At 39.3% G+C, this 277,845-nt stretch overlaps 2 protein-coding genes across 2 annotated transcripts; both read left to right on the top strand.

Annotated features, from left to right (window-relative positions):
* Nucleotides 1–26,437: 26,437 nt before the first annotated feature.
* On the top strand, nucleotides 26,438–46,612 carry TSNAX (translin associated factor X; the record flags this gene model as incomplete). The annotated part of the gene is made up of 6 exons (XM_079532427.1): nucleotides 26,438–26,459; nucleotides 28,501–28,608; nucleotides 31,007–31,121; nucleotides 32,657–32,787; nucleotides 44,455–44,582; nucleotides 46,238–46,612. The coding sequence occupies 6 exons, from the start codon at nucleotides 26,438–26,440 to the stop codon at nucleotides 46,610–46,612; spliced, it is 879 nt and encodes a 292-aa protein (XP_079388553.1).
* Nucleotides 46,613–65,826: 19,214 nt separating this feature from the next.
* Nucleotides 65,827–271,169, top strand: DISC1 (DISC1 scaffold protein; the record flags this gene model as incomplete). Its single annotated transcript, XM_079549936.1, is given in 19 exon segments — nucleotides 65,827–65,859; nucleotides 65,862–66,073; nucleotides 66,161–66,212; nucleotides 66,216–66,239; nucleotides 66,241–66,396; nucleotides 66,398–66,494; nucleotides 85,050–86,011; nucleotides 89,591–89,660; nucleotides 131,997–132,144; nucleotides 136,004–136,133; nucleotides 139,775–140,010; nucleotides 154,290–154,344; nucleotides 158,795–158,897; nucleotides 170,133–170,321; nucleotides 232,009–232,069; nucleotides 249,874–250,117; nucleotides 255,477–255,521; nucleotides 264,825–264,944; nucleotides 271,023–271,169. Coding segments are annotated over 19 exon segments (3,084 nt in total).
* Nucleotides 271,170–277,845: the final 6,676 nt, after the last annotated feature.

Genomic DNA, 277,845 nt, shown 5'->3' with positions numbered 1-277,845 from the left:
TTTCCCACATGTCAATTAAATGTCTTAATTTTTACATTTGCTAATGTGCTGAACTACGTCAAGTTCTCTTGACACAACATGTTCCCAGCGTGGTCAGAAGAAATAACAGAATCCATTTAAAATATCTGAACCATTTGCCAGTGCTTCACCAGGGGCACAAAACAATGTAATAATGGTTGTATTCCAGTGACAAAACTGAAGTGTGGCGATGGTAGGGAAGTTCTGGAAAACAGTGAGTATTTTTATCACAATCGTATCTACAACATACTAGAAATGTTTTCCAAGCACATAAAGACTCTATTCATTGCCGGAGAGCTTGTTCTTTAAAAGACAACATAAGGGCAAAGCATGACAGAAAAGAACATACAGTATACAAAGCAAAATGACCCATAGGATGGCTGCCAAAACTAATGGGGAGGGCATTGCTTCCCTCCTTTTCTGCAGGTAATTCTTCACGTGTTCCTGAATTTGATATTTCCAAACAGCTCGTGTTTTTTGTGTGTCAGTGAGTGTTGGAAAAGGGCTTGATTGGTGACTAGGTAATGATGAGACACTATTGATCCACAGAGAATGCAGATAAAAAGTCCTCAAAGCTGTACCAGTCCTCACAGGGGGGTGATGTAGGATAAAGTTAATGCAAGGTTGGAGGGTTTTTTTTCTTTAATCACTACTTTGATATAGATCTGATATAGATATGTTTATTAGAAATGCCTAAAAGAATAGGTCAGTCAGTGAATAGCTTTTCTGTTTTCATTGCGTAGTAATAATAGCAGCGTCAAGATATCCTTATAGGTGCTCTATATATCTGGGGTTCTGCAGTGTTCAGGTTGTATAAGCAATCAGGAAGAATCTTTGAAGCTGAGGGAAAGAAGGGAGTGCAGAATAGCAACATGAGGGGCATAGAATTCACAGAACAAAATCATCTTGGAAATAAATTAATTCCATCTTCAGACAGTTTGCTGTCAACAAGATAAAAGTCCCTTAGGACTCAAGGCTGAGATTTTTACTGGTGCCAGAAACCACCTGAAGCTTCACAGAAAGTCCTGCAGCTGGGGACTGTGTGAGGCATTGGTCAAATGCGGATGTGGCTGTGATAGTGTCACTACTCAGGTTTAGGACACGTGGGCTTGTAGTACTTGCTCTTCCTTTCCAGACCACCCCATGTCAGCCTGCCTTATTCCACCTAAGCCGTTATTCCTTGATCTCAACAGTGGCATTTTTCAGGCTTACTTTTCATACCAGCAAGTGAACTCTAACAGGTTTGCAGCTTTTCCAAATAAAACTAGAGAACTGCTTGTCTCTGTTGGATTCTCTGTTAAGCTTACTTCCTTTCTAATCAGGACAAACTGTACAAAGTACACTCACAGGGCTATGCAAGTGTTCTTCTGTTGAATGCACACTTTTCCTGAGGTACTCAAAGGGTTAGCACAGTTTATTCATCTTTCAAACACTGCCCCCATTTCTGCAAAGCTAGGGAGGTTCATCTAGGAGAGATGGTGCCAAGCACTGAGGATTACTGACAGGCTCTGCTAGCGCTGACCCCGATGGAAAAGCACACCTAGTTTTGTGCTGTGATGTCTGGGCATTTTGAGGCAATCTGCAGCTTGCACAAGCCCTGCTACACCCAGAGATTTGTACTTTGCTGTTGTGGTTACTGACCCCAACAAGCACAAGGTGCCCCTGTATTGTGCTGTGCATACATTGCTCAGCACAGTTGTCAGGTGGCACAGCCCTTGGGATAGCAGAGAACCAAGCTCAGGGCCCTGGAGATAAACACAGCACTCTGGAGCCACACTGCATCCAGCTTATTGCTTGTTGACACCACTGCAGAGCTTCCCTAAACACGTCTTGCTGAAATTAAAGTAACAGAATACTTTGGTTGTTTATCACTGAATATCATAATGTTGTATTGTTTAAAGGGAAAAACCTTTCATTATAATCTGAGATTATAAGGGTTGGGCTAAATTACAAGGAGAAGTATTCTCAATTACATTGTGTAAGCCTGGATAGCTCAGTGTTTAATACTGCGGGATTCCTCCAGGCTCTTCAGCTGAAATTGTTTGCTCTGTCCTTGAATCTGTTTGACACGATATGCCTTTACTCCCCTGGGAACAAAGCCTGTTTTTATTACACCAACAATACAGGTTTACAGGTTACAGGGGTTGATCAAGAGAGATTTATGCAGATTACCATGTTTGACTGCTTTAATTATTTTATTCATATTTAAAGAAAGTGAGTTACTCTAGTGAGTTACAATATAAGACAATGCTCTATCTCTATAAGGTGATGGAAATGCAGCAGAGCTTATAAAAAGCTCAAGACTGACACATTTGTCCTCATCTTAAATTTTGTACCGTGAAAAGTTCAAAAGCTTTTTCCACATTCTTTGTGAAGTTTTTCTCAGGAGGGGGTATTTCTGGCTCTGGTTAGAAAAGAGCTCCCTGACTTGCTAAAGATTGACAATTATGTACATTTTTTGTCTCAAACTTAAGCAAGCCTGCAGGCCCTGGGGGTGCTTTAAGTCCAGTTATGGACAAAAGATTTATTTTAAAGAACATTTTTAAAACACTATTTGAAGTCCACGCTCTGATAGAGTGATAAGGAGTTCTGAAAAAAGAAAAAAGAATTCCTCCTTTATCTTTATATAGGTCATATTTATCATAACTGTTCCAGAAGTTTTTCATGATTGTGATACAGACAGGTCTTCTGGCTTTTCAGCAAGGAACTCAGATGCAAGGAAAGTCTCTTTGGTGTTTCAGAGGGTCACAAACATTACGTGACCTTTTTACTTTGCATCTGATATGTGCTTCCTGCCCCTGTGTCATCGTGGCTCAGCATTGTGACATGCTGAAAGATCATCAAGGTGGAAACAATGCAGAGCAGCGTTAGGATGATGTGGCCTGCCATGATAATTTGGTGTGTTCCTGATGTATTGCACATCATATTTTCTCTTTCCTCTTCTTCCAGCAGCCAGGCACGTAGTTCTCTCTTCTGCCAGTGGCTTACCTTGTACTTGGAAAAGAGAACAGCGACAGCTGGAGTGCTGGCAAGGACAGTTTGCTTCCTGGGCCTTGGTTTGGGAAGCTTGAGAGAGCCTCAGCCCATGGGTTACAGTATATCCTGCTATTTAACATGTTACAGTCTCAGTATTTTTCTCCTGATGGCCCAGAAGCTATTATGCAGTGTGCAAGGGAGGAACTCAAGAACTGTTCCTGAAGCCAAGAAGATGTGCTTTCATTAAAGGACTGGACATCATAGTTTTTTGAATGAAGATGCAGTTTCTTTTCCCTTTCTGCAGCTGGCTAGCACAATTTTTGATACTTCCAAAATCTGTTTCTTGTGAAGACTTTTGTTCTAGTGAGAGAGATTCTGAGAAAATAAAAAGCCTAGGACATTTGCTGCTGCAAAAAGAGAAACCTGTCTTGGTAATTTAAGAGAGGAACGAAAGGACAACAGTGAGAGAGTTTTTGAACTGACAACACTGCCCAGGCATTATTCCTCAAAAGATTTTGTATATATATATATATGTTTTTTTCTTTTTGGATAAAACAATTTCTCAAGAATGAGCAGAAGCTTCATTTCCATTTGTTTTCTATGTGAACAATGGTGTCCTTCCCTTCTCTTGATCAATGGGAATATAATATAATTGTGTTTCATTAAACACTATATACTATATATTACTATATAAACTACTTAGCTTGCTTGCACATCAGTCCTGAAGAGCTTACTTTTTTCAGGGCTGCCTGAATACATGTTCATATGCATAAGCTTTGTGAGCCCAGAGAGTCAGCACAGTCTAGGTGAGTTCCATGCAGCTCACACTCTGTTTGTACTTCTCCCAGGACAGTACCAGTGTGTTCCTATTGCGTGTCAGAATACAGCATCTTACTGTTCTCCTACATTGCCCAACCTCACTGTCCCACACCATTCCAAGGGCTTTTTGATGCCTTTTCCTGCATTTCCAGCCTTCCCAAAGAGGCAGAATTATTCCATGCCATTCTATTTGCTGACTGTGCTCTTGTGTCTCTCTCCAACATTTTCTTTGGTTATGCTACATTTAAGTCAGGGTGTTGAGCTGCTGGCCACCAAAAGAAGTGGTTGTATGTCGTCCAGCAGCATGCTCCTTCACCTTTCCTTACCTTAGCACCACACTTGTCTAGCCCTTGGTGAGTCAGTTCAAGAGAATGGTTTTCTGATGGATTAACAAGTTGGATCGGCTTACCATGTGGTTTGATGTGGTGCAAGAGAGGGTGTGGACCCACAGGCCAGGAGTCAGGGAGGGAAAGCTGGACCACCCAAGTCAGAGCAGTAAGCTGACTCAGTCACATTAGGTAGCTTCACCCTTTTTTACTTCATGTTATAGAACTTGACCCTTTCTACTCTATCAGACAGAAGCCTTTCCGTGTGACCTGTTAAAACTGTATGGAGAGTATCAGCAGATCCAAGGTGCTGGATATTGTATACCTGGACAGCTGATTCTTCTATCTAGGGATTTGGGCAGTGGTGTTTTCTTCTATTAGCTCCATGAACAGCATGCCAAGAACTCAAATGTTGGAGGTTATTTTTCAGATTTTACTAGATGAATGAGTCTGTCTGTTGATTAGAATAGTTCTTAATACTCCAGAACTGAATGGATGGGGAAATGAAAATTGTGATGCGTATCAACACCCAATATGATGGTGCTTCTGCATCCCCTTGTCTTCAGTGCTGACAAGCACAACCCTCTGTGTGAATACTGAGTCTAATATCAAAGTAGGAAGCTTTAGCATGTTTTAAAGTACTTCCCAAGCAATTTAACTTTTACCAAGAACAGATATTTGCTAAAACAGGAGCATAATGGATGTATAGTAGTTTAAATACATATAATACTATGAAAAATTGTTGTTTCCCTTCCACAGGATCTGAGCCAATACTGCTTATTTCATCTATTTAAATGGACATTCAGTTGGCACAGTACTGTTAATGACTGGTAAAACATAATGCTGGAATTCTATTAATATTTATAAAATTGTGCCTTAATATTAAGTCCCAGAAAATTAAACTTAACAGGAGTTCTTGCAAACAGACAGCTGAACATTAATTATTAACATCTTTGTTTTGCTCTTGGAGCAATAGAGTACATGTTACTGAACTGTAATTAGGGCTGGGCTGGATCTGAGTCTTCTTATCATGCTGCATCAGTTTGTCCCTGTTGGAAGCATTACCCCTGAACCTGTTCCTGGCTTTGCCAGCCAGCCAATTAGTCACCTAGAGATAAGGTGGCATTTATTGGTAGTAGAAGAATGGCCTTTCATTTTTGTGCAGAAGCAAAAAACAGGTCAACAAGCAAATTACAAATTCTTCATCCACCCACAGCTCAACGGAATCAGAGAATCATCGAATAGCTCATGTTGGAAAAGACCTTAAAGATATAGATATAGAATATCTATATCTATATATATATCCTGATATATGGATATATGAATATATATCATTCATATATAATGTGTATGAATATATCAGGATATATATGGGATATAGAAGGAGATTTCACTGGAGGGAATAGGCAGAGAGAATAGATAGACTGTCCTCACCTATTTACTGAATTGTAAGTGTTGTTGAAATTCGGGTGGGAGGCAAAGCTCCTCCCTTGTGCAAACAGTAAAAGCCACGTGCTGCAGGCAGAAGTAGCTAAGAGCCTTTATTTTTATGTCATTTTATTTTTTAAACAAACAGCAACTTATCAATGTGAGAGGCCAGATGTGGCTAGCTCATTTACAAACAAAGGCTTGTGTGTTTGCGGATATACCTACTCGCTGTGTCCAGCCTGGTTGGTAGCTTATTTTAGACCATATATCCCCTATTTTAAAGAATATTCTGCATTTCAGTAAAAGAAATGATGAGTCAGAAAAAGCTATAGCATGAAGCTAAAAATTCTCACTTTGTATTACCTTAAGATGTTGCTGGATCACAGACCTAGAATAAAAAATATTTGAGATTGTGGGGTCATGCTAGAGAGTCTAATTCTCATTTCTAATCCAGGTGTGGAAGAGGCACATAAACTTTGAAGGTTCATCAATGTGGTGTATAGCACCAAATGTCTGCCCCGTGCACTTGTGTACTGCAGGGGTCTTATGAATGCTATTTCAGGTTGGATATTAGGAAAAAATTATCCTCATCAAGAGCGGTGAGGCAGTGGCACAGGCTGCCCAGGGAGGTGATGAGGTGGTGCCATGCTGCTTGGAAGGGTGCTTTGAGTGTAGCCTTCATCACTGCATTCGTGTAGAAAACGTTCTGTTGCTCGGATGGGCTGTCCTGTGTGAGATAATATGCTGACCCAGTAACCGCAAATGCAGCTCTAGAGAACATTCCTGGGGCAGAACACTTGAAACTTTGTTTCTAAAAGATATGTAAATATAGGAAGCAACCAGCTGACTGCTGCAGAGGCTGGGAAAAAAATGTCCCGCTACCACCCATGCCATTAACATAGGTTTCTTTATGGGGACAGCAGATTAAGAAGTCTTGTCTTACCTAACGTAGCCACGCTGTGTTTTCCAAGATTTATCTACAATTTAGACATGGACAAAAATTTATTCTGGACAAACACTGTGTGGTATTTTCAAAAGAAATAACTTTACAAATGTGATTGAAAAAAAAAATTGAGTATGGCTTCTGACACCTCAGCATCATGGAAATATCAAAATCTCTGTTGTTATACATTTGTTTGATTACCTGGGGGAAAGTCTAAAAATACAGGAAAGAAGCTTACTTTTCTCAAAACGCTGTGCTTTAGAACCAACAGTGCTAGTTTTGGAAACAGAATTCTGACTGTGGAAGAAGGAAAAATTAAAACCAGTCATTTTCCTGCTCACAGACTGCATGTTGAAGAAACTGAATTGCAAAGTTATTATTTGAGCTCAAAAAGCATTGGTACATAATCGTTAAGCCTTTTTTTCTTCCTGCCTGCATGGTTTTAGCATTAAACAAGATCTTCATTTTGTTAGAAAGACATGGATATGATACACATAGGAGCACTGAGACGTTGCCCTGCAAAATAGTCATCTCTCTGCCCCGCTCCAAGTGTCATCCAGATACAAGTTATTTAGAGGCGTTGGAGATGTGCTTTGTGCTTCTTTCAGTGTACTAAGTTTTTATGGTAGTGTTTTGAAATCAAAATAACCTAATCTTACATGTGCTGAAGTCTATGATAGTATGTGCTGATTACATGGCAAATTATAAGGAAAACAACAACTAAGAACAAATAACTTAGTCCAACATATGGCTTCTTAATATGCTGTGACAAAATAGGAAAAAATGGAAAGGGATTTCATGCAGTAGTGTGTATTAGCTCCCAAACCCTTCCCTTTGCTTTTTGATTGAGGGAGCAAAATGACCCTACTCTACTCCATACAGAGAGCAGGCTGATTTTTTTTCTAGAAACATGAAGCCCTAATGAAGGTCTACATCTTAACTAAAGCCTCACCCATGTTTGTCAAGAGCTTCTTGTGAGAGGAGGTGTTCTTGGACATAGACTTTGAGTCCTGACTTTTGCTATTTCTCAAGAAGTGTGGTTCCTTGTCTATTGCAATCTGAAATGCCAGAGTGGGAAGAGTTTTCTTTATGTAAACAAGACTGTTTACATGCATGGGGAAGCAGTCACCCTGAAGTTAGTGTAATCCCTCTGAGCAGCTTCACAGAAACCTTAAGGCTGTACTTTTTAAAGTGGTGCACATATAATGGAGGCACATATGGTGGTTTTCAGAATGTTTGTTACTGTTTTACTAAGTGCTGAAGTACACTGTTCAGAAGTTTAGCTGGCTGCACACTGTGTTGGTGTGAGAGTACCTGAGAAGGAAGGGAGAGGCTAGAACCTGCTTCTAAGTGGTTTATTGACTATTAAACTCTTTCAGTCAGATAAAAGCAACAGCAAATAACCCGATACATGCATTACGACAGTACATTGTCTCAGCATCTCCCTCCCTGCATCGTGTTTCCTATCTAGGTCACTGTGCAGTGTGAGGCTGTTGGTTTACCAGATAAAGTTTCTGCATGGTGACCCAGACCATAGCAATGACAGGAACATTTTCAGGCTCTTTATGCAAACCACCAATATTCTGAGCATGTTCCTGGCACATCTTACCTTCTTATCTTACCTTCTTTCTGGCTGTTTCAGGGCTTGGTGCAGCTTGCCCAGCCCTACAGACAGAGTTGGCTATACTGGCTTTTGAACAGCTTTGGAGATAAAGCCATCTTGCCATCAGCCTGTCACACAAATTCCATTACTATCCTGCACTGCTGTGTAATTAAATCTCCTTCTGCTAGGCATACTCTGGTTTAACAAGTTTTGTGAGTCATGGCAGGAAACTGAGAGTCCCCAAAACCAAGAATGGGCACAAACACCCCCTTGATAATCATCTTATTTAGAGAGAATAAGATTGCCGTCTGTCCAAGGCAGTGAACACCAGATCTCCTCGGATCCCTTATCAGAGTGTCTCAAACTGCTGTACACCAACGTATGCAAAGAAAGTGATCTTGCAGGTCTGAATTAAATGAAGCTTTGTAGTACAGATGCTTGCAAGGAAGTGGTTTGGTGTGCAGCACATTGGTTTGAGAGTGCTTGAGAAGGAAGGAAGAGGTGAGGACTTGAAGATGCAGGTGTTTATTCTCACTAACTGAAACCTGAATCTGTCTACACCACGGGACACTACTACGTGTGCAAGGAGAGTATTTCTCCTCTCTGTTGCACAGGCCTGGCAGCCAAGGTTCCAGCATTTAAAGCAGCACCAAACCCACTTATTACTAGCTGCAGGAAATATGGTGCATGAAAGCAGCTGGAGCAAGAAGGCTGCTTAGTGGCACCATTCTGGCACTGGCTGAGGCAGTGGAGAGACTGCTGTGCATGCCCAGGTCCCCCCACACTGCTGTGCTTTCACACCTAATTGCAGCAGGGAGGGACTGTGCCCCAGCAGCATGTGCCAGGCAATAAAGCATTGCCTCCAGTATGGAGATATGTGCCAGCTTTAGAGGAAAAGGCCAGTTCAAGAGGCCTTTCTCTTACTGAAGGCCTCATTTGGTGGTTGTCCCAATCCATCAGCATGAGAGAACAGCATGAACTGCTTTGCAAACACTTGCCAACCTGAGACACGCGTGTGACCTGCAAAAAAGCAGTGGGATTCACACATAGCCTTCTCCTCTAGAAGAAGGAGATTTCCTGCTTCTTCCTTTTTCAGCCCTCCAGGTGGTTCTAGAAGTTGCCATGAAAGCAGATGCTTGAGGTACTGGCAGAAAAGAACAGCCTGTGTGAGCAGGAATCATGCTCTGTAGGTGAAAAGGTCTAGCATACAGCACCTTTGGTTTGCACATCCCAGGAAAAATGAAACAGTAAATAAAACTGTGCTTTCTTTGGCTTGGGAGGCTGGAGGTTGTGACGACACATGATGTAGTGTAATTCACATTTCATTTCTCCTGTGAGCTGTGAAGTTCATGCTGATTTTCTGTATCTCATGACTTTCTCAGTCTTTACAGGCTTGAGCTCTGATCTCTTTTTAATCCCTGGTATCCATGCTATTTTTAGTCTTGCAGACTATTTTTGGTTAATATATACAAGACGTTGTCTATTTTTAGCTAGCCAAAGCAGCATCCTTTCTCTGGCTGTGAGATCCACACATGCATGTGAATAAATGTGAGGGGCTTTCTTTCTTGCCCTTTAATCAACCTTTTCCACTAACACCCTGATCTTGGTAGAAGTGCTCATCCCACATATGTTGTGGATGAGTGTGCTGTTCTGTATGAGCAGGTTGTCTTTCTGCAAAACCAGAGGGGGTCTAATGAAACCACACCCCTAGGAACTCAGTGTGAATGAACTGCTGACAGGGTTGCTTGTCCCCAGGACCACCTTTCTGTGTCCCATGTCCCCATGGCTGTCCCACAGAGAACACACACTGTTCCCATGGTGGAGCAGGGAGCCCTATGGCAAGGCAGCATAGGGTCCCTGAAGAGCTGTCATTAAAGTCCTCCAGCCTGCAGCCTAATTGCTGTGAGCTCCAAGTGGCCCCAGGAAGTTGGTCGTCCCAGGAAGGCTCAAGGCCAAATGACCTGGTTTTCTCTAGTATAATCCATGGCTGGCCACTGGGAAACTATCTGCACCTGCAGAGAGCTCAGAGCCTTCTTCCCTAGCAGAGTACCTGCCTGGGGCATGCAGAGATTCCTTCTCACTCACCAGTAATCCTCTCTCTGCTGCGATGCTGTGCATCCCATTTATTGTAAGCAACAGTACAGCACTTATCTGTACTTTTTCTAAGGTGCATGCTGTACATATGAAAATACCATAATGCTGCTCTCAACAAGCACAGATTGAGTTTCCCCTGATTTTAAACCATCAGACACAGCTACTTGCCTTTGCTTTCCAAAACCTTCCAATCCCACCTTTGAGGAGACATTGACACCAACCCCTGTCTGTACCTCTTCAACTTCATTCCTGCAACTTCATGTTCTATTTCACACTGACTTTGCAGGAGATGCTTCCCTTTCCCTTTCCAAAACCTCTTTCAAACAGTCCACAGCAACACTGATTATAGCCTTGCCCTTGGGCTGGCCTGGCAGTGACAACAGTGACAGTGCCATAGTGATACAAACCACAGCAGTAGTGTATTGCTAAATGGCTGTGATACCAAGCAGTATCACATACAGAATATTGCTCAATTTATCTGCTCTAATTTCAGGGCTCTGCAAATATGATTTTTTATTATTTATTATTTATTATAATTTCTTTGTGACTTCTGTTTTCTTGACATCACACTGTATTTGCATTGCAGATTAAGCCAGGGCATCAATCTATTCTTTTTTTTTTTTTTTTTTTTTTTTTTTAAGATGATAGTTTATTTATCCCCCAGACCATGTTTTAATATTAGTGTTGTACAAAATACAGCAATTATTTAGATATTTTAGCTTGTCTACGATAGAAAATGTTGTAACTATGCAGAATTGGTCATCCCAACCTCCCATGCAGACAGTAAGGAAATGTATTATAATAGAATAGCAGTTCCCAAATAATAACCGAAAGAAATTTAATAGCTTAAGTCACCTCTCGATCATCAAAAGTAGAGCTTTTGCCAGTATAAACTAGTTTGGTTACAAAACATCACAGTTCTGACAGTAATTATTGTACCAGGAAAACTTGTAGATCCGGACTGCCTACAAAAACATGACTGCAGCAGCTGCTGATATCCTGAGGACTCATTATGCCAAAGTCAGTCCAGTTGTAACTCCAGATTTCATTGAGAGTTATTCTAAGAATGACTTTGACCCACTGGACTGGATTCTTTTTCAAAACAGGAGAGTAAAATGCACTTCTAGTAAAATGACATGTTCTGGGAAATATGTAAAAAGCATTTACTTGTTTGTTTATCTATTTATTTATTTCATTTGAGGAAGGGACTATGGGGTGAAAATGAGTCGCTTGTGAACTGTAGGAATTCTGCCACTCTATGAATACTCAGTCTCCCACAAGTGTGCTGCTCTGAGTGTTGTGCAGCTCCAAGTGGCCTCTTTTTTCCCTCCCAGATAGTGCAGCCAGGTCTCCTGGCAAATAAAATGACTAAACAGAACTTTTTTTAGCTTGATAAATATATCTGCTGTGAAGGTATCGCGCAACATGTGCAGATCCAAGTGGGGCTGAGGTGCGGACCGGGCACTGAGCAGCTCAGGACTTAGACAGTCACATGCTCGGCAGGAGGAACTTGCTCCCAGAGAGCACGTAAGCAATGGAAACTTACAGCACGTAGGGCACAGCAGCTCTAATCCCTCTCAGCTACACAGGCTCCCAGCCCTCTGCTTTGGTTTCTACAAGCACTCAGGTGGCTCTGTGTGGGGTGTGCAAGGTTACCTGCTGAGGCAGGCCAATGTCAGCCCTGTAAGTTCCCCCCTTTGTGGGTCTTATCTGGGCTTTGTTGGATCCGCTCTGCTGCCCTGTGAATTTGCTAAGTTTGGCAGAAGAATAAAAGCACTGCCACCTTGTTGTCAGGGAAAATGGAGCTTCTTCTGGATACTGAGATGCCAAGGTACAGGGAATGCTAACATGAATCAAGCTTGACTCTCACCATCAGCAAAGGAAGCAGCTGGGAAGCAGTGTTGGCTTTGCTACATACTGTAGCCAGGCTAGGTAGCAATGCTGCAAGAGAGGCTGGGATAGGAGGGGACTGTCCCTGCTCCCACCTCTGCTACCTCCGTCTCCTCCAGTGGCAGTAAGACAGTGTGTCCAGTGCTCCTGTTTGGCCATTTCCATCTTCCTCTGAGGGGCATAAGCAGTTCCCAGCCCTCACCTCTTATCAAAGGAGTAACAAAAGCCAGCCAGAGTAGGAAGTGAGGCTGAGACCCTGCTGCTGCAGGACTTGAACCACGCACACAGGTTCAACTCCTTTGCCTGTTTTCCTAAAGCACTGCAAGGTTTATGTATTTCATATCTATCCTATGCACATATTAGTAATTTGTTAAAAGGCTGCTGGATATTCCCCTTCTTTATCTGTTGCACTGAACTGCTGTTTATCCAATTTCGGCATTTGGAAAAATCTTGTCACCAAAATTACCTTAGCAGAAGGTGAAAGTGAGAATGGAGAAAACAAGGACAACTCCATTTATTCCATAGATAGATTACTTGTTCTTTTCCTATGGAACAACTGTGGATGTTTTTCTTAGGAAAAAAAAAATAAGAGAGAGAGAAAAAAAAATTAAAAGAAAACCCCAAGCCCCTCTGGCTAATAACCAGCTTCAACTGCACCAGCTCTGCCCAGCTGTGTGCATGTCACCGAGCGCTGCCCCACAGAGAGGGCACATTTCAGCTACTTTGCTCTTTGGGATTAACTGTCCCTTCCATCAGGTTGGCCCGGACAAACAGTGCTGTTGATCATGTAGTGCAAATCTTCCTGAGAAAGACTCTTAGGCTATTGATTACAAAAGACAGCCATTACACAACATGATTCAACCCCTACGTGTTGCAGGCAGTTGCTGTAACAGATAGGAAATGCTTATTGATCACAGCCAGATATGAAAATACACATCCTTTACACTAAGTGATGTTTAATATCTAGTGTAGAAAGATCAAAGTCACCTTTATGCCACGTGGGGGAAAGATCTCTGCCAGAATGTGAGAGGACGTATGTTATCTAACATCCTACCTTGTACACAATGGCTAAGAACAGACAGGAGGAGAATGTGCAATGCTTCTGCTTGTGAAATGCAGTGCCTGAGAAGCAGAAGGGCGTGGATTTACTCCCACCTCATGCTCAGTGCCTAAATGAAGGATCAGTGTCAGGAGCAGAGTCTCTCTTTGAGTGAGCTGTTCAGCTGTTCTTCCTTTAGGAGGAAGAAGTTGCTCTCTGCAGGCACCTCCCTTCCAGGCACAGGAGAAGACCAGTCACCAGGGATGAGTCCAGCTGCAGTGAGGAGGCACAGAGAAGATGCTGCTGGTTGGGGCCATTGATGAGGAGAGGATGAGGGACACCCTGAAATGATGAGCTCAGGATTCCTCTGTCGAGTGGGTAAGACTGCAGCCAGCAGAAGTCAGCGCGCACAGCAGACCCTGTTATCTCCAGCCCAGAGGTGCGTGTGGGAGAAAGGTTGTGCTGGGACAGCCTCTGTGAGATAAGAACCTACTATGATCCCAACCCTGAAGCTATGCTGATTAACACTAGGATGAAAATAGCCTTTGGAGGTTTCACGCTCATGAAAGGTCAGTCAGACTAGGACATCAGGACCAGTGTTTAAAGGAGTGGGAGAAATAGTACCTTTTGTCCCTGAGTGCTTAACTTCTGCTCTAAAAATACACTTCTGAACTATTTATTGGCACGATTGTGTATCCCCTCTGCCCAGAAACAGGTTTACCACTGAATGCTGTCCCCATTCATATGGGTATCAGAGGGTTTTGAGGAGCCCTGGGCTCTAGCCAGGCTTGCATTCTATTGACAAAGAATTTGAAACACAGCCCTGTCCCACATCCACTGCTCTCAACGTGTTTGTTCTCAATCCATCCCTTGTGAATGCTCCCCACAAAGACACATCGGATCTCAAAGCCCACAGTGATCTAAGCCCAGGGCTGCCTCCACAGCAGCACAGCTCACACCCTGGCAAACTGCAAACAAAAATATTCTGTGCAACTCCTCAGAGCAAAGGTATGCTCTCTCTTTCCCAGCAGTGACAGCTCTCACTGGGGCAGAGGAATGCCCTACAGTTGCCCACTCCTTCACTGACAACAGAAGCAGCAGCAGAGGAGGAGGAGGGAGGGTGAAGGGTTGACTTCAGAAAGGCTTTGGAGTCATTTTAGTTGTGGCAAAGCCAGAACTGTGCTGGAGAGGTGGACAATTTGGTAAGTCCAGCTTGGCCAGCAGTGCCAAGATGACATGGGGTGTTTTTCTAAGGTCACTCTTGAGCTTGTGGGGTGGGTCAACTGCGTGACAAAGCAGTTGAGGTAGAAGTGAGCACAGCTGTAAGCACATGGACAAGGCTGCTCCTCAGGAGACAATCAATGGGGCCTGATGCTCTCCAGCTGGGTGGGCTCGACTGGCAGTGCTCACATCCCACAGCCCTACATGGACCATTCTCTCCTCTGCCTATTCCAAGCACGGGGCCTGGATGTTCATAAATAAAGCAGAGCGCTCTGTGATCTGCATTAACACCTGGCTGCCCACCATGGCCAATATGTTCTTTTTTAGGTAGCTGGATCTAGAGAAGATCACATTAAACTTTTCAAAACACGTATTTCTTTCTCCTGACGGTGGCTGACCCACCACAGACATATCCACAGCATGGACAGTGAATGGTAACTGCACACCTTCTTTTCCTCTCGCTCTCTCACTCCCTGTGATCTATGTGTGTTGTTCTGGCACAGGCCCTTTGTGCATTCCAACCAGGCCTGCTGCTTGCTCCACAAACCCTTGTGTCACTACAGCCAAGAGCATGGAACAGAGGCAAGCACAGCACGGGGCAGCTCAGCAGACTGCCTTCACAGTCTGGTTCTTCCGTCCTTCTTGGCAGAGGAAGCACCTGGGCTACAGAAATGAGCCATTTAACTACCACTGAAGATCAAAATGAAGAGCACTTTTGGAAACTGGCAAGTGTTAAGCAATGCCTGAGGCAGCAGGAGAAATAGAAAAGGGTTTTGTATTTTGTAGTCATTCTGAAGAAAAGGGAGTGACCTTCCTTGAGGGCTGGGAGACAGAGGTTCAAAGATTTGCCTCATTGCCTGTGCAATCAGTGAGGCACCTGCTTGTGTAAGATCAGAGCCCAGGAATGCCACACTGGGTCATAGGAGAACAGAGGTGGGAAAGGCCCTGTCAGATGGCTGAGCCTGGTGCCCTCCATCACTGCAGGCAGCAGCGTGGCACAGGCCCCTTAGAAACTAGCTACAGCTTCTACTGGAAATTGGCAGCATTTGTTTGCTGCTGTCTCCTTGTGTGAGATGCTTGTTTTTTCATGCCTAAGATAACTAGGAACTTTCCTCTAATTTCAGGGCTGGTTTGCAGTCAGATGTTTTTGTGTTGCACTGTCCTTCAAGTTGAATAGTTTGTCTTTCCATACCCTGCTATTTAGGGAGAGAAATTACAAGCTCTCTCACCCTCTGTTTTGCTGAAATTCTTTCAGTGTCTCACAAGAGAGGCTGTCTAATCCACGTAATTTTCCTGCACATCTCTTCACAGTGCCTCCTGTAGTTTGAGGGTTTTCTGATTGTATTATGTAGCTAAGTGGAACTCATACAGTATTTCAGACAGAGTTTCTCCTGTGCCTTTTTTTACAGTGATATCAGCATAATTTATGTCCTTTTCTTTCTAACTAACTGTATATCCCAAGATTAGATTTATTCTTTTTTTTTTTTTTCTTATGGCTGTGTTGCTCTGGGGGCTCACAGGCATCCTGTTACCATCAGGTTTATCTTCTGGATTCAAGTTCACCTCTTCAGATATTTCAAGACCTGTTTGTTGCACATGTTCTTGTTCTTTGTTCCCTCATCTATGAATTTTTACTACAGCATTTCACTCTGTTTGCATAACTTCAGCACTTAGGGACCTCTCCCTGTGATATCCATAACTCCTTGAGTACTGGTAACACCCTCCAGCTTTCTGCCATTGACAGATTTCATCACACATCAGTCCAGTTTCACAACACTTCTGTATTATATTAGTCTTTTTTTTTAATTATTATTATTATAATATTTAAATTGTTGGTAAAATATTAAAAAAAACTGAACTGATTTTTGTGAAACTCCCTGACTCCAGCACGAGACATTTCCAACATTATTTATCTTCTTCCTCCCTTCAGGCAGTTCCTCATCCTTTATGATTTGTCTGCTAACCTCCAGGTTCTCCAGTTTGCCTTTTGATTATATAAGCAATGGCACTGAATCAAATGCTTTACTCAAGTCCAATAGCTGATATCTACCATCCTTCCTTTGCCTGAGAGTTTGCTTATCACATCTGGAAAGATTGCTTAGTTTGGCATCATCTAGATTGGAAAGACTGATCTTGTATCTTTTCCTACTTCCCAACTACTTGTAATGTGCAATTTGTAATTAATCATTCCTCTGAGTTTGTTCTAATGGTCTCAGACTGCAGCTTGCTGATATCTGGTGAGGACACTTCCTCATAAATCAGACACAGGATTTTTGTGTGACAGATCTAAAGAATACTCTATGCCTTCTTGTGCTTTAATGCAATCTATTTTTAATGCTTGTTTGAACACTTAGGTGAGTTCTTGCCCTTGGAGGTGTAGACAGGTTTATTGCCCTTATTCAAGACCTTCCATACACGCTTTATGTGTTCTCATGTATTTTATAATTTAGTTATCAGGTTATGTGCTGTGTGAATGCTTTATGCCTTCAGGTTCTGGGGAGAATGGGTTGTAAAATTTGCAAAGAGTTGCTGGACTGGCTGGTGAATACAGTAGTGTTTAAAGGGAAGAGCATAAGTACTGTGTTTCTCCTTCAAGTCATGCAGGTTGTTTGGGAGCTGCTGTGTTGCAGTGGTAACCTGATGTCAGGGAGCACAGGAATTAGTTTCCCTCAGAGAGATGTTCTCCCTGCCAAGCTGGCAGCAACTGCATGGGTGAAGCTTCAGCAGAGAAGCACTTTTATCATCCCTGTTCTAGATGTGGAGTCCCCACCAGCCACTGAGACAGTATAATGATCTCCACCTCTTGATTCCTTTCCTTCTTTCTTCTGCCATATTTTTCTTGTGTAGGGAATTCTTGTCACTTCCAAACTATAGTGATGTTTTTCACAGTGATCTCCACAAGCTCTCCAGTCATTTCTCCCTTACTCGCTAAGCAAGATGCTACATGGCAGTAAACATGTATCTCTAGGGATTTGCATATTGCAAGGGTAGAATTCATGAGGTAAAATGAACAATTATTGTGTAATTTTTACTTTTCCAGCTTAGTTTCCTTCAGTCTTCACTCTGTTTTACACTAACTTTTTGCGGATCATTTCAGTGGCCTGATTTGAGTAATGGAAGTTCTGGAGTAAGCTTATTTATAGCTTTCATCCTGAATTGGGCCTCTCTGGTTTGTGAGTCCAGTGGCCTCCCTACCAGGCAGGTGATCCACTGTTTTCATCTAGCCTAAGAGAGAGATTCCCTGCAGTTAATCATCTGACTAAACCCCAGTGGGGCACAGCCCAAGATAACAGTTTGAAGGGATGTGGATGAGGCCAGCCTAGCGATCGTGTTTGCACTTGTGCAAGTGATCTTAGTGGTGGAGGGTGTATGTCCTAGTTATGTGAGCAAACAGCAAAGGAAACATCTATTTGCAAGGGTGAAGAGGAGGTCAGAGACATGAGCATTGTGATTATTTGCTAGAATAGGGCCTTCTGGTGTTCTCTCTATGGTAGGATACACACACAGATTTCGGAAGCTAGGAAAAGATAGCCATGGCCCTGTGGATTTAGAAATACATGAAAACAGTCTCCACCTCTTAAATTCTGTCTCAAATCCCTTGAGAATAGGCTACATTTTCATTGCTATGGCTATTTACGGGACTATTACAGAATAATTATTCATGTTTTGAAGGATGCTGTCTGCATGCACTTGAGAAATTACTGTCACATAGCCAGTCTAATCCACTTCTTGACTGCCAGGTACATAATGCAGATGTCTGTCATCACCAACTACTTCTATCCCAGCTCAGTCCCTCAAAGGTGTTCTCAACGCTGACTTGTGATTTTGCTGCTTTAGTCATTACTGTATTTCCTGGCCTTCCTCAGGGTTGCTGTCTCTTCTTTCCTCTTCATGTTGAAATGGGGCTTTTTTAAGGACCTGGTTATCTGGCACTCTCAAAACATGGCCAAGGTCAATCTGTATCCTCCGCTGTACTGTTTGTACAGCTGTGGGTAATCACACAGGCTCTGAAATCTCTGCATTCCTTAAGCTCCCTGGTTGCTTTATGATCACTGTCCCCTGCAGGCATCCCCATAGAAAGCACTTTGATTTCTGAGGAATAGACATGTTCTTCCAAGACTTCAACTTGTACAGGTGCATGTGTAATGTATTTTTAATAATGGTGGCTCAAAAGAGCTTACAAGGAAGCTTAGCATTGATGCTGATGACTTCCATATGGGATGCTACCCTTGCTCCCAACACCTGGTAATAAGAGCAGCATAACCAATGCTTTTTTTAAAAGCAAACAGCCATTATCTGCAGATAACTTTTCACCTGCCTTAGTTCCCCCCACTTTTTGGCACTGTGAAAAGCACATTTGCTTGCCAGTGCAGTGAAAACCCCTGGCACAGAGACTCTAGGATGGGATGACCCCTGTCGTGAAGTAGGAAAGTAAAACAGCATTCTGCGTCTAGATCATGATAATTGCAATGCACAGTGATTATTAAGAAGTTGACCAGATCTGCAGAAGGACTAGGTGATTAAAACCCTGGCTAAAAATAAAGCTATGCTGATTGCTAAAAGTTCTAGGTAACAATAAGCTACATTGATAGCTATAAATGTGATAATGGAGCTCTAATTATAGTTGTAACATTGTGATGTCCTCACTCTACCCATGATCCCTAAAGAACCTCCCTGTCCCCATAGTGTCGGGTGACAGGGAAATATTCTTGTCATGGAAACAGAGGAAAGATTCCACTCATTTCAATCTCATATTCTTAGAGCAATGAATAGAGATGTGCATGTTGTGTATAGGCATCCTGAAAAGCCCCCTGCGCCAAGCTCATGTAATGTGTTCTACTCTTATGCAGGCCATGGCAAATTTAGAAACTATTAATAAAGGCATTTATCACTGGGAAAACGTTAGGATTAATGTTTTTGCAGTTTTCTAAATGAGCATTGGTTCTATAGGATTGTTGGTATGAGTAAATTTTCCTGGAGGACAGGAAAATACAAACTTCATGCTGACATGTTAAATATGGGGTTGTAAATGTACATATCAAACCTTTAGTAGTTTCCTGTCTGGGGCCTTTGCGCTGTGACAGAACAATAAAGTGTTCCGTCTTGTAATGAACACAGTTTTGTTATGATTCCCATTATCAGGTTGGAACTGATCACGCAGCACACCAATTGGAGAGAACAAGGCCGAGCTTTTGGAGACGTGGTCAAGCAATAGACTGACCAGGTCACCACACTGGCATTGGCGTGGTAGATTCTCCAGGGAAGTTTCCATCAGCATCTTCAAGGTCATCCCCCATGAAACAAAATTACAGTCTGAGAATAATTCCTCTTGGCTCTTGGCTCTGCAGCTCACTTTCGGTGGATATATGTCTGAAGCACTGTGGTACTTTATCTACTTGTCTTTAAATATTTGTCTCGATGCAGCCATGTATGGGACAAGAACGTCACTCTCCTCTGGGGCCCAACATAGACATTCTGATTTCTATGCCTGGACCAACATGTCTTTGCTTTTCTACAGAAAATGAGGAGGCTCATAAGCTTTCTGGCACAGAGGCTGTGGATAGTCTGCTGGTGATATCAGACATTTTTCCTAGAGCACCTAGATACAAAAGGCAGAACTAATTCTGTATTAGCATTTGACCAGTGAGATGAAACCTGGACAGCACTGGCAATTACGACTCTATGGAGCAGATGTAAGGAGCAGCTAGGTGCAGGGAGGAATAAAACTATGTGGGAAGATAGATGGGAGACCACCAACACATGCAGGAGCTAAAGTGCACACGTCTTCTTCTGTGTAAACCCCTTTAACATGAGACTTCTTCTGCCCCAGCTAGGAATAAATAATCCAGAAGAAGCCCAGATACAAATAGCTGGTGCAAATGTAACTACTGTTTGCAGAAAGGCAACCAGATTTACTTCAGTGTTAACATATGAAGTATCTTATCCTCTAACCTAATAAAAAGGAACAGACGATTCTTTATCTCTGCCCTTGTAATGGGTCTCCTCAGTGGAGTGGTGGATCAACCATGGAGAAAAGAGCCTGGCAAAACCAAAGAAGGCCCCTGAGACCAGCAGTACCAGCAGAGTTCATGCTCAAGGGGAATTTCTTAACATTCATTTTTCTCCCTGAACTGCCAAGGCCACTATGCATGCACCAGCCACTTATGTGAGAGTTGCAGAAGCCAGAGGGTTTTGCACTGAAGCGTGTAGGAGGGATGGGTATTTCATTTGTTTCTTTATCCCGCAGAACAAGGGAAGTTTCTTGTTGGAGTCTGTCACTGGGAGTGGTTAATATGAGGCGTGAAGGTTCACCTAACCTGTCATTTCTTGTGTGGGTGTGTTTTGCCCCAGAGCAACCTTAACTGCTTTTTAACAGAACATTTTGGTGGGAATTGTTAAGAAAGCATTTCTCTAACTATTTGTGCCTTGCTGTTTTTTTGGCCCTACCTACATCACAGCATAAAACATTCTGTACTTTGGGAATTCTCAAGAGCAGATAGTCATCTCAGTGGTACCCAGTTTAGACAGAATTATTTCTGATTTACATCAGCACGAATGAGGGTTTTCCATATGTAATATAATATTTTGCCTCTCTCACATGCAGACAAACACCATTCCCAGCCTCTTTCATACAGAGTTAATAGCAGATCAGATTAGCTCTTTGGCTAAGAACCATTACCTCAAACCTCCAGCATTAAAGATGACCAAGAGAGCGAAGGAAAAAAATGTATTTGGCACTGTTTTTTCAATGGGTACTGAGTTCTGAAGAGCATCACAAACTTTTCAGGATGGGTATTGTTCAGATCAGAGCGTTTCACCCAATGCTGTGTGAAGAGTTTTTGTAGGTAAAATGGGTTCTGCATAGGATAAGGACTGGCCGCAAGGGTTGTGCTTGTATTTAGAGCTTTATTATCTATGTAACTATGTATCTATGTATCTATCTATCTATCTATCTAAAAGCAGCATAGCTTACCGTTACCAAGAATTTTTAGCAGTCAGAATAGCTTATTGTTACACAGAATTTTTGGTAATTAGCATGCCCTTCTTGTTATAGAATTATAGAATCACCAAGGTTGGAAAAAATCTCTAAGATCATCCAGTCCAGCCATCCACCTATCACCAATATTTCCCCCTAAACTATGTCCCTCAGTACAAAATCTAAATGTTCCTTGAACACCTCCAGGGCTGGTGACTCCACCACCTCCTTAGGCAGCCTGTTCCAGTGCCTGACCACTCTTTTGGAGAAGTATTTCCTAATATCCAACTTCAATCTATTAGTTTTCTCAAGAATTTTTAGTCACCTAGAACTTTTAGTCACAGGAATCCTCTGCAGATTGAGTTGATTTCTAAATAATTAATGCATGGTAAAATAATCATGATCTAGACTTGGAACACACATAAAAGCATGAGGTACTCAGTCCTTGGAGGAAGGTGGTGATGGTGGAGGTGTCCCTGACTGCTGGAGGATCATGGGGTTTTGCCATCAAGCAGCAGCTGCTTGATTATATGGTAGTATCTCGTGTGCCATTATGCTTCTGTGTTCCATGGTACCACCATGTGTACAACCTGAGTGACCCAGTGCCTAGACTTTCATAGTGCTGGTGGGCAAACCTTCTTATCACAATGACAACAGGAGGCTTTCCTGTCCTATAGCAGGTGTCACCACATCCTGGTGACAGTGCTGATGGACAAATGTTCCTTTCACAATGCTGAAAAAGTGGGGAGAGAAGGGAAAGAAAGGGAGTGATAAATGTGATTACCCTGCTTACAAATAACAGCCATTCACCATATAAAATTCTGTTGGTTCTGATAGCTATATTACAAGATGTCAATTGCTGCGGGTACCTGCCATAGAGACCTAGATATGTGCAAAAACAATATGCAAATTCTGCTATGATTTGATTAGACTTGCCTTTTCTATTGAGGACTGCACTTTCAGACTTCCCTGCTTTGGTGACCTCCATTTTGTGGCACTCACAGCCAAAGGCAAATGTTTGCTTTTCCCTTGTTTGCAGCTCTTACTCCAGTAGCATCATCTTCTAAACTACAACATACTTTTGCTTAAGCCCACCCTTCTCTGTGTCCTGTCACTGTGATGACACTGTCCTGGCACTATCTCACCTAGAGACCCATTGAGCTGGCACTTCTCCCTAACTGAAGCAGTCAGAAGTGAAAAGGACTGCATTGCCCTAGTTGTATTTTACAGGGAGCTCATGCTCAGAGAGGAGCATGGGCTCCTCTCTGGGAGGCAACAAATGTTAATCTCTGGATGGGGGACAAATGTTCTTCTCTGCACTTCTACTGCACGAAGGGTGTTGGTGATGTAGACACAGAATAAAGATATTCTCACCTTGAATTCCTCCAAAGCATTCTTTTATGTGGTTGCCTCAGTAGAATGAAATTGTTATGAAATTGCCAGCACACCCACCCAGACATAAGCCAGACACTATTTGTGTGTAGAAACAAATTCTCCCTATGGGTACATTATTCATAGCCTGTCACTTGCCAGTTTTCCCTGGGAAGGTATAAACTAAACATTGGAAGTAAAGACAATACACAGTTGGGTCTCTTTTTTTTTTTTTTTTTTTTTTGTTTGTTTCAGCTGAACATTGCAGCAAACCTGTAGGTTCTCTCAGTCCTCCTCTGCCACACACATTAACATATCAGCTAAATATGTGGAACATAACCAAAATCTCCTGCTGATCCACTCAGAGGTTGCGCCGTGGTGTATTTGCACTTGGCAGGATTTTGCTGCTTCCAAGAGAATTCCCAAATTCAACTATCTGAAAAACATTTGTGATTTTCAAACATTATTGGTGGAAAGAGGAAATCATCCTCTTGATCCATCCTGCCAAAAGAATATGGACATCTTTGCAGCCTGAGAAACGCAACAGGTTGTTGTTATAACAACTACAAACCAGATGACCTCCCATTTCCTCTCATCAGCCAGCTGCAAAAGTCCTGTAACAGTCTCAAACTGAACATCTGACCCCGGTTTATGCAACTCCCCTGTGACGGTTTCATAAGCTTTTTGTCACTTCACTCAATTGTTTGTTGAAAGTATTCACAGCTAGTTCGCCTAATGCAAATAGTTCAGTATGACAGATAGCCTTATAGTTAGGCTCTCCATCTCCAAGGCAACCTCACAACTTTGTTCTATGAGTACACTGTGTCATGAAATAAAAAAGAAAACAATAGGATACGCAGAGATAATTCCAGCTCTAACAACCCATAGTGCTACTGTGTCAGTTAGCTGACTTAAAGAGACATTCTCAGGCTAGTTATTTCAGCGTGGGAAGGTGTCGCAAGTACAGCCTTTCTCCCTGAAGTTATGTAAGCCATATGGTGTCCACGAAGAGGATGTTGTATACGTTGCACTTAAACTTGGAACTCGGGATTTTAAAGTTTCCAAAGAGTTACATCGAATTGATTGAGGGTGTGAAGATATGGTGATCTCATGGCTTCACCAGAGCACTCAAACCCCACTTCTGTACAATTCCCTCCCTTAAGGCTGCAGGCATTGAAGAGGCTTCACTAACATGGTTTTGAGCTGGATGTATCACACTGCTCCTGTCCAGCTGTATCTGCCCATCACAGTGCTCAGCTGAGTTGGTACCAGGCTTGAGCTTTTCTAGAGGAAAGATTCATTCTTTCCTTTTAGCATCATTTCAAGGAGGCCTCTGTGGACAATGCTGCAGCAGTACCCTGTAGGAGTGTTATTAATATGGGTCCCTATTGAGAGTAGCAGATCTCAGCAATAAAATGAATGAAGTTTGTCAATCCTGTAGTGGTTACATATTCAGTTGGTTTGCCCACTCAGAAAGACAAAGATCATATGCAGTCCACTCAGTCCTGCTCTTTCCTTATGACCCTGAGTCTTAAAACTCATTTTTTCCATATGAAAGTTGTTGCCAGCCTTGTCTTCAAATCTATATTATGCAATCTCTCAATGCAGCTTTAGACTCTGAGAAAACTTTGTTGTGAGGTTGTTTGGTGTTTTTTTCTTGCCCTACTCTAAACCCCCACACCTTCTTTTACTATGTTCTCCCCCGGAATGTTGCTATTCTTTCTTCATTAGAAGGAGTCAGAGGGGTCTCACAATCAGCAGAAATAAAGGGAAAGATTTTACAAATAACAACCTGTTTCTAAAGAAGAGTAACACTGCCACACTTAAAGAGACTGTCTCAGGAGAAATCAGTTCTTATTGCTGAGGGATGCCAAGAGCTGCTGAATATCTCTGGGCAAGTGCAGAGTGTTGTTGAATCTCAGTGGAAGCTGACACCTCCACCTCCCACAGTCAGTTGGAAACTTTCCACTGCTGGGAAGCATGTGAACATCATTACTCTTTCTGCTATCCCGAGACAGCAGCATAACCAAAAATGCTCTGCTTTTTGTCCAAACGGCTGCTGAGAACACAGAAATAGCACTGTTGGAGAAAAAAAAAAAAAAAAAAAAAAAAAAAAAAAAAAAAAAAAAAAGTAATTGTTTCTAAAAGCAGTTTTCTATGTCTTCTAAAATCAAAGGCTGAGGACAAATGTGTGCAGGGTTAACGCTGACACAAATCATTCCGTGTTCTGATTCTGCTGCTCTCAAGGCTGGAAGCTCCTGTGCAGCTGGGAGCACAGCTATCAAAGCTGTTGTGCATCCCAATCCATGGGTTGGGCTGAGGAAGTTCTGCTGGGATTCCCTTTGTACTCTGGCCTTCAAATGTGATTAACATCTGTTTTCTTAAATTAGGAAATAGGAGAGAGGCTTTATGCCTTTGAATACTTTTGAATGCTGCATGACAGTCATATATTCTAGGTATTTGGCAATATGAGGGTTTGGTGATTCTGCCTGGCTGCCTGAAGACTGCTTAGAGCTGTTGTTAAAGCTTTATTCACGTACTATCTGAATGAGGTAACGTGTCACCCTTCTGCTGCTGTAATTTGGATCTTTGCATAGGAGTACCTCTGCCAACAGGGCACTTTCTTCAGTGTTAGGACAGAAGCTGCCTTCTGCAATGAACTTTATACTACAAACAAGAGCTATTAGTTCACTTGCAATGTTCTCAGCATCTCTGACAGTCACCTTGTTCTGTAGCTTACAGATTCCCATTCTAGTAAGGTGGTTTTTTGTTTGTTTGTTTTTCCTTAGTTGTTGTTTTTGTGATTGTTTTTTGGCCGCTAACGTCCTGAATCAGTTGACACATTCACCTGGCATCCAAGCTGCCAACAGATGTATGTGTTTGTCGACACGCACAGGGCTGGGCCAGGGTCAGTGTCCCCGGACTCAGCCTTGTGGACTCAGATGCGTTTGCATCTGCTATCCAGGACAGCTCGGTTGCCGGTGTAGTGCAAATTCCACCCGAACCTTTTCCCGTGGCCACGACGTTTATAATCGCTCTTGGAAACGCTTCCCCTCTGTCACACTGGACCAATTGATCAACAAGTTAAAAATTATTAAGGGCGTGGAAGAAGGAGAAGCACACACACACGCACACCCATACACAAAGGCTGCGAGCGCTCCGCCGGCGTGCTCGGATGGGTCGTTTCACAGGCAGGCAGCAGCCACGAGCAGGACCGGGCACCTGGCAGCGGGACAATGCGGCTGGCAACCCGCGAGCCACAGATTCCTTTCGCCTTCTGGTTTTGGGCACGTAGGGCCGCGCGTGCGGACAACCATAGCGGGGTAGCGGGACCAGCACCTGCCCGTCACCCCGAGCTCGCCCCAGGCACGCAACCCAACTCCTCCGGCCAGCAACAGCACGCGGCCCGCCCTGCTCCGCGCTAGGGAAGCCCCCGACGGGACCTCAGCGCGGCCGTCCGGAAGAGAGCCTGCACAAAACCACGGCGGGGCCCGCGCTCTGCTCCTAGTTTGAGGTCACCGAGCCCAGCATCGTCCACCGTCTCCCCGCGGCTCTGCTCCGCGCCTCCATTCCCGTGGCCGACGGGCCGAGAGACCGCGCCGCGGCGGGTCTTGCCGTCAGGCAGGCTGACGGGCACCTCAGCGCCGTGCCGTGGGGCCCTGGAGGCGTTGTGGGGGGGGGGGGCGGGGAAGCGACTCTACTTGGGGACGCCTGGCTCGGCGGCTGCGGCGAGATGAGCGGCAAGGAAGGTGACGGTGCGCCGCCTGCCGCTGCCTCCCGCGGGCCAGCGGAGCTCTCGGAGCCGGCGGGGAACGGGCAGCGGGAGAGGCGTGAGGAGGGTGGATGGGGGAGAGGACCGGCTCGGCTGGGCTGTGTGGTGCCCCAGCTGTTCCCTCGACCGGGCCTGTGCTAGCTCTTGCAGTTCCCGTCCCTGCTGTTAAAAAACATGCAGCAAAACCTGAATTTGTTATTGGGCCTGTAAAGTGTTAGGAAGTGTCTGTCAGATCTCGCCGTCAGCCTGTGTGCTGCTCAGACAGAGCTTCCTCCTACCAGAAAGCAGATAGCGTGGCCTTCCTTTGCTTTTCTCATCTATTTTCCTGTCGCTTTCTGAAATTCACATTGCTGTTTATGCAGCAGCCCCTCATCTCTCTCTATTTCTCTCCAATTTTATGCCCCTGCTTTAGGAGGACCTGGTCTTTCTTATCTATCTATCTATCTATTTATTTTCCTGTGAATTATTTTGATGTTCCTAACGTCTGGTGCAAGGCAGAGAGCTGAATGCTCTGCGCTGCTTCAAGGGCTCGTGTTAGTAACGTGCTCAGTGCTACAGGAAAAACAAAGCCCTGAACCCACGTCCTAACAGAAAAGAAGGGAAAAATGATGTTCAGTTTCCTCTTTTAGAAAGTAACAACGCCCACTTCTGGTTTGAGTTTGGGATAATAAACAAACGGAAGCATTTTAAAATCCAGTGTTCTTCTGTAACTTCTAAGTAGCTTCCTTTTGTTTGTCTTTTAAGGAAATTAAGAGAACTACACGTGTTCAGAAAGGTTTGCTAGTATGCAAATGTGCCAAATATTGGCCCCTGCTCGGAACACAATGCTTGCAGCTGTCACGAGGAGGAGATAACAAAGAAAAGTGGTTACAATGTGAATGATTCTCTCCTTGGTGAAGGAGAGACTGAAGGAAGGAACAGGACCAAGTGCAAGTTGACAGTAAAAGGCAATCCAGAAGAGAGGGGTTTTGAGTAATGGTTTGAAAAGGGACACTAAGACAGGAGCAAGTAATGGCAGTTGAAGGAAACAGCTTTTGCAGGGTAAAAAGAAGCCTTTAAATGAGTGGAGTGTAAGGACCTAAGGTGCTGCACCACAGGAGGTAAATCTAGATAGATGAATAGTGGCAGTCTGCCTAATTTATGCCGTGAGTACTTTTTTTTATTACCGAAGACCAATGACAATAATTATGGTCACTTAGGAGAAGAAGGCTGAGGGGAAACTATAATTGTCTTCAAATTGTCTTCAAATACCTGTAAGGTGATTGCACTGAGAGCAGGGTGGGTTTCTTCTCACTGGTGACAGGATGAGGAGAAATGGCCTCAAGGTGCACCAGGGGAGGTTTAGGTTGTATATCAGGAAAAACTTCTTTACTGAAAGAGTTGTTAAGCACTGGAATAGGCTCCCCAGGGAGGTGGTTGAGTCACCATCCCTGGATGTGTTAAGAACTGTTTAGGTGTGCTCAAGGACATGATATAGCAGAGGGTTGTTAGAGTTAGGGTGTTATGATTAGGTTGCAGTTTGACTTGATGATCTTAAGGTCTTTTCCAACCTGAGCATTCTGTGATTTGGTAATTATTGTACAATAAACTACTACTGGTAGGAGTTTAAATATTTTCTGTCAAGTTGGATATTAAAAAAATAATTAAAAAAAAAACACAACAAAACATTGTCAAATGCTGTAGGTCCTTTTTAACGCAATAATTTCCATGCAGCTATTCCTTTATGGAAAGGAAACATAAAAGAATATGAACAGCTTATGACAAAAGTATTTGGGATCCTACTCTGGTCATCCATTAGAATTGGTAAAAGTTGTCCCATTATTCACTAGGAATGTGGTGGAACAAATAGTGTGGTATTGTAGAGATGACAGCAGCTGCTAATAAAAGTTACCTCATTCTATCATGCAAAATATCAATGGAGCCATAAATCCTCTGAAGACAGCGTTCTGACATTACGTATGTTCTGGCAAAACTAGTTTATTTTTAAATATTTTTATTTGTGTGTGTTTGTTTTTCATTAATAGGATCAGGTGGCTTCAGAAAACGAAAGCACGATAATTTTCCACATGGTCAAAGAAGAGAGGAAAAAGAGAATGTTAATCCTTCTTCTCCTTTGATGACATCTTTTAAATGTAAGAAAGAATTTGGAAAGCCAGATTATGAAAAGTGTGCATTGCGGAATTTGCTAGGAATGATGTATTTAGTGATGGAATAAGCCAACTTCCTCAGGGGGAGAGATTTGAAATTAGTGAAACTCATGCTTTCTACATTTAGAAGATGCTGTTTTGCTGTTTATACAATCAAGGCCTGAGAGAAGGGTTTGGCGTGGCTGCACCTGGCGTGTGACCTGCTCCCTTTTTCATCTTGCGTCCTGTTCCCCTCTCCCACCCTGCTGAACCTGATGCTAAGTAAACTGCAGCATTCCAGCAGGCATGGGGCCCTTTGGTAGCAGGGAAATGCACAAACTGCACAGATGCAAAATCTTGTCTGTTGTGACGAAAGGACATGGCTGAGAAGGTTCCCAACTGCTGACCATAGTTATGGTGGTGCATGGATGACCAAGTTTCTTAAATGGAAATCTGGATGCGTGGATTTATGAATTGGTATCTGCTTATACGTGTGCTTTCTGAGAATCTGAGTTTAACGATCTGCAGTAGGCCTTTATGGAGACACTTTGTTTTGATTGCCTTTTTTAAGAACAGCTTATATTTCAGTTGTTGTTGTTGTTGTTTTTCCCCAAATATGCAGGTGTGAACTGCCCTCAAGCAAAACTGTTTTCACAGTATTTACATCAGACTCAAATGTTAGTCAGTTCAGTTTGATTCTCTCAAGCTCTCTCATTAGGTAAGCCCTGACACGCAAAAGGTGGTCTTCAGAAATGAGGAACATCAACAGATGAAGGAAGGGAATGCGATACAGGGCACAGATCAGATCTCAGTGTAAAATTTTCCCTGCTTCCCGTATTATTTTTTTTCCTAAGGAAGATGAAGAAATAAAAGCTGGAAGACTGTTAGAGATGATGCCTTCAGCACCATATAATTTCTTTGGTGTCTTTAACTACATGTTAAAGCAGCTGTATGAGTCAGCTTGGCAGATTATTAACTTTGACCCCGGCACTTTTATCTTGAATAATGTATATACACTTGTACTCTAAATTGAGTAGTGCAAATGTACTTTCAAGTTTAATTTTTCACTCTCAAATGTATCAGGATTTTTCTTGAGGATGCCGCTAATTTGAATTCAAAACATCCCTTATTTCCCTCCTTTCTCATGAGATCCAATCAGTAGTCTTTGATAAATTTCAGAACAGAGTAAGAGATGCAGTTCATCCTGACTTTTCAGGATTGTAGTGTTTGTGTTCCACAGAGTTATGAAGTATTTCTTTTTGGTAATTCACTGGTGGATTCAACTCAAATAATTTGGTGGAGACAGACCAGTCATGCGTATGAAAGACTTGGAGCTCAGCAGGAGCATTTGTGCTCATGTTTCAGAAAAACAAAAACAAAAAAAAAAAGAAACCATATTTTTTCTCAAGGCAATGGGAATTTTTAGCTTCATCTAAACTTTGTAAACTTCTACACTTTTCTGAGAGATAGTCACTTGTTAGATACTCTATTAAAAAAAAAAAAAAGAGACCTCTTAGCTTGCTTTCACCATCTTCTTGCGTGGATCCTTTAATGCCTCAGATAGTTATGCAGGAAATGTACTTAAACACTTCTAAGTATCTATTAATAGTTTATTTAGTGGACTAATGGCGTATAAAATGTTAATGTTGTATGTGAAACATTTGTTCACAGTTTTCACTAAGAAAATTACGTATGCATCCTCTCTTAATCTTCTTTCTCTTTAGGCAGAGAAAATTTATGTCAGTAAGTCAGAAATCTTATTTTAAATCTTTATTTTAAATAATTGGCTTCACTTTTCTATTTTTAGTTCTTAGGGATATTAAAATACTTTTGCTCAATTCTAGTTTTGATGTAAAATAGAACCTTTCTTTTTACTATTCTGTTCATTTTTAAGTGTATGGTTTCGGCTGCTTAAAACAGTATCAGGGTTGATGTGTATTTAAGCCTGACTTACTAAACAAAAAATTATATTAATGATGAATTTTGCTGTTCAAGACTGAGGTTTCATAGGTACGTAGCTGTCTAAATATACAGGTTGATCCCTCAAGGAGGCTTTTCAGAAATATGTGCGGTTTTTGAAGAGCCAAAAATGGGACCTGGGTTCCTGCATACTTGTGAGTCCCTGCTTGGTGCGTACCTGCACCATAAGACCTGCTGTATTTTGTTCAGAAGTTATTCTGTGCCTTTGCTCAGCGTTGAGCTGCAGGGTTGCGCAGTAGCTGTGGCAGGCAGGGGGCAATGGTGGTCTCCACAGCTATGTGCCGTGCAGGAGCACTGCCCACACTGGGGAAAGGCTGATGGGGATGGGGACCCACAGCTGTTACTGTGGTGCAGGATCTCAGCTTTTCCCTTACGCTGTATTCTGTGATAATCATGCTTATTTCTGTAAACACTGCCTCTGCAGCATTTCAGCTGGAACTCGACACCAGGCATGATAAGTATGAACGGCTTGTGAAGCTCAGTCGTGATATAACAATCGAAAGCAAAAGAACAATATTTCTACTCCACAGGTATATCAGGTGAGTCACACCGAGAGCTGAAGTGTTTGTGCAAACCTATAAACTGTCTTTTGTTTGTGATTAATAGCTGAGATGTTTTGTTGAGAAAGATTAATTTCTCATAAACATTCTTTAGCAGCTGACTGCATGCACCAGTTAGAGAATTAATAGATGCTGGCTCAGGTTTTTTAGTTGGTTTTATTGGAATGTTAAACAGGTTCAAAGTAGAGCGTAACAGCAGATGAGAGCTTTTCAGCTTCCAGCAAGCTGGGAGAGAGGAGCATGCAGCCTTCCTTCACATTAGTCACCTCTGCTGTTACTTCCCCTTTTGGGTTCTTGTAACCTCACCCTCAGTGATCAGTGCAAAAAGTGTAGGTAGCCTGGGTTGTTCACTGCATTCTTCAATCTAAGAGACTTGTCTGTGAAGTTTTGAACTTCTGTATGTTTTGTGTCCTCCAAAGCCTTCAAGCAATCACTGGAAGCCAGAAACAAAGCAGGAAAAGAATGGGAAAATTTAGAGCTTTGTGTATCCAGCTGAATAAAATATTTACTCGTCCTACATGTAACTGCTATAAACAGCTCTCCCTGTTCCTTCTCCCAGATTTATTTTTTTCTTTCTTACCTGCGCACATCTGTTGTGGTAGTGTCTATTTATAGTTACCATAGTAGTAACAGTTATAAATAGGGATTAGGAAATTGCCCTCTTTTTAACTTGGTCTTCTGTGAGGAGCTACTGCGATAATTCTAGTAACTGCCTCAACCTTGACTGTGAATAGCTGTTCCCACTGCAGGGGCTAGATGTGCTGGCAACTGGAAGAGGAAAGAACAATAATGAGACACTCATTTATTCTGAATTTTAGATTCCTGTTTTTAAGATACGTGTGTTATTGTGAGAGTGGAAGCTTTCTGTGCTATATTTTGATTTCCCAGTCCTTTGGTTTTAGCCATTATTATGGCTTTACTTTCTGAAGTCTGTTTGCTTTTAAATGTTTTCTTCAGACCAGTCTATCTGTCTGCCAATATACCTATTAATATACTACGTTGATAGTTTGAGGTTGGAGGAGGAATGGTTTTAAACTAAATCTTACATGCCAAATATATGTTGTTTGTTAATCAGGTATTTCAGCTGTTCTTTCATAACACAGTTCATAATTACTTTCTAAAAATGTATATACTTTACATGTGTTCTGTAACATATTGCAGAATAGTGATATATTTTTTTAATGAACTTCTGCAAATACTGCTTGTTTCTCAGAATACTCTAATGAAGCATTTGTTCTTACTCAAGCTCAAGCAGTTGTTTAAAATTATTAATTAATTGTTAAAATTATTACCTGGAATAAATGTTGTGCTACCAGAGCATTTGACTAGCTGATTCTGCATAGTCTCTCTTTCAGAGTCTACAATAAGTGTCAATGAAAGTTAAACCATTTCTGATTCCAATGTCTGCTTTATTTTCTTCCTTGAAGTCTATGAAAGTGTATTAGTAATAGAAAACCTGTAACATTTTTTTTCAAGTGTCTGCTGGTATTCTGAAAGCTGCTGTTTCATTTCAGTGCTCCCAATGGTGAAGAAGTACTAAATGAATCAGAAGTCAAGTTAGATGGTGTCAGACGGAAGATTAAGCAGGTTGCACAAGAGCTGATAGGTGAAGACATGTATCAGTTTCACAGAGCTATATCTCCAGGTAAATTATTTTAAGATACACAAAGTGTGCTATTTTGCACTGAACTCGATTTCTTGCCTAGCAGTGGTTCCTCTTCATGCAGCAGGTTTGAATGTAGCTCATTTCTGTGATTATAAAGCAGGACTCAGAGTTATCTTTGTGGTTAGCTGAGTTAGCTCTGATACTCTGAGAGTATCACACAGTCTTGTTAGCACTGCTGTTAAACAAGGATTTGCTGAAACTGGAAAACTTTGTACCCTGACCTACACTAAAGTTGGGAGTGGTTCTAATGAACGTACTGGTCAGTTGTCTTTGACTGGGAGGAGTATGTGCTACATACATACATATATTTACCCCAGTTGAAAAGGTTGTAACCTCAGGGAGGAAGAAGAAATGACTAGCTTGTGAAATAATACCTTTGTGAATTCATAAAGTTCATAAATTAAAATCCCTAGATGAGCATTTTCTTTCTTCTAAAGACTTGTAATGTGCACTTTATATGTTTCAGTTACATCTTTTTCTGCTCTTCTCTGTAAAATAGCAATTTTTACTACCATCCTGGAGACAGTATGTACCAGTGCTTTCATCACTCTTGCTTGACTTTTTTTTTGCTATGGAATTTGATTCTTACCTAAAATTCTTTTGCCTTGTTTATGGCAAAATATAAGTAGTATCTGTAACTGCTTCTTTCCTATCTTGCTCATGCTCTAGAAGTATCTTGCATTTACCTATTTTATGTATATATTCCCATGCATCTTTACTTGTTTAGGCAAGAATTCTTCAGTGACTTCAGGGGATTTCAGGGGAGAGCTGCCCAGATTTAATTTTTAGAAAGTATTTTACTTTTATAAACTGTTGATAAATAAGTCTGTGAAGAGATGTAATTTACAAGACAAACAGAGCACAGGTAAACTTTTACTTATGTATGTGAACTTAAGGTCATCTAAGAGTGAAATGTCTCTTAACTTACAGTACCAATTTTCAGTGGTTCTAATTCAATTCCACAGCTTGCTTGTGGTGGTGCATTTGGTTATTCAATTCAAATGTGAACAGTTACTTTTAGGAGAGCCATTTACAACCTGTGTGAATCTTGCTGCTCTCTGTCACTTAGTATTTTAACAAGGCAATGAAAAAAGTGGTTCAAAACACTGTCACTACAGATGACCTTGAACTGTGAGCAGTAATTGTTCCAAGTGTTTGGATTTTCATTTTAAGTTCTGTTTATAAATGCTGAGAATCCAGTCCATTCATTCAGTTTTATGAATTAAGGCTTTTTAAAGCTTCCTTAAGACCTGTAAACATTGTCTGAATAACTTGTGAAGTTCATATTTTCTTTGCTATCTATACAACAGCATTGCTTGAGGTGTGCGAATCTTTGTGAGACCTCATGCTGCAAGCTATCAGCTTTGCCACATGGGCAGTTATTACAGGGTAACCAGCTACCACCTGTTGGTTGCTTTACACCAGTTCCTCCTAGTTTCTTAGTATGGGGTTTAGCGTGGGTGAATTCAGTGAGACATACCTACTTCTGTTTTTACTGAGGGGAATCTTGGCTGGAGTTAGCTTGCATTTATCTCAGATGTAATAAGAGCGTGCCTACAGAGCAGACAGGGAAACGTGTGGTAAGTTCTGTATGTACCCATGTCCTCTAAAGTAAATGAACAAAACTCTTGCTAGCGTTCTTCTTACAGTTTCTCTCTTCTGACTAAAATAAAAAAAGTAGATTTTAGTTTTTAAATAAATGCTTCCTTGCCAACCTGAATAATTAGAGTTTTATGTAAAAGATAAGTAAACTTAGTTTATTTATTTTCAGGTTGTTATTACTAGCTTAACGAGTTTCTGTTCAGGTTTGCTTTGTTTGATAAGCACTCATATACAGTTAGTTACGCTAATTCACCTTTGCTGATCTGTGACTTGCATAAAGATACCTATTAATATCAAAATGGACCAGAATAAGCTCTTCAAAAAGCAACTGGAAATACCCTGTCAGCTGCAATTCAACATTTCTCAAACTTATCTTTGCTGTTTTAAATACCAGACTTATAAAATAACAAACACATGTCCGTCCACTGTAGAACAGGTTGAATATAGACCTGTAGTAGAGGAAATCAGTTGCCTGCTGTGTATGTATGATGACTCAGTGCCTCCACAGCTGCAAAGCTTTTATATATGCAGTATATCCCCAACACTTGCATGTGGCTTGCAATGAAGTGAGACTGTAGTAGAATTACAAAAAATCTTAGTAGTCTTAAGACAATTAAAGAGAATGAATCTACTGTTCTCTAGGTTTAAAAAACAAAAAGGAAGTCAAAGAGGTATTGAGCACTAGATCATGAGGGGGAATAGAAGAGTAGAAGCAGGCTTTGCTGTCTATGTTTTCTTTTGATCAGGTATGCATACAAATGCCTGAAATTTAGCAGTTTTGTGGACTAATGCAGAAGATATAAAAATGCAGCCCTTCCATTGGACTTTTCCTTGTAGGTTGTTATTGACTGGAGTTGGACTGTTTGGGTTAGAAATGGAAATGGTTGTGCTTTCACCTCTGTCTGCTCTTTAGATGTCCATGAATCAATGGCAAGTCTGGAATCTCCTCAGTTGTATAATACTACCTAGCCCAGGGAGCTCCCAGTTGTTTCTGCAATTAGGTAGTTCTTTCCTCATTATAAAATATATATTGTATAAAATCCAGCTGAAGTACAGTGACCTTCATTCTGTTTCTGCAGGTCACCTGCATGGTTTATTGAATCATAGAATGGCTTGGGGTGGAAAGGACCTTGATGTTAGTTCCAACCTTAGTTCCAACCCCATGCTGTGGGCAGTGTTGCCACTCATCAGTTCAGGCTGCCATCCAGTCTGGCCTTGAGCACGTTTAGGGATGAGGCATCCCCAGCTAATCTGGATAGCAAGTGCCAGGGCTTCACTGCCCTCTGAGTAAAAATCTTCCTCCTAATACATGATCTATAATCTCCCCTCTTTTTACTTTTAAACCATTTCCCCTTGTTCTGTCATGATCTGCCCATGTAAAAAGTCAGTACTTAAATTTTGGCTCTTCCCTCAGTAGGCAGAGTTTGTGTTTGCTGGTGCCTGCTATGCATGTTTTGTAAGGGAGCATGCTAGAATATAGGAGTGTGTCACTGGGAAGACAGAGATTGCATTTAGGCATTGATTATATGAGCTCATGTCTATGCCAAGTATGAAAGGTGAACTTGTAGCACAAACATTCCTCTCACCTTGTTTGTTGAATCCTCCACTCTTCAGTTAGTCATTGGGATGGAAAAAAGGGTTGCTTAAAGACTTGTAGATTTTGATGCAGCTGACAGTGAGATCAAGGTGACAGATGTGAAGATGCTTGCTGTCAGGATCAAGAAGCTGAGATAGAAAACCTAGAAGCACGAGGAAAGAAGGAACAATTAGAATAAGAACAACTGTGAGAGGGAATGCTTTATCCCACCTGACCGCACTGTTTATGAAATACTGTAATTGTAAGGGAAAACACTGATAAGAGTTAAGAATGTTGCTTTTGGTTTTGTTTTTAAGTCTAGTGATTTTTAATTGTTGCCTTGCTTTTTTCACAGTGGAAAAGTTTGCATGCCTTTCTGAGAACAAACATAATTAGGAAAAGTGCTAGATTGTTTAGGTATTTCCTGAAGCTGTAAGTCTTGACTTTCTCTTAGTGTTCAAGTCTGATTTTGTGTTCTGAAGAATTTCTGGAGAATTTGTTGAAAGTGTTCTCATAAGCAAAAACATTGCAGTTAAAGTGTGGTTTTTTTCTTCCAAAAAGAATAAAGAAACGCCTGTGTCCCATATCTCAAAAGCAGCATGTCCAATTAACCTCAAACTTCCTAAAAATATTCTCCTTTGTCTTGAAACCAAACATGAAACATCCTCCTGTTCCCCACCCTATGTCTCTCTGAGTAAAAGGGATCAAAACTGGGCTCGTAATGGAAACTGCCGTTGCAGCCTCAGTTAAGGAGTCACAACTGTCTGCATCATAAAGCTGCCTAATACATATTTTATTCAGTATAATAACTGTTCACCTATAAATAGAACAGTGCTATGAGTATAATGCTTGGGAATATTGTTTTCCACTTGTAATTGTTAAATGCTTTTTTTGGGGTTACTCCAAACAGTTGTTCTTTTGACTCGAAGATAAAACAATTCTGGCAGAGCACTAAAGGAGTTTCATGCTTTCCCTCATTAAGATTAGTGCTAATGGCACGCAGGACGTTTCCCCAAAGGACACTTGCATGAGCTCAAACACTGAGTATAGCACTAATTGAACAACAACAAAAACTGATGACTGTTTTCTACACGTTTCTTAACAGTACAGATTGTCCCAGGGGATGATTAAACAAGCAAACAAAGAGATACTGAAATAATGAAGTCTTTTTTTAATGTGGAGCTCTTCATTTGTTATGTTAGGATGTTCGGCTTTGTTGATATTTTTAAAGCTTTACTATTTGTAATATAGAATTCCTGCTCTTTGCCCCACTTAGCAGTGTATACCTTATATATCCTGTGAGGAAATGTGTACTGTTTCTTTAAAATTCTTGAAAGATGCTGTGCAAGAAAAGGGCTGAGAAAGAGGTTATGAACGTATGAAGTAAAGGGAATAAACTTTTCAGGATTTTATTTATGTAGTATTATATTATTTATGAAAAACTCCAAAATATTACTGCAGAATATCAGCAAAGGACAGGAAAAAGCTGTATAAACTCTAAAGACAGAGTATGCTCTGAACGTTTTAGGATTTATGTAAGTATTCCAAGTATGACCTGCATGCATGTGCACTGCATAAATGCAAAACATATATTGCAGAGGGGAGCTTTGAGTCTGTGGCAGGTTGGCATTGAGTGGGAATGAATGGAGCACCATTCTAACATGGCTTATGAAGTGAAATCTCTAACTGGTGGAAGCAAGTCTTGCCCAGTTTTTGTCCCTTAACAGTGTGGGGTGGGATCATGTGTGAGAATTGTAAGGCTGTTAAGTAAACCGTTTCCTATAGAAAACCTTGACTGAGCGATCTATTAGGAGTGATCACTTAAGCTACGTGTAGGTGTCTTTACAGTGAGGTCAAGATTTTGCTAGGGACAAGTATAGGTGTGGCATTATCTTTGCAGCTGATAGGCGCGCGTAGCTCCTTATGGAATGAGGAACCCAAATTTCTTTTGGGGCTTCTTTGCTAATACAGTGGAGAGTGATGATAACAGATGTAACTGGAACGCTGTTGGCTGACCTTTCTGTTTGCTGTGTGTCAGTACGAGCGGTAACAGTGAATGGAGTGGGTTGCACAGAGGAGCTCATTAGCTCTTTATCATGTCTGCACTTGCTCTGAATGGGATTAGATGATGAGGCTGTAAAATGTCAGCACCTTGTCAAAACTACTGCCCTGTGACTGCTTCTCTGATGTTGATGCGGGAAATTCTGTGTAAAAGTTCAGCATTGACGCAGTGGATTTATCTTGTGCACACGCTATTTATGTTCTGAGAGAATGTTATAATGTAGCTTATTTCTGTCTCCTACCTTATGCCATCTGAAGGCACTTCAGAATTCTTAGCGTGCTGCAATAAATTGCACTGTTGGAGTGGATAAAGCAAACTGTGCTACCTTTTCCTATATATGTATTTGTAAAACAAAGCTAAGGTCAAGAACAATGATGTACCTCTGAAAAAGAACTTTTTTTTTTTGGTCTTACAATTTAAAAACTGTAATAAAGTAGGTGACATACAGAGGAAAAGCTTTTTACTGCTTAAGGAAGGGTATCATGAATTGTAATCATCTCACCCAGGAAAAAATTTCAATACACCTAAAACTTGAAAGGGAAGCTATCCGTGGAGGAAGCAATCAGATTTCTGCGAGATGGTGGGAAAACATAATAACACAGGAACAGGATGTAGCTAAAGAATTAAGTTCATCTCTTTGCTGTTGTGGGTGAGAGGTAAAACGCCAGAAATGGAATCAAAGTTTCCTGATTATACTGAAAAATTAATGGAATTTGCAGTGTAGAAGCCAATATTTATCAGATACAATTTTGTTAATTTCTGTTTTCTTACTTTGTGCATTTCTTTGTTCTTGCACATCCAAGAGTGCCAACAAACTATAAAACTGATTTCCAGTAAGTAAACTGCTTGTTTGAAACTCACTGTTATATTTTATTACTCTCGGACTATTTCTAGCTCATGCCTATTTCCTAGGTTCTTCCAAGGAAGGTGAAAAATCAGTATAGTAACTGTGCTGAATTCAGCAAGTAACCATGGTACATCCCTCAGATCTTCAAGGGGGGACGAAATAAAAGGTTGTGAACTTATTTTCCACAGTGTCTCCTGCAAGAAAACCATTGTCTATTTGTACACTTGTTTCTAAAATTAATAACATAAGCTCAATTAAATTGATCTCTACAGTGAGAGAATAAAACTCTCTGCAATTCTCTGTGGAGTTTTTGTGTCTGTTTGAGAAATAATTTAACTGTCATGGGCACTTATGCCTATTAAGTAGGAAGCCTGTGTTTGTTTCTTTAGTTTTGAGGAACACAGACAAACCTCTGGTTTACCTTTCCCCTAGCTGTGGTGTGTATGCAGCTTTAGAGACTAAGTGCAAACAATGCTAACGCTTCAGCACCTGAAATTTATCACTTACACATACAGCTGGAAAGGAACAGAGCTGCAGGATGGTCATGGATGTGTCACATAGCAGTTGACTAATCAATAAAGCATTCAGGATTTAATAAGAGAAATTTTCACCAATTTAATTATTGATTTGATCGTAAACCAGCTTAGATGAATCGTTGCTAGATGCAATATATGTTCTGGTTTCAGTTGCTACCTTGAACTGATTAGTGATAGAATGCATACAGTATCTTTCTCTGACAAATATTCCTATATGAGCTTGCACTGACTGTCAAAGTGATTTCAAAACTGAATTGTTAAAATGGAGCAGTTTATCTGGAAATGGACTTGGCTGTGTTTTTCTCTTCCTCAGTTCCCTTTAAAATTCAAAGGCTGTATGTAGCTCTGCATGGCATACATACCTGGCTCCATGAACGTATTATTCAGTGAATAGAAACAGCAGATTTTTTTTTTTCAAATTTATGTGCTTTTATTTTTATGTGTTACTTATCCCCATTGTACAAAACCTGCTCTTCAGGAGTAATATGAAGCCTTTTTTACAGCAATATCCAGGTGGTGTGTATGTCTGAGTATAGCTGGTTTTACAGCTGGCTTTAGAATCTTTCTGTAAGCTGTTAGAAAATTAACCCTTGATTTCACACTCACAATCAACTAAGCAGCTGTTGGATTGTTTCATAGCCTCAGTTTTAATTACTTCAGTTTTTACCATTTCTGGACAGAAAGAAGTGTGAATCTAGGAATTGTTGCTGCCATCTGTGGACAAATTGAAATGAGTGAGGTGTGAGTTGTCAGTTTCGTCTTAATAGGATGGTAATGATGAGGTATGATTATTTTCTAATTGTCATTTGTTTATGAATGCATTTAAATTTATTGCTTGCACTTGTTTCAGTTGATGTACTTGGTCCATGTAGTTATTTTACCAGTTCTCATTGATCAGCAGGCTTGTAGAAGTGGGTTCTTCTCATTCTACCATCTTCCTTGGGTTCTGCAGAGTTCACTGACAGAAGCTCTCCAGTTATCTTTGTTTTTTTTTCTCAGTTTGGGTTTTCCACAACAATTTGACTTTTTTTTTTTTCTTTTTTCCTATTTTTAAGAGAGGGTCACTTATTAGCCTAAGTGTGATAAGGTTGTGTTGCTTTGATTTGATGATGAATTCACAATTGGGTAGCTTCATGTGACTTGCCCTAAAAATAATGTTCTGCACCAGTGATGCTGGAAGAAAACTGTTGTAACTGTGCATGTTTTCAGACAGCCCTTTTGGTGACTGCTGTTGGTTTGTGATTCCTGCTTCATGGTTTAAGGTAGGAGCTGGGAAGGTAACAGAGGCTGTCTGTGTGAGCAAAAAGATGCAGGCAGGGAGGAAAGCAAGAGGATGAAGGAAGAGAAGGAAGATAACTTGAGAAGAAATAGGGACCAACATCATTCAGGAAACTGACAGATAGTGTTGGTGTTTATAACTTCAAGACTTTGGGGGGTTGGACTCGATGATCTCTGGAGGTCCCTTCCAACCCCTACAATTCTGTGATTCTACAATTCTGTGAAGACCTGAGATGCATGGAACCCATTTTAACCCATTTTTAAGTGTTGAACAGATACTTAAATGAAAAAATCCAGTAAATTAAATGTTAAGAGACACTTTCCCCTTCTTTGATCTGTCATTTCAGTACATGCGTGCATGTACATCTTAGGTAGAATTAGATTGTATTTACCTTAATCTGACTCCTCCAATTAAGGGACCGTTACCCATTTTTAAAATAGAAACATCTTTTCCTTCCTCTTACATGGTCATTTTTTTCTTGGAGAGAGTGCTACACTGAGAGTTTGAAGAGACCCGATTCCTTGCTAGTATGATATTAGTTTTGTTTGTTGTTTTTTTTCATTGTTTTAGAGAAATTGCTTAACTCTTACTTCTCAGAATCTGTATATGCAGATGAACATTATCAGGTGATTCAACTGGAAAAAAATTGCACAAACTTTTAGGCATGAAATTTCCTCCTCTATAGATGTGTGCTGAGAAGATACCTCTGTGTAACTTTCCAGTTTGTATGCAAAAAATATATTTTCAAAATATAGAAGGAAGATATTATATGTGTGATGGTAGCCTATCACTAGTACAAGCTATTTATACAGAATAAATATAATAAGATATCAAAATATTTAACTTTTCTGTAGTTTCACCTTTCTAATTTTAAGAAATGCTACTGGAAGTAACGCCATGCTTTTATTTGCAGTTTCCTACGTGTGTTCTAAGAAAAAAAATGCATAAAAACAGTTTTACAAACTATTACTGGCAGCTCAATCTGTAAATAATCAAGTTTTGGAATAAATCCAAAATAAAAGCATGAGGGGAAAGGTGCTGTTGGATAGTGTAGTGAAATGGGATGGAGCTTTTCACCTTGGGGATTATTTGCTGAACATAGCGGATGTCCTTCCATGAAGCTAAAACATAACATATTCAAACATTCTTCTACCTGCATATAAAAACACCTTCTTTCAAGGTCTTGGGTCGCTAAAAGGTTATGTTGCAGCTACTTTTGGAAGGACTTAAAATATAAATATTTTTGCAGAGGAGTTGCTACCAGTCTATTTGTGATGCTAACAGTGTCACATAAGGTTTTGTAACCTTACTTGTCAATACTGTGAGGTAGATTCCCAAACTGTGCAAGGTGAAATAACAAACCAGAATGTGTGTACAATATTCACATAGTGGTGTTAAAGAGAAGGGAGGAAAATAGTGGAACAGCTTGGATTGGAAAGGAGGAGGTAAAAATGTGCATGTATTTGCGTGTGTGTGTGTGTGTGTGTGTGTGTATATATGGAGAGAGAGAAAGGAAAATAAATACACATAGATATAGAAATGAAAGGAGGAACCAAACACCCTGGAAAATGCGTGTGGAGGAGTTAAAGTGAAATGAGTGGAAGCTGGGGAGTTAAGACTGATCAAGAAACCTGTATATTGGAAGGTTTGAGAGCTGGTTTGATCACTTTGAGAACTTGGGTAAGTGCCACGTTGATTCTTCATATCTGATAGTCTTCTCCATAGATAAGAGATTCTCACACATGTTGTCGTATTAATTGCTGTGGCATTAGGTAACTTACAGCTTATCCATGGAAAAAGCCAAAATGTCATAATGAATTACTGGTTGTGTTATATCAGCAGAGTAAATCAGGGGAAGAAGCAATTGAATAAATCTTCCTCTCTGCAACTTCTGAAGTTACTAGTTTTGGAAAATCCCAAGTAGTTTTCCTTTATTATTCCTCTGTGACTTCTGCCCAGAATGCTTCACCCAAGCTCAGTTGATGAAGCTATTGCGTTTAATTGGCCTTGCAGTTCCCTGTGTACGAGAAATGAGTGTGGCTCTGGTTGCTGGATCTTATTCTACTTTTCAAGCTACTGCTGGGTAGGAGCATAAAGGATGCAAACTGAAATGCCTTTCTGAATTGCCCTCACTCACTTTGCAAATTCGTATTTCAAAGGAAGAAATGCAGGTCATTCGTTAAGCTTTTTTGATTGCAACATGAAAAGCATTTTCCCTTGTGGTCTCCTCTAGTTTTCTGGGGATCATGTGGCTTTCCTCTGTTACTCAAGGCTGTGTTATTGATTCAGACTTTCTCTTTGATCCAAATGAAGCCTAAATTCTCTGCTTCCTAGATATCTCTTGTAGGCTGAGATTTTGGCCCTAGAGTGGTCAGTTGGAGTTTCTAAAATTATTCCAATGGAAACAGGATTCTGCTGCTAGTTACCTTGGGTTCCTCCATTTTTTTTCACTTGACGTATTGGCAAAGCTGTTGTCTATTCATGGCCCTTCTCAGCGTGTTACAGCAGTGTCACCTCTGAGCTTCTCTCAAAGTGAAACCATCCCCTTAGAATTGTTCAGTTCTTCTGCTAAGATCGATCATGTTACAGTATGTTCCTTTAACTTCCTCTGTTGGCTCTCTCTCTGCCCCTTGCTCAGATACACACGTATTGTTATTGTCTTTAAAACTTTTTAGCTTAATCCTGCTGTGGCTGTTTGCTCCAGATTCATTTCTGCTTTTTATTTTTCCACCATCAGAGCCAATTTCAGATTTGTGCTGAAATCCCACATGCTTCCCCCAGATTTGTCCTCTACATATAAGGAAAAATTAATAGAACCTACGAATTACCGTCTCAATATTCAAGCTGTATTTTTGATCTCACTTTTGTTACTAATGCATACAGAAAATTGCCATCTGCTGAGTTGATAGTGAGAGGTAATTGTGACAGGTGGCTGCAAATGGCATATAAATCTGGAACAAGCTGTATTTGTTATCCTATCTTTTATTTCCTTGCTGGCACACCTTTTGTTCTTCCTGCATGCCTTATTTTCAGAGTGTAAGTTCTTGACGATAGGGCTGTCCTTCATTGTGTTCATCTTGCCAAACATTGCAGTCTTGTCTGGCTTATTGTAATTTTAACAATAATAGTTTTTGGTCTGGATTTGTTTGTAAGAAAATGTGCTTTGTCCTGAACTTGAATTTCACCTAGCCTGTCTTTTAAGGAGCCTATTCACTAATTCCTACAAAACAATGAAATGGGAAATGAAGTTTTAAACAGATATTTTCTGTTGCTAACAACAGATCTAAAGGAAACATTACCTGTATTTTGTGGGCCATCTGCCTTGTTTTTGATTTATCTGCAGTCTTTTTTTTGCATTGTGCCCCATGTCTGTGACTTCGTGTAATATAAATGCAACGCTTTAGAAGCTTCGTTATGGGGAGCGACTTCTTAAGATGTTTCTGGGAGTAAGTAGCACTATACTTTGTACTGATATACTGAAGGATCTGAATAAAAAATGCACTTGTAGTAAAAACTCGAAAATGTTGATCTGCTGTTCTTTTGGTCTCATATGTCAGAAGTGTGCTATGTTAAATAGCTTTTCAGTGTTATGTCTGGATTTCACTTTCTGCTAGTAATCTTAAGATAGTTTCACATACAAATTTTCTAAAAAAAAAAAAAGCAAGCATGGGTCATGGGTCATTGCTATAAAGTTTGAATCATTTGCTTAATAATTTTGTGGTTTGGTTGTTTTTTTTTTTTCAGGACTTCAAGAATATATTGAAGCTGTTTCATTTCAGTATTTTATCAAAACCCGATCTTTAATTAGTGTTGAAGAGATCAACAAGCAACTAATATTTACAGCAGAAGACAGAGAAGAAACAACAAACATGGTAAAAGTTTTTCTCTTCTCATATGGCATATCTTTCTGGAATGGTAATGCAACGACTGAGCTTAGTCATGCTTTTGGCACTTGATTAAGTAAGTTCAGTTAATGGAATGGTATTAGATATACATGTGGGCTTTGACTCAGTCATTCAAAACGTGCTTGTTATTCTGAGACGTATTAAACTAGGTCAGTAGGCTTCAAGTTTATTCATTTCACATCCCCTTTAGGGCAAAATGAACACCTTCTGGCAGGGAGAAGGATTTGGGATTGTAAAATACCGGGAAGCAAATATGGAAAAGGGATTTTTAATGTCTGTGTTTGTATCTGTAACATCCACCAGTGTATAGTGGTATAGCAAAAGTTGGAGGAGACTAATGAATTCGAGACAAAATGAAATCTTCCTACCTCATAGTAAGCTAATCAGGGCAGGCACTCTGATTAGCTTCTGTTAGTATTCATTATGTGTTTTAGCTTGGTAATTTGTAGCATTCCTAGAGTTGCTCTTTATGTTTTCAGGGCACAAACTCATTTACTCTTGTACCTTACACCTCATGTTGTATCTGCTGTTTCTTGATGTGGCCATACCTTTACCCTGCCCTGCACAATTATTTGCACAGACACTGCTGCCAATGACCACAGTAAACTGGGAACACTTTGTAGATGGGGCTCAGAAGCTGTCTGTGGTAAAGTATAGAAATGGTCATGCAGTGCACATGCAGTGTACAGTAATACACAGCATTAGTGCTTTAGAGACTACTTCTGTTGAAGAGATTCTGTTCTACAGCACTTTTTTTTTCCTTCCTCATTCTTTTAGTAAGATATTTGTAAAGAAGCCAGGTTTTCAGCTTAAGTTCTCTTTTTCTTACCTACAATGGCATGCTTCTTTTCCCTATTTGCAAAGTTATTGATGTCTGCATGCACACCTGACCAGATTGGTGATGTTTGGGTGGGTGTTCCCTTGTGGGAATAAGGGGATAGAAGCAAACCTGTGCTGTCTCCAATATCACCAGTATTTTGGAAATCAAAAGTATTGTAGCTTGGAGAGCAAATTTGTCACTTGTGGTAATTTTTTTCATGAATATTTATTTAGATATTTTGATGAATTCAATTGATATAAAAAACAGATCTGAGAGGAATCCACTTGTGAGCTTCTTCTAGAAAGCATTTTGAAATTCAAGATATTATTACAAAATGATGTGATTTGTTTTCATAGTGCAGACTCTCTTATTGTTTCTTGAATCTTTGGATTTGTGTATCTTTGGACAAGACCATTCAACCAAAATTTAAATCCATCAGGCTGAAGTCTGCAAGCCCCCCACCCCCCCAAAAAAAAGGCAAATGCAAATAAATGTTGATACAAAAAAATATTTATTCTATTTGCATATAAAAATGGTAGAAGCGTGGTATGTTTGATATGTTCATCATGCTTTTCAGAGAGGAAGTCACATCTCAATGGAATGGATACTTTTATATCTTACAGCACGCTGGAGGAAGGATTAGTAAATAGTACTTCTGAAATCAGTGGAAGTGGCATGCACTAGAATGTTTGTAATTCCTATTGCTTTGCAGTGCATTAGGTAAATTGGTGTGCATTTGAACCATTTTAGACTGTCTTTTCCATAATTCTCTGAAAGGAACTTTGCTCTATTCTGTCCTCAGACCTCCAGTTCCCAGGATAAACAACCACACACTTGGAGCCTGAAGGTGACACCTGTAGATTACCTGCTGGGAGTGGCTGATCTAACCGGAGAGCTGATGCGACTGTGCATCAGCAGTGTTGGCAATGGTGACATCGACACACCTTTTGAACTGAGCCAGTTCTTACGTCAGATTTATGACGGTTTTACTTTCATTGGCAACACTGGACCTTATGAAGTATCCAAGAAACTGTACACTTTGAAACAGAGTCTGGCAAAAGTAGAGAATGCCTGCTACACGTTAAAAGTACGGGGCTCTGAAATCCCAAAGCACATGTTGGCTGATGTGTTCTCCACCAAAACAGAATTGATTGACCAAGAGGAAGGCCTTTCTTAAAATATGGAGACTGTCACAGCCCATAAGGGGAGAGGACTCACATAGAGAAATCTTGTTAGTTATGATTTTTAGGTTTTTGACCCTCAACGCTTTTTAGGTAGAGACATTTTTAGTTTTATCTACGACAAGATTGTTTGCAATAGTGATTTGTAACCAAAAATACTTTTTTATGGTGTGCCAGAGAACAAATGTTTGACTTTGTCCTCTCGGCATGGAATTTCCTGTATTGCTCCATTGTATCCTCTTTCAGAACGACCAAATGTTCCACTGCGTTTTGCACCAGTGACTGTCAGTAGTGCCAGTCACCTTGAACAGGTGTGGTTGCTCTTATCACTAATTAGCAGTGGAAAAAAATGGTCAGGTACTGGTTGTTCAGCATTATCCGTAGGTTTTTGCTGAGCTTTGTTTTCTGACTGTTTGGGTTCTATCTTCACATTGTATCTAAAATAGCACACCTACATGTGTGAAAGTTCGACCTTTGACTTGAAGCTGAGGTGGTCTTGAAACTGAAGCTAAGTCAGCTTTTCTCCAGTTGGTAATGAGGCTAATTGCACCAGGCATGTATTACTGTGTACTCATCATTCTGGGACTCGGTTAAAATTGAGCTCTGTTTTAGTTACACAGATTCTTTAGATATTTTGATATGAGTTAGGAAATCATTTAAAAATGTGGAACTTAATGGTTTACATTTTGGTAACACGTTTTAATGCAGAATCTGCCATTTTTGTAGACAAAAGCAGAAGAAAGACCTGCCAAGTATACTTAACACACACAAATTGGTTAAGGCAAGAGCTTCTTGAACAAAACCAATGAGGCTTTGTGCTAGAAGTCTGTTCTCTGGTGTTTGTGCTGCCCTGAGGACCTCCAGTGGGGCTGAGCTGGTAGAAGTATAGGAAGGGCCAGCAAAGCTTTAAATATCTGTTAGCAGGAACTATATCATGTGCATGTTCCTATGGAAAGGAAATTGCAAACAGAAATAAGGCAGACATTCTGACTTCCAGGTTTATCTTTGAGGTGGGTATGTCACCGCTGGCAAAAAATCAGGGCTTTCTGCCGGTGTCTGAAGTTATGGAAGTCTGATAATGTACGTTATGCTAAAGGAAAACAGATAAAACAACATGATCTTTAGACTCCAGGAAATAGGCCTCCCAACTGCAATTGAAAATACTGCATGTTTTTTATTTTCACTTCCATATGCTGTGATAGTGCCAATATTTTTCCCATGAGCATGTCCTGAGTAGCACGGATCATCTGATACATGGTCAGGAATGGGTAAATATATTTCTGTCACATTTTTCCATTGTTTCCACATAAAGCAATATGTGGTGGGTACTTTATTTTCTTCCTATTATTACTTTTTTTTTTTTTTTTTTTTTTTTTTTTTAAGCAATAAATTCTGAAAGCAGTCACTGCCTGGATGTTGTTGGTTTTTTTTGTTTCTTTTTTTTTTTTTTTTTTTTTTTGCTATTTAGTCCTAGAGGTAAGTAAAGGTGTGAGTTTCCCCCTGGTGTGCAGAACTACTTTCTCAGCCGTTTTATTCAGGGAAGTCTAATAGTAGCTAGGTTTGAAACTTCATGTGATCCTCTTGAGTTAAAAAAAACAAACAACAACTAAAAAAATCAGCAAGGGATTCAGATGGCAGAACAATTTTACACTAGTATAAATCTGCAATGGTAGACAGTATTTTTTTCTTGTTGTTTTCCTCTTTTTTGGCGAGGGGGGGAGGAGGAGAAGTGAGGAGGAGTAAGTGAAACCTATTCATAAGGAATCCTTTTTAAAATTTTTTCTTAAGTTTACGTATGCTTTTAGTATTTCACTTGAAGCAGGTGCAAGAGTAGTACTGTGTCTTTTGGCACTGCTAAATTTACTGCAAGTAATTGCAGGAGGACGTGTGTGAGTTGAAAGCCTATCGTATCGTTATTAGATGTATTGTCTGATACTAAACAGAAGGCTGTATGTTGTCTGTCCCAGCAACTACTGGGCAGAAGCTGAATGTTTTCATGTCACAGTTTGACAAGGGATGAGATGAGTGACATTGAAAGCCTGCCACATAATGAGCACACAGCAGCCACTGCTGCAGTCAAACAACTGTTATCCCCATACAGTCATTCATGATTATGAAATTACAGATGTATAATAATTGTATTTTTTAGCAGAATTTAGAGGTTTCTTCAAAGAATATGTTTTGATTCCAACCTTAAAATTTCATTAAGCCTAGAGAACTTCCTTAAGGGCAGATGAGATTTCTAAATTCCTTTAGGCTGCCTGTTTATAATCAGAAGCCATAGTAATCCCTAATAGGGAGGAAAGTGTGTGTGTGGTGTATTAGAGCAGCAGCACAGATGGGAAATTGCTAGCGGCCTGCAAACCTCCAGCTCAAGGAAATATTTTCCCCAAAAAACAATTAGACTGTAGCTATTTGAAAAGTGACAGACATTTATCAGCAAAACAAGTTCCTAAACAAGCAATGGCAATTTTCCCATTTCTTATCCCATTGCTCTGTGGAGCCATTGATATGCTTGGTCTACAGCCAGAGCAGGACTACGTCATAGCAGATGTTTCATGGGGGCAGCTCTGTGTGCTAAAAACCATCTGCCTTTCTGAAATCTTTCTCAGAGGTGATATTTCTTCATGCTTGACTTTTGTCCTGGCTACTAATTTGCAGAGAGGAAAATAGATTCAATCACATTTAGCTTTCCAAAACTGCAGTGAAGTTATATAAGAGAAGCTTCCTGTTGACAGGACACGTGTGTCTATCTACTCGGTCTTCCTTACTTGGATTTTTCCGTGAGTTTATTCAAAATCATTTTAAAATAATAATAATAAAAATTAGAATAGACTTTATATTATATATTTTGCCTTCTAGAATTCTATGGACTAGACTCTGGGACTACCCTCAAAGAGTTTCTGAACTTCAGAGCAGACAAAGGAACAGCCAAGAAAAATAAAGGGAAGATGGTGGAGGAAAGCGATGAGGTGGAAGTGAGAGGACAGGCCCTTTACCAGAAGACTGCAGGATAGCAGTTTGGCTTAACACTTCTGATTTTGGAAAGGAAACTTTCCAAAACTTTTAAAAGTCTGAAATGTTGACAGTAAAGAGTTAGTTGGGAAGGAAGAAGGCAGTAGAGCAGGAAAATGGAAGGAAGTAAGGTGAAAACAAAGAGGGGAAGAGTGGCAAGGAGTGGGAGAGCATGGAGGAGGAGCAGGATGAGCTGCAGGACAGAAGGGACACACTTAGGGTGGGACTTGGGAAGGACATGGGACAGGAAGGCAGCCCCGCAAGAAGCTGGAAACTGCTTTGCAACTGAGTGTCTCAGCTATAAAAGTCTTGGAGCTGACCTGTAGGAATGGTAGGACCACAAGATACCCAAAGCATCTACTCTTGAGTAATGAGTAAAGGGAACTTAATTTTCTGAGCTGTGAGAACCTGCAAGTCCTGCTTTGAGCAGGGTTTGTAGGATCCAGCTGTGCTGTCACAGATTTAGCTCTTTGTTCCCATGCCACCCCACCTCCCATGCTTGTTCACCATCATTCCCATACTGGTAGCCGTAGTCATTGATTGGTGATCTACCAGTGTTTGCAACTGCTAGAAACAAGGTTAGATGTATTCTGTAACATAAAGGAATGCTTACTGTGACCACTGTTTTCCACTTGCATGCTGTCAGTCTGTCAGTTTTGCTGTCACTGTTGTTGCTGCTTCAACTGTTCCTTTTCTTCCCTTTCTTAACTTGTAATTTCTTGCACTTTACTGTTCTTTTGATTCATTGCATCCATTCCATGGGTTGATCTTTTCCATGTCTAGCTGATGTCTTGGGGTAAACCGTCTCCATGCAGGAAGAAGAATAATCAGTTGGTTTCTTAAGCAGGCTTGTCTATTCACACCTCCAAATCTGAAAACATCAGTCAGCTGTGGGGGGAGAGTTCTGCTACTCCTGCACTCCAAAGACCTGGTGCTATGTCCTATGGCAGCCATGGTGCTGTGTGTCAGGATGGGTGGGTAAGCACATCTCATGATGCTTTTGTGGCTGTGCAAACCTCAGTTATTTTGAGGCCTGCAATCATCGCAAGCCAAGAGAAATGGTCTACAAAGATGGAGGCAGCTGCTTCTCCAGTTCTCAGGAAGGTTGTCATTGAGGAGTATTCCCACCAGTCCCACCTTTCTTTACCTAAATCATTACCCCTTTGAAAAGCCTGTTTGCAGACTGCAGCAGGAGAGGCTTGCCTATGGGTTCTTCTGGAGCCAGTCAGTATCTCCCTGAACACTGGCCAGACTTGAGGAGATGGCTCCTCTCAGCTCCTCCCACAGGCTGACACCACTGGCCCTGGTTGTCCCTCCTGCCCCCCAATAAGGGGGGCTGAGTGCCCAGCCTGCCCTACTGGATTTCACAGACCAGTGTCATGTGGGTTCATCTTCTTTCTTCCTACTGTTCTTTTCATTCAGATGTTTACTCCTCCCAAAGAAAGCAGCTGTTGTGTGAGCTCTGCTTCTCCATTGCCACAACAGGCCAGATGACCTCCTAAGCCCATCGTTAGATGCTGTTCCTTGGCTCCTGGTGCACAGCAGGTTTCGTGGGACATCGTTTATCTTTGGGCACTTCTCCCACAGCTCTTTGCTTTCTTTCAGGCTTATGAATTCCTTTTAATCTGGTCAGGTCCCACCACTTCTGTTTAGTTCCTTCTCAAGGTCCTCTCCTCTCATGGCTTCAGGAAAAAACACCTGGCAAAACTGACTCTCTGTAAGTGGGTTTGGAAATAGCCCAGGTTTTGTTAAAATGAACTTTGTGAGGACAGAAATCAGATGTTTGAAGGATGCAATTGTATGAACGGTTTCAATGTCACAGGAATACTGTTAAGTGCTGGCTGTCTTGTGTTAGATGTGTATAAGGGGGTGGATCTCTCCTCGCAGCAAGGGCTTAGGTTAAGAAGATTTTGCTTTGTATACCTCACACCTCCAGGTGAAGATGACAGGAGATGCCATGACCATGAAGGAAAATGACTAAGATGAAATGGTGTAAGGTCATACAGCAAATCAGTCAGGAGCCAGGAGTTGGACTTGGCTCTTTCAGCTTCCAGTCCAGCTCATATGGCTGCTGATCTGAGCACTTGTTGCACTCCAGAGCCTGTGAGCTCATGGGGCAGCCCACGCCCTTTTATGGGGCTGAAATGCTAAGGTCCCTCATGTGCCATCCAGTCATGTGCAAAGTGTGTGCAGCATCCCACAGGCAGATAGCAACATTAGAAGCACTCATTCTGAACTTCCAGCTGGCTTCAGTGAGCTGCTGTGCTTTATGCTCTTGGTGGAACCTGTTTTCCTGCTGGTTTCCCATTCATTGAGCTGCCCTGGGCTGCTGGATCTCCAGACCTTGCCCCATCCTGCAGCTCAAGGCAAAGCCAGAGCTGGGCCACGCTTGGGGCACAAACCTTGAGCGAGCAGTGTCTGGTGCCAGCAGAGATCTCATAGTGCACAACAGTCCTGCTCGGTTCTTCTCAGGTCTTTTTTTTTTTTTGCAGCATTTTCAGCCCAGCATTTACCCATGATTACTCTTAATAATTTAACTATTTAAATAGGTACATTCTTCCTCTGGAAGAAGTGTTGCTTTGCGGGAGCAAATAATTTAGATTCTAATTACATAATGGTATCTACCCATGAAGAGCATTCCACCGATTGGCAGCTGCACTGACGTTCCTAAATTGCTTGAGCTCAATTGAGGTTTCTTATCTGCATCTAAAAACTTGTATCACCCACTCAGAGTTGTGGTAGAGTTTTCCTGTGTCCTACTTTAAACGTGTTGTGTGAGAGAAGGGAAGATGCTGGTGTTTGTTCAGGGAGATGGGAGTTCGTGACTATCACCAAATTGAAGGTAACACTCATGGTGAAGGACATAAAAAGTTTAAACCTAGTCTTATCAGAGCCTGTGCTCTACAGGAACTGATTGGCCCAAGTGGAAAAGCTGTAGGCTTTCCGTTTATTTCAGATATAGTCTATTTCAGCTCTCTGGTCCTGCCTTGCCATTAAAAGGATGCCTCTTAGGAAATTGTTAGAGAATGTTTATTTGTTCTGCCATCTAGTGTCCATCTCTAGAAATACAAGAGGCTTTTTTTTGTTTCCAGTCACAAGTTATTTGTTGTTTGCCTTTTATGTCCTTAAAACACACGTTAGCGGTGCAGCATAAGCTTCATTTTTAGACTTTAGCTACATCTCTGGTAGTAATAAATGATATGCAGCACCTTCTGCTATTCAGAAATTTGGGGAATATGAGGGAATAGCGTATCTCATCATGTGTGTATGGTGGTTTGGAGAGAAAGAAAGAAAGAAAAATGCATGAGAAAGTTTGGCCAGACATGTACTTGCAGACCTGTACATTATACAAATGCTTTTATCTGAAGCAGTACACTGGAGAGTACTGGTGCTAATAAGGATTCATAGAACCCTAATTCCTTAATATATATTATAATTATGTTTCCCATATAAGAAAATGCAAGTCTTTTAGCTGTTGAACTTCTGGTATAAAAGCAAACAGTCCGGCATGTGTGAACATGTCTGTGTGCCTACCTACTGTGACCACGCTTGTCACAAAAACACCTCAATTAGACAGCAGTTGTCCCCAGGCCACCAGGAGAGACCCAGCACACTCCATAGAGCATCACCAGACACCACAGCAGGCTTTGAAAGGGGATCACGCAGCCTGAGCTGTTCCTTGTGCTGGGCATGACTTGTGTGTCTAAGAATGTGTTGGAGATGGCTATTGCTGCCCAGGCACCTCTGCAATACAAAGTTGTCCCTGTAGTACATCATATGGTCACGGTCCTATCTGAGCATCTTTGGCTTAGCTAAGATGGGTGCTCAATTCCCCATTCATGTAAACTGTTTTCTGGATTGCAGCCACAGGAGGAAGGAGATGCTGGTTTGTTTTAGGGCAGTTCCTTTGCCTTTGGAAGATCACAGGTTTCAGAGGGATTTCCGTCTTTTTCTACTGCAGTTTAACAAATATTGAGATCTTGTATGAGCCTCTGAATTTATAGGATGTAACTTGCACTGCGAGTAAAGGATGGAGAGTGCTGGAGTCCCTTGAGTTTCCTGGATGAAATTGAGTGAAATTCCAGCTGTGGTCCTCCACAGCAACATTCTGAAATGACTGGCTCTGGTGGGAAACTCAGCGGCTCTATCCTGCGGCTGTGCCTCAGGTCAGAGCTCTCCCTAGAGTCACCAGGAGCTTTGCACTGATGAGACACTCTCTCTGGATTCCAGGAAAGCCCTAGGACAGCTGCTACATGTGTTCTCTGTGCCCCACAGCCTTTCCGTGGCCATCTATGGACCTGCTTCATTGCTGATGCCAGGCTCCTTTGCTTTCGGGAATTGCATTTTGCTGTATTGTTACCAGCAGGGTTTGCTAGTGCAGCACCTGAAAGCAGAACAGCTGGCATGTGGGGGTGGTCCTGTAGTTTTGCCTTGTTTCCTGGGCACTTCTTCCTTGAAATGCACTCTGAGCATATCCATGAAGTTGTGGAAAAAGAGGTGAGCGGTGCAGTGAACAAGTTTGTTAATAGAACAGAATATTCTGAGCTGGAAGGACCCATGAGGATCATGGAGCCCAATCCCTGGCTTCGCACAGCACCACCCAAAATCCAAACCTTATGTTTGAGAGCAGTGTCCAACTGCTCCTTGAGCTCCAGCACTTGTGGCTGTGCTACACAGGTTTCTATGTCGATGTCCTTAAATTGTTTGCCTCTGCTTGTGACAGGCTTGTATTGATTTAGGTTAATTTGGTTTCCCAAAAAGGGTTGTGCTGATTGCTCTAAATGGATTAAATAGTGATTTTAGTTAAACTGATGGTTGGATGGTGTGTAGACAGGGCCTGGAGCTTTGTAAGCTAATGACTTGGCAGTAGTACAACAAGTTTTTTTTTAGACACCTGAGTCCAAGCTGTTGTTGTAAATATAGGACTGTAAGTGTTACTGTTCTAGAAATTGTTCCCAAGCATAAGAATTTTCCAGTAGATCAGTTTCCTGGCACATCTCTTTACCAACTCATGCTTTTCTGATAAAAATTTGACAAGCACTCTTAATATAAATGGATTTTGGATTAAATCCAAATGAATAACATGGAAAAAAAATTTTTTTTGCAAGGTTCCTTAATTTTTGTCTACTTTTCCAGCCTGCAATTTTTTTTCTCCCACATTTCTGGCAATGAAGAAAAAAAGTTGTATTCATTTTTATCAAAATTCAGATATTTTGAAGAAAAATGTGAATGTGATCACCTCCTGCCAACACCAGCAAATCTTTCTCCCAGGCGAGACCTGATAGGAGGGGTCTAGGAGCAGCCACCATTTAACTTTTCACTCAAGAAAGTACAAACAGGTTGCACCTCACCTTGTGAGGTTATGCCTTTCAAGCCCACGTCATCTCAGTTTGAAGAAAACCTTGCATCTGCATAAAGAGAAAGGAGTACAGGAGGACGGAAAAGCTGAGGTCTGCCTACAGGATTGTGATCGCCTATTGAGCTTATGTATCCTCTCTGGTTTGCATTGGGTGGTGACTGATTTCCTTCTAAACACCTTCAAAGCTGCCCTGGGCTCATACACACAAGCCCTGTCCTTGAGGGATACCACACCATGGACCATGGTTCTCCCTGGGCTGTGAATCGTAAGATAAAAGCTCAGATCTGAATGGCCAGCTTTGCAACAGAGGGGTACAAAGCTCACAGTCAACAAAATAATATCCTACAGAATCCTCCTTCATAATTTGCTGAGCCTCTTCCATGGAACAATTAGTGGATGCTCTTGTTTGGAACTCCATGACTCACTCCTGTTCTTCAGTCGTGGTTTGTGGTCACTCAGTCACTCAGTGCACCATGGGGAAACAGGCAATTGTGAGAATTTCCTCTCATTCTGTGCTATGTGACACCACAGCTCCATATGTTCATGGGCTGTGTGTTCATGTCCTGGATGTGTGGGCTCACCCCTCAGGCAACACTTCGTTATGGCCTCAGTGATTAGCAAGATTTGTCAGAAAGAAAACACATTTCACAGCATGTTACAGTACTTTGTAATCTATCTGCAGGCATAATTCTTTTGTCATTGAGCTGTAACTCTTACATCGTGGCTTGGTTCCAGTAGAGTTTTATTTCTACCTGTGTATCTTTGTGTATGCATGTGTGTGCCTGTGCCTGTGCGCTCTTGTAGAAGCTCCAGTAGAAATAGTAAACACCATTAAAGAGGTTACACTGGCTCATGCCTCCCACATTCTTTGCTGTTAGCCATACTCAGATTTGCCAGTCAGCAATGAACTGCTAGGAACTAGTAGGTGATCTTAGCCATTCTGCATCACATAAACATCTTTGTAACTTTCCAAGTATGTGGTGGATGTGAAGGACTCTTAACAACTAAAGTTCCAAGGATTTTTCCAGGGATATTTCCATGGATATTTCCAGCAATTCCCAGCATCCAAAGAATATTTGGAGGCTTCTGTGAGCTCACCTTGCCTTGATCATGCTGTGATCACTTTGGTAGCAGATCAAGTAAAAAGTCTTCAGTAATTTACAAACTTTTGCAGATCTAAGAGAGAATGAAAACACAAAACTGTGGTGCACTGCTGGTATCAAGCACCAGAGACCTTGCTTGATGTCCATCAAACAGTGTCATGGGCTTGTCACGATGGGCAGATCATTTCATTCTGGCTGCTGTCTTCCAGGTATTGCTCCCCTGTGAGTTTTGAGGCTTTTCCACGAAATGCACAGATTTCTCACTTGTCAGCTTTTGATTTTCCCCTGCTCGATCCCCTGCTCCAACTCCTTGTTCTCTTGGTCTATTTGCTGTTTCCCTTTCGTGGTTGCTTTCATTCTTACTACTCATCTTCATTTTGTTCCGTTTCTCCTCTTTCCCCTCTTTTCACTTCCCTTTTTCTTATTTTTCCCTCTGACTGCCTAACAGCACACACCACCTTCTCCCTTGCACATCATTTTCCAACGCACTTAACTTTGGCAACTCTTTTTTCATGTTCCAGAGTCATCTCCCTTAGTGTGTGTCTCTTGGCTGAGGAATGCAATCTACCTGGGGAAAGAAGAGGGCCTCCAGAAGGTGCCTCAGCCCCTACAGTTGTTGAAGGAGCTTGTGAAGACTCTGCTCTCTTGCCATGGTCTGCCAGTAACACAGACAAATCAGAATCAGATGTTTTGGACTGGGGGCCCAAAGTTAGAACAAGTTTCTTCCACTCAATCTTCTGCTTTAGACAGTGAGCTCCAAGCAGGGCATTTTCCCTCTGCCCAAGGTGCCCGCCTGGTGGTGAACATATGACTTGTTCAGAGAAGCTGCAGCCTTGCTGGCAGAGCCTTGCAGCACCTTTCTCCCCCCATCATCCTGCTTCTGTGCTACAGACAGGGCATTCAGTACTGCATTCAGAAGACAAGGAAGCATTTTCAGTCCTGTTCCGTTTTTGCTCTAAAAGTAGGCATAATGTAAGGAATAAGGAAATAAAAGTGAAAAGGGAAGAACAACTTTAATCCTTAGCCAGGTGCTCTGAAAGCAGTCTTCTGTACTGTTTCAGTGGCTTTCACTCCACCAGTTCTCCTAGGGGCTGGCATCAACACTGTGAGTGGAGCTGTGCTTTGGTCTTTTCTGTAGCAAATCACACAGGAACTGTGAACTCCAAATACAGCCTTATTTCCACCCAGACGTTCATTCCTGGAGCGATTTTTCAGTTTGCTGTGATCAGACCCAGAAAATGCAAGAGGCGTTATGGCAACCCCCCCAGAGTTTCTGTGCAGGCACTCTGCTGAACGTAGTGGCTGCAGACAAGCTGCTGCATGGTAAAGGTCTATTTTGCAGGCAAGACTCTGGTCCCACCACCTGCCTGTGAGATGTTCTCAATGGCTTTTCTATGATTTATCCCCCAGTCTGGATCATTATTTTTGTTATATACTGGCCCAGCAATGCAAAGGTTTGTTGAAGTCACAAGCCTCCTTCCCTCTTTGTGCATCTCTGCCTTCCTATCATGGGGGATAAATATGGGGGACGCTGGAGGGACAGCTGCTCTCCAGTGCAGGTCACTTCCCCAGGGCAGAAACACTCTGCACTGGCCCAGTGGGACCCTTATCCCCTCTCTTAGGTCACTGGTGAGGGAAAGCTGGGTCCATATCCGTGTGTTCCTTGGCACAAATAGCTGTTGGGAGCAATTTCGTTCAGTTTCATCACTGACCATGAGAAATGATGGACTGTTGGTCTTGTATCTGACTCAGGGGCTGTCCTGGCAGTGCCTGTGTGACTCTCTTTCTCCCCACCATTGCCATCCTGTGCACAGCTGCCCCAGTGACTTTGATAATCAATTTTTTATTGGCTTGTTAAATAAAGAACTGGCACCGAGCCATTGGCAAGTTATAAAGCTGGCCAAATAATTGGAATAATAATTCACTCACATGGGAAGTGATCCATTTAAAGGTGTTGTGTATTTCCTGGATGGAAATGAATCTCTTCTAAGGGTTTGGTTTAGATTGGTTCTCCATGCAGTTTACAGGAGCCCTATTATATTACCACTGATACATAAAATAGGCTCATAAATACAGTGATAGAACCGGACCTTGGCTGTGCTAGGAGATAGTGCTGTGCATTAATGTGTATTATAAATGTAAAGCTAGAAAACCTAACAAGCCCAGCTGGCAGACTTCCATGTATTATCTCAAAATAATTGCTTCCAGCCAGTAGACATTTTTTTGTACTGCAGAAGACAGGTTATTTATATTATATATTTAGCCTAAAACTGTAATAACATCCTCTGGCAAAAGCATTATCTGATGGCATCTGAAATGGAACCAGCTTTCCTATTTCCAGGCATTAAGAGATGACAATCTTTGAGTCCTCTCATGGCATTTCCTGAATTTGTGAATAAAATGCGGATGATTTTTTAATACGTATCGTTTATTTCTTAAAAAGTAAAGATGTATTTCTGACAACCAAGGTTTCCCAGAATTGTTACATGTGGTTTGTACCGCTGACCATGGGGAATATTTCCTTTGTGATTCTGGTCAGGCTAAAACAACGGTAGTGCTGTCAGGGTTGCTGCTTGGTTTAGCACAGTCAAAAAAATACCTGTGAGCAGCAAGGAATGCAGAGGTCACAGAAAACATTGTGTTTCTTCCTGTTGCCTCAGACATATTTGGATGCTCTCTCTTTTGCCCACCAGTGCATTTTCAGGCAAACAGTAGTGAGGATGTGAAGCGTGAGAGAGATAGGATAAGAGGGGCTGATTCTAAACTAAAAGAGGGGAGATTCAGGTTAGATATTAAGCAGAAATTATGCACTCAGAAGGTTGTGAGGCACTGGCACAGGTTGTTTGAAGAAGAATCAGATAATAGATTTAATAATAATAAAATAATAATAGACTTAATTTTTTACTTTTTAGAAACTATGTACTATGTATAAAATCAATATGTTAAATGTCATGAGACTTGGCGGACTGAAAAAATGTAAATGTCTCAGGAGGGCTGTTAAAGAACGGGTACTACTATAGTGAAGTCTGTATAGAGCAGTATTAGACTTAGTACTATTCAATGTTTTTTGAGCAACCTGATCTAGCTGTTGGTGTCCCTGTTCATTGACGGGGAGTTGGACTAGATGACCTTTAAAGGTCCCTTCCAACTCAAATGATTCTGTGAGTTCTGTGAGTTTTTAATCTGTGAGTTAAGGAAAATAGGAAGTGGAAACAATTACCAGATAGCAAATAATGACAAGAACAAGAATCACACGGAGTTGCCAGGACTGCTCTGTGGGGAGCCCATCCCAACAAGACATGTCTCAGTACAGTTTTGAGATACCTAGCTAAATTAGATACCTAAAAAGAAGAAATGCGGGTTATATTTGCAGGAGGTGAGTTTCAGAGAGTATACGGTGACTCTGAAATACTTAAGAAAGTTCAGAACAGAGAAGCAACTCAGTAGGGCCTCCCAGTGTGATGGGGAATAAGGTGTCGACCATCTTTGGATACACAATTGGTGAGAAGTGGGCAGGGATCAAAAGCACTGTGTGAAACAATTTCTGGAATACATATCCTGCTAGAGTGACCCCATTTAAAAAGAGCACTGAAGGATTCTCTGCCAGCACATCAAAGAGTCACAGAAGTAAAGGCTTTTCATCAGCGGCTGTAGAGTTACTTAGTTGGAAGAGGAAGATAGCAGCCTTCATCACCTTGGGTATAAACACAGATACTGGAGTAAAACCCCAAGGAGGGATGTGATTGCCTGAAGTGTGCTCCCCCCCCTCCTCTGGGCAGAGGGAAGGCATAGTAAATTCCCAGTGCCTTGCACTGTCCTGTTATCCAGACTCACAGTAAGGAACTGCCTGCATTCTCTGTACAACGACCCTCAGCCTTCCTCTGGCAGTGAGTTCCCCCAGCTGCTCTAATGGCAGAGCACCAAAAGAAGCCCAAACACACAGTTATTGCCAATTTAGTCACATACACTCAGTATATAACCTGCAGCTCCTGGTGTGAAGGTGGTTTCAGTGCAGACATACATGGATCAAGTGCTTCATGCTGGATTAGAAGCCAGACCACACCAACCAGCTACAGACAAAATGCTTTACGTGTTCACACTTTTAATACCGTGTGCTTAATAAGTCATTCAAGTACTGCTACATATGTAAGATGTACTGGCAAATGAGGAAATCAAAGGAGCTTGGTGGTAAAGCTAATGTATTTGTGTGCTCTTTGTGTTGCATTTGAGGGTGCCTTGGGGACCCCTGTACAACCCAGGACACTGACTTCCCACCTCTCGAGTCTGAGAAATACTGATTCCCTCAGCATTCCCACCAGCATGCTCAGGCAGTTGCAGGAGAACATGCATGCAGCTACCCAGGTATGAGTGCATCATGGGTGCTCCCACATGGCCTCAGCCAGTCCCTATGCCCTGATGCTGGTACATGCTCCCATGAGAGAAACTCATGCCAGCTCTATTTGTCTGTGTGAGAGAAATGAATCGGAGATGATCCAGCATTTGTGAGGCACAATAAAAAGGATAGTGGTGGAGAAAAACACACTTATTCTGCTTTTCAAAACACCAGTGATGCTGCTTTCATTTTTCCCAGTTTTGTTCCTTACTGAATTACTAAGAGTTCATTCTGTCTAGTCCACACTAGCATGAACAACACATGGCCAACACCCATTTTTGAAGCAACAGCAATATGAACTTGTTGGCTTTTTGGCTACTGATCAGGGCATCTTCAGGGAAACTAACTCTTTTCTTGTTCTAATTTAAATTTACGGGAAAGCAGTGAAAACAGGCATTCATGCTTAACTTTTTGATTTGTCTACCCAGCAGATTAGGGCTTGAAACATTTCTAAGTTATCATTGTTATATGACTCTTAATCCTGTAAATACTTTGAGCTGACTGGTAACAAGCTACCAGCTTTACTCTTGTTTTGAAGTCTGTCCCGACACCAGAAACAAATCAAATCAAAACAAAACAAAACAGCAACCCCATGCAGTTGAGCCACTGTCTTTGGAAAAAAATCAGAAAATGATGGCCTGAACCACTGATTGAGCACCTGGGGAAAGGACCCAGTCAGCCTTGGAAGCACAGGTGAAGGCAATTCAGCTGTGTGACTGGAAGGGGTGGAGCCTGGCTGCACCTCTCTTAGACCTCATTTAAGGGCTGACTGCCACTGGGAAGGATTTGTGGTTGGAGATCCCTTCTTTATGGAGCTTTCCTCTTCATACTTGGAATCTGCTGGTATAGATGGGCAATCTTCTTCCCTTCCTTTATTGTGATTTTCTATTGTGCCAGTTCTTCCATCATTACACCTTTGTTGCAATGTATTTCCTGTTGTCTAATTGCTACAACAGGCAAGCCATGTTTGGGCTTGTGCCTCATCACCAAAGTTGAAACTGGTTCTTTTGGTCTGGAATATGAAAATGAAGTAAGTGTGGAAGGAAGAGCCAACCTTCCCTGTGAAGGATGTTGCTGGGGAAAGATGAGGTGGCAGGCTGAGTGATGCAGTGAATGGATGACAAGGCAACAGCTCAGAGCTCTGGCTCTGGCAGGACCTGGCCATGGAAAGGCACTCTGCAGGTTCCTCCCTATGCAGAGCACAGCAATGTGGAGATAAGGAACCCACAGCTGTGGCACATCATTGTTGTCAGCTGCTGTTTTCCAGCCCCTGGCTGGCTCTGGTCATTGTCCTACCTTGCCCTGGGTCTGATGGTGAGATGCAGTGTCCCCAGCCTGCACTGACACCAGCCTTTGAAAGGTCTCAGGTTTCTAAACTGTGAAGAAGATATCAGGATAAAAGAACAGCTTGAGAATGTCTGTAGCTGTGTGCTGTCTGACAGATATTGAGATGCCCTGTGTGAACCTAACTTAAAAAATTTGAGATGTCCTGATACTGGAAAGATCAAAATACATGGCTCTAGCATTTCTGGATTTTCTCATTTGTATGCTAGATAAAAACCCTGTTTTTTTTCTGCTTGATTTGCCTAAAATTTGCAAGTAGAGTTGGCTTGACTACGGTGGCATGTTTTGGTGAATGTTATTTACCACTGGAGTAGAAAAGCGCTCTGGTGTAACAATGAATGAATGAAAAATAAAAAAGAAAGATAAACATGAGAATAGGAAAAGGGGAGTTTGCAGGTGAGTTTTGAGATGAAACAGAGGTCATAAAGGACAGAGAGGGCTACAGGAAACCCATTCATGATGGGAGCAGGTGCATGTAAGAGTTCTCATAAACTGATGTTAATCTGGTGTGAAAGTACCATACAAACAAGCAGCCATGTGCAGATGATGAGAATCAGAGAGGCTGAGACAAGGAATGGAAAGCAGAGAGGGCAATTTTCAGCTGGCATGGGGTCTCAAGGAAGTGGCTTGAGGAGGAAAGGGCACATGGGAGAGATTGTTAGGATTTGCCAGGATTTCTGGTGCAGTGAGTAGTGCTGTTGTTACACAATCACCTTCAATTGGAGAAAGGCTTTTGGTGAAAAAGATACAAGGTTTAAACTCACACCTCTTCTCAGTGTGCTGTATAACAAATGCTTTCCAGCATAGAGCAGACAGTAGCATGGGGATGGGGAGGAAGGCGCAGCTGGGGAGGAGTGATGTGGGGGGGGGGGGGGGGGGGGGGGGGGGGGGAAGGGAGGGGAAGGGACAGGCACGGCTGTTTTTCCTGTCAGCTGTGCCTTGCATATACCAGCTCACTGGAAACCTGAAATGGAGAAGCAGCCAAACACTCCAACTGCCTCCTGTGTAATCTAAAATAGAAGATAGCCATGCAGTACACACCAATAAATAAGCTCTGCTGAGCAATTTCGTACAACATCTATCTCACTTTAAACACCTGAACACCATCTGTAAGTTATTAGATCTTAACTGTAGGTGGAAGGTTTCTTTTGTAAGATCTCGTCTGGTCACTCGGGTCAGACATTCCATGAAGGATGCAATTTGAAAAGCATTAAAAACAGAAATTCTGTTCTCATGTGCTAATATGTGCTTCAGTTGTGTGTCTTCCTCCTGTGCCTTTTTCTCCAAGTATATTTCAGTCCTCTGTGAAATCTCCCTGCAGACCTCCCTCCAGGCCCTTCCTGACAGCCTGGTGCTTGAGTAAGGATGGTTATCAGAAAGCAACTCTGTTCTTAATAAGGGGACAGATTCACATCCACTCTGTCTGACAAACACTGCTGATTATCTACCCAGCTAATTAATTACAGTTTGCTGAGTATTCTGTTATGGTGTAGAATTTGATTTCTTTGTTTAAATGTATGCATTATGTGAGTACGTATGCGATAAGACAAAGCTACTTCAAGCTGAAGCATTGAAGTTTTGGGTTAAACTTCAGCTTTTGGAGTAGGTTCAGACTTCCAGAGTAGGAAAACTGATTACAAGGGTCTCCTATCTGAGGATGGATTATGATTCTTCAGAATATTAGCATATAGAACTGCTGCCTTCTGGTAGCTTTGGGCAGTTTAGCTTCTCTAGGACCTCTGCTGTTCAACATCAAAGTGGTTGAAGCAAGCCTGCTGATGGTACTGGGTCATCTGCTGCAGTATGAACAAGAGCTGACTGCAAAGAAGTGCAGAAGGAACAGTCAAACAACAAGTGGTGCATAAGCTGAATTGCTGCTTTCCACTATGAACAATACCAACTTCCCATTTAAGGTGAAAAGCTATGACACAACCACTACCCCTGAGAAGGAAGCTGTGGGGTTAGCTACATATCAGAACATATCAGCCAAGCGTGTGTCAGGAGTCAGAGGAAAGCAAATCAAATGCTATGACCTTCTAGTAATGGAACATGGAATATGGCAGGAAACACAAAGATAACACCGCTGTAGCAATCCATAGCTAACCTTATCTGGAAAAACACAAAGAAAAGGTTTAGAGATGGGCAACAAAGGCAATCAAAGGTATGAAGCAGTTTCTGTATAAGGCAAATCTGAATAACTCTGCACCATGTAGTCTGGAAAGGGGTCACAAGATGTGATAGTACATACAAAAGGCATCAGCAGTTGGACAAGTATGTTCCTTCCAGCATAAAAACCTGGCATCTGTAGAAGGAAGCCAGCCATAGCTGGGCCTGAAGCAAACGTCAGGAGCTAGTGCAATGCACAGTGCTGGAGACCTGGGGGAGTTTGCAATGAAGGGTACTGAAGTGAGCTCCAAGGAAGGTTGGACAAGCAGCAGGGAGTCAGTGAGACCTGAACAAATCACTAACTAACAATCTGAACGGGGTAAGGAAACCCATAGGCTGACATTGGTCAGGGGGAGGGAGAGGCAAAAGAGGAAGTGCTGTGTGCACTGGCCTCATTCCTGCTCTTGAGGCCACTGCCTTGGGCTCAAGTTGGAGGCGTGCTGTGCTGGATGAGCCCTTTGTTTGCACCCGTGCAGCTGTTCTTTTATAACAAATTGATCTCTGAGTGATGGGAGCTAGTACTGATATAAGCTGACATCATCTGAATCAGCAACAGCACAGCACATTTGAAGAAAGGAGGATGTGTGTCTATTTTTGGCTTGCAAGGCACAGCTGCCCATTGTCTTCTCTCACAAGTCAGGAAGGGCACAGCCGGGAGTATGAGGTTACATCTCTCTTAGCATGTCCTGTATTTCTTAATAAATGGACCAAAACCCAAGAACATTAGTAAGTTCTTAGCTGTTAAATAAATCAGAGCTTTTTTTGTAGCAGCATCTCTGAATGTCATGAAAACTTCTCAGCATGAGAGGGGATGTTTTAATGAAGCACTATGCATATCCGAGAAGACATTTTTGAATTCTAGGATGGAGGACATCTTGAAAAATGCTTAATGTGAAATCAAAATTGAAGAATGGTTGATGTAGTGGATATGATGATAGCTAAGGAGAGATTCAGGTCATATATCAGTGAAAATTTCTTCTCCCAAAGAGCGGTGAGGCAGTGGCACAGGCTGCCCAGGGAGGTGGCGGAGTCACTGTCCCTGAAGGTGTTCAAGAAATGTGTAGATGTGGCACTGAGGGATGTGGTTAGTGGGTGTGGTGGGCATGGGCTGATAACTGGACTAGAAGATCTTAGTGTTTTTTTCCAAACCTAATGATTCTGTGATTCTATAATTGAAGCAGGTACTACTTGAGCAGACTTGATACAAAGCTGTTGTCGATAGACAGTCATGGGCTTCTATAAAGCTGATAATTATGGCTATCAAAAGATGTAAAACTACCAGTTTAGGAAAACCAGTGAAAGCAAATTAGGCATGTGCTAAGGAGGAGAAGATACCTCATAAATAAGAGAGCTCTAAAATTAACTACAATGCAAAACGGGACAGAGTTTTAGCAGAAATTTATGCTGTTGCTGTGAAATGTAACTTAGAGAGCCTCAAAAAGGTACAGTGACCTCAGCAGAAAAAAGTATATGAAATGTTGGGTTGTATATAAGGATGATAGCAGAACAAAACAAAATTGAGAAGTTGTGTTTGACTTTGATAGATCACAGTATTTAGCGAAGCCTTGCAAAAGTGATAGTGATAGGACAAGGGGGAATGGTTTTAAATTAAAAAATGAAAGATTTAGATTAGATATCAGGGGGAAATCTTTCGCTGTGAGGGCAGTGAGGCCCTGGCACAAATGCCCAGAGAAGTTGTGGGTGCCCCAACCCTGAAGGTGCTTGAGGCCAAGTTGGACGGGACCCTGGCCAGCCTGAGCTGGCACAGGGCAGGAGGTTGGTGCTGGGTGGGCTTTAAGACCCTTTCACCCTAAGCTGTTCTGTGATTCTATGGAAAGTAATGGAAGCAGTGCAGTCGTTGGTGTGCTGAGTTTGAACTACAGAAAGCCAATGAGCAGTGCGTTACCTTGTTGCATGCAAGCCTTGCTGAATTCAGCAACGATCTGGCAGGATGCGGGGATAGGGCAGGGCTCGAGAACAGTCACATGATGGCTGTAAGACTAAAAAAAATGTGCAATGTGGATGAATCCTACAGCAAATTATTTCCTGGCGTGCTCGGTGCTCAGCGCCCTCAGCAGTACCCCCATGTGAAATAGCGCAGGGCTTGCAGCAACCAGGGGGCACGGGGAGGAGGCCGAATGCCTCTGGGTGCGTGTAGAAGCAGCCCTTCGGCTTGCTGCAGTCGGGGCTTCGGGCCACAGCCCCCATCTTCCCCCTAGTCTAATCTAACGCCCGTGCGCTGCAAAGCCGGGGCTGCCCGCGGCTCGCAGGAGGCCGGCCCGGAGGAGGGGCAGCGGGTGCCGCCGGGCGGACCGCGCCCCGTGGCTCCGAGCCGCCGGGGGTGTGGCCGGGGCCGCCGCTTTCCGCCCCGCTCGACGCGCCCGGGGAGAGCCGCTTCGTCCCCCCGGGGGGCGGGATGTGGCGGCCGCAGCCCCGTTCGGGCGGCACCGACAGGCGGCGCCGCGACGGCGGCAGCGGGAAGGAGGCGACTGGCCCAGGTGAGCGGGGCCGGGGGCTGCGGGGCGACACGGCGCCTGGGAGGGAGCCGGGAGGAGCCCCGTGAGCGCGACGGAGCCGTGATGGGGCCCGGGTCGTCCCGCAGCGGCTCTCTCCGCCGCCGGAAGGGTCTGGGCGCTGCGCCCGGCCCCTTCGAGTGGGATTCGAAGTTTGGGTGGGTCGGGCGGCTTTGGGACCTCGGTGCGGGCGGGCGGTGCGGAGGAATTAGATACAAAGACTCGTTGCTTGCTTCTTAGTTTCAAGCCCGCTTTGCTTTCTTAGTTTTCAGTCCCCGGAGGTTTTGTCTTGGCGAGGGTTCTCACAGCGTTGCCTAGGAAACTTTGTTATAATGCTGAAATAATACTTTTTTTTCCCTTCTTGCTTTAACCCTAAAATTCCTATTATTCCCCCATTGCTAGTGTGGGAGCAGTTATATTACTACATAAATGTGTGTGATTTGTATGTGTGTGTATATATATACATACATACATGTGTTTGTGTATATAAGCGGATGTGTATGTGTACATGCATCTACATAACCATGTGCTGTGAGGGAAGTAGATGCACTCTTAGAAGTCAGCAGTCTGGTACCTCCAAACTTGGTTTAAAAAGGAAGCTGCCATTTTCATGAGAAAAAGCCAAGCTCGTGTGTCAGTCCGTGCATAAACGAGCACTGAATGGCTCTGGCTGGCGGGGCAGGTGAGCTGCTCTCCCTCCATCATGCAGCTGGTAGTCTGAGCAGGAATCATCTCTGACAGTGGTGCTGGTGAAGGGCTGGAGCTGTGGGTAACACGAAAAAGTAACGCACCCTTCTCAAGAGAGTTCAGGAGGGAAGGCACAGCACGCACCAGGCACATCAGCTGCCTTTCTGGCTTTTTTGGATACGCAGTACTCGGAAGCAAAACTTCCTGCAAACACTCCAGTCATCCTTGCCAACATATCAGTGGAGAGCAGCTCATTCGTGTTTGGGTAATCCACGCTAATCTCTGTGTACAAGTGGTTGAGAAACTTTTTGCTGTGCTTCTGAATAGCGCTTTAAGAGCTCTGTGGTGAAGTGCCTTTATCATAAAAGCTTTTCTATGTATATTATCGAGCATATACCGCCAAGTGGTGCTAGCAATTAAAGTAGAATTTTGAAAGAGATGCACAAAGTACCTTGAGGTGCATTATCTCTGTTTTTGTCCTTTTATTTTTGTTCATTTACTTGCTAATTTGCAATTGGCCTTGCAATAACTCGTGAAAATGGGAGAAAAGTGCCTCTTTACTTAGTTTTGCTTAATTTCCAGGTATCTTTAGTTATCTTGTATTAGTGTTCCCTCATATTAATGCTGAAATCGAAGTTGTGGTTTCTTTTGGGAAGAGATTGACAGTGGTGTTACAGCCAAAGCTCTATAGCATCATTTCCTATCAATAGGATTTTTAGGCACTTTGCAAACTAAGAAGGAGGGTTTTAAAATATGTGGTCAAAAAGAAAAATAGTTGAGTTTAGAGGTTTGTGATCCCTCAGAAATGGGACCAGGGGATCTAAAGGACATGGTCTTAATATCAAATGTACAGAACGTTTGTGAGTTCCATCTGTGTGTTTTTTCTTGCTTCCTGGTGCTATTAAACTTATCAATTTTCTGTATGGTTCTTTTAGATCGGTCAGTGAAAATAACCTAACATACACTGTACTATTGACTTACACAGCAGCACAAAGCTCTGAAGTGTGGTCACAGGCAAGTGCTATATTGCCCCTGGCTTCCTCCCTCTTTAAATTCAGATAAATCAGCCTTTGTTCTCTTCAGCAAAATGAAGTCAAAAAGTTTGGGCCTAAGATGCTGCTTCTGGAATTGTAGTGGGGTTGTGCAAGAAAGGAGGATTTATTAGCACCAGTATGAATTAATTGTAAGGAACAGAAGGACAGAAAGCACTGCAAACAATGTTTTGTACTCACAAAAGCACAGCACCCTAAAGGTTAATTCTGACTTTGTTCACAAATTAGGCACACTCGGGTAGGCTTTTTTTTTGTTTTTTTACTCAGCATAACTTGGGCCTCCCGCAGCTCCTGATCCACCTGACCTTCTCAATCGAGATCTACTGGAGTGTGTGGCACACCCTGAGTGCTCATCAGGAGTTGTGATTCTTTCATTGCAGTGTTTGGTTTCCTTGAGCAAATGTTCTTCCCAATTGAGTGTCAAGCAGTCTGCGGCCTTTCCTGCTTTTGGACGTAATACATATTAACAACTCCTGTGACAATAGCTTTTCTTACTTCTTTTGGAGTACCAGGCGCAAAGGTAAACAGGGATGAACCTGTGGAGTTGCCGTAGAGATTTCCAAGTTCATCCTTAGAGCTGTTGCGTCTCTTTCCAGAGAGCAGCCCTTTCTTGCTGTGTCACTTGGATTAGGATTGAGTGTGTGGTACTCAATCCTACTCGGTGTTCTTGGAGGAAAACTGCCGCAAAGCCCTTATGTGTGAGGGATGAATGTGTCCTTTGTAAATCAGCAGTCACACAGGAAAAACTTGGCCCTCTGGTACTGAACAAAGGCTTCTGTGCCCATGTGAAGGTCTGTAGTACCCTTGTTTGGAGGTGTTTACTTAATTCAGTGTAACATTAACAGTTTAACAGTGCAATTTGTGCTCTGTTTTATCATTGCATTAACTGCTCACCTGAAAAGTGCTTTCAGGGAGAGATGTTTCTTTACCCAGTCTCCCAATCACAGATGCTATGTAACAGGAGCTGATATTAACTGCTGATATTCTTTGTTTGCTAAATGTGAGTTTACCATATGAAAACTGAATCAGCAGTTGTCATATTTTATTGACATATAAATGTGCAGTTATTTCCCTGTTCACTGATGCTGCAAATGTAAAATGGCTTAATGACTAATCTGAAGCCTACAGGCAGAGTGGTGAAATCATGTGCTTGCCTGAAGTACGGTTCCTTTGTTCAGCATGATTCCTTTGGTGCACGCAAAATTTGGATTCTGTCTCCCCTTTGTGTGATTATACCACATCTGCGTGCTGTACAGTAATGCAGTTTTTATCTCAGATCCTCCTTCACCTAACAGCCTCTTCCCAACACACGCATCTCTTACTATCTCAGTATGATATTTAATAATAGGAACACTCTTGTCTAATGAATCAAATTGGTGGTACTTTCTATTCTTTCCCACAACCTCACCCCCCCCCCTTACCTACCTTTCTTTCTGTCTTACAAATAAGTTTGTTTGATGTCAGAGTAGTTTATCTCGTTTCTTGGCTCTTTTTGCCTTCTCTCAGTATGCTTCTTTGTAGCAGCACCAAGTGCAAAAACACTTGGATTTTACATTGAAAAAGAAGATATTTTCTACGTGAGCAGTTGTGTAATCAGGATTAAAGATGGAAAATGCATTTTCTTGATAGTACTTATCTATCTCCCTTCTTTTCAAAGATACGTGTTACCTGCATTTATAGATAGTATCGAACTACACAAGTCAGAACTGGAACTGCAGATGAGCTAAGCAAGGTGTATATGCTAAGATGATAAAATCTTCATGTAAAAGAACTGCATGAGAGAAGTGTCTGCTTCAACCTAAGAATAGAATAAATGTCATATATGTGAAATTCTCTTCCACCTTTCCCTCCTATGCACAGTGGCAGAGGAATGGGATTTAGCGGGCTCTGGCTGAGAGGTTTCTTTGTTAGGGTCATCAGGGCAGGGAACCATTATAGAGGAAAATCTCTTAGTGGAGCAACTCTGAGGCAACCTGTGGAGTGAAAAGTCAAGAGGTTGATGGTGAGTATTGTAAAACTAAGTGAAAATGGAAGGGTTGGTATCCGTGGACAAAACAGGAAATGGGAATTGCAATAATTAGATACTCTGAACTGTTCTGCAGGTCTCCGTATTAAGATGAGGCATGTGGCATTGGTGTAGCTTTTCAAAACCTTGCTGAATTCCATATAGTAATATTAATGCAAAGTAGAGTCAAATGGTAGGGTTGTTTTCAGTGTGCCTGTGTATAATGAAGTTTGACAGTGGCTTCATGACCTCAGTGATTGATGGGGTGAGCAGGATAGTCCCTAGCTCAGCTCATTTAGCTGGCCCCACTTCTGTATTTATTGTTAGTCGTGCTTTGGGTCTAAAAAGTGTTTTGAGCATTCTTAGAGTCTTTTGTTTTAGTTTTGGAAGACTCTAAGGTCTCCAGAGAGCCTGGGAAGGGAAGGCCTGGGTTGCTAGGCTGAGGCGCTTCCTGTTGCAGACTGTCCATAAAGACCTGGGGGATGTGGAGCAGTGAGCTGGACAGCTGCTTCAGAACTGGGGGTAGGCTCTTCCTGTTAATAGAAAAGTGCATTGCCCTCTGAGTCTGCACTGATGCTTTGAACTGTGATCTGTGGGAGTTGAGCTGTTGATCTGTGAGCCCTGCTCCTCTCATGAAAGTGAAGGCATGCCAGCCTCAGGAGAGTGGGACAGACAGTTGCTCAGTTTGGTGGTGTTTTGCACTGCTGTCCTGCCGGATCTCTTGCCTAGCAGAACAGTGCATTTCTGTTTGTTTAGAGCAGTGAAAATTCTGAGAAACCCTTGCTGAAACTGCGTGAGAAATCTCCTGGCTGCCGTCACGTGTAGTGCAGCATCAGCACAGATGTTCCTCAGTGTGGTTTTGCTCCTTCATGTCAAACTCATTAATAATCAACAGGTATTGCATTTCCTTTCCCTGGGAAATCTGAACGTGGTTGTGCTGAGACTGCTGCTGTAGTATTCACATATTTGTGGTCTGCCTGAGTCCTGTATGGACTTGGCTGGGAGAAGGGCTGCTCAGCTAATGAGCAGTGGGAAAGGCTGTTTGCAGGCTCCCTGAGCAAATGAGGACAGGAGGAGGAAAATCATCTTTGTCAGGTGGTCTCAGTTTGCTGCAAGGTGAGCAGAGGCTAACTTTCACTTCTCACTTTGTATGTGGTGAGCACTAATAGTTGCGTATCTGCTCTTTCAGCAGGAAGCTGGGGATTTTCCTGATTATGTTGCCAGTTTTGTCAATAGCAAAATTTTCCATGAGATTGTCTGCTCTGAGACCAAGTGAAAAACCATTTCACATCAGCTGAGAGGTGTTCTCTATGTGTCCTTAGTACATAATTCATAAGATGCTTACTTCCTTAGAACTGTGTTTTTGGTTTTTCTTGTGTGTGGTAGGACTGTGGGTTTATAATCAGTGCTACCATTCCGGAAAAGACAATCTATGGAACTTCTCATCACTCTTTGTGAATTGTGCTGGTGTGCCCTGTTCTTGTTGGTTCCTTTTGTTATCTCTTGTGGAATGGATGGTAGGTTTTTAATCATTGCTGAGTACTATAGGCTGTGTATATTGATGCCATTCACTTTCTCAATTGATTATTATCATTTAAAGATAACTTACCTTTGTTCTGACTCTGTGATAAATGTGCATAGCCATGTTTCTGGTGAGCATGGAGTAGCACTGGAGTCCTAGGTGAGAGCTTGGACTTCTCAAATAGGTTTGCACACACTTGTTATGTGTGTGGCTGCTTTCTGTGTTGCCAGGTCTTAGTGAAACTGTGTGCTTTGTGCATTAAATTGGAAGTCTGTGACCATAGCAAATGTACAGTAGCTGTGTTTTTAATATTGAAAAGCCAGCATGAATGTTCCGTGCACTCATGTGAGAGGTGCCTCTAGCAGATGGTACCCTCTTGTCTTTCAGTTGAAAAGCAGCCTAGAAAAAGGTATCAGAATAATTTTTTTTTATAGCAAGCTGAATAATGCCTTGAGAGAAATGCTTTCCAGTGATTGTATAGCCAATAAAGAAGCCTCGGAAATAAACATTTTTGTGAAATAACTGCAGTAGATCAAAGTGACATTTAAGTGATGCTCATGAGCATCATTTAATCACCAGCTGACTACTAAAGGTCTGCTGCTTTGGAACAATAGGAGTTTTTATACTATAATGCCTTATTGTGTCTATCTTGCTTATGGCACTGACTGCCACTGAAGCCTGTGATTTCTGTGTTGTGTGTATGTATGTGTGTGTTGAATGCTATTTTTTTTATTTTTGAGAACCTATTTACTTCAAGTACTTAACATTATTCTTAATATTGTTGATAGAAAGCCAGCTGTTTCCATCTTCCAGGATGTGCTGAAACTATTGTTTACAAACTTCCTTGTGATTTTAACTTCACTTCCTTTGTGAAGTTAGACCAGCTAAATTACGTTCTTTCTGAGTTGGATGTCTCGTCATGGATTGTATGCTTGAACTTCTGTTGTAAGCAGAGAACACACAGTGAAATATTGTATATATATTTAAAGCTTGGTTGTATAGTGTGAGATTGCTTGAGTTGGAGGGCTAGCAAGTCTCTGGTCCTATACATAGCAGAGTTGGCTGAGGCTGGAGCAGGTTGCTCTGAGCTTCATCCTGCTGGGCCATGCATCGCTCCGAAGGCTGCACAACTAACTTGCTGTGGTCACTTCCTCCGCTGCTTGTCTTGCCTCAAGATGAAGGAGTTTTTATTCATACCCAGTCTGAAGCTCTCTTCTTTCCACTTTTCTCTGTTTCTTGCCTTTCCACGACATGTTGGTTTGGTTTTAACCTCACTGCACGTACCTAGCAGCTTGGGAACATTATTGCTAGAAAATGGAATCAGACTTCACTTACAATCTAATTAAAAGTTTTAGAGTAGAACACTTAGCATTCTTTTATTTGCTTTCCTCCCTGTGGCCTAAAATAGCAACTGTATTTGATGAAAATTGCTGCAAGTATATCCTTATACCCAAAGAGGGCATTCTAACCTTAAAGATATCCTTAGTTCTGTCTACATGATTTCTCTGTTACAGAAGTCCTTGCTTATGACTCAGACTTTAAGGTAATATAAATTTAAGACACTTCATATGTTTTTGTTCAGTAACATGCTATGACATTTTTATTGTACAGAAATGAAAATCTACGCATCTTCTCAGTATCTCTCACAGCCTTGTTGTCACCTCTGTTTTTGTAGGCTGTTCTTGCAGCTCACTCACTCATGTTTCTGCTCTCTAAGGGCTGGAGGGAGAGGATGACTTTAGGTTGCAGAGCTTTTGCAAATTACTTCAAAATCCTTTGAGTTGTCCCTTCTCTAGTCAGTAGAGGATTTAAAAGGCTTCCAGCTTAAAGGTGGAACTGTTTCACTATTCTTCCAATGAACTATCCTTCTGGACTGACTTGACATGGATGTTTTATAAATAAATCTGCTCTCCTGTATCAGCTCTGTGGATTAATATAAACCCGTTGAGTTCAGAGCACAAAAATGTAGGCGAGCTCAAATTGTATTATAGGTAAGCTGAGGAGTCATTTAAATAGGATGCTTGTATTTCTTTCAAATTTGCGGTGAAAAGTTATGTTAAACCTGAGTTTTCCAATGAAATTCTCACTTAAAATAGCATAATTGGCAGGATCTGCCTTGGGGAGATCTGTGGCTCCAGTCTGAGTTTTGAGAATACTAAATGTTGTTTTTCACATCTCTAGTCTTTTCAATAGAGAAAGGAATTCTAAAGGCGCAAAGCCTTATGTGTATTTTTATAATGACTTTTTTTTCTTATTGCTCATTTAGGAATCCTGTGTAAGTCATTAGCTCTTGTGGCGTGGCTCACTTGTAGTCTGTTTTAACCACAAACCAATGCATCAGATTACTGCTGTACCTCAGGACTGGGGGGATCAAGTGTCTCTAAAAATGCCAAGCTTCTCTTGAAAGGGAGCAGCAGCAGTGCTGTCTGCTGCTTTCTAATAACAAGGATACTGTGTGCAAAAGTGGTGTGCAACAAAAGTACTCTGCCCACCGGGTGGGACTGGCCACTGCCAGTTACCTTGTGGGGGACTCCGACAACCCTAGATTCTGAATTCATCTTTTTTAAAGCTTGCAGTAGATTCAAGAAAAAGCGTTGAAAATAGTTACGTGCATGACCTATGGTAAGTCTGGAAGATGGTTTGAATGATACTCAAAGTTGTGGTTTTTTTTTGTTTTTTTTTTTTTTTGGCTAAGCATTTTGATGTTCAAGATGATCTTTTCAGGTGTGTGTGCTTAGCACCATGTTTTACAATCAACACTTTTTACCCCCTTTAAAATGCTAAGTTGAACTGAGGATATATTGACATGAAAGACGTTTTCATTAGCTTGCTCAAACCAAACTTCCTTTGTGTAGAGGATATTTTCCAAGGGTCAGTCTGAATGCTGTGGTGTTTTTTTTTTTTTTTTTTTTTTTTTTTTTTTTTTTTTTTTGTGACTTGAAGTATTTTACCTAAGAGTTCGTTTCATTTCAGTGTTATACAGGGCCTTTAGTGCCCAGGAAGCATCTGCAAGCCATCTCATGAAAGGCCATGATTTCTTTGAAGAGAAGTACTGTTCTTTAACTTTCTTGGGTAACAAGAGCAGACAGGAAGGGTTCAATGAAAGGTGGCATAGCCTGTAGCCTCGTACTTAGGTAGGAATGCTTAGGGAAGGAGTTACAAATAAGTTGTGACAGAAGGTGGGTTTTTTTTATTAAACCTCTGGCAAAAATCTATGGTTTTGTTGAACATTAATAAATGCAACCTGTATTATTGGCCGAGGGAGAATGTCAGAGTAAATTGTGGCAAGTAATTGTCTTGATTTCCTAGATGTGAATAGCAGCAATTTACTGTCTTGAGAAAGAAGCTCTTAAAATAGTGTTTTCATAGAGATGATCTCCAATGGGATGAATGGAGCCATTGTACGCTTAAAGTGGAATAGAGTTTATATGAAAGAGGTAACAGGAGCCCTTCGGACTTGCTTGTTCTTGCAGCCAAAATGCTGCACACCTTGAGGTGATCAAAGAAATCAGTGGGTACAGCTGATGTAGGATGGGACTGCTTTTAAATGGGCTTGGAGAAGCCTGGAGACTTATTAGTTGTGCTAATGGGGCAAGTGGAGTAGAAGGGCTCTTCACTTGGGAAGGGATGGGGTGGTACAGATGGGCTGAGAGTTCACGGATGTTGTGCAGAAGGGATTTTTTTGCAGCGTACTTGTTTGTTTTGAGGGATGTGCTGATAGAGGGGTTATGGCAGAGAGGAGAAACTGGAAAGGGTCAAAGAGGTGGTATTGAGCGATGGCGCAGGGGAATCTGTGTGGCTCTGATTGTTTGGAAGCTTTGTGGAGGGCCATCGCTCTGGACTGTATAGTGTGTAAGTGTGAACTGTGCAGTGTTAGGTCAGATCCAGGTTTAGGAAAGTTTCTGGTTCAAATGTCTTTCATGCTTGCTATAAGAGGAATGAGCAGATTTGTGGGAACTAATTGGGGATTAAGAAGAGAAATGCAATGGAAGCTGGTGAAAAGGGAGGCTGGGTTTGGTGGGAGCAGTGGAAAAATTGTAGATAGCATTGGTATTGGCAGAGTCAGATGAAGGCACAAGTGAAAGAATCAAAGCAGAGCTGTCAGCGTTGATCACATCTCCCCCCTCAGCAGGGGGTCTGGCTGACTGCCACCTGACCGTATGCACTAATCCTCATTTGCTTCCAGCAGTCCTGACTTTGCAATTTGTGTGAGGGCAGGATTTCAGGTCTGCTGAGAAGCCTTGTTCTCTGGATGTGATGTGACATACGTGGGGTGGCTCTCAGCTCCTTACTAGTGGTGACTTTCCTGAGCAAGCAGTCATACAGAATGCATGTGTTGTTGCTGCAGAAGTCCCTTGCCCAGACAGTGCTCCCGTGTTGTAATAGGAATCTCAGGTGATGAGAGTTTGCAGTACTAAGGTTAGCCTGTAGGGCCAGGGCTCTTGCCTGAGGGCTGCTCGCTGTCCAAGGCTGCTGGATGCCTTCTTGACTTGCTTGTACCTTCTGCCCTTTTTTCTGAACCCAAGGTTGAGTCCCATCTGCTAAAATATCTCTTTCCTACTTTTTACAGAAACGCTGTGAACATTTACCTTTGGACTTTGGTCATGGCTTTGTGGCATAGCTGTTTGGTACCAACAAGGAGACACACTGCTTTGCTTGTCTGGGAAATACGGGCTTACTGCTAGGAAATGCATGTTGGAGCATGTTTGCTTAAATGAAAGAGGATCTTGGTAACAGCTGTAACAGTGTCTAAACATTGGACTTGTCACTGTACAAAGCTTTGACTGCTTTTCATGGTTTCAATGTGGCTTTTTTTTTTTTTTTTTTTTTTTTTTTGTGGGGTATTACTTTTCTTCTCTTTTATTTCTGTTACAATTTTCTTCCTTAAATGTGAACTGCTGTTGATATCATAGGAATGGCAACATAAATTAGTTGTATGTTGTCAGAGTGGGAGGGAAGGTGTAATTTTTCCTGTAACTCAGTGGATTTTTCTTTATACAGAGAAACTATATTCTTTCATGAGGGATATTTATTTATTTATTTATTTATTTGAGATACCTGATTGAAGGCTGAGCATCTTTTGTCTCACCCTGTTCAGAATGAGCTGCGATTTCTCAGTTGTGTTGTATGCCTATGGTTGGTATTCTGCTGCAGATTCAGCAGTGTTAATTACAGTGCTTCTTCCATGGCTCGTTCTTAACACAATCCCAGATTTCACCTTCACCTTTTTCCTCCACTCTGGATGAAAAGGATATAGCCAATATCTTCATTTCTACGTTCTCAGACACAATAAAGAAAACTTTCAGCTTCCATTTTGTCTGCCTGCAGCCTCAAGTGAGTGAGGGTTGTAAAGATCAAGCAGTATCCTTGTGGAAGTCCTTGGAAGGGATACTGTGTGCATCCTTCTCACCTACCAGCACTGGTCTCTCATGGAACCCACACTTGACCCCTTGTTGGTTTCTAACATCTGTAATGCAGTATTGATGAACAACCTGCTGGCCTTTAGCTAGGACTTGCGTTAAGTGCAGTTGCCTGTGCAGCTGTGGAGGACAGGAGAGCAGTGCTGTAATCTGTTCCTAGTCATTCAGCTTCATCTCACCATTCAGAGTGGCTATTTCTTGTCAGTGCACAAAAGCCCAGTCTGCACAGCTGCTGTTGCAAAGAGTACTTGAGTGTGCAAGTTTTGTGGAAGCAGAAAGCATGGCAGGGATTTGTGCTAAATCCTGAGATTATATTCTGAGGGGAGCAGGGTGAGGGAACGTTGCTGTGTGTTCACATGCTTCCTTCCCACTGCAGCTGATCTCTATGTCCCACATATTGCTATTACTGTGAAAATCAACTGTGTATACAGACTGCAGTATCTTATGCTCAGGCTGCATCCTGGTGGTGCTGTGTGTTCTGTGTGATGTTTTTGCTCAGCTATCCTGATGTCTGAAACTTCCCTTCACTTCCATTGTTGTCTAGATGGCTCCGACATTGGGTTCTGACAGCCTGGCTGGGGCTGGGAGGCAAACTTCCTGCAGCAGGCAGGGGAGGAGCGTTTGCCCTGGGACTTTGATATTAAATTGTGAAGTTAAAAGCATACTGACTCCTCACCCTTGACAATATAGGAACTGCCATGTTGTTTTATTTTCATTATATGTGATGACTACTGAGCTGTTAAGAGCAAATTACTTTCTATTTCAGTAAACTCAATTCTGCTTTCATACTGGCTGTGCATCAGATGCTTAATTTGGAACCTGCTTTCTCTTGGTGAAATTAAAAATTCAAATCTCCAAGCTGGAGCGCTCAAACTGTGCTTGAATTAGAAATTGACTGCTGTCAATGTGCTCTCACACTTCGCTCTCTCCCTCACCCCGATGTGTTTTATATTAGAGTCTTGCTGTGGCTGATCTGACGGAGCAGAAGTAGTGGGAATCTGCACTATCACTCAGTAGACAGAGTGATGAAAGAGAAGTGTGGTGTGTTAAATAGACCATTCTTGAGAAGGACTGCTGTGTACCAATTTGATAATTATACACATGTTTGGTGAAATACTTTTATGGGATACGACTGCAAACCATTAAGCATTGTCGACAAATTAATTAAGGACCTGGGCAAACTTAAATTTCTTCTTGTGGACTTCGCAAGAAATCCTTGCTTCCTTATTTCTGTGTCATGTTGAAAAGTTTCCAGATCCTGGCCGAAAGAACTAAAGTATTCTCTCCCTTTGAGACATTAGCATGAGCTGCCTCTACAGACTGTTGCACCAAAATTGCAAATGTGTTTTTTTTTTTTTTTTTTTTCCCTGAAAGGAAAACAGCAAATATAAGAATAATAATAAAAAAGCACAACAACCAACCAAAAAAAGAACAAAACCAAAAATGCAACAAACCAAAAAACTCCACAGCATCTCTGCGAACTTGCAACTTCTGTGTCGTTCTGCCTTTTGAAAAAGTGGGAAAGCTACTCTCAAACATTTAGCTAAAAGTAAAAATAACATTGGCAGACTTGAAACAGATTGGGGCTGGGTATTTCTGGGAAAGTTAAGTGCTTTCTGTTACTGCCTGTGCTGAAGGCACCTAGTGCTGGTACTTGTGTTCCCAGACCCAGTTGTGCCTTTACCTGTGTTGGTCATCCGTGGGGTGGGCTGTTAAAAGTACTGCAAAGCTGAAGTGGGCTGTGCTGTGACTGGGTAGGCTTGGCAAGTAACTGTTGTGTTGTGTGGCCGTGTATGTGACTTGGGCAGTTCCAGCTAGCCTAGGTCTATGGCAGTGAGTTGGAGCGTGAGCGAGCTGCATAAAGAAGTTAAAAAGAAGTTAAAAGAAGTTAAAGAAGTTAAAGACTGGCTGGGCTGAGGCTTTCAACCAGAGATTCATTTATTTATTTTGCTTGTGACTTTTTAACAGCAGCTGACTGCATGAAAACAGAGAAGTAACAAAGCAGAAACATCACTTTTGAGAAAAGGACAGATGTAATTTTTCAGAGGTATTCTGCTATGTAAATGGTCCTGCTTTGCTGAGGCAGCAAGGAGTCACTTGGTTGCTCCTTAGTGTATTCAGCCACTTGTTCTACTCACCAACAAAATGAGTTTCCTTGTAGCACTGCAGTAGTGAGGTTATGAGGGGTAATTCACATTTTAACTTGAAAAAATGCAATTTTCTGTGATAGCCAAGCATTGGATGGCCAGCCATAGGATGTTGATTAGTTATCAAATAGACCTCCGCAGTGCAACTGCATGCTTTCACAGACTAGGCAGTTATTGCCTTTTTAAATTTAAAAGGGTCAGAAATGCATATTTCTGTTTTTTTTTTTTTTTTTTTTTTTCTCATATCCAAGTGAATAGATGAGGCACTTGCTTGAGGAAAAAAGCCTGCTTGTATGCATTGTCAACGCACTGCTGAAGAGTGATGGATGCAGACGTGTACTTGCATTTTAAAGTGTTGGCAATATAAAACACTGTGGTATGTGATTAAGGAAAGAGGTGTTTCTCTTATGCTTCTATGGCTAAATAAGTGTTTGTTACTAACACTGGGAGTGTTATGATATTTAAGAGCATACATCTTCATAGATCTTGTATTTTTTCCTTAGAGTTAACAAGGCAAAAGCAGGTTTAAAACACCTTTAGGAGAAGAAAAAACCTGATAGGCGTATTAAAGCTGGTATCAACTAGTGAGATCATTACTCTAGAGAGAAGTGTTGCAATTTCCTCAAATGGCTTAGGATGAGTTGTTACATTCAAGCCACTTACCTCCTTAATATAACAACTCAATGATGTGCATTATGGGAGTGTATCAATAAAAATAATTTTATTGAAACACTGGCTAAGGAAGACCACTCTTGCATCTAAAATGTCTTTGAAGTATTTTTAATGAAGAATAACAACTAATAAACACTTAATGACTTCAGAGTATATTTCATACATGACATGTTGGAAATTTAGCAGCTGAATAACTGATCTCAGCATGTGATCTTAGAAATTGCAGGAGCTTTTGGTGAGGGAATAATTTTTATGTAGCTCAGCCATTGCTCACCTTCTATAGATGCACTTTGGGAAGTGCTGGATAAATCAAGGTATAGCTAACATTCACTAATTAGGTGAAAAATCTGGATGAGACATTCACATTTTATTATTTATGAAAAGCTTATGTTAAAGGTAACTTTGTTTGAAAGCACACTTGTGTAAAGAAACTGTAATGGCTTATTTTGAAACAGGCTGCGTTGAGATTGATGCCACCTTATTTTGAGAATTCTGTGGTATCTTCTGAAATTCACCAGACAAGTCAAAATTTAGCTAATTAGAAATCACAGCGTATTTTGTCATATTTTTGATAGAAGAACTGATCCATAATAATAGTTACTATAATGTTGGATTGATTAATCTTTGAGAAAGGTTAAGCTTGTGTATCTTTGTAAATAATAAATATTTTCATCTCACTTTATGTACAGTTTAATGCAGGTTTTTAAGGCTTCTTCAACAGAAGTAGCACTATAGAGTTTGATTGGAGCAGTGCTTTGATATCTGGCTTTGAATATGACCAAGTATCTTTCCTCAGGCACCACGGCTGCCACCCACCAATGTTCTATAGCTGAATTTGTTATTTTAATGGACATCAGCAGTATAATGTAGGTGCGAACGATTGAGCTCTTCTTAAAACTACATGTGTAATTTCTCATTTATTTTCAGGGATAACTTAATGATCTCGCAGGCATTCTGAGTTACTGGACCAAAGTACGGGCAGAGAGATTTTGTGAAATATGGTGTTTCTGTACTTTCTTTAAAGCCCCAGTGGATTTTGTAAGAATTTTTCACATTCTCGTGGCACTCTACCTATAGATGGAATTGGAGCATTTGGTCAGAAAGTGTGGATTTTGTGGCTGAAAATGGAGATTCATGATAGATAACTGTCCTGCTATGCATTAGCATCGTTGAATGAAAAAGGATGTGCTGTTCCAACAACAGTAAATGCTCTTTGGCTTCCCCTTTCACTGCTTCATCCTACTGACTCAAATGAGACTTGAGCAGCATTGCTGCATGAGTTGCTTTGCAGTGTTGGAAAATGTTCATTCTGTGTTCTGGCTCTGAGTTGTTACTCATTGGGAAAGATTTGCTATGATGAAAGATCTGATAAAATCAAATAGATTCTTCTCTGAGCCTTCATAGTTAGGATTTGAAGCCACTTGCTCATGATAGAACATTTGATTGGAAAATATATGTTGCATCTTCTAGAATTATAACAGGCATTTTAAGAGCTGATTTGTAGTATTACAATTAGAAGACCTATGTGGTTTTTTTTTTGTTGTTGTTCCGAAGTACCTCATGCAAGGCATAACATTGTAGTATTATATAATTCTGAATCATCTTCCATTGCTTTCATAGTGTTTCAAGGTGCAATTCTGATTTGGTAGTTACTTGGTAGTTACTTGCCAGAGGCTTATCTGCTATTTGAGGTGCTTGAAAGAAAACTGAGAGACTCCTGAGAAAAGTGAGACCTGTCACTTGAACAAGCCATCTGAATTGTTCCACTGTAGTTTCTTTGTCAGGACATAAGATATACTGATGATATGAGGATGCTCCAAAAGTAATGCCTTCTGTTTACTTCCATGGAAACTGCAACATCTACAAAGAGCACAATGACACTATTTGATAGAGCAAATTCTCAGCTGTAGAACAATATTTTTCAACACAGTCAACACCAGTTGCTGTGCATTTTCACCAGCTATGAACAGAAGCCTGCTTGCCGCACTCTTCAAAATTTGTACCAGCAGAGGTGGCCCACTTTCACTGTCCTCACTGCTGAAACCCACTGCTTCCCTGTGCTCACATCCACTGATTGGTCTCCTTAAGTGTTCAGCAAGAACTGATGAAGATCAATGGGTACCACTTTTTCCACATCGAGGAATTCAATGTCACACCTGTGCTTCATCCACTCTTCCATGTCAGATGCCATTTTGTTACACTGCCCCTCTGCTGCCATCTGTCCCATGGCAACATTTTATGGAACAGTGATGAAAATTTCAACCCCTACCGCTGTACCAACAACATCATCTGCCTCTTGTTCTAGGCCAACATCATGAAATAGGAGGCATTGCTTTCAGAGCAGACCTTGTAGTTTAGAAGGCTAACAGACTGTTTAATTAAATTTCAGATATGTGATGATAAACAACCAAAGTGATTCTGAACTTCACATCAAGGTATATAATAGGAGGATGAAGGGTGTAAAAACAGTATGGCCAAAGCCCTAGCAATATTCTATCTGGATTTCATAATGGCTGATGGTACAGAGGTGCTCTCTAGCTGGTGACTGGGCTCTGCCTGCAGTTTTCTTTTCCTTCCCTTTCCTCTGAGCAAGATAGGCCTTGGGGCCTGCTGGAATGTGCCTTGTGGAGCTCTTTAGTTTTTGCCTCTTGTGTGGGTCTAGACAGCAGCTCAGGCTGCCTCAGTAGACCTCTGCTGGGCTACGGATGTAATCTTGGTGCCATTTTGGCTGCTGTGCAGTAGCCAGGTGAGGGGCTTGTGCTGGTGGGCTTGCGAGAAGGCAGATCTGGAGTCCACAAAGGAGCTGATTGGCAAACCTTGGACTAGAAAGATACTTGTTCGAGGAGGCATGTGGAGGTGTGGGGCTTCCTACCGTGTGGACTAATTCAGGATAATGAAGTCATACCAGTTGTACTAAAATTGCTTTTAGAATTGCATCTAGGTAGTATGGTACAAATATTTAACAATTTAAACTTAACTTACATTAGCATAGTTTAAATGTGGTGTTTGAAGAGCTGTAATTATCTATTTGCCCTAGAAACTCATGGTGATTTGCTGTGATCAATTTTAAATTGGTCATAATTCAACCATGAACTTCTATTTTTATCAGACAAGGCCTGCGGCTGGCCTTTGTAAACTGTGATAAAATATATCCAGTCTTAGAATGACTTCTTTTGTGTGATGGATTTCTTCTGCTGAAGGCCAATTTTGACCATTATTTTGTATATAAAAGAATTAAATTCTGAAGAACACTCTGTTCAATTTTTGTTCCCTTACATCAAGAATAGTTTCTATTTGTTATAATTTCTATTAAATTACTCCCAGTAGAGCATTTTCACTGTCTTTTTATGTTAGACAGGTTGATGGACTTTATGACCTTCTTTATTTCTGACTTCTGGGAGTTTTTTTTCCTCTAACAAGAGAGAGTGTGAGACAGCTGGGCTACCCTAGTTTATGCAATAGGAAGCAAAATACAGAAACAACTGCAGTTCCATAGTGAGCTGCTGGTATTGTAATATGTGGAACATGTTCAAGTTGCTTTCATTGAAGGTTACTTGGAGAAGACACAGTGAATGCTGAACAAAGTCTGTTGGGAAAATTCAGGTTGAGTGCTTATATGTTTGTATACGGTGTCCTTCTGATGAGGTATGTTTTAGGCTTCTGTTAGGAGTTGCTGAGCTATTTAGAGTATGTGCAAGTCTGTCAATATAAAAATCGACAAAAGGTTGTGATTGGAGGTGAATATTTAATGCATTTTGTGGGGGGGAAAAAAAGCAAAAATTGCCTTTTGGAATACCACTATGCCTGTGATCAGAATAATTCTGGTACCTGGGGTTCTGGCAGTAGATTCTGTTTCAATGAATAGAAGGCAGCTAATCCGGGGCATAATTCAGCTAGTCACTAAGTTCCTTTGAAGTGCTAGTCTTGCAAATAAGCCATTTCAGTATGTTTTTGTGATACAAAATGGGTAACAGGCAGAGCAGATATTCCCCCGATTGTGTGCAAGATAGAAGAATGGAATACATTTCAAAGAGTAGTAAATCCTTAAGAAGCTGGGAGTAGTCCTCCTGTGATCTTTATCTTTGCTTCTTGGCATAGCAGACTTATTTAAATATATATATATATATATATATATATATATATTTAAAATGGAGATAGCAACAATAGTGCTACAAAAAAAGTGCTACATTTTGATCTTTCTCTTTCAGTGATCTTTTTTTTTAATCTTGATTCTTTCTATTGCACTCTGAAAGCAGCTAATCTGTGTTTTCATCTATATATATTGAATATACATGGGGAAATTTAGCTGTTGAGTATAAGACCTTTTTACATAACATTGCATTAATGTTATCAATCTTATGGTGGTATTAGTTTTCTCAGACTGAGAGTCCTGCATTCAAAACTTTAATGCTTTGGGTGACAGGTAAAACAGTAAATGAAGGTCTATAAAATATCTCACTAAAATAACAGATATGCAGCCATAGATTTTTTTAAAGAGCTGCAGCTGTTCTGGAAGCTGAATTTGAAATGCTTGTATTAATAAAACACCGGAGAACTAGGCATGAGCAGTAACAAGTTATGTGAAAAATTTTCTAGTGTTGTTCCCTTGTTTTTGATGCAGATTTGGTCTTATGTGATTGTATGTCTTTTCAGACATTGTTCTGTATCAGTGAGACTAAATAAGTTCTGTGCTGTGAGTGATCGGAGAATGAGAAATAGCAGAGCACAGCTACAGACGGGAAGGCCACGGATTCATTGTTTGTGGGTTTGTGTCCTGTTGTATCAGCGAGTTCACTTAAAAGCAGGTGCAAGAAAGTGAGTGAATGCACACAGTTCTCTGGTTAACACCTTATCACGTCTGTCTGCAATACAGGCAGCGTCTTTGTTTTGTTAAAGTGGAAACCTATGCATTGTCTGAAATTGCTGAATGCTACAATATATTACCCTTAAGAAACTGCAGAAGTGCTTTACTGACTTAATTTTTTTTTTTAATTTTTTTTTTTTTTTTTTTTTTTCTTTTTCTTACTCCCTCCAGATGGTCTGGAGCACTTGATACCTTCTGGCTCTCTTCGTAAAAAGGCAAAAAGACCTGGATACATGAGGCCAGAGGCTCAGCGACAGCTCCGATTTCAGTCCCTGGGTGCCTGCAAGTCCTTCAGTCCAGAGGAGTTCAAGCATGACAAGAGGCACTGTGAAGAGCTGGAGGACTTCTCTCTCTGCAGAGAACAGAAAAATAACGTTGAGTTCTTATGCTGTAGTTCAATTGCAAGTAGTGCTGTAGTTCTTGCTGATGGGGTAACAGCATTGGGCGCTACTGTAAATATGCCAGGAAGTTGCAAAAATTTTTCATGTTCCAAGAATCCATGGTCAGAAAACATAGCATCGATTTACCCTGCTGAAACAACAAGCAAAGGTATTTCTGTAGTAAGTGGTACACGGCAGACAAACTGCGGAACTGAAGTGAGTGAGCCCCTAAAGATACATGCCTTGGATCAGGCAGAAGTGAATAATAACTGTGAATATCAAAACAGGGAAGTTGTTTCTTGTTCTGGTGCTCCATGTGATAGTTTTCGTTCGAGTTTCAGCTTCATACAGCTCTCTCTGAATTCAGCCTCTGGAGTAAGTGATGCTGAACTCAAGACAAGTGTTCTGCATCCCAGCAGTGCCAGAGATCTGCAGGAGCTAGGAGAGGCAACAAAAACTCAGGAGCACTCAGGGGCTTTGTGTTGCTTCTCTAGGCTCAGTGAGGATTTGAAGTCTGAAAATGAGAACACAGCAAATGATAAACTTCAGGATTGTGAGACCTTCTCTCTCTCTGATACGGATGCAACACTGTCATATTCTACAGATTCCTCAGATGTGGCATCTGCTGGCTCCTCTGTTACCTCAGGCTATGAAAGTAGTTTTACTGTCAGTGACCAAAACTGGGATACTTTGATAAAAAGGTATGAACCAGCACTACTGGACTGCCAGCTTGGCAACTGGAGTACAATAAAGGTTTGTAATCTCGTTTCATCTTTGATTCCTCCTCTTGGCACCCAAAACATATATATTCGTAGTGTCGATGTCTTAATTTGATGTGGGTATTGGGATGTTAACAGGTTTCATGGTACTTTTCCATAGAAGCTTTCAGTATCTGTCTGCATGATAAAAATGAAGGAACCTGTGTGTTTTGTTTTTAAAAGAACCAAAACAAGAGAAACCCAACAAAGTGATGATGTTGCAGTAATTGGCTCCTATGGCATACTGAGACTATGATCTTATTTCTACTGTCATACATCAACTTCTGAATTTAGCAAGGGCTGCTTTTGCAGGTGGCTTTCTTGACTGCAGATTACTGGAGTGTATGTAGAGCAAAATTTGAAGGTGGTAACATCTTTTTTCCTTGAAGCATCATGATTTAATGAAACAGAACTTTGTAATTGAAAATGTGTAAATTTAGCCAAACATTTCTAGGGGAAAGGCATGTGTGTGAGGGTAGCCTTCAAACTAATACACAATTGCACTCTGCACAGGATGATAGATGGGGTTCCATTCCCTGCTCTAATTCAGGCTGGGAATTAAAAATTTTTTTTTCCTTCCCCCTTACAAGAGTTGTGGGCTGTTGATTAGAAGTCATTTTTTTGGATGTATGTGTGTGTACCCACATGTATACTTACCATGTGTACAAGTAGCCTCATTCACTGTATTCTTTGTGGGAGGGGAGTGGGGAGACCTTAAAAAGGATCCATTATTCTTTTTATTGTACAGGAGGATTTTTTTCTAGTCTTTGATAGTTTTGGGGTGGCAGAGGAGCATCAGAAGAAAGCCATTACGAGCCTAGATGCAACAAGGAGCCAAATTTTGGTTCTGTTGTGCACTCCGGAAGTGGTAATCTGGAGTTCAGTATGGACATGCTGGATCTCATGAATTTTAAAACTATTAAAATTCCTCTGAGTGTGGGTGGTGTGCTTGCTGAGCCTCTCACCGGTGCCATTAGTGCCCTGAAGCAATGCCTGGGATGTGTGTACCTTACGTGTAGAAAGGTGCACCAGTTCTGCCCATGCTATCTGTGTTAACCCTAGAATGAAAAGCCTTCAGAAAGCAGGCTCTTGTGACTTCTTAGCACAGGCGTATCTATTGAGATGCACTGTGTTGTCTTTAGGCCTAAGGGAGTAGGGTGGCTCTTCATAGCCCTTCTATCTGGGTTAGGCAGTATGCTGAGAAACATTATTCTTACTTTTTTGTCTGTGTCATCTGACCTGAGTTTACAACACTCTCTGATCCCTGTTTTTCATGGGGATGCATGTAGGACCCAAACTAAGTTCTCTTGCACACTTATACAGACTCTACATGCATTGCCATGGCGCAACTGTTTTGGCTTCAGGCCTGGAATGGCGATGTTCCCATGGTGTGGTATGGCTTGGGAAATTAATTTTCTACAAATCTGGGAATGTATGACATAATAAAAATACAAAATGATTTTCTGTCTTTTTCACTCTGCTTATTTGATAGGCACAAAGAAACATTGCTATCTTTAATTTCTATATTCATTAATTCATTGAACGGAGAATTGGGGAATTGTGCCTTCAGATGTCTTTCCCTTGGTCCTGTGTGTTTAATTTGAAACACCTTCCTATTGCAATGATAATGAGCAACTTTCAAACTTTTCAGAAGGGAACAAAGACAACTGTAGTCAGAAAAAGGAGACAGTACCAAAGCTGTTAAAACTGTGCTGCTTCTGCACTCATTTTAATTAAAAAAAAAAGAGGGTACTCATCACCTGGTACAGGTTTAGGACGTTCTGATCTGAAGCACGTCCTTCAGCAGTCGAGCTCCAAATGTCTTTCTAGCCTGCAAACAGGAGAACTTGACTGTCGCACCATCAGTCACTTAGCCACAGGCATGGCTGTACTGCGGTACCCAAGCAGATTTTAAATGACCTGCCATTGGGAGTGCATGATGGAATAAACAGTGCAAAAAGCAGCAATGCTCTATTCGCAGTGTAAATGGTTGTTATATATCATATATATGAAAAAAGTGTCATTTGAACCATTTCTACTGTAAGCTTCTTTAGAACTCTATAAAAATATGGCATAAAATACAGAAAACGATTTATGGTGAGGATTCAGTACTTCTTCAGTTCCTTCTACATGTTATATGTTCATCGCCAGCCTCAGAGAAAAAACACTGATGTTTCTGTATGTGAAAAACAATACTACTGAAAACAAAACAAAAACAACAGAAATTTTGAGGGTAAGGGACTATGTGCAGTGGTTTGGTTTTTTTCTTTTGTTTTTCCTCCAGAGGATCCTAGAGCCTGCTATTAATCTAGCTTTTTTTCCCCCTCCTGCCTATACCTTTTATATATGTTTTCTGACCAGTCCATTTCACTACTATATTTGTAAGAGATGCAATTAATTTCCATGTCTTGCCGGATTTGCACTGACTGTGTTGATGTGACAACTAAATGGTTCTAGTAAGTTGTTACACAGCTGCACCTCTTTTTCTGTATGCTATTTAGAGTTTTAACTATAAAGATTTAAATACAAAAGTGCTTTAGGAAGGAGCAAAGTTTTTGTACATGCAGAATGCCTCAAGTATGAATTTTCTTGCTTTCCCAAGCACTTTCAGGCTTTGGACTATGAGGATATATGTTGATTCTTTTTCTGTGTTTACCTTTCTCAGTGCTGATAATGGCTTGTTGGTACAGGTCAAGTGTAAATTTAAGTAAGAAAACACTTCTCAAATTTATAACTGTAACTGTGCTAGACTGTGATGGGAATGGGGCAATGAGGAAAGGACTGCATACCTTTAACCAAATTCTTGTTATATAATAAAAACTGTTAATATCCTTTGGATGCACACCTGCTCTTCTGAAATACTTTGGTAAAAGATGTAGATTCATTAGAGAGAAGCATTTTCTTCTGAAAGAAAACTGTACCCTAGTAAGAATGTCTTTGGTGTGTAAAGGCACTTTCTATGTGATATAGGGTTTTTTTTCTCACCCCTCCCACTTGTAATATGGACATTTCTAAAAATGCAAACATCAGTGTTTTCTAGATAAGCTTAAAATATATTTTAATTAAACTTCATTGATTGCAATTGAGCACAGTTCTCTCTGCCTTAATCTGAGTATTGTTGATCCAAAATATCCATTCTACATTTCTCTTTTTGTTTGCATACTGAAATTCTGGATGTTGTCTGTGCAAAACTTGTATAGCCACAAAATTAAGTGGGCTAGAGAACAGAACACTGAGTTAGAATGGGATCAGAAGTAGACGCTAGGTTGACAGAATCCTATAATAATCCTTACTTGGAAAAGGGTGAAAAATATCCTATGATCACACAATCTGTTTTGCTTTTCAAGAAAAGCTGTTGATGTCCCTTGTAGATGTTTGGACCAAAGCCATTCTTGACTGAAGTGGCTGCAGTTCAGCTGATTTCAGTACGTCTGTCTACTTAACAAATGTGAGGTTTAATTCTCAAGGTCATTCTAGTGAGGTAATAGTAATTCTGTAGATTTATATGATGTAGAGATTAATAGTGATTCTTACATGTAACTTCTATATAACTAACTTTTTTTTCTATGCACAGGTAAAATCCATGATATTACGGATTCAGAAGCTTCAGCAGAAAGCAATAGAAGCAGATGATTATGATAGAGGTGAGAGTTGCCCCCTCCTTCCTCCCCTGAATCATGCTGCTTCCTCTCATTCCACTCCTCCCCCAATTAATTTTATTTTGTATTTTTTACACTGCAGTGGTTAGGTATGGAAGACGAGTTCAATGAACTCTATTGTTCATTCTATAATGTGGCAGGAAACAAATTAAAGAGAGAAGTAGGTCAGCAGCAGGTAGCAACAGTTTTTATTTTCTTGAGCAACATCACCATGTGGGAAGGTTGAAATGCGAATAGCCACCATCTGGATCAGCTGTTTTGAAGCAGCATGACTTTAAAAAATACAGAAATGAATTAAAGCTTTGAAAAGAGAAAGGACAGGCCCTGGCTGCTGACAGGGTGTGATTTGTTGCTTGCCGCATTTAGTCATGACACTACAGCAGAGCTCTAACACAGAAAAATGAGGTCAGTAGCTATAATAAAAGTGAATGATACTGTCCTGTGGGATTAACTTGATGTCCACTGAGTTGAATAAAAAGCACCTAAAGAATGATGATACATCTGGTGTCGAGTATCTATATTTGAGTAGTGCTTTTCAAATGGATTGGCACTTCTGATAAGCTGTGTGTTAATAATTAGAGCATCCATTAACATCTCAGGTTTCTTATTATTTTCTGGTATGGCAGTCTGTGTTCAGATAATCATATTTTGACAATCTTGAAGTTTCATCCTAGATGAAATTCTTCCCAGCAGATTTATCTTTGTTTGGAAAGTACTGCAAGTGTTTCAGTAAGCTGCATTGATAATTCAGAGAATGCAGGTGGAAAAATACAGTTTTACCCTTTCTCTCCATATTTTTCCCCAGTTTTTTTTTGGGGGGGGGAATGGAGAGCAGACTAACTTGCAGTTCTCCTATCAAAATTAATGTTTTGAGCTGTGCAGTTTTACCATGGGGTTTGAAAGACGTGGGAGGGAGGGAACATAACCAAGGTAACTCAAATGTGTTTTAACAGCGTCTGGGGAGTAGGTGGTTCTGCTGGCCTCTCAAAGCCTTGTCAGTATAGGAGACAAAAAAAAACAAAAGTCTGCTAGTCTCACAAGTCGGTCTTCAAGTATGATGTTTCCCAAAGGGGAAAACCTTTAGCTATGTTATCAGCTGAGCATATTGTAGACAGTCATTGGTTTAATCTCTGTCAAACTGAATAGATGTTATTGATATGTGTTTTAACTATGGTATGCTTACTACTCTTTATGTGCCTTTTGATTGAGTTTCTGGTAGGACACTTTCTGATAGCTGTATACTAAGTGCATATGGTTCCTTCAGATTTTTAGCCAGAATTCACTGGCTACTCATCTAATTCAATTAAAAACAAAAAAAAAAATATATCAGGCTTAAGATCGGCGTGTGATGCCTGGTAGTTTTCTAGCTTTGCACAGAGAATTCTTGGGTAGTCTCCCTGGTTGCTAGTTTGGTCTATTCAAAACAGGACCACTGTTATGTTATCCCTGATTTTTATCAACTACCCTTTCCAGTTTCCACCCTGATTCTCACACGGGTAGCATGGAGGGCAATTGGCAGCCTTCTATTTATTTCCCTCAGGAAAATGGTCTGGATGAAAACTGATCTTGTTGATCAGAATAAAAGCTGGACCAGGACAAAGGCGAAGAGGAGTATCTGAGGGTGGAATTGTTCTCTTTTTGCTAAGGCTGGCTTATATGGGTGGAAAGCATTTGTTACGTTACGTGTCTAGATACTGAGGCACCTGAAAGATTTTGTGTTGGGCTCCTGCATCTCTGACAAGTGGAATGTTATCTTTGATGCAAGTGCTCCTAGAAAATGCCATGTTACTGTGTAAAATGAGACCATGTATCCTTAATTTTCTCCTCAGTTTTCGAGTCCTTGACCTACTTTCTGTCTTACTGGTCTTAGCTCCTCTTCTAATATAACCATCAGCCGTTTTAATGTGTGTGAAACTACTTTTCATTATTATCCTGACTCCTGAACTGACTTCTGAGTTTTTTCTCCTGTGAAACATAGGCAGATTATCTCCTGGGAAAGACATATATGGAGAAGTTGTGGCTCTGCAAGAAGAGTTGGAGCTGTGACACTTCCTCTTCCTGAGCTTTCCACCTTTGTGTTTAGAACTAAAGAGCCCCTGCTCTTAGAAGAATACAAAGACTTGAGTGGTGTAAAAGTATAGTTTGAAAGCTTATTACAGAGCTTACAGGTTGGCCCAGTACCAATTTTAGTTCAGCTGAAATTTGAAATTAGTCTTCTTTAAATGGGATTTTATTGCCAAATACTGCTATCAGGGAATGAAATAGCTAAATGTGCACAGCTATGCATAATGCTACGTTGTGTGTTCCTGCAAACGTAGCATCTTGAAGTCAAATATCTGAATGACGTGAATGCTTTCCTGCTCTCCAGAGCTTTGGGAGAGTTGCCATAGTTTCTAGTAAATCTTGAATCTGAAGTGCAAATAAAATGTTGCACCTACAGAGAAGGAGAAGTGGTGCACTATTTTCTTTTCCCTTATGGTGCAAGAGACAGACTCAGAAATAACAGGAAGTTTCTCCCGCTGCACAGCCACAAACAAATACCTTGTTGCAAACAGGTAGGGACTAAGGATATATCACCTATTTCTTGAAGGTGAGATGATATTTTTTTTGTGAGGGATTTTAGAACCACAACCCTCCACTGTCTGTGGGAGTCATGAGAGCTTGTTTAAATGCTATAAGCCTCAGCTTCCTCCCCTCAAGCTTAGGAGGAGCACAGCAGAAATGTCTTTGCCATTACTTGTTTGTGTTCTGTGCCTTCCTGAAGTCTTGCCATGGTTAGAGGGTTTAATCAGTCATTCAAATAAGTGCAGTTTATTCCCATGCTTTCTGGCAGCGCTGTATGTTTGCACCCTGAAAGCAGCAGAGGCTCAGCTGGGGGCAGAGTCTTCCTTCCTGTCCCACATCTGCTCCTCTGCTGCAGGTCACCAAATCAGAGTGGTGCTATGAGACCTGCGGGGTGCCACCAAACTCCTCTCTTCACGCTCACTGAATGTGTGTTGTTTAAACACAGACGTTTCTTGTGTCAAATACATAAAAGAAATGAACATCATCCTCAATCCTCACATAATTTTGATAGGAGACATCAGGGTTTTCCTTGCTTTTTTTTGCTCACTCTGTGCCTCTGGGTAACTAAATATCTGGAAGTAGCTTAGTTGCTTCTGTATTTACTTGTGATCTCCTCTTGATGGCCACATTACTGTATATTTTCCAAGCAGGTGCTATACCATGGGAACATGATAACAGCATTTTGCTTTGCATAGCATGTAGTAAAAATCAGTCTGTTCACCAAGGATCACTTGGAATGTTGTCATGGCTCATTATTTGTGATGGAACTTGGCAACTCCAAGGTTAAACATGTTGCTGAATGCAGGAGGAAAAAAAAGTATATTTTTGTATCTGTGGGAGCTGTGCTTGCAGTAGAAGCAAATGTATTTTGCTCAGTGCAAATCTTTTGCCTAAGCATTTCAAAGCCCTTTTCCTGTTCTTTCCTGTGGTTTCCCAACTTCCAAAGTTCACATGGTACAGATGGCAGAGGGGTTGATGATACAGTGTCAAAACTGAGACTAGCTGCTGAACTACAGTACTGGCTCATGTGCCCTGGTGTTATTTCAGGTATAAATATACACACAACTATTCTGTTTTCATTTTTAGGTTGGTCTTTCCAATTTTTTTCTTTATGTTTTGAAGAGGAAAAGTATTATTTTAGTTAAGTTTTATTTGTAATCGTTGGTTTAAAACATTTAAACCAATTTGACTTTCAAGCAGGTGACAGGTCTCTTGCTTTTTTCTTTTTCATTTCTTTCTTTCTTTTTTTTTTTTTCTTTTTTTGTTAATAGAATTATTTGTAGATGAAATTTTACTGTACTTGGAATAAGATGTTTTCTTGACAAGCAGTTTTCCTGATGGGACAGATAATGAATGCAAGTTAGCTTAGTAAGAATGAGGATCCTGGAGTTGCTTGGGTTGGAGGGACCTTATAGACTATTCAGTCCCTACCCCCTACTGTGGGCAGGGCTGCTGCCCACCAGATCAGGCTGCCCAGGACCATATCCAATCTGGCCTTGGATGTGTCCTATAGTTAGGATAGCATGTACTTCCAGAAGTAGAATCCTTAAACTTAGCTGCATATTGAAAAAAGCATGAATTGTGATGCTACTGGTGAGGTAGAAGATGGTGGACGCCTTTTTTGTTTGTTTGTTTTTGAATCTTACTGGAATAAAGTTTTTAAGGGGGTGGGGAGAAGATAATTTGCTCAAGCAAATAATCAGAATCAAATCTTCTTCGTATTAACTTGCTTATCCTGTCTTTGAAAAATTCATATAACCTCAGAAAAGGTTTTGGGTGATTATGGAAAGCAGGTGCTTGTGTGAAGTGTGTGAATAAATTAAACCTGATTTTCTATGCAACAGAATAGCAACCTCACAGCTCTTCCATCTTGTCTGAGTTTCTTTGCTTAAGACACCAGCCTGAAATGAAATTCTACATTTTTTTAGAAATATCCATATCCATTTATTATTTGTCATGTCTGTTGTTCTTTTTTTATTTCACAGAGTTGAAAAAGGAATTGAGTTAGTTACAATTTAAAGGTGTGAAACTCCTTATCGTGCTGTCAGACAGCAGGAAAAACCCTGACTTTATGTTTAAAAGTAGTGGTTATTACTAGAGGTGTAGCACACGCATGGTCAGCAACTTCTGGATGCACTTTGGATGAGTCCTCTCAGTTTAGCTCTGTTGCTCAGTGTCTGCCATGTCTCCCTGAGGCAGAACAGGATCTTGCTATTGGTTGGTTCATGCCCACACTTAGAAAATGCACCCACGTTTTCTTTGTCTTTAATCCCTTAGTCAATATTGAAGAGGAATTTACTTTAGTAGCGCAATATCTGCAGCCCAAATGTTTTTTAGGAAGCAGTAGTATTTTATGGGTTTCTACTATGTCCTCTTTTAATTTGGCCAGTGTAAAAAGATTCAGCTACATTTTGGGCTTCTGGAAGCTGCTTGAGTACAAGAAAATTGCTGAAGTTTTGGCATGCCATGTGCTTGGAAGCTCTCTACTCCCAGCCATCTGCTGTCTAAAACTGACACCACAGGCTACCCCTCCTCTGATAGCAGGACTCTTTCTCAGTCCATGATGCAGCCAAGCTGTTCCCAGACAGCCTGGCTAGTCTTTTACAAACAAACAAGCAACAAAGAAATCAGAACAAAATAAGCAGTTATGTGTAATTGACTAGAGTACTTGCTGAATTGCAGTTTGAGGCATGGAGTTCTGATGGGTGTAGCTCATGAGAAGTGTTGATATGCTATCTGGACAGTACCCACTGACTGAGTGGCACGGCTTTCTCACTACACAGCCCATCTGCTTACTTTTTACTTGCAAAAACATGTAGCCTTTTATATATATATTTATATATTCAGGACAGATTTATCTTTCCCTTCCTCTTTAGGAATATTAACTCTAAATAGGAAAGTTGTCATCCATTTGCAATGTGACTTTGGAGGCAGTAAGACTATTAATTCAACCAACAACTGGAAATTGATTTTGCTGCTCTTGTCTTACACTTCAGGTATATGCTTTTCAGAGGAGTGGAGCCTTCTATTTTCAATTATTGCCTGCTTAATAGATAACTGAATGTGGACAGAAACTGCTAGATGGCATGAGATGGCATGGTAGCACAATTTTCATGTAATTGGGGGTTAAATATGTGCTGAATGGCTGTAGCTACAACTTGAAAGCTAATATGAAAGACTTTTAGTGCCAGTCCTCTATGTGGAGCTGATAACACTCATTGCTGATTGCTGGATGATATCTGGCTGAATTCCTTAAGATGCTTTTATTGGAGACCTCTATGAACCTTCCATTACTTGTCAAACTCATCTGCAAAGTGGGATTGCCTTGAATCAGTTAACTCCTCCTTTCTTCTGAGGTTTCCATTTGGTCCTTCCCCATTCATGTTCCTAGACCAAATGACCATACTTGGGAGTACTCATAGCTGGGTATGCATGTCTGACCTCCAGATATTTCCTTGTGCTGCCTTTGGTGTGTGTGACTTTTTTGGACATTCCTTTCTTATCTGTCACCTATGGAAAGTGAGAGATGGCTAAAGTAGTAAAAAGTTCTTGTTAGCTTTTTTTTTTTTTTTTTTTTTAAAAAAAAAAGTAATGATAGGGATAAGCACCAATGGAAAGGTAAAGACAGGAAATTTCAATTCCTATTGCTCTTGTGCAATAGCAAGCTTTGCAGAAAATGTTAAGAGACTGAAGGCTGCCAGTGGGAGTGTACAAAATGACCCTGTATGGGAATTGCTGAATCACACCCTGAACCTCTGATTGACCAGCTGACGCGAGCAATGAGTCAGCCCTGGGAGCACAGGTGAAGGCAATTCTCCTGTGCTACTGGAAGGGGTAGAGCCTGGCTTCACCTCTCCTAGACCCCATTTAAGAGCTGACTACCACCGGGGAAGAATCTCTTTTGGAGATCCCTCCTCTTGGAGTCTTCTCAATGAGCCCAGGACAAGGGTAAGCTTTCCAACCATTCTTCTTTAGTGTGATAACTTGTTTATTTCTTGTATATTTCTTAATTATAACATCTGTATATTCACTGATTATACAGACCCCGTGTGCTGTGAATTTTAAGCTTCTGCTGCAGATACCATACCATCCTATCAGTCTAGTGTTAGTCAGAATTTCTGTTTGATTTTGATTTTTTTGAGGGAGTTGTATGGTGATTGGAACATCTCCAGGTGCAATGGGATTTTTAAGGCGTGAAGAATTAAATGAATTTGATGAATTGGGTTTGTTTGATGTATGGCAAATTTGAACAGAAAGCAAAGTAAGGTGCTATCTGCATAACTCAGATATGATGTTGGGAACAAGTAGAAATAAAGATTTACAGCCTTTCCAATTAGGTTATTACAGAATATACTGTTCCACAGTTACTTGTGCGTGTTAATTTATACACCCCTCCAACACTGCCAAGTGCCTTCACTTCCTTACTAGTAGTAGCCCACCGGAGAAGTAAGTCCTGGGGAAAAGGCTTTAATTTTTGGATGGCTAGGAGCCGTGCTAGGGTTCATTAAACTTCCTGAGACATTGTCAGGGGCAGTAAAGAACAAGACCAGGCTTAGTCTGGATATGCTATGGCAACATACAAAGCACCTGTTGTGTTGCAACAGAATGCTGGTGATGGTGGTGTAGAATAGAGCACTTGTAATAAAAGTCTGAAAAAAAGGGCCTTGTTACAAATAAGTGAGTCTCTACAGTTTCTTTCCCCCCTCCCCCCCCTGAACTGCTGAGATATTTCTATGCTGTCCTAATGTCCAACTCTAAAACCTTGACCTTGTAACACATGCAGCTGAGTTAACATTGAGAATTACTAAATTATCTAAACTAGAAATGATCTTGTTTCCAAACTCTGCCTCTGCCTGAATAAGCACACTTTTGAAAGTGTGATGCAAATACTAACTGCTGTGTCCTGAAATGCTGGTGTGCAAGGCATGCTAAGTGAAAGCTCACAGAAGACAAAGGCTTGAATTTGACATGCATAACAATATGAATGTAATACTTATTACTCTGTCTTGAGTAAATGTTTTTTTTTTTTTTTTTTTTTTTTTTTTTTTTTTTATATAACACTTTGTACTAGATCTAGGATTTCAGATGTGCAAGCTATGTGGGAAGTTTTTTTTTTTTTTCCCCTCTTGTGTTGTGAGGCAGTTGGGTAAGATCAGTCTATGACTGTAGCCACAGGTGTTGATGAAGTTAAACTACAGGGTGAGGGCCATTGTGACCTCCTGGACAAGAAAAATATTTTTAAGTATCTGATCATAACCTGGCAAACTATTGGACACGCCAGCTTTAGGAAGGGTTTTTGAATTCTCTAGTTGTCTAGCTGTCCAGTTAGCTGGATAAGTCTTGTTCAACTGATTTCATAGTGTTATAGTGAAATGCATTATAGGCATTGCTGTATAGATAATATTACTGTGATTTATGTGGGAATGAAACAGTTCTAGCTTCACATTATAAAATGGTAGACTTTGTGCCTACCGCTGAAATTTTAGGGTGAAAATATGAAAATTGCTTCTCTAATTATTCTCTAAATTATCAACGTGGTATGTTGTGAGTTTTAAGTGGGTTTGCAACTAGACGATCTTTAAGATCCCTTTTGAACTAAGCCATTTTATGAGAAGGCATTTAAGCGCACATTATTAAGCACACGTAAGCTTTCATATGCACAGTGGTTGCACAGGATGAGATGGCACGAGGGTAGTTAAATACAAATAGAGATGAACTGTATGAGATCTCTCCTGGTACAAGAACAAAGGGGCATACAATGATTCAGGTTCCAGACAAACCAAAGAAAATGATTCTATGGTGTGTACTGTCTAATGGTTCAGGTGTCTATTGCATGAAGATCTCTTCATTAAGGCATGTTCTGGATGCAGAGTGACAGCAAGGGCAGGCTGGACTAAACAAGCAAGCAAACAACAACAAAAAACATGCTCTGGAAATCCCTGGAGCTGGAAAAATTCAGAAGCTGCGGAAATATTCAGGGGAACTATCGCATGTGTGCTTCCACCACAAGCAGCATTTTCTTCTGGTTACTGTTGGGGAAATTCTTAAGAATTAATACAATTTAACTTAAAGAAAAATGCACTATTCTTTTATAGACATGTTCATTTGGGCTGCTGGAAGTCTGCTGAAGTTATAGGTGGAGGAGTTGTTAGCATGTGTTTCTGTGACTTTTTCATCTTCAGATTATAAAGGTGAATGTCAGCCATACAGACTCACCAGCAATATGACACTTGTAGAATTGTACGTGTTATTGAAGCAAATTGTGGCTTTTGAGAATGACATATCAATAGGGATGTGACTATCAGACAATTTCTTAAACTCTGCTTTATCATTTTTTGGACTAATTATTTTTACTTCCAAAACATTTTGTAATTTAAAAGAGACATGTATGATGCAAAACAAAATCAAAACAAACTTGTAAGTGAATTTATCTAATGTTATCAAATGCATATGAAAAAATCTCATGTAGCTTTTGTAAAGGGATTATTGAATTGGTTCACTACCCCAAAACAACAGAAAGCCATTAAAAAAGAGCAAGTTAAATTCTTGAAAAATGCAAGGCACCCCTCTATAACTATGTGCAAGCATACTCTGTTATCTACTGAAGATGCATTCCCAAATATTATGTCACTTACCAAAACATTTTTTTTCCTGAAAAATGTTAATGTAATGAGGAGCTTATGAAATACAGATATATTTACGAGAATGGTATAGACAATGCAGCAGATGTGCGGAAAGAGGGTCATCAGCTGGAGGAGAGGCTTACTTTCTGGAATGGATTGCTGTTCTGAGATAGTTGCCTTAACGGTGAGACTGAATGCTCAGCTTTACTTACAGTAGAAGACTTGCATAACGTAGGCGGAGCAGCTGCAAGCTTTAGGAATGGTTGTTTATGCCAAAAAGATGACATTTCTTTCAGCTGACCTTGCTGATGTTTACTCTGTGTCTTCATCTATTACATCATCATATATTTAGTCGTTGTGAATTTGAATTGTGTGTATTCAAGTTGCTGTACACATTCCTCTCTCTGTTACTTTGATTCTTGTAGGGAACAAATTGTTTTGTTGTCTTTTCATTACAGCCACTTCATCTGTGAGACCAATGGCAGTTAGTGGAATAGGTCATTAAATGATTGCTGCTGGCATGCTAAAATAAGCATAAGAGGCAGTTAGGGTCTTGCTGTACATGAAAAAACATATTCCAAAGAAAACAAATGACCTTGCAAGCCATTAAAGCAAACCTGAGGTTGATTTGAGAATTGAGGCGTTTCTTAGGAAAGAGAGGAGAGGGAACCTAACTTAGATCCACAGCTTTGTAGGCATGTCTGTACTGAAAAAGATGGCAGGATTTCAGTTTTTTGTGGGATTATGGGATGAAAGGAAATGCTATAGCCAGGAAGTGTGGTTTAGCAGTGCATTAAATCTGTGGAGTATAGTCCTAAATATAGCTAAGTTCCAGGTGGAAGCAGCATCGTATTTCCATCTTTTAATGACATCTAAATTACAACATTTCATGTAGGCCTAAGGAATAGAAGGAAAGGAGCTGAGTTGTAGGAAATTATTAGCATGGTTGAATTTTCTGGAAGAGCTAAAGAGTTCAAAGAGCTTTAAGATCACAATAATTTGGACCTACAGAATTTGTAAAGTGCACGTGAATTCCTATTTGTTTGAGCTCAAGTATCTGAGGGTCTGTTTCTATATTAAAAAAAAAAAAAAAAAAGGCATTCAAATATTTTGCCAAAAATGGTTTGTATTTTTTGCCCTCTTTGTTTTGACCATCATCTGCTCAGTCTCAAGGGCACAGGTGACTTCCACTGCTGTCGAATGCTCCAGTGTTAGTGGAATGACTTTTGGCTGCTCTGTGCTGGGCTCTTTTCACTCTGATTCCCCAGTGACAGCAAGAACTTTCTCAGCAGAATCTGCTGAAGTTATATGCCTCTTTTAATGATGACCATACAGAAATTCAGTGAGAGAAGGTCCCTGCTGCATACCATACTGCAGTGGACAGCCTACTAGTGGGATTTATTGCTCAAAAAATCCTTCTGTCAAATACCATTCAAGGGAAATCAATCTGAGAAAGAGTCAGGGCTGGTGAAGTGGAAGCAGAAAGCTCAATAGCACATTAATAATTCTTCTGAAGTCTTATTTTTTCACGTTAAAGAAAGTAGCTCTGGCTACTAAAGGATGCTAAGCTTATCCCAACCTTCTCCCAGTGCATACAAGCCATTAAGCCAAATACCATGTTTTGTTATCCATGGACAGCAGATTCTCCATGATCTGCCATTTAAAGAGAAAAATAATAACAGACCGTAGTTACCACCAGTAATTAAAAGCAATGTGAAATACTATCTGTAAACACGGCGCCCAAATTCATAACTTAGTGCAGAGATGTAAGTTTGAAATATTTTAATTTGATTTCTAGTTGCTGAAGAAAACATTTACGAGCAAGAGTGGAAATTACCTAAATTGTCTCAGCTGAAGACAGGCTTTGACAGTTGGTTATGCTAGTGCCATCTGAGCAGGAATGTTCAGGAGTTGTCTGCTTCTCAGGAATTAGGGGAGGAGGATCAAGAGTTTAAAATAATATAAGTATCTGACAGGAACTGGTCTTTGTTTCCCCATTGTGTTCTATTTGTGCTATTACCAAACTTGTTCATTTTTTTTCACAAGGACAGTGTTTCATCTTCTTGTGTCATGTATGTGCAATTCTGCTCATTGGTTGAACATGATATTTTGTGCAAGATATGTTAGAGATGTTTCTCTCTTTCTTGCTTTCAAAATATTTAGGCTATACTTATTTGTAGGTGTTGTACTGAATGCTCTGTTCAGTCTGAACTTTTTTTGAGCAGACTTATGTGCTCAGCAAAGCTATTTCATTGCTATTCTCTCAGGAAAAAAAGCACTTTCCTTTTAAATTGAGCAACAAGAAGGTAAGACTGCATGTCTCTGAACAGCTCTCTAATGACTCCCCAGTGTAAGCAGGCAAGAGTTATTTAGAAGCAGACCAGGTAGCAAAGCAATGGAGCTGTATTTGACTCTTCCTTCTCTCGTGGAATTCTTACTTGTTGAGTGCAAGTGGAAAAACATTGTCTCAAAAAAATGTGAAACTGAGCTTTTTTTTTTTTTTTTTTTTTTTTTTTTTTTGCTTGTAAAGGTATCAAGAAAATTCTGCTTTTGATCAGATGAGGAGAAAAGTAAATCCAGTTCCTATCCAAGTCAGAGCTCGGTTATTTAATGGCTACAAGGAATGTAGGTTGTGTAATGGCCAGGGTTGTTTGTGAGGGATTCGTGGCCTGCCTGGACTGTTGGACAAGCATCCCCTGGGTTACAGCTTTAAGGAAGCAAACTTGGACTCTGACTCCACAAGCCGGTGCAAGAGTTTCTTATGCTTCCATGTATGTTCCTGCAGAGAGTGTGCTATTAGTGATGTCAGGCCTTGTTTCCTTGCTTCCCTTGAGTGTAAGCAATAGCATCCATGTCTTTTTAGAGGCTGTCCGCCCTACATGCTGTGCCTGCTTTAATTTGTCTACGTGCCCTTTCTTCATTGCTTTCATTTTATAGGGTATAATTGCTTAACAGAAACTTGCTTGTGAAGTGCCTCTAATTATCCTTCAGAATAAATGCTGTTAAGAGGAACTAATGAAGAAATGAAATGGTCGTCTACAAAATCAATTTTTATTTCAGAAGTTAGAAGGATTGGAAAATTAGTTCCCCTGAGAATCTTATTCTCTTTGCTCTTACAAACTTTCCCTTCCCAAAGAGTCAGCCTTTACTATATTTATGTTAGAAAATGTGAGCTCTTAGAGTTCTGCTCCAGAATTCTCTGCACGTGCTACTGTCATTTTGTGATTCTGTCCAAGTTACTTCTTTCCATAGCAAGTTTGTCAGGTCATTGGTTTGTCTACTTGTTCTAGTGCTGCAGCAGAGAGCCTAGACCTTGCAGAATTCTTAATCAAGATATGTGCTGTGGGCTTTTTCTTTTCCAGATCCGTCTTCCTACTTCCCTTTATGTAAGGCAGATTCCTGTGGGGCTCATATTTCTCTGTCTAGCAATGTCTGATCTAAAGAGTTATGTGGATGTTTGGTGGTTCTGATTTGTATGCTTGATGCCTGTTAGTTTTAGGCACACCTTCATTCTTATGCGTTTTTAAGATCTTAATTTCTTTCCCCTCACCATTACAAAGATGTATTGTATGTCCACTTAAATTCACCGAGATATTTTTAATATTCAAAATTTTTCTGTCATTTGACTCAACAGTGCACATTTTTTCAAATATTTCCTATATGTACCTAAAAGAAATATTACTAAATGCTATTTGTGGTGTAGAGTTTCTTTAAATACCTTGGGAAGGATACAGAAAGTATTTGCACAGCCCTGGTGGGCAGCCAGAAAGGCTACCTATGACAAAATATACTGCATAACCTTCGGAAAAATCAAGAAAACAGTGTGAAAAATTAGATTTTTATTCAATTCTCATCTACAGGCCAATTGACTCTTGACAGTTGGAGTTCTTTAAAGTACGGAGCACAAACCTATCATCTCAGCTTCTGAGCGAGTGGGTGGAAGGTACTGGGGCCAGCTAGGGGCCACAGGTCTTTGATACAAAGAGGAGCAAAGCAACAGCACAAACCTGCAGAAGAGAGGCTCAGAGACACTGGTGTTGATATTCTGCTCAGCTAAGGTTAACTAACTGCCCAAGATTTCTATAGAAGATTAGGATGAAGCTGCAGCAACGTTAGTTCTAGTCAGAGAGCTCTCCTTGGGAGCTCAGGTAAGTTCAAATAGTTTAAAGAATAACTTAATCACTCTCAGCTCCTGCTGAATTAATGACTATCCTACCTATCAGGAAGGAGGCCAATTTGACCTCCAATATCAGTTTGGAAAAGATTCTATAGATTTAGGAAATATTTAGCAGTGGTATGTCATGTTCGGTGTCTTTCTGTGTGTGCAGAGTATTTGTGTGGGCAGTGCTTTTGCTGTGTATGGCTTTTCCTATAGGTATTTGTGTGGCTGCTTGCTTCATCACTGCCTGGTAACTTCCAAGCATAGGCAGCTTCTTGCTAGTGAAATGGGTGTGCATAACAATAATGAAAAAGGGAACACTAATTTCCAGAGTAAACCCAGTGGGAAATATGTATCAGTCAGAACATCTGTCCTCATGAACTTTTCTCTTGGGCTTCTGTATGTGTTTGTTTAGAAATGTGTTACCTGGTACTTCACTCTGGCGAAAGGCTAGCAAGTGGTTTTTTCTTTACTGCCTTTGCTTTGACAGGGGTGAGTTGACCAGGTTCTTGCTGCGCAATTCAGCCCTAGTAGACACTCATTTTAAAATGAAGGTTTCCAGTCTTCCAAACATGAGAATTGTACCTGGAAAAGAAGAGTACAGCCTGCATGTACAGGATGCTATGGTGAACTTCTGTGTCTGGAAGGCAAGAAACTCACTTTCCTGCTCTTCTGTGATTTTCTTCTTCTGCATTATGATATTAGGATCTTTCCGGGCAGTAACTTTTCCCTGTACTTCAGGAACATGCTTGGCATGTGCCTCTCATTTCCTACTCTGAGTCCTTGCATCATCTTCTCCTGGGTTCTTGGTATGCATTCATTCAGCCAGCAGGCTCCGTTAAACTGTGCTGCTGTTGTCTCCTGCTGTGTAGGAATTAGATTTGCTTCTCAACTCGTAATTGTGGTCATCTGAGGGTGGTAGTTGATAGCTGCTGCAATGAACTGCACTGATAGTAGCTGTCCTCTGAGCTTCAGAGCAGGTATAAAAATAGTCAATCTGTCTCCTAGTAACCTGAAATCAAGGCATAGGCATGACGACAGGTGCATCTTCCTTATCCTTCACTTAGTGAGTTAATTTTCACTAGACTGGAAAGCTATCGACCTTTTTACTACAGATGATGTTCTTCTGCCTTCCTTTATATTTGCCATAGCACCACAGGAACCTGAGGAACAATCAGGCTGGAGGCCAAGCCATTGTGCTCTTTGATGCTGGAGGGTGCTTCTCATGGTATATCTGTTTGCATCAGTTAAACTCCAGTGATTTGAATTTCCCTGGAAACTACTGAAAAGGATTTGGGTGATGGCAGTGTGTTTCTATGTGATGTTTTTTCTATTAGCCAAGAATACCTTGGGTCAGATTCTGTAGGCTATTTTCAGTCCCTAACAAAGTTCCATGTCCCAGAAGTTTCAAGCCTTTACATGTGATGGCAGAGTAAGAATAATAGGAAAAGGCATAACATGAATGGACTGTATTAAACTTTTTGGTTTTGTAGGGAAACAGTAAACAGAACTGTACCTCTGTTTTGTTTTTTTTTGCCAGGAGTTTTGTCCTTGCCCTTGTCAGCCTATTTTGGATGAATGAAAGGATTTCTGTAGGTTTTTTTTTTTTTTTTTTTTTTTTTTTTTTTTTTAATGCAAGCATTTACATTGAAACTTGTTGGGTTTTTTTTTTCCACTTTGTGTTTTTTCCATGAGAATGGTGGAGGTTATGATAAATACCTGGCCTCAAGTACCCCTGTTTTAGATTTCCTCCTGCTTACTGCTACCTCCTAGATGAGTAGATCACATTCTGTCAGACTTTTCAGCTTTTGTGTTCTCTGCCATGCCTTTTAGTACAGGTGGGAACATTTGCATCTTCTTAATCACATCCACCACTGTTTCTTTTTTTCCCTTGTTTCTCTATTTCTAGTAATTCCATGAATTTACATTCTTCCTTTACTACCTTCCTTTACTTCTATCTTTACTACCTGTAGGAAATTTCCAGATGGCCTTCGCTACTGGGAGTGGAGCAGCAAGAAAAAGAAGTAATTTAAAGAGTCAGGTTAGGTAAAAATGATGAGTTATTTGAATTCCAAAGATAATTTTTTGAAGTGGGAATGTCTGAATTGGAGAAGACATATTTTTGTTACTTGCATAAGATTTGCTTTGAGAATTTTATGCTAATTCTCCTACCTAATAAGAGGGGAGGAAGAAGGTGAATATAAATTAGAATGATGATGGTGTAAATTTAGCTGCATCAGGAAGAACTTATGTGGAATTTATTTGAAAAAAGTATAAAAATGGCTTTTGATCTTCAGTGAAGTTCAGAAAGAGAGACGTAAAGCAAATGTACAGAGGGAAATATTCTGTAGAAGGTTTCTGAAAGAATTACATTCGGGCTTTGAAACTTTACAAATTCTTTTTGTATTTTGATATACTTTTTCATGTATTTGACTCATCACCTATCACACCATGATTGTGGCTTCTGGTTAGATCTGTTTGAAAACACGTTTTTTGAGAAAGGTCTTGGAAACTTAGCATTCTGGAATTTCATTTGAAGGTTTGTTTCTCAAGACTCATGATAGCATAATTGCATTAACTATAGACTGTTACAGCCTTGTAATTTCTGGAACCTGCTGAAGAAATTGTTTGGATTTCCTGGCACTAGGAGCAGGTACAGCGTTCCAGAGATTGGCAGACTGCCCCTGTATGCCTTTCTCTCCATCCTTAGAAATGTTGAAACAGCCAGTTGTCACTGCTGTAGGCAGGATCTTGCGCTAGATGGAAATGAGTCTGACCTAGTCTGTCACTGTTGTCATTTCAACAGTTTTTGATCCTTCTGCTGGTGTAATGCTCCCATGTTGTGTTGTATATACACACGCGCTGGGTTGTGCTTGGAAATGTATGAGATATGGTCTGTGAACTTTTCATTCCCTTCTATATATATTTAAAAAAAAAAAAAAAAGGGAAAAACCAACAAACAAAAAATTTTTATTGATTTAGGCCCTTCTTATAACCATTCCAGGCTGTGCACCTGGAGAACCTACTGACATCTGAGGCTATAAGACTCCTTATGTTTAGCTTATTAAATATGGATTTTTAAGCCTTTACCTCTTCAGGTAGGAGAAAGCTGCCAAGCATAAATTTTCTTTTTATGATGATGCACTCATCTGATGAATTTTCCTGGTGAACATAAGTAACGTTTTCCAGAAGGGAGGTGGTATTTTTGAATTTACTATAAAGCATCTATGTCTCAAGGAAGATTCTTCAAATACAGGGCTATGTTGACAACAACAAAACAATAAAATTCTTTTCTGTCTTCCTTGCTGAACAGCTAGAAAAAAAAAATACTGTTGAAACTGATTTTGTTTTCCTCTGGTTGTGCTTTACTGCAGCTGTTTGCAACCTGAAGTTATGAAACTGCCATCATTCATAGTACTTGTTACTGAAGAAAGCTACAGTTGCATTATGGTCTAAGGTCTTGATAGTGTTGCTATTGAGTTTCTTTGAATAACTAGTAGAATTTGACACGCTTAGGAAACATGCCAGAGGGTGAAGCAAACATCACTTCCATTCTTTCATGAGGCAACTGAAGTGGCAGCGAAGAGGTCTGTGAAGAATCCCACCCCATCCTTTGGCCTGCATCCAACCTTCACTTCACAGGAGAAATGAAAACCAATGAAAGGAGCTGCAAGTTACTGTACTATTCTTCTCTCCTTATCTCTCTCTCTCCTTTTTTTTTTTTCTTTTAAATTAAGAGAAATACATTGAAAGAGAGGGGTCTGGCTTTAACTGAAGAATAAAGCATGCACAGGGTGCACACAGCCTTTGCTAATATTCAGTAGGCATTGGGGAAGTCTAGCAAGACCTAGGTAACTTTGCAAGCACTGGGCATCCAGGTTTGTCATAATCAGAGTGCTTACTGCATGCTGTGGTGAGAGAGATCCTTCGGGTTTTTGCCTTTAAAATCTGGAGTGTAATCTTCCTAGTAACTGCAAAATTTCTTTCAGAATTGTCTTAATGGTACAGGATCTGAATTTTATGCTGTAGTGTTCAATTTTTAAACTTTCATTAATAATGAAGACTGAGAGTATACTGAACTGTAAATGAGCCACCTTTGGACTGATTAAGTGAGATGAGATGAACAAGTATGTTTTGCTTTCCCTTCTTTTCTGTCATAGTGCAGTGCAACCCAGGCGTTGTCTGGAGATGAGGGTCGGGCATTAGCTTGTTGTTCAGCTTTACAACTATAGCTGCAGTGTTTAATGGTATTTTAATGCGTTATTTCGCATGTTATGACTTACATATTTCCAAATAATACAGCTACATTTTTTTGGAGAAACAAACATTTTGGTGAGAGGGAATGAATTCTTAAGCAGGGACAGGAGGATATAAGGGGGAAAAGAAAGTACAACCTTTCAACTTCTTAAAACTTAAGACTATCTGATCATTTTTGCTTGTGGATATTTTAACTTTAGGCAAGCTACTTTAATCTGCTTCAGACAAAATGCCCATAAAATGAGTACATTGCTTATCAGACCACAGGAATCAGAATTTTGGTTGGGCTTTAGCCCTTTGAAACCATATAATGATTGAAGCTTTAGGTCTGTAACACGTACTCAGATTTTAATTTGTAGATTTTTTTACAGAAAAGTTGTCCTCAAGGAATTTTGTGTTCTACTTCTGTACTTGTGAAAGCTGTAGAAACTGTAGGTTAAGCTGTTCTCATTAGACTGTATTGGCTGTAAGAAAACAATACTAATGTTAGTACGTCACATCTTGGGAAAAAAGGAAGGTTCTGAATATTTTTTTTTCTTTTAAATCATGTAGATTGCAAGGTTATTTTCTGTCCTAGCAGTTATTGGATGGAGTGACCTTTACCAGCTTATGATATTGATGTAGTGGAAGGGACATTTTTCCACTTGACCTTTATAGAATGTGTCAGCTTGTCCTGTAGCAGAAAATGAGTTGCAATTGGCAGATTTGATGGAACACTGACTTGACAGCAGCTTATTGTTTGGAAGCAGATATGTGTTGAAATGTGAACCCTCTAATAAATAACATGAGAAAAGCCATTCACATGTTCACTGTCACTGGAGAATGCCATGCTTAGAAATGACCACTGCTAAATTGCAATCCAAACACTGATTAACTGAGATTCTAGCAAAACAATCATCAAAGAGTGATATTTCAGAGTCAAATGTGTTCTATTAACTTCGGTCATCAGTCAATTATATTTTTTCTATATTTAACCTTGTATCTTAACACATTTGTCCTAAAAAGAAAGAGGAGTAAAATTCAGATAAATGGTTTTCAATATACAAAAAGACTCTTTTTCTATACATTGAGTAATTATTATGTATATATAAATATATATAATTACATTAATATAATACGTATATATTGTATGTAAAATAATTATATGTTCATTATATACAATAAATATAATATATAATTATATATATTATATTCAGGTTCAGTTATAGCGACCCTCTCACAAACAGGTTCAGAAAGGGCAAGGAATTTGCCATTTTAATATGAATTCACATACAAAAGAAGGAGCATATATCTGGCTTATATATATAAGGAATATTTTTACATTAAAGAAATATTTTGTATTGAAGAAATAGTAGATTAAATAAATATTTTTTCAGATATGTTGTAGAAAGAGGGAAACAGTATAGAAAGAAACATAGCTACAAGCACATCTCAGGGTCGGAGTGAACGTAGCGAAGAGAACTGTGAAGGAAGCCATGATAACTCTGGCCCACTGCTCCAGCTGGGAGAGTGCAGTACACAGCTTCTATTCAAATCTGGTGAAATAAAAGAGTAGGAAGATCATGCTTTTTGAGGAGAAATCTGAAAACAAAGAACAGAAATGAGTTATTGCAGGTGTCTTCTTGTAGTTCTGGTCTCTCTTTCTGGCATAGTTGAAGGTTTTGATGTTTCCTGTAAGTAGAGGTGATTCCTCTTTAAAAACAGGGAAGAAAAGGTTGTAATGGAACAAGGATCTATCTGGAATTCTTTAAGTGATAAATTACCATGACTTTTGAAAACTACTATCAGCACTGAGCAGGATTGATAAAAGAGCAGCAAATACCATCTGTCTTATTTACATGTTTTACCACAGTTCTTAAGCCATCCAGTTGAGGTAAGGAAAAAAGCAGCTGAATGGGTATGGAAGGGGGAATCTTCTATTGCATTTGCAGGAGGAATATGAAGAAGAAAAATAAAGTCAATAGAGGCTGATGTTTAGACATATCCATTCAATCCTTACTATTTCAAAGCCATGCTGTTCAAACAATACCAATGGCAGAAGATACTGCTGGACAAAATCAAGGTGCAATGTCAGATGACAGTGTTTATTTTGCTATGGTAGAACAAATTCAGCATTTGTATAAAACTACTGAGGTATTGTGGATGTGTAGGCATGGTGTGAAATTCATATCAAAATTCACTACTGTAGCTGTAATTTAATTGTAATATTAATTTAATTAGTTGTGATACTAAGCAGTTATATTTAATTGTAACTCACTGAGAAGGTAGATATTAAGTGTTGTGAACCTGTGTGCTAATGAACTTATTTCTTACAGTGCTTCTATTTGTAGTTACTATGTGCTACAGGAAAGAATGGGCTTCAATGCATTTATTTTGCATTCATGCAGGGAATATGTGGAGAGTTTGGTTGCAGAGCTGAAGCAGAGCCTGCATCCTCCATGTTGCAGTTCCGGGCCCTACAAAATTACATTTGTAAGGTGCTCCTTCTTTTGTATGTGAATTCATATTAAAATGGCAAATTCCTTGCCCTTTCTGCAGCATCTGCTTTTCTGAACCTGTGTATGAGAGGTGGCTATAACTGAACCTCTGCCTGAGCTCTGTTGCTGGCAGGTGCTCCTGCGCTTGCCTCTGCTGGCCAAATCCCATCCATCTCTGCACCTCTTTCTCCTTTCCTCCTGGATCTGGTTCTCACCTGGCTCTCAGTCAAGGCACATACTGGTCTGGCAGCACACATTTCCATCCAGGGAGGCTCTAGTGAGCAGGTGGAGAGGCTACTGGAGGCGGTGATTGGTGCGGGTGATTGGTGTGGTTGCCCTGGAACTGTTCTTCACTTGGATGGGACCTGTGTAGGGTGCAGCTGGGTGCCTGGCTACACTTTGAGGTCAGTGGGATGTTCTTTCATTCTTGACTGTGTCGCCGAATGGGGGCCTCAGCACAGTTATAGGACTGTGGGACTTGCATAAAATCCAGGACGGAAAGAAGATCATAACTGTGGAAAGAGTAAGATGTGTGTAACAGGGAGGGAAATGGGCAGACGGAGACTTTTTTTTTTTTTTTTTTTTTTGTTGGTTTGAAAGAAGGACTCAATACTCCCTTCTTTGAAAATAGGAAAGAGAGTCTGGATTTTACCTGTTTTCGAAATGAGAAGATTGGGAGATGATTCCAGGAAGTAAAGCTGTCTTTTATAGGGAGCAGAGTCCAGTAAAAGTGCAAGAAAAGCACCAACTTATGAGAAAAGGACAAGTTATGAAAGGGATAATACAAGGTTTCTTATGCAAGAAGCACTTTATATTGTGTAATGATAGTAATCTTTTAATCTGAAGATCTCATGAAAGTGTTAATTAAGCTTAATGAGGCTCCTGCAGAGCACTTGTTAGAATATACATTTTTAAAGAGAGGGGACTTAGAAGCTGAAAGAAATGGTGCTATTTGTTTGAGATGATGTAGCTGTTCTGTGGCAACCACACTCCTAAGAGAATACAGCGTGACTTCATGCAGCCTAACAGCCATGGACAGAACCCCTTCCATGAAATCATGCTGTATATCCCTACTGCTTTTTATTTTTCTTGAAAACATACGTATATGTAGATGCATAAAAAAGCCTCTGGACAAAGTGTTTCTAGATGATGTTTCTTGATCACACTCATAAGCCAGTAGCTATTCTTTAATTTTGTCTAAACGTATGCTTAGGATTTACAGGGTTCCATAATGTTTTGATTAGCATTCAGTGTTTTCAGAGCCTTATGGGAAGCAGCAAAACAGAAAATGTATATGTGTTGGTGAGATTTTGTATGTTAATTCTTTCCTTTTTTCAGTTCATCCTTTCTGGTGCAGAGCAGACTGAGGAATCCCTTTGTGAGTTTCCTTTGTGGAAATCAAACAACTCTTAGCAGTTTCCTTCCTGTAATTCTCTTAAACTGCTGCTATTTCAGCACAAAATTCTACCAAAAATGTAATGAATGGGTGAGGATGGGAAACAGAAAATTTTGCACACTGTTGTCCAACTGGACAACACCCTCAGACTTAGGGTTTGAATTTTAGGTGGTGCTGAGTGGAGCTGGGAGCTGGAACAGGTGATCCTGATGGGTCCCTTCCAACTTGGGATATTCTGATTTATTAATGATGATTTTGTGGTGGAAGTTCCAGTTTTTCAAAGTTTTGTTCCTCAGGTGCAGAACACAAAGCTACTGTTTTAAGGAAAGTGTGTTGTATCTGTTCATCTTCATAATAGAAGTTTACAGGCTGTGTAAGGGGAAATAGCTCAGCAGATAGAAGTAATTTTTGGAATGAGAACCTGCTGAGCAGGAGTTTTCGTTTTAAGGTGGATCTCAGAGAATAGCAGCCCTTGAAAGTGTATTGCTTCCGGTATGGAGTGTTATCCTTAGAGGGCCCTTTGCTGGTGGGCAGCTTGTCCACAGTAGTTGTGACAACATAATCACTCAGCAACATGTTGGATAAGAATCATTTTTATAAGACGTGGCTGAGGTCTGCTTGAAGCTGTTTGTCTTCCTTTGGGATTCTATTTTATCTGAGGGAAGATCTCACTTTGCTTCAGTGTGACAGTTCATGGCAAGAAGTAGGCACTGAGAGGGCTGTAGCATGTACATGTGGAGTAGAGTGAATATTTCAGAGCAACATGATTGCACTGCAAGTCATTGCCTTCTGCCATATGATGCAGCTAGGAAGCTGCTGATGTGAAGTACAGTGTGATAGCAGGGGAAGTTTCCTGTGAGGTTTTTGCAATGAGATGTGCTTTTGTTACAGATCAGCTTGAGAACCTGTTTCAGTAGAGGGGCTTACTTTTCACACTGCTCTGAAACCCTCAAACCTACTGTAATTTTTTCTTTAAAAAAAAAAAAAAAAATTGATGCCTTTATGGATGTTTTGTGAAATATTTAATGGTTTCAAAATTGGGGTTGCTCGGACAAAGTATACTTGAGGGAGTTTCCAGAAAAAAAAGGGGGCTACAGCTTTTATGTTTGACTTTCTGTATTTCTTTCTCCTTTACAGTTGTTTGATTAAATTATAGTTGTCACTGCCCAAAATGATTAAAATTATTTCTGTTCTCTCTATGCATGCATTACTACCAAAGCAATCTTAGGAAAGCGATGTTGAATGACAGTAGTTAGGAAACAGCCAAGATCTCAGTATTAGCAAGCCAAAGAAACTGCACCTATATGTCATATCACTAAATCGCTTTATTTTCTGTTTTGTTCTATGTTCCACTGCAGGTTAACTTTATTCTAACCTTCAATTAAAGTCTGAATCCAGTGAGGGGGATAGGGGGAGTTTTCAGGAAAATGTCTGTAAATCTGGCAGCAAATTTCTACATAGAACAGAAATTAACAACAGAAATTAAGGAGGAACCCAGATTACTGTTGAGGAAGAAAGGAGACTAAAGAAATGCTGGCTGAGATGGAGGATATGGCAAGGGAGGAGAATGAAGGGGCAGAGCAATAGAGAAGGGAGAAACTGAGGTAAGAGTGTTCCAGAGAAGAGGAAACTGGATTGCAAAACTGAGTTTAAAAGTTCTCTACTTCTATCTTTTGTAGAATATGGCTTTCTGGATGATGCAGAACAATGTGACTGCTGGGTGCTAAAACAGCGATAGAGGGTGGAAATTAGAAATGGGACTAGACAACTACACTGACATCTTTTAATAGTTCTTAAACAGCTTTTGATTTGGAGTCTACTGATGCAGAGCACTTGGAGAGTGTATCTGTTTAATACAAGATGAAGTTTTAATCCTTAAAGGGTATTGAGGACAAAGAAGAAACATTGAAACAAGAGATTATATATATATTTGAAATTATGTAGACTGTTAGAATTGAGACTTGGAATATCGACCACTACTGTGGAGAACTCATGAAGGAGAAATTGGGAAGTGAGGGAGAAGAAAAAGAAAAAAGCAAAATTATGGCATCCAGGTACTCATTCATAATGAACAGTTGCTTTTTTGGTCAGCTCAACTTCCACAAACATTTCTTTGCCCAATCTCCCACTCTTCATTTGTAGAGCAAAACTTCAAGTTCATTTGCAGTTTCCCACTGCAGAGTAATCAGTTTGAGGTTGTGTGTGCATGTTTATATTTTCACTGTAGTCAGCTGTATGTGATATCCTTTCTATAAGAACATTTGATAGATTTTCATCAATGTGCCCTACTGCAGAAGGAAAATAGTCTAATCGCATTCTGATTTTGGTGCTACTGACCCATAGCTGGTAACTTCAGCAGAACTGCAAGCCAGTATATTTCTATAGATATCACAATTGCACAATGTAATGTACACCACATTTCAAAATCTGTGTTATTTTCTTTCAGACTACAATGTGAAGTAACACTACATCATCTTGCCGGTGTCTCTTAGCCTAGAATGCGTTTTGTTGTGCATTTTTAGTGTGGTTTTTAAAAATATGAAGATTAACCTTTGAAGAAAATTCCCTTTATTATCTACATGCTATTCTTACACTTCTAGCACATGCACGCACAAATCTTTCAGATGGTGTATTAGGATGGTATTCTTAATATGCTCAAGTTAGTCGATAACAAAGGAGCCTTTTCTTTGTCTGACAGCTGGAACACAGAGCTTTAGATCCACTATAAGTGCTTGAATAGAGCCTGGTGCAAAAAAAAAAAATAAAAAAAAATCCCAACATAATCTGTCTATAGTTGCAACAAAGCCAATGTGAAGTTCATCAGACATTATTTCTTGCAGACTGTTTAGAATTTACTTTGTAGAAATGACCAGTGTCACTCAATATAATGCAATTTGCTGTAGAATATTGCCTTGTTTCTCTGTTAATTGACTTGTCTATACTCTAATTGACCAATGGCATTTATTCAGAGGCAGTTAAGGAAGGCAGACATTGGCTTAAAGATTCAAGAGTGAGGAAAGGGACAGAGTGGACTGGAGTTGAATCCTTCTCTATTCAAATTAAAATACTGCTGACAGTCATTTGTAGGCAGTGCTGATGGGAAACCTTTACCCATGTTCCTCCTCTTCCATCTCCAGTAACAGAAGGAGCTGTACTGTAACCAAGGACCTTTCATTTCTGCCAGCTTCTTGATTTTGTGGGCTCTGTTTAAGAACATTTTATGCAGAGCAGAGACCTATCCCATTGTGCTAGATAGTCTTGCCTCTTTTTTTAAATTCAGGTTTAGCCTGGAATCAGCTGTACATATTTCTCCTTATTTATGTACAATTTCATATATAGTGACAGTACTGTCAGTACTGCCTAGAAAATAATGTTGATATCAAATAAAGTGCACCAGCAATCAGCTTGTTTTTCCCTTTAATGTATCTTTAACTGCTCTTGGATATTATTTTTACTGTTAAGTTACATTGGAAATGCAGAGTTCTTGGTAGTTCCAGTGGAAATTTAATGCTTACAAAAGAATATGAAAAGCAAGCACTGTTTATTTTGAGCTATGAATTCAATTAAAACAAAAATGATGTCTCTAGAAAGTGCCTGCGCATTGAAAAACTTATTGTGTTTGAGCGAACTTAACAATTGCAGCAAATCCAAAGATAATGACTGTATGGGCTAGATACTGCATAGAATTGTACCATTATTTTAGTGCAATTAAAAAGATGAATAAGGGGTTGTCATACAGAGGAAATTGTCCAATATTTTAGTAACTGTTACTCATGTCAGACACTTAAAAAAAAAAAAAAAAAAAAAAAAAAAGTAATTACTCCAGCATTTAGAAAATTATGGAAATGCCTACATTATGCTGCAATGCGAAATACTTATTAAACTCTTGCTATTAAAAATGTTGCTATTAAAAACACTTTTGAAATGTAGTGTTTTTCAAAAGTATCATATTAAGGGCAGTGGAGAATAAGCTACAGTTATTGTGAAAGTACTGTGCACCATTTTCATCCGTACTTTGTGACTTTGTCTTTCAGCTATCCTTTATTTTGCTGATTCTAACTTTACTGGTGTAGGACTCTTCCTGTTGTCTGAGCCTTGTACACTTAGCATACATTGGTGTCTTCTCTGTGAGACAGCAGTGGCAAATAATGACTATTTTGCTTGCAGGTTGGTTATGCTACAGAAGTTTGTGATGTGAGTTTATCCAGATAGTCCTGACAGTCTAGAAAGTACAGCTGTAAGGATAAGTTAGCCTACATCACATTCTGGTGATAATGAGAAAGTATAACATTAGAAAGCAATATTTTTCTAATGCTGGCCATGATACTTAAGAGGTTAATCACACAAATCAGTATTCTGATATTTCCAGCTGACTGCTTTCCCCTGTTCTTTGCCAGAGGCATGTCAGAGGAACTTTTCAGTTTTTGTGGCTTTTTGCTCTTCTTCAGGCTAAGTTGATACTAACTCAAAATCCACTGAGTCTTATGGCTTGTGCTCATAAATCACTGTTTGATTTAGCTCACGTTATTAAGAAATATTAAAACATTACTGATTTACTAGGAGTTTACCAGTGATGTTTCTCCTCTAGAAAGGTGTATGGCAATCTGCTGAGTCACGGCCTGAACCCCTGATTGAGCACCTGGGGAGGGGACCTGGTCAGCTGCAGGAGCACAGGTGAAGGCAATTCAGCTGTGTGACTGGAAGGGGATGGAGCCTGGCTGCATCTCTCTTAGACCTCATTTAAGGGCTGACTGACCACTGGGGAAGGATTTCTTTCTGGAAATCCCTTCTTTGTGGAATTTTCCCCTGTGAGCCTAAATCCGTGAAGACAGGTGAGCAGTCCTTTTTCCTTCCCTTATAACATTTCTATTGTGTTAGTCTCTCTGTTATTACACCTCTTGTATCGCCTTTGCATTGTATTGATCTTTCTGATTGTTACAATTAGAAATGGGGACACTGCTCAAAGCTTAGGCTGAAAGTCTATACTAGATTCTCACTTGTGTCCACCTGGCAAAAAGTTTTCTTATACAGCATAGGATTTTCTATGTTGAAGTATTTTATGTATTTATTTCAGTTTTAAAAGTTTTGCTTAAAACATCGTTGTATGACTGTGTTGCCTTGAATGTGGCACCCTAGACTTCATTCATTTTTGTGGAAGATCTTTCTTGAGCGTTCTGAGGAGAGGTCCCAGCAAGCCTGACTTCACATTCACCAGTGCCTGGGAGAGAAAAGGAGGGCAGATGTTAGTTGAACGGCAGATGGAGTGCAAAGAATCCATGGAAAACTATAGGGTGTGATAGGAGTGTGCAAAGATCTGGAGAGATTTGAAGCCACCAGCAGGGAAACAAAGGAAGACAGGAACACAGACAAAGCAAGATTTTTCATGCTTGACTATCAGGCTGCTAGCTTTCTGAAGGTGGCAAAGGAAATTCCATAGCATATACATGGGGAATAATCCCACCTCTTAAAGACCTGGCCACTGAAGAACAGAAAGTAAAGCTGCTTACATCTAGGTCCTCCACTCTGTCTTCTTTGGTGTTGCCCAGAGTCATTGGTCTCATGATATAGAAATTTCTTTGTGGGTCATCCTGAGGCCTTTGTCCTTGGTTTCTGCTGGCCTTCCATTAGCTTTGCAAAAAAGGCAGAGGCGTGCAAGAACTGCTGTTGCTCACATTGTCACAGGTCTTCCACTACACTAGCAGGCCAGTAGGGTTGTAGATTTAGGGAAGTTGGCATCTGAGTTTCTTAGCCAGATGCTCTGCTTCTCACGCTTCCAAACTATGTTGTATTTGTGGGACTTCTCCCACAAGGTAATAACAACACAGGACTATTTCTCTCCTCCCAGTGAAAACTGAAGAGGCTCTGTCATGAGTGACACTGATTGGATTATTTCTGTCTCACAGTAATAATTCTTCTTTCCTTACCTCTAGTAGGAAAGAGGAGAAGATTACTGATAATTCTTACATGAAAACTAACTAATTTTTTTCTGAAACTTCGAAGTCAGAAAGGGAAAAGAAAAGTCCTCAGGAATAGGAGGGATCAAAGTGTGCTCTTGTGAGAAGTACTTTGTCTTGAACGGGCATCCATTATGTGGACTGGAACCAAGACAAGGATGTTGGATAGAACAGCCATGACAAGAGGAGGAATATTGTATTATTTGATGGAAGACCAACCAAACAAATGACAGTAACCACCACCACCAAGAAAAGGAAGAAAATGTTTTCACTTACTTGTCTTATTTGCAAGGCTTCTTCTAATGTCCTCACCCACCCGGAACAGTTTTTCTGACAAGTCTAGCTCTGCTTGCCAGTGTGCTATTTGCCGCAAGCTCTCCTGATGCATGCTTTGGTCTCTCTCCATTTCTGATGTCAGAGCTGCAATTCTCTGCCTCTGTTCCTTTCTAAACGTTGCTTCTCTGGCATTGATCTCCTCTAGCTTGCTTTGAGAAGCTGCCTGCATCGGAAGAAGACAGTGCAACTTGAAGGAACAGGAAGAGGCAGACAGTGCCACATCCATGTGTCCTTGCAGCCAGTTCCCATACCCAATGGAAACAAGATAGCCCTGCTCAGTGAAGGAGCCGTGCTTCCTCCCTGCCATCAACACTCAGGGAAGAAGTCAGAAATGACTAAATGTCTTTCCGTTATTTTTACCTCAGAAAGAAACATACCTGCTCTTCTGCTGTTTTTACATGAAAGCTAGTATTGAGCCACCTCCAACTCTATAAGGAAGGGGATGAGGAAAAGGCTGCCTATTTCTTATGCACCAAGATCACACGACACACACAGACACACTTTCACACATCTCTCTTCAGCTTCCTTACAAGGAAGCCAGAGGCTCTGCACTAACAGAACTAAGTGTAAGAACTAAACGTGTAACAGAAAACTCCCAAAAGCAATGAGCGCAGCGACAACTCAACGCGGTGTGGATACAGATAGGAATGGCACATCAGTTTACCAGAGAAAAGAGGCTGGGCTCTTGCTTCGGCCCCATTTCTTTTGGAGCACTTTCTTCGTGCCACCTTCCACTCTGTGAGAATGGGCTACAGCCCGCTGCAGTGGCCTGTGGGCGATATTGGTGAACCAGGTCCTGCAGCGCCCGATTTGTCATTTCTAGCTGCAGCGAGTTCTGCCGTTCCATCTCCAGCTGTACGGAAAGTTCAAACACCTGCATGCAGTGGAAAAAACAATCTCCCTTAATCAGAGTGCTCTAAAATCCCCACATCCTGGGGAACTCATTCACATGTGTGTGTTGCTGGAGCCCCTAGCGTAATGCACTAAGGCTGTAACTTTTGCCAAGGAAAAGAGGTGCGTTTTTTCTAAAGCAAGCACGACTTTCTAATCTTTGCTGAGAAGACTGATGCAGTCTTGACCCTTCTTTCCAGAACGGCTCCAAAGGAAAGGCACTTGACTCCAACGGAATTATGCAACTCCCATGCCTGTGAAGTAATGCTCCCACCACAGACCTCCCTGGAGACAGCTAGTAGGAGAGGTGGAGAACGGGATGCATCAGTCAGTGCAAGTGGTTTGCACAACACCCATCTCCTGAGCTGAAATTGTTTATAGGGGAGGAAAGCAGCAGGTGCTGATATTTTCATCCTGAATTACAGCAGCACCAGCGGGCAGTGGACAAGAAGAGCGGTCCTGTTCTCTGCCGGTGCTTTCACCGCAAACCAGGCTGGCTCCTTTCCTTTTCATTTGCACTCACCTCTGCTAATGTCCTCTCAGGGTGGAGGGAAAATGCAAGAGAGTACTTTTGTTTGTCACCAACGCTACTAACAGGGAACAAAGATCTCATTTTGCTGTTGAGAACTTGCAAACAGAGCTGCTGAACTCAGAGACGCTTTGTGAGGGCATGCCTTGTGGTGTCACAGTACTGCCACTACATCAGGAAAGGCATCAGAACAGCAGCGAGTCTCGAAGGAGGACAAGCTGCTGCACTCTTCCTTCCCTGGATGCTGCTCCCAAGCCACTGCTTTGCCCCTCAGCCTGAAAATGAGCTCCCCGAGAAGCTGCTTGTGTTCTGTGAAGTGACAGGGGAGGAGGCAAGGAGAGTAATGTACTCTAAGGACCGAGTAAGAGCTTCCACTGCCCCTTTGCAGCAAGGGATTGCCTCTTACTTGTGGCTGAAAGCAGATGGCTTTGTTGATGTTTCAGATCAGATCATGCTCTGATCAGGAAAGCCATTGCTAACAAATGATGTGTCTTTTACTGCTTTCAGATAAACGCGTCCTGCACTTGTTTTCAGATTATTTCTTCTCTTGCACTATTTAGGAGAAAAGAACAGCTTAACCTGCGCTCACAGGCATTGCATACCCTGACATTAGCCTTGTCCAAGCCTTCGTTCAGCATCAACATGTCGTTCTCCAGGTAACGGCAGTAATCTTCAGAATGCTTCAGAGATGTTTCTGAAGCTGACTGCTTTCTGAAACTGTTGGCAAGTTTCTTCTGCATTTTTTCTTCTCGCCTCTTTTCAAACTGCGCTGATATTTTATAATCTGCTTCCTCAGCCTCCAGGCGCTGCTTGAGAACAGCCTCCTTTACTCGCAGCTCCTCATTTGCCCTTTTTTGCAGCAGCAATTTTGAGTGCTCCAACTCCAGCTGTGCATAAAGGTCACGCACCTGTACGCAGTGGAAAAACAACAGTGTCTTACGTTTGTTCTCATCTTATTTCTTCTCTTTCACTCGTTGGAGGAAATGAACAGCTTTGCCCCTATCAAGGCGTGTTCACAGATGTTGCATACCTTGGCATTAGCCTCATCCAGATCCTCTTGCAATTTCAAGTTTTCTTTCTTCAGTGAGTCACTTAAGTCAGCAGAAGTTTTCAGGAATGCTTCAGCAATCTGCTGCTTTCCAACAGCCTCAGCAAGCTGTTGTTGCAGCCGTCCAACTATTCTCTAGAGAAATGTATGAAACAAAAGGTAAAAAACTAAAGCCTGCATTTTTACTTCTGCTTACCAGTTCCTATACTTAGATCATATCCTTGAGTGAACCACAAAGGGAAGAAAAGTGGTAGAGGAGAATCGCCTGATGCTCACTGGGGTGCAGAGCTGGGATTTGCCACTTGCAAAGGCAGCGGAAAGGGAACAAAACAGAGGCAACTCGAGGAATGGCCTTCCAGGCAGGTAGCTCATAGCTGGTAAATTCTAGAAGTGCCAGATGCCTTTGGGAGCTGCTCTACTTCAGTGTCCACCTGACCTTTTTCTTGTACTTTGTTTCACGTTTAAAGACATCACACTGCTCTTACCTGGTTGGTGTTCCGCACATCTTCCAGCTGCTGACGCAGTGAAAGGTTTTCATGCTGGAGCCGGGCCACTTGTTCCTGCAGAACTTCCCACTCTGCAGTTTCTTTTCTTGGTTCACCTTTTGCAAGGTGTGAAGCACAACATTCCTTTGCCTGACTCTGGGCCTGGAAAAGTGCTCTTTCTGTTGCTTCTGAAAGCAATGCCTCTTTCTTGAGCGTTTCTTCCCATTGCTCCAGTGTTGTCTTTTGCCTGTGAGCTCTCCTATTGGATTTCTTCTGCTGCTGACTTAAGGTCTTGTTGCTTTTTTGCAACTCAGGGATGTTCCCAGAGAGGTTTTCCATGCAGGAGGGCTCAAGTTGCATCTTAAATCGCTGCTTTTTATCATCTGCTGAGCTTGAGTGACTTTCAGAAGTCTCAGTGAGACTGAGCAGGGCAGAAATTTCCACTTCTACTCCATCTTTGTTGGAGAGAATGAATGGGGCAGAAGTTGCTGCTGCCACTCCATCAATGTTGGAGGGATTGAGTGGGGCAGATTTTGCCACTGCAACTCCATCTGCGCTGCCCTCTGCCTGTTCAAAGTTAAAGAATACAAATTGTCAACGTTTAAGGAAATCGGCTCAAAAGAGGATGCCATGGCAAGCACTTTATAAAACCAGAAGACTGTCACCTGCTTGACTTCATATTCCAAAGGGCCTTCTCCCTGGCTTTCCTGCTCTGTGCAGTCCCTGGGGTGCACGCGAGCACTGCGCCTAGAAAAGACAGAAGGCACGTTCAGTTGCGCACACTGCCTGTCGCACTCCTCACGGCCCTTTCTTGGCCACCTGTTCCAGACTGACAGCAAACTGGGAGAGAGCAGCACACACTTGCTAGTACATACTTAAATGTTGTTTTTCTGTATGCTATGGTATATCGGCAAGATCTTCCTCAAAGCAAGACTGCTGTGAAAGACACAGCGCGCTTTACTCTCAGCGGTGCTGACAGCCCACAGTAGCCCCAGGCAGCATTTCTTCCTGCTTCCAGTTGATACTGGCCAATGGAGGTAGAAGATGGAGGGGGTGACAGAGGGGATGAAATGAGGTCTAGAAGAGGTGTCCTATCATTCTGGAAGGTATATATGCACAGGACGGGCTATGTGCAGGGAGGCTGAATTTGCCTGTGAACTGAGCTGCCATCATCAGGATGTGCTGATTTTGCCAGGCTTTTAAGTACCCTATGTGCCCTTGAGAACCAAAACTAGGAGGCACAGACCTTCTCCGTGTCATTCTCAATCTCCAGAAAAACTTCTGGATCTTCTCCATGATCCGTTGGGACTGGGCACTACCACCAGCACCACCACCAACACTGCCAGTACCAATACCAGCACCAGCACTAGCACCTGCACCTGCAGACACTGTGCTTGTGTCTGTTGTGGGGCCCCAGTTCTGCTGAGCGCTTTGTGACATCACAAAGGGTTTAGTGACTCTTGGTGATGTGAAGTGACATGTGGTGACAGTTGCCAGGGCTACCAGTACCAGTGTTCCCTTTGTAAGGCCCTTGGGGTAGGGGAAAGGGCACATGTGTTCATAGAATTATGCATTTACTGGGGCAATGTGGCTGAAGGAAGCAACCTTGCATACCTGCAGGAGTACATGATGCTCAAGTTTGTTGCTCCAAATCTCTTCTATTGCTGTCATAGAGAGCCCCTCCATTCTCTGTGGTGTGTCTTCATGCCTACTCTGGCTGCAAGTACTGAGTTGCCCTTATCCCCTTAGTTCACAGGCACATCCCCTTCAGTCCTTTCCACAGCATTCCAGCATCCTCCCTTTTCCCTTTAGGGATTGCTGGAGTCCCTTAAGCATCCCTTCCAGGCATGCTTACATCCTTTCTGCTCCCTCCCAAAGCTGCTGGCATAGCCTCTGCTCCCTCCCAATATGCTCGCATGCCTTCCACTTCCCATGGCCAAGCTCATCTCTCTCCTCATTGCACGCTCTCCCCTTTGTGCTTCCATAGCCCAGTGCTTACCGCTCCTCTATTGCCTTCCAGCTGCTCTTGTGGATCCTCTGGTCTCCTCTGGACATGCACTGAGCCTCCACTCTTCCCATTGGCTAAGCTAAGTGCCCCTCAGTGCTTATCCTCCAAATGGGGATTTGGACTGAAAGAGAACACTTTGAATCCTGAAATGACTCTCTGGGTTTTAAGACTAAGGTTTTGGACCCTGAAGTGAGACTCAGAATTTTTCAAATGAAGCTTTGAATCCTCAGCATGGAGGGTTGTGGCTTAAAAATGAGGCGGTGGGCCATGGAATGAGGCTGTAACCTCTGAAAATGGATAGGGATCTGGAATGAAAAAGGAGACTTTGCAGCATGCAATGAAGCTTTGGGCTCCCTGGCTGTCTGGATCTGGAAGAACTTCCTCACGTTATGAGCATATACGCAGTTTATGGCGTTTCCCCCTTGCACCCTGAAAACATCTATACTTTTTGTAACATATTGTTTCCCTTTTAAGAAGGAATAAACCAAGAGTAAAATTTTTTAAATACAATGCAGAGAAGCACAATTTCTCTTCACTTTAGGGGCAGCAGGACACATCAGGGAGCTGGTAGAAACAGGGAAGGGAAATGTCCCTGCGGAAAAGAATGAAGAGCCATTCTCAGGAAAGGGAAAGGCAGAGGCAGTGTCATGCCTTTCCCACAACGGGGGAACAGGGACTTGTAATATCAGTGTTGAAAACAGGAGAAAGAAGAATCGAATTAGATACATTTAAAGTTCAACTCACTGACAAGTAGTCAGTAAATATTCTTGACCTAAAAGAATGTACTTGAGAGGCAGCCCTTCCTAAAGTGAAATCGCTGTCGTGCAGCCTGATGCTTCAGCAATGAGGGCTCAAATTAGGATTTCACTGACTGCCGTAAAGTGATTAACTTATAATCAAAGTTAGAATTATTACAACATTGCTCTTGACCTCTAACGTAATTTGTCATTGGTTATTTGTTAAGGACAGCTTTCTTAAACATCTGCCAGCTCCACTGTGCTCCCTTGTCCTTAAGAACAGATTCTTAGAGGGTTTTGTTGATTGTCACCCTGAAGAGCTGGAAGTTGGCTTTCTTAAAATTTAGCACCCTGGTTTTACTCTTTGTTCCACCTCCCTCAGGTTTGAAACAGCACTGTTGCATGGTCACTACAGCACAGGCAGATCTGCATGTGGACGTGCCTCCATTCACTCCTTTCCTTCTTGCCTTCAGCTTGGGAGTGAGAGGATATAGGCTGCCTTGGATCTTATGTTTTCTCCTGTGGCAAAGCCTGCCTGTACGAGGGCAGGTTGTGGTTCCTCTGCTCCTCTCTTTTTAGCCCCTTTTGACACTTTCAAACCCATTTATTTCATCATGCAACCTCGCAAGCAGACTGAGCAGATTATCTGCCTGCTTGCACCTCACACAGCTCTCCTCGCTGCTGTCACAGGATGCAAATGAAAGGCTCAAGCACTGTGGTGAAAACAGAAATTGGAACAAATGGCAACCAAGAAAGTTATTACTAAAACTAAGGAATTATCAGTTACCCTAAAAATGAGGTTTTGGACCTGAAATGAGACTCTGCATCTTTCAGATGAAGCCATGAACCATCATGTTGTGGCTTAAAAATGAGTAAACCTCTTTCACAAACTGTTACATGTATTTATTTCAGTTTAAAAAGTTTTACTTAAAGCACTGTCCTGTGTACCTGAGGCCTTCTAAGGGTGAGCATATTCTTTCCTTAGTTTCTGTGTCTATGGCTGCTGCACTAGAGCATGTCCTCTCTTGTATCCTAGGACTTTGCTACTCTGCTGTACAATTACTAGATGTGCAGAGGTTAGGCTAAGTAGGATTATCATGGTGGAAAGATAATAAATGAAAAATGCTCACCGGTGTTGTAGGCTTGCAATAAACTCCATGAGGAGTGATCTCCAGAAAGAGATCCTTCCTCAGCAGCAGTCAGCACAGATCTAGGAGAAGTGGAGCCAAGCTCCATTCCTTCTGGTAGCACAGGTGAAGGCAATTCACCTGTGCTCCTGTGGCTGACTCATTGCTTGCCTCAGGTGGTCAATCAGAGGTTCAGGCCGTGATTCAGCAGTTCCTGTACATCTGCTATCACTGCTGTGTTTTCCATCGTGTTGCAGCAATACAGAGCAGAAACTGTGGGCAAGTAAGGTTGCATGCAGCAGGGGAAACTAGGAGTTGAATGTGTCATTGTGTCATTGCTGTGCTTTTTGACTATTCCAGTGCCCGTGTCTGGCAGGGAATTCGGGAGTCTGACTCTCTTCTGTTTTCTACATTACCGAGCTTCCAACTCTAAATAGCACTAGAGTCAGAGGCAAACATCCATCTAGTGTCTCAACAGGGTAAAGCAGGAATTAGAAGGATTTGTCACATATCTTAAGAGTGCCAAGTATCTGAGTAATACGTGTAAAACAAAGAGTTGTGGAATGTAGCATTGCCAACAGATTTTTAGGTGAATTCTGCGGTATTTGCTTCAGACTTCAAAGGATGTTCAGCACCTAGGAGTTCAGTTTGCTCAACTATTCCTAAGGTCATTTTGATAGTTCAGGAACCTTCTTGATTGAAATGGAAAAATTAAGCAGTGGGAAAACAGGGTATTTACACCTGCATTACTCTCTAGCAGCCATTGTGCTCTAGACTTTTATGAACATGAAAGAGGATGTAAGGGGTTATAGCCTTGTCTGGAACACTTTATCATCTATTCACTGTTAGTTCCAGCAGCTACTTTTTCACTAGCTATTAGAAGTATTCCGAAGACACTGACTCAAACAGTATTTCAGTTTGGATTAGGTGTATGAACCTTTGAAGGGGATTTCCCAGTTGTCTCATCTACTGTGCTTTGTTTCGTATTGTAGAGCAGTCAAGAATGCTTGAACTGTTTTTCTTTCAGGTGAAACAAGGAAGAAATGTGCTCTAGGGACTAACTGGCCTTAAGTGCACGGGACTGTGCTAAGCATAGTATGTGTGAAGACCCTTTGAGCTGTGAATATTAAGTTCTCAGAACTGAATTGTTTTGTTGTGCTGTTAGTCTGCAAGGTTAATAGGGTAGGCAGAACTCTGGAGTGCAGCTGCTGCTCCTGTTGCTCTGGTTGGATCTTCTACTGGCTGTCCCCAGATCTGTGCCTTCTCGGAGTCTGCCTACCTTAGCAGTTTCACTCTCTTAAGTTTGCTGGTTTCCTTGTGCAAGTCTGAACGGAAGGTGGAAAGTGTTCACTAGCAGTGACCAGAAAATTCGTGGTGAGGGAAGCTGTCCATATGTAATGTAAATCTCCCTTTCATGCATATGTGATGAGCTAGGATTTGTAAGAAATTGAATATTTTCTATTATGCATCTGCTCACTGCTGTTAAATAGTTCATTTCTTAATTTTCTTTAATTATTTTATGATAAAAAATTGAAGAAATTACAAATTGCTTGTAATGCCTTTGTTTCTGATCACAGTGCAGGTCTTTGCATATCATATTTGAATACTAATTGGTATGTATGTTCTCCCACAAGTGATTTTGCAGGAGACTAATGTTAGTAATTGGGCTACAGACCTCTTGCTTACTAAGCTGTCGTCCAGCTTCACCTCAGCCACGTATTCAGGCTCCCAATTACTCCTTACTTTGTAGCCTTTGTAGCATTTCTTCAGCTAATGTAAAGTCACTGTCCAGAAAAATGAGATGTGCAATGTGAATATAAAAGTGTCTAAATTATTAATGTGTAGGAAAGTGAAGAGGATGTTATCTTGCATTCATAGTAGTAAAAAAATTAAAAAAATTAAAAAAAAATCAGTGTGGTATGTATTTATAGCATTCCTAATTCTATTTTGAAATTATCTGTCATAGGATATTTTGAAGACCAAAAGCATATATAGCTTCAAAAAAGGGAATTTTCTAGTGGATAGATGTTCATCCACTCATGATTTTTCCCTACTCTCTCAAGGTACTGGTCTAAAAGTAGTGTCTTGTTCAGGAAATCTTTTTTCCTGATAATCATCGTAGGTTCAGGAAGCAGCATTGAGGTAAGGGGACACTTTGTGCTTTGCTTCTTAGTATGCTTTCCTAAGACCTGCTCCTGTGTACAGGAGAAGGATGAGAGTCAGGATTGAGGAAAGAAGAATAGGTGAATTTTCAGAGTTCTGTAGTTCTTACAAAGCAGGTATCAAAATATTTTTGTTGCTGATTTTGCAAAAACATTCTGGTCATCTTGGAAGCTCTAAGTTTTATGAAAGTGAGTACTGGGAAGGTTATCTGGCTCTGGAAGCATCTAGCAGATAAGAAGGCAGCTTTAGAACTGCAAGGCGTGATTTCCATGTGTAGGCTCTGTGCTAATCCTGTTTTAGGATCTTCAGACTGTGATGGAAATCTTAAACATTTATTACATGATGATAATTAGTTTTGATAAAGTGAAGCTACTCCTCTTCATGGGAATAAAGAAAATGCATTAAAATATGTAAGAATCAAAATGGTAGCCGGATGTTCTTATGTGGACAATTAAGAATTAAGCAAATTGCTTCATTTGCCTTGAAGCTGTAACAAAGCATGATCCTTGGAGGCAATGCATTTCTTGGACTGCTCTCTGTTTGACTGAAAACAGCAGTTAATCAATGTCTTCCAGGCCTGTAGCCTGAGTTGGCTTTAAGTGGAATGGGATGTTTGATGCACATCAGGGAATAACCAGTAGGAAGGAGGGTAACTTAAAGATTGATTTCTGCACAGAGTAGAAATCTGTATCTCTAGGGCTGCATCAAGTCAGTAGCTAGTAACATGATGAAATAAGAGAAAATTATGCTTTATTCCAAGTACTTGTCAGTATGTATTGATATACTGAAGTTCCTTCATTTTAGAACAAATATCTACAAATACGCTACTACTTCTAATAGAAGAATTGCTTTTTACACATAAACTGGTGTTAAATAACTTATTTTGTGGTGAAGCATGGGCTAGAAGACATCAAAAAAAGACATCAACATTAAACTTTTTCTATGTGATGTATATATTTGAGGGCGTGGTTTCGTTCTGTGCTTCAGTTCATCAGTGAGCTTTGGAATTCTGTGGAGATCTTTTCTGTGTGCTTAAACTAATGCTTCCCTTTCCTGGAGGCATTCAAGGCCAGGCTGGATGGGGCTTTGAGCAACCTGGTCTAGAGGGAATTATCTCTGCCTGTAGAACGAGGTTTGAACTAGAATGTCTCTTAAAAGTCCCTTGTAACCCAAACTATACTATGATTCTAAAATGAAGGTAAAGAAAAGTGGTGTTTTTGAGCCTGATAGCTCATGAGTAGCAAAGATTTTTTTTTTGTCTGATTTTTGGCTAGAAGGTCCTGGAAAGTATGGTGGAAAGAGATCTCAGGAGAATATATTCAATTTTGCTGGCTTTGACCTTAACAACTGTGCCAAATCTACCCCTGAGATGCTTGATCTGGAAACAAAAGCTGATGGGAATTTCCTGGTTGCCCCAAGCAGCCGGTTTTAGTGCTTTACTGCCTCTATTTTTCCTGATGTCCATTGTTGCAATAGAGATTTGTTACTTAGGACCAAAGTTCTGAGTAAATGCATTTTATTAACTCTTTCTTTGCATCTATCTGGTATGGAATAGGACTGAAAGTTTTTCCCCTCAGTCTTTATCTTCACTAGATAAAGGGTTTTTGAACTCTTTCACGTATCATGTTTGTTAAACAACTGATTATTTCTGTAACTTCTGCTTGATCTAGGTCTTTTGTGATCTGCAGCACTGAAAGCTAGCTGAGGTGAACTTTATTAGCTTGGTTCCCTTTTCAGCAATTGGGACTGTGATGCCCTAATGTCTCCATGCACCAAAAACATCAGCCAGATGAAACCTCAAGGAGAGGAGCCCAAAAGCAGAAGTACTGCACTATTCAGATAGAAGGTGGTGGGGTTTCTTTGGACGTAACCTCTAATGATAGTGCTGAAAGGATAAACAGTCATTTAGTTCTGAAGGATGACAAGCAGATATGACCAGCAATAATACTTATAAAATACCAGTGGAACAAATTATTTAGAAACGCCTGTTAGTAGGAACTAATCGAGTTCTGTGTAACCTGGAATATACAGAGCAGGATGCAGCCAAGAATTAATGACAGAGATAATGAAGTGGCATATGGATTCCTTCAGCTGTTTTCATTCCCAGAATAGCCAATTTCAAGGACTAGGAAGGATGAATCAATGGATGCGTAAACATAGCGTTAACATAATTATGTCAAAAAACAAGTTAAAGTATCATGGAATGAGTTTTGTCTCATGTAGTTCTTTGATGCAAGTTTTCCAACTACTCACCCTGGGTACAGAGAACACCAGCCTGCTGCCTCCTCCAGCTATGGAGTTCTATACTGTGAATATAAACCTGTGTTATTAACTGCCCATCTCTCAATTACAGTAGTACATTTGAATACTGTCACATGGATCTCTTAGAATGATTCTGTTTTTTCCTGCCTTGTAAAGATGCCAGTCCAAACATGAGCTAGCTTTTTTTTTTGTTGTTGTTCTCCCTGGGCTGTCTTTTGTGACTTGCATCTGGACTTGAGTCTTTATATCTTCTGTGAAGTCTGCTATTTTACTGTGATCTGTTGTGGATGAACACTTGGGAGGCTTCGCAATAGTAAATGCTGCTACCGTGCTCTATGGGAAGAGGAAAGCATGTCTTTGCATGTGTTCATACTATTAAAGAGGACTTCCACAACTCCCATTCAGGTAATGCAGGAAGTCCAGCAATGAATGATCTAAGTAAAAGGAGGTAGTTCTGCTCGTTTTGATGGTCAATAGATGTTGGCCACCATTTAGTCCTTACTTTTCTGATTATAATAGTGATATTTTTGATACCAGTGTTTGAAGTTCTATATGAGATGTGGAATATTCTTCTGGTCAAAATCTGGTCTGTTTTTGTGGACTTAGGAATCTCACCTAAGTTCTTGTATCATAGAATGGCTTAGGTAGGAAGAGACCTTCAAGATCATCTGGTTCCATCTCCCCTGCTATAGGCAGGAATACCTCCCACTGGACCACGTTGCTCAAAGCCCCATCCAGCCTGGCCTTGAATGCTTCCAGGGAGGGGGCAACCACAACCTCTCTGGGCAACCTGTCTCACCACCTTCACAGTAAAGAATTTCTTCCTGCACGTCTCAAGCTTGTCCAGATCTCTCTGGATAGCATCTCTTCCTTCTAACATGAAATGTGAGAAGGGGCCCATAAGTGAAAGTGAAAAGGCAAGAAGGCTTCATAGTGACTGAGAATGAGGGAGGTGAAGGGGAATAGTTAGAGATAGTTTATAGAAGTAAGAATGTAGAGCTTGTTAGAAAAATAAGGGATGGCAGACACTGGTCTGGGATAGTGAGGGGAAAAAAGGCCATGCCAATAAGGTTTGAGAATAACCCAGAGACCTCTGGCAGGGACGTGATTAGATGTCCACAGGGCTAGAAGAAACCAATTTGGGGGATGCCCCCCCAACAGGTCAGAAGTTTACAGTGAGAAGGGTCAGAAGCCTTTGTGAGGAAAACAACAAATCTTCATCCCATGACCCACAAGAGGGGAGGGTCTGCATGCTAATGAACTCTTGGGGCTGTAATGAATGTGTATCTAAATTCCGGAAAAACTATTGGTTACGTATTAGTTTGGCCTATATCTGTAGCACAATTTTTTCAGACGGTGTGCAAGTTAGGTAGATCTATCACCCTTGCATCCAGCATACACGTGTCACTGGATAAACCATACCTGCTTTGTAATCTTACTTGGGTTACAGAGTTTGATTCTGCATGTCAAGCATGTAAACTGCACCATTCAGCTTGATGTCATGTGTAGATGTCCTGTGGAGTTGCTGATAAAGGAGGGTTTTGGACATGTGCCAGAATGGAACAATCTTACCTACTTTGACATCCAAGATCAGCTGGCATTTCTTTTAAAATCTGACTGCTAGATGATTATATGCTACACACATAGAGTGAGTGCTTCTAGAGGTTGTTTCTGATCTTAAGACAGTAAATCTGTATGATGCTCTGCAACAGACATCCTGCTTTGGGTTGGCATTAACTTGGATGTTTGCTTTTTACTCTTTTTTTTTTTTTTTTCTTCCTACCTGTAAGAAGCTACTAATATATCCTTGTCGAAACCGTTGTCTGCTATTGTCTGCAATCAGTTGCTTGGTTGCCTCATCTGCTGTGACAGAGTCTCAGGGAAAGAAAGCTAACTCAAGGCGTTTCCACAAGGCTCAGGGCTTGTTCCACAATTAGCTGTCCCACTTTCTGATTTGAATAATCTGGTTTAGGTAGTGCATGAGGAGCTACGTCAGAACTCATTGCTCCTTGCAGTCCTTTAGGCCATGTTCAAGCAATGCCTGGAATCTGCAGTAACCTGGGAGATGACAATCTTGGCAAGAGCATTCTGAAAGCATTTTGCACCTTAATAATAATAATAGCATGCGTTAAGCTATTTTGAACAATCTACTGGCCTAGGGAGAAAATCTAGTCTTGTTAGCATGTTGTATGTCTTAATTTTTCCCATCACCACCATAGCAGAAGGGGTATCAAAACTAATGATGGATTATTGTGAAAATGGATCATTGTACTGAAGTAGCTAATGTGAACAACCCCTCTTCTAAAAACCTCTTTGAGAATAAAGAAGAAAATGAGCAGTAAAAAGTATTCACAAATGGGAGTTATTCTGGTAGTAACATGTATTGAAAATGTTAGAGGGAAAGGAATGCTTATCACACAAAAATTGTGGACAGTAATGTCACAAGGAAAGTACTGAGCTATAAAGATTTTCCATTTGTGGACCAACTCAAAACTCTCTGATTTGATTAATGTATCATCAAAGGCGTTTCATCTTGTATCAGTGAGACTCCTTGGCTGTGTTTTTTTTTTTTTTTTTTTTTTTTTTTTTGCCTAGTATACTTGCACCATATAAATAGAGGATAAATGTACCAGAAATAACTATCTGTGTTTGGAACCATTTTCCTTTCTTTTCTACACAGAGAAAGGAGAAAAACTAAAGACTAACTTATATAAGAAGTGACTCTAGGTCAATAAAGATACAGTAGAGTCAAAGCACTGCCATTTGTGTTTGATAAGCTAGATGTAATTCAGGAGATCCTAGAGTGAGAGAATTATTAAGATTTCTATAACTGCATGTGCATTTTCTGCTGAAATGTAATCTTGAGATTCGGGCAGTTCTGCAGTTCTTGATCTAGTAACAATGCTGTTTTTCAAAATTCAGACTTCAGATGTGTAATTGCCATCTGAGATTGTTTTAAAATAGATCAGTGAAGAATGAGTTTTCATATAATTTAGTTTCAGAGTTATCTTAGGAAAAGAGTATGGATGATAACTTAGAGCTTTACCAAATTAAAACTCAATAAAATTGCTGAGAATCCTGCAATTTTGTCCTTGTCATAGAAGAAAGTCATTTAGCATCCTGATTATCTGATATTGACTGTTGTACTCTTAATACTTCATTCTGAAGGAAAAGAGACTGAAATATTTTATCAAAAGAGAAGAACTGTTTGTGATACAGATTTTACTTCTTATTGATCAATCTTTCTTCTTTAAGTAAAACCATCTTTTCTCACTTTTTTTTTTTTTTTTAATTTCTTCTCTAGCTGAGAAATATAGACGGAAATTAGAAGAACTGGAGAAAGAAAAACATTCTTTAAAATTTCAACTTCCTTCTAGACATCCTTCAATTAGCAGTTTTTTGGATAGGTTTGTCACCCAAATTCAAGCAGTATTGTGTTGGGCTGCCGATGGGTAAGTTCGTTGACTCCTTATGTAAAATGACACTTCTGCTTTTCGTGAAGTATGAAACACAGTTTGTGATGAATTTTAATGCAAATTTGTAAGGACCTTCTGGCATAGAAATATGAAGCACATTTACGAAAAGTTGCTGTCTCCTCTTTTTTTCCTATGTTTCATTTAGAATTGCTTTTAAAAAGGCTGATTTGTGAACTGGTGAATCAAACTGAACTTTTCTCAATGATGTTGAGTGAGAATGGGATTGAATCCTGACCCAGCAACAGTGTAAGGCAGTTTGAGTAATGGCTCCTTATGGAGTTAATTCTGATGCTCCTTTTTCAAGCAATGAAAGAGCATTCAAATATCAAGTGAAAACAGGTTATTCTCTGAGATGTGTAGATCTTTGGGAGCTTCCTTTTATGCATCGCTTGTTAGGTGGCAGTAATGCACTCTGCACTGTACAAAGTCACAAAAATAACTTCTCAGCCTTCTCTTGAAGCAAGAACAGCTTCAAAGTCAGGGGGGATGTGAGATGCCTTGCATGACCCAAGGGAGGTAGTTAGCTTAGAAAGAAAAGGTTGTCTTTATTCCTAGATCTTTCTTCAGCTGTGCTACTGGTTACTGTTGTTAAAAGTAAGAGGATTATTCGTTTCCAGGTTTTGGAAGCTATTATCAAATAGCATAAATAAAAGAAGAAAAGCCTTTGATATTTTGGTACCTTGTACATATAAAGGCTGCAATGTTTGCTAGTAAATTTTGGTATATATAAATTTTTAATATATCTGAAATTAGTTAAAATCTCTACAGATAATTTCTCAGTAAATCCTATTATCTATTGAATTTTAAAGGTCTTTTTAGCCAATATGTGTAGAATTTAGTAATGAGAAATGTTTAACTCCACTCTCTATTTTCTTCTGCCTACTGTGCCCCCAAGAAGATGTTTTACTATTACTTAAAGATTACTTTAAAGCATTTTGTCATTAAAATATTTTCCCTGTATGCATTAATTTATAACAATGTTTTTTACTCTAGAGGTGGGGTTGTTTTCTATGTCATATAAATTGATTCCGTATAGCATCCCTGAAGTCTGGCCTGCTAATTTTTATTTAAAAAAAAAAAAAAAAAAAAAAAAAAAAAAAGTATTCTATATATGTGAGTACATATATCTGCTCCAAAAGTAATGCCTTCAAATTTATTTTGTTGACTCATGGCGTCAGAAACAGATAGTGGTGATACGATAGTAGGGGCTGAACCTTCCTGCCAATATTCTGTTACATGTTGTTGCTGCATGACAGATGGCAGCAGAGGGGCAGAGCAGTCTGACAAAGTAATGTCTGACATGGAAGTGCATGGGAAGCAAAGGCATGGCATGGAATTCCTCCATGTGGAAAAAGTTGCACCCACTGACACCTTGATTGATGTTTGCTGAGTGTATGGAGACCAAACAGTGGATGTGTGCACAGTCAGGTGGTGGGTGGTGTGTTTCAGTGATGGTGACAGTGGTCATCTCTGCCATGTTCTGGACTCCCATGCACATATTTGAGTGTGGCATACAGGCTTTTGTTTGTTGTTGGCAAAAGGGTATAGCTAATGAAGATGACTGTGTTGAAAAATAGTATTTTGTGGCTGAGAATTTGTTCTATCAAGTAGTGTTATTATGCTCCTTGTGTCAGAAATAAGTAGGAGGCATTACTTTTGGAGCACCCTATGTGCATTATGGAAGTTTTTCTGTTCTCTTTCTGATGGCTTTATCTGTAACTCTTCTCTTTGCAGAGGTGTGAGAGCATTGCCATTCTTGAGGGTCAGATGAATATTCTCTTACTCCTCACTTTTATGTCTTGAACACTCTCCTTTCTTTGAGCTTGAGTTTGACTGTTGTTGTGCACCTTTTATCTTTCTTGCTTGATTCGTAGCCTTTCACACCACTTTGTCTGCAGTCTGGCTTCTTTGTTGATAGAGCAAGCAAAACTTTGTCTTCACCAGGGGTGAAGAATGGTTTAAAGTTTAACGTTCCAACAGTTTTTTTTAATAAAATACAGCTGGAAAACACTACCACTTCCTCAGGGAAAATTTGTTGGCTTCATTCTTTGTTTTTTGTTTTGAATCAGAACAAAACCACGATCTCCAAGGTTTCTTTTTTCATCTGGAAAATGAAGCAAATTAGACAGACTAGCCCCAGAAGACCAGAACATTATAGATTAACAGTAACCAAGCCAATCTCATCTTTTTGCAAATGAAGAACCTTATAAATTTGAAGTTTATATGGCAAGTTTAATGTGTGAGACTGATATTCATGCCTTGGATTTGTTTTATGTGATTAAGTTACAAGAACAATTTTTGGTAAATATGTTCACTGTCTGACACTGGGATATTGTGGGTGCATGGTAGGAGTCAAGTTTGGATAGGAGCAGTGCCGTGTTCATTTGATCACATAGGCTCAGTGAGATCAGGGAGATCTTGTTTCTGTTTCCTTAAAATCAAACAGACAGAAGTACAGGCAATTTCCCAGGGATTCCAAGAATAACCTTTGTTGATTGTGGAATATTTTCTAAATTTTGATCAGCTGCTCAGAATTTCTATTGCATTCAGTTTTCAGAAAGATACAGATTTTTCTTTCTTTCCTTCTTTCTTTCTTTTTTTTTTTTAATACTCTTCAGAGTTGCTTAGAAGTGTTGTTGTTCAAAACCACAATGATCTGTAATGCTAGGCACACATATGCAGAGATGACCTAGAACCTCACACACAAGTGTTTGATTTACTTTGTCATTGTAGAAATACAGGTACACAATCCTTATGTCAATTTTAAGTATTAATGTCATTTACACTAGAACATCTCCTTTTGCTTCCGTAGGGAAGGGTGTAAAGCACGTGTGTGTTCTAATGATCCTGCAGGAGAGACATGAATCGCTTTTGCTCCATATTGTTAAACAACTGTGCATGGAGATCGTAACTGTGTGATTAGTCCTGCTTGCACCACTTCTGATGCATGTTTTGTGTGTGGCACGAATGTATCTTTTGCAAGATAACAGTGTGAAATCATGCTTTAAAACCGTCCATCTGAGATGAGACAGTTTTTTGTTTTTTTTTTTTTAATTTTTAAACAAGATGTTGAAATGTATCATTATCTTTTATGTGGAAATGCATATGCTTGTCTCTAGAGATGGACATGGACATGCAATTGGTCTTACAAATGCACAAGCCCTTATGCAGAAATGTGTGACAGAATAGGTTTGCCTTGCTTGCAGGTGCGTTTTGAGAGGATTATTATAAACTTGACACTTAATGTAACACACTGATTGCCTTGGGGTCCAATCATGCAAAGATTTACAGCTGAGAGTTGTACCAACCACTGTGAGGAATCCCACTGACTGCGATTTTGAAAGAACTCGCTGTGCAAGAGGAAAAATAAAATCTGGCATTGTGGAGCAAACGCTCCAGATGATCTCTAGTGTGGGTTCCAAAAGCTGACAGAAGCTGCAAAAATGGCTTTGGCAAGTTTCTAAACTTCTGTCTAAAAGAGATTTCTCTCTGTATTGATAGAAATTACATGCCTTAGTTTTGTCTCTTTGAAGGCGGTGAAGGATAAATTTCTGAAAAGTGAAGTAGCTGGGGGAAGCCTCGAGCTACATAAGTTTTCCTTTTACTTTCTTCAGCGTGTTGTAAAAACAGTGTAAATGTTTGATATAATAAGGAAGATATGCCAAGGAGAATGTCTTGTTCTCTAACTGTGTAGATGTTTAAGATGTAATCGTTCTGGTGATGGAGTGTTACAGCTCTGAAGGTAACATGTAGTATTCTTGTCTCTTTAATCTTTGTGAAGTCAATACCCAGTGAGAAAACTGACTTTTAGCTTTTGTCTTTCCTCTCTGAAAAGGCATGGAAATGAAGAAACCCAGCTTTGGCACGAAAACAGACATAAACTGTTGAGATCCACTTACCAGGAGAGGATACAGGTTTTGGCCATGAAACGAAATGACCTTTTGCAAGAAAAGAAATGTTTACAGGTAAAAGGACTGCCAAGTTATCTATAATAACCAGTGCTGTGTGGGGGAAAAGCTTGTAAGCTGCCACATAGAATTAAATAAACTTATTGTAGTATTTTGTTCAGTGCAGCAATTAAAGCCTTGGCTGTAGTCCATTTGATAATCTAAGTGATGATTGGAGATGGCAGCCATAGGAGTTGTGTTAATCTCATTAAAGAAAAGCAGAGCTGGAAGGCTCAGTGGCTTGTGTGCATGCTTTAATTTTTCCTGTTAGCCTTCTAAGTGTGCTCCTTATGTTCTAATTTGCCATTTTTAAATTTCACTAATCTTCAGAAGTTTTTATTTGAAGACGGGAAGAATTTTGGAGGAAGCAATCTGTGACCAATTTCTGGTTAGATTTGATTATCAATATGTGATTTGCCAGCTTTTGATCCTGAAAGGTGATCAAAATGTTTCAGTACAATGCAGCAGTCTATATGGAGCACTTGTCATTTGCCAATGATAGCTTTACACTGTCACATGATGTCAGTGTTGTGGTAATGGTTGGTAATTGGTTGAATGTTTTAAGACAGGTTCTGTCCAATTGTAAATCTACAAGCTTTTATGTATATTTCAGGTTTTTTTTCTCTGTCCTTCAAAAATCCGTTTACTATCTATTACAAGTCTTTGCTCCATCTCCTTTTAAACTTCAGTGATCACACTCAGCAGTTGGACATCTTAGCTTTATTTCTGTGCTCTTTCTTTCCCTGAAATCTCATTAATTTTGTTTTCCTCCTTTTTGAATCCAATACCACAATGAACTGTGTATTCACATGAATACATGAGTACGCATATATGTGTACGTGTTTACATGTACATGTACGTATACATATATCTGTACATGCGTATACATATAGAGAAGAAATGGAAAAACATCTTAGAAGACCATTGCAAACTCTTTTGATCAAGTCATCATTGTTTAGATTTATTTCCTCAATCATCAAGAGTGGGTGTAGTTTAGATTTAGCGGTGTCCAGAAAACTAGTTTTTGTAATCCTCATCATCCAGCCATGTCAACACAATAAACTGAAAAATGATGTCCTTAAGACTTGATGCCAGGTAATGTTTCTGTGGTTGTTTTGGGTGTATTTCTATATAATGATGCTAGGGACAAATTAGCATGCCCTTTACAGGCACGCTATGAAGGCTTGTCAAAATGACCATGAATTCTGCGTGCTGAAGAAATCTGACCAGTAATGGTTGGTGACTCCTGGCATTTCTTAAAAATTGATCTAGCCTAAAATCACACGTAATCTGATTTATTTATTAATTTTCCTCCGCCCTACTTTCCCTTTCCTTTTGCTGTCTCTTCTCCCATTTCTGCATTCACCTTCTGGGCTTCTAAAGTGCATGTGACAGTATCTAAAATTTACATTGTAATATTTCTACCGTGACCTATACTTTGTGGACAACGTGAGCTTGTACATGAAATCAGGAGCCTCACAATCAGTAGTGATTAGCTGTCATGTTAGAAATCTCAGTTTAAACTCAAATCCAAAAAGTAAACCTCTGGGTTATGTTTAGTGAGCTAAATATCATCTGTTGCTCCATGCTGAGACTTTAAGTCCTTTTTATCCATCCCTGGAGGCTGACCCAGAGCACATTAAAGGCTCCTTGACATTTCTGGAAAAGAGAGAAAATTCCAGCTTGCAGGCTAAAATTTCCATTCTCCCAAGAATAAATGTATACTGTTCCTGAGCAGAATAGTTTTTTCTTTGTGAATGCTGATTCTGGTATCTGAGTTGTAAAAATGTTTCAGTATTAAAAGTGTATTTTTAAAACCAAATTCTGTTCATCTCCTGTTCTGTTCCCCTTTAGGCCGCGTATTGCAGCGATTGCAATTACTACATTTTCAAAGAATATGAAGGTCTTTGTATTAAGTAGAGCTATTAGGATTTTGGCAGTATTCCCAATCCAGTAATACAGAAACAGAATTGTCCTTTGTGCACACTAAAAGCCTGATTTGAGACTCAGAGAAACAAAACTGATGCTTTTGGCCTGCTGACCTTTTTGTTCTTGACAAATGCCTGTGGGTTGAAATACGGGCCACTCTGTTTTCTTGTAGCTAAATCTGAAAGAATAAAAAGGAAGAAAACAATTGGTAAATGTAGTCCACAGCATTAATATAAGTAGAATTCTTCGAGCCACTTCAGTCTTTTAATGTGCAAGCATCTATTTCTTCTTGTTTTAAGTAATACTCATGGTGTCAGAGAGCTTGCTAGAGCAACAAACCTGAATACATTTGTTTATAAAGTGAATATTAGTGAACTGAACTTCCCTTAAAATACACTGAAAATGTTAAAAGAACCTGAAAGTCAGTTGTATAAGCATGCTATTTTTTTCCTGAATGTCTGCTTTATATATTGTTGAAAATGGAAAATGCTTCTTGAGATAGATACAAAGAATAACATTTTGTCTTCATTACTCAATATTTGGCTTCCAAAGCTTTTTACTCTGCACCATTGAAACCCTCTTTGGATGCAGATTCATTACTTTGTGAATGGGCTCTCCTTAAAACATTAATCAACATGGTATCTGAGTGATTCAAACCGACTTAATTTTGTCTCTGCAATTGCCCTGGAGTGAAGAGACGTTTCTATTGCCATTTTACAGATAGAGAATTAAGTAGTGAATTATAATAAAAAGCTACATGGTACTTTTTAAAGTGAATTTTGTAATGCCTACTTACTTACCTGGAAAAGGTCCCTGAAAAAGGTCTTTTCTCTTTGATTGGTCTGAATATGGTAATGGGGTATTTGAGCTTTGATTTCTGTTGAGAGTCTCTGGGTAGCACTTCAAAGACTCTTCCTTTTGATTGTGTGGAAGATGGTGAGCATTCAGTCTGTGACTGTGCATGCAGATAATAGATTAAGTGGCTTGCAGTTTCACGGAGAACATAAGAAATGTAGAAATAAAAGCAGATGCTCCAGTATGACATTCAACAACTTAGCAAATAGCTCTCCTTTGATTTTTTTTTTTTTTTTTTTTTTTTTTTTTTTCTTTTTCCCTTAACTCACTTTTCAAATCCGAGGATAAGTGAGCCAAGGGCCATATATTAAGTAATTTTAGTAACTAGACAACTCAGATTCCTTTATGAAGTGCTCCTTCCAAGCTGTCTCTTGGATTTCCAAGGAAAAAATGGAATATTCTTTTGCAAGAAACACCACTACCATAAAATGTTTAATATTGAATGAGAAGTCTAGAGGAACCACTGCAGGGATATGCTGCAGTAGGATGGACAGGTTGTTGATCACTTGCCAGTCTGACGCAGGATTCTATGACTGCGGTTGGACTGAGATTTTTTTTTAAGTTTTTAACAAAAGTTTTTTAACTTAGGAAGTACTGGGGATAGGCAAAATGTGCCTGTCACAGATGATTCCGTCATAGGAATTTGAAATACGGTGTTGAGAAGCATGGGGGGAGTTTCAGACAGTACAATTGCTAGAGCTTCTAAGCACAATGGATTTAAGAAATTTTGCATGTCAACAGAAGGCTGTCTACTCATCTAGTGTTGCATTAAATGGAACAACCTTAATTTATGCTATTTCTTATGCTATTTTCCTAGGAGCATGGCCATTTCTTTGATTTTGTTCATAGTAAACTGAGCTTTCTGTTCTATGCAGAAAGAAATTGAAGACCTCCGAGTGAGACTGTCTGTGTTAGAAGAAAAAGATCAACAGCTACAGAGAGAAATTGAAGAACAAGATAGACTTATTCAGCCACAGGACTGTGAACTGACTACTTTACTTGGCTGTGTCTCTTTGAGAGAGCTACAGGAAATAAGCAAGGCTGTAGATGACACTTTAGCATCCTCCTATCAAATTCCATTCAGTTTGGATCTACCAGGGACAATAAAGAGGTATTTAAATATCAATACGTTATCATTGATGTAAAGTCTTGTACCTTTCCAGTGTGATGTAGAGTTCACTACCAGTTGTTTTGTTAGTAATCATGCCTGCTAATTACCTGGATTTGGAAAGTTAAGAATTTCTAAGAACAGATATTGATGTTCTAATATATCCTTCCTTAGGAATGAGGACCTTGTAGTGATTTAAAGATTTTGTACTTCATATTTTTATGTAAAAGAGTCATCAACAGAAAGCATTAGATGATAGGTATTAACAATTGATGGATTTGATTTTAATTATTTTTTGGTAACTGGTGATATTTATTTCCTAGCTTGGTAATGCAGTAATTGCAGCATATTTCTCAGTCTGAAAATGTGCACCAGGCACCATCCAAATAAATATTAGAGCTGTCTCTTGCTTCAATGAACTTCCAAAATAATAAAGACTGCTATGAAGAATGTTAGGCTCAGACATTGGAATTGAGGTAGTGGGGGAAGGGATAGGGCTTGAAGGCTTTTGAGACACCTACAGTTAAATGCAAAGCATATGATTCTTTTAGATGGAAATGTAGCTACTTTTAGTAACATTTTTTTTTTTTAAATGACCTCATCTTTATTTTAAAAAAGGCAATAGAAGAATTTCAGCACCTAAACATTATAGACAGTCAATGAAATGTCAGTGATGGAACTTGGAAAGTGTTATTTCTTCTGTGTCATCAGGACAAAATAGAATTCCTATTTCTCCTAACTTTCTTTCCTTCCAGATAAGCAGTAGTTGTGTTGCTTTCTCATCTGTTTCTCCTCTCTTTGCATTTATTGGATTTAGATTATTTGTATTAACATTCATGAGAAGCTGCTGCTCATGTGTGCTAATTTATACAGGTTTTTTCTTAAAGTCAGCAGAATGTCTCATAGAAGACATCCCTCTGTTTTGGAGGCTTGTTTAAAATTTTAAATTAGGTTGTGGGAATCTTGAATTTAGTTTGTTTTAATGGTTGCTTATACTTATGTTTCAAAGATTGAGGAATTAAAGGTTTCAAACAGTCTGAGAATATATACTTTGATTCGAGTTTTCTCTTAGTTTTGGGTTTGCTTACAAAAGAATATTCAGGTTTATTTTTTTTCACTCACATTGCTGATGCAACATTTTAGTTGCGCTTACTCTTTAAGAAACTCTTTAATAATGTCTTAAATTAGTACTGGTTCAGGAGCAGCTTCCTCTGAGTTATTCACTCACCAGTGCCATGAATAACATATTCACTTGAAAGAAATCAGGCATTTGTCATTGGAAGTGAGTTCAGAACTTTAACAAAGATGTATGAATACTTTTTTTTTGTTCATTTTTGAATCAGCCCTAGAATGATTCTTTTTTGTTTTCATTTTGTTTGTTGATCAAATTTGGTAATCATGGGAGCCGATGATTCATAGAATCATAGGAGAGGTTTTCCATAGTCATAGAATCATAGAATGGCCTGGGTTGAAAAGGACCAGAATGATCATCTAGTTTCAACCCCTCTGTTGTGTGCAGGATTACCAATCACTAGACCAGGCTGCCCAGAGCAACATCCAGCCTGGCCTTGAATACTTCCAGGGATGGGGCTTCCACAACCTCTCTGGGCAACCTGTTCCAGTGTGTCACCACCCTCTGGGTGGAAAAACTTCCTCCTAGAATCTAACCTAAACCTCCCCTGTCTTAGTTTAAAACCATTTCCTTTTGTTCTATTGCTACCAATCAATCTAAACAATTGTTCCCCCTCCTGTTTATACACTCCAAGTATTGGAAGACCGCAATGAGGTCTCCCCAAAGCCTTCTCCAAGCTAATCAAGCCAATTCCCTCAACCTTTCCTCACAGGAGAGGCGCTCCAGCCTTCTAATCATTTTAGTGGCCCTCCTCTGAACCTTTTCCAAGAACTCTGCATCTTTCTTGTTCTGGGGGCCCCAGGCCTGCACACAGTACTGCAGATGGCCTCTTCCCTTGCCTGTGTTTTTTGGATCCCTTAGTTTAAACCACTTGCTTCTTTAGGTACCTGAAATAATTCCAGGGCTGTTCTGTGTGACGGTCATGTATGTTTCCAGGATGGGTTCTCAGCCACTTTTTGCTTCCAGAGTAAAATATATTTCCAGAAGTGATGAGAAAAGTAATATACTCCTGCATTGGTTTCAGCTAATAGTGTGATATCTGTGAAATATTACTCTCAAAGCGATGGGTGTTTTTTTAAATCCATGCAATCCATCATACCTTGGATACAGTGATCTTATATTTGCATCCAGTTATACTGTTTTTTTTTTTTTTTTTCTTTATGTAAGATGAAAACATTGCAAATGCATAATAAGTCAGCTAGCATGTGTACAGTTCCAGTGGGCCCATGGAAGTCCTCCACATTGTCATAAAGTTATAGGGTAAATTCCTGCTGAAAGCAGGGCTACAATTTCAAAGTGAGATCATGTCCCTTAGGGCCCTATCTATCTTGGTTTTGAATATCTCCAAGGAAAAAGATCTTGCAGCCTCGCTTCGTGTCCTATCTTTGACCACTCCACTGTGTACTCCTCTCCTACTGTATCTTGCCAGAATTTCTCTTGTTGCAACTTTCATTGACTTATCCTAGATCAGTATGTCTTGTGAAAGACAATGTTAGGTAAAAGGTTGAAAACAAAACCAGTTCTGCATATTAGTTCTGAATTTCAGAGTCTTATGATATTAAGTAGCAATGTTCATTTTATTTTATGATCTATTACTTAAGAAAAAGTTTATTTTTTTCTGAAGTTTGGGCTACATATGTGAGAAATAAATAGACCTGTAATTAAAAACAGTGTTTATGTAGAAAGTCTGGTAGAAATACTGGTAGGCTGCTGACTGATGGCAAGTTTCTGGGTACCAGAATGAAAGATACTGTGCATTCTAACTGTATTGTGCTAGTCAGTAAAGTAGTGCTGTAATGTGCTTTTGCATAATTATTTGTTGAGTTGCTTTCAGCACTAGGATAGCACAGGGCTGATGTGAAGCATCTCTTAAGATAATTTCCGCTATAATGAATCATGTTCAGTAGCTTGCATCTCACCACAAAAATACAAATTATTTGGCTTTTCTTGGTCTAAATGTTATCAGCTAGAAAGTTATTAAAGCAAACTTAAGGGAAAGTGAGAGAACATCTTAAATGAAGAATAATTACCCAGATAGAATGTAACATTAGCTTGAGCATTGTTTCAAGCTTATTTTTCTTGTCAAGCATTGTTATTTTCAGGAAGATTAATAATCCTTTGTTTAGCTTTGTTTATCTTTTTTATGTGGTAGATTTTTTTTTGAAAATTATAAGCCTTTGTCAATAATTTTAACATGCTTAGAGTTTGAAGACTTGAGAAATGTTACATGCTTTACTCTGGGATCTTTCTTGAGGTCTAGTAGAGGCCTAGGTTAAAGCAGGGGCAGGTAATTTTCAGTCAAGCTAACTAGTGATTTGACAGGGATTCTTATCCAGGTTGAGACCATAAAATATGGTTATTTTGCGCATCAAGACAGGATTAATTACCCTTGATAAACTAAAGGGCATAATCGTTATAAAATGAGGAAATTGCTCAGACTCCTTGCATGGGGGTTCTGTGCTAGAAACGTTCAAAAAGTGGTAGGAGCAGCTGGTCTTTCGTGTGCTCTGACATTATTGTGTGTTACTTGAAGACTATATACTGAAATCAGAGAAAAATAGTTCTGAGTGTTAAGTGTGAAGGACTTATTCCTGGTGATTGCAAAGATAAAAAAACAACACAATAAGTACAATTGCCATATCCTTCACTGACGAGGGGGCAGTTAAAAATATGTATTTCTGAAACTGTGTAGCTTGTATCTTATTATAAGGTAAGACAACGTTAATTATTCGACTTATTCTCTACAGTGCCCATTCTTTCCTTTTTTTCATAATGGAATCTTGCTTCTATCTGTGGGGAAGTTTGCACTGTTCATATTTAGGTTCATTGAGTATTTTTAGTTTTGATTTTACATTTATCTCCATACATATATATATGACCGCGCAGTGTGTCATCCTTGAAATAAATTACACAGTTCCATATGGGTTATTGTCTAGGCAATGGATGCTGGTTGAAGGAAAGAAATTCAATTAAATATCTTTCAAAAATTTGAATCCTCCACCTCTTTTTCTGTCCCTCTTGAATGGAGCAATTTTTAATTGGTAGGAATATTTTCCACAGTGTAGATGTGGGATCTTCTAAAGATATGAAAATTTTCTACTCTGTGTATTAGTTATTATAGGACTGTCTTGGCTGGTGGCACAAGGAACTGACCTAGAAGTTTTATGCAAAAAGTTCAGTCTGTTTTAGTTACCTGGAGCTTATCTGAAAAAGATTAATTCAAAGTGAAATGGAAATGTTCAAGGGACTGAAAACCTTATTATGTGGAATGTACTCAGAGCATTCAGCAGCTTCAGTTTAGGCTAAAGCCTGGTGAAGCTAAGAAAGGTGTTCTTTCTAGTGAAGATAGTTTTCTAGGGAAAAGCAGGGAGGAAAAAACTTGTATGTAGTTTCCCTTATTAAGTTAGGAAAAGTAGAAGCACCATTGAGAACGGTCTACTATTGTTAGGACAGTTGGCATTATGCATGCTTTGTTGCTCTTCAAAATATATGTCTACTTGAAATTTCTAGTCATGTTAGTGGTTAGCAAGCTACGTGAAATTACAGAGGAAGTCTGAGTGTAGCCATGAGCACTCACATCAGCCTTTCCACAAAAATCGTGACTTTGCAGATTTGTATTTAGATGAAACAAAACAAATGGTACCCTATCATTCCAAAAAGGTATGTATTTTTTTCAACAAAATGTGAATTTTGTCCAGAGAAGTCTTTTTTAAATGTATGATATAAGGTTTTCTTTGGCTATTTCTGAGAAAATGCATACATATTAAAAATATCCTCTGAAAACAGAGACATAGTGCAAATACAAAGAGCAAAGGGATGAAATGGATTTAGAATATCTAAAAGTTTCTACTATTTGAGGAGAGAAATATATGAGAATATTTCTTAGTGTTTGGTGGGCCCATATGTAGGATAGCAGAGAAGTTGTACTTGGAATGCCTGATACTCTGGGCCTTTATGTCTTGGAGTATTTTATTCTTTCTGGGATGATTTGAGCTTTTTTGTTATCTGCACTTTTTCTTGATTTTATTAATCTAATGGTGCTCTGTTATAGGTAGAAAGTGATATTGGTAGATTGGTTGATAGAAGCAAACTAATCTCAACTTTTTTTTATATTCTTGAACATCTTGAGAGATTGCTATGCCATGATGTGAATCAGACCATGAAGACAGTTTAGTAGACCTCTAGGCATAATGTGTCATTTTGAGCTGCTTTCTGGCCTCATTTGATGCTGGAGGACTTAGTTGGTCCAGGGACTGGGTACACATGCAGCTGTTTTAAGTTAGTTGCTGTTGCATTCTACTTCTGATGCAACTTGATTTAGTTGTCTGTCTTGAGCTGTCAGGTGGGCTGACAAAGCAGATAATTTCTGTAGTGGCCACTACAGCTAGGGTTTAATCACTGAATAATGGGAGTAAAGAAGAGCAAGCTCTTGGGCGTCTCAGTAGTTGAATTAACTTAACTTTATGGGTCTGAAGAAATGGAAAAACAGATTGCATATGAATTACATCACTTGAAGAAGCTCTGCACAAAAAATTGTTCTTCCTGTTTTTTAACTTGTTCCATCCATAAGCTTTGGACATGGGAGTCTTCAAGACTTCTGGCAGCTTCAGTTTCCCCTGCAGGTCTGCTTGTGTTGGCTTAATTTGTAACACTATCATTTTTCCATTGACGTGAAGACAATTCATGGGCCAATCTGAGTATTAGTTTACTAGTTTGACTTAAGGCCTTCCAAGTCACTCTGATTTTATTTTTTTTTCAAAGCTCAACATGGGAATGTAGGCCTCTTCTTCCTGACAGGAGAGGTTTCTGACTGCACTACGTGAGGTGAACCAAAATACAGTTATGAGGTTCTTAATACAAAACAGTGCTTTTACTGCTACTGCTATAATAGCTAGATATGATAAAGACATGGTGTCCTGTTTTAATTGTAGAATTTTTCTTCTGTAATGATCTGTTAATCCATCTTCTTCTGTAGCTAAACTACAGACAGCTTCACAGAAACTATAGCAGTTTGCAGTTGAGGTGCAGTGCCAGAGAAGGTGTGTTCTGGTACTGTGAGAGGACCTTGCCCTTGGAAATTCCTCAGGCTTTTTCCCCTGAAAGAGTCTGAACCCACAACAAAATACCTCTGCCATGGTGTTTTAGGGTTTTTTTTGAGGAAACTCCAGATTTCATGTCAAATATCAGACCTTAGCATGAGTAATATTACAATTGCATCATTTTTAACCATGTTTTACAGCTGGGTTTGTGTTTTGAGGAAGAGGTTGTCACAACTTTCTCGAAGAATTTTTCTGCAAGCTTTTGTGAGAGGCAAGGTTGCATCATGGGTGAGAGAAAAAGCCTCTCTCTTGCTCTGTGATCTAACTGGACTCTTGAATTTCTATTTCTGGATAGGTAGAAGCTTTCATCACTTTGTCTACCTAGGGTTGATTTAATTCTCTTGTTCTCTGCTGAAGTTTGAAGTGCAGGACACTTGGGCATGTGGCTTTCTTTCTTTTTCATTTGTGGGAGAAACACTGGAAAAAACTTCATATTTTAACATGCCAGATAATGTCTGTGCTTCAGCACATGAAATGAATTGGTTTCCTGTAAAGTTGCTAACAAAAGTCGTCAGGCAGAAGTTTCTCAAAGTTAGAAGTTGTAGCAGGGGACTTTTTCACTGAGTTGCCTGTGTGTCGATGTCAGTTCTGAACTTGCTTCCCTGTTCCATGACTCTGCAGTTCAGTGACTTGGATCCCAGGGGTTGGAGCCCCTGTTGTAGGGAGGAGAAGGACTTCTGCGAAGTCTGCTTGTGCACAGCAGACACTGACCATCCTTGGAAAGAGCAGGAGGAGCTGGAAATACAGTAGGAAAAGGAAAAAGTCAGTCTTCCAACACTCAGAATAAAACAGTGCTAGAAAACTGAAATTACAATCATGGAGGCAGATCTTTAACTTTCCAAAGCAGCAGAAAGATGAGTACCATTTGCTTTAGTACCCATGTGTGCAATATAATGAGGAATCTGTTTTCCCCTGCTGAGCATCTGGTTTCCCCTGCTTGCCTTAACATCATCCACTGGGATGCAGCAGCCCATAAAGCCCAGGTTACGTGTGTGCTGATTCCTCTGGGTGCACGTGCATTTTAAAGACGTTTATTTCTCCTTAGGGAAAAATGACCAGCTGTCTCTGTCAGTATAGGATACTGCATTCATTTGTATGTAATAAATAGTTAACAACAGTCCATGGATAGACCATTGTAGCCAGTGAAATCCAGAGGATGTTATTCTTAAGGGAATATTTGCAGCTGCCCTGGTCATGGTCTAATTTTTGCTGTTCTATGACATGCTGCAGAATGATGCAGTAGAAAAACGAGAATTTATTAGCTTAACAGAAAATTTGAGGAGAATGTTGATGAGTAGCTGCTGCAGGGAACCACTTGATGATGCCTTTGTTTTCCAGCTGATACTCCTGTTTCAAGTAGCAGTTTGAGCAACAACTGCCACAACCACTCTGTGGCAGCAGCTGACTGTAATGGGAATACAGCAGTGTGCAAATGGCTGGTTGGAACAGATGGACAGCTTAGCTCTCAGAATGGTGTTTTATAAGGCCAGAAGGCTTCTCAATTCGTGACAATAAAAATTCAGTTTGGTAACTCAGATGCCAGCAACATCTAGCTGTTCTTATAGTACATTTTGCATGAATATGACTAAGATGTAGGTTGGTTTTTTTTTTTGTTTTTTTTTTTTTTTTTTAGAGTAGATGAAGCCAAGTGCAGTCATCCTATGCTTACTGGATGAGCTGAGGTTGTACAAGCATAACAGGAAAGGGTACTTCTAGCACTGCCTCTTAACAAATAGCAAGTTGAGAAGCACGTGTCTTATGTGTCACCACATAAGACAACACCAAAAACGTACTGCTCTGCAGAATGATAGCTGGAAGGGCATTTGGAGCAAAATCAGCTCCCTGATGTTTCAGAGGTAGGTAGATAATTCTGGATTCTCATTCACATGTCTTGGAGAACTCACCTTGGAGAATGTGGAAATGTGCAGAAGGTCCAATGTTCCTGTACCTTGAAGTATATCTCTTGATAATTTTTTTCTCAAATCAGATTGATTTTGAGATTGGAAGCTTTTCAAGGTGATACTTGACATTTTACTTCTTTTTCAGGTAGCTAGTCTTTATAACTGATACAAATTTCACTTTCACTATGAATTAAACACAATTTTTCTCTCCTTCTGCTTAGTGTCAAAGTCTGCCCCTCAGCAGCACTGACAGACAGAGAAATTGGATTCTTACCTATTCAGTTTGACAGAAATTCAGCTTTATTTTTGTGAGTGTTTAACTTGTTCTGTTGTCTTATAAATATTTTCCATGGTCTGCATATCTAAGGAAAAAAGAATTACTTTGAAAAACTCAACATTTTATGTATCAAGTATGATTTTGTTTCCGAACCTGGAGATGAGCTACTGTGAAAACCCCATTGTTTAAGTCCCATGGATCAGTGCAAGAAGTTGAAAAGGAACTTATGTGCTTGGCTGAAATATTACTATGGTAATATCCAGATATATAAGCCAAATCATTATGAACAGATCACACGGAATGAAGATAAAATTGACATCCATTGTATTTCACTTTTCATTGTGTTTCACCTTAGTATACTTAAAGTGACCTAGTTCTGCAAGTTATTAATTTGGCAGAAGTATAGAACTGACAACATCCCTGTAGGTCTTGTCCTGGTGAAAATCTTCACATGGTTTCTGTAATTTGTGATGAATCTGTAATCTGTAATGAATTTGTTGAATTTACCCAAGAAAATTTAGATTTTACTCAAGAAAACTTACGTATGTGTGTTTTCTTAGTTTTTCTTGTTCTTCAGTCCTAGTGGCAGGTATCTAACTTAAAGCAGCCTTGTGCTAAGTACAGTTTTCCTCAAAAGCTTTTTTTTTAAATTTTGACTTCTCTTCAAAGTCTCTGGAAATATGTTCATTAAGAGAATTGTAGAAGTGCAAGACAGTTATTTATTGTTTGAATTGATTTTTATAAAGTGGATTTCTTCCTTGAAAGCCTGCTGACATCCCTAGACTTAAAATTTCTAGTAGATTTTTGCTTTGATGTAGGCTGATGTTTACACCAAATGTTCCATGAGTAATGCTTCAGATTTTGTAAAGGACTGGACAAAGGCTTTTTTGAAGGTCAGCTACTGTTTACTGCTAAAAGCAAGATTACAGGTGTAAGGCTTGGAATGCGTTTTTTTATCTTCTAAGAAACTACAACTTTTTGTTACTTAATAATCTGAGGAGTCCTCCTCTTAGGAACTTCACATCAGAAAAGCCATTCTGTCTGCAGGTTTTATTGGGTTATTGATTGATTATCAGGCAGTCAAAGACCAAATTCAAACATACTGCAAGTTGTTCAATAATCAATAAACGTAAGAGGAAGAGAATGCATATTCATATGAAGTGAAGTTCAGCCCATTGTGCTTTCTCATATGCATATAACTTGAATGTAATTTTATATTATTCTGATTGTACTTAGATTTATAGAAATGAAAGTGTGTGCTTTTTGCTGAAGGATATGGGGATAGTGAGTGAAATACCAGGACCTAGAAAAATCTTTCAGGTAACAGCAACGTAAGGAAGAATACTTGCTGTAAAGTGTACCCTTTGTCTTTCAGTTTCTGCAGGCTTAGCTCAAAAATGGTCCCTCACTCTCTGTATAAAAATAAAAATATCCAATATAGAATTTACTTATTAATACTTGTACCCCATTTGTAATAACTTCTTTTGTGCACTTATACAGACTACATTCTGACTACAGTTTTTTTGGTCAATGTATATATATTTTGTCATTAATACTGGAACTGTATCTGTTTAAGCTGTATATTTATGTATTTTGAACATAGAGATCAGCGTGACTTTGCCCATTTTCGTTCTTTGAATTCTTTCTTAGGAAGCCAAATATAACATAAATACACAATAACCTCATATTTGAAGGGAAGTATACTAGCAAAGTGGAAGGAAAGAAATTCAGAAACATACCTTCCTTTAGTAGAAAACCATTCTTCCCAGTATTGTACTACTCAGCCTTCCTCTGAACAAAGCTACTTCCAACTATCTGCAGTTCCTGCATATAAATCACAGATTCTTAGAATGTTCTTTAAACAGATTTTAAACTGTTACAAAATGAAATTTAACATCCTTTGTGGTCATATCGGAAATCTCTGATTGAATGACCAGACCTCTTGATTTCCAGTCCTCCTTCTGTCAGTCTGGGCAGAGTGGTTTTTGCTTTTTTTTTTTTTTTTTTGGTCTACCTGCTGTTCCTGATTATGAACGTCATCTCAGCAGTTTCCAGCTGTGTTATTACAAATCGACACACCCAATGCCTGTATTCCTTTATGGTCACTGAAATGAGATCCTCACAAGGCATTAGTTTGTTTGAAGTGTTTGGACCTTACAATTTTTTCATTGACTACAGTTGTGTGCTACGCCAGCCTCAGATCCTGAATATACAACATTTCTACATCCTTGTGCAATTCTTCATCTTAAGTCTATGTTTTGCTAATATAGTACTTCTTTCATCATCCAAGAAGTGTAATTCCTTAGTTCCTGATTTCCTAGTCTGATGTGTATACAGTGAGACCCCTTGATGTAGCAAGTCTATGCTGTTTTTCTTATCTCTTTATTAGGGATTCTAATGTGTGTGAATCCATTGCAAACAATTTAAATAGCTTATACGGCTATTGTATATGACACATAGGGAAAATAGCAGATGATATATAAATTGCCATCAGTTCTATGACTGTTAAAAGCCATTCTTCTCTTGCATTTAATCAGTTAAATTTGTATTAATTGAATTCCTGTCTTATTCTACTCCTTCCATCAGTCAGGTCAAGAACTTTGCATTCTCTATGATGGAGTTAGCTTATATTGGATTTGAGAAGTAACTTCTAAATGGCTCTTATAATAGATTGCAGAGGCTGTGAGAACAAGCAGTCAAATTCTTGATTATCTGTTCTACCAGAGAAGAATAGCAATGAATCAAAACTATGGCCGTTTTCTCAGGCAAGAATTAAGTGTTATTCCAAGGAGCTTTTTAATGCTGTTTTCCCCAGTAGTCATAAGTAAAGCAACTTCTAAGCAGACAGCCTACCCCTTTTAAACTGAAATATGATGCTCCGGGGTGCTGGTAAAAGAAAATACTGCTTCTGGTTCAAGTCACGTGTAACAGATCATGGCTGTTAAAACCCTTTGTTGGTGGAATGAATCGGTATTGACCGCTTGGTTTCTGCTGTGGGTCAGCTGGAGCATTAGTTTGTCAGTTAATTGGAAACTTGTGAGGGGCTTCTCCATGATGGTGTTTGGTGGTAGAAGAGGAAAGCCTGGGAATAAGATTAATGATAAACTATTCTTGCTGGTAAAAGAAAACACTGTTTTCTGTAAAAATTCTGGCTAGTTCATGCCCAGTTCTGATTATTGCTTGTGAATAATATGATGAGTTGATTTCTAAAGGGATAAGGAGTTCCTACAGTAGCACACTGATGGCTAACAAATAAATTCGAAGCAGGATACTACTGTGAAATTCATACAGTAAGTAATAAAAAAGATGGATGTGAGGGTATGTATGAATGCTGTAAATGTAATAAAAAAACTTTAGATTTTGTGATCAATGCATATCAGTATCTTGAGTCAAAACTGATTTACTGATGCTGTTGTTTTTTACTGATGTTGCTCAGATTAATGTAGAACTTTCTCAAAATTCTACTCTCACTGAAATAGCAGTTTGTAGTAGTTTGTATTATTTTTCAGCGGCTTTAATAGATGATCATAAAAGAAATCAGAGGATAAAGGTGCCTTTTCTCACTCAAGTGCTAGACCTGAGTCCGTGTGGGTTTGCAAATTGTCAGTAAGGATTCTACAACTAGGCCATAGTTTGCAATGCTGTTTGAGACATGTGGTTTAAAAAGAAATAAAAAATTTATCTTGTTTCCTCTTAGCTATGTGAATTCTACAGAGGACTGAGACATCATATAAAGCTGGGGGGGGTTCTTTGTGAGGAAAGTAAACAGCTGAGAGGAAATACATACTGAAGAGGTTTGTTAAATAGAGGTGCCATTTTGTGTTGTAGTTCTTCTGGCTATAACTGCACTTTACGTTTTTATTATGTCTCGGATCTTTGGAGCTGAATTTTATAAGTCAGGTTGAGAACAACTGGGTCAGTCACCCATTACTCATTCAATTACACACTGCAGCCCTGCTGCTCCCAGCTGACATCTGTACACAAGGCATGGCTCTTTTCTACATAACCTGTCCAGCTCCAATGCTACTTGTGTAGATGCTAAGTCCCTGGGAACTCCACAGTCTAAGAAGAGAAATGGTGTAAGAGTTTATTCCCCCTGGAGTGCCCAGGGGCAGGCAGGAAGCTGCTAATGGCATAATTTTGCATGTAATATTTTGTATTTTGCCCATATATCGCTGTAGAAGAGGTTGCTTAGGGAGAAATTTGAGAATGCTATTTGGGAAATGTTGTTAAATCACTTTTGTGGAGGTAGCCAGTGTATTTCTGTTTGCTACTTTACACAGGCAATAGCTTACATTGTCATAAACTGTTTCTGAGTGGTCTGCTTCATGTGGAGCTGGGAGGGATCCTGGTGTGCTGTGCTGTTAATGAGGTGCTTGACCTTGCTGTTCTGTGGGCTGAAGGTGTGCGCTTTGCAAAGGAGGGTGTTAGAGAAAGCAATACAAATAGGTTCATCATTAACTCAATTAGATGATAATTGCGCAGCTGGATTCTGCCTCTGAGTCCATCTCTCTTTCTATGCGAAGTGGGGCAGAGTGTTTCAGCCAGGCTCTGTGGATGCTCAGTAGCTGAATGCAAGTCCAACTGCACATTTGCTGGAGTTTGGGCTGAGTGCTAACTTTTGAAACTGAGCCCAATAAGTGCTGTGCTTAGGAAATGAGAACCAACAAGTTATAGAAAGAAAAACTGAAATGCATGCAAGTAGGTAGCAGGGCTCACGTGTGTCTCAAAGTGAGCACTCAGTGTTAATGCTTGTTCTGATTAACAATGTTTTGTGTTCCTCTCATCTGTTAAATGAACACAAAGGTGCCTTATCTTGCAAGGGTGTCACTAGAATAAATCCAATCTTTTTTTTTTTCTGAAATGTTTGGGTACTTCAGTGATGAACATTAATGAAAAGCTCAGAAATATGTGAAAGTTTCTTAATTCAGAAAGAATATCACTCTTAGGTTGTAAAGGACAATTTTTATAATGCATTTAAAAGGAAGAATTGAAATATTGCTGAAGGGGGAGCAGTGTATGTGAATTGAGTGGTCTTATGGAAAAGAAAATAGTGTCTGACAATAACTGAAGGTTGTATAAAAATGTACACCTACAAAATAGGAGGGAGGGAATTATTGCAGTAGCAAAAAGTGTCTATACTCACTCCTGATGTTTTATTGGCCTAGTATTTGAACTTTGTTAAAAATGTAACTAGTGCCCTTGGTGCTTGTAAATAAATTCCCAAAGTTATGTCAACAAAATCCTAGTGTTAAACTTTGTATATGGAAGAAAACCTTGAGTTTGTCTTCACTGTGTGGATTATGTCTCAAAATCTGAATTTTGAATCAATTTTATAAAAGTATTTTGCAGATTTTTATTAAACAATGGAAGATGAGTAGCAGTATTTCGTATAAAATCAGCATGAGAACAAATGACTGCATTTGAATTTTCACTGGCAAACTAACTTCTAAGAGGACAGTTGACTGCAAACTGTATTAGAATTGCCTTTCTTGTTAGGTCTTTTCTTGGTTCTTAACAAGGCACCAGTTCTAGACCCTGCTTTGACCTCACATAGAACAGTTACACAAGTGGTCATAATTGTGTTTTAGATGCTGAAATGTGTTTATTGTACAACTCATTAACGGAGACCTGTACTCTATAAATTGTTTTGCAAATTAAGGGAGTTAATGGATAGAAGTTGGGTAGAAAAAATCTCAGTTAACCACCAACAATGTTGAAACCAAATTTACGGATTTTATTTGTTTTTGGCTCCTTGTACTGTTGTGAGTCACCTTAAAGCCTACGTATTTCATTTCATATAAAATGTGTCTTGTGTAGCAGACCATGATGAGCAGAGAAGGTCAACTTTATTTTATTTTAATCCTTTCTAGCCTTCAGGAAAAAGAGCAGTCGCTCAGCGTGTCCATTAAAGAAACTACTGCCAAAGTAAGTACCCATCAGCTACCAGTTATTCTTAAGAATATTTAGAGAATCGCCTAATACATTGCATTATAATTGTCTGTATTCTGTAAAGTTTGTTTTGTTGTGTTTCCTCTGAACAGATTTTACTGTTAAATATTTTTAAACATACACCCTAAAAAAAGATAATTACATTTTGACGGGCCACAGAGATTATGCTTAAGGAAGCAGATGGAATCATCTATTGTTTCTTGCCTTATGTTTACAAGTGATCAGTCTTGTTGCTGGCCTCAATTTAGGAACAGACTCCTTAGTGCTTCATGAAAAGAAAGTGAACTCCACTCACAAATGAATGTTTTCACGCTTTTGCCTCTTACTTCCTAGCTGTCAGATTTGGCTGGTGTGAAGATAGAATAGAAACAAAGTTCCTCTTTCCCCTGTATTTCACTAATAATAAACTAGCAATCTTTTTAAAACTGCAAAGAAATGTAATGTTATTTGTCATATGTTGGTTTTTAATTGGAGGTGTTACAACTTTCCTTTTAGTTTTTGTTTTTCTCATGGTTGTCTTTCCATGAAATACACTACTGTATTTTCCTTGTTATTGCAAAAGTGGCTCATTGCACACCATAGCTTCCTTGCTCTGAGTACTCTAGGAAGGTTTATTTATTTCTAATTCTTATAGAAATATATGGAGCATAAAGGGGAAAACATTTGTTATTCAATCATTAATTTTTCTGAAATACATTTTTTCTCTCATGTTAGTTCTCTAATCTCTCAAAAATTAATGAAATATTTATCCTATGTACTCTATTTTTCATAATCATTTTCCCAACACTTTTAGCATGCACTGTTAAAAAGACTGACTGCATCACTGCATCTGCATACTTCTCCTTCCCCTTCTCCTGCTTTGATTTATTTTTTTTTCCTCCTCTGTTCCATGCATATGACTATCTCTTGGGGAATATTAATATAGATCATTATAATACGGCACTCCTCTCTGTATTTTTTTAAAATGATTCCAAATAAAGTGTCAGGAAAAGGATTATAATTTACCTTTGGGCCATCCACTGAAATGAATAAGAGATTTGGTAGCTCAAATTGGTGTGTCAAGCTATTGGCAAGTTAAAACATATGTTATGCAGTTTGTCTTTTCTCCTAAAAATGTGTGCCTGTACATTTTGAAGGTTTTTTTTTAACCTGAAGTTAAAATAAGAAGTTTAACCTGAAGTTTTGAATAAGAACTGAAACATTAGGTAGCAACTGAAAAGTGAACATGGAAGAATTCCACAACCTATTTTGTTTCTTTAAATATTCAGTAGGTAAAATATTACTTTAATTTCATTCCATTCTTGTGTGATGGCTTCTATTTATTAAAAACAGTAAATAGGAAGCAGGTAATCAGACTCCTCCAAATCACTTATTAAATTCAATTGTTCAAATCTCATCATATCTTCTTCTCAACCTTAACAAAGCTGCTCTTTTTAAACCTTTTCATTTTATGGGAAAAATATTACTTTGTGAAAGGCTTCTTCCTTCCCCCTGTACCACAAGTGTTTATGTGGCCTTTTTCTGCCTCATCTGTGCTGTTTTCAGCTGGGGTTGCAGAAGGTAAGATCAGACTGTCAGGGAAGGCAGACTCCTTTATCTATAAATCCTTCATCTATATTCTTCCTGCAGCCATTAATATCAGCTTTTACAAATGTGAAGATTGTGCTGTGTGAAGATATCCAGGTTGACTCCTCTTTCTTTTCGGGTGGCATAAAGACAATTTCCACATCTTTTCTAAAGCACTGTTGTAAAGAAATGTGAAAGCTACTCAAAATTCTTTTTCTTTTTTTCTTTGGGATGGTTAGAGGAAGAGTTAATTTCAGTGTTTTGGTCTATATCCTTGTTCCTGTTTCTGCCACTTGAGATTAACATCATATGCTGTCAAGACAGAAAGAATAAAAATGGGTAAATTTTGCTTCTTTTCAGATTGATTCCACGTAGCTTTTCTAAACAGCATTCCACATTTTTAATTACAACTATCTTCTGGAGTGCTGTTTATGTACCTAACCAAAGATCTGTAGGATTTATTCCAAAAAAAAAGGGACACATTTTTTTTAAGTCGACAGAAACTAAAACCAACCAACCAAACAACACTAAGGATTTTTAAGAGAAATACTTTAATATTAGGCTGTAAAGAAGCTCCCATTTGGTTTTAGGGAAGTTTTTTGTAACTGGAGCTCCTTGGTCCAATTGCTGAGTCCTCAAACATGAGTATGGGCTATCTGAATAGGAGCACAGTGATAGCATGTTCACCTGGAGCAAAGGAGGGTGTGAGCTTTGTGAATGCTCATCATTATTGTTAGCTAGGAAATAAATAAACAATTTTTCCTCAGAGGCTGAAAAAGCAGCTGTAACAACTAATGGTAGTTGCTGTTAGGGTAAAATAATAATAATAAAAAAAAAATTAAAGGAATTGGACCTCATAGATTAGAATTGATGTAAAATAGAAGCAGGGCTATTAGTTTAGAAGACGTTAAATTATTTGCCTCTTCCAGTCTTTCATTTAATTTTGTTGAACTATGCCATATGATAGCTCTGAAGATTAATGTTTTTCATTTATCTGCAGAATACATGTGATGTAGATACACGCAGAGGCTCAGTAATGTATTTATCTCATGTTCCAGAAGAATTATCTCTGAGTTAGAGTATCCTTCTTTCAGCCTTTGGTTCCTGCATTTGGTCCATTAATAAAAAGTGCAAGCAAGCTTCATTCTGACAGTAATGCTTACAAAGTGCACACTGTTTACTAGAAACTGTTTAAACCTCCTCCCATCTTGTTTTGCATAATTGCCAAATGTCTGTTTAGTGGTAATGACTTTAAGTTACTACCAGCATGAGATATATTCACACAGTTTTCCTAGAGCTGAAAGATTCCCAATCTAATTGCAATTCACTGAGCCATTCAGTACCCCTAAAGAGAGAACACTGCTTAGAAGGAAGTCATTAAAAACTTTAAGATTTGTTTTGGAGATGAGAGACAGACATGGCCTTGGGTTCTATGTGCACATTTATTCACCTCTGACAGTTTTGGGGTTATTTTAACATTTAAAGTAAATCAGTAGGCAGGTCACTGAGAGGGAAATATTGAAATAAAGTGAAATACCCGGAAACTGAAAAATTATAATTAATGCAAAAGTGACATGTGTTTTTAAATTAATAAGAAGATTCTGAATTGTTTACAGACTTGGATGATTAGATCTGTTCATTCAAAAACTCCATGATCCATCCATAGTTAATGGATACTCTCAGCTAAAGTAAGAGGGTATTCACCATTTAGTAAGATTTACAGTTAGTGCTGTATCTGAATTATTATCCTTCAATTATGCAAACAGGTAAGCCATGAGAGCTGTAAGGCTCCTAAAAAGCAGAATAAGAGCTGTGCTTTTGTTAATATGCATGGAATATACACGTGCTTTGAGAAAAAAATGTCAGGAAGAGCTGAGAAACATTCCTCTGGAGATTTCATTTCACATCTCATCTCTTCACAACTGCCCTGTCTCTTTCTTGATTATTGCTTTACCCTTGGTTCCAATGAATGCAATGTTTTCTCAAGTGTCAGCTACAATTCTGAGCAACTGCTTGATTTCTGCCTTCAGAACAAGAGTATTGGCCTTAACTAGGTGAGGGATTTTTGTTCATTTTTCTATTCTTCACAGTTGATGCGATATGGAGTAAAAATCAATGCTTTTGAATACGTAGTGGTTATATTATTTGTGTACAGTGTTTGAAGTCATTCTGAGGTGACAGTGTACACTTCAAGTATACAAACAATCGAGCTACCTTTCTTCTCATCTTTCTCTCTCTATATATATATTTCTAATACTAGCCATGATTCATTGCTGAAAGATGTCCAGGTTGGTTGGTTGGTTTGTTTGTTTGTTTTATATAGTCAAACCTGAACCCAATTCAGCTGTGTCTTCTGGTGGTGAAATGAAGTGTTGAGCTGTTATTGCCTTTTCAGGAGCATGACAGCTACTTTTTTTCTTTTTCATTAAGATACATGGCAACAAGTTCTGTTTGAAAGTTATGGTGTATTCCGAGTTACGAGGTCTTAAACTCCAAACATTGGTTCATTTACATTCTACTCATTCCAAGCATCACTGCTAATTTTGAAAATGTACAGAGTTCTTTGGCTGGCCTATCTTCTAAATACAGCCTCAATGTCTAGTGGTAAAGCACGTCCTCTCCTATATGGATAGCCAATGTCACTACTCTTCTCTATTTTTTAAGAGAATGTGTGGTAAGCCTAGAAATTTTGATTCATCTTTGATACTTCTCTGAAGACATCACTTTTTATTAAGTTTCTTTGCCTTGCTGTAGGATGTTATGTCATGTCTATAAACCAAGAACATTTGAAGCTCCATTTAAATTGCCTTATATTTGTACATGAATGAATTATATATCATGCCTGTCTGCCTCAATCTAGGTTTGCACGAGTCAGAAGCTCTGCAGTACTTTAAGGAAGAAAGTGAATGATATTGAGACGCAACTACCAGCTCTACTTGAGGCCAAAATGCTGGCTGTATCGGGTAAGTTTTAAATTCTAAGAAGGGCTGACGTTGATGAGTGGCACATTAGATCTTTATATAGCTGAACCATCTTGGGAAAAGTCATTGATCTACGCTCATATAGATCCCTTAGAGTCTTGGTAAGCATGGTAGAACCAGGCTGCGTCATGCCTTGCTTAAGGTACTTCAGGCCTCTCTCCACAGATGGGAACTACTTGTTAAGAGATTACTGTGTGGTAGACAGTAAATATGCAAAGAACATGATGTTTTTCCATTTTCCATAAACGACATTGGTAAATAATAAAACTTTTTTTTTTATTGCTTTATGATTCTTGGACTTTACAAGTTAAATACCTAGAGCTCTCAAGCTAAGGGTCATAATAAACTTATGACAAGGGTGCAATAATTACAAATATGGCTTTAAATGACCTTTTAAAATGGAATAAAATAATTGGCTACAACTACAGTTCAGATCAGTAAACAACTAGTGTTCACAGCGTAAAAGCCATTTGGTCATTGGAGCACTCGTGCATGTTATTTACAACCAGTATAACATTAAGATATCATTACGGAGTCTGACTTGTGACAATTTTACGTGACAGTTATTTGGGACTAATGCACTTTTTGCTAAGGAAAGAAAGCAAAGCACAGCTATTTCTCTACACTGAATTACTTTCTATTGAAACTTTGTGCAGTGTCACATGATTTGTTTGTGAGAAGTGGATAATGTCAAATTTCAGCAAAATCCAGAAGGAAACTCAAGTCGAGATCTTGTGATGGTAATGAGTGTAGCCACTTTCTTTTGCTTTTGTGACACCTTTCAGAGTAGAAACCCTATTTTTTTTTCCTGTGTTCACCTACAAGGTAAGCTGAGCAATCACCCTTCTCTGCCCCTTAGACCATTTGAGCCATTTCATGATTTTCTTGGGAATACAGTAGCCCAAAAACTGAATCTGCAACTGCTCCTTCTTGCCAGCAAGAAGTGGTTGGCCGGAAAAGATGCTCTTCAGTTTGAGACTTTAAGGGAGCAAATAAATACTGGAGTACTATTTCCAAAACAACTGTGACAATATTTTGTACTTGTTAGCTCTTAAGAGAGGTTGATTGCTTCAGAGATGAATTCGAGAGTCAATTTAATGCTGATGCTTCTACAAAATTTTTTTTTACTACTGTGACCATAATACTGTGTCTTTGCAAGCTTTTAAAAAAATATTGGTACTATTTCTTTCTATGATAAGGAGCAATGTTTCTTTTTTTCTTAATCTGAAAAACTCTTTATTCAGGGGAATTTTAATGACTAAGCATTACAATCTTAAATTGTTGTTAAGGTAAAATTCTTTAATTATCTTTCTGAGAATCTCAACAGGATTTGAGTGTTTTTCGCTATGTAAGTTCATACCCAGCATCTTCCATGACTGCGTTGAACAGCTTTTGATATCGCCTTCCCATTCTGTCCAAAGTTTTTTGTAGGAAAAAATACCCACTAGTACCATGTTCTGAATTTGGTGCTACAAATTAAAACATATGAAGTCTGTCTGAGTAAACAAATGCTTTTTTACAATGTGAGTGATAGAACTATGAGCCTTTTGGGATCTTCCAAAACTGAAAAGCTCTGAGCGCTATAACATAAACATATTTTCATATGGTATAAATCTTTGTTTGACTACAGTATATGTAAAAGTAAATCCAAAAAACGTGTGAAGTCCAACTGTGTTCTGGTGTAGTAGATGATGGAAAGCAACAACGATACTGAGAAGATTTTTTGTCGTTTGGTGGCTTATTTACAGTGAGGTTGCAGGTGGAGACTTTTTCAAGAACACCTGGAAATTGGTTCTCAATCCTAGGCTTGCTGATGAAGAAATTGTCTGGACTCATATGCAAGGATTAGTTTGTCTGAACTGTATGCGAGTGTAAAATAAGAGGCACGTTTATGATCAAAACCAGTTTCAGATAATCCCCATCTTAAATAGTGTCTACTGACATCAACATGAGGGCTTTGACTTAATGTGTATTTATCAAGACTTTATTGTTGTCTCCAAATCTAATCTGGATAGCTTTCATTTCTAGGTTACGCTGGAAGGCTCAATTGCATAGACGTGCTGTACATTGTACCACTGTTCTTGGGTTTCTCTCTTGGAAAAAAATGTGGGATTTCAATTACAGCTTTGTAGAATGACCATGACTTTAAGTCTGTAAGTGAGCTGCTTTTTAGAAATGCTTAGAAGTGTAAAGCAGGAGAATGATGAAGCAGGTTATGTGCCTTAGATGTGCGTGCATGAAGAGAATGAAGAGAATTTAAAAGAAAAAAGGTGAACTTCTGGCATACCATCAAATGTGAATCAATATTGCAGAGATTTGGTAGAGGAAGCTGAGACGTGTAACTTCAGTTAGTTACAAATTATAGTGTATTGTGATAGGCAAGCAGAGGGAAAGATATTGCATTGCATAATAAATAAATAAAAGCAAAAATGTGACTTCTGAAGCTGGGGCAAAGATGTAAAACAATGTAATTTAATGCCCCTATGTGAGAATACTCAAACAATGTCTTGTTACCATTGTATCAGAAACAGAAGGTGACTGGGACTCTTCAGGTCCAACTAGTAGTAGAGTTGAAAGCCTGGAGTTAAAAATAATGGGTGCTTGTTCCTAACAGGTAAGTAATGCTAAAATGGGAAGAAAGCATCAAAGATGATTAAGCAAGGTAGTGAGTTGTGATGAAGGTAACTTCTTTTGCAGGGGGCAGGGAGGTAGGAAAAATGCGTACAGGGGAGCAAGTAATTTAGATCTCATTTTGTAGCTGGTCAGAAATCAAAGGTGAAAGGTAATTTTGTAACAGTGGCTGCTGCAATTTCTTTCACTTGTATTAAGAAATGGCTAATTATATTAGATGTAATGGCTCTCATTTTTGTTAAAGGCAGAATAGTATGTAATGTATAATGGAATGACAAAAAAAAAAAAAAGGTGCTCTGATGACTGGAAAGCTGAAAAGAGATTCTGAAGGAAAACAAACAAACAAAAAACATAAAATAAAAACACTTTAGAGCACAAACTTCTAAAAATCAGAAAAGACAGGACGCAGGCAGTAGGAAAGAGGGTCAGGAAGACATTATTTGGTAAATTCAGAAGAGGAAAGGGGAAGAAGGAGATAAAATAGCTGGTGTGGGGTTTTTTTGTTGTTGTTTTTTGTTGTTGTTTTTTTTGCTTAAAAAGGCAAAAACAATGAGCAATGAATAATACAGAGAAAGCTGAAGTATTTAGGTCTTGTGTAGTCATGTGTCATGCATAAATGAATGGTATCTCTTAAGTAAGGCATAGTTAAGAAATAAGTCTCAATCTTAAAAATACTGGCCATCATTTAAGCAAGATATTGTATGTAAATATCCCCTGAAATGGTGGTACTGAATCATGAGAAGTGAGAGAATCCTCAGTTGGGAAATACGCAGCTGTTTAAATCGTAGAATCATTAAGGTTTGAAAAGACCTCTAAGATCATCCAGTCCAACTGTCCACCTACCACCAATATTGCCCACTAAACCATGTCCCTAAGTACTACATCTACCCTTTCTTTGAACACCTTCAGGGACAGTGACTCCACCACTTTCCTGGGCAGCCTGTTCCAAAATGCCTTACAGCTTTTTCTGTAAAGTATTTTTTTTCCTAATATCTGATCCTGAATCTCCCCTGACAACTAGAGGTTTCTCTCTCTCCTTATGGCTGTTACCTGAGAGAAGAGGCTGACCTCCATCTTGCTACAACCTTCTTGCAGGTCGTTGTAGAGAAAATAGGGTCCCCCCTGAGCCTTCTCTACTTCAGACTAAATGGGCAGCCTTGGAATAGTACAAAATGCAAAGGGAATTATTAATTGTGCAGTAGCATTTAATTTTACTGGATATACTTTTCATTTAGTCTTGGAAACGTTAGGCAAGGATAAACATTATTTCTGCTTTTTTTTTTTTTTTTTTTTTTTTTTTTTTTTTTTTTTTTTTACCGTAGCAACTAGATCATTCAGAGAGATAATTTCCTTAAACAACAATACTAACAATCTGAGAACAACTGTTTTCTTTTGAGCAGATGTTGCATTGTCTTCATTTAACACAGCATTTCCCCCCAGGAACAAGTTAGTGTTAAAGGTTTTTGGAGCAGTGTCAAAGCAAGAAAGTAACTGAATGCAATTACATGCGATTGGGTTTGTGTATCCCCATAGTTAAGCTAGGTAAAATTAATGTTTTAATACTTATTTTCTTTTCAGAGCTTTCATATGTGTGATGATGTGATGGTTTGGAATGCATGATATATACCTCAGCATTAAATAACTGCCTGAATAGCTTTGGAAAGTACTGATGTTCTATATGTACTGCACTTTCTACTGCAGTTACAGTAGTTTACAGTTTTTGTGTATGTATACTAGAATATATGCAAATAATATAGCTGGTCTTGTTCTGGTAAAAAAAAAATACCAGCATAAATACAATGTAAGCATAGCAATTCTGCCATTTTGTCGATCCAATACCTTTGATTTTAAGACTGTGTAATATATGATTCTGTAAACCAGAATCAGATGACAGCAGAGATGATACCACGTATGTACAAGTTCTTCCTTGCTATTATTTATTCTTTGAAAGAAGTGTAAAACTAAATTCAGAGGAGAAACAGAAAAGAATTAATGCTCAGATTTTTGAAGGCTGTAGAATAAATACAGCAGACTAATGGCATTATGATGAGATTTCATAAGGAAACAAACAAACAAACAAAATCCTTATTATTGAATGCTCGAGAGCTATTTCTATCAATAATTAAAATTCAGGTTATCTATATACGCAGCTCTTTAAATTCTGATTGGCGTTTGCCTACTGTGATAGATAACTGAGTTAATACACCTGAGATGCTAGTTAAGAATTTTTCTCCAGACATAACTAATAGAATCTATTATATTGTTCACTGTTTTGAAGTTAGTAGCTTTAGCTAATTATAAGTAACAAATACTCTTCATTGCATGAGATTTTACTGCTGATGTACACATTTATAAATAATTTTTGGTAAAATCTTTTGGTTTACCATCCAATGGTTGGATTGCTATTTTTTGTTGCTGTTTTGTTCAATTTGACGAACAAATGAGGAAAAACACCTTAATTATCAGTGCTTGAAAACCTGTGTGCAAATGTTATAGCAATTGCTTCTTACAAGAGCTCTTAATGTGTTTATAAAATGTCTGTCATCAGTTATAGGAAAAATATGACAGTACACAATACAGTGTTCATTCTGCTAGTACGGAGGGTGTATTTAGCACAAAATCTAGTGGGATCAAATAAACCTAAAACATTAAGAAAAATTCAGAAATTTGATACGTAAGCAACTTGAATATAACTGCAGAAATATTATTAAAATTTGTTTTTTACTCTAGGCTGTTTTGTATGAAATCAAATAATATATGAGAGGGTGCATTTCTCATTTTTTCCTCAGTGAGAAATTAATTAAGAATGAGGAGAGTTGTAACCTAAAACACATTTTTCAACATCATTTGATCTGTTTTCTATATGTGAATAAAGTAGATTGTTTGAGATATATTGCAATTTGTTCATATATACAAACATGTATACACATGCACACATACAATAGCTATATGATTTTTTTCCTCTCTTGAGGATGCGTGACAGTATGGGATCAGATAGCCAGAAAGCGTCTAGTGGGTAGTTAAGAAAATGTGAATGAAAAATGGAAAGTGTTATGTACTTATCTATGAGATGCACATCATTAACTTTCCTTATGTCTGCAGATGCAAATTAGGTACAATCACAGAAATTAGAATGAGTGACTTCTTAAGTAGTTTGAAAAATATATATACATTGATCTCTATCGGTAGGAGATTTTGTGTCATCATTTTATTATTATCTCAATCTCTATTTCATTAAATGTCTGCAAATACATCAGAACAACTGGAAATGTTGTAGTATGATTTCCAGCAGTACAATGAAAAGTGTAGAAGTGTAGCTTCTAAACAATATGACATGTATACTAAACACAAAATTTAATGCTGGCATTGTTGTTTCTTTGCCTACTTGGATGCTGATTTAGGTCAAGTTCTGAATGGCTTAAAGAGCACTGCATGCTACAGAGAGGACATGTCCTTTGGTCTATACTGACATCTACCAGCCTGACTGCCATTACCAAAACATGCAGATCCAAGGTTGAAAACGTGGTTGCTTGTTTTCATTACTGTATTGCTTTTTGTCACTTCATGCAGGTTAAGTGTAGTCACCATGTTCTCAACAAGATGTTGACATATTCCCTGCCACGCTGCATACTGTTTTTATTGTTTTCTGCTCAAAGGCAGTAGTGCTCCTGTTTGTATATTTAAATTTTGAGAGGGACTGTTTGGTGACAGATGGAAAACTTATCTAGTGTTAGAGACAAGAATACCAAGGCCCCTTTGTACCTTCTTATATAGGCTTAAGTTTTTTGGTGAATTGGAGTTTTACAGAAACCTGGGTCTTGTCAGATGACAAAATTGCTTCTCTGCATTTAGCATCTTACTTTTGGCAGCGGACTGGATTGATGCCTCAGAAGCATATTGCAATTTGTTCTTCATCACAGAATCACAGAAACACCAAGGTTGGAAAAGATCTACAAGATCATCCAGTGCAGCTATCAACAATAGTTCTTACTAAAATTCATGCTTGTATCACATCCTGCTCCAGCATACAGCGCTGTGTACTGGCATGCGTTCCCACAATTATCAGTTTATGCCCCATCCAAGTGTCTTGCTACAAGTTATGAACCTTCTGAAAAGCTTATTAACCTACTTACAAAAATAACACTAGTGAGCTCCAAAGCTAAGTCCTTAACGGTCACATAGACCTAAGAAAACTATGCTATTTGTCTTTTTATCTTACATCCAAATGAGATTGACAGGTTTTATTGACTTTCAGTGAAAAAGATAAGTTACAGTAGCTGAAACTCCAAAATGATATGTGACCAGACAGCAGAAAATCATTGCTTCTGTTTGAGCAGTCAGTCAGCCATGCAGAGACTTACTCTCTTTCTCTCCTGTTACTTAACCTGCTCTCCCTGGAGGAAGGAAGAGAGGAATAATCTTTCTGGCAGTTCCTTTTCTGGATGGGCAGAGCTATGAAGGGTCGATGTTCTCACCACATGGGAAGATCTCTGGGAAGGATGCAAGAAAACCTCTTGTGTAGTCTGTAGAAAGGGTTAGTGCTGTCCCTCCTACAAATTGTCCAGGAGAACATGATGAAAATCCCCTGAATTTCAGTGTAGGCACTTTTAGTACAAAAATCTAGGTGACTTTTTTCTTGGTTAGGTTGGTAAAAAGAGCATGATGATTTCATGAAGCCTTCTAAATAATGAAGATTTGGTCTGTGCTGTTCCCCTACTCTCAGGTGTGTCTGTCTTCTCCTTTGACAGTGATGTGGAGGAGAGGCACAGGCAAGAGAGAGGGGAGATGAGCTGATCCTATGCTCATCTCTCCCAGTGCAGGCACCAGAGCATCAGAGGAACACTGTGGTCACTGGTCACTATTGCTCTTTAATTGCACTATTGCTCCGAGGTTACATCTCGGCATTGCTGAATTACCAACTTCCAAATCTGAGTTTTCTCCTCAAGGCTTTTGTGCCTTTTCTCACTGATAATTTTCACTTGAGTCTTTGAATTGTTAATACTGATTTAATTTATTAATTTATTTTATCTGTTATTAATTTATTTGATCAATTGTTATATATATAATATATAAAATATAAAAAAATGTTATATATATATATATAATTGTTATATAATTTATTTGATCAATGACGGATTTCTGAGTCACCGTTCTTTGGTAATTGATTATACCTGATACAATAGGCTTTCCAAGGCAGAGAACTCCTCTTCTAAATGTATGTTTTGGGGTCTGTTGCCTACTTCTAAATGGATTATCTTATTTCATCTTTCAGAATCATATCAATCATTTCAGTAGCATATGCTTCATAAACGTGATAGCACATGTTATTACTTGACAAAAATAATTGCACAAACACACTGGCACTATCTCCAAAATCTTTTTATTCCCCTCATGTTTTTACTGTTTTTTCTTTGTGAGAAGCTGAATGATATTTATTTTCTTCAAGTTTTGTTCTGGTTGGAATTGTTTTGTATTCTCACGGCGTGGAGGATTTTCAGGCTTGAATTCCAGTGCCTTTGATAAACAGCATGGTGGTGAATGCCCTAAGCTAAAACGTGAATTTTCACTTCTTTGTGTCATTAAAGGCACCATTAGTCTATGAAGGATTAGCTTATAGGTAATGATAAATACAGACCAGTTTCTTTCCTACATGGTACATATGCTTCAGTGTTATGCAAAAATTGTTCCTTTGCTTGTATTGTAATGAATATAGTTTCAGAAGGGGTGATATGTACCTCTCTGCATCAAGCATAAATAATGGAAAATATGAGTGTACTTTCTGGCATAAATATGAGAGACTTAGAGCAAAAAGACTGCATCATTAACTTTGTCCTATGTTTTGAGGACTTCAAAGGATATTTTTAGTCAATTTGTTACTGGCAAATATTATCAAATTAATGAGATGTTAGTTTGAGAGAAATATGTGGGCAATAATCTGCTTGATAAAGTAATATCTGATAATATAATTACGCATAGAGAAAAGATACGTGTGCTGAGTGCCATTTAGTTGTTGTATGTGGCCATACTAGTAGAATTTTCAGAAAAGAGGAAAACAATCTAGTTTCACAATGAATAGAAAGAATTATATGGCTACTTTTTTCCTGGGTATACTTCTTCATTTTTTAATTTTTCCAGTGTTTTGCTTAATTTGGCTGGTGTTTTTTGTGCTCTCATCAAGCCAGTGGAGCTTAGCTGATCTTATTGTCTGTAGGCATAGGGAGATGAACGATGCTCATAGAAATATGAGTTTTTCCAAGCAAAAGTGAATAATTTTGAATTTTATTATAATCCCAATTCCATGTGGTTCCTGGAAAGGAAATCCCTGCATTACATTGAAACAGGCTGATCAGGGAGGTGATGATGCTACTGTTCCTGGAATTGTTCAAGAAATGTGTGGATGGGGCACTGAAGGATATGGTTAGTGGGCATGGTGGGGATGGTTTGTGGTTGGACTAGATGATCTTAGAGGTCTTTTCCAAACTTTATGATTCTAAGAGTTATGACTAACTTTTTCATTTGATATCAGCCAACTAGTTCTCCCAGTGGTATGGCTATGCAAAACACAACTTTGAGTGCTTGATAAAGTAGCAGGTTTTTTGTTCACTTATGTTCACTTCTGTTCAGATGAAATATAATTATTTTACCAAAAGAGGAATTTTAACATTTTCATATAAGTAAGCAGAATAAAATATTTTAACATGTATGAAGATTATTTCTACAGCATCCAACGTGACTTTGTCTCTTAAAAATCCCAGGAGGGCATGTCTTTTAATGCTAGCAGCTAGGGGTTGTGCATTAATTTTTAAATCAACCTTCTTATGGCATTTAGAAAACAGTTATTTTCGTTGCTGTGATTGAGGTCAGAAGCTCACTGATAATACTTATGTTGCATGAGTTTGAATATGCTTTTCTGAAATTTCACTGCAGACTTTGACATCTCTGCTGTCAGGAGAAGCTGTATCAGGCAGTTTGGCTTCTGGGCATGTATCTGTTGCCATTTCCTCATAGCCTCAGTTTTGATATAAACTTTACCTCTGGGAATTAAGATTCATTTAATATGTATAAAACTTTCATATAAAATATCATACATTTTTCCTTGCTGTCTTCTGAAATGTAAGAGAAGTTCCAGATTCTAATGAAAAATTTCTTGCCTTCATATTTTATTAAGGCTCTTGTGCACTGATGCTTGGGATGAGTTCAGGAGAAATAAAGGCACACTGTTTAATTATTTGTCTTGTTGCCTTAGAAACATCTGAATATCTGCTTTTTTTTCCTGGCAATTTTTTGTGGCGCTCATGCTTATCTTCTGCTGTGTTCCATCCATTTGGAAATGTGTGCATTAAGATATTATGTTTGCCCTGTTGTTTCTTCATAAATGCACTGGCAAACAGTAAGATCCTACTACTTGTAAATAGGAAAATAAATAATCTATAATTATTTAATTGTATAATTCCTTGTAACATAGAACTGCCAAACTGTCAGAGGAGCAGGAATTAGGGGTGTTTTGAAGAAGAAATGATTAATTTAAGCAAGGAGGGGTTTGCTGAAATTGTTGTATCTTCATGACTAAATAAACAACAGGAAAAAAGGGAGTTTTAGCAAGGTTTAATCTTTAGACCTGAGTGATTTGATACAGTCTTATCCAAAATTTTGAGAAGTGCAATCTTCTTTGGTATGTCTGTCTTCATATGACTACTTGAATTTTCATCAGTATCTTTCTTCAAGGACTTTCTTCAAGTTAATTGATGGAAGTGTTTCTGTTCACTCTTCTGCTCTGGAGGCATGGAGCCACTCTCAGCATTTAGCCATAATTTATGGTCTTCTGATATGTATAAGTACTTGCACCTTGTTTTTCCTACCATGCCCTGAGAGAACTAGCCAGCAGGGAAATGTTAAGTGGCAGATGTTACTAATGTGCGTACTCGAAACCAGTTGGGAATTGAACTTCTGATTCTGGATCACTGTCCAGAGGGCCTGAATACTTTTTGGAATTTCCAGAGCAAGGTAAGCAGGCAACATTTGAGGTGTTGTGCTACCTCCGAGGCTTAGGGACAGTCAGAAGCAGGGAGTCTTGACTTTAGTTATGTCCTCTCAGAATTTTCTTTTGAAATTCTTTACAGCAGTTGCTTGCTACCTAACAAATGTACTGTGCTTCTTTGCTCAAAGAGGAATATTTCAGAGTTCAGCAGATTGATGGCAGCTGTTGTAGAAGTACGACAAGTTGAGGTGTTCTCCAAAACATGAAAATGGTCTGGCAGGTGACAGCACAGTAATCAGTATGTTTCAGTATGAATTTTCTAAAGTGTAGATAGGCTTAAGGAATAAGTGTTATTCAAGAATCTTAACTTTCTATGACTTTAGGTATGCTGTAGTTATGACTTTTTTAATCTGTTAACATAATACATACTTGAAAAAAGACTGGTTTGCTTTATTTCCCCCTATTTTTCCTCTCCCAATTTGGTCTTACTGCTGTTGGGAACTATAATTGCTTAATTTTCCTTGTTTGCTGTGTAACTTACTGATGTTACAAATGTCTCCTTTATTGTCTCTTTCCTCCCTTCCCCTGCTACCCCCAAAAATATGCAGGAAGTAATTTTGGTACTGCTAAGGATCTGACAGAAGAAATAAGATCATTAACATCTGAGAAGAAAGAACTGGAAGGACTTCTCAGTGAGCTTCTAGTTTTGAGTGCCCGAAACATCTGGAAACTAGAGAGAATTAAAGATGATTACAACAAACTGAAGCAAGAGCTTGAACGTGGAGAGACTGCCTTTGGTAAGTAGTTCACAGGCTGTTACAGCCTTTGCTCTGTCACAGACATCTGGAAGTCTACTGGCTTTGATAAAACCATCATGCATTTACAAAACATACAGATTTTCAGAAGAAAGATTGGCCAGAACTTAGATAAGCAATGTGCTAGATAAGCTTTCATCTGTTTGCTCTGGGGAAGAGTGAGCTCAGGGAGAGAGGGGATATCCTGGCAATATACTGCTTTTTGAGCTCTGTTTTAACCCAATTCTCAATACTTTTTTTTTCTAAATCCCATCAGAATTATAGTGATGATGATAATGTGCATGAATTCACATACAGAAAAACGTATGCAGTCTTTTACGTGCTGACAGTAGGTGGTGTTGGTTGTAATAACAGTGCAGCCTATTTAATAAATCTCTGGTAATGACTCTGAATGAATGAGGTGTGATAGGTACATGGTTCTGAAGGAAAGAGTTATTTTCTTAAACTTATGCTTGAAGTGTTTTAAAGCCTATCAAATGCAGCTTGAATTCAAACACAAGGGCAGTGTGCTGAGGTGGCACTGTTATGATGGACTGGGAAAATTCTCTGCAATTACTGGGAAAACTGCTGACAAGTTATCAAAATTAGCAAAGCCACTATTAGTCTTGGATTACCCTATCTTCTACTGTTCTCCTTCCTGAAGTTAGGCAGATAAAACAGGCTTGTTGTTTGATTAAATGAATAGGCTGAATAACTATTACTTGCAAATATAGTTACTATAGATACCTCTAAATAGAAAAGTATAAATATGAGAGCTATTATGAAGCTTTAGAGACTCAAAATTTCTTTCCTTTTTCAGAATTTTATGAGCAGTAAGTTGGTTGAGAAGAGGAAGAATGTCTGCTTTTGAAGCACATGTAGACTCTTCATAGGGAATTGGACAGGCAGAGGTATCTTAGAAACAAAGGTTTTGTAAACAACTGAATGCATCCAGGGCTGTAGTTTTTAAAAGAAAAATAGAAAAATAAACACTCACGCACCTTAGATTAGAAATTGCTCTGCTAGAAACTAAATGGCTGTTTAAACAATTTTTTGATCTTTTTGGTTCCTGATAGTGTGTAATTACCTAAGCCATGTCATCCAAACCCACAGAAAGAAAACACATCAGACGGTGTTTCCTCATTGCCTAAAATTGCAAATCAGTTGAAGGGGGGAGTATTCTGACTTTCCAATCTGTCCATTGTGTTTCTCCTTTTGTTTCTCAGACAATTAAATCTCCTCTAATACGTACACGCTTCTCATTTGTGTTTTTCTTCAGCAACATTTCAAACAAAACCTCTGCAAGAGTATTGCTGAAGTAACAGAATTGTTGGCACTGAAGAGGCTCTATTTTTTATTCCCTTTGCATTTGTGTAACTGTAATGAGATTTCCTTTAGGTATGACCTCTACTGTCCTAAAATTAGTGAAAACAAATTGCGAAGCACTTCATGTTTACTGCTTGGATTGTTTTTTAATTTATTATAATTCTGTAGGCATAAAGAGAAATTTATTCCTTCATAACATAACTCTACCAAGCACATAATGGTCAGAGATACATAAATTGAAATCTAAGATATTCTCTTTTTCTTGTTCCTGACCTCCTTGCATGTATTCTGAACTGTTTTCTTCTTAAAAATATGGAAACACTTCTAGGTTTGAAATTGGTAGCATGAAATTGGTACCACCATGTTTAACTGAATAACAGCATTTTCTGATACACTCTAGAAAATTGTGAACAAATTATGTCTTAAAAATGACATCCACTTTTATGAACCAGTTGCTATTTTGTGTGGTACTTTTATGTTTAGAAAATAAAGCATGAAAATTTGGAATAGGATTTTATTGCCTTGGCATAATTAAAAGATGTAGTATACTATGATTGAACAGGTTGTTGCTATAGCTGTTTCTCTATCTCTTGTTTGGTTGAATGCCACACAATACTGCCTATGGTGGCTTCATCATGGATGAGGAAGCCCGTACCCTTATATGGGATACATTAGAGTGAAAAGAGAGCTGCCAAATGCTGAGAAATACATGTTGCTTTTATACATGGTGTGTCATGCTCAGTTTTGCTGTGATCTGTGGCATTTTCTTTGTTATTTAAAATAACTGGAGAAAATCGAGTTTATTTTTTCTGCACTGTGAAAGGTACAACTTGAGTGAGGGCTGGAGCACCTCTCCTATGAAGAAAGGTTGAGGGAGTTGGACTTGTTTAGCTTGGAGAAGGGAAGGCTGTGGGGAGATTTCACTGTGGCCTTCCAGTACTTGAAAGAGGGATGGGGATGGATGTTTTACACAGTCTAGTAATGATACAACCAAGGGCAGAATGGATTGAAACTAAAAGAGGAGAGATTTGGATTAGGTATTAGGCAGAAATTCTTTAATTGGAGGGTGGTGAAAAGCAGGAACAGGTTGCCCAGAGAATCTGTGGATGCCCCATCACTGGAGTCATTCAAGGCCAAGTTGGATCGGGCCGTTGGCAACCTGATCTGGCAGCCCTTTCCTTTGTCTTTTCTACTAGATCTCTGCTCAGAGTTTGTAGTTCACTTGAGGCAAAATTAACCATGCTAATTTAAATAGCAAAAATGAGCAAGACTAGCATGATTGATTCTTGATACATAGTTGAGATGTATCTGTGATTCGTCCTGGTGCAGAGTTGTGCAATGCTTTGACCCAGCTCAACTTCTTATGAGATACCTGCCTGTCTATCAGTTAGAAGTAGGTTACTGAAAGTAACACGTGGAAAGTAGTTCTAGTCTCAGGATAGTGGCATGGTTGAAGTTGGAAAGGAGTCTGGATGCCAGCTGGTCCAAACCTCACTGCTCTAACAGGGCCACCAAGTTAACAGAGACCACCTCTATGTCTCTTAGTCTGTTATTTGTAGGCTTTGGTCTAGTTTAAATACATCAGTGGTTTTAAACATCTTTTGCTGTAGAAAAAAGGTGCTTTGTTTTTCTCTTGAAAATGAAGTTAAGGTGGCAAGATCTGTTGTCACTTCAGTCTCGCTTTTCTCTTGTTTTCAGGCAATAACATTCTATTTACTCCCCTCCTTTGTTTTGTAATGTCTTGAAACCTTCTGCACAGGTATTCCTACTCATAGTTATTCCTGTGTAATTTGGCACTTGAACTGTTATCTTTCATGTCTGTCAACTTCTTAAAACTTTTTTGAGATATCTTCTACTGAAAATAATACCACTTTGTCTGGGAAGCATTAGAAAACAACAACAAAGGAAATGCTGAAATGTGTGTATGTTTCTCTTGTGTATAAATTGGTCATCTGTTTTTTTTTTTTTACTTCATTACTAGTTGTTGATTTCTCACAATAATGCAGGTATAAGGAAGCAGACGTCAAGGGAAGAGACTTAATCACACAATAATCAGAGCTGGAATTTTAAATAGTACAGATCATTAGTATGCTAATGAATTTTCTCACTTTTTGCCAGCTGCCCAAGTATAAAAGATATTGCAGATGTAGTGCAGTGGCTCTCTGTGCTGAGAGCTGTCAGTGCTCCTTATAAAGGAGATTTGACAAAAATCCTTTCATAATTTTAGAGATGCTCAAAAATGTTATTCTTATTGGACAGTAGAGGCATTAACAAGTAACATATTGATCTGTATTTTAAAATGAATAGTACTGATTTTCCCTTTCCTATAGTAAATTTCTTCTGAGGGAATCAGAAAGCTTCTATAAATGGTATTAACTGTTGTTGCTGTTTTATAGCTATGAAAGCCAGACAAATGGGAGTTATGATGTTTTACCTGAAGTTTTGTTAAAACCAAGTTTTATGGTCTAATATTAGATATGGAAGTTGGTCTTGCCTGTGTCAGAGGTGTTGGAGCTTGATGATTCTTGAGGTCTCTTCTAAGCCAAGCCATTCTATTTTGAGTTGAATTAATCACTTTCATAAACAGATTTGAAATGATGCTTTATGTGAGCTTTGAATTTTTCTAGACCACAGAAATTTCTGTAGCTTAAGAGTGGTGATTCAAGATTTCCAGTGCTTTTATCAGAACTTTGCTGTTGACCAAATCTGCCTTTTAAAGTCCAAAGATTCAGTTATGGCAAGGAAGATAGTTGCTTTACAGCTCAGAACAGCCATAACCATGCTCCAAAAACGTGAAACATAATTACTTCCCTGTCCAGCAAACTGCTGGATTGTACTTAAATATCCTGGCTTGTGCTGATTGGCCTTTGTAACTTAGGACTGGAAATGAAATCTACCCTCTTTGTCTCAATTTCCTCATTACCAGTAGTGCCTCATTTGCTGAATTCTTTTTCTGTCTGCATTTACCCAATTTTTCAGGGAAAGAGTCTCCTGGTAAATAATGTATGTATTTCACAATCTAATTGCTAGGTTATGCTAGCCAATTCATCTTAAGTAGAATTTCTATACTCAATTAATTTCTAAAGGAAATATAAAATAAAGACTATCGTGTACATCATAATCGCTTTTTAATAACTCACACTTTATTTTTAACCATTGTTTAGAATGTGATATTTTTATTTTTATTGCTGCACTCCCACTGAGGGTTTTATTGTCTAAGAAATTTCTGGTGTAAGTCTTAAAGCTCTTACCAGCCTGCTTGTAGGCTGTTTAACACTATGTGGAAATGAACAAAATGAGAAGCTCAACCTTTCTGAACTCTTTTTACATTGTATTTGCCAAATGCAGCATGAGTAATTGCATTCTGCTCATTGGTACTTTTTTTGCTATTTCATTTGAGAAATTGGTATTTACGTATTTGCTTAGGCTTCTACTGTTGTGTATATTATCAGCATTTAATTGATTATGAGTATGATTCTTCATTTTCTATCATCTGTCAGATTAAGTGTAGCTACATTCTTTCTTTGGACTTAGAATTCTGTAATAGTAGGTAGAGGCCATGTTACGAATTGTTATGCAACTTTAAGGATCAAGTCTGGACTGACAGTTTTCATTCCATTTCAGGCTTTCACAAAATCTATGTAAAATAAGTGAAAATGTGAGTTGGTTGTTGTGTGTTTGCGTTTGTGTTTGCTTGTTTGTTTGTTTTTTTGAGTGAGTACTCTGAAAAATAATATTCGAGTAGTTTTAAAGGGTTGTTTGTTTGGTTTTTGTTACGGAATTACCTTTTTGACAAATGTTAAGTCTATAATTTAGTAGATAAAGAACATGTTCTGCTGGGCATTTCCTATAACCAAAATATAAAATATATATATTTTTTATACATAATTTTTTGTCAGAGTTGGAAAGAACAGAAACTAGTCTGTTTTAGCATATTTCTTTACCATATAGCTTAAGTCGCTTGTAAACTGTGTTAGTCATAATTGTGACTGTAAAGGTCTGCTTGTGTGGTGGTGTTCTTATGAATATGTGAAGTACTTCATTATTTTCACTCAGAGGATGGGGCTTTCATTTATATGAATTCAATGAGGGTATTAAATTGAATCTGACTGTTCTATATGCTTAAATGCAGAAAACATAAAAACTGTGTTAATGCAACTTGAACTGTCATAGTCGCTTAATTCAAAGCCCACTGGTATCTGCAGGAGTCTTTTGATCAGGCCATTTCTATACCGAAGCTGAAAGGTTAGTGTCTTTCTATTCCTTTCTTCTGAGATATGATGGTGTAAACTTTACTGAAATGTTATACCCATGCAGTATTTTCTTTGTAGACAGCAATACGACCTGATTACATAACATAAAAGAAACTCCTGAAATGTCCCAGTGTTGGTTCTGTGATCGTGGAGAACTGAGTTTAAGAAATAGAACCTGCCTGAAGTTTTGGGCTGTCTCTCTTCATGGCAAATTATCTTTTAGTAGGATAATTAGTAAAGATGACAAGGTTTTCCAAGTTGCAGTGTCACAGAAATTTAGAGTGGCTCTTTTAGAATCACGGAAGTGTAATTTGATGGCGTAGAGTGCTACTGAACAACCCTCTGCTATAATAGAAGCTAGGAATCGAAACTGAGTAGGTAACTTTCAACTCTGTGTCATTCAACATTCACACCTTAATGTGCTGCTGTGTGTATAAATAACTGCAAAGTTCTGAGAGAGAATGCCTGATGACTTGTTCCTTTACATCTGAAATGCTGTTGCTCAGAGTATTGCTCTTTTGGGATAATGACAAATAATTCCTGGCTTGCCATCCATGTTATAGATTTTTACCACTTCTTAACACAGTTCTGCTTTGCATGATTAAGTTGTATTGGAATAAATTTGAAGCAACACAGAAGAAGGAATTTGAAGTCATTTTAGTAGTATGTGTCACCAGTTCTGATCAATTTCATTTGATTGAAGTTCTGCAACTGCATCTTCCTAAGATGCTGATGGGCTCAGATTTGAACTTTCGCAATTTGGTTTCTGTTTATCTTCTTGTTTTGTGCAGATATTGCCTGCGTGTGTTTGGTCAGAACATGTTGGATGGGGTTACAAAATGAGTCTTATATCATTGAGTTTATCCTGAAACACTGACAGATTACAAGTACAAAGACAGGGTTCTTTATTTTGTACTGTTCATTTCAGTTTTGATTCTCAGTGTCTTGATCAGGAATTCGTTACGTTTTCTTGCACTGTTGACATTGCTCATGTTATGTTAATGTGGAATGGTGTTTTCTGTTCCCAAAAATTCATTCTGTAGCGTATTTGGCCTATTTTGTGGTTTAACACAGCATCACAATTGTTCGTTTCCCAATGTGATGAGAGGGAGAACTGGGGAGAAAAAAACAAAATAGAACTCTTGAGTTGAGATAAAAGTTACTTATTAAGATAGATAAGAGAATAATGGCTATGACAACATGTATATATGAACATATATAACAAGTAGTGCACAAGCAATTGCTCAGCACTTCCTAACCGAAGACCAGCTAGCCCCAAGCAGCAGAAGAGAGTGAGATAATCTCCCACCCCCTTCAAAACTCCTTTCTCTTGATGTCATGCGGTATTGAACATCCCTTTGACCAGTGCAAGTCAGCTGTCCTAGTTCTGTTCTCTCACAACTCCTTGGGCCCTTTGCTGAAAATGGCCTTGGCTCTGTACAGCACTGCTTAGCAGGAGCTATATAAGCATCAGTGTGTCATCAACATTGTTTTTATCTTAGAACCTAAACGTAACATGATACCAAACAGTATGAAAAAAACCAATTCTATCCCAGCCGGTGCTAAGCCTCATTTACTTTCTTTTGAGCATGGGTATGGAGATGGATAAGATACTTAAGGAACTGTGTCAGTTTGTTTTCAAGCAGCACTTCAGTGAAACCAGTCAGGCAGTCATTCTTCCATTAGTTTAAGCAGCCTGCAGATTGAATATGAAAATAGTACAGCATTTTACATTCAGTTTATGCTTTGGATTTTCGCTTTTTCTTTTCTTTCTTTTTCTTTTTCTTTTCTTTTTTTCTGTTAAAGATAAAATGTTGTTTTAGATCATTTGAGATCACTGATGTAAAATTGATGGCCTGAAAAAGGATTACACCATGGCAGAAACAGAGAATTAAACTGTTGTTTACCTTTTTAGCTACAGATGTGCTTTTAGGATATATTTTGAATAAAAAGGTCTTGGCACACCAACATATTTTCACCCCAAAGTTTTCATTTACGAGCGTTCATGGTATCCTTGAGATACTGCACAAATCTGATTCCATGCCTTCATTAATATATGCAATTTGTGCATAAATCCAAAGATTTATACTTGCTTATGTTGGTGGTAAATTCATGTCAGTGACTACATGAAAAGTTTGATAATTTTCTGGTACATTTCATCTTTGTTTTGAAATAGACTGGCATTAGTCAAGTGCAGCGTCTAAGAGTATGAATATCTAAGCAAAAGAAATCCCTGGGATGTTATTCCATTGGAATGGAATTCAAGGTGTCACTCTTATGAAATACATTTAGTTTCCCAGTTTTTGTTCTTAGTGATTGTCAGATAAAGATTAGTCTTTTTTTTCCTGTTTTGTTCTTATTGTTACTGTTTCAAGGATTTCTTTGGGAAGTTTGCAAATACAGTAGTGAAAGTACAAGGTAAATGAAATCTTCTATTATTATGATATTCTAGACTGATATCATCCTTGTTTGACTTCTCACTTAATGCTCACATGTTTAAAAAGAGTGAAATAACTATCTGCTGTATAGCATTACTTGAATCATACGGGGTTCTAAGCATGCTGCAGAATTTATATACATAGATAAATAGAAATAAAACCCAAACTGGAATGGTGGAAAATATTCCCTGAAAGATGGAGGAGGTATGATTTTGATTAAAAATACAATAGAAATATTGAAATTGTAATCCTTTATAGAACAGCTGGTTTTGTCCCTAAAATTATTTTGATGCTACATGCACATATTATTCTAAAGCATGCTATACAGTAAAAAAGCAGAAAAAAAAAACAACAAAACTTGCCCAATTCTCAGCTTTTACTGAGATATAAAAGTGATACAGAGATTATTTGTTCCCAGTATTATTCCAAGAGGACATATATTTATATTTCTTGTTTTTATGCTTGCTTTGTTTTTTTTTAAAATATACTTCTACTAAATCCTAACTAATTACTCTGAGGTAATGTAAGCCTTACTATTCAGTGGAGAGCCCTGTATCTCCTGTTCAGGAATTGAAATTTTTCATCCAAGAATTTTATTCCTGCCTCTGTCCTTGAAGATATAATCTGAGGTAAAAGAGAGAAAAGCAAGGAATCGCTAATATCTAGAGTCAAGAGATAGAGAGCCGGAGTTCTGCATCCATCAGGTTTGATTTCTGTTTTCCTGGTGCAGGAACAGAATGTGCTTGCTTGTGGTTCAGTTGGTTTCTGATGTGGTTCCATGATAAAGAGTGGAGGCAGTGACTGCTGCTTCTGCCATTACATTGTGAAATCTGTGGTCCATGGGCTCAACACTTAAGCACAGGAGGTTATAGTAACAGCCTGTAGTATGAGACCAGGAATTTTGCCACCTATAATTACACAGAACCTGTGTTGCACAGGAGGTGCCCAAGTGAGTAGTATTATTTCTGATTACATGTCAAGTTACAGCTGATAGACTAAGAATACAGAAACCAGTTAATTCTTCGTGTAAGCAATGCATTTAACTGGATATTCTAAAGAATTTACATTTTCCCAGTTGTGTTCAAGCTCTGCTTTATTTCTTTATATAAAAATATTGTTGTAGGTGGAATATAATTAAAACTACAAATGAAGCTAGCTGAAAAGAAGATTCAGTCATCATATTTGCAAAAGATATGTTTGGTTTGATGTGCATGTCGAAAGCTTGAGTAAAGATAAACAGTGTTTGTCAGGCTGCATAAGATTAAACAGTTCATTACCTGTTCGAATTATCAGCTGGAAGACATATTGTATAAATTGGACTACAACCTCTACATGCTTTTGCCTGGATTATACCTCTTATCATTGTGAGGTGCATTGAAATATAATTAACATGAGCTGGAAATGACAGGCTGAATATATGTGTATTTCTGTGCAGATAATCCTATAACTAGATTAGCAGTACTGGTAACATTTTTCTCTGCTGTTCTTCCTTTCCTCCCGGTGTCTGTATTCTAAAACATTGTATAGGGAAAAGTTATCTATGTTCAATGCCTCAAAAAAGCAAATAGGCACCAACCATCTACCTTGTGGATTTGACATTAAGAATCTTTGAAAAATGTTAAGTTCTGAAGGGAAAAAAAGCAAGAATTGCTGATCTCTTGTAATCTTGATATTGAAATATGGATTTGAAAGATAATTTTGAAAATACATGGAATCAGAAATTCTGGTACAATTGATATCAGTCAAAGGCTTGCCTCCAGTTTCTTCAGAGCTGAGTGTTTTACCTCAGGTGTCCTGCTGCATCAGAATTTACAGCATCCATCTGAGCTACCTGGATGCAGGTTCTGTTTCTGTCCATGTAGAAAAGAGCAAAACAGTCAGAAATTATTATAATTAGAAAATATTTCAGTTTTGTCATAAAAAAATAATACATCTTGCAGTTGGAAGGCCTCTCCTATTGAATAAACCTATTTTATTTTGTAGTCTTTAAGCTAAAATGTGATTGTTTTAGATCAGTGAACTTCAGGCCACTTGATTCTCACAAAGAGCTATTTCAGGACTTTGTTTCTTTGTATCTCTGTGACTTTCTGATTGTCTTAGCTGGCATTCAGTGATAGAATGAAGACAGTATTTTCAAAAATTAAAGAGAATTTGTAGGGGAGTTACAGATGATTAAAAGTTTGGGAGGCGGCCCGAAATGCTTAGTGTGTCTACTCAGTTCAATAAACAGAAGGCTGAGATCATTTGATGGAAGTCTGCAACTGCCTGCTCAAACTTAATGGGAAGATTTTTATGATTGTAGATGAAAGTATAAGTGATTACTTCTGATGGCTAGCAATTGGAGCTGACAACTTCAGTTTTAAAATGAGTCCATCTTTTAATGGAAAACAATTAGTTTGTCAGAGTTCTTCAAAAATTGTTGCAAATTTTCATACTGTTCTTTTATATATATATAAAATTTATATATATAAAAAAAAATATATATAAAAGAACAGTGTGAAAATATATATATATTATTATTATATATATGTATATACCTAATTCCAACTGGATTAAGTCCATATTTTGTGGATAGCCAGCATAGGTGAATACAATATGCTCTATTAAACTTGCTTTCTGGAATTATTGTATTATCAGTATAATGATAACTGGATAACTCCAGATTTTTTTCAAGATGAATGGTATCCAATGCAGAATGTTAGTAACATTTTCTATCAATTCACTGTATTCTGCAGGTACTTCTTGTTCTCTTCCTTCTCCCTTTTTTCTTTCATTTTTAATTTACCAACTTCTGATGATTTTTTCTCCCCCAGTCTTTGCATGGTTTATTTTGTCTGGCTTATTAAAATATTGAAGTCCAGTTCATCAGAGCTCCTAATTACACAGAACACAATTTCACACCTTTTCCAGAGCAGTACACAATGCCCCAAGATCAGTCTCTATCTCTACCTGAGTTATTTATTCTTGAAGCTGCCATGTCCAAGACTTCTCTGACTTCTCTAATTCCTCAAAGGCACAGTGTGTAAGTGTTATCTCATTCTTATGCTGCTTGCGTTTTTCCTCTCATGGTGACCCCTGCTGAGGTCACTTACATAGCGTGTGAGTGAATTGGTTAGGGAAATGGAGACTGCAGGAAAACACAGAACACTGTAAAAGTGCATAGCATTTTACAAGCTGTCTGCCTGACCTTGAAAACCAGTATTTGCTGGTCTAAATGGAAGATGTAATCACAGTTCTGCAGAGTACAGTATGAGGGCACCAAGATCTTTCCTGTGTTAGAATACTTTTTCACAACTCTGAAATGCTGAACTGTTAGTTCTGTTTCTATAGCATCCCCTGAAGTAGGGTACCAGGCGTCTTTTGTGCCTTCCCAAGGAATATAAAGAAGTAAGAAATTCTGTATCTTCTAAAAGTCTTTTGGGTTTTGGGAGTTGTTTTGAAAGTTCTGAACCCCTGGAGTCTGTCATCTTCAGCATTCCTATGTTTGTTTTGTGTGCTCTTTCTAAGCATTCTGTGAAACGTGTATTTTAATACTCTATCTTTAATAAATGCCATGCATCTTTACAGCAGGAAAAAAAGCATTTTAGCCTCTAAAATCTGAGTATTATGTTAATAACTTATTTTTAATTGCTCTTCTCATCTTATTTGTATGCTAACCTTCATTGCCCAGATGGATGAAAAACATAACATGAGCCAGCAGTGTGCTCTTGCACCTCGGAAATCAAATGGTATCCAGGGCTCCATCAGAAGAAGGGTGGTCAGCAGGGACAGGGAGGTGATTGTCCCCCTCTACTCTGCTTTTGTGAGGCCCCATCTGGAGTACTGCGTCCAGGTCTGGAGCCCCCAGTACAAGAAAGACAGAGAGCTGATGGAGAGGGTCACAAGAGCCACAAAGATTATCAGGGGACTGGAACACCTCCCTATGAAGACAGGCTGAGGAAGCTGGGCTTGTTCAGCCTAGAGAAAAGAAGGCTGCAGGGTGACCACAGTGCAGCCTTTCAGTACCTAAAGGGAGCCTACAAACAGGAGGGGAATCAACTCTTTGAAAGGGTAGATAACTGCAGGACAAGGGGAAATGGTTTCAAGTTGAGGGAGAGGAGATTTAGAATGGACGTCAGGGGCAAATTCTTTACAGAAAGAGTGGTGAGGTGCTGGAACAGGCTGCCCAGAGAGGTTGTGGATGCCCTGTCCCTGGAGGTGTTCAAGGCCAGGTTGAATGGGGCCCTGGGCAGCCTGGTCTACCAATTAGGTATGGAGATTGGTGGCCCCGCCCGTGGTGGGGAGGTTGGAGATTCATAATCCTTGAGGTCCCTTCCAACCCTGGCCATTCTGTGATTCTGTGATTGTAATTCTTCACCATTTCATAGTCCAGTTGACATGTACAGTTCATTTTATTATTTAATTTTCTCTCCTTTTTGTTTCACATCTTTTGGATTTTCTGGGATCTTTCTATTTGTATCTTGCTTGTGCAAACAAACTCTCCTATTTCGGATAGCTCTTTTCTTTTTCTTCATGCTGCAAATGGTTCCTGAAGTAAGCTGCACAGACAGGCTTTTGGTTCTAACTTCATTTTCTATTCTGTTTATTATTTTTATCAAGTTATTTTCCCCAGTTTAACTGTGCTTTCCACATCTGATGCCTAATATTATTGTTTTTTTTAGAAAACAAAACAAGCTGCTTCCTAGTTGCAAACTGTATGCAGTAAACTTAAGTTACAGAAAGATTCTTCATTCAACTTGCATGATTTGGGGACTTGCTAATTAGTCTACAGATAGCACTAAAATGATCAATACTTGACAAGTATTTCTCCAGCCTACTAGGGTAAGACAGTAAGCCAAACAGGCAGATATTTCTGTGCCTTTCTCTTGAGTGCAGGCCTTCATTTTAGCCCACTGTAGAGCAAACGAAGGCAATGACAAATCCTTTATTTGAGAAATAGGTGCTATAGGAAAAGATATCAAAGAATAATTAACTCATCCCTCCTTGTAACAGTTTGGAGAAAGGGATGAGCTGAGGAATGTGACCTCCCCCATTCATACCATCATGCTGCAACAGAGAAGTATGGGGGGAAAAGGGACCCACGCAGACTCAGATGTCACTGGAAATATCACGGACACAGAAGGGGTGGTTCTAGACCACCCCCATGCCTGGTCCAGGCACTCATGTAGCTCACCCATTGGTTCAGGCTGTGAGCTTGGAATTCCACTACACCCACTAAATTTCTTTAGACTGTATTTTACTCTGTGCAGTCACCAGCAATGTACTGTTATCATGGTGGAAAGAAACACATCTGTTCCATTGGTAGGCAAGTTGAGTAATATTTTATTCTGCCAGGTCTCTTCCCTGTCCCAGAGTTAGAAAGGTGCCCTGTTGAAGTGCATTCACTTAAAATATTGCTTTCCTATTCTACAGAGTGATTTGTTCTTGTAAGCAGTAACTGGACTAGAGACAATCCAGCACAGGTCTTGGATGAACATACTCTGTTGTATGGTTTCGTTATCATGAACCTGCTTATTTCCTTACCATGCTTATTATCCCTGTTCAATGTGGTGTTCAAAGCATTTGTGGCTTGGTAGCTCTGCCATAGTTCTACCATTACACATTACAAACGTGTTTCTTTCAGTAGTGTTTTCCAAGTTGCCATCTGTTCTTTCAGTTGAAAAAGGCCCACGTTGAGCTGTGATGAAGTACTAAGCTCGTGAGGCACAATGTGATTATCCCACAGAGGAGTATTTCTGCTATGTTAAGCCTCAGTAAGCTCAAGCTGACTTGGCTATGGAATTATTCTCTTTCTTTATTTTCTCTATGGTGTTTTGCTACTGAGCAACAGAGCTTGTGATAAACTTGTATACCCGAGTTGTTTCTGTAAATTATGTTAGCTTTGAAGTTGAAAAAGGCAAGGAGATGTGTTTCTGGAAACAACCTACTTAAAAATTGTTTAATGAAGAACATTGAGATTTAGGAAGTAGAGATTCTTTAGGGAACAGTTTAACTGTGAGTGTTGTCTGCTTTTTATGTTATAAAGTAATAAGCGCAGTAATAAGAGTTGCTGCCCAAAAATAACCATATAAGAATTTGGGTAGAAAGAGTTATCTTAATCTTATAGTCAAAGGTCATTAGCACAGGCAAAACTCATTTAGCTTTTGTTCCCCACTTGTATTGTAGATGACTGATTTCTTCACACATTATTTTCTTTATTTTGGCTCACTATGTGCAAGTGACAGCAAACTCTTTAACTCTTCCCATCTTTGGCAAGGCTCCCTCTATGTAGTGATAGTCTTGTATGCAGGTTTGAATAAGACATTCTTTGAACTAAAGATAAAGTTGATTTTATTAGACTGAAATATGTTCTTGCTTCCTCCTTTGCTGTGAGTTATTGCTTCAACAAACACAGGAAAATCTGATTTACTGTAAAAAGTTTTAACAGCAGAGTAGGTATGTGGGCTGAAATTGCTTGGAAAACAGGTGCAAATTGCTAGAAGAGAGAAACTAGCTTTGAGTGAAACTGCTGTAGCATGCAGTAGAGACTATATCATCAACAATGCCAGCTTAACTAAGTATCACTGGCCTTATTCCAGATCTTGTATTACCATTTACCTTGTGCAACCTGTTGGAAATCTTAGATTCATCTCAGCTTCCCAAAGCAGTGGTCTTCATTAACAGAGAGCACTGATGAAATGCTTCCCTATGCTGACAGGGCACGATACAGGCCCAGGTTTAATGCAAGTGTAGTAAATCAGTCCAGTAAGGAAGAAAAAGAAAGGGGCTGATTCTCCATTTCTGAGAGGGCAGTTGTGATTTGGCTACTGCCAATAATTTGTTTATCATTTTGTCTAATGAACTGGAAATTGAAGAGAAAAAACAGTGCCTTGAGGGAATAGTTTAAAGGTCTTTGAGAAGGAGAAAAGGATTCTCATCAAAACCAAGATGACATTTGAAGACGGGATTGCAGTTTGGAAGAAATTCTTCTGGTTAAGTAACCAAGTGAATTTATTTATTCCTTTATTTATTCTTAATCAAGAGGTAGGAGATCAGTGATCTGGAGGCTAGGGTGCTATCTCAGTGTGAGGGACTCCCTCATCTGGGTCTCCTGGCCTGCAGCGCAGAGACATGGCTGGGGGGTGAGGAGGGTGGGGGGTGTTGTTGGTCCCTCTTCTCTGGAGCACAGCATTCAGCTGGAGAAAGTTGAACATGCTCTGGAGAAGGGACTGTGCTATCACCTCTGTGTCCTGATGACTATTCTTGAGCTTTCTTTTCCTGGATACTATAAAAGTCATCTCACTTTATCATTCACTGCTTTTCCTAGCACAAATTGTCTCTGGAGCCATGGGAAGTTGTAATTATGCAATTTATATGATTTATCTCTTGCACTGAGCAGCCACACTGCACTGCTGTTTCCATTACTTCTGAACTGGATCCATCTAAAAGTTTAATGTTCTCACAAATATAACATAAATATAATTACAGGTAGGATAACAGCATTGGCCAGTCTCATTTGGAGAAGAATTGTTTTCAATAAAAGGTATTTTCAAGAATGAACTGATTTAGAGAAAAGCCTCACTGAATTCTGTTTGGCGTGAGCTGAAAGGTCACTATTTTTGTACTAAAGAGAGATGCCTTACTGGACAGTTTTTCAACACAAGAAGCAATCTCTGTTATGAAGGCTAAAATTTCACATCTAGCATTAAAAAAGGCTTTTTAACATTATGTATTTTCTGCATGATACCCTTTATGCTGCCTCTGAGTGTTCCTTTTGACCTTGGTGAAGAGCTGTAATTAATCTGCAATTAAAGTAATGACAGCCTTCAGAGGCCGGGAGGCTCCTTTGCTGTCCTCGCAGCACGAGAGGGCGATGTTGTCGCAACAGATGCGGCTGCCTGGGGCCAGCGGGACAGCTTCCAAAGGGAGCATCTTTGCACAACCTTATTTAGGCTCCTCGTCAACAGAATAGATACTAGCGCAGGGTGGGCCAAAATAAGATAGATCAATGCAATTGCACTACTTTTTAATAACAAAATGTCCTCCTAAAGCCTGATTTAAGAATGTTTTTCTTGGTTTTGAATTATACTTTGTTCTCTCTGGGTTGTTCTAGAATACCCATCTTGCTATAATATTCCAGATGGCTGTCGTCTTAACAACAGATAAGAATTAAGAATGGTAATAGGGGATTTTTTATTGAAATTCACTTCTTTATCTTTCATTACTTATTCACACTCTATTATGCCCTAGTGCAGTATTCAAAACACGTGAGATTGTAACGGAAAAAATAACCATTTAAAATTAGGATATTATGTCAGCCCCGTTTTGAATGGTAAATTTTTAAAGGAATAGTGCAGTGTGAAAGACCTGCAGCTGTTTCACGTGGTGGAAACATGAACTCAGTGTCATTCAAGTTTTTCATAGACTGAGTTAATTCCGAAAGAGGAAAAGACCAACTGATACAGTTCAGTGGGTAAATGTGACAAGTAAGCATACTCACAGACTTCATGTGTACTGCTAAAATGATGAGTCTAGCTGAATCTTGTTGATCACACTAATAATAATCTCTAAAAATGATAATTGGAGCTATACAATTGGAGCATTGACACATTTGTATTTTGTTCTACTTCTGCTGCATAACAGAATAATGATATTCTGCATTTCCTTTATAACTGTTCAAAAAAAGTGCTGCAAAGTTTCAGTACAGAATGTGTAATAGGAAAAAAGTTGTAAAACTTCTGCTAAGTCTTTTGGTTTGTTGGAGCATCACAGAATGTTTTGATGAGGCATCTGATTTCTGACTAACATTTCCTAAAGCAAAAGATGCAAAACAGATGGCAAATGCAGAGGGTTGGGAAGTGAAATATTCTTGAACAGGTCCATGTTTGACTTGTTTCAGAGCGATCTTGGACACCAATCTCTTCACAGAATGGAGTGGTGGAGGAATAGCAAGGTCACACTGAGCCCCTGACCCACCTTGCCTGTGAACCAGATTTCCTGGGGTGGATGGGGCCGTGTTCTTTGCCTAAAAACAGACACTTCAAGGGAATTATGTTTCTAAAGACCAGACAAGTCTGGGCATTGTCTGACCAAACTTCAGTACATCAGAATGCTTCTCTGAAACTGATTTATTATCCGTGATCAACACTGAAGATGCTGCACAATGTAATGAAGCCAAATTTTACAGTGTCTATATGGCAATGTGTGATTGGGCTGCATAATTTTTGCTGTTTTCATGGTAGATGAATCTCTTCAAATATGAGCAAAAGGAGGAAACAAGGGAGTATGTTAGTGCAGTGGATTTTTTTCTGTGTAGCCATTATACAAAACTACACTGAGTTTTACCAATAGAGATAGGAAAGTGGAAATTTTCTATTGTTATTTGTGGATATGAACTTATCATTGAGTTTATTTTGACTGTAGCAACTATGCTTAGTTTCAGTAGGGCAATCAGATGCTTGAAGTAACTGATAACAAAGGGCAAGCCCCTCTCTACCTTGATTTCTGTTTTGCTCTGAGATGCATCTGCTTGTGGAAAAATTTCAGTTGTTGGTAGTCCATATAAAATGAATTATTGATTGCTATTCATTTTCCTAAGCGCACAAATAGGTAGTTCAGCTGTTCAGCGTATCTCATAATCTTTTACACCTTGGTGGAAATAGCACGCGAGAACTAGTACTGTCTTATAAGCATGGTACTTGCAGAGAAGCCTAAGAGAATTCAAGTCAGGATTTAATTGGAATAGCGAAACAGAAGGAGATATGCTTTAATGGTGAGAATGAATGCTCGTATCTTGATGTGTACAATAGGAGATTTTGACTCCTGTGTTTTGTAGTCTGTTAAGATGATGTGCATTGTTAATGATTTTTAATAGTCCCCAAGTATCTCTCTCGACTACCTTAATACGGACTTTTTATTTTAGAATCTGCTATAAATGCAATTGTAGTTTTCATGAATGTTATTGATATCTTGATAAGCATATGTAATGGGACCTTTCAATATAATGTCAAAATCATATCTATAAAACTTAATGTATTGTCCTCCAGTTTAAACTAGAACTCAGTGATTATGGGCTAAAAATATCAGGATCTGTATCAAGAGGGAAACTAAAAAATATTAATAATTTGCCAACATAAAATATATGAAGGAAATACAGAATGAAAGAACATGTTAAAAAAAAAAAGGGGGGGGGTGGAAGGAAACAGGATTCTTTTTACTTAACATGCACTGCCTGACTATTTATGGAGCTCAACATAATTGCAGAACATGTATGTGTAGCTGAAAGCCCTGTTAGACTGGTTGAAAAATTTATAAAACTCTCTTGAAGAGTGGAGTAAAAATGAGATGAAATGTGTTTTAAGGGGGGATACTATTATCGGTTAGAATCAATACAAATGTTGTGGATGAATTACTGTTTCAGAATATGATATGTTGAGTTACGCAGCCATTTTCCTTTCACTGCTATCATTTAGCCATTTGCTTAACAATAAGAGGAAAATGTGAATTTCGTGGTTGCCCTTACTGAGATGATGATTTTTCCTACTATTTTATTTTTACTTTAATGTGTTCATATTACTGATTCTATTGTATGAGAGCCAAGAAAACCTGTCTCTTACTTTGCTGTTGGGCTTCTTTCTTTTCGTTCTTCAAGTAGTACACCTAGTATAAGATGGAACTTGAACAGTTTTGGTGAATGCAGGTTCCTGAACCCTTTATATGCACAATTAATATGATAATTAAGGAAAAAATGAAAACAGCTGTTGAAAGCTAAGTTGTCATAGCTCAGTAATGCTTAGAATTATTGTGGAAGAGAATTTCAAAATGGTGGACGGGTCTAGATCAGCAATGTCCTTTGGACCCAAAGTGCTTTGAACCCAATGTCAGGAGTTGCTCTTTGCACAGATTTGTTAACATGACATGAGAAGTCCTTGTGTATAAGAAAGACAACTCATCAAGTCTTTTATCTGCCAAGTTTTGACTACAATTTCATGTTTTGATCTGTACAATTTGTTTGATGTATGCTGGGGACATATCTATGCCTTCCATACAGGGGAAGTGATCTAGGTGGAAAGGAAGTAATTGAAACAGTTGTTCTTGAAAGTCCATGGCAAGTTTGGTGTACATGCACACATGCAACTAATCAATTGTGCCCAAAAATCAAATGTGCCTACCCTGCTGTGTAGTAGTGAGTGTAGCATACTTTGGGACTGGACAAGGTCAGGAATATAAAGCCAAATTTGAATAATTGCATGTGGCTACTGGAAAAGGTGCATCCAAACCTTTGACTGTGTCCAAACGATTTTATCTGTTCAGAGTGCAGGTATCAATGCAGCAATACTATGAAAAGCTGTTTGTTTTTCAGAATTTGCTTCTACAGATTTGGCTGTCTCTAACTTGCTTTTCCCAAGGAAAATAAATGCTTCAGTGAAGTGTTTCTGGTGGTGTAGTTATGGACTTGTGATAAGCAGGAAGATTTCTGCCAGCATTCTAGAAATCAAGGTTTGTTCTTGTGTATCATAGAAACATAGAATTATGATTCTAATAGGTTTGGGTTGGAAGGGACCTTTAAGATCACCTAGTTCCAACCCCCTGCTGTAGCATGGATGCTCCCACTATACCAAGTTGCTCAAAGCACCGTTCAGCCAGGCTTTGATCACTTCTAGGGAGAAGGGTGTTCACAACCTCTCTAGGTAACCTGTTCCAATTTCTCACCACACTCACAGTGAAGAATTTTTTCCTAATATCTAGTCTAAACCTACCATCTTCCAATTTAAAACCATTTCCCTCATCCTGTATCCACATGTTCTTATAAAAAGTCTCTCACCAGCTTTTCTGTAGGTCCCCTTCAGGTTCTGGAAGGCTGCTATAAGGTGGCCTCACAGCCTTCTCCAGGCTGAAGAACACCAACTCTCTCATTCTCTCCCCATAACAGAGACAATCCAGACCTCTGATCATCTTCATGGCCCTCTTGAGCTGCTCCAACAACTCCATATCCTTCTTGTGTTGGGGGCTCCATATTTTTATGTCAAATAATTTTGATGTAAGCATGACTGAAAAGAATTTTTGAAAATCACTTTAAGAAAAAAATCTACCCTTAGTTACAATGTAACAAGCGGAGCACTTGGCTTTGGCTTTGTGTGAAGGTAGTGGGCATTTCTGGGGTCAGAGTGAAATGAAGGAATTGGGTTTGAATGGGTTGTCAACTTTAGAAGGTAAAATGAAAGCAAATTGGTCATCTCTTCAGAAGACACTTGGTAAACACATTATTGTTTTACAGCCTTGGTTTCAGATGAGTTTTCATTGTCATTGTCATTGACACGGTAATGTCAAGCAAAGTTCTGATAGATGCTGCTGTGAGGACAGCACTGTTTCATAGTTTTACAAATGGCTTAGCTTTGTGTGCACATATATAAAAGTCATTCCAAGAGCTGTGTTACTACTTTTGCTGTCAGAAACAGATGAGATTAAAGCTGTGAAACTCCTTACAGAGAATTCCGGATTTCAGAATATAATTAAACTTCTCCTCTTGAAAGATTTTATGACAAAAATACTTGTAGTGAAGGAGTTTATGGAGTGCCCAGTGCTTGCTCCAATGACTAGTGTGTCTTATAAACTATCTTAGCAGGTAATGTAATACGTGTGTGCAAGACATTAAACTGCATAGTTATATTCAAGCTAAAAATGTTGGTTTGATCTTCACAATAAGTTTGAAGGACTGCAAAATCTTGTGGAAAATGCTTATTAATATTCATTGGCTTTGCCCAGGAGATCCTGGTGAAACATTAAGTTGTTTTTTTTCTTTGTCATTTTAGAAGGCAAACTATTTGAAGATAGTGTGATCACTCAGATCTTGGAAGGGCTAACTTGTGTGTGAGGGTTCTCTGGGGCTGTCAAAAACAATAGTGTTAATGGGGGCTTAGTGTAGGCTCTGCATAGGACTCTTTGATCTTACTCTGTCTACTAACTCTCCTTAGTAGTTGCAGTTTTTGCAAGAATTGGCATATGCTAATCACAGTACAGATAGAATCTTTCTTTCATGCTGCTGGTCACTTGTGGAGGTTCCATCCCAGTGGGCTGCCTAACTCCACCATACTGCTCTCTTGTTTTTTCTCCTCAAAGGCAGAGAAGGAGAAAATGTGATGAAAAAGGGCTTGGGTTGAGTTAAGGATAAGTAGATTGCTCGCCATTTACTGTTACAGGAAAACAGTCTGAATGTAGGAAGGTTAATGTAATTTATTGGCTATTACTTACAAATTAAAGCAGTGAGAACTAAAAAAAAGCTAAAAACATCTTTCCTCCATCCACCCTGTTCTACCTGGTGATATTGATTGATCCTCGGCTGAACATGAGCCAGCAGTGTGCCTGGGTGGCTAAGAAAGCCAATGGCATCCTGGCTTGCATCAGAAATGATGTTGCCAGCAGGAACAGCGATTGTCCCCCGGTATTCTGCTCTGCTGAGGCTGCACCTCGAGTACTGTGTCCAATTTTGTGCCTCTCACTACAAGAAAGACGATGAGGCCCTGGAGTGGGTTCAAAGAAGGGCAACAAAGCTGGTGAGGGGTTGGAGCACAGGCATTATGAGGAGTGGCTGAAGGAGCTGGGATTGTTCAATCTGGAGGAGACTCAGAGGCAACCTTATTGCTCTCTATAACTACCTTAGAGGTTGTAGTGAGATAGAGGTTGGTCTCTTCTCTCACGTAACTAGTGATAGAACTAGAGGGAATGGCTTCAAGCTGCACCAGGGAGATTTAGGCTGGACGTTAGGAAATGCTAATTTTCTGAAAGAGTGGTCAGGCACTGGAATGGACTGCCCAGGGTGGTGGAGTCACCAACACTAGAGGTTTCAAGGGATGTTTGGATTTTGTGTTGAGGGACATGGTTTAGTGAGAAATGTTGGTGATAGTGGATGGTTGGACTGGATGATCTTTTAGGTCTATTCCAACCTTGGTGATTCTGCGATACCTCCTCCCCCTGAGCAGCACAGTAGTGCAGGGAGTGGGAGCTGCAATCAGTCTACAGTGCTTTTCCTCTGCTGCTTCTCCACAGCCCATCTCTGTCCTACCCCCATGTGGGTTCCATCCATCCCATCCTTCCTAAACTGATTCCACATGTACTTTTCATAGGCTGCAGCTTCCAACGTGGCTCCAAAATGGCTCCATGTACCACCCTTCAGCGGCCATCCCTGCAATTCTCTACCAAAACCTTGCCATGTAAACCTAGTATATCACTGCATCCTTCCTAGCACAAGATGGTTGTGGTTTAGATTCTCTCCTGATATAAAATCAAGTTCATGTAAAGTGTGGCTGTTGCACCTTGTTTTTTACAGGCAATTACAGTGTGATGGGAGTAGTGCTTTCCTTTTGGCTCCAAACCAGGGAGCTCTGAGATTGTTCAATTGCTACTTAATTATGGAAGTTCACGTGTTGAAAGCAACAAAATAACATTGGTCATCACAGGGAGAAAGTGTTCAACTTTCCATAGCATTGAAAACCTTTTCCAGCTGTTACCACTTCTCTTTTCCCTCATCCATTCTCCTCCTTGGCATTTTTTGTCCTGTTTTTTCCCCTGATAATCAGTCTATTCAGATACCAATCTTCTCTTGTGGGTCTTTAACTGACTGCTAAAGAAAAGAGCAAAGAATTGCTTTGGGAATCTCACAAGGATAGGCTTTCCAATGGAATTCCAATCAGATTTGGTTGATGGGATTTGTTGCAGTTGTGCCTTTGCTTGTTGCTGTGGTAGTGGTAAGCTGAATGTTCTTGGCTTCAGCACAACTGGCATACAGCTAAGGCATCTTAAAAAAAAAAAAAAAAAAAAAAAAAAGCAAACATTTTAAAAATTTGGAAAAGAAATTCCAAAAGAAACCTCACAAAGATAACAGCAGTCTAAGTAAATATTTAAAATAATATTTGAAGAGTGGCTATACAATCCCTTTTTTAGTCTAAATTACTTAGAAAATCAGCTACTGTCTAGTTTTGAGTGGCTGCTATGACGAATAACTGGATCAGCTGGAGGGCAACATAAAAGGTTTGATTGGATTTGACAGAACTGAATGTAAAGTTGAAGTTGCTCATGTTTAGCAGCTTTTTTTTTTCCTGGCAGCCTCATAACCCCTGCAAATGGGACTACTATCTAATATTGGAAAATATAATTAAAAAATACTTAACATCACATGAGATGACAAATATGCTGTTATTCTTCTTTATTTAGAGCTCGTTTCCCACCAGTATTACAAAACTATTTGTCACTGTGTTTGTCTTGCCTTTGGTTTTTATGAGTTTCGAAAAATGCATCTGACTGAGAGTGCTACTTGACAGTTGAAATGGTGAAGATGGCAGCAACCTTTCTTGGGATGAATGTGCCTCTGGAGTCTCCCCTCACTTGGCTTTTCCTGTGGGGTAAATCATCCAAAGTCCCATTGACTTGGACAAGAAATTATGCTGTATAATGACATAACTGACATAAATGACAATAAAAGTAAGATACACATCCTGCTTTAAATATATTACTTCATGCATATGTATTTAATTTTGGATCACTAATTATTTAATGAAAAATGAGTAAAAATATATTTTTCCATCTCAGTAAAGCTTCACAATTTCGAAAGAAAAAAAAAAAGGAAAAAAACCCAGTTCCTACCAAAATCAAACTTTGATGAAGAAAATAATTTCTATGAATAAAAATGTAGAAGTTTTCCACAAACACTTGTGTGTCATTTGACTGAAACAGAACTAGAAATGTTCAATTTTTTGTCTTTTTAATTCTTTCTCATATTATCCTTAGAAAGAGAAGCTACTTAGTAAGAGTTTCTGAAGTTTGCAACTGTGTAAATGGAATGTTTAGGGTATGTCATTAATGAGGTCGGAGTGTTTATCTCCATCATTTTACTTTAACGTAAGTTACTTTTTGGAATATCTTTTTTTTTTTTTTAATATATGCAGAACAGTATGTAACAGATGCTTCGTATGCTTAATTAGGATCATTTAAGCAACAAAGTGTCTCTGGAAAACTTGTCCCTTTGTTGGTCAACAGTATTTCATGTGGCAGCTGCATTGCCTCTGAAGAAAGTTCACCTAACAGCAATGTGGGCAGGCAGTATCTTAGCCCAAAACAGACATTCAAGATAAGTATATAGTTGTTAGTGATATATGATTCTGAGCTAATAATTGCAAGGAGTCTGAAATACATTAATATCCAGATGAAATATGTAATTTTTAAAGGGAGAGTTTGTCAGAGGAGTATCTAGGTGTGCTGCTACCAGCTATAACTTGCTCCCACTGATCTTATGAATAGTTCATGGCTTGATCTCATTCTGAATGCCTTAAAGGACAACATATCAATATATAGCTATGCATGTCCCTTTATGATCTTTAGTTTTGGCAAATGCTAACAGGGGAAGCAAATCCATTGGCTCCTCAAATCAAACAGGATTTCTACACTGAGTTTTGTATGAGCCAAACTAGCATCAATAAATAGTGAGAGCTCTGATTGAAACACTTCCTTAGAAAATAGAGATGTGTGCTGATGCGGATTGTTATGAAAGTACCCCTAGAGGTGAATGGTTATAATTTGGGAAGTGGTGTCTGAACATGCACTTAAAGATGGAATCACAATGCATACAAATTTCCTGTATGTATCTTTAAACAATGCCTTTTCTCACTCTGTACTAGATTTTAGTTTCAATATTTACTTTTTTTTCCTCCTCTAGACAATTTCTATCTCCTTTCTGTCCATTTCCTACCAGTTTCCATACCTATTTTTTTTTTTTTTTGAGCATTCTAATGCATTTTTTTGTGTTTTTAAAGTACTTCCTCTTCCTAAGAGTTATTTTTCTACTGGAATGTACACAAAGTCCCCCAGATCCATCATTAATGTAAGAGTTTATGCCTTGAAAATAAAACTGCAGTTTGTGCTAACACAGACTTCTTTCTTCCATTGGAATTGGCTATTATTTGTTGAGCACCATCAACACTCTCAGCGCTGTGTAATATAAAGAAAGAGGAGGATGGGATTTCTGCTCCAAAGGGCTTGCAGTCTGTTAGATGCACAAAGCAGATTAGATAATGCTAAATATGGCACCGGTCAGATGCACAGATTAGTCTGAAAATGCCACAGATCTTTTTAATATAACTTCCTCCTTTGATGGATGTAGTCTCTGTTTTAATGAAAGTATAAAAATACTCTTGGCTTCCCTGAAGACTTTACAAAAAGCTACATCTGAATAACTGACAGGTAGGATCTATCATGCCAAGCTTAAGCTTATTGCTAAGCCAAAATATCTGATAAGCTGGTTTGCCTACTGGCAAAGAATTAATTGGATTTCATACTTGGAGTCCTTTCTTTTGCTCCATCATTATTATCATAGAGTTACAGGAGGCAGAGATACAAAAGACCTATTAAGTCATCCAGGCGATAGACTTCTCAAAGCCTTGCTTCTATTACCCTTCTTTTTTTTTCCTTGAGTTTCAAACCTCCCTTAATTTCATCCTGTTGTTTCTAATTGTAACTGGTTTTTGCCATCCTCAATAATTCATTTTTCCTTACTGACGTAAATATCCTTCAAGTATGAACAGGCTGTTGTTGTATCCCCCAGAAAGTTTTTTCCTTTGGCAGCCTCTGTGTAGTTAACTTTTCAGGTCTCCATGTAATTAATCTCTTCAATCTCCACTTATCATTTTTGTTGCTTCTCTAATAACCTCTTTAATGTGTTATCTTTCTGGTAATGAGTTGTCCAGAGCTGAATGCAATATTTCCTGTGTGTCTGCACCAGGGCTCCATGGAGAGGGACTTTCAGCTCTCTGCTCTGGGAACTGATGCATCTACAAATGAAAAAAAAAACACCCAACCCTTGAGCTTTACTGTGCTCTATTATGTAGGAAATGAGACCAATTGATGCAGATTACAATGGCTTTGTATGATTTCAGGTGATAAAGCAATATTAGATATGTTTTTTCGACAAAAGCGTGTGTGGATTCATCTACATTTTGCCTCTACAAGAGTGAACTACATTCATAGAAAAGATTTGTTTCTATTATCTGCTCTTTGTAATGTGGACATTTAAAGCTGAACAGACAAAGGGGGTGAAAATGGCACTGAGGTGACTGGCAGTGCCCTGCTGGTGCTCTGTCTTATAACATCTGTAGGCACCCTCCAGGTGATGTGGTTAGGGTAGGAGTGATTTCTGCTGACTCTTGGTGGTTTGTTAGCACCAAATTGGATGTGTTGGCAGTGGAGATATCCCTGGGGAAGTGGTAGCTAGAGGAACTGCTGCTCTAGCTATGGGTACGGTATGCCTGTTTTTTTAATGATTAAAAATAAGTAAAAACCTTCCACTGGCAAGGGATAAGGGTTTGTAGTCAGGATGAGGCTTTGGGAAAGATTGTGAAACAACAAATAATGCAGAATTTTAAACTCAAGGGTAACAGCAAATGATTTGAAATTGGTTTGCTACTATTATGAAGCAGTGAAGGACTAAGCTTGCTATGAGATGTTAAATACAGTTTTTCATAACTAGCTTTCTGTGAACAGAACTAGTAATATTTTAACAGGAAAATGCATCTGCTGATCTGAAGGGGAGTTTGGACTCCAGGCACTCAGGGTCCTATTTATTTGAAATACTGTAGTTTTGATAGCAGTTTATCTTCCTTGCCTCTCCTAGAGGAGCTGTGAGATCATTTTGTGTTTGTTTGACTGACTCAGTTTAGTGGCTGGCTTATTGAACACCGAGAAACTGACTGAGTTAAACTAGCGAGGAGCCTGTTTTCCTTCTTGCAGTCTGCAAATCACACCTGTGTTTGGACATAAGACCTGCCAGGCTTGTAATCTTGGGAGACTTTGAGACTCAGCACTGGCTGTGTCCACTGTTTAGTTTGAGGCCATGCTTCCTTTTGTAAAATACAGTTTTGAATAAACCTGTCTTACTGTTTGTACACAACTTGTCAAAGTAATGTTTTTAGTGATTAATACAGTTTTGCAGTGTTCTTTTGTGCCTTTTTAAAAGATCTTGTTTTCTTTCATGCTGAGCTTCTTATAAATACTGTATTAAAATCACTCTGTAAATATATCTTAAGATTTTCTAATGAAATAATCAAGATACAACTCTGGTAAGTAGTAACTTTTTAAAAATGTCTGCATGTGACATAAGCACTATTTGTATTAAGCATCATCTGTTTGCAAATAAACCTGCTTTAATCATTGTTATTCAAAGAGAATCACATCTTTCTTTTGAAGATTAGCTAGAAAGTGGGAGTGCAGATTAAGACTGATTTAAAGCCGGGCTGCGTTTTAGCTATAATCCAAGATTGCAACTGTTTTACAGACAGGTACTTTTTGCTTTTTCTCCAGTTGTGTATTTGACCTCTGCGTTCCTGTGCAAGTTCTGTTGTGCTGAGTAACTGGCCTGAGAAATTTCTCCATCCGCTTTGGTACCTAAGTGTCGGTGGGGAGTGCCTGATCATCCCAAGACTAATATACTGCGGTCCCTGTTATCATGTCTTTGAGACAGCATGTTCCCAGCATCTGGATTAGTATCCCTGTGTCTGAGATAGTTTTTCACTGTTCAGTAGTCTCTGTAATGTACGTACTTGGAATCAGATCCTGTTTTTTTGAACAGTGGGCATTGTGTACAGGGTTTTATTATTCCATAATTTGGATTGTCTGCCTTCAAATTGGATCTCACAGTAATACATAGAGGAATTAATCCTCCCAACTCCATCTAGTTCTGCCTTTTTTGTATTAGGTGATCATAATCTGACACAGGTGTGCAGTCATGCATCATGCCCAGTGTTCTGACATGTTGAGGACAACAGAGATGAAAAAAGAGCAAAACCTCTTTACAGTCTAAAGTTGTGATTTATTTTTAAAATTTTCAGTCAGATTAGCATATACAGAATTTAAAATTGATGCTTTGAAGCAGAGTACACAAACATAATTACTGAACTTATGAAACGGATTGAAAAGCATTCTACTTCCATGTTGTATTTGGTGCATTTACTGTGGGATCACAGATGTAGGCCAAGGGAAAGGGAGTCTGAATTAAATTAAACTGAAGAAGAATTAATACTCTGTAAGCAGAGTAACATTATTCTTCCAAGTTTCTGAAGACTGTTTTTAAAGCACAAATTAATTAGTTTCTCAGCCCCTCTGAGATCCTTTTACACAGGCTGAAGCCAATGGGGACTGCTGCATCACTTAGTATGCAGGTCTCCATAATGTGTGCCAGACAAATGCTCTCTGGATCTCTTGCAGGCAACCTAATGTGTCTTGCTTACTGGTCTTTGAAGAGTTACAGAGAAAATGACAGTGTGAGAGCACTGGATGCTACAGTGCTGATTGCTGACATTTGGACTCTAGAACTTCCATGTGTAATTGTGCATGCACACAAACAGAATATCAGATTGGAAGGAACATTCACTGTGTCATCTGTATCAACTTCCTATACATACATGTATACTCCCTAGTACTTAGGGAGAATTAGTACCTTGAAGGAGATTGGCAGAAGCTGCTCGGAGTTAGTTGGTAAGAAAGACTAAGGAAAGAGGTGTATTCTCAGCTTCATGCCCCTCTGGAGCTTTGGTATTCTGCCCAGAACTTCAACAGCAATGATTCTTTCCACTTGAGTTCATAGCCTGCAGCCCTGTTCTGCAACAGGACAAAGAGCTGCTTTTCTAAAACTCAGGTGGGTCTGAGTCCTTTAAAGACAATAATTATTTTTTCTTTTATCTGAAGGGTTAGATTGACAGATCTGTCATCTTTGGATAAAAATCCAGACTGCCAGGGAGGAACAAGGACCTAGGTTTACTGCCAGAACTCTGTTCCTAACAATGGAATAGGCAGCGTCATTTCCTGATTATCTCTCTTCTCTAGTGAGAAGTGGGATAACAGACCAATACCAGAGAAATAAATGTTGAGCATTGGGCAAATCCTGTCAAAACAAGGATGCTAAACCTGGAATGCTTTACATGATGATGGATGTCGAAGGTTGATCTCAGAGGAGGTGTGTTGGGTGGTTTAGATTACTACCAAATTACAAGGTTGATATGTTCTGATTAGCTAATGAAGTAGGTTAAAATTTTAGTAGGGATGAAAATGTTTGAAAAGAGTTATATTTTGTTATAAACAGACTTCTCTTGATTAACAAGACCCAACAGCACATTGTGCCAAGTCACTTCCACAGAGGATTCCTGTGATGTTTCATGCCTATTCCAAAGTCCTTCATTATTTCCAGTTTAATGCTTACATGCTTTTGAAGCATCAAACAAATAGTAGGAGCAAAAAATAATTTCAAATAGTGTATTTTCCAAAAATTTCCTTTCCCCCAGACCTTTTCTTTAAAATATTTTTCGAGTTGATTTTTGAAACAAAAGTTTTGTCCATTCATCTCTATTAAAACATCATCAAAACTTAGAGTACAAAGGACTGCTAAATTATTTTTGAATCTAATCCACTCTTGCCAACTCGAAGTCAGCACTGTCTATCATTTTTGCTGAGACAGCATTGTATTTCTTATGTGAATACTATAAATTCCTACCTACAAATTACTGCAGAAATCCAGAGTAAATTTAAGTTATAATGCAGTAAAATAGCCCCTCTGAAGAGGCTACATTAATCATGGGATTTTGATATCAGGACTTTCTGTACAAGGCTCATTTTCACCTTGTTTGGGATTTTAAGTTGCTCTCAATAGATCCAGTTAAACTGTAGTACAAAAAAAAAAAAAAAAAAAAAAGCTGTAGTGATGGAGTTAGAGGAATAAGAGGAAGAGAAGCAGATTTGTCTTCACCACAGTCACATCTCCTACTCTGGTGAGGATTTTGTTCTAATTAGGGATGTCTTACAAAAGCATATTTCAATGACTGAGTAAAGGTCATGGTTTTCAAGAAGTCCAGTAGGATTTGGAACTTTAAGTTATATACTCCGAATGATTTGGCACTGCAGAGCATCTCTTTAGTGGAGGTAGTGCTAGTGGAGGTTAGGCACCTTGGTACCTACACTACTGAAAAGGAGAATAAGGCTTCCTGTGGAGAATCTTAATCTTGTGGTTTTTTTTTTGTTTTGTTTTTTTTTGTTTTGTTTTTTTTTTTTTCTTCCTGAAGTTGCTGCATTTTACTCATGTGCCTCTGAGGAACATTTACTTTGAGGTTGCCTTCCAATACCAGCCTGTTCTCTCCCGGCTTTTCCGTTTTTTCCTCTAAGCAAGTGGGAAGTTCCTGTAATTAGGAAGCAATGGCTTTATACTAGGTAGATCAACACTCTTTTGAAGCACTGTTTTATGTTGTTATCTAGCAGCTTCCCATATATGAAAAGGTTGCTAGCATTATATTAGAAATCATCATTCAATGATTTTTTTTCCCCCATCTTCCTTTGTTACTGCACAGCTCTTTCAGGATTTTCACAGTCATTTTTCATATGACATCCATGTCTCAAATAGTTTCGGCTGGTTATGAAGACTGTACGTTTCTGAACACAGAAACACCAAAATCTTAACTGATGTAACTGAGATTCTGAGCAACATTGATGAGATGTTTGAGGAGTAGCATGTGGGAAGACATAAGGAAAAAAAAAGCTTATTGGAAAATAGTAGTGTAACACTTGTTTTTTCATCCTATGATGATATCTGATATTCATTTATGTTGGACCTTCGTAATGTGATCTTTCTCATGCGTATTGTCTCGCGCTGCCTTTTGGAAACATTTTATTTTTTTCTGTGCAGATCTTCTGGCACATTTTGTACCAGTTTAGTAAAGGAAATAACTATTGGGTTTACTATTTCATACCTCTTTAAGCCACTGAATCCTCTGGAAAATTTCTTGAAATACTCTTCTGTGGGGATGATTCTAGCTGTGTAGTATATTTGCTTTCTTTTGATAGCTTAAGTGAGATCTGCAGCAAAATGAATCCTACTGTTATATTGGTTTGCCGATCCCTAGTGGTTGTCCCCTTGCTGAATTCTTCATTGTCTATGATGCTGGCAGTGGTGTGGTGGAAATATTAATGCTGTTTTAAGTGAAGGGGGAACACTTCAGAAAGTAAATGACCAGCATGGTCAGTTGAATTTTAGCAGTAGATTTTCTGGAAGAGGGATTCCTACTTGATTTTATCTTATTTTTTGCACATTTAAAAAAAAATTCCAAATACATCTCAAAGATTTGTGCCACTAGCTTTAACTATGCAACATGTAGTTTAGGAAACCACGTTCAGTTCAATTACTACTGAAGGGAAACTGACAGAGAGATCTTGAAGAACTGATTTTACATAGCTAACAGGTCATTCACAGTTACAGTATGGGGCAATCAAGTGACTTGTAGTAAGCTATCAAACCTATTCAGGGGTATGATTCTATGATATAAGCTGGTGCTATCACTTGCTATTGTATTATTAATTATCTCACTATGCTTTATACTTAGTGGTCAGATTGACCTCTACACTGGAATTTTAGTTCATTTTTAGTGCAACCTTTTTATTTGTAGTTCTAGGTGACATTTCAGATGAAGTTACTTTATTGAATCTCTTCGGGAAAATTAAAGGAGGAGGAGGAGATTAGAATTGAATTGTTAACACAAAAACATGCTTCGTTAAGTTACTAAAAGAGCTACTTAGGGGACCTTTTTTTGCTGCAGCATGTATGGATAAAAGTGTATTGATCGTGCACCAAGCAATTTTTTTGCAAGCCTTCCCTACTCTTTTCACTGGAGGGGGATGGAGGAAAAAAAGAATATTTCTATATATGTATGCATATATTCTTTCATTTGACTACTTTACTTTCTTCCTTAACTGTGTTAGACACTTTTAGACAACAGTAGTATGGTGTGTTGTTTTTTTTTGCCAGCACTCCCTCTTTGCACAGCTTGGCTGAGATGCGCTTTGAGTTACCCTTCAGTGAACAAGTACAGGCCACTTATTTCACAGAAAAAGTGCTGAATGAATCATCTTGCTTTCCTCCCTCTTCCTTTTTCTCCAGCCTTCAGCATATTCGTATTGCCTGAAAAACAGCCTTGCTGTGAAATTTTGCAGAAGTTCATTATGCAATCTCTAAGCTTGGGTTGCCGTCAGCATTCTGCATTGAACTTGCCACGGTTGCATTTATTCTTCTCTAGTTTGCTGTGATAGTGGCTTTCAGTACCTTTTGTGACCCATCCTTTGTTTTTCTGGAACAGCAATAGGGAATGTAACAGATTAAACTGTTGGGTGGTCTCACAGTATGCATTAGCTCGGGCTGGTCCGGCCCATGGGCTGCCTACAGCCCAGCACAGCTTGCACTGTGGCCCAGTCTCTGCACTGTGCCATCATGATGATGACTTTCTCCCGTGTATCACTTAGCACCAGCCAAACATCAGTTCACTATTAACCTTCACTATTAACCCCATCTGGGCTGAAACCAGGGTAGTGCAGTGCCAGCTCAAGTTATGGCAAATAATGCATTTTGATACACTGACTAAACACATTCCTGTGAATAGCAAAAAATAGGCAGCTGTGCTTCCTATTCTCATAAAAGAATCTGAGAACAGATTTCAAGATTGCAAAAAAAAAAAAAAAAGGAGTTTTTTTTTTTGTATATTTGCCACCCCATTTCCAGTTGACAAATAAATTACCTGCAAATTTTCCAACTGTGATGTGTAGAGTTGCAATCAGACACTCAACTCAAAAGTCTGATTGGATCTCCCTACCAGACCTTTATAGGCCCTATCTTAGCAGAGAGAAACACCCTCTCACTTGACAGCAATAGTTTGTCACCTCCAGTGGTGCAGATTGTTATGCATGCAGTCTCCTGTCCATCACTGACAAAAAAGCATAGCCCAAGACAACTCCTCTTCGTTCAGTGCAGTCCAGGCAAACCAAAAGGTTTGGACACTCATGCATTAGCTGATGCCCATTGAATTTGCTTTACAGTGAAGTAATGAACAGCAACACACCAATTTTTGCACTTCCCACCCCTTTGCTGCTTCCCATAAGTGAAGGGGTAATTTTCCCTCTCCTCTCTTGGGAGATGACTGTGAGTAACTTCAGTGTGAAGACTTCTTATGCATTTGATTACATTGATTAGTTAAGCAGAATTCACATCCACAGTAGGGATCTGTTTTTCATCTTTGTTGCCAATTTTAACTAATTAAATTCCCCTTTGATTTTAAAGACTATATCAAGTCACTGATATTACTGTGGATGTTTGTTTGTGTCATCTGTACTTACTTTTGAGATTTAACTATCTCTGCCTGCAATAAGTCAGCAATAACGTCAAAATTAATGAATATGGAACTTCTCAAGGCTTAAAAGTATCAAACCACCTGAAGTATAACTTATAATTTTGTGATATCTTTGCAGTTCACTTCTGTATTTTTGCTTGTTTAAGCTAGTACCTAATTCTTAATTCTATGACTGAAGACGTTGTGTTACATTATTTGATCCTATTAGTCCTGCATCTTGGCTCAGTACTTGCTTCCCTCATCTTAGTATCTGTGCAACTGGAAGAAAAGCCATCCACAGCTGCTGATGTCCACTTTCAAGCTCACCTTGATTCTCAGTTGCCTTAAGTCTCTTCTGAACATTTCAGTGTTCCATCAAAATTATTTAGTCTGGCACCTCTCTTTTTTTTTTTTTTTAATTATATGTGAGCAGAGACAGAATTATTTGGAAGATAAGGCAGATTGTTTGTTTTCAAATAAGTATTTTTTTCAGTGTTTAAAAAAATAAAACCTCAAAAAACAAACAACAACACCAAAAAAAAAACCAACCATGACAGACTACAATCTAAAGTATGACTAATAACAAATTAAGCGTGAACAAATCCTGTGCACCAGCACAAAAGCTTTGTGATGAATATGATGTTCCTACTGCAGTATTATCCCCTAGTTCATGTTAATTATTAAATTTTGAGTATCTGAAAGAGAAGATGGAAGCAACTGTGTTTCTAATGAATCTGTAATGAGTTCTAAGTCTGGGTAACCATGTGGAGTTGGGGGATTTGCATAATAATTATTGTAACTGAAGAACAACTATATGGCTGTTGGGCTCTTTTGCAGAAGAAATGGTCTCAGCAGTGAGGGAAAATTCCGGTTTTGTAGCTTGGCCTGTGATACCACAACAGTAACTAAGGAAAAAAAAGTATAAGGAAGATGAATTGGTGGCACTTCACTCGTGCACACATAGAAGTGTGCCTGAAAGCAATGGAATTTATGATCTGTATAATTACCAGGAAATAAATTTGAATTTTATACTAATTGGATCTCCTTCAGTCATTATCAGAGCGCAGAAAAGTTAGGTAACTGAAAAGCATAGTGTAGGTAAAAACCTCCCCAGCATTGTTACGCCACCATATGCAGAGATGATTCTTTTTTAGTATGATGATCAACCATGAAGGAAAAAGTACTGTTTGATTTCAATTACAGAAAGGTCTTTACTTAGCTCTTAGATATTGTATGCTAATGCTGATGGTTATTTTCTTCTTTTTGTTCAGTTAACTTTCTGCTTACATTCCTAAGAATACAATGAATAGTCCACAACTGTGCTTACTGATTTTGTGTAGTATACTAAGAAATAATTAAAAATTTGTGTTTTGACTGGGTCCAGGGGATACTGAGAGCTCTAAAACAATGAGTGCAAACTGTACAGTGATACAGTTCTAGAAGCAACCAATGTTTTACAACAAAATAACTTAATCTGTATGCTGCCTGTCTTTATTTACTCCATCTTTTATTCTGTCAGGAATTATTTTTCATATTGTATAAACGTAGCATTTTCTTGTGGATTTGACAGAGTAGAATTCAAATGAGCCCTGTTTTGTCTCCAAATGGTGTGATTGGAGAACACTTGGTACACAGTATTATGCTTTCCATTCAAAGCACTATGCAGGACTAATAGTTAGCAGTCACAGTTATTATTCTTGTTGTTGTTTCTTTTTTTACTCCTGTTCTATCAGGTAGTCAGTCCTTGCTGCTTGGCTTCATCTCACAGCTAACTTTCTTCTCATTCTGTAAGGATCCTTTTCTGACCTGTTTTTGCCAAACACTTGCTACTAATATGTTCTCAATATTTCTGTTACTTCACTGCACTGATCGTTTCCCCAGGTTTGTTCTCTGTTCTGCTGCTCTGTTTCTACTGAGGTTGTCCTGCTTGCATCTGTCAGCATTTTTCTGGTGACTCTATGGATGTTGGAGGCTCTAACAACACTGGTTGATTCAGTCACTGGCAGACAGTGAGGGAAAATACCTCTGGTTCTCCCCCATGACAGGAAGCCTGTCTGTGAAATTGAATAGGACTGTATTTATATTGACTGTAGGTGTCTTTGAGAGTGAGCCCCTTGTTGGGTGTAGCAGGCATTGTCACATTATTCCACTCTTTTCCTTCCAGAGGTGCATACATCTCAAGCTAGACCTTTTCTTTTTCTTTTTTCTTTTTTCTTTTTTCTTTTTTCTTTTTTCTTTTTTCTTTTTTCTTTTTTCTTTTTTCTTTTTTCTTTTTTCTTTTTTCTTTTTTCTTTTTTCTTTTTTCTTTTTTCTTTTTCTTTTTCCCGTGAGCATATTGTGGTAATTCATTTGTCTTATGCGGTTGAAAAATCGAGGACAGCAGCTACTGGCAGAGCACTCAGAGCAGTATGAGGTCAGCAGAACCAATCAGCTCACCTCTGCCTGTAGGCTAATGAAGCAGTTCATCTCAATGTGAGATGTCTTGTTGTCATGGTCAGTCCCTTGCAAAAATGGAATTTTCTTTTTCTAACCTCCAGAGAGGAAACTTGAAGTTGAATGTCATGGTGTCACATACAGAGACACATAGGTTAGCTCTACACTTATCTGATTCCTGTTGCTCTAGGGCAATATAGAGGGAATTGTCTTTTCTTTTCCAATTTGAAATCCCTTAACATGCTGTCTTTGGTCCCCATTTTAACTGTTGCAGATGGGAGCTTATCTGGTCTTCTACGTGGTCTTCTGCCCCTAGCATCCAAGGGCTTTCCACTTTTTTGGCACTCTGGTCACATGGTGCTATAGCAAGCCTCAACAGTTGGAGTTTCCCTGCATTTGCAGGTAGGAAGTGCCTGCTGTAGCTGCACCATCTCTCCAATTGAAGTGAGGTGATAAACTGAGCACCTGTTGTTCAGCAGCTGACCTAATTGAAGCAGGATTTCTATTGCATTCAAGAAGTTTCTTTTAGGGAATTTCTTTCTGTGTTTCAAGTCCAAGAAACATGAGTCCAGATGAGACGCTCTGAATTCAAGTCAGATCAATACATGTCTGTTGCTGAGCTGAAGTGATCTGTTAATGGTGCCTGTAACAATGAATGACTTGATTAGGAGGAGAAGAATTGATTGATAAGCTGCTTTTCTAGCAGAATGACAAAATGATCTGGTTTTTCTGAAGTCATGTTGCTTTTGAATTATTACCATGGTATTTTTTATGTGTTTCTGTATTCCAAAACCTTTTTTTTTTTTTTTTTTTAAATGGGGTCTCTAACAAGCATTAACAAATACTTTTCACTCAAATGCAATTTCAGGAATATTTTGGAGACACAAATGGACATGTTTCCTACAAGCAAATGGCAGTGTTTTTTAAACTGCCTGTTTTTAGTTTATCTTAACCAAAAACAATCAAGAGATTAGCAAGCAATGATTTTTGTCCCTAATTCCCATATCAAAGCTGTTTGTGTTAACTAGATAAAATGTATTCTGAGGCAGTATGTGCAATGCTTGTTTATTAGCAAGAAGGATAAAGTGAAGTTATCCTCACTTGACCTGAATTTTTTTCTTTGTTTTGTGCTTTTATCTGGATGCTTCTAAAGCATTTAAATGAAAAAATATATATATTTGATCCTCACTAGCATAATTTTATATTCTTGTTCTCTGTTTTATTACTTAATTTAAACCAAAGCTGTGAGAACTAAAGGTAATATTAATAAAATAGTGCTGTTATTTAAAAAAAAAAAAAAATCCTACACAAGTTAGTGCTACTGAGACTCATACATCTTTTTCAGTTTTATTAGGCAGCAGTGTTACTCATTAAAGAAAACTGCCACTTCCTAATTCTTACAATTATGAATATAAATCCATCTATGTTTGCTTGTACAAGTGAAGTGTAATGTTACAGGTTTTCACCATGAAAACTACTGCCATAGCTTTGCTATCTTATTTGCATCAATTCTGTGCATTCCAATTGAGCCTCAGAACCACTATATTTTGTATTTGACTTACCCTTCCATACAGATCATTAAAAGGAGGTCAAACCTCTGACCCTTTGCTCTGTCCTTCTTGCATCTTCTTGAGCTGGTTACCTACTGTGAACCATCAGTGCTCATCAGAAGCTGTAGTCTTCCAGGCTCTGTCTGTGATTTTTATGCAGGTAGACAAAGGAGCTGTGATTGAGGCAAATAAATTTGTGCTTCTTTCTCCAATGGCAGTGTTGTGATCACTGTCTATTTGAACTTTTTGATTTGATGTGCAATGCCTCGCTCCATCAGTAATTTGTTCCAGCATACTTTATCATTGTCATGGTTTTATGATTTTTGGTCATCAGTATTCCACACCATAACATCATGTAATGCACTGGGGGTGGGGTTTGATATCTGCCGAATGTTCGTCCGACGGAGAAGAACTGCATTTCCCCAGGAGGCTTTGCGGTCAGCAAGGGGATATAACTCCATGCAAGGTCACCTGATCCTTCTTCTTCGCCTGCGCTTCGCTGTCTGCGCTTCGCTATCTGCGCTTCGCTGCCTGCGCTTCGCCATCTGCACTTTGCCGTCTGTACTTCAGTCACTCAACTGGACTGCACTTCTCACCCCAGCATTGTGGTGAGGTCTATACAATTCAAACAGATTCTCTCTCTCTCTCTCATTGTATTTTACTAATACTATATTTAGTAAAATCATTTGTTCCACCTCAGATTAGTGCTGTTGTTTTCAAGTATTTTGGGGTCCCCTGCTTCCCCTTTCCCAGAGGCGCGGATCCGCAGATCCCTCCGCCCTGCTGGTCACGGAACTGGGCCGGACCAGCCCATACACCGTTGACATTTTTGGTGGAGAATGCGGGCATCAGTTGCTTTCTAGCTGTTTAGACTCTCTGCTCTCGGAGAGTTCCGTTGGGAAAGCTTATCTGTTTTACCACTACTCTCTGAAAACGTGACCTTGAGAACTCCAGGCGGACTGCCAGTATCGTAGGATATTTGTAAACTCTGAGCTTTACTATCTTGCCTCTGTAAAAAAAGAAAAAAAAAAAAAAAAAAAAAAAAAATGCTTTCTGTAGTGAAACTGACTCTTAAAGGGCTGCACGCTGCTGCCTCTTCTTTCCTAATGCTCAAAACATACTGGGCATTAATTAAGCTGGCCACCTTGCTCTATGGAGCAATCGGCATATACAATCAATTGAAAACATGGGTGGAAATATGGACCTGGCACGTTCGTACAATGTGGCTTACAATTCCGGAGACAGCTGTCAATTTTACAGGACTGGGATTTTTTAAGGTTTCCAGTCTCACCTTTCAGCCTGTAATGCAGTTTTTGAATGAACACCTAGTCGCATTACTAATCTCCCTGAATGTATTGCTCATCATTTCGCTCAGTATTAGTATTTATTATATTTTGAGCATGTCCTCCCCAAAACCAGAGAATACTGAGTGGCAGGGAGTGTGGAGAGGTCTGGGAAAGACTTTAGACAGATGGAAATCTTCAGTCTCATGGAACTTTACTCCAGAACACCTGAAAGACCCCGAGAGTCTAAACAGCTATTTAAGGCAGGAATGTTGCGGCTTGGGCAGTTCTGAGGAGGCACATATGATTTGGGGCCTGGCTAATGCTTATCGGGCCTTATTCAATACTATCCTGGAGAGAGAGAGAGCTTCTGAAATTGAAAGGGAGAGTCTCAGGGAAAAAGTTCAAAATGAGCGAGAGAGTCTCCTGCTCCAGAGGAAAAACCTCCGATCTGAGAGAGATGCCCTCCGAATTGAGAGAGACTCCCTGCAATCCAAGCTCGACAATCTTCAATCTCAACAACACACCCTCCAATCTGAGCTAGATACTGTCATAATCGAACGAAACAAGCTCCAAGCTGAACTGGAGGATGAGAGCATTGGAACTGACCAACCTGATCAACCACAGGAGGCACCACAATCGATGTCAGTTGCCCCTGTAAGAGGACGGAAAACAAAGCGAATCTCGACTCAGTTAGAAGAGAAAAAAGAGGAGGAAAGAGGTCCAGAGGAGTGGCTCCGAGGGCCAAGAGAAGCACCTCTGAGTCCAGGGGAGGGGCCCTCAGTAAGACCACGGTCACCAACACCTACAAGGGCAAGAAGTCCTGGAAGAGCAAGAGGTGAGCAAGATATTGTTACCTTTGTTGATCGATCTCTGAAAATGAATGAAATTCGAAGTCTGAGAAAAGACTTCTCACGCCACCCAAATGAGCCTATTGCTACTTGGTTACTTCGATGCTGGGACAATGGGGCCAACAGTGTGTGGCTAGATAGTAGAGAAGCTCGCCAACTGGGTGGCATTGCTAGGGACTCAGCCATTGACAGAGGTATTAGTACATGCCAGAACCAGGCCTTCACCCTCTGGAAGCGGATGTTGTTAGCTGTAAAAGAAAGATACCCCTTCAAAGACGATCTGATGCCTGAGAAGAAGAAATGGGCTGATATGGAAGAAGGCATCCGTTATTTGAGAGAATGTGCTGTGGTGGAAACACTACATAGCCCCGATTTCATTCCTGATGAGCCAGACCAAGAGCATGATCCCGAGAGAGCCAGGTGTACACCAAACATGTGGCGTACATTCACAAAGACTGCACCAGAAAGGTACGCCAGTACATTTGCAGCTATGTATGGCAGAGGGGAAAGAAGACCCCTTATAAATGAGTTGCTTAATAAACTTCAAGACTTTGAGTTACATTTAAGCCCTCTACGAGCTTGTGTTTCAGCCATTGAAAAAGTAGCTGAAAAGCTGGACAGAATGGAGAACAAACAAGAAGATATAATAGGTAAACTATCAATCGTGCCTGATGCCGATGAATACATGGTGGTAACAGATACATCCAATGAGGAACAGAATTCCCAAAACAGCCTACTTGAGGGGCTAATCAACTTGATTTCTTCCCAGTCAGTGTCATCCAACGTCTCAGCTATCAAAAGAAGACGTCCTCCTGCTCGAACAAGTGACAACAGTAAGACCACGTCACGTTTTGCCTTGTGGCATTACCTACGCAACCATGGAGAAGATATGAAGAAGTGGCATAAGCAACCTACTCCAGCACTTCAAGCACGGGTAAAAGAATTACAAGACAAATCAACCACCAAGGTGAACTTCTCCAGAAAGGTGATTGCTCCAGTTGCTGCAGACAACGGAGGTAACAAATAGAGGGGCCCTGCCCCCAGCCAGGGGGGGGAAAGGGATAATAGAGTTTATTGGACTGTGTGGATTAGATGGCCTGGCACATCAGAATCACTAAAATATAGGGCCCTGGTGGATACTGGTGCACAGTGCACTCTAATGCCCTCGAGTCACCAAGGGACAGAATCAATTTATATTCATGGGGTGACAGGAGGTTCCCAAGAACTGACTATGTTGGAGGCCGAAATCAGCCTCACTGGTAGAGACTGGCAAAAGCACCCTATTGTGACTGGCCCAGAGGCTCCATGTATACTTGGTATTGATTACCTCAGAAGGGGATATTTTAAGGATCCCAAAGGGTATCAATGGGCCTTTGGAATAGCTGCTGTAGACACAGGTGTTAAGCAGTTATCTGTTTTGCCTGGCCTATCAGAAGATCCATCTGTTGTGGGGTTGCTACAAGTGGAAGAGCAACAGGTACCGATAGCTACAAAAACGGTGCACAGACGGCAGTATCGCACCAACAGGGATTCCTTGCTCCCCATTCAGAAGTTAATTCATCAATTAGAGAATCAGGGAGTGATCAGCAAAACTCACTCGCCTTTTAACAGCCCCATATGGCCAGTGCGTAAAGCCAGTGGAGAATGGAGGCTGACGGTGGACTACCGTGGCCTGAATGAAGTTACACCCTCATTGAGTGCTGCTGTGCCAGATATGTTAGAACTCCAATACGAACTGGAGTCAAAAGCAGCTAAGTGGTATGCCACCATCGACATTGCTAACGCCTTTTTCTCCATTCCTTTGGCCAAAGAATGTAGGCCACAGTTTGCTTTCACATGGAGGGGCATTCAGTATACCTGGAACCGTTTGCCCCAGGGGTGGAAACATAGTCCAACCATTTGCCATGGGTTGATCCAAGCTGCACTGGAACAGGGAGGTGCTCCTGAGCACTTACAGTACATTGATGACATCATTGTGTGGGGCAACACAGCAAAGGAAGTTTTTGAGAAAGGAGAGCAAATAATCCAGATCCTTCTCCGTGCTGGTTTTGCTATTAAGCGAAGCAAAGTGAAAGGACCTGCCCAGGAGATTCAGTTCCTAGGCATAAAGTGGCAAGATGGCCGTCGTCACATCCCGACAGATGTGATCAACAAAATCACTGCCATGTCTCCCCCCACTAATAAGAAAGAGACACAATCGTTTCTGGGTGTAGTGGGTTTTTGGAGAATGCATGTTCCAAACTACAGCCTCATTGTAAGCCCACTTTATCAGGTGACACGGAAGAAGAATGATTTTGTGTGGGGTCCTGAGCAGCAGCAGGCTTTTGAGCAGATTAAACAAGAGATAGCCCGTGCTGTGGCCCTGGGGCCAGTACGGATGGAACAGGATGTGAAGAACATCCTCTACACTGCTGCTGGAGAGAAAGGCCCCACTTGGAGTTTGTGGCAAAGAGCCTTAGGAGAGACCCGAGGCCGACCCTTGGGATTCTGGAGTCGAGCCTACAGGGGGTCGGAGGAGGGCTACACTCCAACTGAAAAGGAGATCTTAGCTGCGTATGAAGGGGTTCGGGCTGCTTCCGAAGTAGTCGGTACTGAAACACAGCTCCTTCTGGCACCTCGACTGCCAGTGCTGAACTGGATGTTCAAGGGAAAGGTTCCTTCCACCCATCATGCTACTGATGCCACTTGGAGTAAGTGGGTTGCACTGATTACACAACGAGCACGGATGGGGAACCTCAGCCGTCCAGGAATCCTAGAAGTCATCATGGACTGGCCTGAAGGTAAAAAGTTTGGAACACCACCAGCAGAAGATGTATCTCGTGCTAAAGAAGCCCCACCATACAATGAATTACCAGAGAATGAAAAGAAATATGCCCTGTTCACAGATGGATCGTGTCGTATTGTGGGAAAGCATCGCAGATGGAAATCTGCTGTGTGGAGCCCCACACGACAAGTTGCAGAGGCCACCGAAGGGAAAGGAGAATCAAGCCAATTTGCAGAGGTAAAGGCTGTCCAACTGGCCTTAGATGTCGCTGAACGGGAGAGGTGGCCAATGCTCTATCTCTACACTGATTCATGGATGGTAGCAAATGCCTTATGGGGGTGGTTACAGCAGTGGGAGCAAAATAATTGGCAAAGAAAGGGCAAGCCTATTTGGGCTGCTGACCTATGGAAAGATATTGCTACCCGAACAAAAAATATGGTTATAAAGGTGCGTCATGTAGATGCTCATGTGCCCAAGAGTAGAGCTACAGAAGATCAGCGAAATAACCATCAGGTAGACCAAGCTGCCAGAATTGAGGTGGCTCAAATAGACCTGGACTGGCAGAACAAGGGTGAGTTATTTTTAGCTCGGTGGGCCCATGAGACCTCAGGTCATCAAGGGAGAGACGCAACATACAAATGGGCCAGAGACCGAGGGGTGGACTTAACTATGGATGCCATTGTACAAATCATTCATGACTGTGATACATGCGCCACAATTAAACAAGCTAAGAGGATGAAACCTCTCTGGGAGGAAGGGCGATGGCAAAAGTACAAATATGGGGAGGCATGGCAGGTTGATTATATCACTTTGCCACGATCTCGCAATGGTAAGCATTATGTGCTCACTATGGTGGAGGCAACAACCGGGTGGCTCGAAACATATGCAGTACCCCATGCTACCGCCCGAAACACCATATTAGGTCTGGAGAGGCAAATCCTGTGGCGACATGGCACCCCGGAAAGAATTGAGTCAGATAATGGGACTCATTTTAAAAATTCACTTGTGGATACTTGGGCCAGAGAACATGGCATCGAGTGGATTTATCATATCCCCTATCATGCACCAGCCTCTGGTAAGATCGAACGCTACAACGGGTTGTTAAAAACCATGTTGAAAGCAATGGGTGGCGGAACATTTAAACACTGGGAGAAGCATTTGGCAGAAGCCACCTGGCTGGTTAACACCAGAGGATCAATCAGTCGAGATGGTCCTACCCAATCCAGCTCCCTACATATTGTAGAGGGAGATAAGGTCCCTGTAGTACATGTAAAGAACATGTTAGGAAAAGCAGTTTGGGTTTTTCCTGCTTCTGGGAAGGGCAAACCTCTTCGCGGAACTGTCTTTGCCCAGGGACCTGGGTCCACCTGGTGGGTGATGCAGAAAAACGGGGATGTTCAGTGTGTACCACAAGGGAATTTGATGTTGGGGGAGTGCAGTCTGTAATCCCATGTGTTAAGCATGATGTAGTGATGTAGAATAAGGGGTGGAATGTCATGGTTTTATGATTTTTGGTCATCAGTATTCCACACCATAACATCATGTAATGCACTGGGGGTGGGGTTTGATATCTGCCGAATGTTCGTCCGACGGAGAAGAACTGCATTTCCCCAGGAGGCTTTGCGGTCAGCAAGGGGATATAACTCCATGCAAGGTCACCTGATCCTTCTTCTTCGCCTGCGCTTCGCTGTCTGCGCTTCGCTATCTGCGCTTCGCTGCCTGCGCTTCGCCATCTGCACTTTGCCGTCTGTACTTCAGTCACTCAACTGGACTGCACTTCTCACCCCAGCATTGTGGTGAGGTCTATACAATTCAAACAGATTCTCTCTCTCTCTCTCATTGTATTTTACTAATACTATATTTAGTAAAATCATTTGTTCCACCTCAGATTAGTGCTGTTGTTTTCAAGTATTTTGGGGTCCCCTGCTTCCCCTTTCCCAGAGGCGCGGATCCGCAGATCCCTCCGCCCTGCTGGTCACGGAACTGGGCCGGACCAGCCCATACACCGTTGACAATCATGAATCTGATACAATCTCCATGGAAAACATGAGCTAGTCACTTTAAATCCTAGAATGTTTTTGTGGAGTTTGAAGATGATTTAGGGCTATTTTGATGTGACACCCCTGAATGCTATGGGAGATAGCTGAACTCAAGATCAATTATTATTACAGAGTTTAGTTGCTCAGTGTGAACAATTAAAGACAAATTTTGCAGCTGTGGTTTTGGTCCCCAAGAACTGGAAGTGCTGAGATGTGCTCATCTGAGCAGATCACCAGGAAGAGAATTCAAAGCAGAATACCATTAGCGAGAGAATTAGTAGCAGAATTTGTTAAAAATGACCTTTAGAATGAGATAGGTAGGATAGATTACTTTTTCACTTTTCCATGTGTGTGCATGCCATCTCTGGAAGGAGAGGGCATTCTGTTTCACATAAAATTTTATCTCACCTAAGTGACATAGAAGTGCTTGAGGCTTGTATCTCAAAATTTGTGGGTTTGTTTTTTTAGGGCTTTTTCTAAGACTGTTAAAGGTAAGGCAGCTGCAGAGGCTCATGCTTCTGTTTTTCGTGGTTTGTACTCCTCTAATTCTTGAGCATTCTGTTTTTCTTTTTACCTCTTTGTTTCACTGATAAATCGATAAATAGTTCAACTTAGCTAAAGCTCATCAGAGCTGAAATACATTTTTCCAAGGGACTTTATTGAACATTTTCTTTTTTGTTCTTAATTATTATTATTAATTTTAAGTTCAACTAGGAAGTCTGGAAAACTATGTGTGGGGACACAAAAATTTTACAAGGAAATATGATAAATGATAGCAAGATGACAAAATCTAAATAAAAGCATTACTTTAAAATGTTGTTTGATTTGTGTTTGGATTGAGGGTACCCTGTTATGGCCTATGGGAAATAACTTACGTGTGATGTGTTGTGCTGATGCAGCTGTTCACACTGAGGTTGGTCTTTGTATGTGTTGGCCATTCAGAAGAGTGAATAGAAGTAGAAAAAGGAGGCCAAAGCCAGAGCCTACTGAGAGGGGTGAGAGTACATTTCTGTGGTACATACCAGCATATTAACTTTTTGCTTTGACCTCTCCAAGTTATGCTCTCTCTTCGAGGCAAGTCTGAGGGCCCCTTTGGTAGGCACTGTCAATTGTAATCTGCAGATCTGGCACCTGGGATGCTCTGCCCTCCATGATCTGCTGGCCTCCCTTAGGTCTTCTTTGGTGAGAGGTGGTGAATTCTTGTGCGGAAGGCTGGGAAGCAGCTCCCTTAACACTGGCTGTTTTTGACATTAAGGATGCCACAGGTCTTCTGAATCACTCTGGACATTCAGATCCACAAAAATCCAGCTCATCATCTGTGCTGAAATGCACGTTGGCAAGATGCATTATGTCCTCTTCTACAGGTAGGGAGTGGGATTTGGATTAGCCTCAGTAATGCTATTAGAAATGAAATGCCAAAAATAGCCTTAATTTTGGTTAGAAGTTTAATAGGCTTAGTCTGTGATTCTGAAGCAGCATGCAATTCAGAGTAACAAGCTGAACTGTTGAATTCAGCTCACATCTCTGCCTCTAATTTCAGTGACACAGTGCCTATGCTTGTCTGCTCACATAGTTGCAAAACAATGAAATGATTTATCTCCTCAAGAATTGTTCCTCTGTTTTTGGGATCCAGAAGCAAGTGGTGCTCTTTTAAAGGCAGGGCACTGAGCAGGACCTGGGTGCAGAAGCTTCCTTGTGGAGGAGGTACTCTGCAGCCATCATCTGAATACTGCTAGTTAGTAAGGATCAGGAAGTACCCTGTGCAGCCCAAAAGCTGCTCTAATTTTTGCCAGGAAGTAATTCCTGAAGGGGTCTTCTATTAGCAACCATAAGCAGAGTGTGCTTGCTCTCTGCATTCAGTAGACACTTCATTTGCTTACTGTCTTAGAAAAAAGTGAGAATCCTCTCTTCAGAGTTGTAGTGGCAATAAGCACATTTACAGGAGGCTGAGATCTATCCTTAAGGACAGTCTAGACATACAAGCTGTGCTTTTACTCTGAAGCTCCTTGATTTGAAATAGTTGTGGTTCCAGCCAGCTTGAATTCCCATCACTGCAACCAAAGCACATTCCTGCTTCCGTGCTTTTTGTAAGAAACCTTTCCCTGAAATAAAGGTTTTTGAACAGTGAAGGATTTTTTGCCTCTGTTGTCCATCTGGTCCTTTCCTTCATATCTGGAATGCCAGAATTACCCAATCCACAGCACCAGAGGCAATTTAAGAATCTTTTTTTTTTTTTTTTTTTAAAAAAAAAAGGCAGAAATTTGTGGAAATAACTTATTTATATGGGTTTTTATTAGACCTTTATTTCTAGGGCATCTGTATGTTTTTCTTATGTCTAAAGAACCTTTGCAATGTTGAGTTCTTTCTAAGGATGATATTGCTCTCAAGAATAATGGAGGTAACCACTGAAACTACAGTTTGTTTCTTGCTCAGTTTAGATCAAAACAATAAAAGTTATTCAAATAATTGGCGGATGGATAATTACTTATATTTTTGTTATATATGGGTTATGTCTGTGTTGCATTTCCTGTGCCCTGGAAGAAAAATGATAACGTTAACAACTTTCAGAACTGTTGTTGTCTCAAAACAGTAGAAATCAAATACAGGCAATCCAATTTAATTTAGTGCCTTAGTAGCTTATTTCTTGGCTAAGAAGGCCAGAAGATAAAAGCTAATCAAAGATGATTCTTACTAGAATGCAAGGTGTTTTTTTTTGTCTGGATGCTAGAAGCTGTTACACCAGGATTTCTTTCCATCCTCCTTCATTTTTTCTGCCCTTCTGTTCTTCCCTGCACAGTGCAAGCTTGGCAGTTCTGCCCTGCCATCTGAATCTGGGTAAGTCATTACATGGCTGGCTGACTGCAGAAGGCTGGCATGCACCAAGAGCTCGGGCAGGGGATCAGAAGATGGCAGTGTTTACTTACCATAGGGATAGAGTGCTGCCAAGGTGCTCCTGAAGTGCTGGGCTGAAGACCAGCCACTGGAGTGTCTGCTGCAGAGATTGGTCCTGGTCCTGAACCTTCAAGAAAGGGAAAATCCTACTTTCCAAGTAGAAAATGGATGACTAAGGTAGCACCTGAAGGTGGGGTGGAAAATGGTTTGAGAAGAGCTCCTGTAATTACAGAGAGTAGATTTTAAGGAATTGCTAAGAATCTCAAGAGGAAAAGTTGGCAACACCAGACACTGAGAGTTGAAATGTCAGAATTTTCTGAATTGACTGTGCCTGGCCCCTTGTTGTGTATTTGACCAGCTCAGCTGGCCGGTAACTCTTACAGATCATCCAGTCAATGGGATAACAAGTGCTTATAAATAAAAATTGAAAATATTAAAAAAAATAAAAAAATAAAAATCAACATATTCACATTTTTCAAAGAATTGCAGCTGTCCAGATATCACAGAACTTCCCCCAAGAATACATTTTTTAGTAAGGATGCAATGGCAGAAATCAAATTTCAGCAGCTGTACTTTTCTTTGCTGACATACTCCACTTTCCAATATTAGTGAAGCAGTACTTGTTCCCTGCTGCAGATTACTGTATTGTACCCTGTTTGAAAATGTTTTGGGGAGGACCACAGAGAATGAAACTATTAAAAAATTTGCACTTCTCTGGGATCATTTCAAATGAATCATTATTCAGCAATTCTGCCTCACAACTTCTAAGAATGTGAGTATTTAATTGCTCTTACTCAAATGCATTTTCTTAGGGAATGGTTCCCCTTTGGACAGCCCCTTTCTCTTTGGGTAATTTAGTCTTAAAAGTGATGAAAATTGGAATAATGCACAATTAGGAATAATAGTTACACCAGTCTCTCTTTAGGGAAGCAGTAGCAGACTGACAGTCTCATGTGAAACAAAGAAAGCAAAAAGAGAAGATTTTTCTCCTCAGTTTGTCCTGACCCTGAGTGGATATAACTTGAGGAAGTCTGGTGCATTTGTGTCTGTGTATGTCAAACAGAAATTTCTAATTGATGTTTCTGTGATGATATAGAAACACAGAATGACAGGAAATCTTTTATTTCCACAGAATAAAATATTTAGCAGTTTATTTGCCTCTTTAATAGATATAAAACATGTAGGAAGAAACAGTCCCCACCAACAACCTAATAGAAAACAAGAACAAATTGAAACGAAGAAAGAAAGTACAAAATTTAGAGAATTCAAATTCAGCAGAGTAGTCCTGAAAAGGCAGAATTTTAATCACAGTGGCTCCTCCTGAATCTTGCAGTAAAATGTTACTTTCCTGCCTCTGTAAATTCATTTCTGCTTGCAGTCTAATCTTTCAAAGGCTAATCTGAGCTTTACTATGCTACTAAATATGTAGATACAGTAAATAATCCATTGATTTGTGTCGCTCTATATGGTTTCAGAAGCACTTATACTAAACACATTTTATTTTGCTGATCGCTCTATCTCATCTGTTTTTGCAGTTGAGTTTTCATGTAGTAGTAGGAGTCTTATAGTGCTTGCTTCCTAAAATATGCCTCTTGTTAGTTTCTATTCTGCTAATGTATTCATTTTCTTTCAGTTTATGTGTAGTTTCTCATCTTCCTTGTGTTTACTGCAGTCCATATAGTAGAGTGGAATCTGTTGTGTATTTAAATGCTGTTCTCTGCCAAACAAACATGCCCAATTTCTCACACAGGCAAATAATTTCATTCTTACAATTTCATCCACAAGGAAAATTCCAGCTATTTAGCTGGTGATGATTTGGGAACTGGAGGCATTTCACGAGGTTACTTGACTCAAACTTCCTCATTCATTTTCCAGTATCTCTTCTTTATACCTTTCTACCTCATTCTGCACGTATCCCAGTCATTTCTTCCAGGGCTTGTCAGGAACTTCAGTGTGTTCTGAAGTTAAGCCTATTAGATAGCTACCAAAGAGTTGTGTATGTGGTTAAAAGGAAAGCCTTATAAATATTAATGATGAAATCTTAGTCTGTTTCACAGTTATAACCACCTCAGTGCATAAGTAATGACCATTCTTATGCACTGGACTATGAAAACTGTTATTGAATGATTTATTTTGTGTAATCTAAAATCCAGTTGTTTGATTCAAGATTATGTAATTTTTGGAGTTACCTAGCCACTACTTTAAAAATGTTTCTGCAGAGAGTAATGGTTTATGATTATTATGGGTTAATGTTTAAAGAAGAAGCTTGTTATTATAAGGCCGTTGATCAGGAAAAAAAAAAAAAAAACCAACAAAACAAAAACAAAACAAAAAAAGAAGCTAACCACAGGAATGAATCTCTGATCATCTTTGGCTGAGTAGACATAGCTCATGTTGACTTGACAGCTTGGAATGACTGACTTGAATTGACTAGAAGGTTTGGACCAGTCAACTGACCAGATAGTAACATCCTTTGGCCTCTTATTTTTTTTGGAACATCCCTTGGCTTCATCAGAATTATAGTCCTGAGATAGAACAACATTATTGTATCTCTTCTCCTGGTGCTTCTTTTCCAGCAGTTTTGTTCAAGAGTGCTGTTTGCTTGTGATCTGTGGAATTCATTAACTACTTGTTATCTGCTGTTGTGAATGCTCACATGCTGTTTACCCAAAAAGTAAGTAGTCCTACAGTGTATTGCTGGGATCGTATGGCTTATTGTTCCTGGAAATTCCCTGTCTCAGCACTACAAAATTGTGACTTTTTGATTTGTGGCTGTGGGCTTAATTGTGCTGGGTAGCGGTAGTATGCTTTCTGTGGTAGGAACTAAATAAGCTCTTCCTAGCTAATTGAATTTTCATGTAAGAAATACGTGCTATGTTGAACTCTCAGATCCTCAAAGTTTTCCTCATACTTACCTGTTCTTTTAATTTGAATGGGGAAGACAGTGTCTCTATGGAAACTTGAGGACTTTCATGTGAACTGCAAGTTAATTTTCCCCTGCTTTAGAATAGGTCAGCACTGCTTATGAGGCCTTGGGTCACTGGCATCAGGCTGCACTTTTGTGTGAGTTGAGGCATTCTGGTCTCTCCCGGAGGCAAAACCAGCCTTCTTCTGAGAGGCTCTTAGCCAAGATAGGAGAGGATTTCCTAGAATTTTAATCACACCCTTTATGATTTCACCCAAACTAATGTGCTTTTGTGCAGTGCTAATTGACCTGATGTTCTGGTTTTAGATTCATGGTAGTAACCCTTGGAGCTAATTTACACAATGTGCTTTGAACTGAACATGGTAATGCAAATATAATGTCCTATTAACAAACTATGAATGGCTCCTACTGGGATTTGTACAATGATTCTGAGCTCATTATTACTGTCATTCAATACTATGGATGAGTGGAAGAAAAATAATTAAACAAAACAGTACTTTAAATCCCAACAGGAACATAAAATCAACAAAGTTGAAAACATACAAATCTTAACTTGTGTTTAATATATATACTTTGTGGAAAGGGAGGGGAAGCAGGGATATGTGTTAAACATTCAGTGTAAATGCCCAGCCTAATTGGATGGAAAAATTGATACTCAGTAAAGCATTTATTTCCCCCAAATGATTCCACACTTCTCCAAATTTAAAACTGATAGTGTTACACAGAAAATGGGGTAAGAGGTATTTTCTTCTTATCCTCTTTTAAATGTAAGTCATCCTCCAAAAGTGTTGCTTGGGGATTTAGCTGTGTGACTTCTACTGATATCACTGAAAGTTTCACAGCTAAAATGCACAATCACAGCTTTGAAAATGCCTTTTGCAATCTAACACTGTGGAAACATTGCTGTGTGAGCATTTTTCATTTCCGTGAGTTGGCCAGGTGTGAGCAGCAGAAATCTGTGAGAAACCTTGACATTCAGAAAACTGCCGCACATTCCTCAGCTTTCCATAAACATACACGTTGATATAAGTCCACTTATATTAAACTATGGGTATTCAGGCCCAGCTTTATAAAATTCAAGTGGGAAAAAGAAGAAGAGGGAAGGTCAAAGAAAAAAAAAAAAGTAGACGTTCATCTGACGTGTCGGTCCATCAGCCAAGGAAAAAGGCAGCAGCTCAGTTGAGAAAATGTGCAGCATGCACATGTCTCTGCTCGGATCTCAACTTAGTACCCTAGAAAGTGGGTTTTAACATGTTCGTCAGCTGCCAGACCAGCTCAGACCCACAGAGCTTTCCCTTGGGCTCAATTCTCTAAGCAGTCACTTTCCAACATGATCTTTGTCTTATGACTTTTTCCTACTTGACTCCATCCGCTTCTCTTTCTGACAAGCAGATTCGTAATACTGCTGTTGCTAAGGATTTTTGTATGTCCTGAAGATTAGAGCTTGACTTAACCAGAGTTTGACTTCTAGTTCATCTTTTCAAAACTTCTCAAAAACTTAAATCATTCCAGATGATACTGGAAAGATAATTTGAGTCATAAAGATTAAATTGATAAATATTTGCATTCATACTTAAGGAACATTTTATATCAGAACACATTAAATTAAGCTGGAGTAGGAAGAGTGTACATCAGCCATCAGGAATTTAATTCAAAAATCAACAGAATGACCAGCAAAGTGTCCTCAAACTGCAAACTTTGAAGTCTCTGTTAGAAGTTTTCTTTTCTGGTAGTAAATTAAGCTCTGCAAATTTAGTATTGGGAGCAAAGCCAGAAGTAAAATTCCCTGTGGTACTAAATCATTTACAGCCTGAGGGAAAAAGGAATTTGAAAGGCAGAGGAAGAATGGAAAAAAAAAAAAGAAGAGAAAATGGGACACAAACCACATAGACTTAGGAGTCAAAGAGGAAAACATCTGGAGAAACATGGCAGGCAAAATGTACAGAAATTAAAATCATAGGGACCATTCAAGAGAAAAGGCCAACTCCACCAGAAATGATTATTGTCATTAGGGAGAAAAAAGAAAAAAAGACTGCATTAAAGCATTGTGCTGCTTTGAAGAACCAATGTATCCATCCTACTTACAGTATAGGCAGGCTGAGATGATGCATGAAGGGCAAGGACTTGAATGCCTTTCTTTTATGGACATTACTCAAGCAGAGGTCTTATAGTTTAATTCAAGTAAAAGATTTTCTGTTGATGCTGAAACTGTCAGTTTCAATTGAGAAAGACATTTTGAACTTGTAATAGGGCTGCTTTTTCTATCATCTCTCAATGTGAAGTATGAATTAAGTCTCTTCTTTAGCCAAAAAGATTACCAGGAAGCTAAAGCATTCATGGTTTGTCTGGATAATGTGCAAATTTATCTCTGGCTCTGGTGACAGAAGAGGGTATCAAGGAAAAAAAAATAAAGTACAGAGTAACATGGGTGGAAATTACCTAGTAAAGTGCAATGTGGAAGGTTTTTTCTTCCACTGGAACATTATTGGAATCTCTTGCTTACTGTGCAATTGAAATGCACTTCATCACCTCATGGGAAAATACTTCCTGCATGCCACTTTAATTTAGAGATATTAAAGTTGTCTTTTTCAATATCTCCAGCAAATTAAAATTTTGTGCTAGAAAGTAAGGAAGCTAATAATGATTTTATACTCAAAGCATCATTTTTAAATCAGCTGATTAAATCAACAATTGTGTCTTGAAAGTTCAGAAAATACCTGTCCACTCAGCAGCATTCATTTGTATCTGTGCATCTGCCCTTTCGGTGTTCAGGGTTAGTAAGGGCATTTAGTGTGTATACATTCTTGTAGCTACATCTGTTTTGTTCAACTTCTGGAATTTTTCCAAATCTCTTAAATCTCTGTTCCAGCTTTAAAGGTTAATAGGTGAAAGTCTTTTAAGAGGTGACTGCATGTTCATGGTCAAAAGCATCATGTTTACTAGATGTGTCAAGTATAGCTAAATATTACTGATGAGCTTCTTGAAATTTGTGAGCGGTTTGAATAATGCTAGGAGGAAGAGGTCAAAATGAAGTTTATTAGGGATTAAGAAATGCAGTATGCTAAGGTTGTGTGCTTCAGTTCTCCTGCCTGGAGTGACTGCAGAACAAGGTCTGCTCAGCAGCTCTGTGTTTTTTCAGTGTTTTGTTTTTTTTTTTTAGAAGCCCTGTAATTGCAATGTAGCAACCATTCCTGATACAGCCAACAGTGGCCAAGAGATTTACAAAGATTTCTGAAAACTTCAGTGTACGTGCCTTCCCTCACTTGCTCTTCACTGTCAGCTATTTAAAAAAAATAAAATTGCAGCTTTTCCACAGGTGTTCTGTAGTTTGAAGACCTGTTCTTGGAAGTTCTTGCATAAAACACTAGTGCAAAACTGCAAGTTGGTGCTATCTGCTGTTAGCGCTTTAAAGTATTGGTGTAGGAAGCCACTGCTTTATTTGATGTCATTTCAAGGTTGTTAAAAATAGTTTGCAATGCTGAATATTCCTTTTTCGCATAGCTACTGCAATTTGTACTAGTTCTAACCTTCACAAGATACCTTTAAGCTCTACTTTCCTTTCTTTAAAATAATCCAAAGGACTGATGTTTTAGCAGCCATTTGTTCTACTAGGGTGAAGATGTGTCGTTTTCCATTCTCAGTGGTAACATTAGTCTTTTTTTTTTTTTAACACACTTTTTTTTCTTGTTGCTTTTCAAAGCAACATCTTTCAAAGCACATCTATACTCATCTCTCCTTTTCATCTCTTTCAGGAGCTGGAGTCCATGGCAGCATTTGGAAGCAAATTTAAATTATTTTTTTTCGCTCTGCTGTTTTGTTGTGTTTTCAGCATTAAATTATTATATTTGTTGCGGTATAAAATATATTTTATCTTCTAGATGAAGGCTGTCTCTGTGTAGGTGCCAGGATTCTCACTGAATTGTATAGTTTGACTAGCCAACAGTTTGAGCTGTAGAAAAGATAATCAATAATATTAGTACTATCAGGAGAGTTTACAGAGTCCTTTCGTTTTGAAAGATTTTCTGGAAGGGCTAGAAAGGGTCAAGAAATCTTTCTGTTTCATTTATGACCTTGAATTAAAAAGCCAAAGTGGTTTACTCATTTAATATAAATTTTGTTGTAACTCTAGAACTGAAATATTATGTGTAGTACTGAATACCTGAAAGTTCAGTGAAGCAACCACTGTAAAAAGAACTTAAACCAAGCAGCGTTTTAAGTAGCCACAAGGCTACTTAGGAGACTTGACATTGTTTAACTGTTGTGATGTAAGTCTGATCATCTACCAGATCATCCCTATTAACAATGAGAGATACAGCTGAGACAAAAATTAAATTGAGATTTCTTGTAGTTTATCAGTCAAAAAAAATTTTGACTTCTTCCTTCTTTTCATGATTTAGGTATTAGGTTTTCTCAGTTACTGGCACGGAGCTTAGCCACTGAATATAGCCTAATTGTTCTCTTTTGTTTGTCTTGGATGGCTATATAAATGGCTTGTTCAGGGTCTTTTTGTTTTATACAACTGTGTTAAAATAAATCTTACTTTCAGGAAAAACTTGTGGCAGTTCAAGTAACAAGTTTGAACTCTTTCGGTGCCTATGCACATGTCGAGTCTGGCTGCCTTGTTAGCTTGTGTAAATGGTTTCCAGATGATCTTTTGTGATGGCTGACAATCCACAGAGATCAAACTGGATGCATAGATCTCCTTGATGCTCAGGCTCTGCTTTGCAAGAAGAAGTGAGAAAGATGGTGGGTTTTTTTTGGGGTGGTGTTTGAACAGATGGTTGGCAGAGGAATGAAACTAGATAAGAGAGAGAGGAAAAAAAAAAAAAAAAAAAGCTCTCCTTTTCTCCTTTCCCATTTTCCTCTTCATTTCTCCTCCATTACTCAGTGAAGAATGGAAGGGAAAAATAGGAATGGAAAGCAAAGGGAAACTTTCTACATAGCTTTTGGGAAGATGCTTCCAAAGTTAAGGCATGTTGATAAATGATTGTATAGTGGCTTGGGTGACTGCAGACAAGCTATCAAAACAGGTGTTTGTGTGATAGTTTGGAAGAGTAAAACACAAACCTCATCTTGTCTGTAGGAGACTTGAAGAGTCTTAGTTACCTGAGCATGTTTGAGGCAGAGATCTCCAGCATACTTCCAAAATGGCACTGTGTGGTCACGCCGTAGCTGAAAAATGCAGTTTCACATCTCAGCTGATTGTGAATAATGTAAAGTCTTATCTGTAATAGAGAAAGCATTTCTGGGTGATGTTGGCTTCTTTATGTCAGAATTACAAAGAAAGAGAGATATCCAGATGTGGTGTTTTGTTCAGGCTTACCACAAGTGAGAATGTTGCCATCCAGTGCCAAGTTTATGGAGAGGCAGGAATGATTTTCTTCACATTTTTGGCTTGTTTATTTTACCTTTGGTGCTTCCCAGATGCAGTATTTGTAAGCTTTTGAGCTGTGTGTGGACAAGTAACCAAACCTGTGATTAAATGTCTGTGCCTGGCCTGTGATTACCTGAGAGCTGTTATGGGCAAGAGGTCCTGCCTGGAAGGCTTGGGGGCTGGATGAGTGGGTGGTCTTGTGCTAAATGCTCAATGACCGAGAGCCTTACCCTCCTTCCCAATGCTTTTTGTAGCCTCTTAAAGTATCAGGGTGTTGACCTGTAATTTCAGTGCTCTGTTACTGCTGATTCAGTATTTCACCTACAGTCCCTTTAATGGAGAGGCAGCAAGCTTCACTTGATATTGAATACTAAAAAATTTATTTGAATTTCAGCTGTTTTTTTTTTTTAACGGTAGATTATTTTCTGAAAGTATTTAGAAAGAAATTTGCCTTTTTCCTGCTGCTTTCTCCCACATGTATATCACGGGAGGAACCACTGTGTCTGAGTCACTAGATTTTACAGAAATCGGAAAGAAACATAGCATCCAGATGATGCTGTGGTAATTCCCTTCAATTTAGGCAATTTAATCATCACAGAACTTGAGGAGTCAACTGTCTCTTTCGATGAAAAGTACCACATACAATGCAGAAGGTTCAGAAGGTAAATTATAGGAATGTCTGGTTTTCAAATGTGCCTTTTTATGCAGGGCAGCCCTGCCTACCTCTTTTTGGCTCTGCAAACCATTTATGCCTTGCCCAGAAAGAAATGTAAGTTGTGATAGGCAGAGTTGCTAGCATCTCCTGTTATTTCTCTTTGTAAGATCTGGTTTTCTGGTTTTATTTTTTTGTCAAAATTCCATTCATGGTAAGATTTTCCGTGTTGTATATCTGAACTGATGACCAGCCTGAGGCCAGAATGTGGCCTCCTTGCTCAAGTCAGTCATTTCTATACATCATCTATGTTTAGCTGTATTTTTTCACATCAAAATCAGGGTATCACTTGACTTATTGTAGGCTCAAAGTAATTAATTTTGCACCAAGACCTACAAATTAAGTGAACTACAAATAGGATGGGAGCCTTGTATTCAGAGGGACGAGCAGATGGAGCTGCTATTTGGTATTTCTGGGGTCTCCTAAAGTGAGAAGGCTGGCTGTCTTGAGTACTGCAATGTCCACCTACTTCAGACATGTCTAGATTTTAGACTGTACTCTTCTTCCTGTTCAGAATGTACCCAAATGTTTGAGTGAAGGTTAGACCTACAGTGTCAATAAACTCACGGGAAACATTCTAAGAGGAATTGTGTTGCAAGACAACAGTGCTCAAGCTGGATCCTCTAACTGGTGATTTGTTATAATCAGAAGAGTTACCTTACTGTATCAGAGCAGTTGACCACCTAGTGCTTGGAAAAGCACCTGGAAATAGTGTTGGAAACTTCCATATGGTCAAGATGCAACATTCTGTATCCACCATAGTTGTGAAAGCAGCAGAGTGGCATTTCATAATAGATCCTGAAAAGCACTATCATCTTGTGGGATGAGATTGTTATAATAATCAACATTACTGAGTTACCTAGCAGTTGCTTCAGTCTCTCATCCATGCAGAGGGGTAGTGAATGTCTGTTAGTTCACACAACTCAGTCTCAGCAGAAGAACTGCATTTGAACAACCCACTAGTGTAATCTAACTGCAAAGTACAGCTTTGCATTTGTGTGGCAGGGTATTCTCCAGGCCAAGTGCTTTCAGAGGGAGTAAAAAGCCTTGTGGTTGTGTTATGGAATCTCCTATTAGGTAGATATTCAACTCTGTCAGTTCTGGGTTATGTCTTTACTTGTGAGACTGTGATACTGTAAGCTGTTCAGTACTGTTTTTTATCATAACAATTCACCTTTGTGTAGTCATCTTATTTATGGAATAGCAGACCATTTAGACTCCTATTTTTTGGCTGACTCATCTCAGTGACAATAATTTCCCTAGGCTAATTTTGTTCTGTTCTGTAATGATATTTAAAGGATTAACAGATTCCTTGGTGCAAAACATATTCACTGGAAGAGACAGGTAGTAACAATATTTCTCAGTAGTTACTTCGTTCCTGAAAAAATAATCAGTGAACCAGAATAGAATGTAGTTGATAGAGTTGACTCAGAATGTTAGATTTTTTTGGAGTATTTACATGTCTTTATTTGAACCGCCTATTTTTCTCTCTTCAAACCAGGCCTTTTTCGTTTTTTCTTAGGGTTTTTCCTCTGCCTGTCTGCAAGTTGCAAAATTCCTTGCTATTCTGTAATCCAAAATCTTGTTACTGTGGCTTGATAAATCATCTTGACATGTATTTGAGTAGCTGACACGTCTTCTCTGAAGTTTGACTGGCTTTTCAAGTTAACCTTTAAATATACTGAAGCTTTTCCGCAGTTTTTCAGACTGCAGCTTCACAAATGAATACAGCACATCTTCCACTACAGGAGAGATAAGATGTTTTCAGCTGATCATGTTCTGCTTTTGCATTTCTCTTAGCGTTGGTAATCACTTTATAGGTTTCAAAAATAGAATAGTGACAGGACAAGAAATGTCAACCTTGTTTGCACCTAGTTCTTCCCTCAATATTTATGGCAGCTGGATCAATGTGTGTCCTTGCAGATACTTGTATTTTTTATATCATTCTGAATAACCAAATCTCATCCTACTTCCTTAAGTTGAGCAAAAGTTTCACTGAAATCAGTGGGAGTTTTGTTTTGCTTCACTAACTGAGTACTTGAGAAAGAAAGTTACACATCGGAAAATGAGAGGTTAGTTGAATTGTCTTTGGGCTTGCTGCACAGGCTAGCAATGTGTGGCACTTTTTTTTGTATTTGGTCTGTGTCTGCTAGCAGCCATTGCAGCTTTTCCAGCATGCCAAAATGTGTCACCATTCACCCACAAGAAGAGAAAAATGAACAAGAAAAAAGCTCTGATAATATGGGAGGCAAAAATTGAACTTGTGATTTTCCCCCTGAAACTCAAGTTGTGGATCACTAGTGTGATGGAATGCTTAAGACCTGCAGAAGACCATGCAAAATGGCTGGGATGTTGAGGAATCTACTTTGGTTTTAAGGAGCTGGTCTTCTGAAGTGCTGAGGATTCACATCTGGAATTTCCACTGGGTTCCAGGTGTACCAAGTTAACAATTTTTTGAAAATATTAATTATAGAATGCAAAGCACGTGTCATTGTCCCTGAAAACATAGTTAGTGGCAGCGAAGGCTGAGGATAAAAATAATGAAGCTTTACATGGAAGCTCAAATCATATCTGTAATTAAGAACTGTAACATTGCCCCAATGGAGGTGCTTTCAGATGGGAAACCACACGCGATGTTTTGAAGTAATGCTGTGTAGGTTAATTATTGGAAGATATTTATGCAGCTTTTAAAATGGTACATTTATACTCTGTGGCAACTAAAAAACCACCACAGAAGCCTGCTGCTCCCCTCAGCTACATCTGACCAGGAATGACTCCAGGACTGGACTTTGCTGCTGTAGGCAGGAAGAAACATAAATATAATAAGAGAAAGAAAAGCTGAATTCACTTTTCTTCAATTAAGGTTTCAGAAGAAAAGTCTATTTTTAATCTTAGCAAATACCCTAGTGTCTCATCTTCCCATAGGTATTTATACATTTTTATTTTAATAACTCCACTTAAGGCCAATGTGAGCTAACTGTATAAATCTCTAGAGAACTCATGAAAAAAGCAATCCCATTCATTTAAATATAAAAATAAACCGTTTGGCATGTTTATGCAGAAAGGAGTCTCATAAATTATTATTACTTTTTTTTTGGTCTGTCATCAAGTACTCTCCTAGCTAGATTTAAGGCACGCATGGCTTCTAGCTTGAAGTTTTTGTGCTTTGAAGCGTTGGTGAATAAAGATTCATTAAAGTAGAACAAAAAAAGCTGCTTATTTGTTGGTTGTCTTCTATTACAAATAGATGATCTAAAAAAGCTGTAAGAATTTGTGTATTTGTTGCAGTCCAGCCTGCAATTTGTTACGATGGAAGTAACCCCCATAGAATTTTTAAGCAGTATTTTCCTTCAAGCAAAATCTCCAGGTCACAGCTCTTTCAATCACATGCACAAGTGGCAAGGAGACAAAGCTAGTCTGGGTGGCTTTCTCTTTAAGCAGCAAAGTTTGCATTCCTTTTAATGTAGTTAAAACATTTGACAGCAGAGAGTGCGGTTTAGTGATGTGAGGTGATTTCCAAATGAGTGTTAGCTTTTAACTGACCTACTTTTGACTGCTGGTGTATTCTTGTCCATTACTTTTTGTCATTGAATAATGCTGATATATTAAACTGTGTGCTTCAAGGGCATTGTAAAATTGCATGTAGGGGCAGGACTGAGCTGTGAAAGTGCGAATTACTCTATCAGATCATACCCAATTAAAAAGTGACGAGCACAGTAGGAGATGTTGAAAGCAAGGTTTATCTTTCATGTATTGTAAGAAGACACTATATCGGTTAGAAACAAAGTGAGTGTGAAACAGATTCTCCACCTCATCTCACTCCTCTCCAAAATTAATAATATTTGCCGACTTTATTATGGGAACGAATAAGACCCTGAGTTGTAACAGCTTGTGTTCAAGGATATTGTGACAATGGCAAGAGAATGGGAAGTACAGCAGCAATGTACCTCCAAGCTATCTGTTATCAAAGTGTATGTTGAACCACAGGTCAACACATTGCCAATTGTCAGAGAGTTTTGAAAAGCTGCTTGTAGTTTATATTAAACTGTACCATGTCATTAAAAGAAGACTTGCAGGCTTTCTGCACTTCCACAGGAAGCACAGGAATAAAAGAACGATAATGAAAGCAGGAACTTTTAGTGAGCTCTGTACTTATTATAAAACTGGTACAAGATTAGGAAACTTGTATAGTTTCCAGTGCTGTTGTGAAAATCCTTGAATAACCTTTTGCTTAACATTCATCAGCACTTAGGATGGACCTGTGAATGTAGCATTTAATGCAGTTGTCCATACACAACATAATCTTCCATGATCCTGCTGGCTTAAGGTGTTATACTGCCAAACATATTCTGACAGTGGTACCATGGATAAAATTGTGATGCTTTCATAGAGAATTAGTATGTGTGTGTATATATATATATATATATGTGTGTATGTGTGTGTGTGTGTATGTGTGTGTATATGTATATGTATATATATATGAATCTGACAGCCTTTCTCAACTGCATCAACATTGCAAAATGTGCCCCATGCTTGCCATCAGAATGCAGGTTGCTTCAGTGATGCATGACTTCTGTCTGACCAGATGAACACCTTCTGAAGACAATCTATGTCACATATACCCTGATGTTTGCTGCTAATGATATTGTCTGAACAGTTTTAATGAGCTTCTGTATGTGCACACATGCAACTTCGGAACAGCTGATCTGGTTAACTTTGTGTTTTCATATTAGTCTTTAGTGTGTGAATCTTTATGTTGTGAGGAGAAAATAATAGGGGGAAAAGTGAGAAATATGTGGGGCACTGGAGGCACGGAATTGTAAAGAAGAGGGGGAAGAGGAGGTGAATATTTAAATTCATAGTGCCTCCTAATCCAAGCAGCAAGTTTCACCCTTAAAAAAAGTGATGCTCTATAGAAAGTATCTTCTTAAATAAGTTATCTTAAAAGGGATGTGTGCAGTGAGCTAAGAGTTTTGAAATGACCAACCAATTAACAGTCCTACTAGGCTGTTAAGGAGATACAATAAAAAGAAAATGATGTAACGATCCACAGAAAGCTTCCGTTTTCCTGGAGGAGGTTTACCTTCTAATACTAAACATGGAGTACCAAGGATCATACAAGCAATAGCTTTGTTATTTTTTGTTACATTGAGCAGGAAGTTTGCTGAGTTTGTTCCATGTGAAGAAGTTGTAGTGACTCATGTGAAGCTGATACCTCAGTTCTAAGTTGGTTGGTTGGTTTTTAAGTCATTAAAAGCTTCTCTGGAAACTCTGTCCATGCCGCAGTGTTTCAGTTCTGTCAGAAAAAATGGATACACATTTCATAAGACTTTAAGAGACTCTTGTTCAGGAAATCTCTTGCCCGTGTCTGCTGTTGGTGAAGAGGAAGAAATAGCTGTATTGTGTGTTTTTTGTTTTGCTTTTTCTAGAGTGAACTTCTACAGTATTTGTTAATCTTACCATTTTTCTGGTGCAAACATGGTTAATTCAATGATGCGCTAATTAGTAGATATATTAATTCAGTACAACAGACTTTCAAGAAAAAGGGGGAATGCAATGTACTGTGAATGTGGTAATGATTAATGGAATTTATGAGTAAGAGGTCAGATGACATAAAACAAAATGAAAACAAAAAAAGAAAAAAACACTAAATAGTTATAACATTATCTAACTTTTGAATTTTATCTTGCAGCGAGCAGCATAAAGGAAAATGCTGAAAAGTACATGGAGATGCTGGAAGACAAACTACATAGGTAAGGAAGATATCATGGAAAGATACCTTGAAAGATTAAAAAATGATTCTTAATGCAGCATTGGCATGCATAAATATTATAGGAATGCTTTTGAATTTGTGTGAGAATAATACCAGAATACTTTGAAGTTCGAAATCCCATAAACATCACTGCTGTGACCTCTGTTCCTGGCCATGTTCAACAGATTTGCTAGCAGCCTGTCAATGAATATAGGTAAAAGAAAGAATTGCTGGGGTTGGATTCTCCAGTGCACAAGACTGCTCTTGAACAGAGCTGATAGGGCCAGAGACAAGGGAGCACACATGTGGTTGGTGCACACCTCACCGCCAAGCTCAGCTCAGCCTTCAGGTGCTGTAGTCTGTGGTGTGAACTGTTGAACATCCAAAAGTTGTGGAGCTTTGTGGCTGCTGCAGCTGGTTGGAAAGGCACTGCTGTATTCCTCTGCAAAACCCAACTCTGAGCAGAGCCAAGGAAATCTTTACTTCAGTCCTGGGTGTCCTTAAAAAGTAATGACCATCTATATAACAGTTTTGAATGAATGCTATTTTGAGGGTTTGGAAAGCAATAGAAACCAAAACAACAATGGAGATATTTTCGGAACTGAATCCTAACACAGAATACATGTATTTCTTCTTGCTGTGTGAAGAGGGCTCTAGATTACCCTCAACTTTTAAGCTGCTTCTTGAAGGATTAGGCAATTGTTAGCAACTGTTACACTGTTGTGATAGAAAAGTGGACTTTTCTTCCCCGTGCATTTTTATTAGAAAAAGCTTTCATAGGCTGTAATTGGAGTTTTTGACTAAATGAAAGTGCAATTCCCAGATTAACTTTACTTCTCTTTCTATTTCTGAGTAGGTATAATTAATAATCTAGTTGCATTCATTATTTGTGTTTGTTGTCATATTGGTAGAGATGGTTCTAAACTTTTTTATTTGCTCACTCATAATGTGGAATAGAGGCACTTATTTGAGTAACTCTCATGCTTGAAGGTAATTCAGAATGGAGTGAAAAATGGTGGAAGCAGACTTCAAAGATCAAACTGTCTGTGTATTGCCTGTCCCCCCTAACTTTAATACTTCATTACCAATTTCAGAACTGTGTCTGATTTCAATGTAGCTGAAGAGGCTTCATATCTGTAACTGTAAGACAAGTTTTCCTGTAGATTAATTAAAACAAAAACAAAACCAACAAACAAAGAAAACAACAGCAACAACAAAAGAACACTAATAAGCAAACATAAATACCTTGCTCTTAATTAAAAATTAGATATAACGTATAGTAACAATATTGATGCTTCTAAGCTGTAAGTACTTAACTGATATAGCAGGCGACAAAATGTAATGGAATGTATTGACAGTAAAGTTCTACCTCTACTGCCATACCACCAATATCCACTTTAATGTTGTGGATCTACATCATAAAATAGGAGACATTACTTTCAGAGCACCCCCTGTAAGGCTTTTATACCTAAGAAAATTAAATATTATTAGTAGCAGAAAAATCAGCTCCATGAGATATAGTATGAGATAAGTACTTTATTTTTCAAGAGTACATCTGTTAAATATTTGTAGAAACAAATTTGGAATTAATTATCCTTTGTGAAACTTATTAGAAATTGATAACCTGTGAAATTTGCACTCTGGAGTGATAGAGAAAATGCAGCAGAATTGTTGTGTTCCCTTTTTTTTGGTTTGGCTCAGTTCACATTTACCTTAAGAATCCTTTTGTTTCTTTTTTTCTTATGCCAAATATTTCTTGGGTGGCACTGCATGTAAACAGAAAAGTTATGCGTAAACCGTAGCCTGAACAATTAATGACAGGCATGCAATGTGATGAAGGGAAAAATGCATTTGGGTAGGGGAAGTGGCAAAGAAAAATGCGTTTTTAAGGGGGATGAGGCAGAGAACAAAGGAAACATCAGGAAAAACGAAAGACCTGGGGACCATCATTTATCCCTCTGCAGAATGCAAGAGCCAGACCTGCTGTAGCAAATTGAACCCTGAGGCAGCAGAAACCCCAGAAGGACCTGGCTTCATCACTAATTAAATCATTAGACTTTTAAACATTTCTTGAGACAGCGATGAATTTCTGCAGTAAGGTGAGGTCCCTGTGTCCAACTAGAGCTCTTTGGTCTCTTGCACTCAAGAGCTCTGTCTGAAGTCTGACACCATGCTTTCAGAAAGTGTTATTCAAGCCTGCAAGTCTAAGGTTGCAAATGTTTTAATGACAGAATCCCTCTGTGGCAGCCTACAGCCTCTTACGTACTGCAAGGGAAAGATTTCAGCTTGGGTTGTTGGTGTTCTGTGTATCCTGATGCAGAAAGCCAGCCCTCTGCTTGAGGTGAGTTGCGACTCTAAGGCTGCACTCTGGCTTTGTAATGCTTCTTCTCACATGCACAGCAGCACAGGCTTGCCTGGGAATGCCAGATGGCCTGCGGTCATTTTGTGTAACCCCTGACCTGCCTCGGTTGAACTGAGGGCTGTTCAGATGGTGGCAACATCTTAGCAGAGCGTGGATATGGCTGAAATACCATTTTTGCTCTCTCTAAGACTGCATGTTACGTGTATTTCTTTCAAGGGAACCCACAGCTCCATCCGTGCTGTATAATCATCAGATCTTATTTTGCTTACCCACGGTTCTGCTGCAGCAGTGTTAAACACAGGTTAGGCAAAATACTGGATTCTTCCAGCGACTCATTTAGTCCCTTTCTTCTTCCCAGCTGGTCTAAGTCACACACAGCTGTGAGAACATTAGTTCCGAAATGGTGAGCAACAGACGCTGTATATGCTGTGGTGCATTCCTTTGTATCTCATGGGCCACATGGTGATGGCTTCTAAATCCCTTATCGTAACTGCCTCAGGCTGGAAACAATTTTTTGTACCAGCTGATGTAAAGATGACATTTCTTGAGCTGAGGGAATTTAATGTGATTGTACTTGTCTTCAGGCCTCAAAAGATTATTCTGTGACTTCCGTTCATCACATAAACGTGGATTTTTAATTCCCAGATAGAAATCATGAAATTATTTTGGGGGAATAATGTTTTTCAGGAATAACTGGTGACAATTACACAAAGGTGTTTTATTGAGCTATTTTATCTTATTCTGCAAGTATAAGGAAATGAATAGATATGCCTGTGAGTAAGATGTAGTACTGCAATGCCTGTACTTTGCCATTACTGATTGTTAATGATACAGCACCTTGTTACTTTTCAAACGTATGTAAAACCTTTTGTCTTTAATTGATTCTCTTCCGATATTTGTCTTCCTTTGTTTTCTCTTTGGCAGTGACTGTTCTCATTTTAATGGTGGCTTTTTTCAGCTCAAGGGTGCACAGTGTGGGAAATGCAGTGAAGTCCTGCTCCACTGTAAGATTTGCTCATTTGCACTTGTTCAGTGAGGGGTGAAGGGGATTGTGTGCGTTTAGCACAACTTGCATTCCTGTAATGGAAATTTGTGGTTTTTCCATGCAAGTGATATTTTTATGTAGTGTGTTTGAATGTGTCACCTTCCTTGAGCTTCCTCCTTTTAGTCAAGACCTCCAGTGTCCTGAGGGGGCCATACCATAACATGCAGGTCAACATTAATTGCTAACCTATCACTTCCTAGTTTACTTAAAAATGAATGCTTTTATAACAGCCATTCTCTTCCTCTGTTACTCATCATGTTAGCTTACATACTATGTGTCTCAGGCCTCCTTTGTAAGGTACTAAGATTCAGAAACGTTTTTGGGAGCAGAGCTGAGTATGAACACTCTCAAAATACACTAAGTACAGTATTTCTTGTAGCTGATGGTCTTAAAGCTCAGAACACATGGAAAAGACTGTGTCCCTGTGGATGGATAGCTCTGTCATCTGGTTACAACATTCTGTACTGTTCTTGTCTGTATGGACTATAAATTAATATGACATTGAATATATGAAGTTAGCTACCCAAAATTAGTTGTTTGCCCATGACTTTAAGTTGTTGCTTGAGAGATCCTTTTCTACCTGAAAAAGTGCTTGTGCATGTAAATGCGCTCACCTGTGCATTTGTAACAAAGGGATGTCACACTAGGTATGCTCTGTGATTATCTGGAATGCTGAAAATTTGGAACATCGTTAGAAGTTGTTGGCACTGAATGTGAAAATGGTAAACAAGTTATCAGGTAGGCTTGTAAAACTGAAAGAAAACTCTTCTGTGACATCTGAAGGCATTCGGCCACAAATGTGTTTTTATGCTCTTTAGAGTGAACGTCTCTCTTTAACATACTGTGTAGTTTTAGCATACAGATGGGTTCCCATAAAGCCTTCAACCACCAGCGAAACACCTATCTGGTTTCAGGAATGTTTAAAAAACTCTGAGGTGTTGCCAACCCCACATGGGGATGATTGAATATGCTTCTTTGGAGAATCAGTTCTCCTTGTTCTGAACAATACATTCTCTTTGTTTCAGTTACATTATTTTTCAGTTCACATGAGAGGCATTGTCATGAATGCAGGCTTATTGTTTCTTAAAGGCATATGTTATCCTAATATTCTTATCCAGCCTGAAAGCAACAACTTATGTCTTTGCACTTGCTTGCTATGGAGAGGTTATGATATCATGAATTGGAGGATTGTATCTTCAGCTGTGTAGCTGATAACAAGAGCTTGGGATTTCATAAACAAAAATAGCATTTTGAATAGATTTCTGTAGGGAAGGGAGAAATTAGCAAAATCAGTATGTGTATGCAAAGTGGCTCCCACTCGATATCCAGAAACAATATTCAAGCTGTTTTATTATCCCACTGATCTTTTGTGTTGGTGCAATTCTTGTGAGTGAAAGTTCACTAACCCAAAATATCCACGAATAAAAGGAGCTGTGAGTGATGAAAAGCAAACTGCTAGATGTGCTAGCCAATAAATTACAGGTAATTTTTGATTGCTGTACAAGTCCAGCTTTATTTAGGGTATCTTAAATAGTTATGAAAATTTAGTTTACGTGATAGTGAGTCCATTTAATTAATAAGTTTTAAGTAGCCTTTCTGAGTGCTTTTTTTTTCTTTTTTCTTTATCACCTCTACTTTAGATGTTTGTGTGCCTCCTTGTTTGCAATTCTTCAAGTTAATGTTCCTGGAGAGAGGGCTTTCTGATTATCCCAGTCTCTATTTTGATTTCTCTCTCCCTCTTGCTTCTATTCATCTCATTTCCATTTTTTAAATAGTGTTTTATTCTTACTTTCTTCATTTTGTTTCCAGCTTTATTTCTTAGTACTCTTTATTTTTTGTGTCTTCTCTTTGTATGTCACCAAGGACAAAAAAAAAAAAAAAAAGTGACGAAGTAGAAGTATAGGAATGCACTTGATTCATAGAAAATCTGTTCTCACTCTTAAACTTAGAAGATTGTTTCCAAGGTATCTTAGACTGTATGACCATAGTGCAGACTCTCATTAAATGTTCTTATTGTCTTCACAGTCCCTTGCAGTATATTTGAAAATGTCTGTGATGATTTGCCAGCACACAGTATCTTAGAAATGCTTAGCAAATTTAAATCTAAATAACCTCGTGAGAAATTTAATGATACTTTCTCATGGAAATGGATTAGCCTAGATTAACAAGGATTGGAGGAAGGGGGAGAATGTTTGCTGTTCTTTTTGTTTCTGGATTATCATTTTCCACTGAGGGTGTAAGCTGAAATAATCTTTCTGAAAGTGCAGCAGATTACAGCTTGTAATCATGCCTCTTGGGCATAATGTGCATTTCATCTTCATGGTGATCTGGTCCCATGGCAGAGATCCTTTGAGGATAAACTTGCATTTTCTGCCAGGATACAACTCTTGGTTCCCAACATCTTACTTGTGTCCTTCAACACCAGCATTACCAGTATTCCCACCCATATGTGGATGAACACATTCTGCATGGGCTGTAAAGATGAGGTAGGGCAAAGGATCTGCTTCTTCCACTAAGAATCTTGGTTTCAGTGGGGACGGAGTGGTGCACGCATGTACATACTCAAATACCAAGTGCAAAAATGAAAAAGATCCTTGCTCCTGGCATTCACCAGATAATTTTACCAGTGGGACCCACCATGTCTTTTGAGGCAGCAACAGGGATCTCCTGGCTCTGTAATGGTAGGAAAGTGCTTGCTGCTAGTGGAAAAGAATTTTGTTTTGATTCCCAAGTAAGCATCTGCTGGCTGAGGTTTGAAGAGAGCCCTTTGCAGAAGAGAAGGGCTGTGCTGGAGGGGCTTTCAAATCTAGTATTTCTCTATGGGGAAGGAAGCATACACAGATTTTACTTTTCCTCTTTAAGGAGATATACGCATTTTCATAAATATTTTTTCCCAGAACATTTTAAAATTAATGTTTGGCTACTATATGAAATAATAAACTGAAGAAGAGCACAAGAATTGTAAACTTAGTGGTTTTCATTGCTTTTTATCCTTTAACTTTTTAAAATTACTTTATTTTTCACTAGTAGAGGAATGCTGGATTACAAATATTGATTTATTTTTATCTTTTTAATTGGTCGATGGAGGAACTTTGATACATGAAAATACTGGTTTATGATAAGCAGAGGAAAGCTCTGTTTCTTTTAAATCTGGTCTCAGTATTGAAACTAGCTTGGTTTTTTGTTGTTGTTTTTGTTTTAAAGAGAAAGGAGGTCAGATTTGGGACCACTTTCCAATGTCTCTTAAAGCTTTAGAAAAAACAAAGCACGTGGTCACACAGCCTTTAGTAACTCTGTCCATATTAATTAAGATTTCATCCAGGCTAGAGGTTTTTTTTTAAAGTTACTGAATTAACTTCAGTAGTTAGTGTGCAGCATAGGCAAAGACAGAGTGACAGAGGATTGTGCTGCTTATTCATAAGAAATCTTACTCCCTTCACTCTTTCCCTTCAGGCTCTTTGTATTCCACTAATTTTATACTTAGCATAGCAAAAATCATCGGATGGCAAGGCTGGGTCTCCTCTTCTAAAAACAGAAAGTATTTTCCTTGCCTACAGAAAAAAATAGTACTAAAAGTTCACAGCCTTTCTAGATGATTAGTAATTGTGTATTTTGTTAGGATCTTTTCTTCGCCTGTATGCCTTTTTCTTATGCTGCATTGTTCTAGTGCTGGTCAGTCATGCCTGCAAAACTGCAGTTTAACAATCTGCTGGAACTCATTATCGTCACAGTAGACCTCTATGGTGCAAACTCTTGCCTCACCAAGAATAAGTAATTCCACATCTCTTCGCTGCTGCTTTGGTGTACTGAGATTTCTCAGTTTTGGAGCAGAAGTAATGTGTTCTCTTTTATTTATTTATTTATTTATTGGTCAGGCATTTGCACTCTTCCATGTTTTGTCATCTCTTCCTACGTCACCGAATTATGTGAATTTTATTAAGAGTTTGCAATTCTAATTCATCTTTTTTTCCTTAATCATTGATACTCATGAATGTGAGAGGATCTCATTCTGTGAATGGTGAATGTCCGACATGGCTAATATCAGATGCACTGGCTTCTTCCTCCTGAGAGTAGGCTACATTGGCATTTTGACTTGAAAGCCTGTACAGTTTCCTTGCAGGTGTTTGTGCGAGTTTGTAATTGCATTAATGAAGGAAAGGTTGAGGCAGTGAGCTTTGGTAATTTGTTTTAAATATTTTTCCATTTCCCATGCAAAGAGGCTTTGGCTGTGAGATAGAAAGCTCCACTTGTTTCAGAAAGTGTCTTTAGCCACTGATGTCCTCCTCTGCTTCTCAGAGTATATTTTAAGATGAGGTCCTGGACCTTCACCTTGACTCTGCAGTTTCTAGGAAGAATAGGATGTACTTGCTGTGTGCTATAGCTGCTGAGGTGTTGCCTTTGGTTGCTCTGTCAAGCTAAAGTGCAGAGGTTTCATCTTCCCATATGGATAATGGAAGCAGATGTTTTGTAAGACAACAGTGTCAGCTGAGAGGCATTCCAAAACTAGGGGTTGAGTTTGATAACTTGATGAAAGGCATCCAGTTAAGCAGACGACTGTTTTCAGTAATTTTATGAGTCTTTTCTCAATCTTTTAATTTTTGCTGAGATGAAGGTGAGTGCTGTAAATGGCTGTAAATGCTTAAAAGTTCTTCTCTTTGCCCACCACCATTATCTGTACCTTGCCCAGCTCTGCCCAGCTGTTGTCTACTCTGTGAGCTGATCTCATGCAAAGCTTTCTCCACTGTGGACATGTAATTATGTACATACATGGAGGAGGCAGAGATGTGCAAAGCTGTTTGTTACCTTAGTATTAGTGATGTTAAGTTGATGCTATTTTAACAGGTTCCCTGGTGGCTGCATGTAAGTTAATATAGGTACTGAGAAAGATCTGATCCCTTCTAAACTTGGGAAGAAAGTTGTTCATAAATGGACATGCAGTTTCTTACTGCTGCTCTTTTTGAGTACTTCCCTACGAGCAAGACTCAAAAATAAGATATCACCACCTGTATAGCCTGAATAGAAAGATGTAGGATAACACTACCTTGCCTACAACTGGAACAGTCCTTCCCTCTGGCATTTGGAAGCATTCATTACTTAATGTACTAACTGATGGGAGCATACTGCCAGGTTGAGCAGGCATGCGGGCCCTAACCTGCATGGTGCAGCTAACAGAATCCAAAAGGGAGAATCTGTAGGCCTTTCCTCTATACCAGTATAGAATTTGACCTTATTCAACCCCACAGCTCCAGCGGCTTGTATTGTGCCTTCAGTTCTTTCAGGAAAGCTCTGGAAGCATTTACCTATTGACATCAGTATTTTGCCAGCTCTCTCATTTTTCCAGGCATGTCTTCCTAGTTACAAAGGTTCAGTTTCAAGGTACATTCCTACATGGTGAGAATATGTTATCTCTCCTGATAGTATCTTTTCTAAAAGGGCATTTCTTTATGTGTGCTTAATTCTTGCTCAGTCAGCAGTACACAAGATGATTCATGTTCCCAAATTCACTTGACACTGATATTTGCAATCTGGCGCCCTTTCAGGGAGGGAATATATTATAAACTGTGGCATTTTAAATTAGAGAGCAAAGGTGAATAAAGAATAAACATGGGAGAATTGTAAATACCTTCTGTACTCTTCCTAGCACTTGTGGCCAGAGATGATAATAAACACTAAGAGATCAGGCTCATTATTCTAATTGGTTTGCGATAAGAATGCATTCTTCTGTCGGTATAAATAGACATAGCTGTGATTGCAACAGCATGGATTTCTGACAGCTGAGAATGTGGCCTCAATTCAAATGCTGTGTTTTTTTCCCATTGCATGCTTTTGGAAACAAATGTGTTTTCTTGGATTAGAGCTGGTTGTGGCTTTAAAAGCCACTAATTTCCTTCATTTTCAGTGAAAGCCACTAGAATTTGAATCTATTTTGAGGCTCAAGTTCGTGATAGTACTTATGGTTGTGCGACAGCTCAGTGATTTGAACAGACCTTAGATGAATGCACAAACCCTGAGATACATGCTTTCCAAAACTAGGCTTAATTTCTGTTCCTCCTTTAAATCTCATTTGGGATCAGATATTAAACAGTGCAGATAAAGATCTCATTCCAGCAATCTCCATCCACTCAAAAAAAACCAAAACCAAAAACAAAAACCAACTGTTTAATGACATTGTGGGGCTTTGCTGTTATTGCAGGAGCCAAAGGCAAGGGGGATGCAGACTGAGTTATCAGTGTTGCTACCAAACTTGAAGGTGCTTAATCAGATTATGAATGAGGTGAATGATAAACCATGGTTGAGAAGCTGACTTTGTGGCTTACTTAATAAGAAGAATTCCCTGATCGCTTTCTCTTCATCTATCAAAGTTAAGTTTTTCTCTTTTAGAACAGACTATTTATAATTAATGCTCTCAATAGAGGTGAGGGTAAAGGTTTGTAACTCTATACCTTTTCTTAAGAGAAATAAATAGTCCTAAGAGCAAGCAGTAAATTTTGACATTATAGATTAGGTAATATAATAAAAATAAACTACAATATATGTAGGGACTAAATTGAGTAGTAAATTCTTCCTACAAGGTGCCTTCCTCCTTCCCTTGTAAATTAGTTGATTTCCTGCATTTGATGCATAGGTTTCCATTCCCACATCCATCTTGCATTAACGATCAAAGTGAAAAGCATCAGCTGCAGCAGCCTGTCATTTTGTGTTTCCAGTGGAGATAATTTAAGGATAACATAGTGACATTGAATATTGATAGAAAAATGACAGGCTGTGATTAAAGTTTTGTGCTGGATAAAATAAACGGCTGGAGGATTGGAGAGAAAACAAAAAAGTTGTTCAGCATTGTATGCTATCTTTTTTTTAAATAACCTTAATCAAGTTTCCATTACTGGTTTTAAGCACTAGAAAAATTGTTCATGCTCCTTATTTTGAACAGGTCTTTCAGGAAAGAAAGAGCAGTCATAAAGCATAAATACATTTCACAAAAAAATATCAGCATAACACAGAATTAACTTCTTATGTCAATTTTTTCTTCTGTGGATTTCAGTTTAGCTTTTGCTTCCTCAGTATCCCAAAAACAATAGGCAATACTTTATTTTGAGTAGAAAAGTCTGTGGATAATGATTCTGTAGTTTAAAGGCCTTTTTTTTTTTTAATTAAAAAAGTAGTAAACGTTATCAGACATACATTTTTCTCTTTACTGAGATCACCATGAGGGGCCACATACTTTAAAGTGAAGTTAACAGTCCACTTGCAGCTCTTTCTCCTAATGCACAGTTTGTCTTGCTTTCTACCCTAAAGGTTATGTTTTCAGCAGTGTGCATCTCAGCTGCTGGCAGAAGTAATTCAGTTACAAGTACAATACTGGAAACTGCCTACGCTCGCAGCTCCCCTTTGTTTATCCTGCTTTGTCAATTTCTTTGTATCACTTTGTCAATTATTTTTATCACTGTGAAATATTTAAAAGATGTGGTACATTGATCTTGACTTCAGTGCTATTACCATTACATTAAAAGTGTACTAATTAAAAGGGCATATTTTCTCTCTGCATATACCTCTTCACATACATACGTCTTCACATTCTCGCATACTGTAAAATCCTTTGCACAAAGGGAAGAAAAGCAGGGAAGGTAAGAGTTAAGTTTTCATCTGGAAGGAATATAAAGACCTTTGGAGGTTGTTGTTGCAAGCCAGCAGGGAAGATACACTGTCCCTGGAGTGATGGTTCAGGCAGGGGCAAAGAGAGATGTGAAAGAAGCAAGGTCCGTGAAACAGGCAGCAGTAGTCTAAAGGAGTTTGTGCAGCACTTGTATTAGCTGTGTTGCAGCATGGCGTTTTCCCCTCCAAAGTGGTTTTGTTATGTTTCAATTCCATTCTATGTTTCTTACACTGGCATTATGGTGTCTGCAATGTTATCTATTTATGAGTGGAGTTTCTAACAGCGCCATCAGTAGGACACTAAACTAGGCAATGTGAAACATGTTGGTCAGAGCATACCTTCATAGTGAGATATTCTTCTCTATTCTCCCAGTAAGTAAGAATTAGAAGTTTGATTGTATTTGTAGTCCTCTAGAATTTAGGAACAAATTGGGAATTGAATTTTTGTTCTTCTTGCTCACCAAGCCAAGAAGAGATAGCTCTTAACCCCAGAGTACTTAGACGAATATTGGCATTCCCTAGCAACACTGTAGGGGTTAGAAGGATGCAGGAGTCCTGGTTCCTTGAACTCTGTCCACTGCATCACCAGGTATACACTGCCCTACTTCATCCCTGAATAGGCAAGAGGAGGATGCCACAACCACAGTGTTGAGGGCTAGTCTGGGCTGGAGTCTCAGCTCACCTCTTTCTTCAAATCTGTTCCTCTTTGCTCATTTGCCTCTGCTCCTGAGATGCTGTAGAAAGCAGAACCACTACTATTATCCATTCTTTCAGCTGCAGGAAAGCAGTGTCTATGTCTACTGCACTATCATGTATTTGAGTAGTTCTCTGTTGCACAGAGAATAAGTTCGTGGCTCATAAATTTAGGTTTAGAAAAGTCATCCCAGGGCATAACTTTAGAAGTTAAAAATGTAGGAGTCTGGAAGTTAGTTGGAGATTTTGAGGATTGATTTCTTGGTGTTTGTGGTCCAGAGCATTCTCCAGCAAATCATTAAATATCACATTTAAAGAGGGTCAGCTACTTGTTATTTTCTTCAAACTACTTTCCATAAAATATTTTGTTGAATAGTCTGCTAGATATTATTGTATGTTTTACAAGGGAGAAGGCAAGGTTAGAGAAGCAAATCACTTGTGTCAGAGAAGCATACTGCAAGCTTCAGACTTTGCTGAGGAGTTCCATTTAGTCTGTAAAGTAGGAGTACGAGTAGGCTGTCATCTGACAGGGGAGTATGAAGTCTCCTAACCTCCTGGGAGTGAGTCTTGTTTTTACACGGAGAAATGCAATAATAGTGCCGAACAGCAAATAAGTGTTGTTACTGAGCTTTGAAATAAGGGAGTAGGAAAAATAAGTCTTGCACACTGGGGGAGAAACACATGATCAAAACAATACAAAGTGAATTCATGAGATTTTCAGCTCCTGAGGAGATTGCAGAGAAGAGACACAATGTGGGGAATTGAGTTGTGAAATTGAGATTCTGTGACTGGTGTGTAAAGAAGGGGTTTATAGGATTAAAGAAAGTTGCAGGAAGAAAAGAAAGAAAAAATTCTTTTTATTTCAAATATTCGGAAAAGGTGACTTTCTGGGGTGCAGGCAATTGGGGGGCGGGGGAGCTGGGGAGTTTTGCTGTTCAGACAGAGTTCAAGTTTTTTTCCCTTTTCCTGACCCTTTTTTTCTTCTAAGTTCATCATCTGTGAGTTGCAATACAATGAGCCCTAGCTATACCTTCTCCTTTATCAAAACTGCTGTTGCACATCAGCCAGATGGACAGGGAAAACAGGGTTATGAGCCGTCCTCTGCCTAGAGCCTCATGTGACATACTGATAGGAATACTGTAATTCTCAGTTTGTTCAACAGATTGGCTGTAGGCATCTTAAAATATACAGCTAACATTAAAATCAAGAACAGATCAGGCTGGAAATCTTGTTTTTATAAATCAGAAAAGCTACACACATTCCTGAAGTTGTAAATAGTTGGCAAATACAAATAGAGCTCTTAATGCATGAATGAATTAATACAATAAAACAAATCAGAAAGGTGGGTTTCTGCAAAGAATAAAGCAGTATGGTTTTCTTCCATCCTCTAGTTCCCTGTCAGTTAAGTATTGCTTTATACTTTCTTTCCTTTGCTTGCTTCCTTTGTTCACTGTGTGGCTGTTGCCTTAAGAAAAGACAGCAAAGTTACAACTAAATGTGGAGTAAGAAGATCTAGTTCTTTCCCCCTGTTGCAAAATATAAATAGGATATTAGAGACCAAAATACATACAAACTTTCCCTAGTTTGTACAGTAGAACAACAGTGAAGCTGTGTATACAGCAAAGACTCCAATTGCTGTTTTCCATCAGCCTCACTATTTTAACTGTCACAGTGAAAATCCCTTTGGTTTCTGCCCAATTGTTGCACTTTGTTTGCTGTCTTGTCAAGAGAAAACTACCTTGAGTGTCAGTGAGTGCAGTGTGTGAACAAACGTGCCTAGCACTGGAAAAGGGTAATGGCTCACTCATTAGAAGGAAATTGTCTGGAGTAGTTCTTCTTAGTTAATCACCCCTCCTATGTTAGCCTTTGTTTATGCAGTTTCTAAATACATGTTGCGCTGTGTAGACTTTTAGCTCAGCTCTTACTCTCAGTGGCTTCTTACAGGGATTTCCCCTTGCTGTCCTTAAAATAAGCAAGATCTTGTATCAACATACGATGTTGACCTCAGGGTGTCATAAACCACTTTTAACAGTTCACTCACAAATTGGCATTCCTAAAAGTGAGAGATAGTGAGATTTACAAGTACTGACATCTCCCTGTGTTGATTCCAATTTACTTTCTAGGAGTTTGGGGGGAATTTTTTTCTAAGTGAGGCTTAATGTAAAGTCTTTTGACTATTTTTACATAGGCATGTTTTCATTTAGAGTATAATATTCCGGAACTGAGTGTGCCTTTTGTATGTCTGCAAAGCTTTCAATAAGAAAGTCGTGTTCTCAGAGTTCCAGTTAACACTATAAATAGCTTTAGAATAATGTTGTGCTGAGAGCCACAGTACTCCCATTGGTATTTCTGGGAATCCTGTGGAGAGACTGAGGAGCAATGTTCAAGGAAGAAAGAGAATCCTTGTTGGATTTGACTCTCAAGAAGATTTTTACACAGTGTTACATTTTGGTTGAAGTTGCCCTCCATATTCCTGCACTTCCTGGTGTTTGGTGGTATTTCTTGGAAAACTACATGTGGCTGCCACTTCCTACTTGAGACTTTGCAAAGGCATCTGCAACTACAATTTCAACAGCTGCTGTATGAAGAGAGCTTACAGATAAGCCTCTCTGTTCCACAGTCATTTCCTCCTGTCTATAAACAGCTCTGTTTTTGTGACAGTTCTTTCATCATCATCAACTTGACTGAATCCAGAATTCTCCTTCCTCCTTCTATTTGTGTTGTGGATGTCTCAGGCACTCTTCAGGTCAGCTAGGCCTGCTTGTGTAGATTGTTTTTGCATGGTATTGTAGAGATAAGATCCATCCGAGCTATCCATCCAGATAAAAAATTACTTGTATCGAGTCTTGCATCTCAGTCATTTCAAAATACATCAGCTTGACAAAAGCAGCCTTGCCCTACCCTCATCCAGTCAAAATGCCATTGCTAATGCAGTGACTGCTCTCTTTCTCTCCCTCCTGTTTTTAAACTCTGTGATTCTGATCATGTCATCCTGTTTGATTTTCTTCACTGGTTCCTTCTTTTCTGTTATGTTAAACATAACAGCTAGCCTTCACTCCCTAGGCTGTTCAAGGTCTTTTTATTTGATATCAAAAGACCAATTTCCATCTGAACAACATTTGTATCCATCACTTTCCCATTATGCTTTTATGCTAGCATCTTTTGTCTTTCCTCCGTGATCAGTTTATGGAGGAATGGAAAACTTCAACAACCACAGACGTGTTTCATTGGCCTCCTGCAAATCCTTGGAATTCTCATTCACTATGATACCTCCATGTGCTTGACTGTGATTAGACTAATTACTTACTGATGTACCTAATTGAACTGTTGTACTGTGACTAATGTGCTACGTTCAGTCCACTGTTGTCTTAGCGTTTCTTTGAACATTCCTGCTTGCATCTAGCTCCTTGTAATCTGGCTAGTATTTGTACAAAACCCAGCACTTGGGACTCACGAGCCCTCTGGCACTTGGAAGTTCAGAATCATTGAGTGATTAAGGTATGCTTTGTTGTTACTGAGTCTGTATAAGTGGCTGATGGATTATGACATGTTGTGGATTCCAGTAAATAATTTCTCCCACCTCTGTTGAACTTACATACCACTTCATTAGGAATGAATACAGACAGGCATATAGCATCTGGAGATTAATACATCCTAAAGTATTTGTAGATATAGGAATAAAAAACAAAAACAAACTCAATCTTGATCCATTTTTTTGAAGAGTTGCATACATGAGAAGCTCTCTTCAACATAGGTACCCACAGACTTTTGACTTCCTAGAGACTGCAAGTGTGATTTTACTATGTATGCATAGAAAAACTCTGAAATTCACTTGACCTTCCATACCTGATATAAAATGTATAGATTTTTCCTTTTGGGGCCAAAATAATTTGTAATGATTATTTGTTCTTTCTTTCTTTGTCAACTATTTACAGCTTTCAAATAATTTCCATTGTAATAGTGTTTTTGAAAAGTGCTTCTAAACACTGAATTTTGAAATGAAGACTAAAAGGTGCAAAGTCTTTGGGCTTAGGTAGACCTGTAACATCCAAGCCTATGTACGTTTACAGATTTCAGTTGAAAAATTCAGTGTAACATCATTTAATAATTTTTGGTGTCTTAGTTCAAGAGTTGTACTAATGCAATGATAAAACAAAGGTGCCTTTGAAATAAGAGCAAGCTATTAGAGGTATATTCAGTAATTGCTGATTAATAAAACAAGGATAAAACATAACAAAAAGCATATTGACCAAGGAGCTGAGTCAGCGATGAATAAGTGCAGCCCAGGCACAATAACTTTTATGTATGTTGTTCATCTTTTCCACTGCGTATATCACATGTATCAGTGTCTCTGTCCCAGTTTTGTCAATAGAGCTCTTCATTAAAATGAAGAGTCAAAACAAAGCTAGTCACTGAAAATTATTATTCAGGTTTGTAGTGTGTCTTGAACCTTTTATAATTTGGCATATATAACTGCAAACAAACTTCGGCAAAAAGCAAGTAAATGGGCGTATGCATATCTGCAAAGAAATGTTCGCTGTAACCATGATGGTGTGACTGACAAGTACAGAAACAGTGGGGGTTATCTAATGTTTCTGGTTTGGGAAGTAAAATGCTACCTACGTAGAACTATAATCCAATCAAGAGTTTTTTTTACTAATTAGTGACACTCTGAACAAAGTGAGGGAAACCAGTTCGCAGACCTCATGCTGCATGCTGCATTCAATAGCCACTGGTTCTGACTTATAAGACCAGATCAAATACCTCATCTTATGGAGCCCAGTTTTGCTTCAGTCTCAAAATACTGCTTTGTGAAATGTACCGCTTGGCATCTTGAGTTTGCAGAGTTTAAAAATGTACCTTTGTTAGATTAATGAATTCATTGTAAGCAGTGCAGCTCCTTTATCCCTCATACAGAATAAAAGATAAGCTAGTATTTAATTTGGTCAGAAAATTTAAAATCAAATAGTTATTTTCCTTCTTTTAATCAGTTTTAATTGCCTACTATTATATTGCAAATTGTATAATTTGAAAAGCACTGAGAAAAAGTTTTGTGGTTATTAGATATTAGTATTCAAATCTGCCTGGAAGTGTGTATTGCCATGGGAATCAGTGCTTCTGAATACCATTCCAGGCCATAACAGTGATATTCTATATTTTTGCAGGCAACTTAATCCTTTGGTTCCTTAGAGACAAGATGTATTAAATGGAGATGTGACCACATCTCTTAAGAGCAATGTGATGTTAGTATTCTGTGCCATGTTCTGAAGAAGTGACTATTCCTAGAATTCCTTTTTTACTTCAGATGACAATATCTATTTGAAAAAATCTCAGTATTTGTAATTTACATGTATTTGTAATGTACATGTACAGCTATGGGAAATGAGTAATACATTAAAAGAATGAAGAAATTTGGTATTTTGAATTTCCTAATAATTTTTTTGTAGAATTACAGAATTAAAAAAGAAAAAACACATACACAAGAAAACCCAAAAGAACACTTCAAGGAGAGATAAGGACGACTTCAAAAGTAGAAGTCTGAAAGAGAGGGTATTACCAGCTTAATCTGATTCTCTAGGTCGAAGCATGCACATTTCTGCATAATGAAAAAGTTAGAAGTCATGGTTGTACCTATTTTCTAAACATTAGAGCTGATTTAACGTGGTAAATAATGTGATTGCTGATCCATTATCTTCTACAAGAATTCAAAAGCTGCATGACTGCTTTTGGGCTGGTTTACCTGATAAAATCAAGAAAGCGCTGATGGTGAGTGCAAGGCTTCTGGACTTGCATAAAATCAGGAGATGGTCACATGTAGCCAGTTGGAAACAACGTCTTAAAGATTTCTTTTTAATGACATCTGCTTTGCAATAAGACCACCACGTTTTTGCTTTTCAGTTTGAAATAGCTCCGTGGAAGCATTTTGATTTGCTGTTGTTTTTCCATTGTTTTTGTTTTCCTATCTAATCACAAGCAGTAACCCCAAAGTTACTTGAAATAGCAACTGTTCTCCCTGAACTGCAGTTTTATTTTCTTTTGGCTTTTATTTCAGTTGCGGGAGCCAGCTGCTTCAGAGAGTGTGGGAAGCTGACTTGGAGGCCTGTCAGCTGTTGATCCGAGGGTTTCAACTGAAAGAAACCAGTTGCTGTGGCTTTGAGGAAACGGAGAACCAAATGGATGAGCTGGAGATGACTGCTAGTGGCCCTTCTAATTCTGAAAAGAGGAAAGAAGATCACTTTCCAAAGGGCACAGAGTGGAACAATGTTTCCTGTCCCGGGCACAGTAAGCTGAAACAGGTATCTGGAATGCCCTGCAGCTGGATTTGAGGCAATAGAGCTGTTTCTTATTTTGAGAGAAAAAGTTAAATCTGGTCAGAAGGGCAGGTTAAGAATGATCTTAACATCTGTCCTCCAATATGAGATATGAATAAAATAGCTTATTATTTACTCAGAAGCCCTTCAACTCTTTTTCCTGGAACCATCAGTCTTTTCAAAATGTGGAAATTATTCAGGCAGTGAATACAGAGTGTACATAAGGGTTCAAAGGAAAAACAATTTTCTTAAAGATTCTTTAAGTATTTAACAGAAATTACCAGCTGCTCCTCATCATACCAATGAGTTTCACTGTGAGTTAATTCTGCTGACTTGTTAGCCCTCGGTTAGCTGAAGTGGGGAATGGGTGAGTTTTCCTGCTCTAATGGAGAGGTCAAAGGCTTTGTAGCTCAGCTTCCAGTTGGCTTCCAGCACATAGCCAATATTAAAAGAAGGAAAAAGTCATGGGGGTTAAAGGGTCTGAGAAATTTCTTAGAAGTTTTTGTGTTCTTCTCTGGAATGCCATCCTTACTTAAATATTTCTAACAACCTAAAATAAAATAAAATCACTGCACTGTCAAGGAAAAAAAAAAAAAAAAAAAAAAGCTGTTGAAAAGCTTTGTCACCCAATAATAGTAATGTGACAAAAAGGCACTCCAACAGGAGTTGTCAGTTTTACTACCTTGGAATTTGATTGACAAAAATTGAAAGTGTGCTTAATCGCGTGTGCTGCTAGGTGCCATTGAACTGTGCAATACATTGAAAGCTGATATCACATTTTGCATTTATTCTGGCTGAGACTTAGCAGAAAGCAAGGTGTTACCTTACTGTAAAAATCTTCCATTTGAGTAAAATTCTATTTTTAAAGTGGGGTTCATCAGTACTTGCAGGCTAGGAAAGGTGGTCTGCAGACTGAATCCACACAGAGGGCTTTTTTGTTGGAAATAGTATCTGTGGCTTTGATTTAGGTTTTTTTCTCTGTGATTTCTTTTCTTTCTTTTTTTTCTTTTTTTTTTTTTTTTTTTTTTTTTTTTTCCATATTATATCCCTGATGAGTAGGCTGAAGTAATTTGAGCAGCCTGGCTGGTTATGGGAAGTTGTGATTTCCTTTCAAAAGTGCAGCTGAGAAGCTCTGGTGGGTTCAGTGTTGTGTTTTTTTCCTGTAGTGCTCTTGAAATTTGTGCAATAGGTATCATTTCATCTGCAAGCCCAAGTCACTTACATGAAAAGTGGGACTGCTGTCCCTGGAATGACATAAAGGTAAATGAAGTGTGGTGACTTTTGGTTCCAGAGAGAGTCGCAGTAGTCAGAAGGCTGGGTTGTCGAAAGAAAGACTTACTGGTGCCTGTTTTTATAAACAAGTGGAAGCATCTAATGGAAAAACATGTATTTGTCAATATACCCTATTTGATATTATCTACAAGGCTGTGCTGTCCTTGTGAGAGGAATAACTTGATGAGGTTACCTTGTTTCTAGAATGATCCATCCCTCCAACTGTCCTAATACCTAAAGGGAGGGTTGATCATTGAAGCAAAATGAGGAGTGGCATTCCTTATATTTAGAGCTTACTGAATAGCCAGTTTCGAAAGAGTACAGCAAGGGAGTAATAATGCAAATACAGATGCCTTGGAAGGTGCAGGTAATTAATTTACTTGATGGTGAAATGCTATAGACGAAGTGTCCCAGTTCATGTCGTATCTGGCTAAATATAACAGAGAAGTGGATTTGTTTTTGTTGATGTGTATTATAAATACAATTTTGCATATAATTATGTCCTACTGTGTATGCAGAAAGGAAGAAACAAGAAGCAGAAGAATGAGAAAAACAGAATAGATGAATGGAAATGGAAATCAGATGCTGCTTTGCAGGATGGCCATTTTTCATTTTTAAATGCAAATTATCACTATATATAATTTGTCCTGATATAAAATATGCAAGGTGTAAATTCTTTGAAAGTCCAGATATGTTACCATCAAATGTGAGCACAGTTTTATTAACCATCAGCAGTTACTTAGTCATCATAACTGTTTTCTAGGACAGCACTGATATTTTTTTTCCCCAATTCATTTGTGCAGTAGACTATGGCACTGTAAGTAAGGCTTCCTTTGTAAAACTGACTGGTGAAGACTATCACGTGCTTTGGCAGCTCAGCTTACTGAAACATAATTACTCATTTGTTGGTCAAATTAAATAAAATAGGGCCAGAAAAGTTATCCTCACATAATCTGGTTTACTTAGAAATTAAGGTGTACCCCTCTCAACCACAGATACCTCAGACAAATACAATATTTTTTAAAATGATGAAGCAAAGTGATAGACAGTGGGCCTTGTTTCAGTCATGTCAAAGTCAGCTTGCTGTCTAATGTAGTTAAAATAGATTCTCGAATTTTCATACAGGCATGTACTTTCTATACAGTGACTGACTTGCTGAAAATAAGGTGCTCTGCCAATGCAGTTCCAGTTGGTCTTCTGTGAACTAATTGGACTTGTTTTTTCTCCCAAGTCTCAGAGGAATTCAAGATGGATTCTAGTTTTCATTGCAGAAATATTCCAAGCTTTTAAACTGTATGCAAATTCCATTGCCCACATTGCATGTGAGCAAGGTTAAAGTTGCCGAGATAGTTAGAGTTGTAGTTAGATATAAATAAGTACAAGTGATTTCTAAAATATGTAGTAACGTTTCATTTCTCTTCAGACATAAATGCCTGTATATTCTACTCTTTAGGAAATCTTGCTTTATCCTTTGCTTATTGGTAATGCATGTATATTAAAAAAAAGCATTTAATAACACTAGAAATATCAACAATAACTAATAAACAGAGATGTATGTTTGCTGGGACCTCCTTAACACCAAGTGTCTTGATGAATTTGAGTATGTGTGCACTGCAAGCTGGAGTTCCTGACCTATCCTTTTTTCTTTTGCTGCTGCTGTCTGGCATGCTGTGCAGTGTTCCCTCTTAATCACTATGAAGGAAAGAAACACCTACTAGATTTCAAGAAAATTGAGGTGATTAAAGTTACAAGGTAAAAAAAATAAAAATTCAGTAGTGTTAACTTTAGTAAGTCAGCATTTTTGGTAGCTTTCCTATCAGAATTCTTTGTGGATCATTTCTCTTTTTTTCACTATAACTAAAGCAAGGAAAAAGGCTAAGAGTTAGAGCTGTTTTTCTTTACTCACATCTGCGTTCTTCAGTTTTGCCACCTGGAAAGATATTTCAGAACATTTTCTTGATCGCTGACTGGTGTTGGGAAAAGGTTCTTTCATTGCAAAACGTTCATATCACTCACTGTTTTTACAATAAGTAAAAGTCATATTAAATGGACAATTGTGGGGGGAAAAAAACGTAATGTTCAGGGTGATGTCTCTCATTAAAAAGAAGTCATCACAGTGTATGACACATTTTTCAGAATTTATTAATAGCAACCAACAAGAAAGCTTTGGTCAGCAGGCTGCAGCCCACTAACATGAATTGAGATAGCCTGTGATCCAGGAGGCAATTGTGCCATGTGTAAAGGACAAAGCCTTTAGAAAGCTAAATAAACAGTGCTCTCATTTGAGTTTTAATTAAATGTTGTGTTTGTAGAGCTTTAAATGTAATTTGGAAACTTTAAATTTAATCATCTTTTTGAATGTCAGCATTAAGCATCAGTGAAAGTCAGTGTTTGACTGTTTTCTGCATTAATCCAGGGAAGGAGTTGCTGTTTAAAAAAAAAAAAAAAAAAAAAAGCAGCTGGCTTGTATGCAATGGTCAGATCATTGCTGAACAGTCACACACATAGTTGTGCAATAAGATGCCACTTAGTTGTGAGTAATTCTGTCATAGCTATTGAGCTATTGGCAAACATTGCGCCAATTCTTTAGATACAGTTCACAGAATTGCACCAAACCAGAGAACTGCAGCAATTGGAAGAGACCTCAAGAGATCATAGAGTCCAACCCCATTGCTCAAGCAGGTACCCCACAATGGGTAGCGCAGGTAGATGTCCAGGATATGGATCTTGAATATCTCCATAGAAGGAGACTCCATCACTTCTCTGGGCAACCTGTGCCAGTGCTCCCTCATTCCTACAATGAAGAAATTCTTCTATCTTGTTAGTATGGAACTTCCTATGTTCAAATTTTAGGCCATCACTTCCTGTCCTATCACTGCACACCACCGAGAAGAGCCAGGCCTCATCCGTTTGCCTCCCAACCCCCCTTTAGACACTTATAAACATTAATCAGATCCCTTTCCAGTCTTCTTTTCCCCAGGCTGATCAGGCCCAGGTTACCCAGCCTTTCCTCATAAGCAAGATGTTCCAGGCCCTTAATCATCTTTGTGGCCCTCTGATGGACTCCATCTAGGAGATCCCCATTTTTTTTTAAATTGGGGAGCCCAGAATTGGGCACAGTATTTTAAATATGGCCTCACCAGGGCAGAGTAGAAGGCAAGGATTATCTCCCTTGACCTTTCAGCCACATTCTTTTTAATGCACCCCAGGATATCATTGGCCTTCTTGGGAACTGTTACCTTGAGACACTTCTGTCTCAATACCTGCAATGATTGCAAGTATGTTACAGTAAAATTACAATGAGAAAATGAATTCTACAGGTAAAATAAATTTAAACAATCTTTCTTCAGATAGACTTAGGAAATGTCCAATAATAACAACGATCTCATGGCAGAGTAATGACTTTATGCTTTAATATAGAAATACATATATGCTTGTGATAATAAGTATTGACCTATCAAAGCAATATCCCTATCTCAGTTTATTTAAATGTTATCAATATTGTTGTGTATGGTAAGTATTAATGCTTTTCCAATAATATTAACTGAGTGGTTTTTTTTTTTTTGTTGCTCCTCAACTGATCAAGGAAATATTGGCTAATTACTTATAGAATTTACAGATCAATTAAGTTTTGAGACAGGAACATAGTTACCACAGATTATTAATATGAACCATCTCTGGTGTTCTCTCACTTCTCTTGCCCAAAGTGACTTAGAAGATTTGTGCTAGAAAACTTCTGTAGACTTCTGAACAGTGTACGTAGATTGGTAAGAGTCTGGTAGATAAGTTTATCTCAGTTTTTCAGTTTTAGAGCCCATGTCCATGTTGGTTCTAACAGAGAAGCCAAAAGTCAGGCTTTAATAAAAAGTATTTAAATTTAACTTCAAATATTGGGTGGCTGCCACAGCTCCACTATAAACCTGACTGAAATATTTCATAGATGTGTAGTGAAATGATGTAATTGTTCACCTTATACAAGTTTATGTGCTATACCGTTTTTGTAAGTTCCATTGAAATCTTAATGTTTATACAACTTCTATCTACCATATATTTAATAACTTATATCTAACAGGTTGTTGAAGACATTTCATTTGGAGCAGAGGGTCATTTATCTGAGGTAAGTGTTTTCTAGACAGCATAAAGTGGTGATATTATACAGACACTTCTTGGGCTGAATTAAAACTAATGATATCTATTTCTATAGTGTTACCTTTGGGTAAAAATATGAGAGCAAAATCACTATGAAGTACTCAGACATTTAGAAAAATGGCATAGGCACAAATAGAGTAGTCCCATTCTTTTATTCTGTAAAAGATAATGGCAAAATTACTGTGTATTCTGGAGAGTTTATAGTTAAATTGCACTTTTCTAATGCTTTTTATACAAATGAATGACAGAATGGGTATGCTGGCGAAATCTAGGATAGATTATATTTAGCCAGCTGTACTGTAGCACCACAATAATGCTTAAGAATGGAACAAAATCATGATATTTTACTTGGCTCCTTGTGTACCACTAAAAATACCTTTATAAATCCCTTTGAATTTATTTGAGAAGTATAAAAGCATACGGCAGCAGAATATATGTCAATAGGAATTTCACCTGAATAAAAATACTGAATGTTTGTCATTTTACACTATTTTCATAAATAAAAAGATGTCAGATCCTATTCAATATATTTCAGCAAATTCCAGAATAATTGAGTAGCATGAGATGTATTTCCTATGAGAGTAAGTGTTGAGAAAAATCTGCTTGTTACTGTCTACATGCAAACTAGAAGTTCAGGTAATACTTGCATAAGGAGATTCATAGTGGTTTGTGGAGTTGTACTGTTTGAGTGTCCAATTTTGGATCAGTATGCCTTGGGTTGCAAGCCACATATTAAAGAAATTAACATCTACGCATTATGTCCAGTCAGCAAAGCAATGGCATGGGTAAATAATGCCCTATTCACCTTCCACAATAGTGCACATCCCACGTGACAAGTATGAGTTATAAGCATTAGCCCAGCAAATTTGTAAAAAATAATATAAAATGAAAATTTGCAGTTCAGGATATCTACTTCCATGATGACTTTCTTTGGATTCCCATCAAAGATTTCAATGGCTGTAGAGCAGCTGAAATGCTCCAGGAAAGAAAATCTACTGTAAAACTGAAGACTGATCAGTGATCATCTATACAAGGGGACTGCTGCATGAGAACATGCTTAAGATCCCCTGCTTAGCTATATGTGAATTCAGCATAAATAAAAATGGGAATCCTTGAGTGTGAAGGTGAACTTTGCAAAAAATGTTCACCAGAAAATGCAAATAGACTGTCTCAACCGTGAATTTTGCTGGGAGTTATAGCAAAACCGTTCAGGTACACAGTGGATGACATGAAGTAGAAGCAGTGGTCCCACAGAATAATGGTAGCAAAAAGCTCTACTGCTGGAAAGGCAAAATGAGAGAATGTGGGTGGTGATAGATGCCAAGAGAGCAAAAGATTTTCTGGAAATTGCATTTGATTCAGACCAATACAGATGAGAGGTCTGCAGAAAGCTTGTGTGCAGCAGTGACCTGCACTGAAAGCCCAGACCTTGACTGAAGAAGTTGTCCTTTTACTCAGCAGCAAATAAGCCTGGAACATGAAAGTATTGTGCATGCTGGGCTTATGAATACACCAGAGAGCCCAGGCATGGAGGGTTAATGCTGTGGAAGCCTTTAGTAAGAAATTATGGTCTTATAGTCCTCAGAGACAGAACAACTTTCAAAGTGTTGAGGGGAAAATTGCATAAAGAAAATTGAGAGCAACAATATAAAAAAAAGGAAATGGAAATGAGTTAGAAGTCCAGGCTCTCACCCACACTGCCACAGCTGGATTGATGTTGACTTATAGACAGCTCTATAAAGAATCTGTGAAACTGTCAGCACTCCATACCATGTCAAGGCTTTGCCCAAATGTTCCTTTGACAGTCTGGTCCCTAAATTTTTGTCAGTCTCCCCATTGCCTGCAGGAGGTCACTCTGTTAGTCATTCCAGATTGTTGCATCTAAGTGACTTGGGAGCAGAGATGAGAATGAACAATACTACAAGCCACCTATAAATTGTATTCAGCTATGGTGACTCCTATCACAGCAGGATGTGGATGTTAGAAAACAGTTTGGTGCTTTTGTTTCTTTTCCAAGTCCTGGCCCACTGTGAGTTTTTATTTGTGAGTCAATAAATAGCCTTATTTTCCCACAAGTGGAACTGGAATTGTCACAGTTTAATTAGATGAGCCAGTGAAGTATTTTGCATGGTTTGGGAAGTCTGCACTCAGGGAAGACCTTGAGTCTACTAAGAGGAGAACGAAAAGACTGCTGTCACACAGGCTATGTCTGCATACCTACTTTTCCAAGGATGTTCCTCTTTGGCTATAGTGGAAGAGACAAGAGGGAAAGAATTGCCAACATCAAGCTGTACTTTCGATGAGTCATTTAACATTCTCTTGTGTTGTCATATCCCTGCAGAGGAGGGATCAGTGCAAGCAAAGGGAATGTGGGAAAAGTGTGTGATTGTGGAGAAGAGATTGTTCACAGTTAGAAAACAGCTGTCTGGAAAGCTTTATGTCTGATTTATGCATATGAGAAACTAGAGCATGTTGTAGTGCTGAATTCTCCCAAATATGCACAAGTAGGCTGATGGAACAAGCCAGCAATCTGTAAGTAGAAGGTGATAAGGGCAGAAGTAATTGGGAAAAAGACTTGAACTTAGTTCTGAGAGCTATCTCCATTAAAAATAAAGTAACAAGTCATTTGAAGAAAATTGAGGGAACAATAGGTAGAAGGAAGCAGCTGATAAGTTTTGCTACTCTTCAGATGATGTCATATTTCCAGTAAAGTCTCATATCCTTTTGGTGCAGAAGAGAGCACACAGTTACAGACTGTGTCTATGTCAGAGCTTCTTTAGTGGCCCAAAAGAATTTTGAGAAGGAAAAAGTGTTACTAACAATGAGCCTAAAAGAATAATGCACAGTGTAAAGTGAACCAGGAAGACCACAGTGCACATTAAATAGTAAGCAAAAGATGCAAACTGGCAGGAGACTTCAGTGGTGAGGGACACATTAGGGATAGCTGAAAGAAAGCATCGTATGTTTTCTAATAAGGGTTAATGAGAGAATAATAAAAAGAGAACAAAGTGCAGATTATTTTTCTTTATTTTTTTACTTTCGTTTTTTTTTTTTTTTTCTAGAAGTAATAAATTGTGTCCATACGTATGGAATATTCTTAGTATTTACCTGAAGCTAGCAAGAGAAGATCATGGTAAAGGGTCTGAATGTAAATGAGATGCACTCAAGTCAGGCTAGTCTGATGAAATTTTTTCTAGAATTCATAGGAATCAAGAAAAACAATCTCCAAACCATTAACAAGGCTCTCTGGGAACTCCAAATGAAGGCTGAAGTCCCAGGAGATCAGTAAAAAGCAGAGCTGGTATTTGCCTTTAAAAAGGAGATAGACAAGGAGTCTGTGCACCAGTCAACATAACTTCAATTAGGATTGGAATTCCAAATGTTCTTGATAAATTGAAAGAGTAGCCTGAAATCAATATGATAGATATATTAAAAGACAGTTGCAAATTACAGTTGGAGAAGAAAAAAGTTATGTTTATGTATACAGATGGCAAATAACAGCTAAGATGGCAATATTGCAGAGTTGGAAAGGAGGGTTATAATGGACTACAAATAGAGTGGGATTCATTACCATGATCCTGTTGCAACAAAAAGCAAAAGTCATTTGCAACCTCATTAACGGGAATGACAGTTGTAAGAAATAATTACTGTGCTTAGTTGAGAATGTCAGAGCCTCCACATGAATACGACATCGGTCTGCGCACCTCTCTATGTGGAAGATAGGGCATGCTGGAGAAAGGAAGAAAACCTATAGGAATAAAATGTTCATTAACTAGCCATTCATGCCATGATGCTAGGATGACTGTGGTCAAGAGTAAGAGGCGTTATTTTCGGAGTCTGAGATTAGGCCTGCTATCAGTATCTGCTTTGTCCTCCTCATCTACAACACCAGCCCCTAGCAGTGCACTCAGTAGGAATTCTGGGAGCAGGGCAGAGGCAAAGGCTTCTTTTAGCTGTGCTTTAGACACTATGGCTATGTAGCTCACTAACTGAGGGCGTACACACACAGCCTGCATGTGACACAAGCATCTGCTCAAGCAAGACAAGCATATGGATGTTTGCATTTTATTCTTAGAAATGATTTAAGAAGTGCCCTGGCCTGACTTTCTGGAGTTTCAAGTGCTCACAATTTCCATTAACTTTGGTGAGGGGTGAGGGCAAGCATGCAGCACTTCTGCAAACAATAAGTCACTGTTCTAAGCCCTGTGCCATAACAAGAAGTATCTGTTTCCAAGGGCGGCATTTTGTAGTTATTTATGTTGCTTTAAATGATTTTACCTTTTATGGGAGTGAGAGGATTTAGTAGTGAGAAGATTATTTTTGGTAGAGAGAGCAATTTTTGGTAAAAAAAAAATCTGGCTATGATGTTCTGCAGGTCTTCTAAGGCTTTTATTTTCCAATTTCATTGGGGTGATGATACTGCTAGGTTGAAGAAAAGCAACTTCTTTTTACCATGTTCCTGTGAAGGAAGAACAGGTTTTCAGGATGTATCTGGAATCCTGCTTCTCAGTGCAGCAACCATACTAATACACACTCTAATTCCTAGCGGAATTAGATTTATCTAGCTGCTGGAACACTGATTCTTCTGTACAAAGTTGCTGAACTGAATTCAAGAGAGCATAGAAGGTATTTGCACTGGAAAAGTTGAATAAACATTTAATTTGAGTAATGCTGTTGAGGAGCTGTTGCTCATAGGTGACTAAAATGGCTGTTGAAAAGATAAAACAAAATGCAGAAGACTGAAGTGAAGCCATTTCCTCTGCTCTTAATTCAGTGCTCTAATTCTGTGCAGCAGCTGGAAAATTGTCAGCTTTTTATGTTTCTCACATCCCTGGGACAGAGAGAGGATTTCCAATTCCCACTTTGCGTGAGAAGGCAGAGGAATTCTTCAGTTAATAAAAAAAAAAACAAAACAAATTAATAAATCGCATCCTAATTTGTACCATTTCTACCTGCTTCGGGATTTTGAAGACAATCCCAACCTCCTCCATGATCAGTTCACAGAAAAATCCATAAAGCAATATTGCATCTCAGCTCTTTCCTGGCTGCTTCAATCTCTCTCCTAGCTGCTTCTTAAAATTGCTGTTAGGGCAGAAATAGCTAAAGTCTTAAGACTTCCAGTAGCTTATGGCACTGACATCACTTACAAGCTTGAATGAATTGTATCTTATTTATATGTCAAGCTGGAGGCAGAGTCCACTTCCCTCTCAAAGTGCTGTTGATCAGTGTACAGTTCCACTTTCCAATCAGGAGATGTGAATAGTGTGTGTGTGTCAGTGCCAGCAGTTTCCCTACCTACATGGACAAACATCAAACAAAAATGCCACTAGTGATATTAGTAGGCATAGAAGGCACTGAAAGGAACCTTTCCTACTTCTCTGGGTTATTGTGCTTTCTTCATATGAGGATCTGGGGGTGAGAGCTGTGGAATTAACTGAATCTTTAGAATTTTTCCAGTTTCTTTTTTGAGAGCAATGTGTTTTTGCCATCTCATGTAGAGCTCTTGGTATTAAACTAAAATTAGAGTTATCTGTACCAGTGCACCATAATAAAAAACGATTATATATAAATATAGGCCAAAATAAAATAGGCCACTCGCATATACTGTAAAATCACAATCTGTGGGATAGCCCTCCTGTGAGTTTCGCATGATGTCTGTGAATATTTTCTTGGGAAACAATGCTTTTTCTAAACTATGGAGGAACTTCTCTTTTCAGCTGAAAAGGCAGCTCTGTGCCTTAAAGGTACAAAAATAGTTTATCTTACATAGTTATTGCTATATTGAAGCTGTAGAGTTCACATCAGAAGTTTAGCATTAATGGAATGTAACACCTAAATTATGGAGTTATTGTAGTTATACCACAGAAAAGACATAGCCATACAGTTGTGATTAAATAGGCTGCAAGTGTTCGGTGATTAAACAAGTTTAATTTTTTTTTTTACCTAGTAACTTCCTGCCTCTCTGTATTGTTTGAACAATTCTGCATTGAGCACTTAGTTTTTCCTAGTACTCATTTTGTCATTTATCTTAGTTTCTAAAGTAAACAGGATTTCAGTTGCATTTTTAGACAATTCAATATGTACTTGAAATGTGCTGTAGCTTTACTATGTTTTTTACATTTGAGATATTTTACTTTAAGTGGGAATGTAAGTATTTAGCTGACAAACAAATTAATGCCTATAGTTGTAACAATTACAGAATGTTATTTCTGAGCATGTTTAATGTGGGAACAATGCAGAACCCCAAAACACAAATTTGTATTTACACAAAGCTTCGTGGCTTTGCTACAGAATGTATATTAACCCAAATTCCTTTGGGCCTGAGGGCTTGTTCAGGGCTTCCTTCCATCACTCCTGAGACTCTTCTTTACCCGACCATAAAGTTTTATTTAAAAATGAAAAGAAAATATCAATAAGATCAGAATAGGTAGCCACACACTAGTAAATGTAGTCATCCTTTTGCATTGCTGCTGTGAATTTCAAGTTATATTTTATCTCAAATTTTCAGGATTTGAGGACCTCAGAACTAGGCCATACTTGCAACTTGGAGCCTCTTTTTTAACCATGTATCTAAATGCTTCTCATCAATCTCTCTTATCTCATCTGATGGTGTAGGTCAGCGAGGGTGTAGGTCTAAAAGGCCCATTTTACCCTCTTTGTCCACTGGCATGCAGATTAGGAATGTATTTTCCACTGTGGATGTTCACAACAGGGCTAGACAAATGCAGCAGTGTGCTTATCATTTAGATTAGATGCTCAGTGTGACTCCTTGTGCTTCTGTTTACTAGACAGGAAACATGAGGACCATTTTAAACTGGAGGAAATACGTAGATCTTCTCTTAGAGCAAAGTTGTGGCAGTACTAATTCATTGAATGATTATTTGGACAAACTGTCCCACTATCAACAGTATTGTCTTGCTAAAAGCAGTAAATGGATCAGACAAAAGTATATAATAAATTGATTTTGCATGAGCTGTACTCTGCTTTTTATGTGATGCTGTAAAATACTATTTCCTCAGCATCTGTACAGGAATACTTCATTTTGCCTAAGTACACAGTCTGTAGAAAGAATCTGATCTGAATTCATTTATGGATTTTGTCTGTCAGAGCAACCCTTAGGAGTCTATGCATTAATTAAAAGTGATTGTTCCTAAATTAACTCTTCAATGATGATGTAACGCTGCATATTTTTTGTCTTGTTTTCTTGCGTGTTTGTGATGAGAGTTGTGTGAAGATCTGATTTTCTTACGAGTAACTGCTAAAGAAAAATCTCTGCTCAGAATGTGGAGGTTTGTCTAGAATGGTCATCATTTTAGTTGTGTTTTCAGAGTAGTTTTACTTACAATTTACTGAATCTTTTACAGTTTTGCTACAATTTACTGAACTTTTTCTTTCTAGCATGAGGCCTAGGTCCTTTTAGACAACTGACATCTGTTCTTGTATGCGTGTCATAGAACGATCCTTGAAAGCTTTCTGTTGATATAAATTGCCTGGGTTATCCCACTTCCTAAAAACATGTGGAGTCCTGCTGGTGTATCAAATAACAATTTAGCAGCTGGATGGAAGACTGTTCTTCATCTTCTGTCCCCAGCCCTGAAACAAGGACATTTCTAGTTGATGCAGGAAGAACATATATCTTCTCCTCCCCTGTTCTTACTTTAAAAACAATGGGGCAATTTTACTTCCATAGATTCTGTTGAATGATGTCATACATTCTGGTATCTGATAATGACTCTGAAGATGGCTGCCACGGTTCTGTGCACCAACCAGAGATTCAAACAGCTGATTCTCATGTGTATCCCAGTGTCTAATCTGTAGGCATTTGCAGCATAACCTCTTCCCAACTCACTTGTCCAGGCTTTGAGCTGAAGCTTATTGTATCCCTGTGCAATCTGCTCAATAGCCGTGTCTGGCAGCAAGCATAGAAAGGCAGAAAGGTCAGAGCTCTGTGCTGTAGCAGAGGATGTAACAGACGATGTACCAGCAAGCAGAGCTCTTCTGACATTTGACTCTATGTGCGCAATGCATGACACAAACTGTAAGGGCAGCATGAAATCAAGGAGCGGTAAATGTGTTTACCAAAAATCAGAGTGCTTCACAATGGGCAATGTTCCTCCAATTCCTAGAATGATTTCATTGACTGAAGGTTTGATTTCTCTCACATAGCCAAAGATGCCTGCTATTACATCAGCAGTTCAGTGCAAGGGACTATGAATACTTTTCCAAAGGAACAAAAGTTTTCTGACGTTTGTAGATGGCGACATGTGTGGCTGGTTTTATACATGAATACATACATATCTAGGGAAAATATAGTTATCTGGACTCCAGTTGATGAATGATCCATTTTTTTTTTCAGCATAGTTCCAGGAGAAGTTCATCTTGACACCATAGTCTTTTCCCCCTTTTTCCTCAGGGTTGGGGGCAGGCAGAGACTAGTCTCAGTGATGTACAAATTATTTGATTTTTTTCCACTCAAATATGACACTTACCTGAGTCATTTCTCAAAGAGGAAGTGAATACAAAATATGGAAGATATAAATTATCTTTGCTCAGTACATCCAAAAGCAAACAAATCTGTAGGAACCGCCTTTCTAATGGGTTCAGAATATTCAATTTAAAACAGAAGAAGCATTTGTCTATATAAAGTTGAAAGTGGGCAACCATTATTTTTGAAAATTTGTACTTGTTATACATAGTAACATAGTGTAGTTTCATCTTGTATTTCATAAGAATTTAATGTGTTTTCTCTGATCGGTTGAGCAATGTTCCTAAGTATTCTAGCCAAATTTTTCCTCAGGCAGCAAGTATATTTTTGTTGTTATATGAGATGCCAAAAGTGACGCTTCATGAAATGCTGAAATGGCCTCAATGTGTAAATCATATTTAGAAAAACAACCTAAAATTTAGGAACCTAAATGGTGTAGTCAGCGTGAGCTTTCCCTCCCCTGCTGTGGTGAGACAACATGGAGGAGAGAGAGCAGTTCAGACTTCACACTCCTTTAATCCTGTGCTGAAAGTGAGATCACGGCTTCTTTCTGATGGGAAATAGACTGAGATGACAAGCTCGTTTCAATCCATATAAATCAACAAATTACTGTATAGTAATAACTTTTTATCTCTTTAACTTGGATTAGGTTTCAAACAATATCTTAGCACTTCAAAACATCATATCCCCCCACTAATATTTTATTTTCACCCTTAGTTTGATGCAAATATTAGATAGAAAAGTACAATTGGCAATAAGCATGATTTCTTTTTCCACTATCTCTAGGAGTTCTTCATATTTTCTGCAGAGCTGGGGGAGAAATGTGAAGCAATAAGTGAGAAACTAGTGCATCTGGAAGACCAACTGCAATCTTCAGTCTGCAGAGTTGATGAAGGTATAATTCATATCCTTTTTGATATATCTATAGATAGTATCGACCTACGTAAGTACGTATGATGCAAAATACTTTCAGATTCAAATGGGGTAGTAGTTCTTAATGCAGATTAGTATTATACTAAGACAGATATAACTGATTGTTTTGCTGAAGTGAAATTTCTTGTTGTAACAAGTCGTCCTACAGTGCATTCTCACCATGGTCTGATCTACATTCAATTGATTTAAACTGAAATTATTTCTTTGTTAATTGAAATTAGGCATCGAAATGCTTTTACATTTTCAAAGGATTGCTACAGTCCTTTCATTGGTACTGCCCACATAAGTGAACAACTACCAAAAACTGCTTGAATACAAGCATCCACATGCATACCTTTGTTGGCATGATTTAGTTAAATTGTACATCGTTGACTCAGGCTGTGTATATGGTCAGGTGTAACTTGGCTTTTCTTTCCCTTTTGAAAAAACTTGCCAGCACAGGCATCATACGGTATCCTATGCAATCTAATCTGCCTCTGACACTCCAGTGCAAGTAGCTGGATGAGATATATTATAAAACACTCTTATCATTTTCTGTGCTTCATCTGTTTGAAGACTGCTTAACCTTTACAGGGGCATTTGTTAGGCCTTCATCTGTGGAAATTTTTCAAAATTTAATGGCATAGAATATTTCTCTCATTTACGACTTCCATAAAAACGTACCACAAATGAGATTTTGTTCTTCTAAGACAGGAAAAAGAGAATAAGAACCAAGAGATCAAAGAAGATTAGAATATTCAGTTACTTTTTACTGGAAAAGAGGTGGTAGATGAGTGGATAAGGAAGAAGAATGAGTGCATTCATGTGATGAACACAGTTGCCCTTATAGAAACCTGAAGGTGAGCTCAGGTAATGATGGTGCTAAAAAGTACTCAGTTCCTCCCAAGGTGAAGTGAGCAGTCATGCAGGAAAAAGTGCAGCGCAAAACTAGAAAAGAGAATCAGTAGAACTTGTGAAAATACTACCTTGTTTTCGGTAACTGAGCATCTATTTCTAGCTGTGGCTAAGTATGGAGAGGAGAAATCCAGTTACTAATTTGTCAGCTACTTCAAACCTTTCTTTTCAAAGCATTTCAATGTACCAAAATACTTCTTATTGTACTTATCACAAGGATAGCTTCAATATTCTGTCAATCATATTTGCAGCATGTGTGCTCTGTTGCAGCTTTTCCCCTCCAACATTTCTTATAAGCATTCTTTTCAGAGAAATCCGTGTTTATCTATCTTGTGTATATGCACAGCATCTACTTCCTTCCCTCCATCCCTTACATATGTTTCCTCGCAAATGAACGTCATTCTTTAACTCTAGTAGAACACTGAGGTTTAGATTGATAGGTTTTTTTCTATTGAAGTTTATATTCAGACCTGTTTACTAAGATAGGTCTGATCGTAGTTAGTTTGCTATGCAGAGTGCATTAACTCAAAAAAAAAACCCTGCATTTTTTATTTGTGATGAAGATACTCTGCAATTACATAACGTAGTACTTAGCTGTATTTTCTATGGACCCTGTACATTTCTTTGTAGCTGCTGAAACTGCAAAAGTAAGCTGAGAAGATTAAACCTAATCATTGGAAGTTGAGAAGAGTTGTAGATTAAACTCATTCTTAGCCAAAACTGTCTGATACAGATCTGGTGTCCTGTATTGGTGAAATTCAGCTCACATTATCTAAATAAAGAAATGTACAACCTGTGATATCTTGGTTCTCCTAGTAAGAACATAAGCTACAAAATATGAAATTATGTTTCAAACATAGGGACATACAGACAAGCAGTTCAGCAATTCAGCTACCGCTCATTAACATTCAGTTATTATTTCAGAAGTAGTCCAGACCAACATGCATAAAATGTTACCATCTGGCACATGTAATCACTGTGCTGTACTTCAAAAAGGAATGAGAATAGCTACCACAACACTACAGACCTATAGACTGGATTTTTTTTTATGTTTTTTTGTTTGTTTGTTTGTTTGTTTTTTAATAAAAACTGCCCAGAGTCTGTAAAATAAACATTTACTCATTAGTAACTCGCTTATATTGCAGGAACCAGCACTGAGACTGGTGTCAGTCATTAGTATCAATAGATTGCCCTTCTCGTCCCTCTAAAAACTATCTTACATATACCTATTACAAACTGCAGTAGGTAAAAAAATCTAAGGGGCTACAAGAATGTAGATTGGTTCTGTTGTCTTCTAAACACTTCTACAGACCCCACTGAGAAAAATAAATGCTCTTGAGCCATTTGCCAATGTTATTGTGTGTTATAGCTTTGATTAATAATTAAGTTTGTATTAGAAGAAAAATCCCAGATGTCATTGTTTTTCATTCTGCATTTTGATGGCATGAAACACTTAATTCAATCATGCTGCTAGTTGTAATTGCTAGCACAACCTGCACAAAAGAGAAATCTAGTGGAATTTCTTGGTCCTAAGTATTTGCACAAACCCACTCAGAATTCTCAGTTTATACAGAAGCTTTTCATGGTAAATATTAATCTGTACTTTTGTATAAAAAGCATCAAACAATGAAGAGGAAGGAGGAGAAGAGTTCATCTCTAGCACTATGATATATTTGCTAAATTCAGTGTAGTATAGACAAATAAACCCACAAAACATTCAATTACAGTTAATCATTGGAAAGTGTAAGAAAACAGTCCACATCATTAATTAGGAAAACCAAAGGAGGAGAGGTGACTCATTCTGGTGTCTGCAGAGCTGATGAGAGGTGTTACTTTCCTGACAGTAAAGGCCTGGAATTCCCAGTAAAATTAAATGGAGCCTATATTGCAATTTCACAGTCATTTTTGTTCTTAATTAGCAGTTGCATTTTGACAGACAACTTGAATGCATGTAATAGATCTTCCCCGTGAAAAAGCTTTTGTTGGAAGAAGAGCTGGATGGACTATTACTTAAAAGCCATGTAAAATCTCCATATCTCAACATAAATGAATGTTTTAAACAGTTTTTCTGAAAATAGAGTGTTGTGCCTAAACGTCCATTAGGCACTAGAAATTACATTGCCAGTCTTTCACTGTTATGTGACAGACTCTTGTGTATAACTTGCTTTACACCAGTATAGATTTTGCACAGAATCAGTGATACAGAATTCAGTCCTTGACTGTACTTCACTGAACAATCTCATCGAGTGAACCTGTAAGTAATGTTGGGATCCCACAAGAGTGAGGATTGCCAATGGTATGCTCTTAGATTTTTATTTTGAATGACAGGAGAAATGGTCCATCGTGGTGTGTCACACTGAGAGAACATGGTTACACCTTCCTTGTTCATGCTGTGACAGAGGTAGGTCAGTGCTTTTCCACCCATGCACTTGGTTGTCTTCTGTATCTCACTAGAGCAAGTGTTTCAGAGACAGCTGTTATCCAGATCACTGGAAAGGCAAAGTTTTTAAAAATGTTTTGGTGATTCTGGTTTTTGTTGTTGCTGCTAAGCAGGAGTGTTGAGTTATTTTGTAGAACTACGTCTTACAGCTGTGAAAGAGGGAGACATGAATGGAAAAAGGAAGTGGAATATTCTTGATGTGGATTCACTACCGTTGTGGTGTGAGGTGCTCTCTTCTGCCACTGCAGCACTCAGCTACTAAAAACAAGAAAAATACGTAAATAAAAACTGTTTCTGATTTTTTTCTGCTCTTAATTTGCTTTCCAGATGTCCAAAATTGCTGTTATTCTCTAAAATCCCGTAAGATTAACTTCCTTTATCTCAGCCCTAGGACAGCCAACTACTCAGCTGTCTTTCCAAGGTCTTTTGTCTTACAATATACTCAGTTTCTAATATTTCCTATAGGATGACAATTGTTTTGTAATATCTACTTTTTGTCTCTTTTCTCTAAACATCTGTGCTAGGAGACAGAAGATATGCTGATGAACCAGTGGCCCCCCTTTTTTTTTTTCACTAAAAATTAAGCAACTCTACAATCATTAGACAGACAATCATTAGACAGATCTGCTTTTATCTTCTTGACAATCATAGATTCTGCTATGATGTGAGTTCAAATATCCTTCTTCAGGAGGATCTTGACAGATCTTTCACAAGACTTTTTCTAAAGAGAAAGTCAAATGGGCAAAAAGCTTCAAGACTACATTAGAGTAGCATTGTTATTGCTGATAATGGATTGGATTTGTATGATATTGTTTCCAAGTACTTTAGCTTACTACTTGTGCTACATTGGAGATATTTTGCCAATTTTTCACTGGAAGATAACAGAACCAGAACATATTCCTTGCTGAAACTTGTTCAGGGCTACTGCCTTTGATACTGGCTCAACATCTGCAACACTGGATAGAGAATTTAAGCATGAGGGGGGCATTTACATATGGACCCATGCAAATGCATGTGTTTGTTTTTTGGTGGGGGGGGTTGTTTTTTTTTTTGTTTTTCATTTTTAAAATGAGCAAAGCTGATGATTAGACATAACCTCTGTAACATGGATAGAAATTCCATGCTTAGCCTTATGTCATGTATTTTTCCTAGCCATAAGGACTTGCTTGATAGTTACGGATGTACATCTAACTGTGGAGCTATGAGTAACACCACACTGTTATTGAAACGCAAAGAGTTTATTGAATCTTGCTGTAGGTAAGACTAAGCAGTCATTGCTCTCATTGCCCCCATCTTTCTATTGGTTAAGAGTTTATTTTCCCACCTATTTTTTTTTCATCCTCCAATTTTTCAAATGTTTCAATTTTCCTTTATACCTGAAAAGAATTTTGTAATTGCTTGGGATATTACAAATAACAGCATGTAGTCAGAGGCTGCACATCAGAAGTAATTAAATTTCTGAGGCTGCATGGTGTTCATATGTTGAAGAATTTTCAGCAGAGCCTCTTGATTGAATTGCAGAGTGGTAGACAGTCCAGGAGCACTTATAAGAGAATAATGATGTTTCTTACTTCAGAGAAGCTGTGAGGCATAATTGATTTGTCCTTGTATGGTGTTTTGAGATCCTAGGATAAGAAGTTACTGGGTGCTGCTGTGACTGCCTGTGAGTAGTCAGAGACAGAATCTACTCACCTTATTAGAGCTGTCCAGAAATTAGAAATATGCATGATTACTCCTGGTGAATGAATTAAATCATCATACTAAAAACGTACAACCACACAGAGATGAAATTTTGAGGAAGTGAAACAGAACCAAAAGCTGCCAAAAGGGTTTTCAGAGGCCTGTAACTACCTGAAGTAGTGGTATTTTTGAATGGTTTTCCTGTGGTTTGGTGTAGTCACAATTTTTCAAAGGCAGAAACTCACGTTTTATGATTGCATAACCTGAGGCCATCTTTCTTTTGTTGACATTGTGTTGACATCATGTTTGGGTAAAACAACATTTCATAATGGATGGTCTCCATAAAGGATAAAGCCTGTCCTTGTGCATTATTCTTCCTCTGCATTGTGTTTTTAAAGTGAGTTGTTTTGGTGTCAACCTGTTTCATTCCTCATGAAAAAGTGCATTTTTGATTCTCTTGTAAATCCTCCAATTGGTGAATTACTTCTAGAGCTGAGCTTATTTTTTTTTCCCTTGAGCCTTTCACATTTGCAGTTTGGGGTCCTTGCCCTGTAATTGTATCTGTACATCAGGGAACACTGGCTTCAGTATGGTTGGCCTTAGCTTTCATTCACAGAAATGTGGTTGTTGGTTTGTGTGTCCAGCTTCAAAATCCACCCTGTATCCAGCAGGAAATCAACAGTTTGTGTGGTTGCCTTTTCAATATAGCATCGTCTCCCTCCTTCCCATGAGAAGGGTATCCAACCAGTATCTTCCCTTCCCTCCCCATTTTATAACTGCTAAATAATGCTACTTGAGAACTTTGCCTGTTTTTTTTTTTTTTTTTTTTGTGGGTTTTTTTTTTTTTTTTTTTTTTTTGAAAGCAAGTGAGATAAATGTATTAATATTTAATCTAAATAATTTGGAAGAACTTGAAGCTACAATTAGATAGCCATGGCCATCTGCTCTGAGCAGAGCAGCCATTTATTAAATAACTTGGAAAGAGAAAAGGAGCTGCCAATCACCTATAGAATTATTCCTTAATAAAGCTTGCACAGTCTCTGCAGAGGGAGATCCAGGTGGTGAAGGAGACGCTCCAGACCATGCTGCTGCAACTTCAGCCAGCCAGGGAGGCAGGGGACGAAAAAGCTGGAGACTTCCTCTGTGACAGCTGGTGTCCAGGAAAGCAGGACTCGAAGGAATAATGAGCAGAAAGAGCTGGTAGGATGACATTAATACACAAAGGGCTGCTTTTAGTAACTGAATACTCTTTTACCAAGCCTCAGGGATCTCTTCCCTCCCTGCATAACTAATAACTAAATCAATTATGGAGAAACAGAGCCTGGAGGTCTATCATCAGAAGTATTCTACACAGCCTCGCATGTTTTGGCACAGATTGGGAAACAGCTTTCAGAGCAGAGCATCCCTTGTAAATGTGTAGATTACAAATTGATACATTTCAAGTGAGTCTGCAAAGTTGCCTTTAATGTCAGTGAAACGTTCTCCTTGAAGACTTGTAAACAGTATCTGTCTTCCTTGCTCACGGATTTTTTCCCATTTAAAAAATGTAGTGTTAAAGCTGGAACATCTAGTATTTCTCAAAAAAATAGCTGTAAGAACAAGAACTTTTGTGTTGTTTTTTTTTCTTTTTTTTCCCCCTTTGGCTTTAGCAGTTTTCTTACACTGAATGTATTTACACATTCCTACCAATAATTAAATCAACAGGATGAAATTCAAGCTAACAGAGTTCTTTTAAGTGAAATTTGAAGCTCATTTACTCAATGGTATTGAGTACAGGAAAGGTAACTAACAGCAGCCCCTACAGCAGTAGTTCAACTGTTTTCATTAGGTATTAATATAAAGTTGTTTTAGTATTACAGGGATTGTAAAACACACACAGAATACTTTGTTGGTGATTTGTGCTCCTTTTATTTAAGTGTGGTATGACCAATATGTCATTTAAGTTGCCTTGTAAAGTTTACTATTACTGTTGTATTACTTTGATCTTCCTTCTTATAAACTCCAGAAGGAACGCAGATTTCTTTTTTTTTTTTAATTTTTTTTTTTTACTCCTGTCAGACACATATGTATACTTAAACATGTATTTTTAATAGGAAAGAGAAGCAATGTTTCATTGAAGCCAGTTAACACAAGTGACCTATATTTAGATCACTGCTCAAAACAGTTAAATCTTTTAAGAAATTCAGATTGAACACTTGGATACCCAAATGTATCTGATATTATCTGACATCACAAAGTTCTACTTCTGCCATCTAGTGCAGAGGGAGAATTTACAAACAAATTATCACTGGCCTCTTTTTTTAAGCCACTAGAACAAACAAGTGTCTTGCAACTCATTACTGTACTTTCTGATACTGTTAGTATGACATTTTAAAGACTACTTTGTTTCTGCTTCTTCAGTTACACATTTTGTAGCCACATTGGGAAAGTTTTTGCCAGTTTTGAAGGTCCTTGAACTACTGGCCCACTACAACTGTGTTCATTTTCTTTTGTGTGTTTTAATACTAGTTGAAACTTCTACCTCAGTGTTAAGGACATAGGGAAGAAAAAAAGTGCTAGGCAGCTGCCACGTACAACCAGATTATGATTGCATACAGGGGCACAGCTCAGGTGTTTCCTGGAATCGTTGGATCCTCAGGATAGAATTACAGCCCTGTAATTCAGAACATTGTCAACTTTTTCATTGTAAAATATATGGATCAGCATCTGTAGTGTGGTAAAGATGCTTGGACCTTTACCTTACATGGACTCCAGTACTGCTCCCACCTCTAGTCTCAGACAGAAGTCTCTGATGCTCTGCTACTGCTCTTACAGGTCTGTTTCTCCCTGGCAGCTTCCTGCCTCTCCTCAGTATATTTAGCACTTTCTGGAACCAACAAGCACATGGCAGCTTGTGTTTCACTGACATTCAGCTCATGAAAAGCCATGGGGAACCCTGCCAGGGCACAGGGGACACAGTTGTTAGACAGAAGATGCTCGTGGAAACACACCTGAACATAGGTTTAAAAATATATGTATATAAATCTCTCCTACTATGATATTAAGGCTGCTTATGGGTTAACACCATAAACTTCCAGTAGTGAGCAGTTACAGGGCTACAAGCTCACCGCAAAGATAGCCCAGATATGCAGTGCACTAAGACTGCACCGCTCCTCTCTCCCTCATGCTGAGGATTTTGTGGAGCTTTGTCCTTTACAATCCTGAGTGTCTGAAAGCCAAGATCAGCCACAGCCCACAGCTGAGGTGAGAGACTTTCCTCATGGCAGCAGCAGCAGCAACAGGGACTATAACCCTCACAGGGACAGGACAACTGCATTCGTGTTCTCAGTAGTACAATCTTTTGTAGACATTTCCACTCCTTCACTTAAGAAAAAAAAAAAAAAAAAAAAAAAAAAGAAAGCCAAATCAATCATTCTTATCATATTTGTATGTATTAACATTTATTTTATAATGTGGACTACTATTGCTTTAATTTATTATTCCATTAACTTCACCGTTTTTTGTGGGAAGTTAGAGCCAGTAACCATTCCTTCTCAGATATGCTGAATAATAAACATAATTGAAAAGAAAAAAAAAAAAAAAGCACAAAGAAAGTGTACTATGCAACTTATCAGCTGCCTTTTAGCTGTGGATAGAAAGCTTTCAAATAAAGAGAAACATTATTTTAACTAACCAAATGTCTGCCTGGATTCCTTACAGTGCACAAGCATTCACAGATTTCACCCTGGAAAGAGAGGGATAAGGAGGAGAGGGAGGAGAGGAAAGGAGAAAATACGCATGACTATTATTATGTTTTGACAATAGTGAGTCCTACGCTTGAGAAATTCATAGAATCATCACAGAATCATAGAATGGCTTGGGGTGGAAAGGATCTTAAAGATCACCTAGTTCCAATCCCTTGCCTTGGGCAGGGTTGCCAAATTTTGTGATGCCTTTTGGAAACAGCCTAAAAATACATTCAAAGCTAGAGTCACGGAGAGCTATACAGACAGGTGTGCCTTCAGCCCTGGATTGCATTAGCCTGCCTGTGTCACTCCCCCTGGAGAAGGGCTGGGTGTAGGGATGTATGTCTACATCAGCTACAAAACTATCACAGAATCATTAAGGCTGGAAAAGACCCTTAAGATCATCGTGTCTGATTGTCCACCTACCATCAGTACTTCCCACTGAACTATGTCCTTAAGTAACACATCTCCATGTTTCTTGAACACCTTCAGAGACAGTAACTCCTCTACCTCCCTAGGCAGCCTGTGCCAATGCCTCATGACTCTTTAGAGAGAAAGTTTTTCCTAATATCCAACAGTTTGAGGCCATTCCATCAGTAGTTTCATACATACATGCTAGGATGCTGTCACCTCCAGGTAGATACTGGTCTCTCACCATCTGCGAACATGCCTTTTTCTGCCTGGCACACATACTCTCCCCAGCTAAGATTCTAGCCCTCAAGAGGTTTGAGGAGTAGGCAAAGCTTTGTGCACAGAAACCTCCACTCCAGCACTGGGAAGTGCAGGAAGAGGCATCAGCTCACCTCAGCCACAAAAGTGTATTTGCATTAGAGGAGGAGGACTGAGCTTTGTTTAACACCTGCACACACAAACATACCCAAGGGCAGAAAGAAGAATGATGCAAAGGGGACAGGCAACCCCAAGAAGTCTTTAGCTCCAGCCTAATGTTTTTCCTCACTCAATTACTTAATCTGCTCTTTCTGAAGCCTGACATTCAGTCTTTTCCTTTTGCTATGTTACTTGTTAAATCAAAGCATACTTTTTCTAGAGCACTCAAGAAGGAAGTAAAATAACGGCTCCCAGATAGGCAGCAGAGCTGGAGGGAGCTTCAGGGTGAGATTAGAATAATCCTCATGTATCCTCTTAGCTTACTATCCTATTAAAAATGAGACTGGGACCAAGAGATTTTTTTAGTCTCAGAGATTAACATATGCTACAAAGAAGCTCTAAAATATTACGCACATGCGAATATTTTTCTGCACTACTAAAGAGGATAATACAAGTTTCTGGAGAGAGGTATTTAAAACAAGACAAACAAAAAAAAAAACACCCTATGGATGCAAGAGATTCTTTCTGAACCTGAAAAGCAGCCAAACCAGCAGACACAGTAAAGCATTTCTCCTAAATTTCTGATGAAGTCTCAAGTATGACACCTTGGAAAAGAGCATATGAGGTTGGGTGAGTAAAGAAATGTCGTCTTCTTAACATGCATGGCATTCAGTCCCTCTCTCCTTGTTGAATAGGATCTTAAGGAAGGGGGTGTTGGGGCATTGTCAAAGACACAGGTAAAAATCAATACATCACTGGGCTATTTGTTCTTATAATAGCCTGCAAAGTTGAACAAATAGTTCATAATAATAAGCTGCAATACAAGAATACTAAGTGGAGAAAAAGATAACAGGAAAATAATCAGAGTGGCAGCTAAAAGATGCATGATAGATCTCACTGTAGAAATGGAAAATTAAAAAGCCTTTCCACAATGACAACCCAATTTACAAGGGGAAAAAAAGAATGTCACATCTATTATTTTTCCAACAAAGAGACTGAAAAATGCCAAAATGCACCCCTCTCGTCTGTCTCACCAAGTAGACACAAACCTTGAGTGTATTGGTTTGCCCCCAAAACACAGAGCTTTGTGTCTACACTCAGGCTTCCCAGTACAAGCAGCCCTAGTGCAGGACTCATAAGCAGCAAACCTGAAGCCAGGCACTTGTCAGCACACACCTATCACAGCTTCTTACTTCTTTACATCCCTATGCTGCAGGAGTTTTCAGCAGCAGGAATTCTTACAGCATCAGCTAAATGGTCGCCCACAACTTCCCAAGAAACATGGTATTGCCACTTGCACACTCTGCCTGGTGGACTTCATGAGCACTGCCATTTCTGCTGTCCCCACAGTGTAAAAGCAGATTTGGTTTCAGGAAAGGAGGTACAAGACTGACTGGAAGTTAGGAAAACTCTCTTATTACAAAAGAATAACAGAGCTCAGTATGAATAACTTAGCCTGCTAAATGCCAAGATGTGATCCACTCATGTTCAGGGAAGGCTTTCCAGTGTCTACAGGCTGTTTTGTCTAGCAGAATGCTCCACAAAGAGAAGACAAGGCATTTCTTGCAAGGAGAATGAATGGCCATTGAAGCAAGAAACTCTGGAAGTTAAAGCTAGAGTTATTTTTTTTTTTCCTATAAGGTGTGAAAAGAAGTCCTCCCACAACCTAGATGTAGCATGCTTGATTCAGAAACCACCACAACTCAGCCTCCTAAAGCCTGCATTGTATGTATGTCACTGAAGAAGGGTCACAGTACTCTGCCTTAAACATAAGCATTTCCCTTAATGGCTATAAAATAACAAAAATGAAAAAGCAACAGCAAAATACAGATAGCATAAATGCTTTAATAAGTACTGTTTATCTGCATAGGTGAAGCTAGAGGATAGGGCAGTTGAGTGGCTACAATCTGGAAAACCCCATTTCCCTGAATATTAAGGAAGGGCTTGTTGTCAGTCTTTCCTGTGATACCAAAACTAAAGCTATTACAGAAGAGTTCAGAGCTAGGCTAGGCAGGGACAGATAAAGGGACACTGACCAATGTGCCCGCTTCTTGGCCAGCAGTGAGGATACCCTTGTCTCAAGAGTCCAAGTAAGATCAGGGTTATAGATGCAACATTCACACCCAGTCTACCTGGCCACCAATTCAGAGGAAAAGGAAGGACTGCCTTCAACCAGGTTTCTCTATGGCAGAAAAGCAACCATACATGGAAACAAACCTAAATAAAAGTAGTAGGGAGGAAAAAGACGGTAACTGTCTACAGACTGGAGAGAGGGCAAAAATGCTCTTCTTATTTGTCTCACCTCTCTCTTAGAAGCTTGTTCTTGCACTAAATCCGTGCAACACAATCAGCATTCATAGCATTGTATAAATAAACTCCAGAGACCTGGATCCAGAGCTCTGCTCAGAGAACTGGGGAACTTCAGTGCCTGGCTCTTGGCATCCTGCTTTTGCAAGAGAGCTCTCTTATGCCCAAGAGAAGGGCATCTGGTGTCTCATTCACAAAATCATCCTCATTAGATCATCAGTCTCTAGGGAGTAATTCAGAGACCACCACGACTGTTGTTTGAGCTACAGTCCTCTGCAAAGGCAGACAAAACAAAGAAACCCAACCAGCTCAGTACCCATCACACACTGACTATCTTGGCTCAGAGTACTGGCATTTGATCAATCTATTGCAGCTTATTTTCATTAAATGAGAAGGAAAAGGTGAAAAGAGCACACTGCCTCTCACAGCCATACGTTATTTGTCATCACTAATTTTCTATAATGAGCTGCAGTAAGCGAAGCCAGTCTCTCTCCATTAATCCTGATGGGAAAGATCTTTTTTTTGTCTCCTCATCAAGTGCCCCATATTCTTTGAATGAATATACACTACGGCTGTACCAAACACCCAGCTCTTCTTGAAACGTCTCCCACTGCTGTGAGTGGCAGTAGCAGCACTCAGCAGCTCCTTGGCTGTGACATGGAACAGTGACATGTCACATGTGACATGGAACATCAACCTCTATTCTCTCATGGTTTTGGTCATTTGTTGGGGTTTTTTGTGAGTTTTGTTTGTGGGTTTTTTGTGTTTGTTTGTTTGTTTTTCCCCAATATTCTGAATTCGGTATGATTGGATCTGCTTAGAAGTCAGGGCTTAATGATCCTATTAAAATAAAGAATCTGCAGTAGAAAAAAAAAAAAGCAGAAAGAAAAAAGCTGTAATGTTCTCTCCTGAAAAACAAATAAATCACCAGGCCTGGTTAATGTTTCCCCTTCTGCAACCTTAGTTTGTGGTCTTTAGCAACTTCTTCCTAGAAGATATA

The sequence above is a fragment of the Tetrao urogallus genome (genome assembly GCF_951394365.1).
Source record: "Tetrao urogallus genome assembly, chromosome: 2".
Taxonomy (NCBI): Eukaryota; Metazoa; Chordata; class Aves; order Galliformes; family Phasianidae; genus Tetrao; species Tetrao urogallus.
This window is presented reverse-complemented; position numbering and strand designations above follow the sequence as displayed.